Source organism: Sus scrofa, chromosome 6 (genome assembly GCF_054392235.1).
Source record: "Sus scrofa isolate SSC_HxYL_T2T_F1_AM1 chromosome 6, Sscrofa_HxYL_maternal_Yorkshire_Landrace_v2.0, whole genome shotgun sequence".
In the NCBI taxonomy this organism is placed as follows: domain Eukaryota; kingdom Metazoa; phylum Chordata; class Mammalia; order Artiodactyla; family Suidae; genus Sus; species Sus scrofa.
Genome location: NC_139388.1, coordinates 35832275 through 36116718, shown reverse-complemented (window position 1 = coordinate 36116718; position 284444 = coordinate 35832275). Strand labels below are relative to the sequence as shown.

Here is a 284444-nt window from a genome sequence, read left to right as displayed (position 1 = left end):
TGGCAAGGCTGGCTTGATTACCTGGGAAGTCTGATCTCGTGCTCACAATACTGTCACTCATAGGAGCTCACAGCTCCCTCAATAGAGAAGCCATACTAGGAGATGAATGCTAAGGAGGACTAGATGATGAAGGGCTGGGAGTCAGAAGAGGAGTGGCTGGGCTGAAGTGCAGTTGGCATGGATTTGGCAGAAGATGAACCCTCCTGGTGGTGGTATGGTCATTGAGCTGGGCTTGCTTTCAGTCTCGGAGAAGAGGAGAGGGGAACAGGTGAGCATTCCAGATGAAGGGCATAGCATGAGCTAAAGGGTCAGAGGGGAGAAAACATAGGTTAGAAGAGAACAGCAGCTAGTTTGGTTTGGGTGAAATGTTAGGTAAGTGGGGAGAGGAAAACAGCAGGGGCAATGAGCCTACAGAATTCTGTTGGGGTCAGAGCAGAGAAGGTCTAGGAACTTGATTTTCATGGGTTAGATGATAGAGAGCCATTGAAGTGTGTGCTTGTTTTTTTCTTTTTCAGTGGTGGTTGGAAGATTCAGAGCTATGCAGAGGACAGTTAAGATGGAGAGGCTGAAGTTAGGGAGTTGGTCAGAAGACCAGGTGAGAAATAATGGCTGTCTAGAGTTGGATGGTGGCCTAGAATGGATATGGATATCACAGGAATTTGTTGTCTTTATGTTCAGCATTCACCGTTGCTTCTTCTAGTAAGAACTCCCCCATTTTCCTTGGGGAAACCACCTCTTTTCCAAAATAAGTCTAAATAGTTTGGGTGGGATTGACCTCACACCCAGACCTAGGGCATGGATTGTGATGCTAGCCTAAGCTAACTCATATATCCATCCCTTTACCAAAGGGAGTGGTTCAAGGATGGCCACGTGTCCCAATTTGGGTCAATGAAAGTCAAGCTCACTATTTTTGTGTGTTAGGGAAAGGGAATTCTATTTTCCAGGAGATTTATGATTGAGAGAAAGTGAGTTCGAAGCTTTGGGAGCCTCTATGAGGTAGAGTGGCTCTAGTGGATGATTCTTCAACCTCTTCATGCCTCAGTTTTCTCATTTAAAAAGGGGACCCAGTGATGTCTGTCTTGTAAGGTTGATAGGGGATATTACAGACAGCACTTTTCTATAAAGCGCTTGGCACATAGTTTGTACTCAGTAAAACACCTAGTTGTGTTACTGTTATTATTTTTGAATTATCATTATTTATCAAGGTAGAGAAGTTTGGCAGAGCACGAGGAGGTATGTATTAGTCAGTCTTCTTTCCGTTGCAAATGAAAGAAACCTAAGTCAGACTGACTTCAAAAACAAAAGGAAGTTGTTGGCTCACATGAAAGTAAAGTCTGAGGGTACTAATGAATTTCAGGCATGGCTCGATCCAGAGGCTCAAATAATATCACCGGGGTATAGTCTATCTCTCCATCTTTTGGCTCTGCTTTCCATGGTATAGATTCCATTCCAGGGGTGTGCTGGAGCCAACTGTAAAACACTCAGGAATTTTGGGCAGTGCTGTTAAATCATTGGTAGCATGAAATTGGCCATGGTGGGAGTATTTATATCATGGAAACTGGCAAATGCCACAAACCAGGGCTTTCTTTCTTTCTGTGATGGAAGGGCTTGTTCACTAGCACACAATGGCTCCATTCTCTAAAAGTCACTTTCCTTGTAGTAGCAAGAGGGCAGCCCATAGCAACCGGTTGACACCCCACTACCTAGGCAACCCCCATGGGAAGCAAGTACCTCTTTTCCAGGAGTTCCAGAAAATGTCCCAGGGTTGGGTCTCATTGGCCTGGCTTGAATCACATGCCCCTTTGTGAAAGAGCTACTGAGGACAAAGTGTCAGGGTACAGAGTGTGCTGTCTGGATCTAGGAGATGGGGTCAGCGCTCCCTGAACCATGTGGACTGAGAATGTGGGGGGGATGGTTTCTGACTGTAACAAGAAATATTGGGGAGGGGAGAAGGATTGGGACCACTGACATAAATTAGCACCTTTCTTTCCTAAAGAAAACCAGGGCACTGTCAATAGCAGAAGGAGAATGGTTACTGAGTGGATATGAACAGTACATGTCCACTGAGGGTGTCAGGAAGGTGGGGGACAGATATGGCTGTGCCGGGTGTCGAGGGGTGGAGAAGGGCCTGTAGGAGAAGAGGCTGGAGTATAATGTAAGGACTGAAAAAGGGCCTCCTGCTTCTGTGACGCCACCATGTGACCCAGATGACCCTTTCTTGGTCTGCCAGCCTCCAGGGAGCTGCCTTCATTGTGTTTCCCCAGGAGCAGATCCCGAGCAAGGGTTTGGGTGCACGTTAGTTTATTTGGGTGGTGATGCCAAGAAACATTGACGGGGAGTAGGTAAATGAGCAATGGTAACCTGGCTCTCTGATTACTAGTGTCTGCCAATTTTCATGGTATAAATGTTCCCACTGTGGTTGATTTCAGGCTACTGGCCTAGTGCAACTGAGTGAGGAGCTGGGGCGAGATGGGGAGGGAGTTTCCATTGTGGCTCAGAGGGTTAAGGACCTGATGTTGTCTCTGTGAGGATGCGGGTTTGAGCCCTGGCCCCACTCAGTGGGTTAAGGATCTGGTGTTGCCTCGAGCTGTGTCATTGGTCACAGATGGGGCTCGGATCCACTGTTGCTGTGGCTATAGCATAGGCTGCAGCCATAGCGCTGATTTGACTCCCAGGCCCAGGAACTTCCATATGCCACCGGTGCAGCTGTAAAAAGAACAAAAAAAAATAATAAAATAAAAATAAAGGTGTTCCTGTTGTAGCTCAGCTGTAATTAACCCAACTAGTATCCATGAGGATGCGGGTTCCATCCCTGGCCTTGCTCAGTCGATTCAAGGATCCGGTGTTGCCGTGAGCTGTGGTGTAGGTCTCAGATGCGGCTCGGATCCTGCGTTGCTGTGGCTGTGTCGTAGGCCGGCAGTTGCAGCTCTGATTGGACCCCTCGCCTGGGAATTTCCATATGTCGCAGGTGTGGCCCTAAAATGCAAAAAATAAATAAAAATAAAAAGAGATGGGGAGAATGGGCTCTAAGAGCTGGCTTCAGCACACCTGGGTCAGTGAGGCAGGGAGGGAAGGGGGATGAAATGATGTAAAATCAAGCCAGACCCCAGGGCAAGCCCCTAGAGCTCAGCACCACTGGGACTGCTGGACGGGGCCTGCAGTACAGTCTTCTGCGTTACCCCGCGGGGCGAGGGGCTGGGATAACCACCCACCAACTCCCCAGGCATTGCTCCTTCAGGCTATTCCCTAGGGGATGGTAATTCACTGCCACTTCTGGCCGGGGCTCTAGTTGCCAGAGGAAGAGGCACCGGGGCTGAAAGTTGGGTCACTGGGTGTGGAAATGGTAAGGTCTGCTGTGGCAGCTGCCAGCAAAGAGTGATGCATCCAATGGGCCAGCCTCCAGGGCCCCTCACCAGCTGCGCCCTGTCCTCCCCCCCAGCACACGACCCCGTCATTGAAAGAAACATCACCTGCTTCCTTCAAGGAAGAAATGGAGTGAACGTCCTTAACATTTTGTTGTTCTCTGGATGTGGAGATGTTTCTCCAGAATATTTTCTTTTTCTTTTTTTCCCTTTCTTCTTCTTCTTTTTTTTTTTTTATTTTATTTTTTTTGGTCTTTTGTCTTTTTTGTTGTTGTTGTTGTTGTTATTGTTGCTATTTCTTGGGTCGCTCCCGCGGCATATGGAGGTTCCCAGGCTAGGGGTCGAATCGGAGCTGCAGCTGCCAGCCTACGCCACAGCCAGAGCAATGCCAGATTCTTAACCCACTGAGCAAGGCCAGGGATGGAACCCATGTCCTCATGGATCCTAGTTTGGTTTGTTACTGCTGAGCCACAGCGGGAATTCCTGGACTATTTTCAGATGTGTCACTTCTCTGGGCTTCTCTCTGGCCCTTGATGGGATGGAATGGGTCAGATTATGTTTATTTCTTGCTTTTTCTGATGCCCTCTGATGTATCCTTCTTGCTACTGGGGAGTCTGGAGCAAGCACTCAACTGTTTTTGTTTTTGTTTTTCTCGTCTGTCTTTCTTTCTTTTTTCTTGTCTATCATTTTTGGCTGCTCCACAGCATATGGAACTTCTGGGCCAGGGATCGGATAGGAGCCACAGTGCAACCTAAGCTGCAGTTGCGGCGACACTGGATCTCTAACCCACTGTGCAGGGGCGGGGATCGAACCCATGTCCCAAAGCCTCCCAAGATACCACCGATCCCGTTGCGCCACAGTCTGAGCTCCTGCCTTTCTTTCTTTCTTTTTTAGGTCTGCACATGCGGCACATGGAAGTTCCCAGGCTAGGGGTCACATTGGAGCTGCAGCTGCCAGCCTACCCCACAGCTGTAGCAATGTTGGATCCGAGCTGCATCTGTGACCAGTACCGCAGCTTGTGGCCATGCCGGAGCCTTAAGCCACTGAGTGAGCCGAGGGATAGAACCTGCAACCTCATGGATACTAGTTGGGTTCTTAACCCTCTGAGCCACAACGGGAACTCCCAGACCTCACTTTCTTTCACCTTCTGGCCTAACACATGCTTTCTCTCTGCCCCAACACTTCTTCCCTCCTCCCCTGGCCGACCCCCGACTCATCCTTTAGCTTTAGCATCAACGCCACTTCCACGGCGTGGATGCCTCTAGATCCCTGGTCGGGATTACGGGAGCCTGTTTTCTCACGAACCCCCGTGGTTCTGTAAATCCCCTGAATTATAACCTGTTGTTTAATCATGCTGCTCTGCTCGTGGAAGGTAAATTCTGGGCAGAGGCCTCGTCTGATGTGTTCCTGACTGTACCCCTGGCCTCTGGGGACACAGTGGTGTCTGGGAAGTGACTTGCGGAGTGAAAGGGGTGACTTCTCTCAGGCCTGGCCCAGAGGGGTGCGTGTCGAGACCTTGGCTTCAGGCTCTCCTGCAGGAGATGGAACTTTTGCTTGGTGGCCTTTGGGTTCCCCGTGACATCTTGCTCATGTCCTCAACGGGAAGAGAGAGAGTGGTTCGAGGAAGCACGAGGAGGAGGGAGGGCCGGGAAGACAGGGAGCCCTAATCCGTGGCCCAGAAGAAATGAACCTCTCCAAGTTTCCCACATCCCTCCTCTAAGTAGGTCACACGGAAGAACTTGGAGTTCCTGTCGAAGTTTCAGGCAAAAACAATAACTTGGTTTTGACCTTGCTCTCTTCAAAAAGCAAGTTGCTGCTGAGCTGCAACATCAAAAAGAATAAATAATTGTTTTTCTTTTTTGTTGTTATGATATGGATCATCTGAGCGGTTAGTGGTAAGCAAGCAGCTTTGATTCGACTCTGGCTCCCTAGCGTTTCAGCCTCTCTTTATGTCAGCAGGCTCCTGTTTCCACCCCAGGATAGCAGAATCCCTTGATTAAATTCATATTTGTTTTAATCTTTCCCTGTGTCTGATCTCCAGCTCAAAGATGGTCAGGAAAAAAAAAAGCCGGCTGCCCTGCTGCGGCCACGGGGAGGGCCCGTGTCAGGCCCCACGCTGGTTGTTCTGTCCGGCGCGATAAGGCAGTCAGCCCGCGGTGCCCTGCCTTGCCCACTGTGCCAGCCCTGGTTCCCGCACCGCTGGTGGCTGCTGGGACGGGCCGCCGAGCTGCTGGGCCGCAGGTGAGGGTGAGGAGGGTGGGGGACCAGGCAGCCGGCAGCACCGGCCACCGCCTCCGATTGGACCCTCACGCTGGACTTGGAGTGCTAGAATTCACTTGAAACGTTTTAAAGCTGAGAAAAGTATGCATCTCTAGGTGCACGGAATGGAGTTTATGCTCAGTTCAGAGCAGGCTACTCTCATTTGTCTGTATTTCCCCCCACCACCCTGCCCCAATCCCATCCCTCCCCTATTCTGCTAGCATGGAGGCAGCCTTCCCATGTGTTGGGTAAATATGCTTAAATACATAATGTTGCTTTGTATGTGGATGTATGCTTATTTTTAATTGAGGTAAAATACACGTCACATAACATATACCTTTTCAGTGTCTGGGATTTTAATGAGAGATGTATTATATTCTGTACAGTGTAGCCGTCAAAAGCACAGGCTCTGGACTCAAACTGCCCGAGTTCCAAACCCCAGCTTTGTCACTCGCTAGCTGTTATTTTAGCCATTTGGTGCCTCAGTGTCTCCATCTGTGAAATGGGTTAGTATATCTGTGCGGAGATTAAATGAGGTGATACTTAAGGAGCACTCAGAACACTCCCCGGCATATGCTAAGTGCTCAGAAAGTGTTAGCTACGTTCATTATTCTATTTCTCATTTTTGCTTTCTATCCCTCAGCATGATATTTTTGAGAACCACCCAGGCCTCTGGTTCCTGGCTTTTAATTTTTTTAATTTTTATTTTTGTCTGTTTGGGGCTGCACTTATGGCATATGGAGGTTCCCAGGCTAGGTGTCTAATTGGAGTTGTAGCCACTGGCCTATGCCACAGCCACAGCAACACTGGATCCTCAGCCCACTGAGCGAGGCCAGGGATCGAACCCATAACCTCATGGTTCCTAATCAGATTTGTTTCCACTGTGCCACGACAGGAATTCGCCTGCCTTTTCACTTTATTCCACAGTGTACAATGCCTACATTTTACTTTTTGATTCCTTAGAGATCGACCCTTAATGGGCATTGTAGCAGTGAGTATTCCTCGCAGACTAGAGGGAGGATTTGTCCCCCTAAAAATGGGAGCCCTGGGCCCTAGATCAATGTTGGCAAACTTACCACAAAGAGTGAGATAGCAGAGTTCCCACCGTGGCACAGCGGAAGTGAATCTGACTAGTATCTGTGAGGATGAGGGTTTGATCCTTGGCCTCACTCAGTGGGTTAAGGATCTGGCGTTGCTAGGAGCTGTGGTATAGATCACAGACGCGGCTTGGATCTGATGTTGCTGTGGCTGTAGCTCTGATTCAACCCCTAGCCTGGGAACTTCCGTATGCCTTGGGTGTGACCCTAAAAAGACCAAAAAAAAAAAAAAAAAAAAAAAAAGAAAGTGAGATAGCAAATATTTGGGGCTTTGTTGTCCACACAGCTTCCGTTGGAATTACTCACCTCTGCCTTTGTAGCTCTAAAGCAGCCCTGGGGCATATGTAAATGAGTGTGCTTCCCTATAGTCTAATAAACATCGAGGAGTTTCTGTTGTGGCTCAGCGGGTATTCACAAGAACGCAGGTTCCATCTCTGGCCTCGCTCAGTGAGCTAAGGATCTGGGGTTGCCTCAAGCTGCAGCATAGGTGGCAGATGCGGCTTGGATCTGGTGTTGCTGTGGCTGTGTGTATAGCCCGGGAGCTGCAGCTCCGATTCGATCCCTGTCCTGGGAACTTCTGTATGCTGTGGCTGTTAAACAAACAAACAAACAAAAAAACCAAAAAACGCCCCAGAAACCAAAAAACCAAAACTTTATTTATAAGAACAAGGTCTGGCCGGAATGGACCTGCAAGTTTGCAGACTCCTGTATCAGGTCATAAGCAGGCCTAACGTTCCTGAATAGCTCCAAATGCTCTCAAGTTGGCTACACAGTCTGTTTTCCTGCCAGCAATGCCTGTGAGTTCCTGTCTCCCTGTGTCCTCCTAACAGGATTCCCCAAGTCATTGGTTCAGAGGACAAGGAGGAGCAGAGGTGCCCATCCCTCTGCTCCCAGCCTCTGGCTGCTGCTCCTGCCCGCATCCCTGGCTATGACTTTCTTGCGCTGTGAGCTTTGGGCTGTTCACGTCTGAGACTTTTCCCTTTGAAATTGATGTTGATGTATACCTGGGAAATTTGAACCATTATCACTGCCAATTACCACGTGCCATCGCGCTAAGCACTTCACGTGTATTGACCCTCGGTAATCCCGACCACCCTGTGAAGTAGGTACCACTGGAATTTCCTTTTCTTTCTTTCTTTCTTTTTTTTTTTTTTTTCTTTTTTGCTTTTTAGGGCCACACCCATGGCATATGTAAGTTCCCAGGCTAGGGGTCCGATCCGAGCTGTAGCCACCGGCTTACGCCACAGCCACAGCAACGTGGGATCCAAGCCTCATCTGCGACCTACACCACAGCTCACGGCAATGCTGGATCCCCAACCCACCAACTGAGGCCAGGGATGGAACCCGCATCCTCATGGATCCTAATCGGGTTCGTTAACCACTGAGCCACAAAGGGAATTCCCTGGAATTTCATTTCCCAGGTGAGGAAACTAAGGCTCCTTCAGGGGGAGGGACTTGCCCAAGTTACCTGGTTCCTACAAGGTAGGGCCAGCACAAGAAAGCACATCGAATTCCACTCTAATCCCTTTCCCTGGGGCTCTGTGTGGAGGGCCGGGCTGGGCAGAGGAAGCTCAAGTGGGAGCTGATACATGCAACCGAGCATCACACCTAACACACAATAAGTGGGAGGCAGGAGGGCGTGGAGCAAGAAGGGGAAGGAGCTGAGAGCAAACTTGGCTCTGGTATCCCTGGGGGCGATGCGGGGTGCTCGGACAGTTCTGATACTCGAGCCCAAGGTGGGACATTCCTCTGTGGAGTCAGCAACCTGAGACCCAGGCTGGCAATGAGGGAAGGGCTCCGACCAGAAGGGGCAAAGGCTAAATCACATGTGTCGTTTTGAGGCATGAGGGTTGTGCCTGGACCACCCTGGATCCCTTCTGTGGTTCGTGCTGTGCCGGGCATTGAATGGGGAGAAGCCAATAAGTTGCTGGAACACGAACTAATTAAAAGCAATATTTTCCAGCCATTAAAAAAAGTACATCTTTATTGGCGTGTAATGAACATGCAGGAAAATACACAAAGCATCAGCGTGTGATAAATTTTTACAAAGTGACCATACCCATGAGCACCCAGATGGAGGAATAGAATTTTACCAGCACCCTAGAAACTCATTCTGTGTCCTACCCCCGACACTTCCCTTTCTCCTGGCTTCTAATAGCCTGGTTGCAAACTTGAACGTTCTGTAAATGGAATCACCAGTGAATATTCTTTTGTGTTTGGTGTCTTTGGTTCAACATGATGTTTGAGATTCATCCACGTTGTTAGTTGGCATATATATCGTGCCATACTTCTTCATTAATGAGCATAAGCAAAATAAACTACACCCAACCAACAACATGAATGAACACATGCAGACAATGAGACTCTATATAGTCTCATTTACATATTTGCATATATATATTTCCTCACCATATATGTGAGACGTATATATATGTAGTCTCACTGTATTATGTGTATATATATTCACATATATATGTTATATATATGTCCATGTATCTATATCTATTTATCCATCTATCATCTATAAATTTTATTTATCCATTCTACGTTGCTGGGCATTTAGATGGTCCCCCCCTTTTTTTTGGCCCATATGCAGAATGCTCTGCTGAGCATTCTTTCATGGGTCTTTCTGTGTCCACACGCATGGATTTTTATTGGGTATATAAGTAGACATAGAACAGATGGGTCCTAGAGGAGTAAATGTTTAGCTCTAGTTAGATGCTGCCAAACAATGCACGTTCCCATCCCAGGGCTGAGTTCTGTTTGCCGTAGGGCTTGCAACCGGCCTCAGAGCTTTCAGGTGTTCTGAATATCCTTAAGCTTCCCCTGCCTGTGGGTTCAGATGAGATCACCCTAACACATCAAGTGGGCCTTCCTTTGTTGGATAGCAACCCCCCTTCCCCGCTTCGTCTGTAGAACTCTAGACACTAAAACAGTGCAGTTGTCAATTACTACGAATGAGACCATCTACTGAGTCCTTGATCGGCATGGTGTACAAGTGCTGTACAAGGACTGGTTGATTTAATGCCCACATCGACCCTTTGGACACCTCATATCATCCCATTTTAACAGGAAATGGAGACACAGAGGCGGGGAGTTACCTGGTCCAGGATACCCAGCTAGGAAGTAGCAGTGCTGTCATTAAACTCCATGAAGTCTGTCTTCAGAGCCTGTCCCCTTAGCCCTTATCTCACATGCCTATTAGTGCCATCTTTCTGTGCCACAGCCTCTGGGCCACCCCTTCCTCCTCTCCTGGACCTTGCAGCAAAGCCTTGCTCACCCTGTTCTGCTCAGACAGCTGCCCTCAGGGTATCCTGTGTCTTCAGGCCACTCTCTGGTGCTGCTCTGGGGTCCTCTTCCCTGGCCGCCCTCATACTGGCATCTGATGAGCTGTGTGCTCATGTTCCACAGGAAATGGGCAGGGGCAGGGGCCCCTGGACTGGGTCAGAGGGACCCGCCGCTAAGTTGCTTGAGCCCCGGTGTCTTAGCTCTTGTTGCCACCGTTACTGGCTTGGGAGGAGCTTGAACAAGAGCCAGCAGGGCAAGAACCTTTCTCCCCCTCTCGCTCTCAGGTGCAGTTGCCCAGTTTGGCTCATACCATCAGACTTTTCTTTCTTTAGGAGGATTTGTATTTTCATGCTCCCAGGTCCTTCTGGGTTCTGGTTTCCTACAACAGAAATGGGCCATGGCAGACTTAAGCTCAAGAGGAATGGGAGGGAGGAGCGTTGGGGAGCTCGTAGCATCAACGGGGGGTTGGGGTCCCCTCAAGTAAAGGCCAGAGTCCAGGAGCAAGGGATGTTCTTTCAAAATAGGAAGGACATTTGGATTCTGGGTAGGGATGGGGTTGGGGGGAGAGAGAGAGGGAGATACAGAGAGAGGGAGGGAGAGGAGGGAGGGGGGCTGGTGGAGGGGGAGGGAGAGGAGGGAGAGGGGGTGGAAGAGAAGGGCTTCTTCAGGATGTGGCATCTGCCACAACCCTCTTAGCCTGTTAACAGCCTGAATATGCCCTCATCTGGGTCCTGCCCTCTCCTGGAAAGCCCTTTGGTCCCTCCCAACTGACCCCATGTAAATTTCTTGGCACAAATAGGAGGCCCAGGAAGAAGAACTGTTGAGAGGGGCCGCAAGTCACCCTTAGTAATTTCCCACCTTGAGTTCTTCCCCCCCCCCCCATCATGACTTTGCTGTCCGAAACAAAGAACAGTCAAATGAAGGATTCAAGGCTTTTCTGACAATGATTTGTCCAACTGAAGTCACAGCCCCATCCAACAGTGAGGACCAAGGACCTCGCACAGGGCAAGAGCTATAGCCACACCTCTGATAAATGGAAGGCTGAACTTGGAAATGATTTAGGCAATGATTTCTCACCTCTTTATTTCACATTCCAATCTTAAGATAACATTGAAAATCTTAATGTTGTTTTCGGGAATAGCCAATAAAAGAAATTGTTCATGCCCTCGTTGCTGTTGGAAGTTTTGTGTTTTTTTTTATGAAAGCTACTCAAATACAAAGTCAATATGCCATAAAAATGTGAGAAATATTACTGAGTATATAAAGTAAGCAGTATTGGATTTATAAGCATTTAAAAAATTTAAAGGCAAAACTAGATGGCAGATAGTAGTCCCTGAAGTAAATTTTACAAAGTTGTAAAAAAAAAAAAAAAACCCCACCACTGGGTACAGCCAAAGTTATTAAGGAAAGCTTTCATTTTGGCCATTCATTTTGGGCATTTCACTTAGCACTAGAGACAAATTTAAAAATTTATGATAGACAACATTGTAAAGTTATTGGGAAAGCCAAGCCTGCCTGAAAATGATTTTGAAATTTAAAAATTTAAAGCTGAACAAAAATCCGATAAGGGCATTTTAAAAAATGTTGTCTGAGTGTAGAATTCACAGACACCAACGCCCCCACCCCTGTGGCCCGGAGTCTAAAAACTGCTGAGCTAGAGTTAAGTGCAGCCAAACTATCGGATAGTGAAATGAAAACAATCATGAGATAGTAAACAAAAAGGAAAGAAAGGAAAACTGGTGGCTAATTCTGACACTTCGTTGCTTTGACCATTTTTCCATCTGCCAATTCACCTGCAGCTGTAGATGTCTGTCAAATGGCTGAAGGATGAAGGATGCTGCTGGGTCCTGGGTGCATCCAGCTCCTCCAACCGTGGGGGGTCTGGCGCTGCTCACTCAGACTCTGCTTCTAGATTTTCTGTCAAGATTACTTACTAACTTAAAAAAAAAAAAAGATTACTTACGATGTTTGAACATTTATCCTGCTTTTTCTTTAGGATCTGCATTCCATCGGCCAAACAGCCCCAGGTTCCTCTTTATGGAACAATGCTGGCTAATAATTGGAAGAATGAGGCAATTCCCAAATGGTCATTTTGCAACCATCAATGAAATAATTGCTTTAGGCAAAGATTATCAATGAATATTGGAAGCGAGTAGGTAAAAAGTTGATTGAGAACTAGATTTTTGCATAATGTCAGGTATCAACCCTAGAGTCTACTCGCAAAAGGAAATGTGTAATTACATAATGGCAAGATGCCTCTGTTGCCACCTTACCCAGGAATCACACCGAGCTTCCCTAATGTGGGAACTCTGTTGTTCTGGGTCTCCTGATGGGATGACTTGATGGAGCACAGATTTGCCTTTGAGGTATTCTTACCAATGATGTTGAATCTGCCTCTAACCAACTCTCTAGCCCTAACTTCGGTCTACAGAAAATATAGAGGACAGAGGGCCAAATTAAATGATACCACAAGAAAACACTCAGATAGACAAATACAGAGTGTGCCATCGTCCTTGGGATAACAATTTCAGTATCTTTAACCAAGTCAGTGTCATGGGGGAAGAAAAAGACAAGATCAACGGGATTGTTCTAGACGGAAAGAGGCCTTAGAGAAATAACAGCCAAATTCAAGTGTGGTCTTTGATTGGGTCCCAGGTTAAACAACCATAAAAGACATTTTGGGAACGAATGAGGATTTGAATATGGGCTACTTACAGGATGCTATTACAGAATGATTATTCTATTTGTTAGATGAGATAGTGGTATTGTAGGAAAATGTCTTATTTTTTGATAATGCATGCTGAAGTATTATTATTATTATTATTATTTTTAGGGCTGCACCCCAGCATATGGAAGTTTCCAGGCTAGGGGCTGAATCGGGGCTATAGCTGCCAGCCTATACCACAGCTCACGGCAACGCCAGGTCTCCAACCCACTGAGCGAGGCCAGCGATGAATCCCAAAGCCTCACGGATCCTAGTCAGATTTGTTTCTGCTGCCCCACAATGGGAACTCCAATGCTGAAGTATTATCGTTACGATGCCTGCAATTTACAAATGGTTTAGGAAAAATGAAAAACACGGGTGAAGCAAATATGTCAAATTCCGAGGGAAGTTTTTGGATGTTCATTTTCCTGTTCTACTTTTCAGTATGTTTCAAACGTGTCTTCAAAAAGCTTAAAAATATTCCAGCGCATACGAAAACCTTTAAACCTCTTACTAGTCTGGTCACAAATAGCACAAATATAGGGCAGTGACTGATGGAGGAAAAAGAAAACGGGCTAGTCTATAAAATGCTGACTTTATGGTCCCCGCAGCAACAATAACCCGGGGAGACGTGGGTGGTGGGGCCCGGGAGTGGCAGGGAGTGACTTTGCCACAGTGCCTGAGATCCCCCATGCTGGTGGCCCGCCAGCCCCGGTGGGAGGCATTGCTGGGGTTTATGGCTAGATTTACGAAATTTATTCAATACTTTGGCTCCCGCACAAGAAATACACATGTACCCTTGGAAAGGTAAGTGTGCCCTTGGAAAAACCTTTCAAAGCCCTTAAAACCAAACAACCAGCCAGGTCTATAAAATCTAGGTGGAGTCCACGAATTGTGTCTCACTCTCCCCCCATCCTCCTGCCTTTACCGTCACCTCTCCTGAGGCTGGGGCAGCCATGGCTTGCCCTTAGGTTCAGAAGATGTGATTCTTGACCTTGGCTGCTAAGAGACACCTGCGTGACCTTGAACAAATTATTTGCCTCCTGGGGCCTTAGATTTCTCACCAGTCCATAAAGAATAGCAAAACCTATCTCCGGAGTTCCCGTTGTGGTGCAGTGGTTAACGAATCCGACTAGGAACCATGAGGTTTCGGGTTCGATCCCTGCCCTTGCTCAGTGGGTTAACGATCCGTCGTTGCCGTGAGCTGTGGTGTAGGTTGCAGACGCGGCTCGGATCCTGCGTTGCTGTGGCTCTTGGCATAGGCTGGCAGCTACATCTCTGATTAGACCCCTGGCCTGGGAGCCTGCATATGCCACGGGAGCGGCCCAAGAAATGGCAAAAAGACAAAAACAAACAAACAAATAAACAAACAAACAAAACCAAAAAAACCTATCTCCCAGGATTTTTTTTAAAAAGTGAATTTATAGAAATGAACCATTTTAAAGGGAAGAGTTCTGTAGATTTAGTGCCTGTGAACAATGCTGTACAACCATCATCACCATACCTGCAAAACTTTTTCGTCTTCCCAAACGGAAACTCTGCACCCCTTCAACGACCCCTGCCTATTCTCCATTCCTTGGTGCCACGGCTGCTCACCCCCTCCGACTCCCTAGAAACCACCAATTGGCTTTCTATCTCATTTTTCATAAAAGTGGAATTCTATAATATGTGCCTTTTTGTGTCTGGGTTTGATCACCAAACATAATATTTTCAAAGTTCATCCGTGTTCTAGCATGTGTCAGGGCTCCATTCCTTCTTATGGCTGAATAACACCTGAACTTGCTTGTCCACTCAGCTGTCAGGGGACATTTGAGTTGTTTCCACTCTTTGGCTATTGGGAGGAAGGCCGCTACGGACATGAAGATACAAGTATTTGAGTTCTTATTTTCAGTTCTTGGGGTATATACGGGAAGAGTGAGACCGGTGGGTCCTGTGGTGATTCTGCTTAATTTTTGAAGAGCTACCAAATGGTTTTCCACAGTAGCTGAGCCATTTCACATTCCTACCAGCAGAGTCTGAGGGTCCCAATTTTTCTGTATCCTCACCAACACTTGTTATTTTCTTTTGTCTTTTTAGGGCCATAGGTGCGGCATATGGAGGTTCCCAGGCTAGGGGTTGAATTGGAGCTGCACCTGCTGGCCTACGCCACAGCCACAGCAATGCAGGATCTGAGCCACATCTGTGACAAACACCACAGCTCACAGCAACGCCCTTAACCCACTGAGCGAGGCCATGGATCGAACCTGCATCCTCATGGATACTGGTTGGGTTCGTTACTGCTGAGCCGCAATGGGAACTCCTGTTTTTCCTTTTCCTTTTAAAATGTAGCTACCCTAGGGTGTGTGAAGTACCATCCCCATTTTTGATTTGCGTTGCCCTAATGACTAGTGATGCTGACATTTTTTTAGGTGCTTATTGGCCATTGGTATGTCTTTGGAAAAATGTCTGGCCAAGCCCTTTGCCCATTTTTGAATTGGGTTGCTTTCTTTTTTGTTGAGTTGTAGGATTTTTTAGGATATGAATTCCTTTTCAAATATACAATCCGCAAATATTTTCTTCTCATTTTCTGGGCAGTCTTTTCACACTCCTTATAGTGCAGTCAGTGCACAAATGTTTTCAAATTTGATGAAATTCAATTTATTTATTGTATTCTTTTATTGCCTGGACTTTTGGTATCACAGCTAAGACTCTACTGCCAAATACAAGCTCCTAAATATTTACCCCTGTGTTTTCCATGAGGATTACAATTAATATCATAAATTTATAATAGTTTAGTTTGAATTGATTCCAACTTAGCTTCAAGAGCATACAAAACCTCTGTTCCTATGTCTCTCTGTCCCCTCCTTTTTATGTTATTATTGTCAAATTTGCATTTTTATACATGTATGCACATTAACATTAAATTTTAATTATTGTTTTATGCCTTTGTACTTTAAAACAGATGAAAAACTAAAGAAAGAGTTAGAAATTTAAAACGTATAACACCAATGGGAGTTCCCGTCATGGCTCAGCGGTTTACAAACCTGACTAGCATCCATGGGGTTGCGGATTCCATCCCTGGCCTTGCTCAGTGGGTTAAGGATCCGGCGTTGCCGTGAGCTGTGGTGTAGGTCACAGATTTGGCCTGGATCCCGCGTTGCTGTGGCTGTGGTGTAGGCCGGTGGCTACAGCTCCGATTGGACCCCTAGCCTGGAAACTTCCATATGCCATGGGCCCACTCAGTATATGGAGGTTCCCAGGGGAGAGGTCCAATCAGAGCTGTAGCCGCCGGCCCACACCACAGCCACAGCAACGCAGGATCTGAGCCGCATCTGAGACCTACACCACAGCTATCGGCAACGCTGGATCCTTAACCCCCGGAGCGAGGCCAGGGATGGAACCCGCAACCTCATGATTCCTAGTCAGATTCGCTAACCGCTGAGCCACGAAACTTTGTTCCCATTAAGAAATAATTTTCTGTTCCTGCAAAAAAATACTGTTGGGGTTTTGACAGAGATGGTATTGAATCTGTAAACTGGTTTGAATAGGACTGCCATCTTAACAATGTTAAGTCTTTTAATTCATGAACACAGGATGCCTTTCCCTTTATTAGGCCATTTTTATTCTGTCAGCAATGTTCTTTAGTTTTCCATGTACAAATCTCTCCCTTTATTGATTACATTTATTCCTATTTTATTTTTTCAGTTGCTCTTGTAAATGGAAATCTTCTATTAGGTTTTTTTTTTCTGTAGCCACAGCATGTGAAAGTTCCCAGGCCAGGGATGGAACCCACACCACAGCAACAACCTAAGCCACTGCAGTAACAACTCTAGATCCTTAACTTGCTGCACCATATGAGAACTCAGAATTATTTTATTAGTCTTCTGATTTTTCCTTACTAGCATATAGAAATACAACGGATGTTTGTGTGTTGATTTTACATCCTGCAACATTGCTGAATTTGTTTATCAGCTCTTTTTTTTCCCCCTGTATGGATTCTTTAGGATTTTCTACATATAAGATCATGTCATCTGTGAACACAGATAAATAATAATTTTATTTATTCCTTCCCAATTTAGATGCCCTTTAAGTCTTTTTCTGGCCTAATTGCTCTGGATAGATCTTCCAGTACGATGTTCCACAGAAAATGCAAAAGCAGGCCTCTTGTCTTGTTCCTGATCTTAGGGAAAAATCTTTTAGTCTTTCACCATTGAATAAAATGTTAGCTCTGCTTCTCATGTTGAAGAAGTTCTACTTTATTCACAGTTTGATCATTTTTATCATGAAAGAATGTTGGGTTTTGCAATGCTTTTTCTGCACTGAGATATGTTTTTCCCCTTTGTTCTTGTAATGTGATATGTTACATTAATAGATTTTTTTTTTTTTTGTCTTTTTGCTATTTCTTGGGCCGCTCCTGTGGCATATGGAGGTTCCCAGGCTAGGGGTCCAATCGGAGCTGTAGCCGCTGGCCTACACCACAGCCACAACAACGTGGGATCCGAGCTGCATCTGCAACCTGAACCGCAGCTCACGGCAACGCCAGATCCTTAACCCACTGAGGGAGGCCAGGGGATCGAACCCGCAACCTCATGGTTCCTAGTTGGATTCGTTAACCACTGCACCACGACGAGAACTCCTTTGTTGGAATGTTTGATTGCTAATTCAATTTCCTTCCTTGTTAGGTCTGCTCAAACTTTTTATTTCTTTTTGAGTCATTTTGGCAGTTTGTGTTTTTCTAGGGTTTGTCTATTTCATCTAGATTATCCAATTTGCTGGCATATAATTATTCATAGTATTCTCTTATAATCTTTTATTTCTATAAAATTGGTAGTAATGTCCCCGCTTTTATTTCTGATTTAGTTTTTTGTCTTAGTCGATATAGGAAAAATCATCATTTTTTTATCTTTTCAAATAACCAACTTTTTGTTTAGTCAATTTGCTCTATTGTTTTTCTCTTCTCTAAAATATATTTATTGATAAATAGTTTCGCTATATCTTTGATCTAATCTTTATTATTTCCTTCCTTCTGCTAGCTTGACTTGGTTCATTTTTCTTATTCTAGTTCCATATAGGGTGAAACTGGGTTATTGATTTGAAATCTTTTTTTTTTTTTTCCCTAAATGTATGTGTTTACTCCTATAAATTCCCCTCTTAGCACTGACTTCGTTGCATGCCATAAGTTTGGTATTTTGTGTTTTCACAAAACACAAAAGAGGGAAGATTGCGCCCCCTCTGTCTCTGTCTCATAAGGATATCCGTTCTATCAGGTGAGAGCCTCATCCTTATGACCGTATTTAATCTCAATTACCTCTTAAAGCCCCAACTCCACATACAGTTTTAGAGTTTCAACGTATGAATTTTGGGGATCACAATTCATTCCATAGTAGGCTGGATAATTTTGATTATCTTATCTTCAAGTTTGCTGTTTCCTTCATCTGCCTGATCCAATCTGTTGTGGAATCTCCCTAGTGAACTTTTCACTTCAGCTATTGTAATTTTCAGCTGTAGAATTTCTATTTTGTTCCTTTTTATGCTTTTTATCTCTTCCCTGATACGCTATTTGTTCATATGTTGTTCTTCTGGTTTCCTTTAGTTCTTTGTCCATGGTTTCCTTTAGCTCATTAAGCATATTTAAAATAATTGACAAAGTCTTTATCTGGTAAGTTTAATATCTGAGCCACCCCCAGGGACAGTTTCTGGGAATATCTTTTCTTTCCCCATGTGAATGGGTGAAAATTACCTGTCTCTTTGTAGAGCTTGTAAATTTTTTTTGTTTGTTTCTAAAAGTGGACATTCTGAAGATTATATTATGGTAACTCTTGAAATCAGATTCTCCCCAGAGAGTGCTGTTGATTTTTGAGGGGCTGCAGCCATGGTTCGTTTAATGACTTTTCCAAACTATTTTTACACATACTGTGTTCCATGTTATGTGTGGTCACTGAATTCTCTGTTCCTTTATCTCAGAGGTTAGCCAGTGACATGAGAAATGTCCTTAAAATCCTGGTGCCAAAAAGAAGATAAATACTCTCCTGGTGTTTGCAGATTGGCTCTCAACTCAGTTACTCCTTCAATGCTAATCCAGGCATATACAGTTCTGCCTTAGCTTTCACCTCTTGCTTGTGCAGATCCCAAAGACCAGTCAAAGGTGGAAGCCTAGAATCAGATCTTTTCTGAGTATGTATCCAGCCCTGGGCATGCACGTTGCACTACAAATTCCCTGGTATATGTGGTAGTCCTTTGAAGCCCTTATTGCTCCAAGAATGTTCTTTCTTAGCTTCCTTCTTCGCAGACTTATGAATCTGTATGCTGCTTGCTTATCTGTCCCACCCAGGTGGCTACAGGTAGTGTAATGCTTTCTACAGATGCCACACAGAAAGCCACTCCAGCCTGAGGAGGACAAAACAAAGGTCAGCTTCTGTGCTGGTCCCTCAGGGAACTTCCGATTAACTCGAAACACACCACCACAACTTTTTGAGAACCAGTTCTATATTGCCCTCCAGCTCCGGTGAGCCACACCAGGAATGCTGGCTGCCATCCCCATGGGTGCCACTGAACTGGAGAATAGAGGATGATAGGCAAGTAAGCAAAATGCTAAATACTTTCTTGTTAAAATTTAGTAGACTGTTTATTAAGCATTCCTCTAGTTGCTATAAGTTTTTTAAAATTAGATTCTAGATTTCCAAAAGAATTAAATCTGTTAGGTTTTTTTTTTTTTTAATGATTGCTTCAATTCTTAGAGTTCCTTACTCCTCCATTACTGTGACATAAAGCAAAATTTCCCAGGTTTAAACATTTTTTTTTATTATTGAAAAATGTAAGCATTCACCACAGTGAGGAGGGTATTTTAATGAATCCCCATGAATTTACCAACTGTTTTCCAAATTATCAAATCCTGGCCAACTTTATTTCATCTATGCCACTAACCAATGATTGAGAACTTACTAAGTTCTGTGCTCAGAGTACTTCCTGCATTGTCTTATTTCATTTGCATAGTACTCTATGAGATAGGTATTAATATCCCCATTTCACAGATCAGGAACTGGAATTGAGGGGTTTAGTAGTTTTCCCAAGGTCACAGGCAGTTTCCTGAAATCAGGACTTGGACTTTACCTGGGATCAGAATTTTGGCTTAAGCCGGTTCCCCAGTTACCTTTTCTGGGAAGTTCATTTGATGCTGGCAGCAACCTGAGAGGCAGGTGTAGTGGGCATGGCTAATGTTCATTCAAACCCACTTCTTGTCTGCTTCTTGGTAGACAGGGTTATGATTCCAAAATTTTGTGAAGTTAGGCAGGATCTTGTGGCAAGTTCTGCCCAATGAAATGTAGGCGGAAGTGCTGTGTCATTCCTGAGCTGAGGCATTTAATATCTGGTGCTTTACTCTCTCACCCTCTCTACACCTGCTGCAGAGAATCTGCAGACTTGTTTTGAGATGATGGCTATAGGTTATAGATTAAGGAAACTTTGTCACCTTGGGTTCCTGAGGGAAGAGTAATACAGTAGAGGACAGTCCTTTGCTGACCACATGCATATGTAATAGGGAAGAACAAGACTGACTCCATATTAGATCTGTTTCTTTTGCTTTAACGTTTGTGCTCTGTTGCCTGTGCTCAGTACAGACCCAGCATGACTAAGCACGGGCAACAGAGCACACACACGTCTGCACCTTTTGTAAAAGAATGTTGTCTATAGTCTGAAATATACAGGATAGTCTGTTCTCAGGACTTTGACCTTTAAGAGTCCTTTCATATAGAGATAAAATTTGCAGAACAGAGAATAGTATTTCTCTTGTTAGAGATTTATAGGAACATTTTGACCTGATCTACGTGGACAGTTGCAAGGACAAAAGACTCCTATACCAATAAATTTGCAACAACCAACCATGTCCCTCTCTTACCTGGCCTTTAAAAGTGCTTTGCTGAACTCTTTCAAGAAGTTTGGGGGTTTTGAAGCCACTCATCTCCTTGCATGGCCCTGCAAAAAACCTTTCTCTGCTCCAAACTCTGACATTTCAATTTTTTTGGCCTCACCTTGGCACCTGAACTTGCATTCAGTAACACATATGATATGTACAAGAAATTAAATTTTGTTGTGGCAAACCACGAAAGCTTTGGGTTTGTTTGTCACTGCAGCACCACCAAGCCTATCCTGACTATTGAATTAGGCAGTGCTATAATTCCTTTATACAGAAGGAAACTGAGATGCAAGAGGTTACCCAATGTCATGCAAATAATTTAATTTTAGAAATGGAGATGGAACGCATTTCCCTAATCCCCCATCCTAGATTCCTTGCTACTGCCTTCTGCCAATATGTATAGCTTTCTGAAATGGGCTGACCTGGAAGATGCCACTGTGACTCAGAGGTAATGAGCCTGACTAGTATCCATGAGGTTTCGGGTTCGATCCCTGGCCTCGCTCAGTGGGTTGAGGATCTGGCATTGACGTGAGCTGTGGTGCAGGTCACAGACTCAGTTCAGACGTACTGTTGCTGTGGCTGTGGTGTAAGGCTGGCAGCTGTAGGTCCACTTTGACCCCCAGCCAGGGAACTTCCATATGCTGTACCTGTGGTCCTAAACAAAAGCAAAAAATAAAAAATAAATAAAAGGGGCCGACCTGACATGGGGGGATCCTCATATGATCAGAAGGATCATTTTCTTGAGAATAACTCTCTCTCATCCTGTAGTTCCTACTATCAGCCCACATTTTATGGTATCACTTCCTGTAACAATGCAGATCCACTCACTGTGGAGAAAGGCAGCTGGTGGTGTGGGGGTGCAGCCTATTAGAGTTGTCACTGATCTTTGTCATGGCTTTAGTAGACAGGACTTTTCCGGCAAATGTTTTAGAAGGGGGACCATGTGTATGATCTGATGGTACAGCGCATGGTTTTAGGTCAGGGAGGCCCAAGGTATAGTCCCACTTATTAGCTCTGTGACCTCGGGCAAATCAATGAATCCCTTTAAGCCTCAATTTTCTAAGGTGTAAAATGAGGCCAATCAGAAAGAGGTTGTATTAAATTAAACCGTAAAAGTACTTGACATATGACTGAAATACAGCAAGCGACCATAGTCACTATTATTAGCGGAAGACTGTGGAAGTTTGAATGCCAGGAATTTGGTCTAGTGGGTGATTTAAGAGCAGCAGGAGTTCCCCCTGCAGCTCAGTGGGTGAAGAACCTGACATAGTCTCCATGAGGATGTGAGTTCGATCCCTGGCCTTGCTCAGTGGATTGAGGATCCAGAGTTGCCGCAAGCTGTGGTGGCGATCACAGATGTGGCTCGGAGCCAGTGTTGCCGTGGCCGTGGTGTCGGCCTGCAGCTGCAGCTCTGATTCGACCCCTAGCCTGGAAACTTCCATATGCTGCACATGATGTTGTTGCAAAAGAGAGAGAGAGAGCAGAAGCAGAATGCTTTAGGAAGTTCCAGCTGGGGGCCTGGCATAGGGTGAAGGAGGGCAGAGGATGGGGACCAGTTGCAAAGCCGTTGCAGTAATGCAGGTGGTTGTTTGATGCAGGTTCAGGGCAGTGGCGGGCCTGTGGGTGTGATGGGGAAGGACAGTCATGAGAGCCCGAGGAAGGAGGAACAGGCAGCGGTGACAGTTGCATGACTCTTCTCAGCACGCTTCAAGTCACCTGTGTTGACTGATCCAATTTCCTGCTTCCAGCCAGCCAGCCCAGGCCCTGCCCTGATTCTGCGTGGACTCCAGACCAGCTGGTGGGCTGGGGCAGTGGGGCAGGCTACTGGCAGTTGGCTGAATGCTGATGTCCACAACTCGCTGACTGTTTCATTGAATATCAGCCCTCCCTGTAGCCATCTTTCCCCGAGACCATAGAAAGGAAAGCTCGCGGGGACCATCCCAGAGGCCAAGGGCAGGTGCTGGCAGCTGAAGCCATGCTGGGAGCTGGCTTGTCCCTTCAAAGTGAAGTCACTGGCTTCAGGCTTACTGGCCCCGGGCACCCCAGCCCCCACCCCCATCCCCTGCTTCCCCTGGAATCAAACCTCCCTGGTCTCTTTTTTCCAAGTCAGCTGAAAAGTTTCTAATCTCTTTGCAAAGTGTCGAGTATCTTCCAGTGCCTTGAAAGGTGACTTTCTAAAAGCAGATCAAACAGTTTTGACATTTGCTGCCGTGCCATTTAAAGTCCGAGTACAGGCTTGTCGCTGGCCTCGGCAGCTCAACTGGCTGCAGATAAAGGCTGAAGCGGCATCTCTCGTCATAGACACGAGGAGCCTGCTTGTGGGAGCCGCATCCTGGAGAGAAACATATTCTGTAAAAGTTAATCTGCTGCTTTGTCTTGGCCCACAATTTATTCTTTCATGAAAGCCAGGCCTTGCCCCCAATTGAATTCTGCACACACATTTTTTTAATTTGCTGGAATTTGCAAAAACACATCAGTGGCCCTGCTGCCTTGGGCTTTTTATGTTTAGCAAAATAATCCCACAGCCTCGCCTTCAAAGGGTTCTCAGCATCACACTCTCCAGTTCTATGCCAGTTTTCCAGAGAGGGAGTCGAACGGTGCTTATGGGCCCATGGGGAGTGTAGGGCCAGAGGTCACTCCTCCACTGTGCGGTGAGGGGCTGCCGGCCAGGCCCCTCCAGAAGGGGCTTGGCAACTCGGATGCCTGCAAGGGTCAGGCGAGTCAAGGAAATGGGCCGAGTGAGCTGGAGCAACCATTGAGGGGGGGTAAAGACTCAGGCGAACTGGAGACGGCAGCTCCCATCTAAAGGGGGCAGCTGGTCTTCGCGCAGAACCATGGCTGCTGGCTGGGAATGTGGGCCCTGTGCCTTCAGAGCTTCCCATTCCCCCAAAGGAGCAAGGCGCTTGGCATTTAAAAAATGTGAAATCTGCCCGTTTTTCAGTGTTGGCCCACATTCTCTTCAAACACCCCGCGGGCCAAACCAAACATGTCCTCTGGCTGAAGCTGGCTCGCAGGGCTGCCAGTTGGCAATGTGAGGAGGAGGCAGAGATAAGAGGCGGGGAGGGCAGGCTCACCTCTCCCCTTTAATCTGAGAGGTCGTCTGGTACCACGGTCTCAGATGGGGAAACCAAGGCCTGTCTCTCTCGGAGATCTCACTGATCTTTCTCCTCCACCTGCTGCCTCTCTCCTCTAAGACTCAAGACAGGCACTCCCCAAGGTATGAGGGACCTCTCCCCAGGACTTGCATTTTATTTATTTATTTATTTATTTATTGCTTTTTAGGGCCACACCTGCAGCACAAGGAAGTTCCCGGGCTTAGGGGTTGAACTGGAGCTGCTGCTGCCGGTCTACGCCACAGCCCCCGCAATGCAGGATCCAAGCCACATCTGCGACCTACACCACAGCTCACGGCAACACCGGATCCTTAATCCACTGAGTGAGGCCAGGGATCAAACCCACATCCTCATGGATACCAGTTGGATTCATTTCCGCTGCGCCATAATGGGAACTTCCCATTTTATTTATTTTTTAATTAAAAAAATTTTTTTTTCTTTTTCAGCTGCCCCATGGCCCACAAGAGGTCCCCGGCCAGGGGTCAGGTCCAAGGTGCAGCTGTGACCCAAGCTGCACGTGTGGCAATGCTGATCCTTAACCCAACTGCGTGGGGGCTGGGGATTGAACCTGTGTCTCAGTGCTCCCAAGATGCCGCCAGTCCTGTTGGGCCACAGCAGAAATTCCAGAATTTGCATTTTAATAAGGGAGACCGAAAAGCTTTTATGAGTCAAAGAAATACCTCTCTTCAATGGTGGGATTTCAGACAGAGTGACAGGGCTGGAGGACAAGGGCAAATGTCCCTCAAGTGTTGGGTAATTGTCCATTCTGCTCAGTCCGAGGTGGTCCCTGGGATAGGTCTCCCCTTGCCAGTATTTGGGATAGGTTCCTGTTCTCCCACAGAACTGCCAGGGACACGACCTGGTTGCCATGGGAAACAGGACCGCAGGGGCTCTGGGGCACATGTTTGGTGTCACCACACCTGCCGTTGGGAGTGAACTTCCCAGGATGCACTGGTTCTGGCCACCAGCTGGCTGGGAAGATGATGCCTTCCTCCGTGGGCGCTCAGCAAAACCAATCCAAGCTGCCAGTCTTCGCCCAGGACCAGCTCTGGGCTTGGCCAGAGCAGAAGCAGTTTGCCAAGAGGTCAGGACAGCATTCTCAACTTCCCTGCCCTGCTGGCCTGGGCAGCCGGGCTCCTCTCCTGCACCCCCCGCTCCCAGCCATGTCCTCGTCCTGCCCCCACACCTCCTCATGTGCAGCCTGTCAGAGCCCTGACCACCAAATTAGCCCTTTGTGATTTTATTTGGCTTTTATTGGCTCAAGCTGGATGTTGGAGATGGAGCCAGATGTGAGGCGGCGGGACCACTTGAAAGGCCAGGTAATTAGCAGCATCTGCCTTTGCTTTCTTATCTTGACAGGCAGACACACGGAGCGGTGACCTGGGAGCTGGGAGGCAGCTGCTCTCTCCACATTAAACGAGGCAAAGGCCAAAGGGGAGGCTTCCTTGGCCTGGAATGCCGCCATCTGTGTGTGTGTGTGTGTGTGTGTGTGTGTGTACACATACGTGTGCGTGTGAGCATACTGAAGAATGATCCCCCCCACCCACTGCTCTCTTGCCCCCCAGTTCAGGAAGAACCATCTGCCAACCTCTAATCATCTGGGGTAGAAGTAGTATTATGCTAAAATCAACAAATAATTTACATACAGTAAAATATGCCATCTCAAGTATACAGTTTGATTCGTTTTCACCAATGAGCCTATACCCTCATGAAGGCGGAAAATATTTTTATCACCCTAGAAAGTTCGTGATGTTCTTTTCCAGGGAATCCTCCCTGCCTCCCACCCGAGGCAATTATAGTTCTGATTTCCATGGCCATAGATTAGTTTTTGTCTGTTCTTAAATACCACGTAAACAGAATTGTGGCATAAGAACACAGACTCACAAGCTTTTTGTGTCTGGCTTCTTTTGCTCATCATAGTGTTTTTGAGATTCATCCAAGTTTTTACATGTATCAATAGTTCATTGCTCTCTATTGCTGAGTATTATTAGTTCATTATGTGACTGTATCACAGTTTGTTTAGTCTCTGGCTGAAGGATATTTCTGGCTTTTGGTGACTTGGAATAAAGAAGTATATTAGTTTTCAATGGCTGCATCACAAATTGCTATAAACTTAATGGCTAAAAGTGACACAAATGATTATCTCGCAGCTTCTGGACGTCAGGTATCCAGGCAGGTATTAGTACGGCCCTCTGTTCAGGGTCTCACCTGGCTGGGATCAAGGCGTCTTCTAGGGCTGGGTTCTCTACCATATTTATAGAATGGTTGGTGGAATTCAGTTCCTTGTGGTTGTTGGACTGAAGTTCTTAGCTCTCAGATGTCACCTGTTCCCTGGCCCTCTCCACAACATGCCAGTTTGTCTCCTCCAGGCCAACAGGGGTACATCTTTGGCTGCTTCAAAGCTCTCTAACTTCTTCCATCTCTGACCTCTAGACCCTCTTTGCAAGAGCTCACCTGATTAGGTCAGGCCCACCCAGGGTACTCTAGCCTTGATTAATTTAAAGGCAGCTGATTAGGGACATCTGAAAAATTTCCTTCATCATTCCACATAACATAACCTTATCACAGGAGTGATCTCCGATCATATGCACACTCAGGGCATGTAGAGTGGGGATGGGAGTCTAGGGCCCATCTTGGAATTCTCTCTGCCACAAGTGACTATGAACATACTGGGGTGATTCTATTATTCAAGTGTGCATCTTCAAAAAATACGAGCATTTCCCATAGAGCTAAAATAACGCTATCCTACTTCACAAAATAAATATTTCTACATATCATCTCATACCTGGCCCATATTTAGTGAGGGAAGCCCTTCTCTTAGCAATGTGTTTTAGCTGGTTTGTCCAAAGCAGAGTCTTGTCCGGGACCTTTGCAGTGCCTTGGGGTACATGTCCCTTCCACTGCTTTCCTCCTAGCACAGTGACCCTTACTGTGTGTGGCAGGTTGAAGAGAGCAGCTCTCCCATCTGGCAGAAGATCCCGCTGTCTGGATTAGTGCGGTGACATCCTTTTGTCACCACTTAGCGTCTTCCTTGATCTGCTTTCCATCCTGTGAACCGGAAGTCAAGTCTGAAGATTGATGGGCCCAGGTGAACATTTGGGGCTGGAATGTGTCATGGGAGTTGATGTGTCATTGAAGAGAGAAAGGCTTTCTGGTGGTACCACTGCTGATGCAAGATTGACTCCTGGATCAGGGTGGGCACCCCCCAGTTCTGTTTTTTCCTCCTGAGCCAGAAGGAAGTCTGTGGGGTCTTTCTTTGCATTATTCGAATGCCCAGTTATGCATCAACTGTTCAGCTAATGGTCGTTACACATCAGTTGATCATCTTTGCCTGAATCAGTGATTTCATGCGGGGCCAAGAGTGGACATTGGACCCAGGATTTCTACTCTGTGAGATGAGGGTTTGATCTGAAATCTGCCTGCCATTGGCCCCTGGAGGCCTGTCCTCCCTTCAGCTGGAACCATCTGGTGTGGACCCTTACCAGGCCCAGGAGAGGAAAAGGCCTGAGATGGGAGGAGGTCAGATGGGGTTGGGGGGCACTGTCCTCAGTGACCTACCTGCAAGTCAGGCATCATGCATCATTTCACTGAGCCCTCCGGAGGCTGGACTGTGTCACTGCCGAGTCTCTGGGCCCTGGGGCGTGTTGCAAGCCTCCAAAATGTTTCCTGACAAATGAATGCATGAACGCATGGCAAGCAGATGGTTGAATGCTTATCGAGCCCTAACGCTGGGCTCTTGATCTTCCTGAAACCTACACTGTCTTTGGGTCCCCAGTCCTTTCTCAGGCCAGAGGCCATTCAAGAGGCTCAGCCATGTACCAGGAGACCTCTCAGTGGGTCTCAGCTTGGGACTTGTTCCCACGGGAGCCCATTTTTTTTTTTTTTTTTTTTTTTTTTGTCTTTTTGCTATTTCTTGGGCCGTTCCCGCGGCATGTGGAGGTTCCCAGGCTAGGGGTCGAATCGGAGCTGTAGCTGCCAGCCTACGCCAGAGCCACAGCAACACGGGATCCGAGCCGCGTCTGCAACCTACACCACAGCTCACGGCAACGCCGGATCGTTAACCCACTAAGCAAGGGTAGGGACCGAACCCGCAACCTCATGGTTCCTAGTCAGATTCGTTAACCACTGCGCCACGACGGGAACTCCGGGAGCCCATTTTGATGTGCCGAGGCCCTTCCTCCACCCAATGCCCCAGCTGGCCAGGCTCCCCTGGGGGTTATACCTTCCCGAGGCAGGCTCTGCACAGACCCCCTCTTTTCCCTAGGGCCCCATCACAATATACCAGCCAGGCCAAGCTACAGCTGGAGATGCAGCCACGCAACACTGGCATAGCCCGCCACCCACCCAGAGGGTGCCCATCGGATACCAAACATGAAGACGCTAAGGCGAGTTTGGGTGGGGTCCCCAGACAGCACACTCTCCACCCTGGCCTCCCTCCTGGAAAATGGCTCAGCAGCTGGGCTCTGACTCCAGGCCAGCTGCCCCTCCTGCAGAGAAATCTGCCTTTAATTTAGAAGTTCTATGTCTTTCTCCGTGGAAAAGTCTTTGTGGTACCAATTAAGGAACTCTTTTATCCCCTCCTGTTTGAGGAGTGAGGAATTTGGGGACTGCCCAGGAAGGGCTCCTTTCCTAATTCGCAAGGCAGAGTGGCTTTTTCTCGAGAAGAGCACCGGGCAGGGGCACTGGGAGGGTCCTTCCTAGGGATGGGGAGGCTGACTCTGTGCCGGGCACTGTGTCTGGCACGGGACATGGGTCACCTCCCTGCATCTCTGCAGTCCCCTCACAGGAAGGCTGATTGTCACCCGCAGTTTACAGATGAGAAAACCGAAGCTCAGAGAAGTCATTGTCTTGCTCAAGGCCTGTCAGATGGTTGACGGCAGAGCAAACCCAGCTTGGCTTGACCACAGGGTCCTGGCCCAAAGTGGTTCATTATGTCCATAGAGTATGTTATTTGCTGTCTTTATTACAGGACATCAGATGCAGGAAAATGTACAATCTGGGTCAGACTTTCGGCCACATTTTGCACAGTTTGGGATTTATCCTTCTCCATGGAGTCGTCAGTGTGTCTGTGTGAGGCTGTTAGATCAGAGCTGAAGATCCTGGGAGGACTAAGGTTAATTTGGATCTAAAGCCTTTACATGTATGTGTGTGTGGGTTTTTTTTGTTTGTTTGTTTTTTGGTCTTTTTGCCTTTTCTTGAGCCGCTCCCGCAGCATATGGAGGTTCCCAGGCTAGGGGTCTAATCGGAGCTGTAGCCACTGGCCTACACCAGAGCCACAGCAATGCCAGATCCGAGCTGCATCTGCAACCTACACCACAGCTCACAGCAACGCTGGATTGTCGGCCCACTGAGCAAGGCCAGGGATTAATTCACAACCTCATGGTTCCTAGCCCAGATTCGTTAACCACTGCGCCACGATGGGAACTCCTTGGATTTTTTTTTTTAAATAAAAGATATATCACTTAAAGCATGAAAGTCCTCTTGGAACCCCTTTTGTGTTTATCTTCTTCCCCCCTTCCCCAAAACTGCCACTGTGAAGAATTTGGTGAGCCAGCCCATGTCTTTATATATTTATTACAGTTTTGCTCAGCAATAAATAGTATAAAATATGGTTTCTTTTTTGTATGTGTCTTTTTTTTTTTAGGGCCGCACCCGTGGCATATGGAGGTTCCCAGGCTAGGGGTCGAATCGGAGCTGTAGCCACTGGCCTGCACCACAGCCACAGCAACGCGGGATCCGAGCTGCGTCTGGACCTACCCCACAGCTCACGGCAACGCCAGATCCTTAACCCACTGAGCGAGGCCAGGGGTCAATGGAACCTGCATCCTCATGGATGCTAGTCAGATTCGTTTCCACTGAGCCATGACAGGAACTCCCCTAATGTGGTTTCTTGTGTCTAAAATCTTTACAGGCTCTTATCTTTTAATATCTTGCTTTTTTTTTCCGCACAAGTTTATACTTTCGAAATGTTTGAGATTTTGTGGTTGTTGCTGCTGTTCATCTCTCTGGTTCTGGTTCGTTCCTTCTAGGATCTGTATGAAATTCCATTGATGAATGAAAGAGAATGTATATATTTTTCCCATTTGATCTACTTGGTTTCACGGGAAGCAGACTTAGAGATGGAGATTTGTGAGCAGCAAGTTTACTGGGAAGTGCGCTCAGGAATACTACGTGTGAGGGATGGAGAGCAACAGAGTTGAACAAAGGGAGAGGGTGGACTGTGGTGTCATTGGGCAGAGACCCCAGCTGATCTCTACCAGGAGTGCTGGAGCTGGGATGACCTACCGAGACGAGGTTCCAGGAGTTCCCGTTGAGGCTCATTAGTAACAAATCTGACTAGTATCCATGAGGATGTCAGTTCTATCCCTGGTCTCCGTCAGTGGGTTAAAGATCCAACATTGACTTGAGCTGTGGTATAGGTCATAGATGTAGCTTTGATCTGGTGTGGCTGTGGCTGTGGCCAGCAGCTACAGCTCCGATTTGACTCCTAGCCTGGGAACCTCCATATGCTGTGGGTGCTGCCCTAAAAAAGACCCCCCCAGAAAAAAGACTTGGTGTCCCTCCATGCCTTGGTATCCCTCATTGCCTAGTCATTGGATAAAGGCTGCCTCCAAGGAAGGGTCATGACTCTGGGTGAGGCAGCTCTGTTTGCCCACAGTCAAGTCCCAGGAAAGACTCCCCTGTGGACCATCTGCAGCCAACACTTGTGGCAGCCGGGGGAGTGAGTGCCTCTCAGCTTAGAGGGCTCTGAGCCACTGACCACAGCACCCACTACAGTCCACCCCTTGTGCTGCTTTGATCCACTTGTTTCATGTTCACCACATCTGGCGACTATTCCTCCAGGATTCTGGTTGATCTCTTTTTTCCAGGGGAGAAAAAACTTAATTGGACAAACTGTAGCCCTTGTCACCACAGCTGGTTGAAACTATGTGAGGATCTCGTTGTCATTGCTACTTTCCATGTATGTTTGTTTCATATCAATTCTCTGTTCATTGCATGCTCAGTTAGCACCTGTGCCAGTCTAGGTGGCATTCCTGCTGAAGCGACCCTGACTCTCTCCCCTGAGGGGCTGAACCCTGGTTTATCACTTCGTCTTAGGCCATAGTTATTGTCTTTGTCCATTTGCTGTCAGAACTGGGCAGGGATCTACTAAGAGACACTCAGTGGATTCCCTGGACTCCTTGCTCTCATGTAATGGTAGCTCTACATCCTTCTGACACCAGTGAAATTCCCTTGCCAGTACAGTAACTCATCTTGTCTGTTGGCATCCTGGCATCAGGAAACTGAAGTAGCTGTGTGACAACCATAGCTTTAAGTTCAATGCATTCTGACCGTGTCCCCTGGTGGGAGCACCCTGCTCCCCACTGGTAACCGGAACTTCTAGATCCACAAAGTCTAAAGTTGAGGGAATGGGAGACTCAGTTGGGTTATGGGAAATGACGATAAGGAGGCCATTCCTACCTCCCTCTGTGATTCCTGGACTCCTCTGCTTTGTCTCTTGGGAATTCCGTGCATAGTGACCATCGCTTTAGAGTTTATACTCATCCTGAAGGATGATGTGCCATCCTCCCTGGACACCACCTCTAAGCTGGCCTCTCAGCTACTCATTTCAGGCCAGTGGCTTCTGAATGATGCAGTCTGTGATGGGGATCCTGTGGTCATTTGCCCATTGCTGTACCTCCTTTGTCGTTAGGAGGGTTTCTTGATCTGGGGAAGTGTCATATAAGGTCTGCAAATCCTGGGATAGTATTGCTGTCTGCTACCCTGCAGGCAAGAAAGGAGGAGTCCATATTCAGAATGTGTACTGATTTCAGCCAAGGAGATTTGCTGACTCCTTCTGGGGGGAGGGGTCCAGTGTAGGCAACTTATCACCAAGGCACTGGTTGGTCTTTTCAATCAATAGCAGCATATGGAGGATTCATTCTTGGTCTCTGTTGCTGGCACACGGGGCATCCTTCAGTGGCATAACTAGATCCACTTTGGATGCTCATAGTTTTTGGCCCCCAAGTCGCCTCCATCCTCGCCACTCTAGTGACTCCATTCATGAGCCCATCTTAGCAGCACTGGGTGCCCAAGGACAGAGACTGGCTGACATTGACTGGCCATGTGGTTCTGTCTACTTGGTCGCTTAGTCCTTGTCTGTGGTAGATGTGCTCTGATGGGAGTTAACACGAACTGCAAACATCTTTACACTTCCTATTCACTCTCATTCGCCTGTCACAGCCCTCTTTGCCAGACCCAGATGCCAATCCTCTGTTCTTTCTCTTTCCAGGCCTCTGACCAAATAGCCAAGCCACTCACCACTGCCCATGGATCCATATAGAGTCTGACCTTGGGCCACTTCCCTTCCTGTACTGATGGAAGGATCAGACACATCACCTTAAGCTGGGAAGATCTTCCTTCATCCCTGTCTTTCAAGATCGTAGAGCAGCATCAGTCTATTTTTTGGCTTGTCCCTTTTAAGAAATGACTCCTCTGTAAACCAGGCTCCGGCTTTTCCTTTCTCCATCAGCTGCTCAAGACTCTTCCCCCAACCATGAAGACATGGGTGGGAGCTGAAGGAGAAGAATCAGGGCAACAGAGGTGGATCACGTGAAAGCGTGGGCTTCCCAGCCATCCGGCTTCCTCATGCCCTCTGGCTTTGCTTATTCCTGATCCTAGATGTTCCAGTTCCATCATATGCTAAATTTCTGGTGCCCCTGGCCAACTTTTTGACTTAGGGGTCGGATGGAACTCAGCTCATGATGGGCTACATGGTCACCCAAGTTCAGACAGTCCATCTCTAACCAGGGCTCAGCAGCCCTCCAGGAGCTGTTTTATAAAAAGTGTGTAATTTTCTGTTGCAAATGGTACATTCCTGCTCTTCTAAGAGGCTTGCCATGAACTCCATGTGGTATCTTTTCCCAAATATACCTCTAATACCATAAATACCTCTAATACCATAGTGTCTGTTGGATCCTATGACCCACGCAGCAGGCCTGTTTACACTAAAGTCTGGACCTGCTGCAAAGCATTTTCCTGCTCTGGGTCCCACTCAAAGCTAGCAGCCTTACATACCGTGTGGTATGTGAACTGGAGCACTATTCCGAGATGTGGAGTGTGCTGCCTCCAGAGCCTCCCAAACATTATCCTCTGTAATGGGAGGTGTGAGTTGCGATAATTCACTTTTTTAACTTTGGAGGGGATGTCTCATGCCACCGGGCTCTTAAGAACTTCGCTGTTGTGGCAACATCCTGAATTTACATAGGGTCTGTATCTCCTTCTCTGAAATACATTTCTTTTTCTCTCTTTCTCTCTCATCTACTTGCTTGCTTTTTAAAGCTGCACCTGTGGCATATGGAGGTTCCCAGGTGAGGGGTCGAATCAGACCTGTAGCTGCTGGCCTACACCACAGCCAAAGCAACGTGGGATTGTCAACCTACACCACAGCTCGTGGCAACGCCAGATCCTTCACCCACTGAGCGAGGCCAGGGATCGAACCTGCGTCCTCATGGATGCTAGTCAGACTCGTTCACTGCTGAGCCACGATGGGAACTCCTGAAAGACATTTTTTTAAGGAAGGCTCCAAAGTGCTCACCACTGCTGGCTCATCCCATTAGCATATGTCATTGGCATAATGGACCACAGGGATGTTGTGTGGGGTGTCCAGCCAGTCTAGGTCTCTTTATTACGACAGAGAGCAGGAGAATTAACCTAACCCTGGGGAAACTAAATATATGCAGTTGCTCTTCTCCTGTGAATGGGAAATATTTCTGATCCTTTTCCTGAAAGGAATGGAAAAGGATGCATTTGCCAGATGGATGGGCTGCCCACCATGTACAGTCCTGGGGACTGTGTTTAGCAGGGCTTACACGTTGGTTGACAGCTATAATTGAGGCTGCGACTCGCTTGAGTTTACAATTGCTCACTATCATCTTCTAGGATCCATCTGTTATTTAGGAGCCAGACTAGGGAATTAAATGGGAATAGGATGGAGACCACACTCCCATATGCTTTAGGCTTTAAGGATGGCGCTGACCTCTGCTGTTCTCTCTGGGCTATGATACTGGTTTTGATTTATTATCCTTGGCTAGAATGGGAGGGTGGTGTCAGAGGCTTCTCACTTGGCCTTCACCGCTACAATAGCTCTTAACCCAATGTGGGGTTGTAGCAACCACCATGAATGTCTATTCCCATTCCACATGTGCGGCTGGAAAAATGACCACTGCATGGATCTAGGGATTCAGTGAACCCACTGTGATTCAGATGTGTGCCAGGATATCATTTATTGCTGGCCTCTGGGCATCCTTCTCTAATGGTGTGGGCATGGTAGCATGGTAGCACTTCATTTTTTTTTCTTTTGCTTTTTTGGCCACTCCGTGGCAGATAGAGTTCCAGGGCCAGGAATCAGATCAGAGCCATAGTTGTGACCTATGCTGTAGCTATGGCAACACCAGGTCCTTTAACCCACTGTTCTGGGCCAGGGATTGAACCCACATCCAGGGACTGAACCTGTGTCCAGGTGCTGCAGCGATGCCATCAATCCTATTGTGCCACAGCGGGAACTCCCCACTTGAGTTTCTTAAATATCAGTGTTAATTCAGATCCTGTGTCTGAAAGCCACTGAAATGTAAGAGTTTGCCTTTCTCTAGTGTACGGTTATCCACGTAAAGACTTTAGATCCCTTTGGAGAAAAACTGGGGGGGGAGGGATTATTTCCGTATACACTTGCCATGGCAGTGGGGGCTCTTCCTTCATGGCAATTTGGCTTCTCCTTTAGTCAGTGGTTTCTGGGTCTGAGAAAAGGCTCAGGTCCAGAAATTGGGCAAGGAATTGAGACTTTATCAGGATGGCTACCCTTGGCCTTCTGGTAAACCATCCTTGATTTCTTTTGGTTGGATGGGTTGAACATTACCTTGTTAGATGTATCTTGCCTCTGGGGATGTCGTATTCTATGAATAATTTCCATACTCTTTCTTTGGATCATGCCCTCGGGTTGCGACTTCAGTTTTGCTTTTCCTTATGTTAATTGCACTCATTCTGTTTTTCATGATTAACTGATTCAGTATCTTATCATCCTCCCTGCTATGAGAAAGTCAGTTCTATAGCAGCATTTTCTTCCTTCTCTAAAGGTTCCACATAGGTCTGTCTATATAGAGTAAGCTTCTTAGTGATGCTGGTGCCACCTCCCCATGTCTTTTCCTATCACTTTATTAAATGGAGTGTTCTCTGGGCTTTCCATGGAACAAGCCAGCTGGTAGGTATTTCAGCCTTACACGGGATGTCTACACTAGCACGCCAAAGTCTCTGAGCCTTCCGATGCCTTCCTCTACCATCTGCCATGACATCTCTGGGATTTTTTTTCTTTACTTTGTGTGGTCCATCGCTTTCTCCAAGTTTGCAAGATCAGTTCTAGTAGTGGTGGATATAACATCTCCCAAGGTCCTTACTGGAGTGTGAAACCTGATCATGGGAGAGGGCTCCCATAACACTCTCCTTTATTCAACTTTATAGTCTCTCCCTCTTAGTTCAGAATCTTCAGGTTCTAATTCCATTACCATTACATTCTCCTGGATCCTGCCAGTATTGGTCAGTGGCTGAGACCCCATGTCTCCTTCAGGTTATATTCCTTTCCCTTTCTTTGCAGGCCCAGAGCCATGGCCAGGGTATGTCCTGATCCTAGTTATTGGTGGTGGCCAGGAGGGGAGGTAGGGATAAATCTCATCTTACAAAGTAGAGGCCTCTGCACCATTTTTAAGCAAAGGGAAGCAGTGACTTTTTTTTTTTTTTTTTTGTCTTTTTAGGACCACACCCTCGGCATATGGAGGTTCCCAGGCTAGGGATCTAATCGGAGCTGTAGCAGCCAGCCTATACTACAGCCACAGCAATGAGGGATCTGAGCCACATCTGTGACCTACATCACAGCTCACGGCAACGCTGGATCCTTAACCACTGAGCAAGGCCAGGGATCAAACCTGAAACCTCACGGTCACTAGTCGGGTTCGTTAACCACTGAGCCACTACAGGAACTCCAGCAGTGACTTTTAAGGATGGACAGACCATTTCTGTAGGGTTAGAGGGTTCAAGATTCTTTTTTTTTTTTTTTGTCTTTTTAGGGCTGCACCCACGGCCTATGGAGGTTCCCACACTAGGGGTAGAATCAGAGTTTCAGCTGCCGACCTATACCACAGCCACAGCAACGCCAGATCCAGGCTGTGTCTGTGACCTACTCCAAAGCTCATGGCAATGCCGGATCCTTAACCCACTGAGAGAGACCAGGAATCGAACCCATAACCTCATGGTTCCTAGTTGGATTCATTTCCACTGCACCATAATAGGAACTCCCTTTTTTGGGTTGGGGGGCGGTTTCAAGATTCTTGAGCACATTGACCCCATCCCAAGTACCAAGGTCCCGCTCCTTCTGAACCAGGGTGCTAATTTTAGCATAAATAGATTCGTTGGGATTGAGAATTTCTTTGGAGCACTGCTAATTTTTTTAAAAATTGAAGCTTATAGTTGATTTACAATGTTGTGCTAGTTTCTGGTGTACAGCAAAGTAGAGTGCTGTTATATTTTTGGTAAGTCCTAGGCTTTATCCTGAACTTTTTATGGCCTGTTGCTGCAGAAGATGAGAGTCTTATATTCCACCTTAAGATGGTAATTAATTACCTTCAGCCTTTGTCTTGTTCCAGTGCATTTATAGCACTCAACAATAGCCGTCCACAGCCTCTCTTAAATGCCTGAGATGTTGTATTAATCCTATCCCAGTCCACTCCCTGTGAACATTTTAACAACTACACTATGTCCACTTGCCAGGTGTTTTCTGTACTCTTCCAGTCCAAGTGACGTAGTCTTCATTGCTAACTGGACAGTAGAGTGATCCAGCTCTAAAATCCCAATTTAGAGCATTTGTCCATCCTTGGACCACCTCTGTGACAGGTGGGTTTGCAGTGAAACAAACTTTGAGACCAAGATTTGCACACAAGTGGTCCATTAGGGAGTGCTCTCAAGACCAATACCTGTGAGGGGCTGGGGGAAGCAGGCTCAGGTGGAGGAGAACTTGGGCTGTCAGGCAGATGCCCCAGAAGCCTCCATCAGGAGGGCTGGAGCATGGTAGCCCTTCCCAGCTGTGTTAAATTGAGGCAAAAGGGCTGGGTTTCTGTGTTCCTGAGCTGACCTGTCCTTGGAATTGGGCTCCCCTGGGGAGGGTGTGTAACCTTGCGCAAGGCAGCTCCCTTCTACTGAAGGCCATTCTGAGAGGAGAATTCAGTGATGGGCCATTAGCAGCCACCCCTCCCAGGAGAGGGGCGAGTGAGGGCCTCAGTCCTGAATGGGGATCTGGGCAGCTCACAACAGTAGCCACTACAGAGGGGCTAAAGATTTCTATTCCCCCTTCCCCCCAACTTGTTGTAACAAAGCTGTCCTGACCATGTTTGCACATTTCTTTCTTTGTGAATACATATAAGCAAGAATTTCCACTTCGTTTGCCTTTTGCAACCTAGTTGGAATATGAAAATATATGTACATTGCATTGGAGTGAAGAGGAAAGAGTTTGGAGCCCTGGTTGCATTGCAGCTGATGGGGGGCTCCAGTGGGTTCTCTCCCTCCCACACCCGCCCCCAGGCCTGAGAGGATCAGTCTCACGAAGAGCACTCAGGGTTTGGAAATCTCCACACAGGCTATAGATATACCTCAGTGAGGGCCTGCAGGTTGTAGGGTACGTACATTGTCAGCTTTCCTACGTATTGGAATTTGTTTCTACAAAACTCTAAGGGGATGTCAATTGCCCCTTTTCAGACTCTAGCATTGCTGTTAATCTGATGGCTGTGAAATAGCCTGTCATCGCTTTATTTCCCTCTTCTTTTTTACCTGTGCAATCGGGCATATTTGCACGAGTGTTTTGGCCATTTGCTCCCCTCTTCTGTGACTGCCCACTCATGTCCACTGCTCTTTTTCCTTGGGGGCTCTTTGTCTTTTCCTTGATTTGTGTTGCTTCACCCTCTGGCTGCCGCTGCAAATTGAACACCCCTGCTGTTCTCACTGCTGCTTCGCCACCGAAAGTGTCTCTGATTCTTGGCATCTTTATGTCTGGAGAGGTATGTCCTCTGGTTGCCTGGGAGAGAGGTCAAGGCCCATGCTTGCACCTTTGCTGCGAGGGATGCTCAGAAAGCAAGCACCCAAGCTTTCAGCGTCTGTGGTTGGAGGTGCGTTCAGCTTCTCACCAAGTCTCAGAAGGTGAGGGGTTACTCAGAAGGGTGTCAGGTTGGGGCATCTCTCCTTTGAGAACAAAAACCTCTACCTCAGTGTTGTTGGGGACATGGCTCGGATTATCAGTGTCGAAAAATGAGACACATGAACACGGGGAGATCTCGACAAGGCTCTTTACTTCTGCAGAAGGGCGCGGGCGCTCCAAAAAGCACGCGTGCCAAACAAAGGACCCTACCCTATTTATCCCTAACGCAGGTGATGTACCTGTCCCCTTCCCATAGGTCAGGTCAGGGCGCACTTCTTCCCAGTTGGCTAATTTGAAACCCATTGTTACTGGGAGAAGAGGGAGAGAGGAGGGGGCGTCGCAGGAAGGCGAACGGGAGCAAAATGGAGTCACCAAGATTTCCTCTGATAGAGAAGACATTACGTTCCCTTCCACAGCGTGAAGATGCAAAGGACACAGAATGTGTAAAAGTACCCAGCCGGGACTCATAAGCTATTTTAGTCACTGCCTTCTTTTTCCTGGCTTGGTAGAGACAAACGTCCCTGTTGCAGAAATGGCAAATTAAGTGGACGTGCATCATGTAGGCATTTGACGAACGCAAGTTGTCCTTCCTCTCCCAGATCTGTGTTTGCAACGATTGGGAAAGAAAACTAACAGCTCCTCTGGGACAGGTGGTTTTGCCTGATCAGCACCCAGGCGGAGGCTTTGGTTGGGGTACCTTGCCCCAAGGGCTGGACTTTCTCAGCAGAGCCCTTCTCTGGACTTTCTCCTGGCTCCCTGGATGTTGTCCCTGAACTTGTTTGATGGGCACTCCAAGACCACAGGACAAGGGGACATGGGACCTGTGCAGGGCCGGTGGTCTCCACATCTGTTGTGGGAAAAAGCAGGAAGGTGCCTCCCAGGCCATCCGGTTGCCCCTCTGTGGCTGCCGCTGTCGCTGGAGCCCATGGACTGGATTGCAGCTCATAAAGTGGATGGAGGAAGAGGGGACAATCCAGGCTGTATCTGGCAGCAAGCAGTCTCCACTGGCCACCGAGCTCCCTCTGCAGAGTCTCCCCAAACGCAGTGGCACCCCTCCCCCCAAAGCCACCCAATCATCCAGGAGTCACTTCTTGGGGCTACTGCCAGCCAGACAAGCCGTGGGATGAGCAGCTCCTGCCTGATAAGTAGGGGACAGACACTGATTAGGAGTTGATTCCTGAATTTTGGCACCCCCCACACAGGTTTGTTCATCTGTAAGATGGGGAGAGAACAGGGCATTTTTGGCTGTGTGTGTATTCATGTGCACACACACACACACACACACACACACACACACACACACACATGTCTCCATTCTCATGTATGTACGAACTTCTGATTGGCCTGGGTGTGGAGGTATCTGGTGAGAAGAGGGCCCAGGGAAGATAGGAAGATGGGCTTTAAGGTATCTGTTCTCCTGGGCTGCCTTGAGCTCTGGGTTTTTGGGGAAGCTACAAGCTGGAGGTGCAAACTGATGAGGCTCCAAGGCTCACCAGGAGGTTTTATGAGACTGGGAGCCCAGCTATGGCTCTGTGACCCAGGTGACTCTGGGGGTCACCAGGCCTGGATGAGGCCCTCCCCCACCTCTAAACAGAACTCAGCCCCGCTCTGGGACTGGAGGAGCATATAGGGAGCACCCTTGTCCATGACCTTGCAAGAGGCAGTTGGAACAGTTTCTTTCTGTCTCTTTCTCTGTCACCCCCCACCCCCGGCCCCCACACACACTTCTTTTGGCCCATGGTTCCCGGGAACATGCTGGTTATGCCCATAGTGTTTGCCATTCTTTCTTTTCAGTAAAAGCACAAAAATGTCAGCTTGACACCACACCATGGCAACTGCCCCCATAACAAGATACGTTTACTTTCCATGGGTTTCCTGGAGACCGCCCAGCCCTGCCGGGCCCGCAGCCCATCCCAGGAGCCATGTTTATCTTCTGATGCCCAGAGAGATTCGGTGCTGGCACCATCCGTGAGCTGCCGTCTTCTGTGTTCTTCTGGGCCCTCAATGATTTCCTTTGCGTCAGTCTCTTCTCTCTAGCGAAGGGGCGCGAGCTCATCAAAGGCAGGAAGGTCCCTTTCTCTTGTCCCTCCCCTGGTGCCAGCGCTACGCTGGGCCTCGGCAAAGACTTGCCACTGAGTGCAGCTTGATGGTGACGTGGGGGTTGGGGATCAGATCTGACAGACCACAGGCTGCGGGGGGCCGGGGCCTGTCTGGCTCCTCTACCCAGGGCCCAGGATGGTGACATATGCGTAGCAGCCTGAGCCATAATAAGGAATATATTTGGTCTTTGTCTCTGGTTCCAGCATGGACCTCCTAAAAAGCCCTTGTTTTTTCCTGAGGGATAGGAGTATCTTTTGTTATTCGTAATGAGCCCTTTAACCACACCAGAGGTTATGCTAATGAGGCCACTCAAGGGAGAGGTTGAGGACCGGTCACCAGAAAGACTAAATAGTGATTAGAGGTATGAACTTTCAGCCCTACTCCCCCCACCCCCAAACCTCTGGTAAAGGGCTAGAGATTGAGGTATTAAAAACTCTTGGGGGGAAAAAAACAGGAGTTCCTGTCATGGTGCAGTGGAAACGAATCCGACTAGGAACCATGAGGTTGCGGGTTCGATCCCTGGCCTTGCTCAGTGGGTTAAGGATCCAGCGTTGCCGTGAGTTGTGGTGTAGGCTGCAGAGGTGGCCAGATCTGATGTTGCTGTGGCTATGGGGTAGGTCGGCAGATGTAGCTCCGATTGGACCCCTAGCCCGGGAGCCTCCATATGCTGCTGGTGCAGCCCTAAAAAACAATAAATAAATAAATAAAAATAAAAACTCTTGGACAGGAGTTTCCATTGCGGCTCAGCACGTTGAGGACCTGACATGGTCTCTTTGAGGATGTATGTTTGATCCCTGGCCTCACTCAGCGGGTTAAGGATCTGGCATTGCTGCAAGCTGCAGTGTAGGTTGCAGATGCGGCTCGGATCCTGCGTTGCTGTGGCTGTGGTGTAGGCCGGCAGCTTCAGCTCCAATTTGACCCCTAGCCTGGGAACTTCCATGCACCACAGGTGTGGCCCTAAAAAGAAAAAAAAAAAAAATTAAATTGAATCGATGGAGACCTAGTTGGTGTAGGAGAATTAAAGAACTGGGGTCGGAGAACACTGTAAACCAGCTATAATGGAAAGAATAAAAATCATTATAAATGAAAAAAAAAAAAGAATTGGTGTCAGAAAAAAATCAGGTACAAGCCCTCTGGAAGAATATTTGTTGAGTGAACAAAGACTAATAGTTAACCATAAATTAAGCATTGTATCCTGTGTTCTATGCCAAATGCTAAATGTTCACTCACTGAACAAAAAAAAAAAAAAAAAAAAAAAAAAACCCAAAACAAAACACCTTTTGAGTAAGGAGTAGGTGCCATGTGCTGGGCTTGGTATTTGAGTACAGCTGTGAACAATTAAGCCAATTCAACAAACAATTTTGGCCCTGACTACTCTATGTCATCTACTGTTCTAGGTGCTGGGCATATAGCTGTGAGCAATTCAAGTCTCTACAACAAATGTCTATTGAGTTCTTACTATGTGCTGGGTATTGCTCCAGGTCTGGTCGATACAGCAGCGATCAGAGAGAATTGATACAGTGTGTGCATTTTGCAGGACTCCAGAGGACGTAAATCCTTTGATTTATTCGCTTTTGCGATTGAGGCTCAGAGTAGTTAATTGCCTTTTACAAGGTCAGTGAGGCTAGACCTAACCCTGGGCGCATCTGACATCACGTTCTCCCCCTTGAGAGAACAGGCTGAGTGTTACTGTTAGGGTGAGTCGTGGGGTCCGCTTTGCTGAGCACTTTAGGGCTCCTGCATCCCCCATACGAACATCCTTCTTCTGTCCCCAACCCCCACACCTGCACCCTCCTCTACTGATATACAAAATTCCGACTATGGCTGGCAGTGTTCCTGAGTGACACCCCCGAGTGCTGTAATGTGTTTTTCGTGCACAAAACCCCGTGTTCAGCAAATTGCTGTGACCAAGACCCTATCCAGTTACCTGCCGCATCAGAGGTATGTTCTGTGGCGCTGCCAAGCAAAGCAGAAGCATAATACTTCTAAGAATTTTAACCATTAGATAAAAAAAGCACAGCCCTGGCTGCCCCTGGCAGGCGCTGCGAGCAGGAACCAGATACAAAGCAAACAAGAAGGGCTCGTCCTGTGTGTGAGCTGATGTCTTTCCTGGTGGGCTGGCTGCCCTGGGTCCATAGTCACGTTGTCAAAGCCATCGGTCTCTGGCTCTGGTGGCTGGCTGGCTGGAGGTGGGTGGCCCTGGGTTTCTGCGCACTGCCGAGCCCTGAGCCGATGTCTGCCTCCTGGGGGTGGGCTCAGTGGGGACGATCCCTGAGCCCAGAGCATCCTTGTGTGGCTTTGCCAGTTCTGTGACTGTTCCTTGTCTCAGCAACTTGGGAACTTTGGGCAAATGACAGCTTTGCTGAGCCCCACTTCATGTGTGAGGATTAAACGGGTTAATATAAGAGAAGGGAGTGTGGCTGACCCTTGGAGCCCCGCAGCTGTCAGCTGTTCCTGAAAGTCAGGCATTGATGGAACATGTCTCTGGAAGCACCTCCCTGGCCCTGTCAGGTGCACATGGAGGAGCAGGACAGGTGTGGTGCCTGCCCCCGTAGAGCTCGCCGTCCAGAACAGCGATGGGAGGCCCAGCAACCGTGCTGTTAGAACTGGGTCTGTGATAGGAAGTTTCACCAGGTAGTGAGACAGGAAAAGTCGCTCTGGAGGACGCTGGGGCCTGAACAACGAGTAAGTTCTGAGGGTAGAGGAGGGAGGGACAAGCTTTCTTGGTAGAGGGAACAGCATGTACAAAGGGCTCATGGTGGGAGGAAGCCTAATGACCCAAGGACTTGAGGTAAGGCCAGTGCGGCTGTGATGCAGAGTGATGGGCTGGGAGGTTCTGGAGAGGTGGGCAGGGGCCAGGTCTTGCAGAGCTTTGCAGGCCAGGTTGAGGAGTTTTGCTTTTCACTGAAGATCAACAGGAAGCATTAAAATGTTTTAGCCAGGGGGTGACTCGATTAGATCAGTATTTTCATAAAAGATCACAGGGCTGGAGTTCCCGTCATGGCGCAGTGGTTAACGAATCCGACTAGGAACCATGAGGTTTCGGGTTCGATCCCTGGCCTTGCTCAGCGGGTTAAGGATCTGGCGTTGCCGTGAGCTGTGGTGTCGGTTGCAGACACGGCTCGGATCCTGCGTTGCTGTGGCTGTGATGTAGGCTGGTGGCTACATCTCCAATTAGACCCCTAGCCTGGGAACCTCCGTATGCCATGGGAGCAGCCCTAGAAATGACAAAAAGACCAAAAAAAAAAAAAAAAAAAAAATCACAGGGCTGCTGTGTGGAACATGGTATGTAGGGGGCCAGGAGGGGAAGCAGGGAGGCCAGTTAGGAAGACTGTACCACTGTCCAGGAGAAGATGGTGACGTAGACTAGGATGGTGGCCATGGGGAGCAGAGAGGTGGAGGCAGACTCCAAAGGCTTTTCTGCCATGGTGCATGTAGGGTGGGTTGCCAGGGGGTTGGGGGGGTGGTCTTGGGAGCAAAGGTCACAGCCCTGAGTTCCTATGGAGTGGAGAGAACCAGCTGGGCCCGTCCAAGGCCACCCTCAGGTCCCTGCAGGTGGTCCTGCTCTTTTTCTTTTCTTTCTTTCTTTCTTTCTTTTTTTTTTTTTTTTTTTTTTTTTTTGTCTTTTTCAGGTCCGCACCTGCGGCATATGGAGGTTCCCAGGCTAGGGGTCGAATTGGAGCTGTTACTACCGGCCTACACCACAGCCACAGCAACGCCAGATCCAAGCCGTGTCTGTGACCTATACCACGGCTCATGGCAACACCGGGTCCTTAACCCACTGAGTGAGGCCGGGAGTTGAACCCACAACCTCATGGTTCCTAGTCAGATTCGTTTCCGCTGCGCCACAACGGGAACTCTTTCCGTGGTCCTGCTCTTGACTCTTCACCCTAAAAGCCACTAGAGGCCAAGAAAACTCTGAGCTGATGCAGCCCTCGGCGTGCTCGTGTTCTCCAGCCTCTTTCCAGATGCCCAGGAGAGGTCAAGTCCGATCTCCGTCTCCTCCCCTGGCACCGGGGGAGCCAGGGCTCTGACTCTCTCCCCGCTTACCCAGGGTGCCCACCCCCGCCGGCAGAAACCCGCCCTGACATCCCCATGGTGCAGTGAAGTGCTTGCAGATTCGGCTTAGATCCAGGGTCTACCAGTTCAGTTCGTACCAGCGGTGGCACCGTGGGGGCAAATTAGGAACCTTTCTGTATCTCTGCTTCCTTGTCTGCAGTGTGAAGGGGGCATCTAACTCGCAGGGGGTAATGAAAAGAATGATGTGAGAACTTGCTTATCCTCCCACGTTCAGTGAAAAAAAAATCAGGATTAGAACTACAGTCTGAACATATCCCTTTGGAATTTAGGATTTCATATATTGAAGTCCTAATCCCTAAAGGTTGATGGTAGTAGGAGACGGGCTTCTGGGAGATGCTTGAATGATAAAAGCAGAGGCCTTGTGGGTGGGATTCCTGCCTGATAGAAGCCCAGAAGATCCCTCGCTCTTTTAATCGGGTGAGGACACGTAAGAAGGTGGAGGCAGGCCCTCGCCAGAAGGTGACCGTGCTGGCTCCTTGATCTTGGACTTTCCAGCTTCCAGAACTGTGAGCAATAAAATTCTGTTGTTTATAAGCTATCTAGTCAGTGGTATTTTGCTCGGACCGAGATAAAACTATATATATACTGAGACAGTGATTATTTTTTCTTTTTTAAATTTTTCATAATTAAAAAAAAATTTCAACTGTGAAAAGGCATCTGTTCAAGAGCCTGAAAAAATATTATGATGTTTATAAAGAGTTTTTAATGACAAGGGAACACGCTCATAATCCAATGTTAAATAAGAAATGAGGGAGTTCCCGTCGTGGCTCAGTGGTTAACGAATCTGACTAGGAATCAGGAGGTTGCAGGTTCGATCCCTGACCTTGCTCAGTGGGTGAAGGATCTGGCATTGCTGTGAGCTGTGGTGTAGGTTGCAGACGTGGCTTGGATCCCGCGTCACTGTGTCTCTGGTGTAGGCCAGTGGCTATAGCTCCGATTGGACCCCTAGCCTGGGAACCTCCAAATGCCGCTGCTGTGGCCCTAGAAAAGGCAGAAAGACAAAAAAAAGTTTTTTTAAATTTTTTTAAAAATGAGAGGCATTCCCTGGTGGCCTCAAGGTTTGGTTAAGGATCAAGCATTGTCACCGCTATGGCTCAGTTTTGATCCTTGGACTGGGAACTTTTGCATGCTGCAGGTGTGGACCAAAAAAAAGCAGATTACAAAATTGTTTGTGCAATTTTTTGTGCAAGCTTACATCCAACGAAGTACTGACACAGGAATAAATATGCCAGGACATCAGTGTTTGGTATCTTGGAGTGAGGATGTTGTGATTTTATTTTATTTTAGCTTTTTTTTTTGTTTTTTTTTTGGTCTGTTTAGGGCCTCACCTGCAGCATGTGGAGGTTCCCAGGCTAGGGGTCAAATCAGAGGTGTAGCCGTTGGCCTACACCACAGCCACAGCAACACCAGATCTGAGACATGTCTGCCACCTACACCACAGCTCACAGCAACACCATTCAACCTCTCCGAGCACATTTTCTTACCTGCCAGGTGAGGCATGTGCGGATATGTGGAAACAGCTGGAATGTTTAAGAAAGAGGATTTAAGCTCAGGTCGGTCTGCCTCTGGCAGGACAGTTCCTCTTTCTCCACTAAGGGGTCTAGAAAAGGACCTTGGGGGATAACAGAAGGGAGCTGCTGCTGGCCAGCCCCGGCCTGGGAGCCCTCTGTGTGGGCTGCCACGGGGGCCAAGGTGCCAGGCACAGGGCAGGGAGGCTGGGGGCCCAGGCAGAGGCGAGGGCGTTCAGTCCCTCCAGAGAGCTGAGCGATCCCTCCCATAAACTTTCACCCCTGCATTCTCTGAATGAAGCCATTCAGAGGAGGAAACCTGACCGGCCGATGTTTTATGCATGGTCCAGCCATGCCAGCAAGAGCGAGTCTCCTGGGGAGGTATTATTTTTAGCCAGAGCATGTGAGTGAGCTGGGAGCTTGAAAAGAAGTAGGCTGGTCACCCACCTGTCCACTTGCCCCTCTCCCCAGGACCCCCTCCTTTGCTGGGTGGCCCTAGGCAAAGTTAACACATACTGTGTCCAGCCCAGAGGCACTGGCCCGAGCCAGACCTCCACGGGGGGCGGGGCTGGGGTCTCCTCCCGCCAGGCTCTCTGCTGTGCAGCCAACTAAAGCTGCTGGCGGAGTTCCCAGGGTGGCACCGTGGTTAACGAATCCGACTAGGAACCATGAGGTTGCGGGTTCGATCCCTGCCCTTGCTCCGTGGGTTAAGAATCCGGCGTTGCCGTGAGCTGTGGTGTAGGTTGCAGACGCAGCTCAGAACCCGAGTTGCTGTTGCTCTGGTGTAGGCCAGCGGCTATAGCTCCGATTGGACCCCTAGCCTGGGACCCTCCATATGCCACAGGAGCAGCCCTAGAAAAGGCAGAAAGACAATAAATAAACAAATAAAGAAAGCAGCTGGCCATCTCCGACACCTGCATGGTCACCTCCCATGGGGAGCTCCCTCCCTCCCTTTTCAGGTGTTGGCTCTGGAGAAGGCTAAACCAATAGTTGAGTGGAGGGGACAAGGACATTTGTGAGACTCTGTGCGAGAGGATGTAGCCTTTGTCAGCCTTTTGAGATTCCTTCGCTGCTGTAAAACATCATCTGGGTGCTGGGAGTGCCCCACTTTCATCACCCCCAGCTTCCTCCTGGGCAAGGTCCCCAGTAGGGAGAGTGTCCACTTCAGGGCCGGTTGTCAGGAAATCCTAGGAAATTAACATTTTTACTGTTACGTTTCCAGGTCCCCCACCCCGCCTTCCTTTCAACAAAGTTCCAGCGGCAGTGTGGCAGGTGTTTATTGAGCGCACCTACTGTGTGCTGAGTGCTTTTGTGCCCATATCGTATTTTTCAATCCATACATCCCTTAGGGTGGGTACTGCTCTGGGCCTCCCTTTTCTTATGGGGAAATTGAGGCTCAGATGAAAGGGACTTGCTCAAGGCCTCATAGTGGCAGTGCTGGACTCACACTCAAGCCTGCTTGACCCAAAGGAGTGCCCTCTGTACATTTTCAGTCCTGACCTGGTACCTTCTTAGGTCAAGAGCCAAACCCCACAGCTCAGAGGTGTTTTTTCCTACCTTCTTTCTTTCTTTCTTTTTTTTAAAATGAATTTTGTATTCTGAAGAAATGAATTTTTTTCTTTCTTTTTACTGCTGCGCCTGCGGCATATGGAAGTTCCTGGGCTAGGGGATGAATCGGAGCTGCAGCTGCCAGCATCCATCACAGCCACGGAAACATCAGCTCCGAGCCACAGCTTGTGGCAGTGCCTGATCCTTAACCCACTGAGTGAGGCCAGGGATGGAACACACATCCTCATGGATGCTAGCTGGGTGTGCTAACTGCTTAGCCACAACGGGAACTCCCCTACTTTCTTTCCTTTTGATGAACAATAAGAAGCTGCAAAATGTGGCAATGGAAGGAATTGTGGGGATCACCTCTTTTAAGCTGTTCATTTCTCAGATGGACAAACTGAGGCCCAGAGAGAGGAGGGCACTTACTCAAGGTCACTTGCTAGCCGAGGGGCACTCCCCATTGTACTAACTCTATTCCAGGGCTTCCTCTGTTCCAGCTCATGGTCTTCCATCACCTTAGCTCCCCGGGGGGCTCCATCTGCCTATTTATAATGGGACCAGTCACTCAAGCTCCACGCACAAGCTCTCAGGGATGCAAAGGTGCTTAAGACTAGGTGGGCCTGATTCCCCACTGAGTCCTGTGAGCCCTGGGCCCCATTTGGTAGATTGGTTATAGGCCAGCTTTCGGAGGCATCAAGCTGAGTGGGAGGCAGGGCCTTCATTTGAAATGTCTCCCTAAGAGCAGTTGCTGAATTTTCCTTGCCTGGACAACCAAGGTCTGTACCCGTCAAAAGTCTCTCCAGGTCTTTCAACAAGAGAGAATTCAATAGAGGGAGTTGATTACACAAGCGATATAAGAGCTGAGGAGCCAAGCGGAGAAACGTAAGAAAGCTGGTAGCCTAGCAACCATAGGAAGCTCCTGCCACACCAGGGCTGGGGCCAGAGGAAGATCTGGGCAGGGGCTGTCTGATGAGCATGGGACCAGAGACCCAGCACAGTCTCCACTGGAGACACTGCAGGAAACCCAGAGATGGGGGAGGAGGGGAGAAATACCTTGGCTCCCCCGACCTGGACACCTTGCACTCTCTGCAGTGCCTCCCATTGGCCAAACCAACCCAGAAGCCAGATGGCAAAGGGGTCTGGGAAATGTAGTTCCTGTGATGTGGAGCAAGGCTAGGATCTGGGATCGACAGGCACAAGGTCATCAGTATCACTGTGGCGACAGCATTGAGGCTGTATCAGCAACCATTGGTTAAATGTTCACCAGGTACATAATGCAGTAACTTTTCACCTCACGATAACCCTTTTATGGACAAAAAAGCAGATGGACGCAGTAATAAAGTTTCTCAGCCAGGCAGTGGGGGAACCGGCTTTAGCCCTGGTTTCGTGCTCTCGTTCTGCTCTCCCCTCCTTGCTGCCAATGCGCCTCAGGGCTGGTCTCCAGCCAGCACAGGAGTGTGGGCTCTGGGTTGAGTGGTGCCTGCTTCAATACAGGGTGGTTGTTGGGTGCATCATTTTCCCCGTTCTTATAGCTGAGGAAATGGAGGTGTAGACAGGTCACCACGGGGCACCTCCTTATTCCCCCAACTCCCGCAAGCACTTAGCTCATTAGCGGCAGTGCTGGGAGCTTGACCCATCTCTCCAGGCTCCAGAGTTCATGCCCTTAACCCTTGGCTGCCTTGGAACCCCTGCCCGTGTCCTGGGTGCTCCCTGGAAGCCCTTCTCGTGGCCACCGTCTGCCCCCCCCCCACCCCCAGCCCTCTCTAGCTCATTAACTCTGCCCGGATGGCGGGGCTGGTGTGGCTCAGGCATGACCCGCACGCCCAATTAGAGGAATTCAAAACGCCGTTTATTTATCAATGACTTAGGCTCATTTGATCATGAAGGATGGAGCCCAAACTATTCTCCGAAGCCACTGTTGTCTCTCAGCTGTGCCAAATCCGCCTTTGATCTGCTAATCCTGAGTTTATAAGGTTAGGAGATAAGCGGGCGGAACGAAATTCTTTTCTCCGTTGGTCCATCTAAGTGGCCATGAAACCCCAGGCATCTTAGGACTCCCGGGCCTGGAAAACCCTGAGGGTGTGCAAAGGGGGGCCCTGCATCCCGGTCCACACAGGCCACCTGGGGGTGGGGGGCAGTGCTCCTCGTCAAATCTGCCTGCTCCTTCCCCCTCCTCCTCTGTCCCCTCCTCCCTCTGGCACCAGCCTCTCCAAGCTGACCTCAGCCCTGGGGAAACCAGGAAGCCAGTCCAGCCAGGGTTCTGGCCAAACTGCTGGGAACGTCTCCCTTTTTATCCCACCCACACATCTGTCCTTCTATCTGGAGCCTCCTGCCTTCACCCTGGGGAGGCAACAGAGACCCTGTCCCTCGGAGACGGACAAGACTTCTGGCCCAATGAGCCCAACCCGTAATTATTGTGCTCTTGCAGGAGAAAGACCCCGGGGAGGAGGGTTTATCACTCAGTGTGTTGAAGAGCCAGAGCGATCTGCAGGCATTTGGGGTATAGATCCCAGCCCTGGCCGGGTCTGGAACCCTGGACAACTGGTTAACCTCCCTGAGCCTCCGCGTCTTCATTCCTAAAATGGGGCTAATGATGCTACCCACTGCCGCTAATCTAAGTGTCACGGTGAGGCTCAAACGAGGACACTTACAGCCTGGTACCGAAAAATGCTTAACACATGGCACCTGCTGGGATGGTCTTTGTGACCTTCCATAATAACGAGGACAACCTGCACCCGGGCAATGTTTCCCACGTCCCTTTGGGGGTGGCTCTGTGCCCCGCAGACCCCAGAGACAAACTAGGAAGCCCCTGCCATGTGACTTAGGCAGTGAGGGGAGCGAGCCCCTGGGAGGAGGGCCGGCGATCCACGTGGTCAAAGCTGTGGGACGTGGGCCAGGGCTCTTGCAAGAGCTGCAGTTGTCACTCACCATCTCAGAAGGGCCACAGAAGAGAGGGCAGCAGGTCAGAAGAGGCCAGGACGGCTTTGAGGCAGTCGGGGGCAGAAGTCCCATTGTTCACCAAGAGGCCGGCTGATTGGAAAACTGCGCCTGGAAAGCAGGTGTCCTGACCTATTTGGTGTGGGATTCATTGATAATAAAATAATGATTAAGGTCACAATAATTCATAAAAGCCTTCAAAGTCTTTTAATGGGCAAAAAGGCTTTCAGGGACAAAGACTGGACCTAGCAGGGGAAGGAAGAGGTCGAGGCTGAGGGGCGGGCTTACTCTGGACTGGAGAGGGAGGCAAGAGAGGCTGGGAGGCTGGGAGCCCGGGAGCCCTCTCTTCCTTCCTTCCTCCCTCCCTCTCTCTTTTCTTTCCATTCTTTCTTTCTTTCTCTTTTAGGGCCACAACCGCAGCATATGGAAGTTCCCAGGCTAGGGGTTGAATCAGAGCCACAGCCACAGCAATTCGGGATCCAAGCCGTGTCTGCGACCTACACCCCAGCTCACAGCAATGCTGGATCCTTAACCCACCGAGCGAGACCAGGGATCGAACCTGAGCCCTCATAGATACTGGTCGTGTTCATTACCACTGAGCCTCAACAATAACTCCCTCTGGGGGCTGTTTCTACCCTCACTCTGCTTCCTACCAGTCCTCAGACAATTCCCTTCACATGCATGGTCTCAGGCCTGCCTTTCTGGCTTTTTTTTTTTTTTTTTTTTTTTTTTTTAAGGGCCACCACAGCCACAGCTGTGCCAGATCCGAGCCGCGTCTGCAACCTACACCACAGCTCATGGCAACACCGGATCTTTTCGCCCACCTAGCAAGGCCAGGGATCAAACCCACATCCTCATGGATACTAGTCCGGTTCTTAACCCTCTGAGCCACAGTAGGAACTCCCAGCCTCTCTGTTCTTAAACTGTAAGCTCCTTTGAGCTGAGATTTGGCTTTGTTCATCTTGGTAAAACCCAGACGTCAGCAGAGGGCACCCCATTGATAAGATGTTCTTGAGGTGGACTCCAGCTCTGAGTTGACACCTTGGAGTGGGGGGGGGGGTCACCCCACCCGCCTGGGATCCCTGCAGATTTCTAGGTGTCTGTGCTTCACTTCTGGTCCTGATTCCCGGCCCCCTCTTCTCACCCTGCACCCCCGTGACTATTTCTTTTCTTGGCCCTGTGTGTGGCTCCGAGTTGGACTCACACTTTCCCCACATCTCCCCAAATGCCACACACACACCTTCGCATGGCCAACGTTGCTGGTTGGGAGTTTCAGGAGAAGGAAGGTTACGTTACAGAAGCAGACAAGTCCAGATCAGTATTAGCATCCTTATCTGGAAAAGCCCCTTAGCCGCAGCTCCCGGACCACGGCTTCACTCTGTGTGGGATTCTGCCACATCAACCCCACTTTTTTTTTCTCCAACTCACTCCAATCCCTTCCAAACCCTCCTGCAGAGCCATTGCCTTTACCCTCATCCTCCGTTCGAGTGTGCCAAGGCCCCACCTTTGCACCACGAAGTGCCCCAGCAAGATATTTTTCTAAACCAAATTTCCTCTTGAAAACGGACTTGGATCATCGCAATCCAGTTTCACAGGATTTCCATCCCACTTTATACAACTACAGATGTGATAAAAAAATAAAAATAAAATAAAGTGAAATTAAAAAATAAAATAAAATAAAATACAAAACAAACAAACTAAAAAAACGGACTTTGGAACAAACTGTTGTATAGCTTTTTTTTTTTTTTTTTTTTTTGGTCTTTTTGCCATTTCTTGGGCCGCTCCCATGGCATATGGAGGTTCCCAGGCTAGGGGTCCAATCAAAGCTATAGCTGCTGGCCTCTACCACAGCCACAGCAACGCGGGATCCGAGCAGCTTCTGCAACCTATACCACAGTTCACAGCAACGCCAGATCCTTAACCCACTGAACAAGGCCAGGGATGGAACCCGCAACCTCATGGTTCCTAGTCGGGATTCGTTAACCACTGAGCCATGACGGAAACTCCTTTCTTTAGCCTTTTAACCTGCATCCCCGTGCATGTCCTTCTTTAGGTCTGTCTGCCCTCATGTGTAAACGGAAGTCACCATCTCTCCTTTCCTTCTCTCAGACCGTTTTTTTGGTTTTTGCTTTTTTTTTTTTTTTTTGGATCAAAACAGAATACTAACCAGAGAAACAGAAGGGCCCCGCAAGTGTTCAAACTCTCCTTGACAAAACTAGCCCATGCTGATAAAAAACGGTGCTGTAAAACTTGGCAAGAACTTTGGTCTCCTCGGTTTGGATCTCCAAGTAGGTCGTTTTTGACCTTGCTGATAAAATAGCTCAAAGACCTCCTGAAAAAGAAAAATGGAGCTGGAGGAATCAGGCTCCCGGACTTCAGACTATACTACAAAGCAACAGTCGTCAAAACTGCATGGTACTGGCACAAAGACAGACGTATAGATCAGTGGAACAAGATAGAAAGCCCAGAATTAAACCCATACACTTACAGCCAACTAATCTGTGACAAAGGAAGCAAGACTATACAATGGAGAAAGGACAGCTTGTTCAATAAGTGGTGCTGGGAAAACTGGACAGCCGCATGGAAAAGAATGAAATTAGAACACTCCCTAACACCATACACAAAAATAAACTCCAAATGGATTAAAGACCTAGATATAAGACCAGACACTATAAAACTCCTAGAGGAAAACATAGGCCAAACACTCTCTGACATAAACCACAGCAATATCATCTCAGATCCACCTATCAGAGTATTGACAATAAAAAGAAAAATAAACAAATGGGACCTACTCAAACTTCAAAGTTTCTGCCAGCAAAGGAAACCCTAAACAACACAAAAAGACAACCCACAGAATGGGAGAAAATCTTTGCAAATGAATTGACTGACAAGGGATTAATCTCCAAAATTTATAAACACTTTCTGCAGCTCCATACCAAAAAAACAAAAAACCCCATCCAAAAATGGGCAGAAGATCTAAACAGACAGTTCTCCAAAGAAGACATACAGATGGCTGAGAAACACATGAAAAGATGTTCAGCGTCACTCATTATTAGAGAAATGCAAATCAAAACCACGATGAGGTACCACCTTATACCAGCCAGAATGGCCATCATCCAAAAGTCTACAAACAATAATTGCTGGAGAGGGTGTGGAGAAAAAGGAACCCTAGTACACTGTTGGTGGGATTGTAAATTGGTGCAACCACTGTGGAAAGCAGTATGGAGATTCCTCAGAAAACTAAACATAGAACCACCATTTGATCCAACAATCCCACTCCTGGGCATCTATCCAGAGAAAACCATGACTCGCAAAGACATATGTACTCCAATGTTCATTGCAGCACTATTTACAATAGCCAAGACATGGAAACAACCTAAATGTCCATCGACAGAGGAGTGGATTCAGAAGATGTGGTACATATACACAATGGAATATTACTCAGCCATCAAAAAGAATGAAATACCAGCATTTTTAGCAACATGGATGGACCTAGAAACTATCATGCTAAGTGAAGTCAGCCATACAATGAGACACCAACATCAAATGCTTTCACTGACATGTGGAATCTGAAAAAAGGACAGACGGAACTTTGTAGAACAGATGCTGACTCACAGACACTGAAAAACTTATGGTCTCTGGAGGAGACAGTTTGGGGGGTGGGGGGATGTGCTTGGACTGTGGGATGGAAATCCTGTGAAATCAGATTGTTATGATCATTATACAACTACAGATGTGATAAATTCATTTGAGTAATAAAAAAAAATGAAAAAAAGAAAGAAAGAAAAAAAAGCTCTTTGCTCTCCCCACCGCTGGGATTCGCCAGATGCTGGGAGGATGGCACGGAAACGCGGAGGTTTCCCTGTTTGAGAAAAGATGCCCACCTCCTTTTCATTTCATCCCTCTGCGGGGTGGGGTCTGTTTTATTCTTTTTTTTTTTTTCCTTCCATATGCAAATCTTCCTCTCGGCTTCCCTCACAGCTTGATAAATGATTGGTTCTCGCTTTCAACATGAAGAGCAAGGCGTATATATATATATATATATATTTTTACTTATGCATGATTCTGTGTCTAAGTTCTTGGGCAGTGAGAGAAAACAATATAGTTCTCCTGCAGGAGGTAGACTGTGTAAATATATATTAGTTTGGGGAGAACAAATGAGGAATGATAAAATATTCAGAAAGTGGTCTGTTCTTGAGGGGTGTTATTCTGCACAGCCAGGGAGCAGATTAATGACACTGTGTGTGAGGAAGGGAGAAGGGCCCCATAAAATATGTATTAGCAGGGTTGGTGGTGGGATGGGCGGGTATGCCTGGGGGTGGCCGGGGGGAGCCTGGCCTCAGAATCTGGAACCTGCCCTTGGTCTCCTTCACCAGAGCTACCAACAGCTGTGGCTCTGGGACCCTAGGGGACGAAAGCTCTGATGAGGGGTGTGCTAGCAGTACCGAGCCAGATGTAGGGCATCGAATGGGGTCTGAGGTCAGAGTTTTGAGGGGGGAGCTGGGAGACCTGGCCTGCCTCTAACCTGCTGTGTGGCCTTAGACAAGTTACTTAACCTCTCTGGGTCTGTGTTTCCTCCATGATAAAATGAAGATTAGATGATCCCTAACAGGGCTTGTGGATGTGGCCAGGGTGGGGAGGGGAGTCCCTGGAAATGCAGCAAGATGGGAAAGGTTGTATTTGATAGGAGTGTGGGAGTGTGATGTACCCGGCTGGGAGAGAGTCTTTGATCAGCTATTTGGGGGTTGGAGGAAGACCCCTAAGGAGTACAGTCGAGTAACAAGTGATGGTCCCCAAATTGCCTTCTAACGTTGACAGGCCTGGTAACTTAGGGTTTCATGTGGCTGAATGGGAATGCAAGTTTGGGGCCAGAGCTGAATTGCCTGGAGGAGCAGCAGAGGGAGAGAGAGGACTGGGTGGCTAACACAGAATGTAGCTTCTCTGCTAAGTCAAGAGTGGGTAGATACTTGCCTTCTTGGCCAGCCTGAATGGGCCCGCATGTCCTGGTCCAGCCCTGATTCCTTAGGTTACATCTGCCTCAGACACAGTGCAAGACTCTTTGTCCCATCCCTATGCCGAGCCTAACTCTGCAGAATTCAGCTTTGATCCCACAGGGCACGCTCAGATTTCACATGGTAATAGTGAAAAGTTGGTATCACACTTCCCATGTCTTGTGGATGCTGGCAGCCATTCCCGAGCTGGGTGAACCCCTGGAGAGCACGAAAGCCTGTTCTTGTCCCCACAGGTATAGCAGATGTGGCCGGGGCTCAGCTCCGGATCCCCGCACGCTGTTCCTGTTTGGGCTGACCCCATGCCAATATCTGTGGCTCTTTCTGGATGCTTCCTCTGGCTGCTGGGACTTAGTGAAATTGTGGGGAAGTCAGCCTCCCTGGGAGTAGACTTCAGCCGATGATGGGCCACTTTCTCACCCCTCTGGTGGGTGGCCTGAGTTCTCTCTGCCATCTCAGTGGCAGTGAGCCCAGCTGTCGCAGTAGTGACCTACTCCTTATGCCCCTTCTCTGCCTCCCATTCCCCCACCCCCACTGGGGCTTCCTGGGATCCCCTCCCAGACAAACTCCGAGCTTTTTGTGTGTGTGTGTGTGTGTGTGTGTGTGTGTGTGTGTGTGTGTGTTTGTCTTCTGTCTTTTTAGGGCCAAACCCACAACGTATGGAGATTCCCAGGCTAGGGGTCTGGTCAGAGCTATAGCTGCCGGCCCACGCCGCAGCCACAGCAACTCGGGATCCGAGCTGAGTCTGCGACCTTCACAACAGCTCACGGCAATGTCGGATCCTTAACCCACTGAGCGAGGCCAGGGATCGAGCCCACAGCCTCATGGTTACTAGTTGGGTTTGTTAACCACTGCACTGCAATGGGAACTCCCAAACTCAGTGTTTCAAATCTTGGTCTCAGGGTCTGCTTCTGGGAAGCCCAGCCTAAGACAATAGAGGAAACCATGACAAAAACTGCAGGATGGGGGGAATTAGTCTGCATGAGCCATTCACTCCAGGTCCCGAGGCAAGAGTGCTCTGTCGTGTTGCTCAACCCTGGGACAGGAAGGAATCCAGCCAACTGCTTCTGGGTGCATATATTTTTTTTAATTAAGAAAATGTGATTCCCCCTGATAAACCTCTTGCAAATTTCCCACTGTAAAACATAACACCGGCTTGGGTTTCATAGTTTACTGGTTGATTCCATGTGCCTTTGATGGTTTGGGGTCTGATTTTTGATGTCACAGTATCTATGTTAAGAAGGGGGACGTGTTCCCCTGAAGCTCTGCTTGCTCTTGTTCCCCCTGCCCTAGCCCCTATCAAGCTCCCAAGAGGGAGCTCATGCCCCTCCCGCATGTCACCCCCCTCCTCCGGGGAGAGTGACTGTCTCAGGTTGGGTCAGCTCAAGGTGACTGAGAGTCGGGGGTGATGATGGATCCAGGGAGCCTGGAGGGGTTGGCCTGAGAGGTCTTTCCCAGTCGAGATTTTTGGCAGGTGTAAGATGGTGCACGTGAAGTGTTGCACATTTGAGTGTTGGAGAATCTTGTGGGAGGGGCTGCAAGATGCCCTAGGCATCCAGCATTGGAGGAGAGAAGGCTATGGATACTGTTGGCTCCTGGGCCTCTAGAAGCTACTGGATCAATGGCAGGTGCCGAGCTGGAAAGGCCAAGAGCCCCCCACCGCACCAATCCCAAGGTACTAAGTCACAGTGACTTTCTCTGGGAGAGCTGGGTAGCTTTGAGCAGATGGACAGGCAGGGGGCTGGGCAGGCCCCAGGGTCCCCTCTGACGTTGTGTCTGTCTACAGAGTGGCTGGCCAGTGCCGGTCAGGTGTACCTGGGAGCACTGCCCATTTAGAATGAGGGAGGGGTGGTTTGAGCAGGTGCAGATCCAAGGGCAATGGTAAAAGGGAGAGCCTGGGTTTTTTTTTTGAAGTGGAACCCCCCCCTGAGAGTTTGTACAGCCATCCCGTCCTCTCAGAGAAGGTAGGGTCTCTTGGGTTCATTGTAAAATGCCTGCTTACATCAATAAAGCTCTTGGCTTATTAGCATTAAAAAAAAAGTCCCAGGGTCCCCTTCCCCCAGCCATACATCTGCAGCCACTGGGGGCTCCTGGGATGAAGGAGGAGGTCTGTACGTTGTCACCTGCTGGATCCGTGCCAGCATTTTCTACTGTTAGGGCAGAATCACATGATACCCATGCACGTCTGGTTCCCAGTAGTTTATCTGGAAGATGGTCCTGGAGAACATCAGCAAAGGGGCAGGACAGTGAGATGAAAAAGGAAAGGTAGCCATAGAGGGCGTGTTTGCAAGTGTATTACCGCTGAAGACAACTGGGCTTTACCCTGCTGGGGAGCCCTGGGAATCAACGCAGAACATCCGAGATACCCCGCCTCCCTGAGCACGAGTGAGCTGCGGTAATGATACACCAAGCCTCCTCTGACAGCTCGAGAGCGTGTTCCTGGGTGGTGGTAATTTTCCATCACTGCTATCCCGTGGGCGGAGTGAACCTGTGGGACGCTGGCCATCGGAGAAGAGAAAACCCTCAGGCAAAGAGATGCGGGTGCTGGCAGTCAGAAAGGCCCAGAGTTAGGGGTAGGGCAGTGAGGGCATTTTCTACGCTCCTGCCTCAAACCTCTTCACTGCTCCATACAACTTAACCCTGAACTTTGAGGCCCTGGCCACCTGGCATCTCCCACCTTGCCAGCCTCACTCTCACTCCACAAGCCCTCTCCTGAGGGGGCCCCTGGGAATTGTGCCCTCCCATAACACTTTCCCTCTCTGGCATGCCCAACCTTCTTCTCTCCATCCTCCTGACTCCTCCTCCTGCACAGATCAGCCCCTGGTCCTTCCCTGAGCATCTCTGGCTCTAGAGGCTTCTGGGAGCTTGGCCATTTGTAGCACCCACTTTGTCCTAACCAGGGCTGGGTCTGGTTGGTGTCCACTTTCACAGCATGTAGCTTGTTTCCCAAAGAGACAGGATGCAGCTCCGAGTCTCAGTGCCCGGAATAGCATCTAGCACGTAGTAGGTACTCAGGTAAAGCCTATCGTTTTGGCTGAGGGTCTGAGGATGAAGGTGGTGAAGGCGACAAGGTCTCTGCTGAGCAGGTCCTGGGGATTGCTCTGTAGCTAACTTGTTCTGTTTCTTCTGACAGGTCACAATCTCTTTAAATCTGTTTTCCTACAGCAGAGACTTGCTGGTTGTTCTAAATGGTTCTCTTTTCCCTGCTGGGGACTCAGGTCAGCCACCCTTCCCTTGGGGCTCAGGAGTTCACCAATGGACTGAGTTCTGGCAAGAGCATGTGGGCAGAAGGGATCCTCCCACCTCAAGCTTCTCCCTAAGCCTCCCCAGGCCTGATCCTTCCTTATCTTTCTCCATCTGCCACTAAAAGGTGGAAGGAACCAGGCCCCAATCAGCATGGAAGGAGAACAGCCCAGGGGGACCCCACCCAAGGCCCCATCAGACGATATGGCGAGTAGGAAATACACTTTTATTGTGGTAAGCCACTGAGGTTTTAGAATGGTTAGAACAGTTTATTCACCTCAACTAACATAGAAATGTTTCAAATGAGGGCAGTATAATAATCTCTGGGTCCAGCTGTGTTGCTGCAAATGGCATTATTTCACTCTTTTTCATGGCTGAGTAATATTCCATTGTGTATACGAACCACATTTTCACACTAAGTAGAGTTAGACAGTGAAAGACCAACAGCATATGATATCGCTTATATGTGGAATCTAAAAAAAGGATACAAATTAACTTATTTGCAGAACAGAAATAGACTCAACAGCCTTTGAAAAACTTAGGGCTTTGCTGTATAGCAGAAATTGGCACAACACTGTAAATCAACTATATTTTAGTTAAAAAAAGTCACAAAAAGAAAAACTTATGGTTGCCAAAGGGGACAGGTGGAAGGGGTAGGGATGGACTGGGGGTTTGGGATTGGCATATGCACGCTAAGGTATAGAGAATGATTGGCCAACAGGGATCTGCTGTGCAGCACAGAGAACTCTCCCCAAAACTCTGTGGTCATCTATGTGGGGTAAGAATCTGAAAGAGAATGGATGTGTGTCCATGGATAATGGAACCACTTTGTTGTACGGCAGAAATTATCATAACATACTAAATCAACTGTACTTCCATAAAACTTTAAAAATGGAAAAACACACACAAGGTGAGGGCAATATCAATCAATGGGCTATTGCCAACATTAATGATGCAACCTGATTAGAAGATGTTAGACAAATCTACCAGGACTGCCACAATGAAGGGCCACAGAGTGGGGGCTTAAACAACAGAAATTTACTTTCTTGCAGTTCTGGAGGCTGGGAGCTTGAGATCAAGGTGTCCGCAGGGCTGCTTCCTGAGGAGGCCTCTCTCGTGGGCTTGCAAGCGGCTGCCTTCTCCGTGTGTCTATTACATGGCTTCCCTCGGCATCTGTTTGTGTCCAGCTGTCCCCTTCGGATGAGAACATGGTCATATGGATTAGGGCCCCCCTAATGATCTCATCTTGCCTTAATTGCCCCTTTAAAGGCCTTGTCTCCAAGTACAGTCACACTCTGAGGTTTTAGACTTCAGCAAGGGAATTTGAGGGACATAATTGAGCCTAAAGCAGATGCTCAGGGGAAATTCCTTTCCTTCCTTTCCAGGAAATTCTAAGACACTCCAGTAACTAAAGCATGATGTTTACAGCACATCCCGACTTGGTCTGAAGTGTGGTGTCCTGGAGTGTCACCCGGGCCCTTAATTCAAAGTCTACTCTTTGATGGAACTGCACAGAAGACACGGGGACTCTAGGAGATGAAATGTGGCCAGTGTGAGGGCTGCTTGGGAAGGACCAGCCCAAGCTAGGCTTGGAGGAGGGGCGTGGAGACAGACCACAGAGCAGACTTGGCCATGACCCCATCGCTCTGGGGAACCCTGGAACAGTCACTAAGCCTCTCTGGGCCTTGGTGACTTCATCTGTGACATCCTTTGGCTCCGGATGGAGTAGGCACAGGTAGTTGTAGAAGTCCCAGTGAAGGATTACAGCAAGGGAACCTAGGGGGCATTGGGAGACTGCCATAAGCTAATAACTGCTCGAGAAAGCCATCAGCACAAGGCAGGCTGGCCTGACGAGTGGAGGTGTGAGAATTGCCACAGGTCATTAGGTGGGGATTGGGATGAGGCCTGCATTCAGATTCAGACCAAGGGCAGGAGTTTGAGGACCCAAGGAGGAGCTACTACTCAAAGGAAGAGGAAGAGGCCGTCTTTCCTGACTCCCACTCCCCTTGGAGGATAAAACTAGCCCACCAGATCCTGGGGGCAGAGCCTCCTTGCCTGCCTGTTTGCATCTCTCACAAGCGTCCTCTTTTTCTGAGGCATATGGAGGTTCCCAGGCTAGAGGTCCAATCGGAGCTGTAGCCGCCAGCCTACGCCACAGCCACTGCAACTCAGGATCCGAGCCTCATCTGCAACCTACACCACAGCTCACGGCAATGCCGGATCCTTAACCCACTGAGCAAGGCCAGGGATCGAACCCACAACCTCATGGTTCCTAGTCAGATTCGCTAACCACGGCGCCATGATGGGAACTCCCTGTCTTAATAAACCTATTTCTTGCCTATCACTTTGTCTGTCTCTCCCTGAATTCCTTCTGCACGGAGACATAAAGAACCTGAACCTCAGTAAGTCCAGACACCGGGTGAGTGATTCTAATTTAAAACGTGGGTTCAAGTCCCAGTCGGGTTTAGGCTGGGTTCAGGCCACTAGTGCGGTCAGTTTCACTTGCTTCCTCCCTGTTCTTTCTCTTTCTCCTGCTTCCAACCTGTAACCTCAGCAGGGTTTTAGGAGAACAAGCCATGATCCTGACATTAACCACCACCTATGTCTTGAGCGCTTACTAAGTGTCAGACACTTCCCTGCACACTCTCCGAGACTTTGTCACTGCCTCCTCTCTAAGTGGGCTCTTCTGTTATCTCCCTTTAAGAGAGGCCCCGCATGGCTTATACAGCTTGCTCAAGTGGCACAAGCTCGAGGCAAGCCTGGTGGGTTGGCTCGTTTGTTGAATAAAAGATGGAGATGTTGCCTCTTCAACGGGCCCATCAGGAGCTGGCCACCCCAACCGCGCTGGACCCGGACATTTTTGTCCAGGGCTTGGACTGGAGCCTGTCTCCTCCTGCTTTTGGGGCCAGAAAGCTCCCTCCTGCCCCTTTCAGGGTTTGTCCCGAAGTCTGGCCGCCCTCCCTGTCACTGTGCCGGCGGCGGTGGCGACGGGGAGCTTTCATTCAAGTGGAATTTAGCCGGGGACTTTTGTAGCACTTCATTTACATGTATGCCAACAAGCTGAAATGTGCAGCAACCTTGGAACACTTTCAAAGGCAGGAATAATTCTCTGAAATAGGTCTTCCGAAAGCTTTATCTTGTCCTTTCTTTTTTTGTTAATCTTGGAGCCCCTTAGCATGTCAAAGCAATTTTTCTAATGTCACATCTCCAAGACATTAGCATGAAAGGGCTTTAAGAGATGATTTGAGAAAGAATAAATGTTGAATGAGCATTTATTATAGAGTCGTTTATGCTACATTTGCATTTGGACTCTCTTTCTGCCATGCGGGGCTGGAGAAGCGAGCTGATTTGAAAGTCAATGGTGTCTAAAGAGGAGATGCTTTCTGAGCGCCTCCTGTGGGTGGGGGGCTGCCTGAGACCCCTTTCCTGCAAAGGGAAGGAAACTGTGGCCCCACCCTCCCAATGAAAGCCCAGGGCGGCAGAGCTGGGATTGGAACTCAGGTTCCGTGTGACTTGAGGGACTCCATCGTTGTCACGTGGCCAGGCTGCTTCCACACAAGCAGCTCCTACCTTTCCTGTGGGCCTGGAGTCTTCTCAAGGCGCATTGTGACCCGCTTGCTCCGCTTCCCCGGGGCCTTCCCAGCTCAGGGCTAAGGACGTCGCTAAACTTCTCAATCCAGACTTTCTTCTTTTTTTTTTTTTTTTTTTTTTTTTCCTTTTCTAGGGCTGCTCCTGCAGCATATGGAGGTTCCCAGGCTAGGGGTTGAATCGGAGCTGCAGCTGCTGGCCTACACCACAGCCACAGCAACGTGGGATCCAAGCCGTGTCTGCAACCTACACCACAGCGCACGGCAATACCCGATCCTTCACCCACTGAGCGAGGCCAGGGATTGAACCTGCAACCTCATGGTTCCTAGTCGGATTCATTAACCAGTGAGCCATGACGGGAACTCCAATCCAGACTTAATGTGATTAGTTCCCCCTCAGCTCCCATAGGGCCTGATCCCAGCCTCCACTTGGAGATGCGGCACACAGTGTGCCTTCGAAGACAACTGCAGAGCCACAGGACAAATGTTCAATGTCCCACTGAGTCTGGAAGAGCTGGGTTCAAACCCCAACTCTGCCACAAACCAGCTGTGTGACTCTGGGCAAGCTGCTTACCCTCTCTGGGCCTGTTTCCTTCTTCCTCCAAAGATGACGATAATAGACAAGTTGCTTCCGATCTCTGGCCTCAGTTTCCGCTTCTGTAAAATCATGGTTGGATAATCTGTTTCTAAATTCCCATCTGGCTCAGCCGGAGTCTCTGAGCCCTGGGGGTCAGGAGTGGGATTTCTCCCTTTCCCTCCCTTGTGGAGGGGAAACCAGTCCCACCCAGGCTCCTGCCCCAAGAGAAAGCTCCGGTGGATCTGCAGCGTGGGGAGAATCGTCCTGGTTCTACAGAAGAGGAAAAGACTGCCAAGCAGGGGCTACAGGAAAATACAATCCTACATTTTAGCTCAGGAGGAGAGAGAGAAAGAGGAGAGACAGACAGACAGAGACAGAAAGAGAGAGAGAGGGAGACAGAGAGACACAGAGAGAGAGAGAGACAAAGAGAGACAGACAGAAAGAGAGTGGGAGACAGAGAGGGAGACAGAGAGACAGAGACAAAGAGAGAGAGATGGAGAGAGAGACAGAAAGAGAGAGAGGGAGACAGAGAGAGACGAAGAGAGACAGAAAGAGAGTGTGAGACAGAGAGGGGAGATAGAGACAGAAGACAGAGAGAGAGACAGAGAGACAGAGACAGACAGATAGAAAGAGAGACAGACAGACAGACAGAGACACACAGAGAGAGACAGACAGATAGAAAGAGAGACAGACAGACAGACAGAGACACACAGAGAGAGACAGAGACAGAGAGAGACAGAAAGAGAGAGAAGAAAAAAAACCCACTTCAAGGCCAGTTCCCCTCCCCGGGCTGGAAACCTGTGTGCGTGAGGATGAAGGGAACAGAGCAGAGGCAAAGGCTGGCCTTCTGATGGAGCATGTGGTGCCCACTTTGAACGGTGGCCTTTGTGCCTGCCTATTCAGGGCGGCCTCAGGACAATGGGGGGCAGACACGCAGGGGAAGACAATGACGGGGACATCGCTGCCGCTTTGCATTCCCTTTGAAGTGGCTCTGCCCTGGCCCCCCATCGGCTCCAAAAAGAATGCTTTTGTTGCCCGCTCCAAAGATGCTGTAAGATGCTGTGGAAAAAGTAACCAGAGGGGATCTGCTCGATTAAAAAAAAATTAAAGATAAGAAACAAATCAAGCCGGCCACGTGGGGGCTGGCGGTAGCTTTGAACCCTGAGAAGAGAAGAGACATCGCAATCCAACCTTTTATCTCCCCAGGGGACGTGACTGGCTTCTGGGGGGGCCCTCTCCATAGGAGCAGAGGCTTGGTGGGTGGGAGCTGGGGGCCAGGGTGGAATTCCTAGCCTGCTGAGGTCTCCTAGAAGGGTCTTCAGAGCTGGAGCTGGACCTCTGAAAGCCAAAGCCACTCTAGAGCTGATGCTGGGGCTGAAAAATGCTGGAGGTGGAACCAAAATAATAACACTGTTTTCTGAGACTGTGTGTGCCAGCCATGGGGTAAGTGCTTGCTTAATTGCCTGTGTAATTACCTTAAAAACGCTTCACTACTGGAGTTCTTGTTGTGGCTCAGAAGAAACGAACCCAACTCGTATCCATGAGGACTCGGGTTCAATCCCTGGCCTTGCTCAGTGGGTTAAGGATCCAGCGTTGCTGTGAGCTGTGGTGTGACTCACAGCTGTGGCTTGGATCCCTCGTTGCTGTGGCTGCAGTGTAGGCCGGCAGCTGCAGCTCCAATTCAGCCCCTAGCCTGGGAACGTCCATATGCCACAGGTGCAGCCTTAAAAAGCAAACAAACAAACAAAAGCTTCACTTTTAATCTTGTGATGAATGTGCACACATAGGGTGACTACATCCTAGAGGTGGAGGTTAATGCCACAACTACCTAAGTCAGCAATCCACACTGTTGGGTTCAGGGCTATAGGGAAGAGGTTGAGCAAGCCCAGCACTTAGAAGGTTCCGGGGGCACATTCATACTGTGGTACTTCCTGGAGTTGTGCAGTGCACAACCTGTGCATCTGTACCAAGGGATTCCGCTGGAGGTTGTTACATAACACAGGAAGGGTCCTCATCGGGAATCCACACCTTCAAACGCTTGTTACCAAAATCAACATCAAGAATTTGTTAATTAGCCTGAGGATTCTCAGGAGTAGTTTGTTTTTTGAATGTTGGTGATGCGAATGAAATTCAAGATACATGGTTTGGTTGTTAAAACTTCCCAAGCCTCACTGCCTGTGAAAAATGAGCTATAAGGACCCGGGAAGCCCAGCGGTCTAAGACCAGCTTGGCCCCGGTCTGGTTCATTGTCATAATCATCCCCCATCTCCTGCTGAGGAAGCTGAGGCTCAGGGAGGTAAAATCACTGACTTAAGTGCCCGCTGCTGATAAATGGGGGGCCAGATTTTGTGGCACTTTTAAGCTCTTGAACCCTGACCTATCCTGACTTTGGGAGGGTGCCTCTTTCACTTGGGCAGCAACTTGGTCAAAGCATGACTTTCTGTGGCCCTCAGGGCACAGGTGCCAAGACCACCTGCTCAGCAGCACTAGGTACCCTGACCGTAGGCTGCAAGGCCAGCAGGATTTTTGGATCTGCTCTGAGCATCTGGGGAATCCTTCCTGCTTGCCACGTCCTGGGTGGCCCCTGGAAGCTCTTTCCAAGAAAGTGTTCCAAGGGGCAGGGCTTGGATTCGTAGGCAAACTTCTGGGTCCCTTTTTATCATTTCTGAGCACCCAGCTCCACCTATGTGTGCTGTCAGGGGCCAGCCGGCATGCGAGGCTCTTCTTTGAGGGAGCCCTAGGGGGTTGCAACGCTTTTTGTCCACACCTTGGAGAGTCTACTGTGTCTGAGAATTAACACGCCTCATCAGGACAGGTGTATGAAAGCTCCCTTGCCCTGGCTGGGACAAGTCCAAGGTGTAACACCGTCCAGAGCCCCCTGCGGGATCAAGGTGACGCCACCCTCTGCGGGGCTTTGCCTGAGATGGCACCTCGCCTGGTCCCACTCTCTGCTGCCCCCACTCCCCCCACCAGCCTCCCTGCGAGCAGCTCCCAAACATCACGTGTGCCTGAATTCTCACCTCGGTGTCTGGTCCTGGGGCTTCGGACCTACGACGGCTGCACCCACAGAAGGCCCAGCATGAAGCTCTGCTCCATCCTGCACAGGGACCAGCTCCCCAGAGCACAGGGAGGCTCTCCCCGGGGGGACAGAGGATGCAGTGTGTGCTCAGAGAAAGTGCTGGGAAGCCACGTGCTCTGCTTTCAGGGACCGCCAGGCGGATGTTCTCAGGGCACCCCTCCATCTCCCCTATCGAGTGAGTGGCTGAGTCAGGACTTGAACCTGGATCTTTGGTCACAAGTCTTTGGCTTGAAAACCCAGTCACTCCTCTTTCCCCCCAAATAGCCGCACGCATGTACTGGCTGCAGGCCCTGGGCTTGAGACTCTTCCAAGCACCCCATCTTCCAAGTTCTTCCTCCCCGCTCCTCATGGGCCAAGAGAGACACGGAGGCTACATCAGGGACAGCGACTGTGAACTCTGCAGGAGGAAGAGGATGGAGAAGAAGGGAGAGGGGACCAGAGAGCCTGGGAAGGCCATGACCTCAGGGGTCCAGTGCTTTTCCTGTTGTCTGTCTGTGTGCCAGTCAGTGTCTCTGGGTAACCAGGCCCTTTCAGACTCCCTGGCAACCCTGGCCACTCTGGCTTCCTCGATAGGCATCTCAGCCTTCATCCCTGTGGCTGCTCTTTATGGCTTCCTGGGGTGCCCAGGAGGTCTCAGTGGCTCTCAGAGCCAAAGGCCTGGTTATCTTCAGCCACTGGGCACCCAGCAGCCCACAGGTTGCCAAGGGCAGGCAGCCTTGTTCCCTCCCCACCACTCTCAGGCATCTCCTGGTGCCCCTGGGGGTGATAGCTCAGCATCCAAGTGCCCTACTTAGCCCGAGCTCCCCACTGGACAAGGGCTGGAAACAGACTCTCATCTGCTGGATCCAGGATGTGCTAAGCCATGTGCTGGGCACTGCAGGGGGAGAGAAGAGACACCCAGGGCCAGCTCCCCACTTCTCCTGGAGCATGGGGTCCAGGACACAGGCCTGGAAGGCCCAAATAGCCAGGAACAACTGGATGACAGTGGCTAATAGGCTGAGTTGGACTGGTAGGAACTCAACCGAAGGAGAGGAAGTCTGTCCTCAGGAGGTCAGGAGGGCTTCCTGGAGGAGGTGCATAAACCTCCTGGAGTCAGAGGACCAGGAAATGAATGCTGCCTTTGACCAGGCTTTTGGGCTACCCAGTCTAGCCTTGTGTTTCACCCAATTATTTCTATTTCCCACAACCCTGCAAGGGGGATCTTTTCCTTTCTTTTCCTTTTATTTTATTTGCTTTTTAGGGCCACACCCGAGGCATATGGAAGTTCCCAGACTAGGAATCAAATTGGAGCTACAGCTGCCGGCCTGCGCCCCAGCTGGGATCTGAGCTGCATCTGCGACCGACACTTCAGCTCAAGGCAACGCCGGATCCCTGACCCACCGAGCAGGGCCAGGGATTGAGCCCACATCCTTATGGATACTAGCCCTGTTTGTTTCTGCTGTGCCACAATGGGAACTCCTGATCTTTTCCTTTCTTGATTCTAGAGGAGGAAACTGAGGCACAGAGAGCTTACAGAGCCACACGGCCCTGGTGGGAGCTGTCAGTCTGGGAAGGGGGGGAGACACACAGACCCTGCAAAGGAATAAATCACTCATTCAAAGCCATATGTTCTCTGCCAGGAGGGAGGCATTGTGTGGGCTTAGGATTGGTGACTTCAGCCGGGAGGAGGCTTCACAAAGGAGGAAACTTTCAAATTGGGCTCTTGCAGGATGAATAGGAGTTTGTTCAGGGCGGAGGAGGACATGCTAGGCAGAGAGAACAAGTGCTAAAGCATAGAGGTGGGGGGGGGAGAGCAAGGAGGAGCTTGTGAGGGGTTTAGGGCGGCTGGGCAGTGTGGCTGGAGGGTGATGAAGCAGACACTCAAAAATTATTTTGGGATGAATGCATGCATGCATGCAGGCATTGTATCCTTAAGGTCTGTTCCTAAAGAGGAGTTCAACAAATACCGGTTAAATGAATGCAGGCAGGCATCAACCGCATTTCCCTCACCAAGCTCTGGGCTTGGCACCTCCCAGGCCCTCAGCACATAGTTGCTGAATTAACGAAGGAACTAATGCAGGGGTGATGACACGGACTTCGCCGGGGGAGGTGTCCGCCGTGGCCGCCCAGCTCGGACAGCCCGGGACTGTGCCATTCAATCGCCGGCGCCCCTGCCCCCTCCCGCGCGCGCTCTAACGCGGAGCAGATGGCGGGGGCGGCGCGGGCGGCGGGGGCGGCGCGGGCGGGCGGGGCAGGGCTCTGCGCCCAGGCGGCGGCAGCCGGGCCTGATTAGGGCCCCCTCCCGCTGGCGGCCGCTGCCGCTTTGAAGTGAGCCGCTGCCGGGCCGCTCCGGCCGCCTGGCCGTCCCTGCCGCCAGGCCGTCGGTCCGGGGCTGGCGGCGGGGCTGGCGGCGCGTGTTTATCCAGGTGCGGGCTGGGGGCTGGGCGCGGGATCCTCTTTCCTCCAGGCCCATCTGGGACTTCAAAGCGCAGCGCGGGGCTCAAAGGCGGCCTGGGGTGGGGGCGGGGGACGGGCGGGTGCACGGGCCTCCTGAGCTCATCCCTGGCCCCAGCCCACGGGCGGCTCCTGCAAGGCTGTCCCCCCACCTCCCAACCCCAGAGAGCGCTTTATTGAGCGCCTACTGTTTGCCAGGAGCGGCGTGTGTAAGATTTCCTAACATCTCACTACAATCTGCAGAGACAGGCCAGACTATGATTCCCATTTTACCGGTGAGGAAACGGAGGCTCAGAAAGTCAAGGACTTGCCCAGCTCCGATGCTGCCCGCCGCCCAGCGTCTGTCTGTATCTCTGCCTTTGGGAGCAGCCCTCTTCCAGCTCTGTCCATGGCGGGGCCTTTCCAGGTATTGTCACCATGGTTACAGTTGATTGTAAAAGCAGTGGTTGGGAGTTCTGGTCGTGGCTCAGCAGTTAAGGAACCCAACTGCCGTCTATGAGGACGTAAGTTCGATCCCTGGCCTCGCTCAGTGGGTTAAGGATTCTGCGTTGCCATCAGCTGTGGTGTAGGTTACAGACGTGGCTCAGAGCCCGCGTTGCTGTGGCCCTGGCGTAGGCTGGCGGCTACAGCTCTGATTGGACCCCTAGCCTGGGAACCTCCATATGCCTCCCCAGGTGTGGCCCTAAAAAGAGAGATAGACAAAAAAATATAAAAATAAAAGCAGTGGTTGGGAGTTCCCTCCCTGGCTCAGTGGTAAGAAACTGACTCCATGAGGACGCTGGTTCTATCCCTGGCCTTACTCAGTGGGTTAAGGATCCAGGGTGGCCATGAGCTGTGGTGTAGGTGGCAGATATGGCTTGGATCTTGCTTTGCTGTGGCTGTGGTGTAAGCCTGCAGCTACAGCTCTAATTCGACCCCTAGCCTGGAAACGTCCATAAACTATGAGCGCAGCCCTAAAAAGACCAAAATAATAATAATAATAATAATAATAATAATAATAATAGCAGCGGCTGGCATATCTTGAGCCCTTAACATGTGCCAGGTGAGTGCCAGGCCTGTGCCAGTGCTCCAGTCTGCTCACACCACCCCGTGAGGCGGGACATTGTTGTCCTCATTTCAGAGAGGTGACCACAGCTAATAAAGGCCTAGGGCCAGTGGACTGCAGAGTTCTCCCTCTGCCCATCAGATTCTACCCTGCTTCCTCCAAGGAGCCTTCCCAGGTAGTCCCAGCTCAGGGTTCTATTGGTCAGCAGAATAGCCCATAGGGCCTAGCCGTCTCCACCCGCCATACATCTCATCCTGTTACTCAGGCTCCAGCAGCACTGGGGCTCTTGTTAGAAATGCAGAATCTCAGGCCCGCCCCAGGCCTGCAAGATGAAAGCTGGATTTGAAAAGGTTCCCAGTGAATTGGACATGCATGAAAGTTTGAGGAGCCCTGGATTATCAGGACATTTTGGCTAAAAGTCTGCTATTGTCACTGTGCGGGAAGCTGTCTTTGGGAAGCGGTTCCTCCTGCATCAGAGCGGGAGTTTGTCAAGCCAAGAGCTGAGCCTCCTCCATCAGACCAGAAGCGATTCCAGGCCAGTGGCCACACTTCCCTGGGCAGACTGGGATCTCTCCAAGGACAGGTGTTGGTCCTCCCCCACCGTACTGGAAACTTAGCAGAAGCCGAGCTGGGTTTTGGTTCCAGACCAGGAGTTTGCCTGAAGCTTGGAGTGCCTCCCTCATCTGATTAGAAGTCTCCAGGCTCCCTTGTGACTCTTTGGGGGGGGGTGCGGGGGGGTGCGGGGGGTTGGGAGCCTGCAAGGAGAGGTGTCAAATGTTCATGCCTTTCCAGAGAGGAGGGAGGCCCAGGGAGGACGTATATCTTGATGGCACGATCCTCACGACCTGCTTCCTGGCCCAGGGTGTGCCTCTCTGAGGGTCCTGGAGGGGTGCAGTAGGGGAAGAGGACAGATGCCAGCCCCAGCAGGGCCATGTATGTTGCCTGACACCAGGCCTCTCTGGGCAAACATTTGTCCTTGTGTGTCGCTGAGGGACCATTTAGACGCAGGAGCGAGCCTGTTGGCAGCGGGTGGGTATTTTTAGAGCTTTGACTGACAGCCCTTTATTAAGCTGTTGCTGCCTCTGTCCTGGCCCCCAGCCCCTTCTGGCCCTGCTGAAAAAGCAAGCGCATTGTCATTTTGTTAAGAAGAGGATCCTGGCAGCCCTTCCTAGGTCCCTCACCCACCGGACAGGCTATTTCTCGCCGTGTCTGGGGTCCAGGCACCCCTGCTGGCACTTCCAGCAAGCCCCGCAGCCTGACCCTTCACACATCTGGCAGTGATAAATGGCTTCAGCGTCGCTGCCATCACCTTGCACCCTCTGATCCCGCTCACTTTGTTCTCCCTTTAAAGCCAGTGGGCGGGTTGAGGAGGGGGGGCTCTCTCTCTTCTTCCCCTTCTCCATCAGCCGTCTCCTGGATACTTGCCGGCCTGTGCTCTGATACCACTTGAAAGGGACCGCGACACTCAGTTATCTGGTCTGGGAAGTCCGACCATGAGTTGTCTGTGCTGACTGGTGGAGTGTGTGGGGCGGGAGAGCATGCCTGTGTGTGGATGCCTGTATATATGCTCGTGTGTGTGTGTGTGTGTGTGTGTGTGTGTGTGTGTGTGGATGTGTAGATCTGGGAGTGCGTCACTATGTGTGCCTTTGAATGACTATAGCTTCATAATGCATCTCCATCTCCAGTAGGGCAAGACTGCCTTGTTCCCACTGCATCCACAAACACCCTCTGTTCTTTAAAAACTTCTTCTTGATAATCCACGAGTCCCACTCTTAGGAAAGTGCCCCACCAATGTGTGCGTAAATGTGCGTCAAAAAACAAGAAACAGGAGTACCCATCGTGGCTCAGTGGTTAACGAATCTGACTAGCATCCATGAGGACGCAGGTTCAATCCCTGGCCTCGCTCAGTGGGTTAAGGATCCAGCATTGCCATGAGCTGTGGTGTAGGTCACAGACGTGGCTTAGATCTGACGTTGCTGTGGCTATGGTGTAGGCTGGCGGCTACAGCTCTGATTGGACCCTCTATCCTGGAAACCTCCTTATGCTGTGGGTGTGACCCTAAAAAGACAAAAGACAAAAAAAAAAAAACCACCCTACCAAAATGCTATTTCAGTGTTTCCAAGCTGGAAACTACTCAAATGCCTGTGAACAGTAGGATAGATCAATAAAGGGTGAGATAGCCCTATAGTGAAATACTACACAGAAATGAGAATCAATGAGTGACAGCTCAGCCAACGACATGGAAGAATTGTACAATCATGGTGTTGAGTGAGAGGCCAGATACAAAAGAGCATCTATGGTAAGAGTCCAGGCATAAGGAGTTTAAAACCAGGCAAAGCGGGTTGATTAAGATAGAAGCCAGGAGAATGGTTATCCTTAAAGGTGGTAGTGACTGCAGGAGGGTAACAGGGAGGTCTTCTGGAAAAATATTCTGTTTCTTGATCTGAGTCTCGGTGAAATGGTATGCTTCGCTTTTTAAAACATCGTTGAGGGGGTTCCTGCAGTGGCACAGTGGGTTCAGAATCCGACACTGCCATAGCTGTGACATAGGCTGCACCTCTGGCTTGGATTAGATCCATGGCCTGGGAACTTCCATATGCCTTGGGTACAACAAACACACACACAAACAACTTTATTGAATTGTACCCTTCTAACTTGTGCATTTTCCTGAGTGTATGCTATTTCTTGTATTATAGTCCTTCTGCCATAGGATTTTTAGTCAGTTCGATACAAAATGCTGTTGGGATCTTAGTTGGAATTTGTGTTGTATTATGGATTAATTTGGAAAGATCTGCCCTCTTTACAACACTGGTTCTTTTCCTCCATGAACATGGTATATCTCCACTTTGGATGGACCTTTACGTCTCCTCCATAAAGTGGTGTGGTTTTCTCCACAGTCCTGCGAAATCCTGAGTTTGTGCCTTGTGTGTCATTGCTGTTTGAAGGGGATTTTTTTTCTTTTATGTTTTCAAGTCTTTTTAAAAAATTGTGGTAAAATACACATAGAATTTACCATCTTAAATTTATATACTGTCAAGTATATGGTTCAGTGGTATTGAGCTCATCCACATTGCTGTGCCACCATCACCATCATCCATCTCCAGAATGTTTTCTCCTTTCCAAACTCAGACTCCGAACCCACTACACACTAGCCCCTTTCCCCAGCTCCAGAAAACCGCCATTCTATTTACTGTCCCTATGAATGTACCTTTTATATGCCCCTCATATGTGTGGAATCAGACAATATTTACCCTGAAATTGACTGGCTTGTTTCATTAGCATCATGTCTTCAAGGTTCACCCACGTTGTAGCGCATGTCAGAATCTCATTCCTTTCTAAGGCTAATTCTATTGGATGTATAGATGGCCTTTTGTTTATCCATTCATCCATCTGCAGACTTTGGGTTGTTTCTCTTTTTTTGGCCATTGTGGATTATGCTGCCATAAACCTGGTGTATCTCTTTGAGTCCCTACTTTCAATTCTTTTGGGTGGATGCCCAGAGATGGGATTGCCAGATCATATGGTAATTCTCGGTTTCATTTGTTGAGAAACTGCCCCACTGTTTGCCCATAGTGGTGGCACCACTTTCCTTCAAATTAATTTTGCTGGTCGGTAGGAAAGCTATTGGGTTTTTGAAAATGAATCTCTCAATTTGTGTGCACATTCCTGAGCATGTACATGCATTTTGTGTGTGTGTGTGTGTGTGTGTGTGTGTGTGTGTGTGTGTGGAGGTCACCCTAACAAGAGCATGGCCTTTAGACAATTTAGAATAATTCTGGCTGGACAGCACAGAAACTGGCTCAAGAGCCAGGAGCTTTATTATTGCACCCACCCAGGAGTCTAGAGGTAAGATGGGCTTTGGCCATGATAATCGGCGGCTCAAAGATACAGTTCTTTCTGTCTCTCTACCCTGTCATCCTCAGAGCCAGATGGTTGTAAAGGGACTGCCTGTGACAAGAGGAGCCACAGGCTTCTTTGGCCATGTCCAGCAGGACAGAGAAAGCTCCCTCCTAACCACAAACTAAGGCTTTCTTCCTTTGCAAAGAAATGACCCCAGCGGTCCAAAGGCAGGCCTCTGAAGGAAGGTGCAGGTGCAGGTGCAGGTGCAGGTGCAGGCCATCAGCAGCAAGGCAGAAGCTGGAAGTGGGGAACAGCGGCACAGACATGGGGACAGGCCCCCGAGGGGGTCTTGCAGAGCCCAGGGCTGTCCACGACAAGAGCGTCGAGGAACTCAGAGTCTATTCTGCAAGCTCAGGCTGGCTGCTCTCACACACTTGCAACAATATGTGGCCATAAGGCAGCCTCTCTTCCTGTACCTCACACTTTGTCAGTGAGGAAACTTCACAGAAGCCCCAGCCCATTTCCCCTCAGGTCTCAGAATCACATCCCATGTGGATCCAGAGGTGAGGGGAGATGGACTCACCACGGCTGGAAGACTGATCTAATGAGGACACGTTCCCTGGGCTTGTGATGACGTGGGGGAGGGCGGGCACCTGTTGAAATGCAGGTGGAATGGAAAAGAGCTGAGACTGAGTCTTGCCTTCCAATTGTTCTGTCCTGATCTCCAAGGCCCACAATTAATTGCTCTTTGGGGTTTGAGAGTGTGTAAGGGTTTGTGCTGCATGCTCTTGTGTGTGTGTGTGTGGCCACAAAGTTAGGGAAGACTTCCTGCAGGAAGTGGATCAGCCGTACAGGAGGGAGAGAAGGAGCACACTTCTGGACTGGGGGGAAGGTGGGCCAGAGGAGGCACCTGGAATGAGCAGAGGCATCTCTACATTTGGCCGAGAAAATGCTGCTCACACTAGCTGGGTCTTGTGTCTGTACATGTCTTTCTTGCATGGACGAGCAGGCCTTTCAGTGCAGCTCAAGTCTGAATTGGTGGTCCTTTCGTTCATTCAGCAGAATGAATTATCTTTTGCCTTTTTAGGGCCACACCCACAGCATATGGAGGTTCCCAGGCTAGGGGTCAAATGGGAGCTATAGGTGCCAGCCATAGCCACAGCCACAGCAATGCAGGATCCGAGCTGTGTCTGCGACCTACACCACAGCTCACGGCAATGCCAGATCCCTAACCCAATGAGTGAGGCCAGGGATCGATCCCGCAACCTCATGGTTCCTAGTCAGATTCGTTTCTGCTGCACCATGATGGGAACTCCAGGCTGGACCTTCGGCACCCACGGCTGGTGCTTCCAGCCCCCTCCTTCCCTGCATCCTCCAGCTATGTGACTGCTTTTTTCTCTTGCCCTAAGGAAAATAGGTTTTATTCACTAATATGAAAACCTTTGTGTGTTTACATCTGCACATTTGTAAATGCAAAAACGTACTCATGAACACTATGTTTGTTGATGCATTTTTCTACTTTATTGCTTGATCTTCCTCACTCTGTTCTCCCCCTCCTTTCCAACTCATGTTTGCAAACTAAAAGAGTATTTCCAGGTCTCCATCTATTCTCACGTAGCCGCAAATGCACGTCTCACACACACAGGCACAGACATGTACACACATACTGTTAGAGGGTCACCTCCACCATTGTGTATGTTACCCGAATGAGATATCATGGGCATGTCTCTTCATTTTGCTTTTCTCCTCTGGTGGTGTGGAAACCCCAGGCTGAGGACGAGTCTAGGCTGTGCTGTGCTGTCATTCCGTCAGTCATTTTCCACTGAGGGACACTCAGGCTGTGCATTCATTAAAGTGAGCGAAGCTCTGCTTTCGCCACAAGGAAGCGGTGAGATTGCAGCCCCCAAACACAGCAGAAGTTTATTTCTTGCAGTTACCTGGTGGCCTGGTAGTTAAGGATTCCACGTAGTCCCTGCTGTGGTGTGGGTTCAATCCCTGGCCCAGGAACATCTGCCTGTGGTGGGCATGGCCAAAAAAAAAAAAAAAAAAAAAAAGTTTATTTCTTGTTCCTGTCCCCAGGCAGTGAGATTGGGAAACCCCGGGATGGTGTTATCCAAACAGGGAGTCCAGCTTCGGGTGGTCACCACAGAGGGGAAGAAAGAGAAGGGGGGCTGGGTCGTGGGCTTTATGGCCACACATCACTTCTTCCCCCCAGTCTGTTAGCTGGAACCCCGTCACATGGTCCCAACCAAGCTTCGAGGGCTGTTAGGAAACCAGGTCTTGTGTGTCAGTCTGTCATGCTTTCTTTTGAGAATTTTTTTGCCATTATTATTTTTTTTGTCTTTTTTTTTTTTTTTTTTTTTTTGTCTTTAAGAGCTTAACCCCTTGATCACTTGGCACATGGAGGTTCCCAGGCTAAGGGTTCAATCGGAGTTGCAGCTGCCAGCCTACACCACAGCCATAGCAGCACAGGATCCGAGCTGCATCTGCAACCTACACCACAGCTCGGCAACGCCGGATCCTTAACCCACGGAGCGAGGCCAGGGATCAAACCCTTGTCCCCATGGACACCAATTGGGCTCACCAACCACTGAGCCACAAGAGGAACTCCTTTTTGCCATTGGTAATAATAATTCAATAAACATCTTTTGTCATTTGTCCTTACGATAGGGTAGTATAATTTCTATCAAATGGAGTTCCAGGGTTAGGTTTGCCAGGTCAAAGAAGATTGAGAGATATTTTTAAATGCAAAATGTTCATGGAATGCCTGAAGTTCTAATTGGTGGGGCCACATTTCCTCTCAAAAAGACAGTAAGAATTTACATGTTCAGCATTGAGGGAGGAACATGGCTTTTCCCTAAACCCCTGCCAGCCACTGCGTTCTTGTTCTTTTAAATATTCCTCTGCGACATCTCATTGTCAGTTTAATTTGCATTTCCCTGACCGCTAATGAGTGTGAGCATCTTTTCATTTGTTTGTGGCCATTTGGCTTCATTCTTTTGTGAATTGCCTATTCATGTCCTTTGCCATCATTTCTTTTGGGTTGTTTGCCCTTTTCTCTTCACTTTGTAAGAGCCCTTTGTATATGATGGATGGTAACCCCTTGTCCTCTGCATCACAAATATTTTCTTCCGAATTTATTGTTTGTCTATTAACTTTGCTTGTGGCATCTTTTGCCTTTCAAAAGGTGAACATTTTATGTAGTCACATGCGTCTGTCTTTTTAATTTCTGTGTCTTGGGTTTGCATTCTTGGAAGGTCACTCCTGACTCGGGTCCTTTAAGAAGCTATTCTCCCTTCCTGGGCTGTGAGCTGGACGAGGCGACCCTCCTCCCCTGTCCTGGGTATTTGCAGCCACCCCTGCTCCTTCTGACCTTGAGAGGACCAAGGGCCCAGACTTGATTCCTACAAGACTTCCCAGGCTTTTGGTGGCTGAGCAGTCGGGGCCATACAGATGGAGGTCAGGGAGGTGGTATGATCTGGGTCCTGGGCTTGGAATCTGAGAGCCTGGCTAACAGAACTGGTTTTTGAGTTGCCTGCGTGACCTTGACTGGATCACTTGACCTCTTTGGCCTTCGGTTGCCTCACCTGTAACATGGGACATAGCCCTTTCCCCCCTGTGGATGTCCGATGGTCAAATGGAGTCAGGCACTCTGCAGGCTTTGAAACGCTATTCAGAGGTTGAGATGCAACCATAACATGACAATTTCTGAGTCTTGGCAAGGAGTGACTTGACACACATCATCTCATTTAATCCTCAGCCATCCTAGGTCATAGATATTGGTACTCTCTTCTTAGAAATTAAGGAACATAGGCCCAGAGTGGGTAAGTGACATGGCCGTGGTGGCACAGCAGATAAATTGCAAAGCAAAGATTCCAGAATTTGATATTCCTAATCCTTGTGTGTGTGTGTGTGTGTGTGTGTGTGTGTGTGTGAGTGAGAGAGAGAGATAAGCTGGTGAGGAGAGTGTTATAGTATTTTATTTTATTTATTTCTTTTCTTTTTCTTTTTATGGCCACATCTGCAGCATATAGAAGTTCCTGGGCTAGGGGTCAAACTGGAGCTATAGCTGCGGGCCTACACCACAGCCACGGCAACACAGGATCTGAGCCACACATGCGACCTACACCACAGCTTGCAACAGTGACAGGTCCTCAACCCACTGAGCGAGGCCAGGGATCAAACCCACATCCTCATGGAAGCTAGGTTAGGTTCTTAACCTACTGAGCTACAATGTGAACTCCACATCACAGTATTTTAGAGGGACTATGCAGAGCTTGAAGTTCAATGTGAAAAGCGCGGGACATGCTATTAAACACTCTGGTTATTTTCTGGGAGGACCGTCTTCCTGACATTCAAAGTTATTAAAACCTGCCAAAGCGGACAAGGGTAGCGACTAAGCAAGACTGGGACGAAGAAGGAGGCCTGAGGGGCTGATCCCAATGCTGAGGGAGTGGAGCATGGGCTGTGAGAGGCACCAAGGCACCACGGGTCTGGGGCTCATGAGGCTGAGGTGGCTCTGAAGGGCAGGAGCAGGGACAGGGGCTGCAACCTACGCCCCAGCTCACGGGCAACGCCAGATCCTTAACTCACTGTGCAAGGCCAGGGATCGAACATGCATCCTCATGGATACTAGTTGGATTTGTTATCACTGAGCCATGACGGGAACTCCAGGAGCACATTTTAAACATCATCGATTTGGTCCATTCCTTTCTATTTTACAAATGAGGAATCATATGGAAAATTGTTGATGATCATGCAAGTGCAATCGCCCCCATCCCACACCCTACCAACTCTTTTTATGTCATAAAAATCAACTTTAGAATAGAAAAAAAAAAAGCAAAGTTGGAAAATCTCTGTAATATATATGAAAAGCAAAATATGAATATCTTTAAACAGACGGGTGGTTGCCAAGGGCTGGGGGAGGGGAGGGATGGATTGGGAGTTTGGGATTAGCAGATGCAAACGATTATATACAGAACAGATAAACAATAAAGTCCTACTGTCTCGCACTGAGAACTATAGTCAAGGAGTTCCCGTCGTGGCGCAGTGGTTAACGAATCCGACTAGGAACCATGAGGTTGTGGGTTCGGTCCCTGGCCTTGCTCAGTGGGTTAAGGATCCGGCGTTGCTGTGAGCTGTGTGTGGTCTAGGTCACAGACGAGGCTCAGATCCTGCATTGCTGTGGCTCTGGCGTAGGCCGGTGGCTACAGCTCCGATTGGACCCCTAGCCTGGGAACCTCCATGTGCTGCGGGAATGGCCCAAGAAATGGCAAAGAGACAAAAAAAAAAAAAAAAAAAAAGAACTATAGTCAATATCCTGTGATAAACCATAATGGAAAAGAATATGAAAGAGAATGGATATATGTATAACTGAACCACTTTGCTGTACCATAGAAATGAACACAACATTGTCAATCAACTGTACTTTAATAAGTTGAAATAAATAAATATGCAAAAATAAATCCAGTGTCCTCAGCAGAAAGAAAAAAATAGGCAAAAGACATGAACAGGCAACTTAGGAAAGAAACATGGATGGCTGATTCGTATGAAACAAGTTGTTCAATCTTACTAAAAAAAAATGAAAGAAATGAATGAATATCTATAATAAGCTATGATTTCTTTGCATATCAGTTTGCCCTCAACTAGCAATTAAAATAATTGATAGTATCCAGCGTCTGGAAGGAAAACTGACCCTTTGTACTGTTGGAGCGGGAATTAATTGGATGGAGGGCACTTAGAAAATGTGAATCGAGATGGAAAATGGGCCTGATCTTTGACGCCGAAGTCCCGCTTCTGTAAAATGGGGACAATAAAAGTCCCTATTTCAATTAATTGCTGCAAGTCTCCAGTGAGCTATTCCATAAAAAGCATTTAATGCAGTGCCTGGCAGAAAGGGCTTGAGAAATGGGAGTTATAACTAGGAATTTGTCCTGGAACCGAAGCTCCGACGTGCAGAGTGATGTGTATACAGAAGATGATCCCTGAAGCTTTGTTTTCAACAGCAAAAAAGTTGAAAAAAAATTGACTGCTCATCAAGAATTAAGGAGGCTTATTCCACGAGGGCAATGCTCTCTGCCATTGCAGGATGAACCAGAAAAAGATCTGAAGGTCCTTGACCGACACTGTTTCTTTCTTTCTTTTTTTTTCTAGGGCTGCGTCTGCAGCATATGGAAGTTCCCAGGCTGGGGGTCAAGTCCGAGCTGCAGATGCCAGCCTGCACCATGGCCACCTCAACACAGGATCTGAGCCGAATCTGCAGTTGGCACAGAAACTTGCAGCAACGCAGGATCCTTAACCCACTGAATGAGGCCAGGGATCAAGTCTGCATTCTCACGGGTACTAATCAGGTTCTTAAGCCACTGAGCCACAATGGTAACTCCCCAACACTGTTTCTTGATCTGGATACTGATGACAGATGTGTTCACTTTGTGCAATTTGTCAGGCTATATCCTTGTGATTTGTGCCTTTTTTCTGTATATATGTTCAACAAAGATTAAAAATCTCCCACCAACATTAGAGTATGATCTCATCTAAATAAATATGTACACATATGTATATAAAATCAGGGACATTTATTTTTTATTTTTTTGGTCTTTTTGCCTTTTCTAGGGCCACTCTCACGGCATATGGAGGTTCCCAGGCTAGGGGTCGAATCGGAGCTGTAGCCACTGACCTATGCCAGAGCCACAGCAACGCGGCATCCTTAATCCACTGAGCAAGGGCAGAGATCGAACCCACAACCTCGTGGTTCCTAATCAGATTCGTTAACCACTGCGCCACGACGGGAACTCCTGTTTTTTATTTTTTATTTTGCTTTTTTAGGGCCACACCTCTGACATATGGAAATTCCCAGGTTAGGGGTCGCATCAGGGCTCCAGTTGCCGGCCTGTAGCACAGCTCACAGCAGCAGTGGATTCTTAACCCACTGAGGGAGGCCAGGGATAGAACCCACATCCTCATGGATACTAGTCAGGTTCATTTCTGCTGAGCCACAATAGGAACTACCTAAAGTGACATTTATTATATTTAATTTGGGAGTTCCTATTGTGGCTCAGTGAGTTAAGGACCGGACTAGTATCCATGAGGATGACGGTTTGACCCCTGGCCTTGCTCAGTGGGTTAAGGAGGCAGCATTGCCACAAGCTGGGGCATAGGTCACAGATTTGGCTTGGATCCGGTGTTCCTGTGGCTGTGGCGTAGGCCTCAGCTGCAGTGCCGATTCAACCCCTAACCCAGGAAACTTCATATGCTGCAGGTGCAGCCAAAAAAAAAAAAAAAAAAATCAATTTAAAATGGTTTCTAGGTGTTGGGAGTAGGAGTCATTTTTATTTTCCTTTTGCATATTTATCAGCATTTTCTGCTTGTCTTCAATGAGTATGTGTTCATTTTGTAATTAGGGACAAACATAACCACCATTACAACTTTTCAGTTGTAAGAGTCAGAAACCCAGCTCAGTTTTATTTAAAGAAAAAACACCATTAATTGGCACCTGCGACTGAAAAATCTGGCAATGAATTGGGTTTCAGGCCTGGATGCAGACTCAACTGGATGAGGTGGTGGGGAAGCTGTCCCACCCCATTTCTCAGTCCTCTTGGAGCTCATTGGCCAACAGGGAAGGTGAGAACTAGAGGGTGTGTCCATGGGTCCAAGTGTCCAGAGCTGCTGTACAACACAGACAATGGAGAGCCTTTCAAGGGCCTCTTGAAGGAGGAGTCCATTGAGTTGGGCCTTGAGTGATGGGCAGGATTTTTATGGGCAACTGGGGGAGAAAAGTGGAGCACAAAGCTTTACAAAATTCTGGGTGCATAGTAGCATGATAAGCAGCTTAGCTGGTTGAGTATGAGGCTCATTATTAGAGACAAGAATGAAGAGGTGGGCTGGGGTTTGATTGTTAGGAGCCTTGAGTCTAGGGGCATCAATCAAGTTTCTTTAGGTTTATAATCACAGAATCCCTATTCAAATGAAACCATTCAGAAGAATGGGTTTCAGGCACAGGTAGTTCCAGGTGCTCAAACTGTATTTGTATCAGGACAGAATCTCTCTGATTCGCTTTATTGTGGCTCTAGTTTCCTCTCTCTCTCTCTCTCTTTTTTTTTTTTTTTTTGTCTTTTGTACTTTTAGGGTTGCACCAGCAGCATATGGAGATTCCCAGGCTAGGGGTCAAATCGGAGCTGTAGCTGCCGGCCTACCCCAGAGCCACAGCAATGCGGGATCCAAGCTGCGTTTGTGACCTACACCACAGCTCACGGCAATGCCGGATCCTTAACCCACTGAGCAAGGCCAGAGATCAAATCCACAACCTCATGGTTCCTAGTCGGATTTGTTTCCCCTGCACCATGACAGGAACTCCTAGTTTCCTCTCTTTTGACTTAATTTCTCAAAGAGAGCACCTCACTGGCCACATCAGACCCAAATTCTATTTAGCAGCTCCGGGAGGCTTAGTATCTTTCCCCTGGTAATTTCAGCCAAAGCTCTAAAAGATGCTCACTGGTTTACCTTGGGTTATGTGCTCCTTCCTACACCAATCATTATGGCTGGGGGCATAATCTCTTGAGGACTTAGGTCTGGTCATGAGGTCACTCCTCGAACCAAGGGCTAATTCACACAAATGATTCACACAAGTCACTCTGAAACAAGGAACTCTAATCAGATGAAGTGTGACTGCTCTTTAGGTGGGCACATCTGCAGCTGTCCAATAAAGGGATAACAGTCTCCTTTGGAGGTGGTGATTCAAGCTGCTCAGAAGAAAGACAGCCTTTCAGTGTGTGGGGGGCACTAGAACAGAAAGTCCAGTTTACCCTTATGTCTCCTTTTCTCCAAGAAGCTAGAAGCTCAAGAAGGCTGAGCGCCATTCTCATCCACCCCTGAACTCTCCCTGCTGCCAAGCACAACATGGGGGTGTGTGGGTTGCATTTCATGGAGTCCATGTAATGACCTCTGTTTTAGCCAAATCAATCTGTCTGTCTGTCTGTCTGTCTATCTATCTATCTATCTATCTATCTATCTATCTATCTATCTATCTATCTATCTTCTTTACATGGCCATGCCTGCGGCATATGGAAGTTCCCGGGGCCAGGGGTTGAATTGGAGCAGCAGCTGTTGGTCTACACCACAGCCATGACAACACCAGATCCAGCCACATCTGCAACTTAGGCTTCAGCTTGCAGCAACGCTGGATCCTTAACCCACTGAGCAGGGCCAGGGATTGAACCCACATCCTCACGGAGACAACGTTGAGTCCTTAACCCACTGAACCACCATGGGAACTCCTTAGCCAAATCTCTTTAAGTTTTAGGTGACAAACAGTTCAAATCAACAGAAACAAAAATGGGGAATTTATTGCCTCTTATGTAATGCCTCTCATGTGGGAGTATTTTTGCTTCAGGTATGGCTGGATTCTGTTGCATAACAGATGCCATCAGGTCTTTCTCTCTGTCTCTTGGCACTCTCCATCTTTTTTCTTTTCTTTATTTTGAGCTTATTCTTTCTTTTTAAGTTTTAAGTATAGTTTTTTTTTTTAAATTAAGAATAGTTAATTTACAAAGTTGTAACAATTTCTGTTGTACAGCAAAGTGACCCAGTCATACATATACACATATCCATTCTCTCTCAATCTTTTCCCACATAGATGATCAAAGAACACTAGGTAGAGTTGGCCAATCATTCCATATACCTCAGTGTGCATATGCCAATCCCAAACCCCCAGTTCATCCCTCCCACCCCTACCTGTCCTCTTTGTTAACCATAAATTTTTCAAAGTCTGCAAGTTTATTTCTGTTCTGCAAAAAAGTTCATTTGTATCCTTTCTTTTTAGATTACACATATAGGTGATATCATATAATGTTTGTCTTTCACTTAGTGCAATAATTTCTAGGTCCATCCATGTTGCTGCTAAAGGCATTGTTTCATTCTTTTTTATGGCTGAGTAATATTCCATTACATATGTACCACATCTCCTTTATTTCTTTCTTTTTTCTTTCTTCTTTCCTTTCCTTTTTCTTTTGTCTTTCTTCTTTCCCTCTCTCTCTTTCATTCCTCCCTCCCTTGCTCCCTTCCGTCCTTCCTTCTTCTTTGTGAAAAAGAATGTGTATATATACATCCTTTAGACTGCATCAGTCTAAAGACTGGATCACTTTGCTGTACAGCAGAAATTGACAGAACATTGTAAATCAACTATAAAAAAGAAAACAATAAAAACTCTCCATCTTTTTTCCATGCTTTCTTCAACTTAGCCTTATTCTCAGGCAGATTCTCATGAGGTGGCAAACCTGGTCCCCAGCAGCCCCAGCAGAAAGCAAATATACTCATTTCCCAATGATTCCATCCAGCCTCCTGCAACAGGCCCTTATTGGTCCAACTTTGAGCCAATCATCGGCCAGGAGATGAACGCTCTGATTGGCCAGCCCAGATCACTGGGCTCAATCCCATAAAGCTCCACGTGGCTGAGACTGGTTCCTCAAAGAAAATCAAAGTTGCTGGAATTACGCATGTTATCCGAGCAAAACTAACAAACATGTATCCACCCACACTGACATCAGACCTTTGGGTTTCCCTGCTTTGGGGGACCAGGACGATCCAGTAGCTCTGAGCCCACAATTAAAATCCTTTTAAGGAAGGACCCATGGCTCCCACCTCCAGAGACTCGCCCTGAGTGGGGCCATGAAAGGAAAGAACAGGGAAAGCCAGCCATCCCTCCCCTCTGGGGCTGCTGGTGCCAAGTTTCTGGCCGAGCTTCTCTTAGAAGACTGGATCACAAAGCTCTGGAAATGGGTGTTTGGGATGGAAACACAGACACACAGTTAATTACGGCGTCCTGCTCGGCGCCACCCTAATTAAGGCAGTTCCCTGGTGGAGGCCAAGATTTAATGCTCTCTTTTATAGAGTTTGGTGGCAAGAGGGCGGCCCTGTCCTCTCCCCCGCTTCTGATGCATCCCTATCTGGCTGGTTGAGAACCCCGTGGAGAGGGTGGCCTGGCTGGCTGGCAAGTACACAAGAAAGGCTGTCTAAGCCCCACTGGAGCGACATAGCCGCCCGCCCAGAACAGGGGACAGGGACAAGTGGGAGGCCATGTGAGGGGCAGAAATGTCAATCCTGGCCGTCTCCTGCTGGTAGGTTGTGGCGGGGCTGAAGTGTCCCACCTTGAATGGAAGTGTCAGGACTTTCTTGGCTCTGGGACCCTCCAGGAAGTGGGAAATGACTCCCAGAAGGCAGTAGAACCCTGGCTGGCCAGCCCCACAGTCAGCTCCTGATGCCTGGCTTCGTGACTGCTCCCCAGTAAAATAAAGCAAGGAGGGCAGAGCTACTGCCAAAACAATATGTGAAAAGGAGTTTCTTTTGAAACTTCTTTTTGAAACCAAACAGAATTTCCCTCTACTCTCCACAGTATAGAATTTTCCAGTCCACTAGTATAGATTTCACTGAATCACAGAGCTGGCAGGGACACAAAAATCATTTCGTATAATAGATGAAGAAATTGAGGCCAAAAGAGAAGTGATTTTCTGAAGATCCCAGAGAGGGTTAGGCTAGTGTAGATGACAGCTGGCAAAGAGCTCTCACTTTGAATGTGAGTGCTGACCAGTTGGGCAGCTGGAGGCTCTGATGATATGATTCCGAGGTCTTCCTGTTTGGTGGGGAACAGACCCTTGATCGATTAATGATGTCTGTCATGGGCAGTTGTGGGAATGTGGTGGTGGATATGCCAGTTTTCTGTCATCTCTGCCTAGACGTCAGAGGGATGCTCTGAGACAGGCCCTGGAAATAGGCCTTCTTGGAGTGTTTTGGCAAGACCAAGAAGAGGAAAATCCAAAGAAGTTTGCTGGAGTTTCTGTTGTGGCTCAGTGGATTAAGCACTTGACATGGTGTCTGTGAGGATGTGGGTTTGAGCCTTGGCCTTGGCCAGTGGGTTAAGGATTTGGCGTTGCCACAAGCTGCGGCATAGGTCACAGATGTGGCTCAGATCCGGTGTTGGTGTGGCTGTGGCGTAGGCCGGCAGCTGCAGCTGCTGCTGCAGCTCCAATTCAACCCCTAGCCTGGGAACTTCTGTATGCCGCAGGTATGGCTGTAACCAACAAGAACCACAAACAAAAACGGGTTTGCTGAGAGAGGCGTGACATCGGCAAATCTCCTCAATGACCTACCATCAAGTTACCATGAGGGATGGATGGTCGGGGCTGCACAATGGGAATTCCCAAGGTTTTTCGCTTTAAGAAATCTTCTGATGAAACCCGGGCTATGTCTCTGCAGCCTTGCCTGCCCCCAGAGCTGTGAGTCCCCTGGGCCTGTCCCTTTCCTTGAGGGGATACGGGTCAGTGGTCCTGGTGGTTCTAAGACACTTGGAAGAGCTGGGACTTGTGTGGCACCATCAATCGGGGATGCTGGACAGAGGATGGAGTGCTTGAGCCAAAAGGCCGGAGCTGGAGGCCTGAGTGTCCGGATACCTAAATTCCCCCCTGCCTCTGCTATCACGACTCCAACCTGGAACCAGTCTCTTCCTCTGATGAGCTTCATCTACTCAGTGAACGGGGGTCCCAGTGGTCTCATGGGTTCCTACAAGCTCTCACACTTGACCAAATAATCTACTTTTTTTTAAAATTATGATAAGGTACTCATAATATAAAATTAACCATTTCAATGGCTTTTTTTTGCAATAGTCTTTAAAAATTTTAAATTAAAGCATAGTGATAATTTCTACTGTATAGCAAGATGACCCAGTCATACACACACACACACACACACACACACACACACACACACACACACACTCCCTTTCTTATGTTATCTTCCATCATGGTCTCTCCCAAGAGATTGGATAGACTTCCCTGTGCTGTACAGTAGGACTTCATTGCTTACCCATTCTAAATGGAATAGTTTGCATCTACTAACCCCAAACTCCCACTCCCTGCCCCCCATCCCCTGGCATTTCAACCACTTTAAGTGCCTTGTTCTGAGATATTACATATATTCACATTATTGTGCAACCATGAACCTCCAGAACCTTTTCATCTTACCCAATTTCAATTCTGTACACATTACATAATAACTCGAGACTCTCATATGCCCCTGGCCCCTGGAAACCACCATTCTCCTTTATTTATTTATTTAATTAATTTTAAAAGATTTTTATTTTTTTCCCTTATAGCTGGTTTACGGTGTTCTGTCAATTTTCTACTGTACCGCAAGGTGACCCAGTCACACATACATGTATACATTCTACCATTCCCCTTTAAAGTCTCTATGAATTCGACCTATTTTAGGCACTTACATATAGGTGGAATCACATAGTTTTTATCTTTTTGCGACTTGCTTCTTCGCATGTTTTCAAGGACCATTGGTGTTACAGCACATCAGAATTTTTTTGTTTGTTTGTTTTGTCTTTAGAGGGCCGTATCCAAGGCATATGGAGGTTCCCAGGCTAGGGGATGAATCTGAGCTACAGTTGCCAGCCTACACCACAGCCACAGCAACACCAGATCCGAGCTGCCTCTGTGACCTACACCACAGCTCACGGCAACACGGGATCCTTAACCCACTGAGCAAGGCCAGGGATTGAACCCCCAGCCTCATGGTTCCTAATTGGATTCCTTAACCGCTGAGCTATGACAGGAACTCCTAATTGGATTGTTTGTTTCTGGCTTTTCATCTCCTCGAAGGGCTCTGAAAGATTGGTACTAAGGAATGGTAATTTTCTTTTCCAGGTTTGCTGAGGTATAATAAACAAATAAAATTACAATGTATTTAAAGCGTAGAGCATGATGGTTTGACATATATGGACATTGTGAAGAGTCCTACAGTGAGGTTACTAAACATCCATCACCTCACATGGTTGCCTTTTTTTTAAATGTGTGTGTGTGTGTGTGAGAATGTTTAAGATTTACTTTCTTAGCAAATTTCAAGCATATAGTACAGTATTGTCAACTATAATTACCATGCTGTACAATAGATCCTTAGAACTTACTCGTCTTGTAGCTAAAACTTTGTACTCTTTCACCAGCCTCTCCCCATTTCCCCCATCCCTCACCCCCTGCAACCATCATTGTACTTTCTGTTTCTCTGAGTTCCACTTTTTTTTTCAAGATTCCAGATATAAGTGAAGTCATACAGTATTTGTTTGTCTCTGTCTAGCTTATTTCATTAGCATAATGTCCTCTAGGCTCATCCATGTTGTCACAAAAGGCAGGATTTCCTCCTTTTTTAAGGCTGAATAGTATTCCGCTGTATATATGCCACCTTTTCCTTAGCCATTCATCCACTGATGGACACTTAGATTGTTTCCACACCTTGTCTGTTGGGATAATGCTGCTATCTCTTCAAGAATGGTTTTCATCTCCATTAGCTATATGGCCAGAAGTGGAATTGCTGGATCATATGGTAATTCTATTTTTAATTTCTCAAGGAACCTTCATAGTGTCTTCCATAGTGACTGCACCAACTTACATCCCCACTAACAGTGCACAAGGGTTAGGAAGGGGAACTTCTTTTTTTTTTTTTTTTTTTTTTTGGCTTTTGTACTTTTAGGGCCGCACCAGCAGCATATGGAGGTTCCCAGACTAGGGGTCGAATCGGAGCTGTAGCGGCTGGCATACATACACAACAGCCACAGCAACTCGGGATCCGAGCCTCGTCTGTGACCTACACCACAGGTCATGACAACGCCGGATCCTTAACCCACTGAACGAGGCCAGGGATTGAACCTGCAACCTCATGGTTCCTAGTCGGATTTGTTAACCACTGCACCACGATGGGCACTCCTAGGAAGGGAAACTTTTGATGGAAGACGGAATACAGATGGAAAAGTTCAAGGATGAGACGCTATACTAGACCTGATTTCTCTCCATCGGAGCTGTCTCTTTACTTCACCCTCCTTGGCGTTGGCTTCATCCTTGGATTTCCAGGGGTGTCTGCCCTTCCTCAGCCCTCCTTGTTCCAAGGCCTCCTCTTGTATCACCAAAAGAGAGGGAGCAGCATTTGGATGGACAGAGCCAGTCTCTTTCTGCAGCTGTCCAACCTCAGCCTGGCTCTCACTGGACTCACCTAGAGCCCCAGGAGCTGTTCCTGCCACAGGAAACAGAGCCTCTCAAGTTATCGCCATAACACTGTCCGAGGGGGCTCTAAGAATAGGGATGGTCACTGCTTCACTGAGCAATAGGGCACGGAAGGGAGTTCAGAGTGCCAGGCAGCCGTCCCCACAGGGCTGTCAGCGTGGAGCTCGGAGTCATCCGCTCAGAAGGGGATTCCTCTGTAGGCAGTTGGAGCCTTCACTGGGTACTGTTCAGTGTCTCTCCACCTCACACCAGCTTTCTCCTAACTTCTGCCCACTCAAGGCCCCTGTGGCTCCTCTGTCACTGCCTCTCAGCATCTAGCCCCCTCGTGCTTCCCAGTCCAGAGAGGAGAGTCAGATTGGGCCAGTGTATTAGACCCTGAGCAGATCCAGCTGCACCTGCTCTGAGCCCTCGGCCCCGCGCTCTGTCCCCAGCCAGAGTGCTTAGTGCTGTTCCTGTAGGTATTAAAACCCTGGCTGCCATTCCTATCAGCTCACCTCTTAGTACTGCTGGCCACTTCAGCCCCCCCCCCTTGGGGACAAAGCTCTGGCTTTGGCATGGCTTCCACGGTACCTGCCCAGGTGGGAGAAGCCTTTGGGATCCATCTGATCGCTTGTCGGGGAGGCATAAGCTTTACCAGCGGCTGCCTGGAGGAGCTGAGAGACATGCGGAAGAAGAGTGACCACCCTGGGAGGCAAACCTGGACCAGCAAGAGTCAGAGATGTGGTTTCTCACCTGTCCTCCCTCTGCCAGACCTTTCTTAGCTGCGGTGCTCCCCTGGTCCCATCTCCGTAGAGCTGACCAATGCCCTGTATTGTCCCAGGGTGCTGGAACCAGCTGGGTCACACTTACATTTGAATGGTGCTTTCCCTCTGTCCCTCTTGGTTCCCTGGGAAGCAGTGCCTGAGCTGGAGCTCAGCACGCAGGAGGTTTGGGGGGTGCTCCTGCAGTCACTGCTGGTGGACAGGCTGGATGGAAGCAGCGCTGGGCAGAGGGAGAAGCCAGTTGCAATGTAGTTTCCTTGATGGGAGTCCTGAAGCTGGCACGGCCTTCAGGATGTCCCGAGTTGGGGTGAGAGGCCCAGCCTTCACGGCCCTGTGCTTATCAGCCATTCCATCAGCTGCTCCAGGAAGGGGGCAAGGCCTGGGCCCACGTGACTTCAGTGAAGACAGCTCGGAAGACAGCTGGCAGCTGGTCTTCCAACAGCAGTTCCAGGAGCTGGGGGAAAATCTCTTCACTTCTTTTTTTCTTCTTCCTTCTTCTTCCTTCCTTCCTACCTCTCTCTCTCTCTCTCTCCCTCTCTCTCTCTTCCTTCCTTCCTTTTGTCTTTTTAGGCTGCACCTGTGGCATATGGAGGTTCCCAGGCTAGTGGTCAAATAGGAGGTGTAGCTGCTGGCCTACACCACAGCCACAGCAACGTGGGTGTTGGAACCCCGTCAGTAACCCACATCACAACTCATGGCAACACCGGATCCTTAACCCAATGAGCGAGGCCAGGGATTGAACCTACGTCCTCATGGAGACTAGTCGGATTATGTCCCCCTGTGTCATAATGGGAACTCCCCAGTTCTTGACTGCCGAAGGGGAGTCCATTGCACTCTTCTCCCCGCCTCACTCCCTTGTCCCCACCTTCCGGCATTAGGAGGTAAGTCTGACCCAGGCTCTTTCTGGGGAATCTGGGGTGAGACATCCACTAAGCCACCAACCACCATTTCGATTGGGGAGACCTTTGTATTGCGACGTGTCATAGGCTGTTGGCTAACCTATGAGGTAAGTTCCCTCAGGTCAGGTGATCACTTCTCAACCAATCATCTCTGGTCAGAGGCAGAATAGGATAAATACCAGCCAATCCACTCCAGGGGCACAGTCTGTCTGCCCCCTCTTCCCTCAGTATGGGGACTGTGAGTATGGCAGGCCCCAGGACTGACCCATCTAGTACAGCTGGGTGGCTGCTCTTTGGTGGGCCTTGACCGGGCAGGGAGAGCCAGGGAGAGGAGGAAAACTTAGACATGCTTTCTTTATTTCTTTTTTTTTTTTTAATTTTTTTTTGGCTGCACCATGGCATGTTGAAGTTCCCCAGGCCAGGGATCAAACCCGCACCACAGCAGTGACAATGCCAAGTCCTTAACCCGCTGCTCCACAGGAGAGCCCCTAGACGTGGTTTCTGATGAGGGAGCTCACAGTCCAAGTGGAGTCACCCATCTAATCCTCTCAGAGCCCTTGCAGGGGAACCCCAAATGGTGGTAAAGGCCAACATTTTGGGGGGGGTTGTTTGTTGTTTTTTTAGGGCTGCACCCATGGCATATGCAGGTTCCCAGGCTAGGGGTTGAATTAGAGCTGCAGGCCTATGCCACAGCCACAGCCACATCAGATCTGAGCCACATCTGCAACCTACACTACAGCTCAGAGCAACACTGGATCCTTAGCCCGCTGAACAAGGCCAGGGGTCAAACCCAGGTCCTCATGGATACTAGTCGGATTCGTTACCGCTCAGCCATGAGGGGAACTTCGCAAAGGCAAACACTGTCGCTTGCCCCCTACCAGCCCCCCATCAGCCGTTCCCACCTACCTTGCAGCCTTAGGGGGTGAAATGGCAAATGTTCTCAACTTACTGTGGTGGCCGATGCTTGGTTTGGTTCTGGGCCTGAAACTCAGCTTGGTCAGTGGTCCTAAGGGGAAGTCTCAAAAGTTAGATTTGGAAGAGGGATTGCTGAACTGCACGTGATTTCCCGAAAACGCTGCAACTACAGTGTGACAGTGGGGGTGGGGAGACATGGTGGACGTGGTGAGGACAGCAGCTCTGATGATGTTGCTGAACCACAGAACTACCCTCTGGCCCAGCGCGCGCACGCGTGTGCGCGCACACACACACACACCAGCTCTGGCTCTGGGCTTGTAGTCCTCTGAGGTGGTGATTTCATTCTCATTCGTGTAGGAGCCTGGACTGTGGTCTCTGACGTCTTAACACCTACCACTTACCACTGATCTGGGGCAGGATGCTTAACTTCTCTTGCTTTGGTTTCTTCCTCTGCAAAATGGACATAAAATAAACCCACTTGCATAAGGCTGCTGTGAGGTGTAAATGTGTTTGTACGTGTGGAGGCCTTACAGCAATGACTGGCCCGCGGGGAATGGCGTACACAGTGGTTGTGACGGGTTGTTTACGCCCCCTTTACAGACAGATCTAGGTCAAGAGGCAGACCATGTTGGGTTCATCATATGCCTTGGTTCATGACATGCCTCTGGTGTATTTATTAAAATAATGAACAGGGGTTCCCAGCATGGCACAGTGGTTAATGAATCCGACTAGGAACCATGAGGTTGCGGGTTCGGTCCCTGCCCTTGCTCAGTGGGTTAACGATCCGGCGTTGCCGTGAGCTGTGGTGTAGGTTGCAGACGCGGCTGGGATCCTGTGTTGCTGTGGCTCTGGCGTAGGCCGGTGGCTACATCTCCGATTCGACCCCCAGCCTGGGAACCTCCACATGCTGAGGGAGCGGCCCAAGAAATGGCAAAAAGACAAAATAAAATAAAATAAAATAAATAAAATAAAATAATGAACACATGGAGTTCCCACTGTGATACAATGGGATTGGTGACATCTCTGGAGCGCTGGGACACAGGTTCCATCCCTGGCCTGGCATGGTGGGTTAGGGATCCTTCCTTGCCACAACTTCAATGTAGGTCCCAGCCGCGGCTTGGATCTGGGAATTTCATATGCCGCGGGTGTCCAAAACAAAAAACAAAATCAAACACCACCTGTGGACCCATCGCTTGACTCAAAACTCAAGAACTAGAATATTGCCACTTGTAGTTACTTCTTGATGGGTGTTTCTCTTGAACTGGCCCTCTGACAACTCCACCCCAGCCCCCTCACCCCAGATGAGCACTGCCCTGAATTCTATGTTTACTATTCCCGTGTGTGTGTGTGTGTGTGTGTGTGTGTTGAGTTTCATCACATCTAAATGTACATCCAAACAACGTATTGCTTTGTTTTGCTGGCTTTTGAGCATTATAAAAGGGTACACACCACGTGGTCTTCTGGGAGTTTTTCTTTCTGCAAAGACACTTTTATTGGGGGCTTTTGCTCCCACAGATGAAGGCAATCCAGCCACATGGCGCCTTCTTGAAGGGAAAAAGAAAAGCCCACTTTCAACTGACAGGAAACAAAATTAGGTCTTTTCTTCTTTCTTGCCTTTCATGTGGCTGCAGAGGTGTACAGGCCCTCGTGAGGGTCCTTCCAGAAATGCCTTCCTTCTGAGTTAGTGTGTGAGGGGGTTTTGCCCCGCTGGGCGTGGGGTCCAGGTGTGAGGGACCAGGAAGGTGACAGCTGGGAGACCTGGTCCATGTAGAGAGAGGCTGTGGCCCCTGTGGAATTTTTCTGATGCTTTTGAATCCCCACTGGGCATCATTTTCCCTTTTCCATCCCAAATATGGGCTGGGCTCTGGAAGGCGTGGGAGAACTAATTTGAGGCGAGAGTAAACACTTCCATGCCGGTGGAGCTCTGGCCAGCAGGAATTCCAAGCCATTTGAGAAGTCTGCCAGCCTAGAGTTGGACTTTGGCTGGGACCCTCTGGTGTAGCTACTTTTAGCTGAGAACATTTTTTTTCCCAGACTCTGGAAGGCCACACTTGAAGGATTACAATTTACTCAATAAAGACCCCAAAGTGACCGAGAGCATTTCTCCATGGAGTTGACCATTTACATGTCTGCCTCCCAAATTTGGCCTTTCTGGGGAGTAGAACCTGCCTACTTGGGAAGACCCTGAACTCGGGAGGCAAAAAATCCTCCATTTACCCTCGAATCTACCTTCCATTGACGTTGGGCATGTTATCTGACATGTCCGAGTCTGCTTCTTCCTCTGGAAAATGGAGATAATACTACTAATAAAACCTATCTCAAGGGTTGTGGGTAGGATCAAGTGAGATCATAAGGCATATGAAAATACCTGTACATGATAGTGCTTGTACCAGTCAGTCCAGGCAAGGCTAAGCTGCAGTAACAAACATCCCCCAAAGTTCAGTGGTTTAACACAATGAGTATATTTTTCACTCTTAAAACGTTTGTTGTCGGTCCAGGCCACTCCCCAGGGCAGCTTTCCCCCATATAGGACACATTATCCGGAAGATCAAGTTCTGGTTCCACTATTCCAATAAGAAGCCCCCCACCCCATGTTCATTACAGCAGAGGAAGGGTTTAAGTAAAGAACTAGGCAGAAGACTTTGGTTTCCATTTTATTTTATTGATTTATTTATTTTTTTGGCTTTTTTTAGGGCTGCTCCTGCAGCATATGGAGGTTCCCAGGCTAGGGATCTAATTGGAGCTGTAGCCACCAGCCTATGCCAGAGCCACAGCAACGCAGGATCCGAGCCGCATTTGCAACCTACACCACAGCCCACGGGAATGCCGGACCCTTAACCCACTGAGCAAGGCCAGGGATCGAACCTGCAACCTCATGGTTCCTAGTCAGATTTGTTAACCTCTGCACCACAACGGGAACTCCTGGTTTCCATTTTAATTGACTGGAACTAGTCACACGGGCCCCGTCTAACAGCAAGGGTGCTGTTACGTAGTTTTCTATATGTTCAGGAAGGAAAAGCTAATCACATATCAGGGCGTCTTTGTAATATATCCCACAGTGTTCAATAAACATTAGCGTCCTGCCTTTATTTTCTACCCTCAAAGAGTTTAGCACTTGTTCAAGGTCACGAGCTAGAGACAGATGAAAGGACAAACATATCTTCTTAATTCCTTAGAAGGATGCCGTCATTTGCATTTTGTAGGTGGCTTTTTCAGCCTCATTTGCATAGTCTTCCGGGGAGGGGTTTTGCTCCTGGTCTATGAGGAGAAGAAAGCCGGGGAATGAAGCTCTGGGGAACTTCTCAGTGACCAGACAGGCAGGTGTCAGAACCAGCTGGTTTTGCAGAGAAAATCCACCTGCCCTCAGGGAGGGCAGAATCATGAGGGTGAAAGGAAAGGACATATTATGTGCCAGGCATCAAGGCAAAAGTTATCGTGTGCTGTCACTCATGTAGTTATAATTAGCGCCCCGATTTTACGGTTGAGAAAACGGAGGCTCAGAGAGCCAGGCAGCAATGACAAGAGGAGGGAGAGATGAGGGGATGTGGGGACAGTCTCTGGCTTGAGGAAATGGGTCAAGGCCACCCAGGTCCTCCCTCTCCCCCTCTGATCACGCCATGGCTGAACAGGCAAAACGGAGTTTTTGGCAATGCACCGAATGTGACAATACCCCAGACAGAAGCTCTTAGCAAAAATCCAGACGGCTCAGAGATTTCTTACAAATAAAGAGTTAACTTTGGGGAGTTCCTGGTGCGGTGCAGCAGAAACGAATCCAACTCGTATCCATGAGGATGCAGGTTCAATCCCTGGCCTCGCTCAGTGGGTTAAGGATCTGGTGTTGCCGTGACTTGTGGTGTAGGTCGCAGATGCAGCTTGGGTCCCACGTTGCTGTGGCTGTGGTGTAGGCCAGCAGCTGTAGCTCCTACTTGACCCCTAGCCTGGGACATTCCATATGCTGCTAGTGCAGCCCTTAAAAAAAAAAAAAAAAAAAAAAAAGAGTTAACTTTTCTGTTGTATAGAAGCAGCCAGTTTCCCCTTTCGGATAGAAGGGAGTTAGGCGAGGATGGTGGGGAGAGGGATTCTGCAGAGTGAGGGAGGGGGCTCCTCTCCATGTCGGGGGTCTCAGGCTGGCTGGGATCAGAATCAAAGTCTCTTTTCCTTGTCAGATGGGGACACAGAGCCTCAGAGTAGGGAAGGGTTTGTTCAGGGTCACATGACCAGGAAGTGGCAAGGACAGGTGAGAACTCAGGTCCCCTGATGTCCTTTCCGTCCACTGGCCTGCTCCATAGCTGCTTCGGGGCCAGAGAGGAAGGAAGGTGCGATGGCCTTGGGTGGACAGCGGCTCCCAGCTTGCCCTGGGTGCAGGCCGCGCTGGCTCCAACCCCGCCTCCAGCCCGGTCCGTCCCTGCAAGCCTGCAACAGCACAGAGAGGAAGCGAGCACCCACTTCTCTCCCCCAAAGCACCCATTTTCCATAAAAGTGACATGTACCGTGTTGCTACGGCACTGGGGAGGATTCTGATTAAGATGGAAGAAAAATTGAGGCCAAGAGCCGTAAAGAGAAAGTGATCCAATGGGGGATCCCTTTGTTTCTGTGTTTACCAACCAATGCTCCAAGGAGGCCAGCCTCCCCTCTAGCTCTGCCCTGGCCCTCCATCCCCAGCCTCATGCTCCCACACTTAACGACAGCCTGCTCCCCTTCCTGCAGGCCTGCTCCCCAACCCCAGAACGGAGTTTTGCCGGGAGCTGAGATTTGGAGTATTCAGACGTGGATGGGCTCCTTGCAGGAGGAGCTGGGGGAGCTTCCCATTCCCAGGCATGCAGGAGCCAGAGGGGGCGCACACTGCAGGGGTGTCCCGCAGGGGAGAGCCTGCCCCTCCGGATCCTGCTCTGTTCTCTGGGCAGCTCCATCTCTCCACGGGCACCTCCCTCTGGCTTTGGCATGGGTTTGGCCAATGGGAGTGCGATTGTGTTCATTCTCCCTGCCCAGCCACAGCCCCTACCTGGTGGCCTCTCCAGATGCCACCCTCTCTGGATGCTGGTTCTGGCTCCATCATCCCCTTATCCTTTCAGGTCTAAGGATGGTACCTGCTACCTGCTGGTGCTCACTGTCTCTGGGACCTTTCCGATTGCCCTTCCCCCATCGCAATCTCCTCTCACTTTCCCCTTTGGAAGATGCCATCTGTTTCCTGCAGGGACCGAACTGATACAAACAGGAAGGATGGGATGTTGACCCCCGGACCTGGTCTTTCTCAGAGGCCAAGGTTCGCAGGTCCCACCGTCGCTTCGCCTGCCCACATTTCCGCCAGTCTGGCCCCTCCGCGTGCCAGGCCTGAGCCGAGCTCCCGCCAGCCTTATTTATTTATTGAACAACATGCAAGCTCAGTTTCCTTTTGTGTTTAATGTGTCAGCGTTTCAGTGGATTCGGACTTCAAGGCTTGGATTTTGTTGACAATAATGAGATCACCCAGACAATTATCGTTTGATTTTTTAGTTTGCCGGAGAGGGAAAGATTAAAGAAAAGTTAAGACGCTTTGGCTGTTTCCTGTTATCCATTTGCTGGGAGGGGTGGGGGTGGGGTTGAGGGGCTGGGAAGACGAGAAAATCTAACTGCTTAAAAATGTCCACTTTGGGAGACACGCAGACTGTCTGCCTCCAGCCGGCTTCGCGTGTCTGTGATGGTCTCAGGTGGGGTGACCCTGGAGGCACTGTGAAGGCTTCTGGATCCCCCAGGTGCTTCTCCTGCTCAGGCCACAGGGTCTGAAAGACCCATTGGCTCTGAGATCCAGCTTAAATCCAGGAGAGAGATATAGGAGATGAGAATCCGACAAATATTTATCATCATTATTATTATTGGGAGAGTGACTGTTATTGTTTCAGCTCCCCACTCACTGATTAACACGCAATAGCTTCAGGGCATCTGGCCTCCGTGTCCTCTCTGTGCAGTGAGCAGTGATTGAATGAGATGATCCACCCACACCCATGTCAGCCCTGAATTCACCTCCCATCACTCCCCCTTATTTGTGTGGCTGGAGTTTTCAGATGGTGGGGAGATCCTGGGGAGAGGGCACGAGGCTGCTGAAGGAGAGGAAGAGGGTCCTGGAGGGAAAAGGGGGTGCTGGAGCCTTCCCTCTTCCCATTGCGCTCTCCCAGTGAGATCCCAGCCCTGGAGGACTAGCCTCGGCTGGGGACTTTCAGAGCACATGTAAGGGGTTCTGGAAGGAGCCGCAGTGCTGGGGAGGGCAGGGCAAGCCGGAGGGTCCACGCCTTCCTTCCATCCCGCCATCCCGCCGTAGCGCTGACTCCACTGATGGGGAGGATGTGGCTTTTACGTTGAGAAAGACCATCCAGAAAACAACCCTACCTCTGGAAATATTCTCCTGGCTCCTTTTACAACTCACACCCCTTTCTAGAATGACAGAGACCCTCAGCCCTGGCGGTTCCACCTTCCCCCAGCTTATCAGCTTCCCTTGGACTCCCTGAGCCTCCCCGTCTAGCTCAGATGCCTCTGTGGCCTCATCTCCCTGCCCCTTCTATCCCAGCCTCCCTTCTGATGCTCCCAGGGTGTCACTCTGCCCCTCTCTCTAGGGGTTGGCACTTTCAAATAACCTACTATGTATGGAATGTTGGAAGGTGACCATTAGGACAAAGCTGTTTGTCACTGGAGATTAAAAAAAAAAAAAAAGAGAGAGAGAGAGAGAAATGATGGGCGTGGGGTGGGTTAAGGGGACTCAGAATCTTTGAGCAAGAAAAATCTTAGACCAATAGGAAAACTGAGGTCCAGAGAGAGGAGAAAACCCATGTCTCCCAGCCTGGCTCTGAACTGCAGCCTTTCATTGAGGGTTTGAGTTCCTCACAGCAAAATAAGGCAAGAGCAGCATGCTGACTTCTTCATAGAGCCCTTTATTCTGAGAGTCTGTCCTTCCTATTTTTGTGTTTAAATGCTCATCCTTTTAGGAAATCCTGGTGATAATCAATACTTGCCAGTTTCCTTTTTCAATGTACTTGTTTGGCATAAGTTTTAATTTGGGGGGGGGGCATGCCCATGGCATGCGGAAGTTCCGGGGCCAGGGCCTGGCCCCCCCATCACAGCAATGATCCGAGCCATAGCAGTGACAATGCCAGATCCTTAACCCACTGAACCACCAGGGAACTCCCAGATTTAAATTTAAATATTGGCAGTATTAGAGTTCCTGTTGTGGCTCAGAGGGTTAAGAACCTGACTAGTATCCATGAGGATTCGGGTATGATCCCTGGGCTCGCTCAGTGGGTTAAGGATCTGGCGTTGCGGCATATTGGGCCACACCGGTGGCATATGGAAGTTCCCAGGCTAGGGGGTGAAAAGGGCTGCAGCCACAGCAACACTGGATCTGAGCTGCATCTGCAACCTACACCACAGCTCACGGCAATGCCGGATCTTTAATCCACTGAGCGAGGCCAGGGATCGAACCCGCATCTTCATGGATACTGGTTGGGTTCATTTCTGCTGAGCCACAGTGGAACTCCTCTCCAAATTTAAAAGTAATCGTTGCCCACGGCATTAAATGGGAACACCCGGGGAAGAATAATGAGAACGTCTCCCCTGTGGGAGCAAATGGCCAGCATCTGGGTTCTTTCCATCTTCAGGACCACTTAGACGTGGAGGACACCACTGGCTGTTTGGAGGATGGCCGAGCCACACAGGTAGGGAACACATTTGCTTTGAGAGAGGCAGAAACCCAGTCTGCTTCCTCCGGGGGCTCCCCTCTCTCTTCTGCTCACCCACCCATCCCCCCCTCCAACCTCCCCAACACTGATGCCAGCAAGGCAGGGAACTCTCTTGATAAATATTTGTGAAGCTGAATAAAGAGGCTTCAGAGAGAAGAGTCCCGTGAGGTGTGGCGCCCCTCCCAGCTCCCAGGAAAACTCCGTTTGAAGGATTTTGACAGACAGGGGTTTGTTTCTTCACGTTGTTTAGCTCAAAACAGAGCTAAGACTCCTAATCGTCTCAAATGACCTGAAATGGTTTCCCAAGCAACCTGGGCAGGTCCTGGGGGGTCCAGAGGGCATTCGGGGGGCCCTGGGCCTCTGGGGCTGGAGGCCTGCCCGCCTCTGCTCTGTCTGACACAGATTCCAGAAGGGCGGCAGATGCCTGATGCCGAGGGGCTGGGGGGCATCTGTGTGCCATGGTGTGGGGGGAGGGCTGGGCGGGGATCAGGGGGTCCGGCCTGGGGCCGGGGCATTGTCTGCAGAGGCAGGGAGGAGGATGTGGCCTGGGGTAGCTGCGGACAGTGATGAGCCAGAAGAATGGGGTCATTCTTCCAGAAAGCTGACTGCTCCAAGCTAGGGTATCTCCTAGGGGTGATACCTCAGGGCAGGGCAGGGCAGGCTGGGGGGTTCTTGCTGGAGCAGGGCCACAGGGTAGGGTGGGGTGGCTTCCAGCCAGTCCCAGAGGGAAGGGATCAAAGTTCTGGGACCTGGGGCTTTCGGACCTGGGAGGCTTTCCAGGGGTCAATAGTGTGGGGAAACAGAGGCCCAGAGCGGAGCTAGGACTCCCCTCATCTCCCTGAATGGGTTCGTGGCTCGACCTTAATCCGAGACCCTATGAAGGTGAACCCCAGGTTGGTGGCTTATAAAGGGTGGGTGTGAGCTGTTGGGGGGGTGGGGTTGGGAGGGCTCAGCTTCTCTGCCTGAAAAACAGAGAGAAGTTGAGTCCTCCAAGGAGCAGGATGCAAGGCCGAGGTGTGCAAGGGGGCTTCCTTGAGCGCTGTTTGTAACTGACTCCTCAACCCATTTGTCCTTCACGACCCCTCACAACCACCCTCTCCTCCGCCGGGCTCCTCCGTTCAGCTTCTTGGGGATACCCCTTCTTTTCCCGTCCTCACTGGAGGACTGGCCTTTCTCACCTCCATGCTCACCTCCAGTCTTGGTGGCTGCCTTTCAAGATGAATGGCCAGGACAGGAGCCTGTCTTTGCATTCCGGGCAGGGCTGGTCAGTTAAGGCAAGAAGCAGCCTGACGTCCCAGGGACCTGGGTGACTTGTCACCTGGGTTGATGGCTACTGAAAGTGGGTGGTGGTGGTAGTGGGAGGGTGGGATCCTCTGTAAGGAAACTAGCATCGCTGTGCACCAGCCATGCACCTGCCACATTGGAGACATTCAAGGCTCACAGATGCCCTGTGATGTTAATGTTATGCCCATTTTACAGGTGGGGAGACTGAGGTCTAGTTTGCCAGAACTCCTTTTTTTTTGGATGTTCTGCATCTATCTAGCCTGAATCCTCCAAAGCCTGGAGCTGGGGCCCTGGCCTGTTTCTCACCTTGACTGGACACCTCAGGGGCAGGCCCAGGTGTCCTCTGGCACCGGGGCTGCCACCAGCTCTGTGGGGTCTTAAGTAGAAGGGACCCAGGAGGCCTGGGCATTTCCTTGCTACACACCTTTGTGCTTTGAGCAGGTGGATGCCCGGTGCGCAGAAGAGGCCTCATGATTGCTGTTTTCATAGCGGCTCTGCCTTCAAACTCGGTGGCCCTCAGTTTCCTTATAGCACTGAGCCTGGAAATCACCCCTCCGTTGTTCCTACCTCCCCGCCGGGTCTGTGAGGGTAGAAGACATAGAAACTGCTCTTGCCCTGCGCTCAAGAGTCAAGACCTCGGAGCTCTGGGGGTCCTTCCTCTGCAAGCTCCAAGGAGACCCTGACTCCACGTGCTCCCCCATGCCCTGAAAGGTACAGGTCCCCACTGAGCGAGACCATGGAGGTTTGAGCCGCCAGCAGTCCTGAGTCCTGGGACATCGTCAAGCCAGGCCACCTCCATAAAGGCCCGGGAAGTCCTGCTCAGCCAGGCACCCAAGGTGGCTACTCTGCTCTCCTGGACGCCTCTCTAAGAGGGGGCTCTGAGGATGCTGTCAGGTTGGAGGGACAGAGAACCCAACAAGAAGGGACCTTGACAACTAGGCCACTTTTTTTTTTTTTTTTTTTTTTTTGTCTTTTTGCTATTTATTGGGCTGCTCCCGCGGCATATGGAGGTTCCCAGGCTAGGGGTCGAATTGGAGCTGTAGCCGGAGGCTTACGCCAGAGGCTTACGCCAGAGCCACAGCAACACTGGATCCAAACCGCGCCTGCAACCTACACCACAGCTCACTGCAACGCCGGATTGTTAACCCACTGAGCAAGGGCAGGGACCAAACCCGCAACCTCATGGTTCCTAGTCGGATTCGTTAACCACTGCGCCACGACGGGAACTCCCTAGGCCGCTTGTTATGGCACCTAAGAGAGGCCCAATGACAAGGTGGCTCTATGTTGGTCCACAGCATCTTGGGTACCTGGTTCCTGTCCCTTTATTCTTGCCACCATTCTCAGCATCTGCACGGCCTCTTGGCCTGGCCCTCCTCTTGGCCTCAAGATGGCCATGGCACCTCTAAACGTTCCTGTGTCACCATCTGGGGACAGGAAATGGCTGGCTTTCTTTCATGTGTCTCTCTTTGCGGGAAATAAACCCTCTCCTAGAAGCATCCCCAGCCCAACCTATACCTCTCACGGGCCAGAAGTGACACTAGGCTGGTTCAACACCAGAAACGGAACCGCTATGATGGATTTTGGTCAAGACTCTTCCTGGGGATGGAGTCCAGACTCCCTCTAAAACCTGCACCGGGAATTCCCTGGTGGCTCCCAGTGGTGTTAAATACTTGGTGTTACCACTGCTATGGCATGGGTTTGATCCCTGCACCTGCATGCTACAGGTGTGGTCAAAAAACAAACAAAAAACCCCAAATCCAAGAGCAAGAAACCCCCCCAAACCCTGGGACCTCTGCCTTGAGGAAGAAGAGGGTATTCTAGTAACAGGCAATGTTTTCCTTAAATATATAAACACATACACACAAACACATACTTGCTTGCTTTGTTTTTAAAGCACCTATTTAAAAATTATTTTAAAAATTCTGATTCTGGTTCCACCTCTGAGATTCTACTGAATTGGTTAGGCTCACCTGGGCTTCAGGATGATTGGACGCTGCCCCGGAGATTCCAGCATGCTGCAGGGCTGAGGACAGAGCATACAGCCCCGGGAGCTGGTTCCATCCCTACCACTACCTCAGCCACTCTCAGTATTCTTTTCACCTTTGCCAATGTGATGAAGAAAAGCAGTACTTCCCCGCTGTTTTATTTTTATTTTTTGGTCTTTTTAGGGCCACACCCGTGGCATATGGAGGGGTTGCATATGAGCTGTAGCTGCCGGCCTACGTCAGAGCACAGCAATGCTGAATCTGAGCTACATCTGCGACCTACGCCACAGCTCACGGCAACACCAGATCCTTAACCTACTGAGCAAGGCCAGGGATTGAACCCATGTCCTCGTGGATACTAGTCGGGTTCATTACCATTGAGCCACGATGGGAACGCCTCTCCCTGCTGTTTTAATGGGCATTTCTCTGCTTACTTCCAGGGGCGGGCAACCTGTGTCTCCGCCACTCCAGGATTTTCTCCCCACACTCCTGCCCATCTCACCCCTCACAGACCGGAACCTGGTCATACGCCTGTCTCACTGGGTCTCCCAGGGGCCCTGGTGGACAGGCAGCAAGGGGTCAGATCAAAGCTGTAGACGCCGGCCTACATCACAGCCACAGCAACGCCAGATCCGAGCCACGTCTGCGACCTACACCACAGCTCATGGCAATACCGGATCATTAACCCACTGAGCGAGGTCAGGGGTCGAACCTGCGTCCTCACGGATACTAGTCGGGTTCATTAACCACTGAGCCACAACAGGAGCTCCAGGAAATCTTTTTTGGCGTCTTCCATATAACCCCAGATTCAAATCAGAGAAAAGGGCTGTCACTGAGGAGCATGGTTGAAAGCTGTGCCTCTGCAGTTCTGCTCCTCGACGGCAGAGGCCAGGTCTTCCATCCCTCCTTGTGTTTCCCAAGATGCCCAGCATAGGACAAGCTGTGGGCTGGATCTGATTCGTACTGCTGCTTTGTTTGGCCCCCAGAGTGATTTTATTTCATTCTTCATGTTTTATCAAGACATACTGATGTATGAGTGTAATTTTACTGCATAATCGACATACACTAGAATTCACGCTTTTTAGTATACAGTTCTGTAAATTTGACAAATCGCCACCACGAGCGTCACACAGATCATCTCCATCACTCCCCAGATTGCCCCGCGCGCATCTTTTAATCTATTCCTGCCCCATCCCCAACCCCTGGCAATCACAGACCTGTTTTCTGTCCCTATATGGTTTTGCCTTTTCCAAAATGTCATGGAAATGGAATGCTACACTATGGCATCTGTCGAGTCAGAGCTCTTTCACTTGGCAGAATGCATACGAGAGTCAGCAATTTTGTAGCATGTGTAGGGGGTTCATTCTGTTTACGGCAGCTTAGTATTCCACTACCTGGCTATACCACAGTCTGTTTATCCAACACCCAGTGGAGGGAACATGTGGATTGTTCCCATTTTGGGCGATTACAAATAAATCTGTTATAAACACACCCTGATAGATTTTTGTGTGGCCATACATTTTTATTTGTCGTGGACAATACTCAGGAGTGGGATGCTGGGTTGCACAGAAGGATATGTTTAACTTTAGAAGAAGCGGCCAAAGTTTCCAATGCAGTGGTACTGTTTTGCATTCCCACCAGCCATGCAAGAGATTTCTAGTTGCTCCATATATTTGTCAGCACTTAGTATTGTCAGTTTTTAAAAATGTAGCCATCTTAGTAGGTGTGATTTTAATTTGCATGTCCCTAATGACCAAGGATGTTGGACACCTTTTCACTTGCTTATTTGCCATCTGTATATCACTGGTGCACTGTTTGAAACTTTTGTTTCATTTGTTTTTAATTAGGATTTGAGAGTATTTTTATATATTTCAGATGCAATATAAAGTGTTTTAAAAGTCAAAAGATGTTTATAATATTTAAAAGGATTTTAAGAGATTTCACGTAAAAGTGGGATTTCTGGTTTAAAAAAAATTTTTGGAAGATCTGGCAAGGTTGAGCCCAGTATCCCTCGTGGCAACAGTGGCTGAGGCTGGATAGTGCCTGCATCTTTACACTGGCTGCATCCTCCAGTCTCCTGCCTCTTTACTGGCCAGCCTGGTTCCTGTAGGTTTTTAAGTTTGAGACCCTCTGAATAATGCACTATTCTATTTGACCTGTAATGTGTGTTGTCCACATAGACAGCGCCCCCTAGGGCTGAGTTCAGGTTTTGCACTGTTTTTCTTCCCATTTTCCCAATCACTCCTTGCCTTGGGACTGAATCCCCCAAACCTCATTATTCAAATGACCGCAAGATCCCTCCTTATGCCCTCTGGTTCCTTGATGTTCCTCACTCGGTCACCATGTTTCACTATTCAGGTGGTAGTTTATGGGGATGGTGCCCTCTGGAATTGTGCAGTGCACAACTCACACTGCTGTACACACTAGCCAAATCCTTTGCTCCTCCCCAGCCCTGGATTCAGGTGTTTATTGTTTGCTCACCAGGTGGGAGGATGCCATGTAGCTGAGACCAGAGCCTAAAGTCGTCTCAAGATAACCCCACCTTCTTGGCTTTTGATTTTACTCTTACAGATTCACTGTGATCATTATCCTGGTCCTTAAACTCTAGCATGCTTTATAATCACTTGGAAGCCTTGTTGAAACACAAATTGCCAGCACCACCCCCGGAGGGTCAGATTCAGCAGGCCCTGGAGGAGTCTGAGAATGTGCATGGCTCTCAAATTCCCAGGTGATGCAGAGGCTGCTGGGCTTGGGCCACTTTGAGAACCACTGTCCTAGATCATTCCAGAATGAAGCAGAGGGAGGAGAACAATTCTGAGTGGAGGAGGTTAATTTGAAGAGGGGAGGTGACGAGAGGAAAATGAAATTCCCTGCGGGAGGAGAGGGCTGTGTGGAATTCTCACATCCTTAAAGTAACAGGATGGAACCTGGTGAGAGGGGTGTGGCAGCCCCCCTGAGGGAAATGGCTACACCTAAGGTGGCTGGACCAAGACCCCAGGCCTTAGCAAAGACCCCGTGCCCACACATGGCTGGAGGCATCCAAGCTGCAGCCTCCGAGGGACCTGGAGGGCTTGTCCAGCTCTGCCTTGGGATGAGGACTGATCAACAGCTACCAGGGACAAATTTCGTCAGGCTGCTGAGAACATGCCTGGAATCATGTTTAAATTGGTTTTAGAAAAATAAATTAATACCTAAGATGACAGAGTAAAATTCATACCCACTCTAGATGATTGAATTGTAAGTACCTCTGTCTCCACGATTGTAAGGCTTTGCCACCGATAAAGAATTCCATCTTTCCTGAGAATATGTAGAAAGATGTCAGCGGATGATAAAAAATAGTTTGTGGATACTCTGCAAAGTGGAATAGTCAAGAGTTGGTTAAACTGGTCAGAATGGCCATGATTAAAAAGTCTATAAACAATAAATGCTGAAGAGGGTGTGGAGAAAAGGGAACCCTCCTACACTGTTGGTGGGAAGGTAAACTGGTGCAGCCACTATGTAAACAGTATGGAGTTTCCTTAAAATACTAAATATAGGAGTTCCCGTCGTGGCTCAGTAGTAACAAACCCAACTAGTATCAATGAGGATGTGGGTTCGATCCCTGGCCTCGTTCAGTGGGTTAAGGATCCAGCATTGCTGTGGCCATGGTGTAGGCTGGCACCTACAGCTCTGACTTGACCCCTAGCCTGGGCACTTCCATATGCCACAAGTAGGGCCCTAAAAAGACAAAACAAACAAACAAAAAACCACTAAATATAGAACTACCATATGACCCAGCAATCCCATGTCTGGGCATATCCAGAGAAAACCATAATTTGAAAAGATACATGCACCTCAGTGTTCACTGCAGCACTATTTACAATAGCTAAGACATGAAAGCAACTTAAATGTCCATCAATAGAGGAATGGATAAAGAAGATGTGGTACATATATGCAATGAAATATTACTCAGCCATAAAAAGAATGAAATAATGCCTTTTGCAGCAACATGGATGGACATAGAGATTATTATACTAAATGAACGAGGACAGAGAAAGAAAAATATCATACGATGTCACTTATATGTGGAATCTAAAAAAAATGATACAAATGAAATTACAAAACAGAAATAGACTCACAGACATGGAAAACAAACTTATGGTTACCAAAAGGAAAAGGTTGGGGTGGGGGGAGGGATAAATTAGGAGTTTGAAATTAACATATACACACCTCTCTATATAAAACATAACCAGCGAGGACCTGCCACGTAGCACAGGGAATTCAGTATTCTGTAATTACCTATATGAGAAAAGAATCTGAAAAAGCATGGATATATGGGTATGTATAACTGAATCGCCTTGCTGTACACCTGAAACAAACACAACATTGTAAATCAACTGTACTCCAATATAAAATTACAATTAAAGAATAAAAATATAAACATTTAATAATAATTTAAAAAGCGCTGGTGAAAATTAGCACTAAAAGCTTTCTAGGAGTTCCCGTCATGGTGCAGTGGTTGACGAATGCGACTGGGAACCATGAGGTTGGGGGTTCGATCCCTGCCCTTGCTTATTAGGTTAAGGATCCGGCATTGCCGTGAGCTGTGGTGTAGGTTGCAGACGCGGCTCGGATCCCGCATTGCTGTGGCTCTGGCATAGGCTGGCGGCTATAGCTCTGATTTGACCCCTAGTCTGGGAACCTCCATATGCCGCGGGAGCGGCCCAAGAAATAGCAAAAAGACAAAAAAAAAAAAAAAAAAAAAAAAAAAGCTTTCTAAAGCAAATACAACAGTGATGGTCAAAGCACCAGCCAGGTGCTGCGGCTCTGCTGTGGTGGGTTCTGCGTGCAAGAATCTCCAGTTATTTATTTTGAATCTCTCAAAAGACCCCTGAGATAGGAATTTAATTCTCCCACTTTGTTAATAGGAGAAACTGAGGTTAATAACTTGTCTAAAAGCACACGGCCAGGGGCAAAGACAGGATTAAAATGCGGCTCTGTTTACACTGTTTACCTGAGGGATTGTATGGCTGTAAGAACAGATAATCTCTCAAATCACTTTAAATATAAAACGGTGCTCGGTAGGAAGGATACAGGGTGATGTCAGAGGGAAGGGCTGGGGGAGAAGCTGGAAGACTGGACGTGGAGAGTTGAGGCTTCTCTCTGGGATCTCTGGGGCCATCTGGCCTCAACATCTGTTTCTCCCTGCACGTCAGCTCCATCCTCCTTTCCCTTCAGACACGTCATCATCATCCCGCTTGCAGGCTGTGGTCCAGTTTTGGTCACGCCAGCCTAGCTTTACACAACAGGGTCCCGCTCCCCGCGAGGAAGGATCTGATTGGCCCAGCTGGGGTCAGGTGACCACTTCTGGCCCAATTGGTTGTTTCGAGGGCGGGCACAGCAGAGGGGGGCGGAGCTAAGCGAGGCTGTGGGTGTCTCCGGGGTAGGGAGGTCCAGTCCTGGGTGGGCGGAGTGTCTTCTGAGTAGGTGGCCTCCATGTATGTAGGAAAACCAGAGGCGCTGAGAAGTAACCGCCCAGCTCTTGATGAGCCCATAGCAGAACCACTTGGCAGGGTTTTGAGCCAGGTAGACCAGGGTCTAATCCTCGGCCCTGCTGGGTTCGACTTGGGCAAGTCCTTGAGCTTCCAAAGCCTCGATTTTCTCAATTGTGAGATGCAGAAACTAGAACCCAGCTCATAGGGTTGTTGTGAAGAGTAGGTGATGTCTACTCAGCAACTTGCAGGCTCATAGACCTCTAGGGTTAACATGAAGCTTCCCTGCTTAACAGGAAGGCCCCTTTGTTGTGCTTTTCTCTTTCAAAAGTTACATTGACCATAACATCAAAAGAAGAAAGGACAAAATGTTATTTCCCTTTGTCTTATAATACTTACTTCTCCAGTCTGTCATTAACCTCTGTGTAACCTCAGGCCAGTTATTGGAATGTAACCAGACCTCAGTTTTCCCTTCTGTAAAATGGGCATGCTCATTTCCCCAGTACTCCCTGCCATCTCCAACGGCAGGGCTAAGGTGCTGGTGGGCCCAGGGAAATAAAAGCAGGAACTTCAAGGGAAACAATAGTTCACAGCCACAGGTTGATTTTTTTTTTTTTTTTTTAAAGTACCTGGGAGTTCCTATTGTGGCCTGGTGGGTTAAGAACCGGACATAGTGTTCCTGAGGATGCAGGTTTGATCCCTGGCCTTGGTCAGTGGGTTAGGGATCTGGCATTGCCACAAGCTGCAGTGTAGGTCACAGACGAGGTTAAGATCTGGTGTTGCCATGGCTGTGGGGTAGGCTGGCAGCTGCAGCTCTAATTTGACCCCTAGCCTGGGAACTTCCATACTCTGCAAGTGCGGCCCTAAAAAAAAAAAAAAATGGGGCCTGAAAAGCCCCTTGATGCCCCACAGATGAGAAGAAAACCTTCAGAAAGCTGGTTAGCTCACTCCTTCTGCAGAGGCCCGGTATTGCCAGGTATTCTGATTTTTAAAGAAAAACTAGAAAGGAAATACTCTATGTCTAAAGAAATATGTAAAGGTCTGCTCTACTGGAAGTCAAAAAATATGTTTGAATTAAATATTTAAATAAAAAATCACCATGAGAGTCAAATAAGTTCTCCCCGGGGGGCTGCCGGTTTGCGAGCCCTCTTCAGAGCCGGGAAAGATCTGGGGTCTCATTCTGAAGGCTGGCCCCCACTCTAGCTCTGGCCGAGTCTCTGGCCAGGCCACCGCCCCCTCCCACCCCCGCATCAACCCCCTCCCCACCCGGTGCCAGGGATGACTTCAGCAGAAAGACAAAGGGGCCTTCATGTTCAAAGGCCGGCAAGACGGTTCATCCTCCATCCTCCACAAACAAACAGGGCGGCTTTGATCTGGGAGGGGGTGGAGGCGGCGGCTCCAATTAGGAGATCAGCCCGTGACTGGGCTAGAGAACGTTCGGAATAAAATAAAAGATCTAAGTAGTGGGGACGAAGCGTAATAGAACAATGGGGTCACTCTGGATTCTCCCCGAGCTGGCCCATTTGAAATAGATCAACCGACTGGTACGGGACAGGACGAGGGGCTGGTCCCCAAAGCCTCTGCCTGGGTTCCACCCTCACCCCCACTCCTGGGTGCACATGGAGGGACCCCCCCCCCCCCAGAGGAGACAGCAGGAGCACGACTTCCTCACCTTTGCAGACACTGCCACCCACGTGACCTCTCGCCTTCTGCCCACGTGTAGGAGTCCAGGCCTTCTCTGGGGACTCTCTTGTGGGGAACGTGCCTGGCCTGGTCCCCCTCACCGGCTGTGGGTTGCTTCACTCTCTGGAGCCTGGCCCGTGGAGCTTGGTTCTGTATTACTGCAGGGTTGGGGATATTTCCTCCTAGAAACGTTTGTTCCTTGAAGGCAGGAATCCTCATGGATGGTGGATGGCAGTTCTTTCTCAGCGTCGGCATCTGCTGTACTCTTATCTTTTGCCTTTTTAGGGCCGCACCCGAGGGGTATGGAGGTTCCCAGGCTAGGGGTCTAATCGCAGCTACAGCTGCCGGCCCACGCCACAGCCACAGCAACACCAGATCTGAGTCACGTCTGTGACCTACACCCCAGCTCACAGCAATGCCAGATCCTTAACCCACTGAGTGAGGCCAAAGATCAAACCCGCAATCTCATGGTTCCTAGTCTGATTCGTTTCCACTGCGCCACAACGGCAACTCCCAGCATCCACAGTGCTCTTTGTGGAGGAAGTTGCACAGGAAGGACTTTGAGTTTAGGTCGAAGGTTTGGTAGGTGAGCGTCCACAGACGGAGGCATGGGGTTGGTGTCTCCAGTGTGCCAACTGCTTTATGTTCATTATCAGGGCTGCAGCAGATGTTGCTCAGGCTGTGCACTGCACAAGCCGGAGATGCTGTTGACGGTCTAGGGCTTGACTGTTCCCAACATTCCATTTTTCGCCACGATAATGCTGCAAGACAGTCATTTTGGTTCTCAAATGAGGAAACTAAGGCTCAGAGCGGTTCAGTGACATCCCCTAAGCAAGGTGACTGAGCAGGAAATGTGTGTCCTCCTGGCCCCTGAAGTCCTTATGTTACCACCTCAGAAGAGGACACAAGGCGACAGCCTGGACTAGCGATTTCTCTAGCAGACACTCTTAGGGCTCTGTGTACATGAACCCCTTGAATCCTTACGCTTCCTGCTGAGGTGATCATGAGGATTATCATCTTTGTTTTACAAATGAGGAAGCTGAGGCAGAGGGTGGACTTGACTTAACGTGGCCTTTTAGCAAAGCAGAATGGCAGGAATTTGACCCTGAAGAGCTGGACCCTCCAAGCCTGTGATATTATCCACGGTGCATCTTGTTACCACACTGTCTGGCTCCGTGGCCTCATTTTTCCGGCTTGGTTCTTCTCCCTTTTAAGCTGCTGATTCCGTTCACCTGAGAAAGCCTGGAGGGAGACTATTTCTTCGGTCCCGGACCATGTGTGTCCCTTTCTTGTGGGCAGGGACTCCAAGACAGGAACTTTCTGAAAGGATGGAGGCTTCCTCCTTCTTGGCCCCCAGGCCGTGCCTCTCCCTGCTCCGTCCCCCGCTCCCTGCTTGAAAGGGGGTCCTACATCTGGGGAGACAGCCCAAGGACAGTCTGGCTTTATCGACCGACAGTATATAAAATAGAAGGCAGCCCTTTCTTTGACATGGAATTCCTTTAGCTTTTGTTTTATGCTTTCTGTTTCCAATTATTAGCTTCAGATCCTTTGGTGTGACCTGACATCCATTGTATTACCAGCGAGCAGATGTAATGGGGACATTAGCCTTGCTCCTGTCTCCTCCGTGACATGAAAAGCCACTCTTAAAGACTTTAACTTGGAGTTCCCACTGTGGCTCAGCAGAAACGAATCTTTTTTTTTTTTTTTTTTTTTTTTTTTTTTTTTTTTGTCTTTTTGCTATTTCTTGGGCCGCTCCCGCGGCATATGGAGTTTCCCAGGCTAGGGGTCTAATCAGAGCTGTAGCTGCCAGCCTATGCCAGAGCCACAGCAACTCGGGATCCGAGCCGCGTCTGCAACCTACACCACAGCTCACGGCAACGCCGGATCGTTAACCCACTGAGCAAGGGCAGGGATCGAACCCGCAACCTCATGGTTCCTAGTCGGATTCGTTAACCACTGCGCCACGACAGGAACTCCAGAAACGAATCTGATTAACATTCATGAGGACGCAGGTTCGATCCCTGGCCTTACTCGTGGGTTAAGGATCTGTGGCATAGGGCACAGACGTGGCTCGGATCCCATGTTGCTGTGACTGTGGCGTAGACTGGCAGCTTCAGCTCCAATTCGACCCCTAGCCTGGGAGCCTCCATATGCCATGGGTGTGGCCCTAAAAAGGCAAAAAAATAAAAATTTTTTCAATTAAAAAATTTTTTTTTCCTCTGTACAGCATGGGGACCAAGTTATACATACATGTACACATACTTTTTCCTCCCATTTTTGTGTTGCGATGTAAGTATCTAGACATAGTTCTCAATGCTACACAGCAGTTTTTAAAAAAGAGTGTAAGTCCCTGGGGAGGCAGCGTCTCCCATCCTCCTGGTGGTAGAGGGGGGAGAGGGATCCACGGAGGGGGCGTCTTGGAGTTGGGACTCTGGTTCAGCTCCTGAAACAGGAGATTTGTGAGCCTGTGAGGTCAGGCCAAGTCCCCACTGAGCAAGGCCAAGCAAATCCAGGAGGCCACCCTGGAAGCAGTTTTATAGACACACATGAGTGTTTTTCTTCTCATTGGTCACAGATTTTTAAAATCCATCCAACATTTTTTTTTTTTTTTTTTTAACAGCTGCATCTGCTGTATATAAAATTTCCTGGGCTAGGGGTCGATTTCAAGCTGCATCTCTGACCTACGCTGCAGCATTTGGCAACGCCAGATCCTTCCATCTGCTGATCAAGGCCAGGGATTGAAACTGCATCCTCACTTAGACAACGCTGGGTCCTTAATGGGCTGACCATAATGGAAACTCCATAAAATCCACCCAACTTTTGAGTTAGGTTCATGAAGTCAGACCTCTGTCCACTTGCTCACCAATCACGTTGCGGAGTGTCAGTCCAGGCAGGACCCAAATCACCGTGAAGAGGGTCCCCACCCTTTGTGGTATGCTGGGTGCTGAGGGCTCCCTTGTTGGTAAAATCCATCGGGCATTGCCACCCACAGGAGGGAGGGCAATCTGCTTTACTCCGTCCCCCGATGCAAAACTGAATCTCATCCACAAGTTTCCTCAAGGACACGCCCAGGATAGTGTTTGACCAAGTGTCTGCACACCCTGGGACCCACTCAGGTTGACACACGCAAATCAGCATCACCACTTCCCAGAGATGCCAACTCCTTGAAAAGACATGGACCCCTGTGCTTATGCTCCCCGCCTTGGCATTGATGAGGGAAAGCTTTGGACCCAGAGAAAGGCACGTGCCACTCTGTGGGCCATTGTGGGGACTTCCGAGGGTCAGTATGACTGTACCCCAATTTTACTATCTGCTGATGAGCCCTCGGTACCCCCTAAACTGCATCCCCACACCCCTATTTCTGTGCTCTCCCTATCCCACCCTTTAGCCCCCCCCACACCCCACAAAATTCCCCCTTACCCTCAGATCCAATCCCAGATCCTTGGTCCTGGGTGGTCACAGCTGCCTACACCTCATGACTGACACCCTCTCACCTCCTGCCCCCTAGAGGCCTCGTTCTCCCTGTCCCACCTGGGCCACCAGCCTGGCCTTCACAACGCTCTTCCCACCTCCTAGACCCATTGGGTGTTGCTTTTTAGAGATGGAGGATCTTCTGCAATCCGCCTTTGCCTCCTTGCTGCTGGAAGCTGCGCCCCGAGAGGGGAGGGGACTTGCCTGGGGTCGCTGCCCTGACCCTCGGGCCCTGGTCTTCCCATGTGTTCCCTGGGATAGTGGGAGTGGTGGGGCAGTGAGGAGAAAGGCTGTAAGTGGTATGACGGGGGTGGAGACGGGGGTGGGGAGTTATGTGAGTGTGAGCTGGGGGTGTGCCCCAGACATGCTTATGCCATGTGCAGAGTAGGTAGTGAGTCCTTGCGGCTCCTACCCAGTGACCCCAGACAGTGGATGCTGGATTAGGGGCCAAGAGAGCTGGGTAAGGGCCAAGCAGTGTCGGCTGGTTGATGGATCAGACTGATTCTCTAGGATGCTCCGACTAGAGCCAAACCTTCACCTCCTTCAGACAAAGCCTGCTTCCAACTCATGCCTCACTGGGGGCTTCGAGGGGGGCTCTTCTGCTCCTAGATCTCCTGGGATGGGTGAGATGGGAGTAACATCTGACCTCAGGGTCCTCCTGCCAGTTGGTCCCTACCTGGAGGCAAACCAGGATCCAGCCCCACGGAACCCTGGCTGGCGATGCCCCTGCTAGTACTCTGCCCTCGGGGCATAATTCCCCTCTTCGGAGCCAGAAGGGGTGTGTCAGGCTGGAGGCGGTTTCCAAACACCATTCTTCTATGCCAGCATCTGCCCCTTGGCCTTGGCAAAACCAGAAAAGGGAGGACAATGCGGTGAGTTGTTCATAAATCTAAACGCATGCAGTTTAATGGGGTATCCTTTCTTCTGAGATGACGTCCTTCTTTTTGATATTCAAATGCCCTTTTAAAAATCAAATGATAGAAGCTGTGGTGTGTGTGTGTGTGTGTGTGTGTGTGTGCGCGAGCGCACATTTTTATGCTTATGGAAAAAGGCAGAACAGTGAAAGGCGGTGCCCATCGAAGTGTGGTCTGAGAATGCCTGGGTCCCTGTCAGAGGATATACAAGGTCAGAGCTATTTTCCTTCCTTCCTCCCTTCCTTCCTTCTTTCCTTCCTTCCTTCCTTCCTTCCTTCCTTTTTGCTTTTTAGGGCTGCACCCGCGGCATATGGGGGTTCCCAGGCTAGGGGTCAAATCATAGCTACAGCTGCCAGCCTACGCCAGAGCCACAGCAACACAGGATCCGAGCCACGTCTGCGACCTACACCACAGCTCATGGCAATGCTGGATCCTTAGCCCACTGAGCGCGTGGGGCGGGGGGCAGGGATCGAACCCGCAACCTCTTGGATACTAGTCAAGTTCATTACTGCTGTGCCACGATGGAAAGAAACTCTAAGAGCTATTTTTCTGACCATACTCAGATGTCATTTGCCTTTTGCCCTTTTCTTCCTTCCTTTCTTCCTTTCTCCCTCCCTCCCTTCCTCTTCCTTTCCTTCTTCCTTTTCTTTTCTTGTTGCTTTTTAGGGCTGCACCCACAGCATACGGGAGTTCCCAGACTAGGATAGAATCAGAGCTATAGCTGCTGTTCTATACAACAGCTTATGGCAACACCGGATCCTTAACCCACTGAGCGAGGCCAGGGATTGAACCCGCATCCTCATGGTTACTAGTCAGGTTTGTTACCCCTGAGCCACACTGGAAACTCCCTTTTGCCCTTCTTACTGTGTGGACTTTTGCACTGATGGTGTAAGAGTGAGGGTGGATAAAACTGCTTTGGCTGCAGCCCGCATCAGGCTGTGATGCGCTCACAGTAAAAAATAAAGACAGACAAAGAGACAGTCACCACTTATGAATGTCCTTGGTGAGTCTGCATCTACTAACCCCCAACTATGGCATTTAGAATGGATAAACAGCAAGGTCCGACTGTAGAGCACAAGAAACTCTATCCAATCTCTGGGACTGGAAAATAATATAAAAAAGAATGTATATATGTATGTATAACTGAGTCCCCTGGCTGTCCAGCAGAGACTGGCACCACATGATAAATCAACTGTAATTTAAAATTATGGCATTCCCGTCGTGGCTCAGTGGTTAACAAATCCGACTAGGAACCATGAGGTTGTGGGTTCGATCCCTGGTTAAGGATCGGGCGTTGCTGTGAGCTGTGCAGCTACAGCTCTGATTCGACCCCTAGCCTGGGAACCTCCATATGCCACAGGTCCAGCCCTGGAAAAGACAAAATAAATAAATACAAAATTAAATTAAATTAAAAATAAATAAAAAATTTAATTTCTCCACCCTTGAGTACAAGCCAGGTTCAGATTCTGTGCCACCGAACGCATGTGGCAGTTCTCCTGTGCACCGAAGTGCAAATGCAACCGCCCAAGGACAAGAGCTTGGGCAGTTGTTTGAGTGGTGAGCTGACCCCACCGAACACCATCCTCACTTGGGGAAGAAAAAAATTTATTAAGAGAGAAGTTATGGTTATTTGGACTTGAGTATTGAGACCTTTTCCCAAAAAGGAAAGAAGTGCACCTGTCACTTCAAGGGGAAAAAATGGACAGTAGTTGCTGCCGATGATAAAATTGAAAGCTTTGGAGATAACGGATGCCTGGGACAGAGTGGGCGTCCAATGAATGAGCTCTCCTCGCCTGCTCCCAGTTCTCTCTTTCCTTTCCTCTCTTTTTGGCGGAGATTAGCTCCTCCATCCTGGCTGGCAAAGCCTCTGAAGATCTGGTATGAATTCGGATGGGGGCTAAGAGGCATCAGGTAGGGCACAGGGTGAGCAGCTGGAAAAATGGTCCCCCAAAGTATGTAACTTAAATGACAAAGAAGGTTCTTTCTAGTAGGTGAAACTCAAGTTAGCAGGTGGTCTGGAGTGCAGGGCAGCTGGGCTTGATGATGCGGGTCAGGGGCCCAAGTGACTTCGGTCTCATCCTCCGCCCATCCCTACATTTGAAGCTGATCGGTACGTGTGCCTAAGCTCCAACCTGCAAAAAGAGGGAAGGACAAGGTGAAGGGCAAACACACATCCCCTCAGCTCGTGTGCTGTCATACAGAGCCATGCTCAGCTGCCAGGGAGGCAGGAAAACGGAGTCCGGGAGAGTGGATCCTGGGCATCAATAACTCTGCTACTTATGGGAGTCATGTAGGATCAGGAGAGAAGAACATGGGAATGGCAAGAATGCGGCGTATATAGGCTCTCAGGCTCCGAAAGAGTCTCAGGTGAAAGCCCAGAGAGGCCTGAATGGACTCGGCAACCCCGCCTTGCCACCTCTCCTCCTCTTGTCCGTCTCTTCATGTGACCCAGGTCAGGTGCCCCCATGCTTATCCCAAACATGTGAGCCTGTTAGATTCAGCCATGACCTCAGAGATACCCACTCAATTTATAAAAGGGTGGCTGAGCCCCAGAGGGGGAAGACGCTTGTCCAATGACACGCAGCAAGTCCAGAGTGTCACTAGAACCGATTGCCATCCCCCCAGCCTCACTCCCCAGCCTATGGCCTTCCTGCTGAACCACCCAGAACTCTTTGCTCCATCCAGGACCCAGCCTTACCCAAGCTGACCATCAGATTCCTCATGCCCTGTCACCTTGCAAATCACCAACATGGTTTAAATGTGAAAAGAAGGAAGCAAAAGCATTGCGCACTGTCAACAAGACGAACAGGCAGAGAGACGTAGCTTAAAAAAGGGCATCCACAGAAGGCATTTTCCCATCCCTTTTCTTTCACGCATCCCCAAGGTCTGTTTGGCTGCACGTGCAAAAATTCTACTCACATTTGCTTACATAATGAGTGGGCATTTGTTGGCTCATATTCTCACTCAATTTCATATCTGGGGGTAAGTCACTTTTCACACCCTGCTCCTCATCCCAATTTCTGCATCCCTTGGGGTGACTTGTTGATAAACTGCAGCAATGGCCTCTGACTAACCTGAGCCTTTGGGGGGCTTTTAATGGCCTAATCCCGGGGTGGGTAGCTCAGAGGATTGAAGATGGGGCTGAAGAGCTGGATCTCGGCAAGAGGTTCTGTCAGCTGATGTTTCTGTTGCAGGCACCATCCATCTCTGAGTTCAAGGACCAGGTAGGGGGAAAGAATGGTTAGTGTACCTCTACCCTTATTTGATACCCGAAAAAGATGGGGTAGAGAGGGGGAGCTATGCCTGGCAGACAGAAGCAATCGCTATCACACTTTCGATCTCTCGTAGATGTGTCCTGTCCTCCATGCTTGTTTAATGGATTGGTTATGGCTTCATTTTCAAATTTAATTTACAGATATGTGTATAGACCTTACCCATGGCATCTTTCCAATGGAAGGAGGTATACAGAACAGTTAGAAAACCCTGCTCAACACTTGGTCACTCTATAAGCTTGGGCAAGTTGCTTTACTTCTCTGAGACTCAATTTCTTCATCTTTAAAATGGGGATAGGAGTTCCTGTTATGGCGCGGCAGTAACAAAACTGACTGGTGTCAATGAGGATGTGGGTTTGATCCTTGGCCTCAATCAGTGAGGTAAGGATCCAGTGTTGCTGTGAACTGTAGTGTAGGCTGCAGACACGCTTGGATCCCCCCTTGCTGTGGCTGTGGTATAGGCTGGCAGCTTCAGCTCAGATTGGACCCCTAGCCTGGGAATTTCTATATGCCATGGGTGTGGCCCTAAAAAGACGCATGCACACACACACACACACACACACACACACACACACACACACACACACACACAGAGAGATAGGGATAAAAATTCCTTGCAAGTTCGTTGAGGTCATTAAAAGAGATAATTCATGAAAAGATCTTGAAGTAGAGTGAGCATTCAATAACCCATAGCTACTTCCATCATTTTAATCCCCCTCCCTCTGTCTTCTCTGAGGTTGGGTTCCCAGAAGCAGATTTCAGAAGAGGAGTGTGCGTATGGGGTTGGCAAGGCAGGGCCAGGAAGGAGAGGAACCAGCGCACAGCTACCCCAGCAAGGAGTGTTATGAAGCAGGGTCCTCCAGAGTGTGGTCTGGGCTCAGTCCCCAGGGTAGCTCTAGGGTCATGTGAGTCACGACTCCGAGTGGCCAGAGCTGGGGTAGTGGCACTCCCACACAGAGGGATATTGGTTGAGATCTCTGGCCACCTGCAAGCAGATCTCCAGCAATGAAGAGTCAGGTCAAGGGGTTCAAGAAGATATGGGTGGCCCCTCTGTCCCCACTGGTTCTCTCACATTGACTCAAGAGACTTGTAGCTGGAAATGATTTTTTTTTTTTTTTTTTTTTTTTTGGTATCTTTTCTTTTAGGGCTGCACCTGCAGCATATGGATGTTCCCAGGCTAGGGGGCAGATCAGAGCTGCAGGTGCCGGCCTACGCCACAGCCACAGCAATGTCAGATCCTTAACCCACTGAACGAGGCCAGGGATTGAATCCAAGTCTTCATGGACGCTTGTCTGGCTCATTACTGCTGAGCCATGACAGGAACTCCTGGAAATGATGTTAATGAAAGGGCCAGGGCTGGAGAAGACAGCCTCCTGCCTCTGAGCCAGACCTCACCCACTCCGGCTCCAGGCCTCTCTCCTCTTAGAGCTGCCGATTTGCAAAGTGTTTCCAAAGAGAAGGTTCCATGTGCTCAGCTCAGAAGCTGGAGTACTCATTTGAAATCTCAGCCTGTGGAATTAGGGACTTTGACCCAGAGGTCTGTGGCACTGTGGCATTTCACCAGCAGGCTGGGCTGGGCTGTATATGTATGTATGTTTTAGCCCCAGCTCCAGTGGTGTTCCTGCTGCTGCCCTTTTGAGGGTTTGGAGGCAGGCTGGGCTTTCACAGTGGGTGAAAGGCTCAGGCATTCTCCCAGGATTTCCTCCATACTCACCGGGCACCAGGCCCTGGGTTCAGCTCTGGGGGAGACCTCAGGCCTCACGAGTTCACAGAAGACTCCAGACCTGCCCAGCAGTGGAAGAGAAAGGCTGATCAAGTGGGTTTAGGTACTGAAGAAAGAGAAGTCACTTCCCAGCTGGAATTTAGGGAAGGCCTTGGGGAAGGGTAGCTTTTGAGTTCACCTTGAAAGGACCTGAACTTACCACATTGGGAAAAGGCAACCAAAAAAGCCTTATTGCACCCATAGGCCTGGAAGGGACTTATTTCAATAGTTATTTGAGAAACATTCATATGGTACTGACTATGTGCTGGAAAAATTCAAGAGCTTTGCCAGTATGAACTCCTTCTTTAATTATATTTTGTCTTTTTATGGCCGAACCTGCAGCATCTGGAGGTTCCCAGGCGAGGGGATCGAATTAGAGCTGTAGCTGCCACCCTACCCCACAGCCACAGCAATGCGGGATCCGAGCCGTGTCTGCGACCTACACCACAGCTCACGGCAACGCCAGATCCTTAACCCGCTAAGCGAGGCCAGGGATCAATGCTGCGTCCTCATGGATACTAGTCTGGTTCATAACTGCTGGGATGCAATGGGAACTCCTGAACTCATTTCTTATTCTTAAGAAGTGTGGAGGTTCAGTGGGTGTTTGAGGTTGAGGTGGGGCTGCCAATCAACTCCATCTGGCCATGGGGTTGGGCCTCTGACTCAAGTTGGACCAACCAAACTCCTCTAGTGATTGGTCCAGGATTATGCACATGACCCAAGCTAGACCAATCAGAATCCTTCCCCAGGATTTTTCTCATCTGAGCTGGGGAAGAATCATTCTCTTTTCACATTCAACACATGGTCGTTAGGTTGTAATTGAAGCTGCCCGTGATCTGTCCTTCTAGCCCTTGGGTTATATGAGCCCATAAAATTCCTTTTGGCTTGGGACTATTGGGTTTCTGTCATTGTCACTTACAAGCAAAAAGTCCTAAAGAAAACATTATTTTTGATGCTTTTATATGAATAATGATGAGATCTCTTTTACTGTACCTCTGCTTGCCAGGCTCTGTGCTAAGCCTTCCCATACCTTAGCTTATGATTCACCTCCACTAATGCTATTTTGTGCTCATCTCCCAAGGTTGGATTCATCTCAGCCCTGCCTAGAGCACCCAGCTGGGTGCCTATTCTACATCAGGCTGGTCTGGTTTAGCCTGATGACAGTGTCTCAATGGATCACCTTGAACTTAGCAACAAGTATGGGGTGGATGGGGTGGTTGGTGGAGACCGTCTGTCACCACCTGGGTTCCAAGGAGCTGGTCCTCTGGCCAGGAGTTGGCTGGGGACTGATCTTCAGAGGGTAGCTGCGTAAAAGTGGGATGGATTCCCCACTCCTGCTCATCCTCTAAACCCCAGGCTTGGCTGCTCCTTTCCTATTAGTCTATTAACAGCTGGCTCCGGAATTCCATCTGGGGGCTGAGAGTGGGGGATGAAGAACTGTTTAACTAAGCTGCTTGGATGGAAGTTAAGCACTCCCCTAGCTCTGGCTAGGGGCTGAAACAGCAGAAAGACAGCTGGCTTGTGGAGGAAGAGGCGACAGCTATGCTGGGGCCGATGGATAAGCAGGAAACCAAAGTAGAGCAGCAGCCAGAGGACTGACTCAGGAGGCCACTTGCGTGACTGAGGAGCTGGTCAGATGCTGGATCTCAGAGAGGCCTGGGGTACAAGAAGAGGGAGAGAGCAGGCATGCCAACTCTGGACTTCCATATGCTGGCACACTTGCTGATTTTTTTTTCTTTCTTTTTACAGCGGCACCTGTGGCATATGGCAGTTCCTGGGCTAGGGATCGAGTCAGAGCTGAGGTCCTTAATCCATGGAGTGAGGCCAGAGTTTGAACCCACCTCCTTATGGAGACAACATCAGGTCCTTAATCTGCTGAGCCACAATGGGAAGTCCACATTGCTGATTTTTGAGGACAGAAAAGCTGGCATTTTTATGGGCATTTAAAATTTTTTGAAATGGAGTGATTTTCATTTGAAGTTAGAGATATCCAGCAAGTTCCATGTGCATTGCAATGTTATCCAAAGGGGACACTGGGTTTGAAAGGGACTGCAGCTCTCCTAGTCCTCTGTAGGTCCCCCTGAACCATCCGGGCCCCCAAGAACCTCCTCCTACAAAGAGGAAGGTTAAGGGTTTTGAGGAGGAGCAGGGAGTAGAGGGGAAGGGCCTCCCAGGGGCTCAGTCCTTCTCTCCTCTCCTCTCTTAGGGTCTGACCTGCCACCTGTGGATTATAAGATGTGACCCAGGCCCTCTTCCCCAGCACCCTCCCCAGAGAGATTCAAGGCAACAGATGGAGGGACTTCAGCTCTTGCCCCCCGGGCCCTCTCCACCCCCCAGCCCTGCTTGGGGCAACAAGCAACCAAGGATGGAGGGCAGTGGGCAAGGCGGGCCCCACCTTACTTGACACTGTCTGGAGCTTCGTCACTTTGCGTCTGTGTTGCAAACACAGAAGGTCAGCTGTGCTGTGCAGCCCAGTGAGTTCTTGGAAAGAGCTGGCCTGATGCCTGATGGGAGCGGGAACCATGGGACGCTTTATGCGGGAGGGTGGGGGGAGGAGGAGGGAGGCAGGGCCCCTCCCGAGCATGGTTCCAGCGGTGGAAGGTCACGATGATGGCAATAGTGAGGCAACATTAATGACGGCTGATGGTTCCAGAGAACCACCCCCTCCTGCTCTCAAAGCCTGGGAGCTATCTGCCATCTATGGATGGAGGAAGGGAGGGTCTCTACCATCTATGGGTGAAGGTCACCCCCTTGGCAGATGAGGAAGGCAGAGCTACCCCCCTTTAGTCTAGAATCCCTCTCCCATTGTTTTGGATGTTTGATTCCTTTCCTAGCTACTATCCCCATTGACAGACAAGAAAACTGAAGGCAGATATTGGAGCCAGAAAGTGCTAATGTTCTGGCTTTGCTTCTCTCAGGTACCCGTGGAAGGGGGAAGGTCTGGGCAAAGAAGAAACTTTTTCTTCTCCAGAAGCAAGATTTATGCTGGGAAGAAGGCTCCCAGGGGAGGCCCCAATCTCAACATTTGGGCTTTCTATATACCTCGATGAACCCTTAATTCGTTATAATTTCTCTGTCCTACCACAGGTGGGTGTGTACAGTTGCACAGGTTGCTGACTGCACAACACCAACAGTTCCGTGGCATAAAGCTGGGTGCTGCATCTTGCAGCCCATGAGCCAGTGTAGAGTAGTAGCCACACACAAGGGCTCAGCTGGCAGGCAGTGAGTTGGGCATCTAGTCTCTGCTGCTTTGTTGAGAAGCTCTGTTTTTCTCCTTGAGCTCATTTCCTCATCTCTAAAGTGGGGATGGTAATCACAGTCCCTTCGCCTCAGGGTCTGGTGGGGATTCTGTGAGGCAAAGCGATGTGCACAGTGAGCCTTCAGCACAGCTCTGCTTGCCTGGACTTGGGGGAGTCCTTTCTGATCTGTGCTTACATCCCCAGTGCCCAGCCAAGTCCTGACACATTGGAAGGAAATGGTACCCTTTTGCTAGGAGACTGGAGGAATGATGCTGACGGCAGCAGGATGTGTCTGAGGGATACTGGGGCAGGAAGCCCCTTCATCACCCTGCTTTTCCCCTTTTGGGGGGGAGCCTGGGCTTTGTCTGAATTATGGCCTTCCCCCCACCTTACCTGTCTCCAAAGTACACTTTCTCTGGATGCATTTACCTAAACGAAGAGTGGATTTTGTGCTCAGAGGCTGGGTCCCAGCAGGAACGCATGTTTCAGGAACCACACCATGACTTGGAATTTTTAAAATTTGCTGCCAATGTTTTATTTTATTTATTTATTTTTTTTTACCGCCACACCCATGGCACCTGAAGTAGTGACAATGCTGGATCCTTTAACCCACTCTCCTGGGCCAGGGATCAAACCTGTGCCTCCACAGTGACCCAAGAGCCACTGCAGTTAGATTCTTAACCCAGTGCACCACAGCAGCAACTCTCTGCTGCCAGTATTTTAAAATTTGGAGCTTCCACCTAGGAGCTTGGAGTTGCAGCTGCTCCTGAAAAATCAAAGCGGTCTAGCAACTCTGGGCCCTTGGGCAGTAGCTGTCTGTTTAGGCTGAGCAGATGCCACCAGTTCTACCTGTCCAAGTCCCTCCCTTAGGGTTCTTACCCTTCCCCTGGTGAACCCCTGGCTGCCTGCTCTGAAAAGCTCCAGGGCGGTCCCAGCAACCTCTCAGGTCTTGGGTTGGCAAGTCATGGGCAGTGCCAGGGCCATTGTCTGTGTGACAAATGTGCCTCACCGGAGAACTCAGCAGACGTGCTCCTGAAATGCACCAGCCAACGTGCGGATGCTCGTCGACAAGCCTCCACCGGAACCATCCTCCATCCTGCCGACTGTCTCTTCCTCCTCACCCCCCACCTCCATCCATCCAGCGAGGCTGCTGCATTGTTTTGGGACACAAACATACACACGTTATTAGAACCCCAGATCAAAGGCGGCGTCCCACGGCCTGCCTCTCAATGGTCCCTTTGTGCAGACGGAAGCCTGTGAGAGAGAGTCAGAACCCAGGGAGAGAGGGAGGGGCGGCGGAGGGGGGCACAGTACAAAGATACTTGTCACCCAGAGAAGCCTGCAGATGAGGATGTTAAAAGAGGCGCCAGGTGGAGGATGTACCCCAGCTCTCTGTCGGAAGATGCAAATGGAGCATCCTTAGGGCTGCGGCGAAACAAAAGCTCATCCCTGTGGTTTCAGAGGGAAGGGACGATGGTGGTCAGGTGTCTGATCAGCTCCCTCTGCCTTCCTGCCCTGGCCAGGGCCGGGTGTGTGTGTGTGAGATGGGCAAAAGCTGCTTGGAGTGGTAGGGTGGCAGTGACCTTCTTTTGGGCATGGAGCCCAGAGAAAGAAAAATGATCGGGGCTGGGGAGGACTCTGGGAGATGCTATGGGGGACAGTGTCCCCTCTGGTCAGATGGGCTTGTTTGGCAAGTCATTCCTGCCTATGGCAAATATTCCTAAAGTCCCTGTCACAGGGTGGTATGAGGCTGACTTGGGGGGGGTGGAGTGCTCTGTTGTAACCACCTCATCAGAGAGGGAGCTGGCATCCACCAGGTCCTGCGCTGGACGCCCGGAGCGCTTCGTTTATCTCTAGGGCTGCTGTGAACAAAGAACTGCTTTGAGAGTTCAGATGCTGAGCCAGGAATCCTGTCTGCTATGGGTGTGTGTGTGTGTGTGTGTGTGTGTGTGCACGCGTGCGTGTGCACAGGGGTGGGGTGAGCAGGTATGAGAAGGATTTGCCGAGAAGGGGATTCTCCAGGAGCCCATGAAAACTGGATGGAGGTCAAGAGGTCACGGAGCTGCTGAGATCCTGCGGAGATGGGCAGATACTTGCCGATCCCCAAACTTGCTCTATCCTTGGGCTGCTTCTGTTCTCTGTCTGCGCTCGCTCCCCAGGGGATCTCATCCAATGTCAGGCTTTAAATTCCCTTTATAGGTTTATGACACCCAGGTGTATCTCTGTAGCCTGCAGCTTGCTTCTGAACTCTGGGCTCATAGATCCAACTGCCTACTTGATCTGGCTGCTCAGATATGCAACAGGCCTCTCAAAATAACGTGTTCGAACTGAGCCCTGAGCTTCCCTGCTCAGCAGACAGCTTCCCCCACCTGCCTTCTCTCCCCTTCACAGGCTTCATCATCTCAGTTCATGGCAGCTCCTTCCTCCCAGTGGCTCAGGCCATTTTGGCATCTTCCTTAACTCTGCTCATTCTCTCCCCACATCCAGAGTATTAGCTAATCTCGTCGCCTCTGACTTCCAAATACATTCAGCATCCAACCTCTCCCCTCCTCACTGCCGTCATCATGGTCTAAGCCACCATCACATGTCGCCAGGGCTGCGGCAATTGCCTCTTGGTGGGTCTCCTTGTCTCTGCCTTGTCATCTGTCACCACCTCTGCTCCCACACTCAGCTTTCAACTCAGCAGCCCGGGTCACAGTCACAATCCTCTGATGTCTCCCATTTCCCTCGAGTAAAGCTGAAGCTCTCGCCAAGGCCTGCAGACTTTTCATGATCTAGCCTGGTCACCTTCCAGTCGCATCTTTCCTTCCCCCCACCCATTTTCTCTGCTTCAGAGTCATTGGGCTCCTCTCTCCCAAAGCATTCCCATCACCTCAGGGCCTTTGCACTTGCTGTTCCCCCGCCTGAACCTGCTTTCCCCTGGCATCTTTATGGTCCCCTTCCTCATTTTCACAGCTCTGCTCCAAAATCTACCTTATTTAAAAAAATTTTTTTAAATTTATGTCTTTTTAGGGCTGCACCCTCGGCATATGGAGGTTCCCAGGTTAGGGGGCCAATCGGAGTGGTAGCCACCTGCCTATGCCACAGCCACAGCAATGCGGGATCCAGGCCTCATCTGCAACCTACACCACAGCTCACGGCAATGCTGGATCCTTAACCCACTGATGGAGGCCAGGGATGGAACCCGCAACCTCATGGTTCCTAGTTGGATTCGTTTCTGCTGCGCCACGACGGGAACTCCCCAAAGCTACCTTCTGACTCCTCTACTTAAAATTGCAACCCCTCCCCTGTATTTCTCCTCCCTTTTCCCCACTTGATTTTGCCCGTACACAAAATCACTGACTTGTCACTGACTTATCTTTTGTCTGTTCTGTTAACATAACAGCCTGGTATAAATTAGACCCTCAACAAATCTTTGTTGACTGACTGAATGAATAAAAGAGAGCGCTTTTATTTCTCAGGTCCCTCCTCCTCACCGTCTGTTCCTTCTTCTCCTACCCAGTACTGCTATTCACTCAATGATGGAACAACTTCTATAACCCCAGTAGCTGCTAGACCTCATTCTCTAGAGCCTCAGACGTGGGCTATAGATCAGCAGCATCCACAGAAATGCAGATTCTCAGGTCTCAGCCCAGATTGCATTTTTTTCTTTTTCTTTTTTTTTTTGGTCTTTTTAGGGCTGCACCTGTGGCATATGGAGGTTCCCAGGCTAGGGGTCCAATCAGAGCTGTAGCCACCGGCCTCCACCATAGTCACAGCAACGTCAGGTCTGAGCCCCATCTTCGACCTACACTGCAGATCACGGCAATGCTGGATCCTTAACCCACTGATTGTGGCCAGGAGTTGAACCTGCGTCCTCATGTTTGCTAGTCGGGTTTGTTACCCCTGAGCCACAACAGGAAATCCCAGATTGCATTTAACACAACCTCAGGGGATTCATATGCTATTAAATTTCAAGGAACTCTCATCTAGTCTCTTTGACCCTAGCCTAAGGAAGGGGGACCAAGGGTCTTTCAGGGACCCGAGGTCAGAAGAGAATGTACAGGCAGAACCAGTAAGGCTGAAAGGTGGGAACAGGCTGTATCAGGGACCATGACAGTTTATCTGCCTACCTTCACCTCTCTCTCTGCCTGGTTTACCATCTCTGCTTCTCTCTGACTGTCCCTACTCCTGCTTCTTTCTGCTTGTTCATCAGCTCACAGGGACCCCAAAGCAGCTGCTCCAGACCCTAAGAGCCCTTTGGCTTCAGAGACTGACAGCAAGTGGACCCTGGGCCCTGGACCTCATTATTCAAGTTCTGCAAGGAGATCCTGATTGGTTGGGCTCATGGGTCAGGCATCCAATCGACTGTGGCCAAGGAGTGAAGGGGTCATATGGTACCCACAGGGCAGCAGGGCCACCCAGACGTTGTGCTCTGTGGGATGGAAGGAGAAGGCAGGGGTGGTGGAGGCTGAAGGAGGAGCAGCGGAGAGAGGAGGCTAAACTAGAAGGGAAGCAGGTGAGGCAGGCAAACTCACCATGAGCTCTGCTGCAGTGATGCTTTTCCTTCTTGCCTTGAGCCCCTCATGGAGCCTCAAGCAGAGTAGGTGTCTGATGGCTCAGAGGTCTGGAGGTGGGCATGTACATTGTGAGGTATGTTAAGTGCACGCTGTAAACACACGTGGGGATACTCCTTCAGGGAGTCCCCACTGGGCTTTCCTCCCTGCCACCCTCCTGGGCTGGGTCCCTGGATTTAGCACTTGGAATTTCAGATTAGAAGAAAGCTTAGAAGGCATCTAGACCAGCATTTTCCAAAGTTTCTTTTCTGAACATTTGTTTTCACTCGTGCTTCCTATAAAGGGTTTCCCTGGTCCAGTGAGTTTGAAAAACCCTGCCTAGGGAGTTCCCATTGCGGCTCAGCAGGTTGGGAACCCAACATCATGTCTGTGAAGATATGGGTTCGACCCCTGGCCTTGCTCAGTGGGTCAAGGAGCCAGCGTTGCCACAAACTTCAGTGTAGTTCGTGGATGTGACTTAGATCTGGCGTTGCTGTGGCTGTGGCTCCAATTGGACCCCAGCCTGGGAACTTCCATATGTCGCGGGTGTGGCTGTTCAAAGAAAAGAACAGAAAGAAAAAGAAAAACCCTGCATAGGATGTTCTTCTCTTGGAGAATCACAAAGGTTGGCCAGTCACTGAAGGTTCTGACAAGTCCTGCAGAAAAGGAACTAATTTCCCTTTAGCTACACCAGAGCTGCCGCAAGTTTCCCACGAAGCTCTTTCACATAATTAGAGCATCTCACAATTGTGGTGTCTGGTAGAACCCGATTCAGGAAGTACCACTCTGCTAGACCCCTCCTTCTATTTTTTGGATGTGCGGACTGAGTGTGGTGACCAGGCCAGCTTGCAACTGGAAAAAAAAGTCTTAAAAAGGTGGGACTTTCCTTCCTTTCATAAAAGAAGTCTGGAAGTAGACAGTGTGGTACTGTGAGCAGAAAGGTTCTCAGAGGAGCCTGGAGAGGAGCAGAGAGGCAGGGGCTGGAGGAGAGCAGGGACATGATGAAGCCGAGCTGGCGCTCTCTCTCCTCCAAGGTCACCTGCACTCGCTAAAGACATCCCAGACCTGGGAGGTGTTGGTGGCACAAAAATTCGATTCTGTTTTACTAACATTTAGGCTCATGCAGATGTCTTTGGGAGCTTTTTCCTTGAAGGCTTGAATAGAGTAGTTTGAGGACCCACCCTTTGTTCTGGGGGAAGCCCAGCCTGCCCCCAACTTCCTCCCCAAGAACTGACGCTGGGCTGGCATTCCTCCTCCAGCCTCTTGCCACCGTGTCCTCCTGAGGAATGTTTCCCCTCTCAAGACTGTACATGGCCAGTTGCCCCATGGATGGTCTACACTGGGTGGCTTTCCTGGTTCCTTCATTCTGTCCTGTGCCACTACTCAAGAGACCTGGTTAGTATTTTTGCTGAGGTTTGGAGGGATGCGGGGCTTTTCCAGCATAGAGCAGAGCCAGTGACAACTGCCAAGGGCATTTGAGACTTCACTCCTGAAAATTACTTGGCTGCCTCCCCTCACAGGAGCGCCCTTCTTAGGCCCTTATATTTGTCACTCTCTTCTCAGCGTGTTTCTCTTGTCACTCTTTCCTTCCCTTTTCTGGTTGCCATCTTGAAAAGTCCAGTGACTTTTTCACACAGAACAGTGTAATTCTCCTTTCTTCACCCAAATCAGGTTTAGTGCTTAGCGATGCCCAAACTCACCAGGGATCTGGGGGACCTAGCGAGATTTAGGCATTAGTTTTTCTTTAGCCTATCCCTGGTCATATTCTTGGAAGCCCTCTCACCCTCTTACTGATGGTAAAACATCACAGGGTGGAGATGGGACTGGGCGGCTTCCTCTCATTCCATCTAGAGCGCCTTCTATGGGCAATACTTGTTACTGCATCTAGAGATGCAAGTCAGGCAAGACCCCACCTCCAGGAGTCCAGCCAAATTTAGCTGCACCCTTAAAAAATAATCAGTGCCAGTGAAGAGAGAGGGGAGGGGACCTTGGCTCTTTAGAGTGGTCAAAGCTCTTCAGGTGCGAAGGTCAAGGAGGTCTTCCTCTAGAGAGCAGCATTTGAAGGGGGTCAGATCAGATGGTTTCACTTGGGGACAAGCACGAGGCAGCCAACCAGGGTGATGTGTGTATGTGTGTGTGTGTTTCAAAAACCTCCCAGCTGCACATCTAACAGATTTCACCTAAACCAGCCTTGCTAAATCTCAAGCCCCATGAAACCCGTTTCTGCTATAATCTCTCTCTCTTATCTCTTCCTTGCCTTCCTTCCCCATTCTCCTCCCCCAAAGGATGGGAAATCTTCAAAGAAAAAGATGTGTCACTGTAAGTATACAGCCCAAGAAGTGGGCCAGATAAATTATTAAAACACATAAAAAGACAGTGAGTTGTGGGGCAGGAAGCTGGCAAAGGGCCGAGTGGCCACCCCAGGTGGACGGTGGGTTAGTGGCCCCTGGGGAGCCTCCCCCGAGAGCCCTGGACAGGCTGAGATTTCACCACTAGGCCCACCTCTTTGGTGACTCCCCCCAGGGCCAGGTACCTGGGGGTGGGGTGGGGGTGTCATGATTCCAGCAGCAAGTGAAGTTCTTTTTTCTTTTACTTTTTTAGGGCCGCACACGTGGCATATTGAAGTTTCCAGGCTAGGGGTCGAATTGGAGCTGCAGTTGCCAGCCTACACCACAGCCACAACAATGTGGGATCTGAGCTGAGTCTGCAAACTTCACCACAGCTCACAGGCAACACCAGATCCCCGACCCACTGAGCAAGGCCAGGGATTGAACCTTTATCCTCATGGATGCTAGTCAGATTCATTTCTGCTGTGCCACAACAGGAGCTCACAGCAGTGAGGTTCTAAGCGCCTGCTGGGCTGAGAAGAGCCAGGCTGAAGCGGGGGGCGGGGGGAAGGGGTGCTTTGTTTCTGGGCTGGACATTTGGGATTTACTTCCCCCAAGACTCATACTGGTAACTGCAGAGTTTTAGTTCTTGCTTTTATCTCTTTTTGAACTGTAAAAAGAAATTCCCAAGGGGGAGAGGGGATACTTTTTTCTCAGGCAAGAAGAAAGCCATGACTGCTTTAAGGAAGTCACCAACTTTCTGAGCACTGTGAGAAAGACCGCTCGGAGTTTCACTTTGATTTAGTTGCACCCTGGTACCAGTGGGGGGGGCGGGGGGTGAGAGAGACAAACAGCATCTCCAACCGAATTCCATTGCCTTTGGAGGAATCTGCAGGAAAACTCCTGCTCAGATTCAGACCCTTCCCTCTTACTTCTGATCCCTGTCATCCTGCTCTGTTTTCTATTTTCCTGCAGCTCAAGGATTCTCACTTTTCCACTACTGACGGTTGGGGCTGGATCATTCTTTGTTTGGGGTGTCTGTCCTATGAATTGCAGGATGTTCAGCAGCAGTCCTAGCCTCTACTTGCTAGACGCCTTCAGACATTTCCAAACGTCCCCTAAAGCACAAAACTGCCCTCAGTTGAGAACCGCTGCTGTAGCTGCTGACGTCTTCTAACTTACCACACTATCTGCCCATTCATTATGTTCATTGTTTCTTCTCTGTCTTCCTCCCACTGGAATGCAAGACCACAAGAGTGGGGATTATTTTGTTCGCGGATGGATCTTAAGTGCCTGAAACAGTGTTTGTTACATAGCTGGCACTGAATCAATATTTATTTCCAGATGAACGAGTTTCTTGCTAATGGTGGAATGTTAAGCTTGGACAGTGTTGGGACTGCCTGATATTGTGAAAACTACAGGTACAATGGAATCAGCAGGCTTGGGTTCAGTTCCTAACCAGGTCACTGACTCGCTGTGTGACCTTGGGCAAGTGACTTCACCTCTCTGAGCCTAGTGGGTTCCCTTCTTTGTAGAACAAGTACAAGTCTGCATCAGACAGTGGTTGTAAGAGCTGTACATGACTTAGGACAATGGCTGACATACAGTAGGTCAATTCTCTTTGTGGCTCCTCGGATCAAACCCAACTAGGATCCATGAGGATGTGGGTTCGGTCCTTGGCTTCGCTCTGTGGGTTACGGATCTGGTGTTGCTGTGAGCTGTGGTGTAGGTCACAGATGCAGCTCGGATCTCAAATGTTGCTGTGGTTGTGGGATAGACAGGCAGCTGCAGCTCTGATTAGACCCTTAGCCTGGGAACCTCCATATGCCAAGGGTTCGGCCCTAAAAAGCAAAAAAAAAGAACTGTAATATAAAATGGACAATAATATGAGTTCCTGTTATGGCTCAGCAGGTTAAGAACCCAACATAGTATCCATGAGGTTGTGGGTTTGATCCCTGGGCTCGTTCAGTTAACGTTCTGATGTTGTGGCAAGCTGTGGTATAGCCTGCAGCTACAGCTCTGATTTGATTCCCTAGCCTGGGAACTTCCATATGCTGCAAGTATAGCCATATTAAAAATGAATAAATAAAATGGACAATAATAATTTGGGGATGGTTTCAAGCACTCCTCAAATGAAACCAACCTGCTAAGAGCATTAAATATACCTGCTTATAAGATTAGCCTTCATTTCCACCCAAAAGTGTGTGTAAAAAGGAAGTTTGGACGATGGAAGTAAGACACTGCTGGATGAAGAGATTTATGACTCTAGAGGGCCATGCAGTTCCCAATAACCTTTTGAGACCTGTAGATGCTTCACAGTTATAATGTCCAAAACTGTAGCCACCAATCACACGTGGCCACTGATCACTTACAACGTGGCTTGTCTGGGTTGAGATGTGTTCTAAGTGTAAAACACACACAGAATTTTAAACAGTGCAAAACAAAGAATGTAAAATATCTCATTATATGTTGAAATTTTTGATGGGCTAAATAAAATCTATTAACATGAGTTTCATGTTTCTTTTGTTCTTTCTTTCTCTTTTTTTTTTTGTCTTTTTGCCTTTTCTAGGGCTGCACTCTTGGCACATGGAGGTTCCCAGGCTAGGCGTCTAATCAGAGCTACAACTGTCTGCCTACACCACAGCACCAGCAACGTGGGATCCCAGTCGCATCTGCAACCTACACCACAGCTCACGGCAATGCTGGATCCTTAACCCGCTGAGCAAGGCCAGGGATCGAACCCTCAACCTCATGGTTCCTAGTCAGATTCGTTAACCACTGAGCCACAACGGGAACTCCTCATCTGTTTCTTATACTTTTTTTTTTTTAATTTGGCTACTAGAAAGCTTAGAAATTACATATGTTGCTCACATGATCAGGAAGTGCTCTTCTAAGGAGTTGGCCAAAAGGGCAGAAATGAGCCTCCATTTTACAGACCAGAACACTGAGGCTTCTGCAGAGAATTCAGTGCAAGGGAGCCGAGCTGGTCTCCTCATTCCGATTGCATGGTTTTCTTTTCCCACGCCCAGACTGCCGAGTACTAGGACGAACTTAACAGGCCCACAGTGTCCTTAGCAGAGCAGGCGTTCTCTCAGAGAACCACAAAGGTAGAGTGGAACCCCTTGATGTCGCCCTCCCCTCCGCAGAGACCTCCCCAGACAAAACAAACAAGCCCTTGGGTCTGGCGAACGACAGCGGGGAGCGGAAACCAAGGAAGATCAAAGGCCCAGCGGTTACCCCCTTCCGGGCCGCACAGCTGGCAGCGTGCCCCGACCCCCGGCGGGCACCCACGGGCCCCTGGATGAGGACACAGAGCGATTGGCTGGCTACTCGTGGCTTTTGGACACTTGCAGCTGCTGGGAGTTGGCTGGACCCACAGCTGGCCGGAGGCGCAGTAGGGCTTCTCCAGAACAACCAAACCCAAACCCAGAGGTCGAGGGAGGGGAGGGGGCAGGCACGGGGTTGAGTAATAAGAGAACACTTTCTGCAAAAGTCAGGTCGTGCAAGACTGGGAGGGGCAAAGCAGCAGGGGCACAGAGCAGCGTCTCCTCTCCGACCTCAGTTTCATCACCTGTTAATTGGAGCCGCTGAGTCCTCCTCTCCGCTTCAAGGAAAAACTGAACTGAGGGATTGCACAGCACTGTTAGCGAGAGGATCGGTTGTTTTAAGAGAGGACCGGACCCAGCAGTACTCCTACTGGCCGGAGCTCCTTCACTTTCCCTCACCCCGGGTCTCCAATCCCTGGTCCCCAGCCCCCGGCGGGGTCAGAGACAGCAGCCTGGAGGGGGGCGCTGTGTCTAGTCCTGCAGCGCCTCTCCATGCTCCGCCCCCAGCTCGCCAGCCCCGCCCCAAGCCCTCCCCCTCTGCTGCTCGCCTCGCCTTTGATGCGCCGCGCCCGGCCAATGGGCGCGCGGGGAGGCGCGGGCAGCGGCGGCGGGCTGGGGGCACGGCGCGCCCGGGCGTCAGTCCGGTAGCGGCGGCGGCAGCAGGAAAGCGTCCCGGCGCCGCCTCGGGCTCCGCTCTGCTCTGAGGCTGCTCCGGGAGGAGGAGAGCGAGGCGAGGGGCTGCGAGCCGTAGGGCCCTCGGGCCGGGCGCATGGCTTAGGGACGCCCCCGCCCGCTGCACCCCCAGCATGGGGAAACTTCACTCCAAGCCGGGTCAGTGTCCCCGCCCGCGCGCCGGCCCCTTGCCTCCCGCCGCCCTCGCCCCCGCGACTGCTAACTCTCTGCCTCTCCTTTCTTTCCGGCTCCCGCCGCCGCCGCCGCCGCGCGCGATGTGCCTGCAGCCGCCGTGTGCAAGCGCAGGGAGAGCCCGGAAGGTAGGGGCGCGCTGGGCACCGACGGGGGGGACAGACTGGGAAGCACCGCGGGCGTCGGCGGAATGGCCTAACCCGCGGGGATCTTATTACCAGGGCCACCCTCATCCCCAACTCCAGCCACCGGTCTCACAAACCCGCTCTTGGGAGGAGACTTTGTGCCCCCAGCTCTGTCCCAGCTCTCTCCACCAGCAAGCCTGTGCTAGCTCCTCTGACCCTCAACCCCTCCTCTTGGAGTACCTCAACCCCGCGGTCACTGCACCCCCTTTTCAGACTCCCAAGCCCCCTCTCCAAGACCCTTGCCCCTTCTCTTTCCGGCCCTCGGCTCTCTGCCCCGAGATCTTGGCTCCTGCGCCCCCTGCACCCCCTCTCCTGACCCTCAGTTCCCCTCATCCCCTCACCCCATGTTCAGTGCGCGGGTTTTCCGACCCGCATCTCTCGCCTCCGCCGTTCTGGCCTGTGTCGCTCGCTCTTCGGTCCTGGGGTATTGCTTCCCCTTGGCTCTCCCCTCTGAGTCTCTGCTCTTGGGATTTCGCTGGACCCCCTTCTTCCGATTACCCGCGTCCCTCTCTCGGACTGTGCTCTGTTCTCCATACCATCCCAGTCCCGCCGCCTCTGCCTCGCCCACTCTTTCTCCCCTCTCTCCTTTCTTGGGTAACTTTCAGCCTAGGGGGCCAGACTCAGGGGCTTCCTGTCGTCCCCGCTCCAGGTGACAGCTTCGCAGTGAGCGCCGCCTGGGCTCGGAAAGGCATCGAAGAGTGGATCGGGAGGCAGCGCTGCCCGGGTGGCAGCTCCGGACCCCGACAGCTGCGGGCGGTGGGCACCGTTGGCAGAGGAACCCGGGTATGATTTCCATCTACCCTCCCCCTTCAACCTCAGAGCTGGGTCTCCATCCGCATCCCCAACTTTTAGCACCCTCTTGGCACAGCTTCTAAGTTCAGAAATCCTTCTCAGCTGTCCTTGCCCCATTGACATGACCCTGTACCCCCATGCCAGGGGGAACCTTATTGGTGACACAGGTGGCAGTCTTCTTTCCAGTTGGGGGCAGAGGGCTGTCTGGGGGGAAGGGTCCTAGCTGAGGAAGTGGTACAGGTCTGGTTGATGGGGAAGCTTGCTTGTTCTGGAGGGATTTGGGGGCTTGCTCTTGTTTCTGTGGCCAGCATGCAGAGGTGGATAGGGAGTTGGGGCTAGGGAGAGAGGAAAGGCATATTGGGGTGTCTGGGTGGAAGGCAGGACTGTGCTGGCCTCTGAATGTGTTCCAACTGTCTGTGGCATTCATCAGTCCCATCTGCCCTGGAACCCCAGTGGAGCAGGCTGTGATCTGGGAGGGGCAGGACTGGGTAGGGGGGTGGGGGGAGAGCCAGGAGACTCCTCCTTGGCCCACAAGGAGAGAGAGGGCCTCCTTCTGTTGCTGCCTGAGCCCACCCTCAGCCTTCACCCTGTGGGTCCCTGAGGTTAGATCTATTCCTACGGGAGCAGCAGATGTGACAGGGGAGTGAGTGAGTCCAGCCCCAGCTCCTGGCCTGGGACTGGTGTTCACAGATGTCCTATGGGCTCCAGAACTCTGCACAGGGCTTTCAGATGGTCTGCGTGGAACTCGAGCAAGCCAAGGATCAAAGGATGAATCAACTTTTTGATGTGACATTTAATTTTTTTTTTTTTTAAACTTAGAGGGGAGCAGACTGAGACTCGGGTCTGGTTAGTTCTTTGGTCTTGTCCATGGGCTGGGGAGGGGTGCGTGTGTGCGGGTGCATGCATGCAGGTGCGTGCGTGCGTGCATGCATGTATTTGAGTAGTGGGACCCAGGCAGGGTGCAGTCTGTTGCAGGGACCAGTGTTGGGAGGTGAGCCTGTGGATGAAGTCGCCTCTGGTGCATGTATGAAATACGCTCTGCATCTGGAAGAAGCTCCCATCTCCTCCTCCACTGCCACTGCTGAGCTGGGGGCTTTTCCGTCTCCATTTCTCTTCATCTGTTAGCTGGGCTGGACTTGGAGCTGTTGTCCCCTCGGAAAGGCCAAAACTTAGTGGGTGGGGGCACTGCAGTTGGAGAGCCTTTAAAAACAGAACTACCAACTTCCCTTTCTTCCCCCACCATGTCTAGTTTTTGATCTCTTTATTTATTTAAAGCCCAATGAAAATGATCCGATTTAGCCATATGAACAAATGCATTTGCAGCTCAAGACAGAGCCCAACTGAGTGGATTTCCATTAATCAAGTTTTGCGTTTTTTCGGCCTGTTTATTTTTACAAAGTATTCTTGTAGAATGACATTTATTTGCAGTCCCTTTTTTTTTTTTTTTTCCTTTCCTAAACTGCCAGGCAGCTTGCTCCATGCTTTAGGGGAAACTTGAAATACAGCGAGGGCTTACTTCAATTGACTTTTATCTTCAAAGCCATAACAAATGTTACCCGCATGTTTTTGGTGGGTCTCCTTGGCATCCAGTCCTGGAGGATGGGAGGGAGGAGGAAGGAAGGAGAGGAAAACAAAAGTCTGTCGTTTTTAATTAAATAGTAGTGTTCCCAGCAAGAGGAATGCGAGCCAGTAAAAGTTGCCATTGGGGGAAATGAGGGAGGGTGAGGAGGGGGCCCCAGCTTAAGTCTGTGGCTTTGGTGAAGTCACGGAATCTTGTTGAGGACTGGTTTCTTCCCCCAGCTGAGGACGGCATGGGAGGGTGCCTGCCCCCCTCCCTTCCTGCCCCCTCTCTCAGAGAAATGCTGAGGGGTCATTAGTGTTTGTTCAAAGCACTTTTGAAGATGTGAGACCCAGAGCCATCAGCCTGACATATGTTGGGTGGTGGAGGGTGGGCTCTGCCGTCCAAGATATTCAGGGGAGGGAGCCTCTGCTTCCTTGAGACTTGTGCTTGGTGTCTGGGACCCGGATGCCTGGGTTCCCACCACTCCCTGGCCTGGCCCCTGAGCCTGCAGCGCTGGGGGTGTAGGGGTGCAGTGAGTCTGCCTGGGGAGGAGGCGGGGTGAGCTCGAGGTGGGGGGGTGCTGCACTGCGGGGAGCCTGGGAGGTGATTTCAAGTGGTACCTGGGGGGATATCTTTTATCTTAGTAGTTACTTTTTTTTTTTTTAAACCAGAAAAAAAAAGTAGGTTATTAGACCCATGATTTCATGGATAATATTGCTTAGGATGAAGCTAAGTTGAAAGATACAGTTTAAAATCGATTCTGAGACACAATATTAGGTACAACGGGTCAAAACTGAGAATGGGAACAGGAATGTCCCACATTTGGGCAACATCGAGATACTGAACAGGGTAGCAAGTGGGCAACTCTCAGTCTGTTTTGTTTCCGTGATTTCCAAAAAGGGTGGCTCTAGGTTCTTGCGTTATCTCATCAGGATGTAGAAGGGCGTGGGCTCCAAAGGGTGCTGAGTGCCGAGCGCTAGCAGTGGTCCCCCCACCAGCCCCAGCCCCCACCTGAGGACAGCCTCTGTCTCCCCTCCATCACCTGGCCTTTCACCAAAGCGACGGGGGTGGGGGCACATTCGTAGCATTATTATCATAGCATTATTATTACTGCAATGATAACTACTATTTATTAAGTGACTGTATGTGCCAAGCACTTTGCTTACATTATCTTAATCCTCCTCAAAACTCTGTAAAAGTTGCCAGCCAGCTGGGGTGGACTCTGGTTTTCAACCTTTCTGGAGCACTTCCTAGGACAGCAGAAGCCGCGTGTGCGGTAAAGTCCTGCCCCACAGCACTTCCCCCTCAAGAGGGAGCTCGCCCACCTTCTGCAGAGCACTTGGGGACAAGACAGGTTGTGAGATAGGCGGAAGCACCAGGGCCCCTGCCTCTCTTCCTCTTCCTCCCTGAGGGGGGTCTCCGTAGCTCAGTAAATATTCAAGGTGGGTCTGAGTTGCATGCAAGATCCTGGGAGGTGAGAGGGTGACCTGGCTGGCACCAACCCATACCTGCCCTCCCCACACACCAAATAAATGAGGTCAGTTGTGGTCACAATAGCTTGTCCCCCTCGTTCGTGTGAGCCATCTGGCCTTGGTCTGCCTTAACTAGCTCATCTGCAAAATGGGCGCAATAACGTGCTCCTCCCTGGCCGGGTTCTGGCCGATAAGACTTCCTAGAGGGTAGAATCTGGGGAGAGAGGCCCTGGTCGGGGTGGAGGTGGGGGCCCAGATTATGAAATAAGAGCCCCACCCCCCCATACTCTCTAGCCTTCACTCAGAGGGACACCGGCTAAGGCTTCTGCCCTTTCAGTGGGTACATGATGCACTTCAAGGAAACCCAGGCTTGGAGGAAAAGACACACGAGACATGGGAGGTACCCGACTACTTACGAAAACGGAATACGTGAACCCTGGATGCCGGACATCCAGGGGCTGAACGCTTGGAACGTAACATAAGCATAATAATCTCCGCGATTCCAGGAGGCTATTAGCAACCCGAAGCAGCAATAGGCAGTTCCAAACGAAAACCGATTGGGAAGGTGAGATCTGAAAACTCTCGTGGGAGAAATGGAAAAGCCCCGTAGGTGGATGGAGTAGCATAAGGGACACAGAGTTGCTGCTGGGAGACCGCGCAGAGGAGCAGAACCTGGGCGTCTGTGAATGCTCCCGTAGCCTGGACGTGCACGTGTATATATGAATCTGTGCAACCGGATTTGAGACCGTTTCCACCCCCCCCCCCCCGCCACTGCCCCCGTTTGGCCCCTTTGTTCTTTTATGGCAGAGCTGCCTGGGGAAGCAGGCGGGGAGCTGCGGTGCAGGCAAGCCTGCCTCTGGATCAAAGGTGGCTGCCAGGCGGTTGGGTAATTTGATGAGGGGGCACCTCGTGCATTTGGATATTGGGGGAAGGCGGGGAGGGTGCAGGCCCGGTGGGAGCCCGCGGGGACGTGTGGGGCTGGGTGAGGAGAGTGGAGGCCCGCCCAGCTGCTGCCTGAGTGCTGGATTCCAGGGGAATTACCCTTGAATGATACCAGTTGGCACAATTAAAAGGCCCCATGTCTTCACCATATGGAACGTGTTAGGCCTCCTTACGTGGTTTCAAAGCTATGTGCCGGGAGGTGGACTTGACATTTGAGGTAAAGCATAAATTAAATATTTGGTGTTTCAGAATTAAAAGATGATTTGCTTTGAGGCTGGTGGAGGCGTTCGGGCCTCCGCTGGCTGGCTTCTTCAGGTTCTCCAAGGACTGTCCCCTCCGCCCGTGGCACCCGGGCCGGCTTCTTCGCCCCACCTGGACCCTGGGGATTGGGGAGGAGATCCGGGCAAGCTGGAGCTGGGCAGAGTGCCAGGTGTGGCTTCTGGTTTCCCGTAGGTCTGGGTCCCTCAGGATGATGGGTGGTGGGCCAGGGTGTCCTATTCTGGGTGCTCTGGTAGGGGCTTCAAGGACTGGCTTCCTCTCCCTACGAAACTTTTCTTCTTGGAGAAGGACACTGGTTCCTCGAGTCAGGCTGCGTGCGTGTTCTGTTCCCTCAAACTCAGAAACAGACCCTCTGCGTTCACATCCTGTACAAACTGTCCAGAAACTCGGGATGGAGGTGGGGCGGGGGGCGCTAAACCAGGAGACAACCAGGGCACGTCCCACCAGCTCCTAGAACTCGGGGGAGTGTTCCATCCCCTCACCCAGTGTGGTGTCAGGAGTGAGGAGAGAAGGTGGGCGATGGATGGATGGAGTATATTCCTCCTTATACCAGGAAGCTCGGGCACCAGGCTCGGGGGTCAGACTGTCCCTTTGAGGGCTTAAAGCAGCAAGGCTGGGTGTTCCCGTCATGGCTCAGTGGTTAAAAAATCTGACGAGGAACCATGAGGTTGTGGGTTCCATCCTTGGCCTCGCTCACTGGGTTAAGGATCCAGTGTGGCTGTGGCTGTGGTGTAGGCTGGCAGCTGCAGCTCTGATTCTCTCCCTAGCCTGGGAACCTCCATATGCTGTGGGTGTGGCCTTAAAAAGACAAAAAAAAAAAAAAAAAAAAAGAGCAGCAAGGCTGAGTGTCAGCAATTGAAGAGTCATGTTCTGAGGACTGTATCTTCCTATGGTGTCCCCCAGGGTACACAGTGGCACTCACAATACATGTGCTGAATGAATGAACGAGTGAAAATAGATTAGGTCGCCATCTCTGCCTCTTCCTCCCCCAGTTTCTCTTTCCCAGCCAGGTGGAGGCGGAAGCAGGAATAAATGGAAGGGTGCAGTCAGGCCTTTTCTTTCAGGCCCTTGGCTATTTTTTTTTGTTTTGTCTTTTTGTCTTTTTAGGGCTGCACCCATGGCATATGGAGCTTCCCAGGCTAGGGAGAGAATCCGAGCTGCAGCTGCCAGCCTACACCACAGCCACAGCAACGCAGGATCCGAGCTGCCTCTGTGACCTACACCACAGCTCTCGGCAATGCCAGATCCTTAACCCACTGAGCGAGGCCAGGGATCGAACCCGCGTCCTCATGGATACTAGTCGGGATACATGTTAACCACTGAGCCATGACGGGAACTCCAGGCCCTCAGCTATTAATTGTGGTCAGTAATGAATGGTTTTGAATGCTGGCTTCCTTAGCTGTGCCAGGCCTTGGGGCAGATCAAAGGGCTGGGTGCCTGTCCTCCTGTCGCTTCCAGTCTAATCAAGGAGACAAAGAATAAGCATGCCCAAGCACCTGTTAACAGACTGCAACGCTGGGGAGAAGCTGAGACAGAAGGAACATGCAGGGAGGGGGTGGCATCTGGGTGGGGAGAGCTGGCTGAGTCCCCTGGCTCGTTAGCGTCTGTGGACAATGCATGGGTTGGGTTGGGCCCTCGAGAGGGGACGGTCGCTGCAGGTTGGCGGCCTGGGTCTCTCTCCTGGTGCTCATGGTTTCTGAAATGCACCCCTCCCCCACCACTGTTCGTCTCTTAGTGGCACGTGTATGCTACCTGTTCCCCTGGACAGGTGGGCGGGATGGAGCCAGGCCGGCAGCCAGTCTGCCTCCCCAGCCACCAGCACGATCCCTGGAGCTGATTAGCCTGCAATGTCCTGTGCAGGGACTTGGGGCAGTATTCCAGCTCTTTGGGTGGGAGTGGTGGCCCCCACTGCCCTGTGGGGGAGGAGGGTCGGCTGTAGCCCAGGGACAAGAAGCCTGTTCCAGAGAGAGCCCATCCTGCCCCAGAGCTGCTGTGAACCTGTGGCTGAGAGAAGAGGGTCCCTTGGCTCCGTTTGCCAGATGCGTCTGAGGAAGGGGAGTGCAGCCTGACCCCGTGGGCCAGGGGCATTGCCCCCGAGGGGGGACTGTGGGCATGGGGGAGACAGGGACCCCTCAATCCTCTTAGCTCAGGGCTTCTTGTAGCCTCCCTCCGCTCAGCTCCCTGGCTGGAGGTTCACAACTTTGGAATTTTTAGGTCGCCTGTTGGATTCCAAAGCAGGCACTTCCGGCCGCCTCCCCGACTTCCCTCTCTCTTTTCCACTCACACATGTTCTTTTCGTGGCTCTTGTCGCCACCAGACATTCTTTCTCTTCCTCTCTGAGCCCTCTCTCTCTCTCTCTCTCTCTCTCTCTCTCCCCTCCCTTCCCCTCGCCTCCTCCCTCCCCTCCCCTCCCCGAGGAAGGAAAAAATTCAGACTCTCACAAACAAAATATCTGCCATTCCATCCGAGGGAGAACTGAGGCAGGAGCCCAGAATATCCTGGAAGAAATGCCAGAGAGCGCTGAAGGCCTCAGTTGTTTAATCTGGAAGGCAGTCTTTGATGTCACTGCGCTCCGTTTATCCTGGGACGCTGCCTGCTTCTTTATGGCCGGCTTCAGACGCTGCGCATGAAGAATGGCCCAGTGCCTTCAGGAGCTGGAGGAAAAGCCTGATCCCTCCCCAAAGGGCAGGCCTGGTGATGCTGCGGCTCCTGCCAGGCTCAGGTGGGGCGGAGAACCTTTTCCAAACAAGCATTTCCAGAGACATAAGTAATTCTTTGATAACTTCCCAGGGAAGCAGAGAGGGCTGTTTATCCATGTGGGTACCCGTCACGGGGCTTTGGGAGGGAAGCCTCAGGCCCAGCCGCTGAAGTCATCCTTAGCCCCAAAAGGGTGGCGTGTGGAGCTCTCCCCAGGCAGCTCTGCCCACTGGGGTGCGTCTTGGATGGGTGTGTGTTTAGAGGGCTCTGAGGACTTGCTCTGGGCTTCACTTTCCTTCCTGGTTGAGCCATGTGGGCTGTGTGTGGCCTGTGTGTGGCTGACGCCTTTCAGAGGACCCCAGCATACTGGGTGGGCTTCAGATTGGTGTGGCATCAGCTGAAGCGTCTCTGGGCCTCAGATCTTCCAGCTGAGAAGTCGGGTAAAATCATTTATTATACTTTAGCAATTGTGTATTGCATATATTCTATTCGAGTCATTCATGCATCTGTGCCATAGGAATTGAGCCAGGCATCAATTGCTCTGTCAGCAGAGCATGATCCTTGTTTTCATGGGGATTACACCCTAGTAGGAAAAGATAAGTATTTTTAAAAAACAAATTGCACAATCTCCGTTGTGATTTGTGCCTCAAAGGAGAAGACCGGGTTCTTTGAGAACATTTAATGGGAATCAGACCTAATCCGAGTGGCTGTTCATTCCGCAGATAGTTGAGTGTGGTTAGGATGTTGTGGAAACTGTGAGAAATAGGGCATAGTTCCTGCCTCACAGAACTTAGAGTTTAGTGGAACTAAACTTTCATCTTTGCCTCTCATCTATTTTTCTTATCTTATTGCATTGGTTAGAATCTCCTCTACTGTTTAATAACCATTAAGCATGATGTTCCTTGTGCATCTAGTTAAGAAAGCTGTCTTCGTCACCTGGCTTACTAAGATTTTTAAAACCAGGAATAATTATTGAATTTTATCCAAGGCTTTTGGGGTGTTGGATGGAGCTGACGATTCTTTGCTAATATAATGTATGATTTTGACGCATGATTTATATGGCTTACTGTGTGCCCAGCGTTACAACCACTTTACAATTTGAGTCCTCGCAACTACCCTCTGAAGCAGGTACTATTATTATCCCAACTTTACAGATAGGAACTACGGGCACAGAATTACTTATTCTATTGCCATCCGCACCCCCTTCCACTCCCCACCCTCTCTGTCCTGCTCCGTGCCCAGATTTTCTAGCGTTCAATTTTCTTTGCTAGATTTTCTAATGTTCAACTTTCCTTCCTTGCATTCCCAAATGAAATGCTTCTGTGCTGCAATAGATTGCTGCTTTAAAATGTTGCCGTATTTGGTTTGCTAATATTTTACTTTGCATTGATATTCGTGTTAGACTGGCTCATAGTTTGGGAAGGTAGATCCTGAATAATGAAGACGACAGTGTTAAGGGAATATTAGCGGATGCTCTGGGGGCTCTGAGAGCCTATAGCAGGGGGTGCCGACTGGTGCAGTGTCAGCGGTGGTCTCAAAGGAGCTGTGATTTAAGGCCAAAGGTGCATGGGGGAAGGGTGGTGAGCAAGGCAAGGGAAGAGGACTCATAACAGCCCTAGGAGGGTTTGCTGGGCAGACCGGCTACACATGAGAAAGCCCGGTAGCGAAGAGGTCGGTTTGTTTGAGATGCTCCTTGGCATTTAGTTGGCTGAAGAGGAGTCACAGCCTGGGCCTGGGAGCTTTCTTAGGCATGTTGTGGAGCTTGGTCTTTGTCCAGAGGAGCAGACCATTGTGTGCGGGGTCAGCAAGACAGAGGTGAGCCCCGAGATCTGGGAGAACTTCTGCGCCACAGGTGCGGCCAAAACACAAAGACCCCAAAGATGGCAAGACTGAGGCCAGGGGTCAGCATCTAAAGGGCCTCCCAGGGCCAGAGAAGTCATAGTAATGAACTCAGCAGGAAGACCCCTGGGAGGTGCGGGGACAGGGGTGCCCCGGGGAACACCTATCCTGGGTCAAGGGAGCAGCGCCCTGCAGCTCCAGCCAGCTGTTGCCCTGTGGGAATGGGGCCCTGGTGTTGCCACATCTTCTGATCATTGAGAGAATCCAGCCATCTGGATTCTTATGTGAGAGATTTTCTAATTAAAACATTTATTGTCAGCCACATAAAATTTTTCAAAAACACTTCTTTGGGTGGACCCAGACAACTTGATTTGGCCTGGCTTGTGATTGTTTAGACCTTCAAGATTTGGGTGGGGTATGACTAAGTTAGTGGTAATAGTACATATGAGTGGACAGTGAAGCTTCCTGATGGGAATTCCTGTTGTGGCTCAGCAGAAGTGAACCTGACTAGTGTCCATGACAACCCAGATTTGGCTCCTGGCCTCCCTCGGTAGGTCAAGGATCCAGCATTGCTGTGAGCTGTGGTGTAGGTCACAGAGACGTAGCTTGGATCCCACATTGCTGTGGCTGTGGTGTAGGCTGGCAGGTACAGCTCCAATTCAACCCCTTGCCTGGAAACTTCCATATGCCGTGAGTGTGGCCCTAAAAAGCAAAAAAAAAAAAAAAAGAACCTGATGCTTTACATGCTTTCTTTGCACGTATTACTCCCCTATGTGCAGATGAGGAGCTGGGCTCAGCAAGTTAAAGTCCTGAGCCCAGCAAGGGAGAGCCACGTTCAGGCTGCCTCCAAGGCAGAGGGTACAGCCCAAGCCAAGTCTAGGTTCTGGGGAGTCGGGGATAGTATGTTTCACTTGGGTGGGGAACAAGATGGGAGGGCAGGTGGGCTAAGTATGTAGAGATGTGGTTTGAGCCTCTTTATACTGAGGCCCAGCCTGTGCACACAGTAGGTGTCAGAAGTGTGATTAGAGTGTTCAGAGTCAGACTTCTGGGGGCCAGTCCCAGTTGCACCTCTCCCCATCCAGGTGGCCTTGGGCCATGTGATGGCTCGTTGCTCATCCTCAGCTTTTGCATCTGTCAAATGGGTGGAATCGTCGTTCCTACCTCGCTGAGCTGTTTGAGGGAAATGGGTTCATGCTGGCAAATCAGAGAGAATTAAAGAGACGTCATTCTTCCTCTTGAAGCTTTCTGGTGTGGTTAGCTGATGATCACCCAGATGCGAGCTAAGTGCAAGGAAGAAAAAGAACAGGGCAGAAATTGAGGAGGAGTTCTACTTTGGACTGGGGAGTTGCTGAGAGCCAAAGCATAAATAGCCAGGAGCTGAAAGGTTTGGAAAAAGCACCTCGGACAAAGGGTTTGGGAAGTGCAAAGATCAGGAGGCACAATTGGCAAGAGTGTCTTCACCCCATTTCTGGGATCTGACTTAGGACCAGAATCCAGTCTCTGAGACGTTTGGACAGAAATGCAGGGTCCACCATTTGGGGTGGGTTGCACCTGGGGATTTGGGGCAGTGGCGGGGATCCTATATGTTACAACCTGTTTTGAGTCCTTGTCCACTCAAATTATCCCTTTTTTTCACCCATCTCTCATTACTCCAGCTTCTCTCCTTTCTGATCCCACCAAGTAGTGTCAGCTCAGTGCTGATTGGCTGGCCTGCTCTGTGCTGCCCAAGGCCTTGGCCTTGAGCTTGAGTATGTAAGGAGCCGGGGCCCTGGAGAGGATGGGGCAGAGCCTAAAGGGCCCCTGTCAGCATGAGGACCTGGCCACCCTCAGGCCACAGTGAGGCTAGGGAAGACCAGAACTTTCCAAGTGGGCTCAGGGCCCAGGGTGTGTCTCTAACTCCAGAAGTCTGCACAGGCCAGCGGGCCCCTCACACAGAGGCTTTGCCTGATGGCAGCTCCATGGAGTGGCTTTGGGGGCGCTGCTTCAGCGTGCTGGAGGCCATTCCACACCCGTCGTGGCACAGTGGTTCACGAATCCGACTAGGAACCATGAGGTTGCAGGTTCGATCCCTGGCCTCATTCAGTGGGTTAAGGATCCAGCGTTGCCGTGAGCTGTGGTGTAGGTTGCAGACGCTGCTCAGATCCCTCGTTGCTGTGGCTGTGGTGTAGGCCAGCGGCCACAGCTCTGATTAGACCCATAGCCTGGGAACCTCCATATGCTGTGGGAGCGGCCCAAGAAAAGACAAAAAGACCAAAAAAAAAAAAAAAAAAAAAAAAAAAGGCAAAAAGATGATGTCAGAAAACTACTGTAAACTAGGAATGAGGTTGATTTTTCAGTGGGTTCAAGGAGCATGCGTCTTTCTCCTCTGCTTTGGAATTCCCAGTCAGCCCACTGCCTCAGTCAGTCATAGGTACATGCTTCCTTTCTGCATGTTCTGTGGCTACAGCCTCAGTGTGGCTATTAAGTGCCTACTGTATGCTAAGCCCGGTGCTGAACTATAGATACAGCATTTGAGTATCTGCTCTGTGCCAGGCCCTGGGCCAAGAGCTGTTCCTACCACTCAGTTCTCACAGCCTCATTATGAGGCAGGTACTATCATCATCCCCGTTTTACTGCTGGGGAAACTGAGGCTTTAAAGAAATCCACCTTCTTGCCCAAAGTCACTTGACTCGGAAGTGGGTCCTCCTCTAGCAAGATTCAAATTCAGGTCAGTCTGATTTTAGAGCTGTCATTATGGGCGAGGTTGCCCCCCCTGCACTTAAGCTATGTTATAACCCCATTCATGGCTCATGGAAGCAGGGTAGTAACCATCATTTTAAAAAGTGAAATAGGGAGTTCCCATTGTGGCACGGCGGAAACGAAAACCGACTGGTATCCATGAGGATGCGGGTTCAGTCTCTGGCCTTGCTCAGTGGGTTAAGGATCCAGCGTGGCCATGAGCTGGGGTGTAGATCACAGACACAGGTCAGATCCTGTGTTGTCGTGGCTGTGGTGTAGGCTGGCAGCTGTAGCTCCTTTTTGACCCCTAGCCTGGGAACATCCATGTACCTCGGGTGCAGCCCCCCCCAAAGAAAAAGTGACATAGAGGGAGTTCCCTGGTGGCCTAGTGGTTAAGGATCTGGCATTGTCGTTGCTGTGGCGGTGGTTCAGTCCCTGACCTGGAAACTTCTGTATGCTGCTAGGAAGGCCAAAAAAAAAAAAAAAAAAAAGAAAGAAAGAAAGAAAGAAATAGAAAAAAAATTAAAATATGAGAGAACATCCTATATAGTAAGAGTAAATATTGCTTTCAGTTTAGTTTATAGCATTGGATACCCATGTCTATAGAAGATAGATGGATAGATTTGGATATAGATATAGACATGGGTGTCCACACCAAGAGATAGATCTAAGTCTGTATGTATCTAAAAACACATCTATACCCAAACCCATATGAAGAGTCCCATTATAAAACATTCGGAGTCACTATCAGAATGTTAGAAAATAGTGGTGTTTGGCCACTGGCGCAGATGCTGAGTCCAAATGCCTAGTTTTAAGACATAGCTCTGTTTTGCACTAGCTGTGTGACCTTGGGCAAGTTACCTAACCCCTCTGTGCCAAAATTGTCTTTCTTGGCTTCGAGGCTTTTTTGGTTTGTTGACTTTCTGGTCTGAACAATTCTTCTAGGATTGCCTTGGGTGCTGTCTTGCTCACCCACTCCGTTTGCTTAGGGCATGAAGAGGGCCTCTGGGGGACCCCCATGTCCTCTCAGCTTGAACATGACAAGTAGCAGCTGCATCCTGGCAAGAATACATGGCTGAATCTTTCTGGACAGAACACTATTTTGGGAACCCTGAGCCTGGAGGTGTTCCCAGCTTAGCTATTAGATATCTACTGTGACCTCTCCTGGCCTTTGCTTCCTCCTCTCAGAGTGTAGTATAGAAAAGGTATAACAAAGGCGTCTTTTGCTGTATAACAAATTATTCCAAATTTAGTGACTTAAGTCCTTTTTTTTTTTTTTTTTTTTAGGGCCACACACCTGCAACATATGCAGCATATGGAAGTTCCCAGGCCTGGGGGGGTGGGGAATCAGCTGCAGCTGCTGACCTACGCCGCAGCCACAGCAACACCAGATCTGAGCTGCATCTATGACCTACACCACAGCTCATGGCAATGCTGGATCCTTAACCCATTGAGCAAGGCCAGGGATCAAACCCGCATCTTCATGGATACTAGTCAAGTTCGAGCCACAACGGGAACTCTTGACTTTATCATTTTTTAATCCGTTTAAGATTATGTGTTTCGGGCATGGCTTGACCGGGACAACTTAACTGCAGTTCCACGTAGAACAGCTGAGTTGGCTCCAACAGGGAGGGGCCCATTGCACAGCTCCACTTGGCGCATCTGTCTGGGGCCTCAGTTCTCTTCTAGGTGGCCTCGCCATGTGGTTAGCTTGGGCTTCCTTGTAGTATGGCAGTCACAGAGGAACCAGACTTCTTATGGCTGGCTTCCCCAAAGTGCAAAAGTGGAAACTGCCAAGCCTTCTTAAGCTTTAGGAGGCCTGGAGTTGGCAATGCCACACTCTCTTGGTTAAAGCAAGTCACAGGATCCAGCCCAGGTTTAGGGGAGGGGACATACTGGGAGGTGGGATTTATTCAGGCCGTCGAAGTAGTCTGCTAGAGAGGGCGTGGTCTCCTGGACGAAGCTTCTGGACAGACTGAGTAAGAAAAAGGACGGAAAGGTGTCCATTGGATTAAGGGCCCTGGTGGCTACAGTCTGGTGTGGCTATTTTGGTGGAATGACAGCAGAGGTGAGACTGCTCTGAGTCCCAAAGGAACCAAGGAACGCTTGCCCAGGAGCACACACTTGTAAGAACAGCATATTATTATTTAGCATATTAGCATATATGCTAATATTATTATTTAACATGTAATAGCATATTATTATTATTTATTATATTTATTATTATGTAACAGACCACATTATTTAGAAGAGGGAAAGTTTATAACCACTCAAATAGCCATCACCAGGAGACAGACTGATCAACAGTGGGTGGTGCAGCCGTTTCGTGGATCTCTTTGCAACTGGGAAAACCGGGTTGAGTGAGGGCTGCAAGCGGATGTGAAGGAGGCCCTGAGATGCTGTCAAATGAGCAAAGCAAGAGCAGAACATCCGTATAATGTGGTCCTGGTTTTTGCGGTATACAAAAGTCCATTCAGGCCTATGTCTACACATTTGCAGGTGCATGTAGAAAGATCTGGAATGATACACTGTCAAAGTCTGTTTCCCTGGGGAATGGAGTGGTGGGAAGCGGTAAGGAGAGAAGGAATTTCACTTTTCACATCAGACATGTCTACGTTGCTTGGCTTTTTTTTTTTTTGTAATTTTCTTTTTCTCTTTTTTGTTTTTCTTTTTAGGGCCAAACCACTGGGATATGGAAATTCCCGGGCTAGGGGTTGCATTGGAGCTGCAGCCATCAGCCTACGCCACAGTCACAGCAGTGCGGGATCCAAGCTGCAACTGTGACTTACATGGCAGCTCCAGGCAACACTGGATCCTTAAGCCACTAAGGAAGGCCAAGGATCAGATCCACATCCTCATGGATACTAGTTGGGTTCTTAACCTGCTGAGCCACAACAGAAACTCCTACTTTTTGTAACTGTCGAAGAGCCAATGCATCTTGTAAGAGAATGAGAAATGAGCAAAGAGCGGATGTGTGCAGCTGTAAGGACAAGCTTCCCTGGAAGGGGTGGCGAGAGAAGATGGTAGCTGGAGGCAGTGGGTTTTGGGAAGGACTCAGAGTGTAGCCAGAGAACGAGCAGCACAGCTTCTGCCTCGTGGCAGGTTCTCAGTCACTGCTTCTGTCCCTGTGCCGTTCCCGTGGCTGAGGACCCTCAAACCTATAAGTGGTTTGAGAAGTTTGCAGGCAGTTATGGATTCCTGGCCTCTTTTGCAAGACCAGCCAGGCCCTTCCTTTTATAACAGGAAGGAGAGAGATATTCTTTAACAAAGGTATCTAGCCTAGCGCTAGAACCTTCTATGATGATGGAGATGATCTGTCTTCTAGAACCTTCTATGATGATGGAGATTCTCTGTCTTCTAGAACTTTCTATGATGACAGGGATGCTCTGTCTGAACTGTCCAGGTTAGGTTCCTGGAGCCATTGAGCCCTTGCAGTGTGGCTCCTGCAACTGAGGAACTGAATTTTAAGTATATTGTGTTTGAATTAATTTAAGTGTAAATTTAAACAGCCACATGGGGCTAGTGGCTTCTGCCTGGATTGCACAGCTCTGGACCAGTGGGGCAATGCCTCAGGCTAACCCCCGACCCTGAGGGGGCGGAAGGGGTTATTTGCTGACAGTGGTGTTGGAAGCACAGCTCTGCCCCCACTACACACCGGTGAAACCCTCCTTGGGGCCTTTTCAGAACCTGCTCCTTGGAGGCCTGGCTTCCCCTCAAGCTTGGAGGGAGGAAGCCCAGGCTGGCCACTGCTGGGGTCAGTAATGAGAAGAATGGTGCGTCTCCAGTATGGGTGGCTTGGGGAATTGGGGCCTTCTTAGCCTTTTTTTTTTTTTTTTTTTTTGCCATTTCTTGGGCCACTCCCACAGCATATGGAGGTTCCCAGGCTAGGGGTCTAATCGGAGCTGAAGCCGCCAGCCTACACCACAGCCACAGCAATGCAGGATTTGAGCCGCGTCTGCAACCTACACCACGGCTCATGGCAACGCCGCATCCTTAACCCACTGAGCAAGGCCAGGGATTGAACCCACAACCTCATGGTTCCTAGTCGGATTTGTTAACTGCTGAGCCATGACGGGAACTCCCTTCTTGGGCTTCTTAACCTTGGAGGGCCTGCTTGGCATCTGCTTCTGGGCTTCGTGGGTGAGGACTGGTCCCCTTGGCTCTGGTGTGAGGGGCTGGAAGGCAAAACCCATTCCTGGGGCTGGGGCTCAGCACAGAGTGGGGCCAGCTTTTCTCCAGTAGGAAGAGCCAGCAGTCAGCCTGAGCTTTATGGTTTACAGAGCCTTCCACACAGATTTTTTTTTTTTTTTTGGAATTCTTTCTTTATTTTAATGATTTTTAATTTTTTTCCATTATAGCTGGTTTACAGTGTTCTGTCAATTTTCTACTGTACAGCCAGGTGACCCAATCACACATACATATATACATTCCTTTTTCTCACATTATCATGCTCCATCACAAGTGGCTAGATGTAGTTCCCAGCTGCACAGAGACTGGTCAGGTATTGACGCTTTGCAGAAACCTGGCTAGGATCAGTCAGTAGGACTACTCTGGGGAAACTGAGGCCAGACTGCAGAGTCTATGAGCCAGGTCCTGTGTGGCCCACTGCTGTGTCCTCAGGGCCTTTTGCACCACTTGGCATGTGACAGGTGCTCAAGGAACATTTGCTGGGTGGATGGGGCTCAGAGGGGCCTGGCAGCCTGGCCAGAGGGCTGTCCCTCCAAATCCAAATCCCCACCTCCTTTTGGCCTCTGCTTGTCTCCCCTCTCCTTCATAAAAGGCCTCACCACTTTGCTTTTGGTAAATGAAATGCACATGGTAAAAAAAATTATCTATATATCAAAACAGTACTAAAGGGTATATAATAACAAGGAAGCCACTTTCCACCTCTACCAATACCACTGGCCTCCCCGCATCCCTCTTCCAAGGCATCTGCTTTTTCTGGTTCCTGGAGGTGCTTCTAGCCGTGTGCCGGAAGTTCATACCAACACGCATCCACCAAGCATGTTAACTACATTAGAAGCCCTGTTGGCCAACAAGACTGGGGTGTAGTTCCTTGCATGTCGCAGTGGAAATGAATCCAACTAGGAACCACGAGGCGGCGGGTTTGATCCCTGGCCTCGCTCAGTGGGTTAAGGGTCCGGTGTTGCCGTGAGCTGCAGTGTAGGTTGCAGCCTCAGCTCGGATTCCATGTGGCTGTGGCTGTGGCTGTGGTGTAGGCCGGCGTCTAGAGCTCCGATTCGACCCCTAGCCTGGGACCCTCCATATGCTGCAGCCCTAAAATGCAAAAAGAAACAAACAACAAGACTGGGGAGTATCGGCATTTGTAGGCTAATGGAAAAATTCATTTAAGGTGGGGATTCATAAAAAAGTGACGGAGTCTTTATTTTCTTTTAACCGAAGTTGCATGTTGTAATCTAGTTCTATACCATGCCTTTTTGACTTAGCAGTACGTCCTGAAAATCATTCCCTATTGGTACATATAATCTAATTGCTTTTTTTTTGTGTGTGTGTGTGTGTCTTTTGTCTTTGTCTTTGTTGTTGTTGTTATTGTTGCTATTTCTTGGGCCGCTCCCGCGGCATATGGAGGTTCCCAGGCTAGGGGTTGAATCGGAGCTGTAGCCGCCGGCCTACGCCAGAGGCACAGCAACGCGGGATCCGAGCCGCGTCTGCAACCTACACCACAGCTCACGGCAACGCCGGATCGTTAACCCACTGAGCAAGGGCAGGGATCGAACCTGCAACCTCATGGTTCCTAGTCGGATTCGTTAACCACTGCGCCACGACGGGAACTCCTCTAATTGCTTTTTAATCTTATGGCTCTTAAGGTCCTTATGCAGGGATGGACCCTAATGTATTTGTACTGATTCCTCGTGCTTGGGCCTGTAGGCTGTTTTACGGGCTTGTGGCCCATGGTCTTAGATCAACACGGCGCATTTCCGTAGCTGCGCTTCTGCCCACACACCCCAGTCCTGACGGACACTCTGCACACCCTGATGTCATCTCCAGGCGTGGTTCTGCTTCTTTTCTGGCAAAGCCAGAGTTTCTTCCCCCAGGTCAGGGTCTTCAAGATCTAGGAGGGCAGTAGCTTTGGCAGGGGTTGGGTGTGGGGGGTTAGGGGGCCGTTGTGGTTCAGTAAGTGTGACCCTTTGCTGCGTGGATTAGTCAAGATCATTTAGGTTTTAAGCTCATCTCACCTGTTTTGTACTGAGAGTGTTACTGGCCAGGGTAACGGGGAAGTAGGGAGGGTGGAGCGAATTCAGGGACTGCTGGGTCTCAGAGCTCCAACTCTATCCCAGGTGGGTGATCTCTGCCTTTTTTTCGTAGGGGCGAGGGGTGGCTTCATGCCTGGGCAGACTCTCCCCCAGGTAGTGGTAGTTTGGCTCCCAGTGGCCTGGGCTTCCATCTCTGACTGGAAGAGTGAGTTTCAGCCAAAGCTCAGCCTGGGCACCCTTTGTTTTGATGGGGGTCACATGGCCATCCCAGAACCAAACCCCTTGCCTCTTGATGGTCCTGGGTTCCTGTGGCCACTTCGGAGTAGGGGCTGGGATCAGCACCCCCAACCCTAAACCTTAAGGGCTAGGAGAGAAGGGATGGGGGTTCCCTTTTAGGGAAAACCCACTGTGAGGAGAAGGCTGCAGAATGCGTTCTGGGTGGAGGGAACCAGTGTCTGTGCGCCTCCTAAGACTCACCGACAGTAGTTGCAGTCAGCAGTTGGAGAATTTGTGTGACAATTAGCTGACTCCCTGGGGAGAACCACTCCTTGCCATGGGATCTTGGAAGAGCATGAGGGATTTGCCACCTCCTCCGTGCAGCCCCCATGGGTCACACTTCCCTTTTAAGTGACAGTCAGAGTTCTGTGATTCTTCTTTTTTTTTTTTTAATTTTTTTAATTATAGTTGATTTACAGGGTTCTGTCAATTTCTGCTGTGCAGCCACTTGATCGAGTCATGTATATATATGTATATACATTCTTTTTGTGATTCTTAAAAACTCTTGGGGGATAGGGAGTAAGACCCTTTGGGAATCTGCTGTATCTGATGTCTTTCTCCTCAAATAAATGCTCCTATAACTTAACTTCCAGTTTCAGGGCGCTCATAGCCTCCGGGCTAAGAACTCTGCCTTAGTTTTTATGGCTATGTTTTACCCTCATTATTTAACTTTTTTTCCCCCTCTACGGGTCTTCTCTACTCCAGGGGCACAGAGCTTTGGACCTGGGCTTCAGACCTGGGTTTGGACTGAACTTTCTGGACCTTGGACCTTAACTTCCTTACCTATAAAATGAAGGAAAAAAGGATCCATCTCTTGGGATCATTTTAAGGATTAAATGAAATAATGCATGTTGTGGTTTAAGGCTCCGCATGCAGTAAGCCCTCTGTAAACATTCTCAATAGCCCGATAAGGCCTCTGGAGCTGCTGATGTGTTCGGGAAGATTCCCAGGGAACCCACTCCATCTCTGTGGGGGCCTAAGACAGCATCTGGAAGGGGCTTGGCTGCCCCGTGATGGATGACGAGGTCCAGAGAGAACATCTCTGGACACTCAAGAGTTCCCTGGAGTGATTCTTCTCCATTTCCAGGTGGGCAGGCTAAGGCCGAGGAGGTTTCAGTGACTTATCCAGGGGCCTTGGCGTTAGTTGGGTTAGTTGTGAGTGCTTTTATGTTCTGAACTTAGGACACCCCTCGCTTATTTTATAACCTGTGCCTCCGGCCTGGCCACGGACAGGCCCGAGGTGACAGCTCACCTGTGCATGATGGCCGCGTGAAGTTGCCTGGTCTCAGCAGAGGCCTTTCCAGCCCTTGAGCCCCAGCCAGGGGCTCCGCTGCCCACCTGGCTGGACCCCAGGTGGTGGGTGTTGTTCTGTAGGAAGACAAACTGGTGCTTTGCTTTGCTTTTTCTTTCTTTCTTTCCTTCTTTCTTTCTTTCTTTCTTTCCTTCTTTCTTTTTTTTTTTTTTTTTTTTTTGCTTTTTAGGGCCTCACCCGTGGCATATGGAGGTTCCCAGGCTAGGGGTCTAATCAGAGCTACAGCTGCTGGCCTACACCAGAGCCACAGTAACGCCAGATCCGAGCCATGTCTGGACCTACACCACAGCTCCTGGCAATGCTGGATCCTTAACCCACTGAGCGAGGCCAGGGATCGAACCTGTAGCCTCATGGTTCTTAGATTTGTTTCTGCTGCGCCATGATGGGAACTCCCCTGGTGCTTTGCTTTGAGAGTATTAAGACACAAAGTCCTTGTGGTTAACAGCAAATTAATCACAGCATTAAGGAGAGAATGTCTGGGTAGACATGACTTCATGAGCTTGTCTTAAAGTCTGTCCCTGCCGTGTTTCACTCCCCAAGATTCTTGATGTTCAGAAAAGGCACCGCAGATAGAGTTACCAAGTTTTACAGAAATATTTTCACTGGGCAGAAGATTGCTTTATGGTGAGAGCCAGTTATTTCAGGAGACAAGCAAAGAGCCCTTTCTTCTCACGTTCTGTGGGAGGAAAATATTATGCTAGGGAGCCCGCTTCTTGGACGGGCCATTTGAAAGGCCGGGCTGCATTTCTAGAGTTGGGAGTGGGTGACCTGTGATGGGGCGGGAGCCTGGGGGAGCCCCGAGGCGTGTGCCCACCTTGTCTTAACCCTCCTTGGAGATTTGGGGCTCGTGGTGCGAGTAAAAGGGGGCCTCTGCTCACAGATCAGGATGGGGGGGCGGTGCTCAGGGCTGGGCTGTGACCTGGGGGTGCATGGCAGAAAGAGGAAGAAGCAGGGTGCTGTGGCCACGTGGGAGGGCCCCCCCGCAGGAGGACAAGCCTGGGCTCAGCTTCTCGGCTGTTTACTGGCCGTGGAACTCTGGCTCATCTCTCCTCCGAGGCTCCATTTCCATTTGTTCATTGACGATAACAGTCATCCATCACGTGGGCTCGCGGAGCGTGTTCAGTGAGATCATGCGTGTCAAGCACTTACTCGCGTGCTCAATCCATGCTGTCCAGGGGTGATGGTCAGAGGTGGGGGTCGGGTGGGGGTGGGGGCCTTGCTCATCCACATTCCAGAATCAACTCATCCTGCAGTTTCCTCTGCTGGTGCCTTGAGGTGCAGTGGGCCTATTTCCCGCCTCCCAAAGGAGACTTCTGCTCAGATACCGTCAAGGGGGATCGGCCGTACGCGTGGCTCCAGCAGGCTGGAGAATCATGGGCCTCGTTCCTTGAGCTCCGGGTCCGTTCTCAGCTCAGGGAAGGGACTGTTCCCTCCTGGAAATTAGGGGAAAAAACAGCATTGGCTTGATGGTCCTCAGGGAGGACGGGGTTGACCTTTGCAGATTCAGACTTTGTCCGGCCTCCCCACCTCCACGTGGAAGAAGGGCGCCTGCCAAGATTTGTGTTTGTGTCTGGAGCAGCCGTGTGCCTGATAAGAAGATGACACCCTTGCCCTCTTCTTGCTTCTGAGGATAATCCCTTTCAAGTTGGGCAGTTGGAGAGGGTTTGATTGTATCGTTCTCTTCCTCACCGCCCTGTCAGTATTTAGAACGCAAGGGAGCGTTTATCTTGTTCTCCCGGAGATGTATCGTTTCAGCTTTGGAGTGGTACCCAAGTTTACAGAACGGAGTCTGGTGCCCAGAGCCTTCTGGTAAATATTTTGGGAAGTTGGATTCCTCTGGCGTTATGGCCCGAGGGTTGGACGGTGGGTGCGTGTCCCTGTCTCGAGGACTGAACTTGGACTCTTCTCATGCAGTGCCCTGCACGTTGGCTGTGTGCTCAGGCATCTTAGCTTCACCTAGAATGCCTGTCTGTTAAGGGTTCTCGTGTGTTGTGCCTTCTGCCAGGAATCCTTGCATTGCCTCTTCATTCCCTGCAAATGCCCCTGCCCGCCCCGTCTTTATCCTCAAAACTGTGGCTTCCCGCTTCCTTCTCACATTCCCCCACCCCACCCCCGCCCCAAGGCTGCCCCTCCTTGTTTGTAAAAGCCTTTACATTGCTTGGCTGATGTTCTGAGTTGGCCAAGTGAGACAGGTGGTCCCTGGACAAGATCCATGGTCTCTCAATCTCAGTTTCCTTGGCAATAAAATGGGATGGCATTATTATTATTATTATCATTATCATTATTATTTTGTCTTTTTGCTTTTTCTAGGGCCTCTCCTGTGGCATATGCAGGTTCCCAGGCTAGGGGTCTAATCGGAGCTGTTGCTGCCGGCCTACGTCACAGCCACAGCAACGTGGGATCCGAGCCACGTCTGCAACCTACACCACAGCTTATGGCAACGCTGGATCCTTAACCCACTGAGCAAGGCCAGGGATTGAAGCTGCATCCTCATGGTTCCTAGTCAGATTCGTTAACCACTGTGCCACGTCGGGAACTCCCTGGATGGTATTAAAGAACAACCCCCTTCCCCCAGGCTGAGTGGGAAGATGAGACGATAACGGATGAGATGCCTCTAGGCCTGGTTGCCGTAGGGTTTGGCACATGTGTCTCTCCCTCCCCTTAAATGATAAGCTGCTCGAGGGAAGATGCCAGTTCTTAGTCATCTTCGTGTCTCCTTGAAAGCGTCTTAGCAAGGGGTCCCATCCACAGTAGCCCTAAGAACGCAGTCCCTGGAACCACTGGTTAGGACTGGTGTTGACTCTCCAGAAGGTTCCTTGGTGGGAGAAAGGTTCTCAGAGCTTCATTTCCAAGGCTTTGGGGAAGAGAAACGATCCCGCCTTAGCAGAGTGGTTAGAGCATCCGGGTGAACTGTCCCCTAAGGGGCCACTAGCCTCACATGGCTGTTGAGCCTTTGAACTAGGGCTGGGCTGGGTTGGAAATACATGGCAGATCTCAGAGGCTCTGTGTGAAAACAGAGGATGTAGAATTTCTCCTTAACTAATTTTTACATCAATAACAAATCATAGTGATATTTTGAAATGGCAAGGTTTTTGATATTTTGCCTTAAATAGCATTATTAAAATTAATTTCACCCACTTCTCCGCTTTTTAAAAAAAATGTGGCTACTAGAAAATGTAAAATTACACGCATGGCTTGCATTCTCTTCCTACTGGGCAGCCCTGGTGTCGATTCTAGACTCTTCCCAGTGGTGATGCTATGGCCCCTGAAGAGGTGAGAATTGGTTCTTGGTGGGGGCAAAAAAAAAAAAATCGTACTCTTTTTATGTGTAAAGCATAAATATACACACACAGAGACCAACAATATACCTATGGTATTAAACATTTATGTTGGGGTGATTAGGGAATAAAAAAGCTTCCGTAGGCCCTGTATGGGGTAGGCAGATAATAAAGCAGAGAAGTTCTCCGCAGAGAACCAGACCCCGTGCAGATGCTGGCTGTGCCTCTTATTAGCCCTGTGACCTTGGGCAAGTTCCTTCACCTCTCTGTCCCTCTGTTTCCTCATCTGTAAAATAGGTGTAGCCATGGCACCTGCCCCACAGAGCGGCTGTGTCCATTGAGAATGTCTGGGAGACACTGAGCTCAAGACCTGACACTGAGCCGGTGAGAAACAGGGCATTTAGGAGCATTGCTCGTATTGATATGTATTAAGCAAGGCCTCTGGAGGGAGAACCGGCTAGGACTCCACTTCCAGAAGTGACAGTGTAATGTCTGTTAGCCTCAGTCCTGCCATCTGGCGAATGTCTTGCTGGGGGGACTGTAACACCTGTGCAGCACTTTGTACTGAATGAGGAGTGGGCCTTGGAGGGTCTTTGAATGATGAGCAGGAGTTCCTGCCTTGGCTCAGAGGAAACGAATCTGACTGGTATCATGAGGTTGCAAGTTCGATCCCTGGCCTCGCTCAGTGAGTTAAGATCCAGCGTTGCCATGAGCTGTGGTGTAGATCGAAGACACAGGTCAAATCCTGCGTTGCTGTGGCTGTGGTGTAGGCCGGCAGCTACAGCTCCTGATTCGACCCCTCGCCTGGGAACCTCCATATGCCATGGGTGTGGCCCTAAAAAGAAAAAGAAAAAAAGAATGACATGCAGCCCCCACCCCCAACCACACCAGCATGGCACCAGGCTTTCGCACCGAGGGCTGGTCCTCGGTGGTCCTCTCTGGGATCCCACAGACCCTCCTGGCCGTGCCCATGAGCAGCTGTCGGGGCTGGGCTGCGCCTGTGCTGGCCAGCTTCTCCCTGGGGCTGCCTTCAAAGGGAGAGCTGAGACGAAGGTGGAAGGAGAAGGAGGGGCTGCCCATTGACTGCCTGACACAGACAATTGGATTAAAGGTCCCTTTCAAGGTCTGGGAAATTGTCAGTGACATGGGCCCTGGCTTGGGGACTGCAGGCGGTCGCCTTCCAATAACTCGACCCCATTCCCTCTTCTGAGATCCTGATCTGAGAGACGCAGATGCCGAGGCTCTGCCTTCTGTGGGAGGAGGTGATGGAGAGAGGCGCCGGCTGGTCAGCAGCGTAGCTAGAATGAGGGTGACCAGCTGGCCGCACGGCTGTGTGGCGCCGCGTGCATGTCCATGGCGCCTCTCAGGGTTGGGTGGGGGCTTTGGGAGCTTCAGGTGGCCTGGCTACCTGGGTCCCACTGCTTGAAACCTCCTCCCACTGTGGCTCAGACATCCAAACATAAGCTGTCCTCTTCCTCTTCCTCGGGAACCCACCAGCTCTCCAGGCCTCCCCAGCCCAGTGGCTGTTGCTCCGTTCCCCTGAGGTTCGGGTCAGAACCTGGAGGTCGTCCTCCCTTCCTTCAGTGGAAGGGTCAGCGGATGGACAGCTTTTGTCAATTCTGCGACTAAATGAAAGCTCAGAATTTTTCCTTTCTTGCCATCGTCCCCATGCTGGTTTAAGCCACCATCATATCACTCCCTGGAGAATTCCAACAGCCTCCGATTTTATCTTCTGTGTTTCAGCCAGGCTGATCGTACAGAACACAAGGGGATTTTATAGAATCATACTCCTTCCTAAATCCCTACTGTGACTCCCCATGACCTTGAGAGGAATGTTAAAATCCTTCCCATAGTCTGTAGGGGCCACGATATGCCCCTTTCCCACCTCTCATTTCCTGGCTACCTGGGTCCCACTGCTTGAAACCTCCTCCCAACTGTGGCTCAGACATCCAAACATAAGCCGTCCTCTTCCTCTTCCCCCCTCCTCCCTCTGTCCCAGCTACTCTGGTCCTTTATGGAACAACCTCCATCATGCTTCTACCTCAGGGCCTTTGCACATGCTGTTCCCTCAGCTTGGGATGCTTTTCCTGATACTCTTACTCTACCCACCTTTCAGGACTCGACTTCCACATCACAGCCTCAGAGCAGCCCTCCCAGGGGCCCCCCTCAGAACCTGTTCCTTCGTCACTGTTGTTCCTGATAACAGCCTTGCCCTCTCTGCTTTCTTGGGCTGCTCACGGCCCCTGGTTATTCGTGACTAATGCACGTGGTCATTGAGTTACTGTTCACCTCCTGCAGGAACATCAAGTCCAAGGTGTGAGGGGGTGGGGTTTCTTAGGAGCCCCCGGAGCTCCACGCCAGCACATGCCCAGCATGTAGTAGGTATCCATCTACGAATACTCGCAGAGTGAAATTGCTTCACTAATGCTTTGGACGACTTCCTTCTCTTTACCAGGCTTCAGCTATCTTGTTCCTAAATAGGGGCAGGTGTGGTTGGGCTCAGTCACTTCTAAGTCGCTTTTATCTTGAAGTTATTTATTTATTTATTTATTTATTTATCTTTTGGGGGCCACACCTGCGGCATATGGAAGTTCGCAGGCTAGGGGTCAGATCACAGCTACAGCTGCCAGCTTACACCACAACCACAGGAACGTGGGATCCGAGCCGTGTCTGCGACCTACACCACAGCTTATGGCAATGATCGAGGCCAGGGTTCGAACCTGCATCTTCATGGAGACTAGTCGGGTTCATTACCACTGAGCCATGGCGGGAAATCCCTTGAATTTTTTTTTTTTTTAAATTAACTAGTGCTTCTCCTTCCGCCCCACATGTTCTTTGGGGCAGGCTGGAAGGTTGAGTGTTGCAGGGTCATGAATCCCATCCCCTTCCTTTGTGTCCCAGCTGGCCTGGGGCTCAGGGGTCTGCTCTGGGACCCTAGGAAACAAAGAAATCCTCTGTGCACAGCTAGCCGGCCTCTAAAGATGGATGCTCACCCCCCACAAAGTTCCTCCTTAGAGGCATCGTGGCATCAGGGCTTGAGTGTGCCTCTGAGTCAGGTAGAACTGGATCCAAAGCCAGTCTCTCCTGAGCCCAGAGAACATGGAGGCTAGCAGCGGTGCTGCTGTGCAGACGAGGGTAGCGGAGTGGGCTCTGAAACTGGATGGGTTTGACTCTGAGACCTGCTATTACCAGTTGTGTGACCTTAGTTAACTTTCTGAATCTTTCTGAGGCCTCAGTCTTTCTACCTGTAAAATGGGACTAACCACTGACCCTCCCTCTTGCAGCTAATGTAGGAATTCAGGAAGGTCTTCCTTCTGAACCCCTGTGATCTGGCATGGATGGTCCTCAGAAAAGCTGCTCTTACTATAACTAATCCTCATTTCCTTCAAAATCTCTCCTCATGAGGGAGAAGGACAGAGAAGAGTGGAAAGTCTTTCTGGAAGTGTTTTCCCCTCCAGACAGGTCTTTCTTATTTCCCTCCTTGCTGGAAAAGTCCTAGCTCCGTCTTTCGGTACCACCTCTTCCCTATCTCGCCACTGTTCCCCCGAGCACTGTCTCACCACCAGGTAGCTCATCAGTCTCTCCAGCCGGACGGTTGCTATGGAGACCTTCCGCCGCTGAAATTGCCCTGTGCTGGGATGGATGTCTCGGGTTTACCCCTCGGGTCTAGGGGCTGTGGTCAAGGATTAAGGGGACACGGGGAGGCTCGGGTTGGAGGTTCTGGGTGTCCATCCTCCCCTAGAGCCGCCCTGTGGGGTGAAGGCGGATGGTTGGAGGGCGAGAGCCAGCAAGTGCATTCTGGGGTCAGATCAGAACTCTGCCTGGTCTCTGCCGCACAGGAGCTCTCCCCGGGGACATCTTGGCCTCAAATCTGGGACAGGGTCCCATCCTCCCAAGCCCTTCGGAATCTGAGACCCTTGGCAGAGGTGCAGCTTCCTGGGGGAATTAACACCCTCTCTGAGCACCGCGTCTCCAGTTTTTCTGGCAGCTGTTCCTAGGACCACCTCTTGTGCACCTGGGGAGGGTAAACAAATCAGTAACTTTGGGGTTCAACCCCTGGCGATTCCAATGCCATAGGCATCGCCGGTTCTGAGAACGCTTTTGGAAACAGGTCAGGTCCACAGCCACAGGGACTGAGAGGGGAGGCAGTAACCCACAAAGGGCCAGGGTGCTCTGACCACAGATCAGGGAGGGACGTCTGGCCCAGGGAACGACAGCTGTCAACCCTCTATGACTGGGGTACGGCTCAGGAGTCTATTTTTTATTTATCTATTTGCCTCTTTTATTTTATTTTATTTTATTTTTTTTAGGGCAGCACTCCTGGCATATGGAGGTTCCCCGGCCAGGGGTTGAATCGGAGCTGCAGCTGCCGGCCTATGCCACAGCCACAGCAATGCCAGATCCCAGCTACGGTCTGCGACTCACACCCCAGTTCACGGCAACGCCAGATCCTTAACCCGCTGATCGAGGCCAGGGATCGAACCCTCAACCTCATGGACTCTAGTTGGGGTGGTTACCACTGAGCCACAGCTGCAATTCCCTGGGAGTCACTTTTTAACATTGTGTGTGTGTATATGTGTGTGTGTATAGTTGTAAATTTTATTTGTGCCTCATCACAACTTTTTGAGGGGAGCATTCTCACTCCCATTTTACAGATGGTCAAACTGAGGCTCTGGGTGACAAGATGCCTTCTTCCAGGTCACAGGGGTGTTGCATGCTGGGACTCCATATGGGATCCAGACTCAGGACTGCCCATGTCCACTGTGCCTCACCACTGCCTCTCTTGGGACTCAGTGTTCCCGCCTGTCAAATGGGCATACGGCCCTGGCCTCCACCACCTCCTGGGCTGGAGGGGGCCAGTGCTTGGAGAGTGGGGCTGGGGATTGGAAACTGGTGTCGGTGAGTCAGTCCTCCCGACCTAGGGTGAGCTTCTTGAAGTCAGGGCTCAGGGTGGAGGTGTCCTGGGAGGGCCTGTTTGGTTTGGTTGACATTTCTGAGGGATGCTGGGCCTCACTTGGTGCTCTGGCTGAGCAGCCACAGCCGTCTTCCCCCAGGGACTAAAATTAGGATTCCTTGGCTCTTGGCCGGGCCTCATCTTGGTTTTGGAAAGGCTCCATTTTGTTCCTCCTGCCGCTGGCGGCCGCCGAAGCCCAGCCTTGGCCAAGTGACTGTCCTGCCTGGTCTGCACTCACACGCCCCAGCCCGCGTTGATCTGGGTGGAGTTATTCGCAGCTGGCCCCACAGGCCTGGCCTCCAGCGGGCAGGAGGAGCTGTCCCCGGGCTGTGCCAGGACCAGGGGGTCCCCCTGCCCGCACCCCTGCCCCTAGGCAGAGGCCCTCTTGTCAGAGGCTCTGGGGTTTTCTTTGGCACTCGGGGAGCGAATGGCTCCCTCTCCCTTTTCTTTGGAGCCCTGTAAAAATACAAAGTTAAAAGACCCTCAACTTTGAACAGGAAAACCAAATACATGAAACCAAGCTGTTTCCATGTGGGGGCCACGGACTGTAAACACCCAAGTTTGAAACTTCCTCTCGTCGGAATTTATGGAAGCCTTGGAAACTTTTCCTTTTCCCTTTAAACATCAGAATTGGCTCAGGGCATTCTTTAAAAGCATAACCCCGGTGCTGCTCACAGCTTGATTTAATACAGCTTGAATACAATAGTAACTTCTGAACCCGCTCTCTTCAGAGGGAGCTGGAAAGTTGTTTCATGACACCAGTAAGTAGGGTTTCTTTCTTTCTTTCTTTTTTTTTTTTTTCCCTCTTGGCCAAAAAGTATATTGGAAGATTTATTAGATTCTCCACTGCCCTCCCCCTAGTAACCCAGATTTTTGCTCCAAGTGAAGGAAACTTGCTTAGAACAAGTTCTTTAAGCAGCGGCTGAGAGATGCAGACTCCAGGCCTCTGGTGGGGGTGGTGGGATGGGGCGGTGGGGGGGTGGCACTGAAAGAGTCACCAGTGCCCAGAGGCCAGCTGTTGTTAGAGGTGGGCGGTTCACAAGGATCTGCTCCGCAGACCAGAACGGCGCAGGGCCTGGGCTCTAGAAACGTCGGCGGGAGGGTAATTATATTTGGGGGAGAGGGGGCGACATGGGGCGGGGGGCGGGGGGTAGGGAGCCGGGTGAGGAAATTCTCTCAGTTTTTCTGCCAAGGGAATCGATTCTCCTGGGCCTGGGTTGGGCAGCCTGTGTTTCTGGGAGAGAGCGTTTGCCAAGGGGGTGAGGTGGTGACACTCTTCCCCTTGAGGTCACTTGGATTCCTTGTCCGTCTCCTTCTTTGTTGTGTGAGCCTCGTGGAGGGTTCTTCTGGGCTGTGGGGTTGGAGCGTGGCCTTTGGGGAGCTCAGAGCCTCTCCAGTCTTGGGACATGGGTGGTGTCCCTTCTCCTTTTCCTTCTGGACTTAGTGGCGGCTCGGCTGGTGAGGTGCACACCTGTTTTTTGGCTCTTATGGCATAAGCAGGCTATTTTTAAGCAGGTTATTTTTTTTTAATGAATTCGTTGCCAACATTTAAAAAGTGGGACATTTCCTGTAAGAACCCAGGATGAGAAGACGGGAGATTTGAAAGCATGAGACCTAGGTTTTGGTGTGGCCCCCATTGGTTGCACCCTCATTTAGAGCGATGGGATCTGGGGACATGTGGCAGTGTCTGGAGACATTCTTGATTGTCACAAATTGGGTGGGTGTTGCTACTGGCCTCTGGTGGGTAGAGGCCAGGGGTGTTGCTCAGCCTGCTCTGCTGCACAGGACAGCCCCACGACAAAGGGTGATCTGGCTTCAGTGGTGCCATCCTACTGTAAGGGGCAGGTGGGCTCCACTTAGCGGCAGAGCTTCTACCAAGCCCACCTCTGGCTTCTTGATGGTTCTGAGTTCCTGAGATTGATCACTAGTGTCTCGGTTTATTCCTGCCTTTTGTTCAAAGTTGGAGCTATGAGATAATTTAGTTCTTCTCCCAGAGCCCTGCCCAGGTCCTGGATAAATGGAGGCTTGGTGCCTGGCAGATGCGTGCACTGCTAAGCATGTCTCAGAACAGCTGGGAGGAGCAGCTTTCCCTACCCCCACGTCAGATGGCATGAAGTGGCCACTCGCCCTCCCTCCTCTTCCCCAGGCAGCAAAGATGATGCAGACCCCAGTGATAATAATGCCTTGTTCAGGGAGTTCCTGTCGTGGCTCAGCGGAGAGGAGTCTGACTAGCATCCATGAGGACGCGGGTTCGATCCCTGGCCTTGCTCAGTGGGTTAAGGATCTGGCGTTGCCGTGAGCTGTGGTGTAGGTTGCAGATGCGGCTTGGATCCCGCATGGCTGTAGCCATGGTGTAGGCCAGCAGCAATTTGACCCCTGGCCTGGGAACCTCCAATTTGAACCTCCAATTTGACCCCTGGCCTGGGAACCACCATAGGCCATGAGTGCGGCCCCAAAAGACCAAAAAGAAAAAAAAGCCTTGTTTAAATATCGATAACTAGTGACTAATAAGATCGTTGAGGGAGCAGAGGCCGAGAGCTAGATTTGGGTGTGAGCCTCCCAGGTGGGCTCAGGAGACACCAGAAGTAGGCCCGAGAGAGGCTGTGGGTTGTCAGGTTGTCACGTGACTCCCCGCAGTGAGTATTGAGCCCCCCACCAGCACCATGAGGCTTTAGCAGCTACCCAGTGTAGTGGGAGGTGTGGAAAGTGATGGGTGGGAAAAGGTGTGAAATAACCCAGAGCAGGAGGGGCTGATGGAAGGAGCAAGGGTTTAGATCACATCCCAGCTCTGCCTCTCCCAGCTGCTCGGACCAGTCACTGACTCTCTCGACCCCCTGGTCCTTACTTATCCATGGAGGTGGTAGGAATGCCTTGCCAGCGGGTCATTGGGTGGGTGGGTAGAATATATGAATAAATAACTGGTTTTTTTCCAAGATAACTTTTCGTAAGGCATTCTTGATCAAGGTAGTAGGCACAAGTAAGCACCCAGGGGCCTTAAAGTTGACCTCACTTTGGGGGCTTTCAGGCTGCGTGTAGGAGGCAGATTTGACTTAACAAGGTGAGTTTTCCTTGTATTGCCTTTGCCTGGAGCTGCTCACCCTCGTGAGGATCTCTTTCTGTGGCATTTTCTTTTTTTTTTTTTTTTTTTTTTTTGGTCTTTTTGCTATTTCTTGGTCTTGGGCCGCTCCCGTGGCATATGGAGATTCCCAGGCTAGGGGTCCAATCGGAGCTGTAGCCACTGGCCTACACCAGAGCCACAGCAACGCAGGATTCGAGCCGCGTCTGCAACCTACACCACAGCTCACGGCAACGCCGGATCGTTAACCCACTGAGCAAGGGCAGGGATCGAACCCGCAACCTCATGGTTCCTAGTCGGATTCATTAACCACTGCGCCACGATGGGAACTCCTCTTTTTTTTTTTTAATGGCATAAAGAAGTTCCCAGGCTAGGAGTCAGATTGGAGCTGCACTGCCAGCCTACACCGCAGTCACAGCAACGCCAGATCCTTAACCTGCTGTGTGGGGCCAGGGATCGAACTCACAACCTCATGGATACCTTACTGCTGAGCTGCAATGGGAACTCTGATCTGTGGGATTTTCCTTTCTTTCTCCTCCCATTGTAGAGAGGGTAACCCTAGCTGTTGTAGCAGAAATGTAAACCTCACTATGACAGTGGCTTAACACCTAAGAATTTTATTGTCCCTCATGGACCAGTCAAAACCAAGTACCTTGGTTGGAAAGTGGCTGTTAGCCATGTGATGAATCAGTGGCCCAGGCTCTTTCCACCTTGTGGCTCATTCACCGGCTCCCCTGAGCCCTCTGCTTCTAGCTGGCGACAAGAAATGAGGGAGTGATCCCTGCCTGTGAGATGGCACAGAGCGGTCATCCTGTGGGCTCATGATGCCAGGGGTGCTGGGAAATGTAGTCCCGTCTGGACAGCCACCTTCCAGTGGGTCTCTGGGCACAGGTGTCTACCTCTGCTGCCACCTCTACTTGAATCCTGTGCCCTTTGCCAGGGCTGTGGGTGCCTGGGTCTTCTTTTCTGCTGACTTCCTCACCTGGCCGGGTCTAGCTCCAGGATCCACAAGCTTCTGCCTCTTTTTCCCTGTGGAGTCATGTTGCCTCTGGGGGCTGCTCATGCTTTGCTGACATAGTCACACTCAGGTTCCAACTGGATGCATTTCTTGCACTGCTGTGGCTGTCTGTCCAATTCTGAGAACTGTATGAGACCCCTATACCTTCTCTCTTGCTTTAGCAAATGCCCAGGTGGCCTTCTGAGCAACCTTGGAGCCAGCCTGGCTGTGGCACGGGCTGTGTCTGGTCACTGCTTTCACGATGCCTCCTCCTGTCAGAAGTGCAGGTGTCTCTGTGTCCCTTGGGAGAAGTCGCTTTACATCCATGGGTTTTCATTCAGCGAGTCTGTGGCTGTGTGTGTCTCCTGTTGTCTGACCTGCTATACCCAGGTATTCTGCTGGTCCCCTGAGCTAAACCTTTCTTTGTGAGTCTTTCCTGATGGATTTTTTTGTTTTCCTTTTTGGCTTGAGAACGGATCCTATTTCTGAAAGGGACCTCAGCATTAGGATGCCATGTGGGGACCTCTTGATGGCCCGGGCACTTGGGCTTCCACTGTGTGCTGGGCTAGTAGCTCACCCCTTGCCATGTGGACCTGGGTGAGCCCAAGCAGAGGAGGCGGCCCAAGGTGCAGGGCAGAACCTTTGCAGAGGCAAAACCTACATCCTGGGGCGGTCTTCCCTGCATCTGCCGTAAGAGCAGGTGCACGCTCGGAATGCAGTGCACGTGCCGGGGGAATGCCGGTGGCAAGGACACTCAGACCCTACGACTCTGCTTCCCAAGGGTCCCCTGGCCAGAGATGCTTGGGAAACAGGTGATGGCAGCAAGTTAATGAGCGTTTTACTCTTTTCCTTTTGGCAGAGATTGAGAATCGATGACCCACCTCTGGCCACCAGGAAAACTGTATTTGACCCACTCAATTAAAAATCGAATAGAAGCAACATTTAAAAAATAGGGGATTTCACTTAGTCGTCCAGATTTCTGACTTCCTGTTATTTTTTCATTTATTTATTTTTAATGGTTTTTTTCTTTTTAAAAAAAGTTTGATTGAAGTGTAGTTAATTTATAAGGCTGTGATCCTTTCTGCTGTACAGCGAAAAAAATTGAAGTCTAAGAGCAGGTGCACAGTCAGTATGACGTAAGTTACAAGCGTATAGCGTAGTGATGTGGTAACACCGGCATCAACTTCTCAGCCTGGCAACACTTAGCTGGAGCCGAGAGTGGCTTGGGTTCTATGAGTGCCTTGCCCTGCCCGCCAGTCCTGTTTCCCTCTCAGTTGCCCTTTATCACTGCTCTTTCATCTGTTTTCCTATAGAGATATTTTTCCTCTCTCTTTTTGTTTGTTTGTTTTTTTGTTTTGGCATCTGGAAGTTCCTGGGCCAGGGATGGAACTGGTGCCACAGTAGTGACAATGCTGGATCCTTGGCCACCAGGGAACTCCTTTTTCTTTTCAATAAATATTTCTATTTCTCTCATAGATAAACTAAGATGGTTCATTGTTTAAAAAAAAAAAAAAGAGAGAGAGACAGCTTATTTCTTCATGGAGATGAAAGTTTTTGTATGTTTCCTGTGCAAATAAACAACCCGGCCCACTTCACTTATTTGGAGTTCCTCCAGGGTTGTGGCTGTAACATCTGCCCTATGCTGATGTCCTGCTTCTCATAGGACAGTGCTTCCTAAATACTGGGAGAAAAAAGATCCTGTGCTAAGATAAGTTTGGGGACTGATAGATATGCAACAACCAATTAAACTGCAGAACTTCTCAGAACCTTTATTGTGCCAAGGTGCGTTGTGAATCTTGAGTATGGGGTTTTAGTATAACTCAGTGTGCTTTCAATTTGAGGACCAGTTTCCTGAGCTCCCCGCTGAGACTTTGAGGGCTCCTTGCTGTGTGAGGCCCCTGGCACTTGCTCAGAAGCAACTTGGATTGAGAGAGCGGGCTGAACAGCCAGTGCCCGCTCTCTGTGGTGGGTCCATGGCTCTGGGTATTTTGTGGGCTTCCACAGAGCTGGCGACTTATTTTTCTGATCCAGGATGAGGTTGGGCAGTTTTGCAACAGCTCTGGGTCACTGTGAGCCTACAGGGCTGGAGGAGTGGCATGGGGAGGGGGAATTGTGGGTTAGGAATTTTGCCTGGTTGACCTTCCTGAGCTGTGCGTATTGTCAGGTGTCTTTCTGGCCCCGTAATGCATTTGTCTCTTGGTCCAGCCATAGCAAGGCAGCTCGTGGACCAGATGCCAGCCTTGATCTGCCGAGTTCCCTGGGATGTTTCTGAAAGCCAGGGTGCGTTGCCTGCCCAGGGATGTCTCAACTCATTAGTCCATTTGAGCCGAAGGGCCTCAGATCATGAATTTGGAGCTGTCTGCTAATAATGCCTCGAGTGTGATTTTAGTTAAGCGGTTAAGGGCTGTCCCAGGGCTGTCCTCCCTACAGCAGTCCCTCTGGCCTCTGCCTAGAGCTTTGCCAAGATGAGATTCTTTTCTATCCCAGGGACCGAGAGAGGCTAGGTCTTAGGGGTGCCCATACGTAGGCTGAGGTCTCTGCAAAGAACATGGTGGCCTCACACCTTTCAGATGTCCCCGTGCGTGTGCAGCTGTGGGAATGGCACCGTGCATAAGTCATCTCATACAGCCATCTGGACAGGACGGCAGAGGCCTCTGGTGACCCAGCAGGGATTCTGAGGTCCAAAGCCCACTGCCTGTGCCTTGCTGTGCATCCCAGTTCACTCCTGTCTGTGCTTCTGGTGGGAGTGCACGTTTGCTTATTCCACGTGTATGCCGCAGACCCATCCCAAGCCTGCTGCCTAGCATAGATTAAGGTGTAAGATGCATGACCGGGGAGTTCCTCTTGTGGCTCAGTGGGTTAAGAACCTCACATAGTGTCCATGAGGACGTAGGTTCGATCTCTGGACCCGCTCAGTGGGTGAAGGATCCAGCGTTGCCTCAAGCTGCAGTGTAGCTCACAGATGTGGCTTTGATCCGGTGTTGCCGTGGCTGTGGTGTAGGCCTGCAGCTGCAGCTCTGATTCGGCCCAGCGCAGAAATTCCATCTGCCACAGGGACAGCAAAAGGAAAAAAATAAATAAATAACAAAAGGAAGAAAAGATTGCGTGATCATGCCGCTTGAGGCTGTGTGCTGACGCTGACCTGGGTGTTGGGCTGAGGAGTGGCCCGCATGTAGGAGGTGGGGCATCATGATGGATTAAATCAGCTGCACCTTCTTTGACACTCTGCCCCCAGCCCCTCCTTTCAGAAGTGGAGTTTATTCTCCTAACTTGAGTCTAGACAGGCTCTGTTACTGCTTTACCCAGTAGATGGCACGAGAAGGAACACCTAAAAAATCCTGGCAGCTTCTGCTCTTGTGGTTTTGAGAGCCCCAAGCTGCCCAAAGAGAAGTCCAGAGACCTGGCTGGAGAAACCAGGTAGAGAGGCCACCCGGAGAGAGTGAGGCTCGGGGACAGATGGAGCAAGAGAGAAGCCCAGCTGTCCCTGTGTCTCAGCTGAGCCTGGCCCTCCAGCCATGCCTGCCAGGGGGCCAGACACCGACTGAACCATGTTGCTTGCTCTGGCCCAGGTAAGCTCCTGGTTGGTGATGGCAGCTCCATCCTGCATCTGCCGGCAGCCACACCAGAGACTCAGGTAGGACCAGCAGAGCCGCCCAGCTGAGCCCTGGTGATCCACGGAGAGACGATGGAGTGGCAGTTTTAAGCCACTAAGTCTGGGGTGGTTTGTTACACCCTAGATATCCAGAACCGAGGTCCAGCTTAACGTTGGCTCTGGGCTGTCATCTATAGATGGTAACGAGTCCCAGACACTCAGGCCGAGGTTGCACACATGGGCCTGGCTGCAGAAAGCCTCCTGAGGGAGGGACCTGCTGTGGGGGGAGGCCGTGGCAGTTTCCTGAACTCAAGAAGGACATGGAGTTCCTGTTGTGACTCAGCAGGTTAAGAACCTGACATAGTGTACAGTGAAGATTCAGGTTCGATCCCTGGCCTCGCTCTGTGAGTTAAGGATCCAGCATTGCCACAAGCATAGTTTGCAGATGTGGCTTGGATCCAGCGTTGCTGTGGCTGAGGTGTAGGTTGGTAGCTGCAGTTTTGATTCGACCTGGAAACCTCTATATGCTGCAGGTGCAGCCTTAAAAAGAAAAAAAAAAAAAAAGCATCAAGAACAAGGCTGGATTTGGGATGTGCTGCTTTGGACAATAGAGAGGGTTCTTGTTTTGTTTCTTTTTCTTTAAATCATGGCCTTTCATGGAACTTTGCTCCAGGCTGGAGAAACTTGTCTTGACCTTCTGATTTTTGACCACGTGGTTTCTGCCACTGTAGAGGCACCGAGAGACCAGGGAGGGGTGGCTGAAACACTTTGCTGGCATTTATACCAAATGTGTGACTGAAGCGGGGCCTGGGGACACTGGCAGTTCCAGTTTGTCCACTCAGGAGCTGGCGGGACCGTAGTGGGAGTGCAGGAGAAGGAGCCCAGCAGCTGGGCTATGTCAGCCTCGCAGAGATGAGGTCCCTGCCGGCCAAAGAATTCTGGGCCGGAGACTGAGACGAGGCTGCTTTGGAAGCACATCCTGGGCCCTGGAAGAATCTGAGCGCCCTGGGCAGCCGGCCCGACTGGGGACTTGGGGCCGGAATGCCGGGAACTGAAAGCTGGCCTGACTTCTGAGGCCCGAGGAGCTGGCTCTGCAGAGGCCCCGCCGCCTCCAAGATCCAGCCGCCCAGCCTCTACCCAGGCAGGGGCCTCCCCTCCTCCCGCTGTCCTCGTCACCCGGCCGTCTCCTGTCCTTCTTCAATGCACCTCAGGCTCCTAGTCTGGACCCTGGGATCTGTGCCCCTTTTTTTTTTCTCTTCTCTCCTTAGAATCTGGTTATAGTAATAAAAAGGAGAGCAGCAGGAGCCATAGTGATAACAGCCACCATTTATCCAGAAACTTCTCTGTGCCCAGACATGGGGAGTGTTTTTGGTCATTATTTTCTTTTCTTTTTCTTTTCTTTTTTTTTGTTTTTTGTTTTTTGTTTTTTGTTTTAGGGCCGCAGGTGTGGCATATGGAAGTTCCCAGGCCATGGGTCAAATCGGAGCTGGAGCTGCCTGTCTTCACCACAGCCATAGCAAGGACGGATCCTTAAGCCACTGAGCGAGGCCAGGGATTGAACCGGCATCCTCATGGATCCTAGTTGGGTTCATTACTGCTGAGCCACAGTGGAAACTCCTTTTATTTGGTACCTGGATCATTATTTTATTGACGGCATTGTGCAAACATACCCAGTAAAATGCACCTTTCCTTTGAACGACGAGGATTTTTTTGCATTTTGATGCAGTGCTGACTGTGTGTCTAGCACTGTTCTGGGTGTTTTGTGAGCTGGGTGCCATACCGTCCTCGTGTTCCAGACGAGTATCTGAGGACCGGAGTGGTCTGAGCCTTGGCTGTGCTGCCTCCAGGCCAGGTCTGCATCCTTCTGGAAGATTTGCATGGTATGGCATATTTAGAAGACTAGTTCCCATCAGGGTTTAACATTTCCACTGTGTTGTGTGAATCAGGTCCAAATTGCCGTCACTTGAAGATGCCAGCGAGTTGGGTCCGCCCAACCAAAGCCCTGGCCCATGGGTCAGTGAATGGGGGCTTTTTTCCCTGTGTGAAAGCTCGAATCACTGAGCCACAGAGGCTCAGAGCAGGGGGGAGGGGTGTCTCCCTGCTTCCTGCCCCCATCCCCAGCCAGGGCTTAATTAGCTAGCCCTGTCTGCTCTCTAAGGACCACCAGTGCCTCAGGTCTGGGATCCAGAATGAACAAAATGCTTGGGCCAGAGGAGTAACACCAGGCCCCATCATCTGTTCGGACTTCATAAGGCCAAGTGATGTCCTAGGCTCCCGTGGACCATCTTCATATCCACAGCCACCCTTGGTGGGGAAGGAAAACACACTCACCTTCCAGTCCTCCAGCAGGTGGAGGAAACATCTTCCTGGCCTTGGGACTAAAGAGCAAAGTCCAGGCCAGCAAGCTTGCCTCCTTCATGAAGTGGGAATCCTCTCCAGTACATTCTGTGCCGAAGGCCACCCAGCCTCTGCTTGAATACCTCCCTGTGACAGGGAGCTCACCACCTCGAGTGGCTTCTTTCTTTGGACCCGGCTCCTCGAGGACTAGAATATTTGAGCCATCTCTGCCATGAGTTCTGTTCTGCCTTTGCCAGGCACCCACAATTGACCTTCTCCCTCTGCCGAAGAGGAAGCCAGCCTCTTCCACCCTCTCCTGCAGGTCGTCTGGGGTCCTCAGCTTGAGTTTCCACCTCTTCACCATTGTGCTGTTGGCTCTACCACTCTGAAGCTATGGGTTCTGGAGTAGGTTACTTAGCCTCTCCAAGTCTTAGTTTCTTTATCTGTGAAATAGGGATGGTGATAGATTGGATTTGCAGGAGGGTTAACTAATTTGCATGAGTTAATACGTGTAAAGTACTTAAAACAGGGCTTGGTACCTGCTAAGTAAGTAAATATCAGCTCTAATTATGCAGTCATCTTTCTGGTTATCCTTCGACTAAGGCTTCTTGAACTCGAATGTGCATATGAATTGCATAAGGATCACGTAAAAATGTAGATTCTGATTTAGTAGGTTGGGCCTGAGACTCTACATGTCTAACAGTTCTCCAGACTAGGTGGAGACTGCTAGTCTTCAGGCCACACTTTGATTAGCAAACTAGTATACCCGTGTCTTTACATACGAAACTTCATTTTCTAGGTGGGGTTGATCCTCTTTTAGTGATAGAACAAGTATCACCTCCAATGATGTTGATATAATACTTCTATTAATGCAGCCTAACAATTGTATTCCTAAGGGGAGGGAAAATATTATCTTGAATATGAAGATAACTTTTATCCTCTGGCTTCTGGGTCTGAACTGGTGATTTATAGAAAAATTGTCCTGCAGTTTGCATATATCTCGGTGGATCTGAAAAACCTGAGGGTCTCTAAAAGGCATAACTTGCTTCTGGACAGCCTTCTGTTCCTGGGCATATCACGTAACTAAGCCCAAAGCTGAGTCATTTGATGGAGTCCCAGAGGGTCCGATAGGGCAGGTTTCCTCAGGGCAGGGGTGGCCAAGTCAGGTGGGTAGTGAGTACAGCAGGCCCAGCGTGGGTGATGGGTCAGTGCCCTGATGCTAATGGGATTCCCTAATGTCCAGGTGACTTCCATGCATGGAGCGTGGCAGCTATGCCTGTTCGTGCTTTTGTTGCTTAGTTCATTCAACTTACATGTCTAATCGAGGATCCAATTTTTCTTAAAGATTTAAATGCTAATTTCAAGGCGAGTTCCATAAGCAAGTGGGGCAGAGAGTACATGTTTAGAATGACAGATCAGCTACTCTAGCAGTGGTTAATCGTAGTTATGAACCTATCACTGCACTTACAGTGAAATCTGTTCCAAAGCTATGGTGATGCTATAGCTTTAACCCATTGCTTTGTTATGTCTGTATCTGACCCTGCTGGTCTGTGATCTGCTCTGGGATGACGTGGAATGGCAAGTATGATTGTTAGAGGACAGCCTCATGCACCATGTGGCCTGGCGTTGAATCCCACAGCTGACACTTCTTAGGCCCTTGGTCAGGTTTCTGAACCACTTTGGGCCTCAGTTTCCTCATCTGTGGAATGGGGGAAATGGCAGGGTCTGCCTCATGGCTGTTGTGATGATTGAGTTCATAAACATGAAGCTCTTAGGATGGTGGCTAGCCCACAGTCAGTGCCTCACAACATCCAGCTCCCCTGTTTCGCCGTGATCTCACTGTGCCTAAAGGAATCTAGCATCTTCTCAGAAGCCGACATCATGGGATCCTAGTTCTTGACTATCTGATTCCTGGTGAGCCTTGGACCTGGCTGCTTCTCCCAAGAGGATACAAAGTCATGCTTTTAGTCTTCAGGCTAAGCTGCCCAGAAACGCCCCTTAGCAAGTATTCATTATAGAAAAGTTCACTCACACAAAGTAGAGAGAATACGGTGATGAGTCCCCTTGAACCAATCGCCCAGATACACCAACCAGTCAACTTTCTCGACCTCCTTTTTAAATGTCAAACTTTACTTGCTACATAAGGGGGCTTTTAAAGGGGTTTTCTTGTCTTTTTTTTTTTTTTCCTCTTCTAGGGCCGCTCCCGCGGCACATGGAGATTCCCAGGCTAGGAGTCGAATCGGAGCTGTAGCCGCTGGCCTAGAGGAATTGCTTAGTTCATTCAACTTACATGTCTAATCGAGGATCCAATTTTTCTTAAAGATTTAAGTGCTAATTTCAAGGCGAGTTCCAGAACCACAGCAACTTGGGATCCGAGCCACATCTGCAACCTACACCATAGCTCACGGCAATGCTGGATCCTTAACCCACTGAGCGAGGCCAGGGATCGAACCCACAACCTCATGGTTCCTAGTTGGATTTGTTAACCACAGCACCACGACAGGAACTCCTAAAGGGGTTTTCTTATGTATTTCTTATTTATTTATTTATGCTTTACACATATTTTTAGGAGTTCCCATGATGGCGCAGCAGAAACAAATCTGACCAGGAACCCTGAGGTTGCCAGTTCGATCCCTGGCCTCACTCAGTGGGTTAAGGATCCGGCGTTGTCGTGAGCTGTGGTGTAGGTCACAGACACGGCTCGGATCCTGTGTTGCTGTGGCTGTGGCATAGGTTGGTAGTTGTAGCTCCGACTAGACCCCTAGCCTGGGAACCTCCATATGCTGCGGGAGTGGCCCTGAAAAAAAAAAAGACCATAAATAAATAAATAAATACATTTAAAATTTTTTATTTTATTGTGGTAAGAACACTTAACATGAGATCTACCCTCTGAACAAATTGGTGAGTGTACAATAATACGTTTTTGTTGGCGGCAGGTTCAGTTGTTGTACAGTGGATCTCTAGAGCTTGTTCATCTTGCTTTACTGAAGCTTTATGCCCGTTGATTAGCAACTCCCATTTCCCCCTCTCCCATCCCCTAGTAACACCATTCCACTCTCTGAGTCTATGAATTGGCCTATTTTAAATACCTTATGTAATTGGAAACATGGAGTATTTGTCCTTCTGTGACTGACTTATGTCACTTCGCATAATGTTCATCTTTGCAGTTTGCAGTTTGTCTGTGTTGTTTCGTATTACAGAATTTCCTTCTTCTTCTTTTCTTTTGGTCACAGCATGTAGCAGCCTGATGTGGGATCTTAGTTCCAGACTAAGGACTGAACCCTGGGTTGTAGCAGTGAAAGTCCAAAATCCTAGCCACCAGACTACAAGGGAACTCCCAAGAATGTCCTTCTTTTTATTTTTATTTTATTTTACTTTGTTTTGTTTTACTTCTTGTCTTTTTACCTTTTCTAGGGCCAATCCCGTGGCATATGGATGTTCCCAGGCTAGGGGTCTAATTGGCGCTGTAGCCGCTGGCCTACGCCAGAGCCACAGCAACATGGGATCCGAGCCGTGTCTGCGACCTACACCACAGCTCATGGCAACCCCAGATGCTTAACCCACTGAGCGAGGCCAGGGATGGAACCTGCAACTTCATGGTTCCTTGTTGGATTCGTTAACCACTGAACCACAATGGGAACTCCTGTCCTTTTTAAAGGCTGAATAATTGTCCATTGTAATAGCATATATACCCCACTTTCTTTATCCAGTTATCTCCTAAAGGAAATGTAGGGTTTTTGCATCTTGGCTGTTGTAAATGGTTCTGCAACAAACATGAGGATGCTAATATATCTTTGAGACCTAGTACTGGGGAAAAAAACAAACAAAAAAAAAACACCAACCAAGAACGCTAATCCTGCAAAACCATTCTTCAGAAATGAAGGAGAATTGAAGTCCTTCCAAGGCAAACAGTAGCTTAGGTCAATAGATCTGCCTTATGTAAAATGCAACATTGACACCATAGCATGAGAAAGTATAAAACTCTTTGGTAAAAGTAAATACGTAGATAAATATAGAATACTGTTGTAACAGTGGGTTAAGTCACTTTTAATTCCAGTACAAAAGTTATAAGATGGAGTTCCCATTGTGACTCAGTGGGTTAAGAACCTGACATAGTGTCTGTGAGGATGCAGGTTGGATCCCTGGCCTTGCTCAGTGGGTTAAGGATCCAGTGTTGCCGTGAACTGCAGTAGGTTGCCGTGAACTGCAGTAGGTTGCTGTGGCTGTGGCATAGGCTGGCAGCTTCAGCTCCAATTCGCCCCCTAGCCTGGGAACCTCCCTATGCCACAAGTGTGGCTGTAAAAAGAAAAAAGAAAAAAAACCTCACAAAAGTTATAAGACAAAGAGTTAAAAGTAACTATCACCAGAAAGTATATTAATAGATACACTGTATAAATAGATGTAAATTGGGACGACAACATAAAGTGTGACAGGTGGCAGGGGTGAGGGAGAAGTTAAGTGTTGAGTTTTGTATGCTTGAGTTTTCGAACCTAAGTTTTCAGCAACTTAAAATAGACTGTGTTAGAACTGTGCGATGTTCTGTGTAAGCCCCATGGTAACCACACACACACACAAATACCCAGAGAAGCTACGCAAAAGAAGAAGAGAAAGAAGTCGAAGCATACCAATACAGAAATTCAACGAAATAGGAAAGAGGACCACAAGAGAGGAAAAGATGGGCAAAAAAGCTACAGTACTGACAGAAAACAGTGAACGAAATGCCAGTAACGACTCCTTCCCTTTCGACCATTACTTTAAATGTAAATGGATTAAACTCCTCAGTTGAAAGACACGGACGGACTGAATGGATTTTTCAAAACCGTGTACTGTCTCCAAGGAACTCCTGGGGTTTTGTTTGGTGTTGTGTGTCTGCCGTCCAGTGTGCCCAGCGATGCTGCGGGGCAGAAGCGCCATGTAGCCAGTGCTCCCAGCCAACCCCCACTTGGCCTTTTGAAATATCAGCCTGGTCAGGGGCACCATGAAGGCAAAGCTGTGTACCTTGCTAGTACCATCCTATAAGTAGTGGGGCCACCTTGGAAGTTCATTTCCTGGGAGGTGGCAATCCCGTCTGGGCCCTGCCTGGTCTCCTATTAAGGGCCTGGGCAGGTGGATCGTGAGGGATCCCTCTTTTTGACCTTGGCATTATAAGTAGCCTCTCCTGCCAGCCTAGCCAACTTTCTGTTTCTGGAAGAGGCCCAACCTTTTCCAGGACTGTTGCTTATAATACCCACCTCTCCATATCGACCCTCCCGTGCTTGTAATACAAGAACATATCAATACCTCGTATAAGACTAGCAAACACCCAAAGGAAGAAGCAACATTACCCATAGACATTTATACCCTCCTCTACATCGAGCTGATAAATGCTAAAAATATTCAAAAACAGTGATCTCTTCCGGTGTCTCTGTGGCTGTGGTGTAGGCTGGCAGCTATAGCTCCGATTCCACCCCTGGCCTGGGAACCTCCATGTGCCGTGGATGTGGCCCTAAAAAGCCGGAAAAAAAAATAAATAAATAAAGGGAAGAAAAAATAGTGATCCTTTTTGGGGGGCAGGGAATCACCCTCCTTTTCTACAAGTACCTCTTTATGTATTTTATATTAACCTTTAGTATTTATTCATTCGCCGCACCTGTGGCATGTGGAATTTCCCAGGCCAGGGATTGAACCTGTGCCTCAATAGTGACCTGAGCCACGGCAGTGACCACACTTGATCCTTAGCCTGCTATGTCGGAAGAGAACTTTTAGTTTTATTTAGGACTCAACCTATCGTGAGATTGACCTTGATAAGTATGGTTTTGGAGGTGCACTAGGCTGAGCTGCCGGGGTCCTGTCTGGGGTGTTTTCTGTGTTTCCCATTTCTCAGTCTGAACTGTCCATTCTTGCTCCTGTGTGGTGGGGCTGGGGGAGCTCTGGGCTGGGCTGATCCCGAATCTGATTAGGGGAAACATTTGGATCCCATAGATCTCTTTCCTTCTTCTCCAGGGTTTTTGCTCCTGAGAGAGGTGGTCCTGAGAGACTGGCCAGGGGCTTTGCAAGTGGGTATTAGCCCTTCCTAAAGAGCCGAGGAAGGATGGAGGGCCAGGCTGGACTGGCCCTGTTGTGAGCCCATGGAATCATGGACTCTTGTAGCTCTGCCCCTTCCCTTTGCACAAATGGGGAAACAGAGACAGAAGGTGAGGCTCCAAGGCTAGCCTTCCCCATCCCTGTAGCTACTTGTCTCCCAGTGAGCAGGACGGGGGAGGTAGGGCAAGACTTCAGAGGGTTGGGAATAGGGAGCCATCGAGGGCTGAAGAGCAGAGGAGGGATGCTGTGAAAATAAAGAAGCAGTGTGCCATCTGGATTGAGGTGTGAGTCAAAGTGCTGGTATGGCAACATGCTCTCCAGGTAGCTGACCTCAGGCTGGGAGCCTGGCTGGACTGAGAAATTGGGTGGGGAGTCTGCCCTAGGGTAGGCCAGGGTTGCTTGTGTGTTAAGGGGCTGAGCAACCCAGGGGATGCTGTATGCTCATAGGTGGAACAGTCTGGGCTGTGCGGGATGTCATGGCCGTGGTCTCAGGTCAGAGAGGCCCTGTGCACCTGCCCAATTTGCATTCTGGGCAGTGACTTGGCTGCCACCAGGGCAGAGCTGGCTGGGGCTGTGGGGAGTCGCCGGGCCTGTGTTTTGAATAGGAGCCAGGGCTGGATTCTGGAAGAGGCAGCCGGCCCAGGTCCAGTCCAATGTTGGCCCCAGATCAGTGAAAGCTGTCGCGGGCCAGCGTACTTGCCGCCACCACCACCACCACTGCCTCGGGGGCCGCTGATCTGGGCGGGGCCTCCTGGGGCTGCTGTCCCCCGGAGTCCCTGGCTCTGAGAACATTATCAGCGTGTCCTGGCCTGCTGGGGGCAGGCCCTCCCTTTGCCCCACACCCTCCCCGCTCTGTGATCCTTGTCCCAGTCGGCCCTGGGTGACATCTCACCCAGGCTAGTTTTACCAACACACGGAGAAAATATGGAGCCTGCAGAGAAGGAGGGCTAGCTGTCTACTTTCTTGGCTGCTGTCATATGTGTTCCAGGCATGGTGCCAGGTCTGTAGGGCCTTCGGTAATGAGGAAGCAATGTGCAGTTCCTGTCCTTGATGAGTTTAGCCACGCGGGGAGACTGGCCATCCACAAATGGTAGTCAGACAGGACAATGGGGACAACAATGAGAGTGTCACAGGTGGCCGGGGTCACAGAGTGGGAACCATACTGAGTCTGGGGGGATCTCAGGATGGCTTCTCCAAGAGGTGCCCTCGGAGACCTCAGTTAAAGCTGGAAGGAGAGAGTGGGGGAGTGTCCTGGGCAGAGGGGTGGGCGGACAGGACCAAAGGCATTGACCGCTGATCAGGTGGAGGTGGGTAAGGTCAGTTGTAGGTCGTTGTACCACTGGCCTGTTTGCCTAAGGCAGTTCCAGCCACTCCTGTGGTCCTGGCCTGGTTGTTCTAATTACCCCCTTTCACTCTCAAAAGCGTCCTGGTTTGGGCAGTGAAATTATACAGACATGCCAGGTATAGGTACTAGTATCTTTGTTTTACAGATGAGGAAACTGAGGCTCACAAGACTTGAGTTATTTGTGTAAACCCAGAATGGGGATGGGACCGAGCTGGGAACTGAGCTTTCCTGTCTTGAAAGCCCGGGCTTTCCCATAATCCTACACTAACTTTCATAGTAAAGTGTAAAGTTACAACATATGCAGCTTAAATATTCTCACAGTGTGGACTCTGTGCCCAGCATTGTGCCAGGGATGGGTGGGGTGAGAAGAGGCTGAATTGAGCAGGTTTCATTCATGACAGAAAAGAGGCTCAAACTGGCTTAAGCAAAAAGGGAACGTTCAGCAGTTCATGTAAGTGAAAAGTCTAGGAGAAATACTAGCTTCAGGCATAGTTTGATCCAGGTGCTCAGGCAATATCGTCAGGACATGTTTTCTTTTGTTTCGCCTCCTTGTTCTCTTTTCCTCTGAGATGGTTTTTTTTTCTTAGACAGGATCTCCCTGTGAGGAGGTAATATGTTCTCCTCAGTGTCAGATCCCCACCCTCGCATCTCATTAATGTCAGGAAAAAGAGAGCAGCTGTCCTGGGATTGCATCTCTTAGGCCTGGCTTGGGTCCTGCGGCAGGTCTTGGCCAATCGGAGTGGCCAGTCTGCTCGGTCAGCTCTGAGACATGTGTCCACCTTTGTGGTTAGGGGGAGAAATCCGCCCCGTCCATACCTCTTGGATGAAAGTGATGGAGGGGAAGGGTTTCCAGATAAAATATAGGATGCCCAGTTAAATTTGAATTTCAGACAAATAACAAGTAATGTTTAAATTTAAGTATATTCCCAAATGCTACATGGCACATATTTATAGTAAAAAAAATTATTAAATCTGAGATTCAAGTATCACTGTGTATCCTATGCTCTTATTTGTGAAATCTGGTCAGCCTATGGAGGGCTTCCTTCCTTCCTTCCTTCCTTCCTTCCTTCCTTCCTTCCTTCCTTCCTTCCCTCCTCCCTCCCTCCCTCCTTGACAGTGGGAACAGTAGGACCTGGCTGGTGTGCTGCAGTTGGGGTGGGTGGAGGGAGCTGCCACCCTCCCCCACTCCTGGTGACAGCCCAGTTTGACGTGCTCAGCTGGCATCATGCCATTTCTGGAATCCAAGCCTCGACTGCATTACATGATCACAAAAAGAGGTCTTGCTAGCCCCCCAGCTTTCTCTGGGTGTGCAGCCAAAGGCAGTGAGAAGCACTGGGCTTCCGGCAGTGGTCTCTTCCCGGTCTGTGTGCACGGCATGGCTGTGGGAGGGAGCAGTGGCGTCTGGGGTGTAGAGAAGCACAGAGCCTCCACCTTCCCTCCTACTAGGACCAGAAAACTCCCCAGTTCCCCAGAGAGTTGCAAACCTCACCCCGCACTGGAGCGGGAGCCCTGCTGGCCGGGGCATCCGTGCACCAGTCCTTCTAGAATCAGCTCACGTTACCATTTTGTTTCCTTGTGCTCTCTTCCAAATGCCTTGCTATTATTTCTGATTGGAGACGTCATCATGCATTTGACAACCTTGAATCCGGCGCCCAGGCCCAAACCTCCGGGAACAACATTCTCGTGCCTTCTTTCCAGATGGGCCTCTCTGACGCCTCTGCATGGAAACACACAGATAATTTTAACAGATGCAATTGGATTCTCTTTGCTCTTTGGCAACTGCTTTTCTCTTTCAAGAAAATGCGGGAGAATGGCTTTCCGAGTCAGTGAATACAGAGCCGCGTTTAGTTGTCAGCCTGTATTCGTTGGGTGCCTCTTCTGTCAGGCACAGATGCGTATGTCAGATGCTGGTAATTCCCCAAAGAGAATGAAGGAGGGAAGGGGCAGAGAGAGGAGAAGTGGGGCACTGCAATTTTGAATGAGGGGGATCAGGGAGTTCCCCCTGTGGCTCAGCGGGTTAAGAACCTGGCTAGTATCCTTGAGGATGCGGGTTTGATCCCTGGCCTCGCTCAGTAGGTTAAGGATCCAGCGTTGCCACGAGCTGTGGCATAGGTCCAGGATGTGGCTCGGATCCGGTGTTGCTCTGGCTGTGGTGAAGGCTGGCAGCTGCAGCTCTGGGAACTTCCATATGCCATAAGTGCGGCCCTGAAAAACAAACAAACAAACAAACAAACAAAATGAGGGGGGGAGTTGGAAGACCTCACCCAGGTGATGAAGTGATGGTGACCAAAACCTGAAGGAGGGGTGGGGGGAAGGGAGAGTTGGACAAAGAATTCCAGGCAGTGGGAACAGCATGTACAAAGGCCCTGAGGTGGGACTGCGCCAAGCATGTTGGAGCAACAGCAAGGAGGCCAGGGTGACTGGGGCGGAGCGACGGGAGGCACTCTGTGGACCGGCGGGGGGATGATGTAACAGATTGGTGGGGCTTTGTGGAGCATTAGTAAGATTCTGGAGAATGAGGTGGGAGGTGGATACGGGGAATAGAAAATGACTGCCACGTCCTGGTGAGAAAGGATGGCCTCTCTCCCTGGCCTGGAGCATCTGATGGATGTGGAGGAAGTGAAAATTTGCTGCCAGGGGAGTTTTTGTCATGGCACAGCCGAAATGAATCTGACTAGGAAGCATGAGGTTGCAGGTTCAATCCCTGGCCTTGCTCAGTGGGTTAAGGATCCTGTGTGGCTGTGGCTGTGGCATAGGCTGGCAGCTGCAGCTCTGATTAGACCCCTAGCCTGGGAACTTCCATATGCCACAGGTGCAGCCCTAAAAAGACAAAAGAAAAAAAAATTTGCTGTCGGGGTACCTTTTGAAGATAGAGCCCACAGGATATACTGTGGATGGAACAAGGGTTGGAAGAGACATGGCAGGTTGACTCCCGCGTGTCTGGCCTGAGCAGCTAGAAGGAGGGAGCTGCCCCAGCTGGACCAGGGAAGAAGTCAGGGGGGCAGCCCTGGGATACGTGAAGTCTGGGGTGCTGGTCCAGGAGCTCAGGGGAGCAGTCGAGTAGGCAGAGGAACCACATCGTTCTCCATGGAATAGCCACTTTCCAAAAGTTTCATTTCCTTTTTTTTTTTTTCAGGGCTGCGCTTGCGCCATAGGGAAGTTCCCATGCTAAGGGTCGAATCAAGATCTGAGCCACATCTGCAGCCTATGCTGCAGCTCATGGCAACGCCGAATCCTTAGCCCAAGGGATCAAACCCACATCCTCGATGGATACTAGTCAGGTTCATTTCCGCTGAGCCACAGCAGGAACTCCTCATTTCTTTTAAGTATAAAAACATTGTTATATTCTTGGTTTAAAAAAGAGGAAGAGGAGCGAAAACACAAAATCCAAACAGTCCAGAAAGCTGGACAGTGCAGGAACAGCGGCTCAGCTCCCCAAGAGTAGCCACTACCATTGCATGTCCTTCCAGAAACATTCCAGAGAACATGCCTCTTTTATTTACGATTGCAAGGGGAATGGACTCTGGGCAGTTCTTCAGCTGCTCTCCCACCTGACAGCACCGAGGACCTGGGACCCCTCGATCCCAAACAGGGTTCTTAACTCTTCTGGGCTTTCACACCCACCTCTCCCGTGACCCTCAAGTCCCTCCTGTGTCACAGGCCCATTTTACAGATGTGGATGCTGAGGTACAGAGCCAGCAACACATCGTCAGCTAAGATCCTGAATGAACTGAGTCTTCTGGGAAGCCCGAGGGGTGGCCCTGGATTCTGGGTGGGGTAGGGCTGTTGGGAGTCAGCAGTCACACCAGGTCGAGGGAGGGATAGGATTCACCTAGTAGCCACTGGGAGAAGAGTCTCCAGGCTGAGGACACAGCACAGGCGGGTTTGGACCCTGGAGGCAGATGGTCCAGCCGGTGAGAGTGAGGGTGAGAGGTCCTCAAATCTGGGTTATGGGGGCGGGGCAGGAGAGAGGAAGACAGGCCTTGTGTCAACTAGGATCGCAGGGGACAGAAGATGACTCCTGCAAGAACTCCAGGGCCTGATGGGGTGGGCTGAGCGCATGCGCGCGCGCATGTAAAAGGAGGGTCCCAAAGTCTCGCCTAAACAGTTACTCTCATGCAAATGATAAGGGCTCCTCATATCATTTGAAACAAGAGGATTGTAATCCATCTATTTATTTAAGTTAGCAGAAGCAAGAAGCCTAAACCTCTCACTCTCAAAGCTGAGAGAAATACCACATGTCCCTCGGTCCTCTGGTCGTGAGGGGTCCCCAACTGGGCTGGCCTCTGCCCTTGGCAGAGACGCACATCTTTTCCCCGCATCGAGGTGGCTGGGTGGTCTATGGGGCACTGTTCTCTCGTGGACAGATGACAGTGCTGTCATAAGCAGCCTGGCTCACGGCCACCCTGCTCGGTGAGGCACACACGCTGGACCCTGGCAGCAGATCTGGGGCCTGTCCCGGGGCCAGGAGCTGCTGGCAGAGGCAACCCCAGCTGCTCGATGCTCAGAGGCGCACCCCACCCCTTTGGCCTCTCCTGTTATCAGCACTCGGCTGCGGGACGTGGCAGGCCAGTGGTGTGGCTGGTCAGCCCCGTGGCGACCAGCGGTGTGGCAGGCCAGTTGGGCGGCAGGGTCAGCTGGCAGTGGCATGGCTGGCCAGGGGCCAGGCAGGAGGGCAGAGACTCTGAGAGGTGCTGAGTGCAGGCGGCCTGCGGGGGTGCTGCTTGGGGCCTCGAGGGGCGGTGGAGGCTCTGCTGGGTCCGGCTTTGATCAGCTGTCCGGCATCCTGGAGTCAGCGGGGGTGGAGGAGAGGATGGGAGGGCAGAGAATGAGAGAGGGGGGCAGAAAGAGAAGTGCCAGCTGTGTGGCTGACGTGCCGACTGCCTGGAGTGCGCTGCAGGCTTCCATACGCGCTCCTATTTCCCCTTTGCAGCCGCAGTGCCAGGCGGGGGCTGTCCTTTCCATGTTCAGGTGAGACAACGAGGCACAGACAGGTGAAGGCATTTGTACAAGGTCATGCATTGTCAAGCAGACAGGGTCAAGTCAGACCCTCAGGGGACTCACTTAACTAAGTCACTAAGCCTCCTTTGAGGCTAAAGTGGGGTGACAGTGGCACCCAGCCTGTAGGGCTGTTGGGAGCGTTTCGCAATGCACGCAACGTGCTGAGCAGAGCCCTGGCACGTGCCCGGCCCTCCCCAAAGAAACGCTGGTTGTTATTATCACTGAGTCCTTTATATTTGTGACCTCAGTTGCTCCCACGCCCTGAGCAGCCCCTCAGATCCTGGTTCCCACTGCAAGACACTCCTTTGAACCACAGACATATAGGAAACTTCCAGTCACGCCAGCAGCGCGTTCTGGAAGCCCCGCCTAGCCCTGCACCGTCTGCCTCGCGTTGGGTCATCTCCTCCGAAGAGCTCTGCAATCCTGAAGGTTGGAGGTCAGGCTGCACCGTGGGTCATGCTCAACTTTGCCATTTTCTATTGGCCGCAGCCGTTTGCTCCACGTCCAGAAACCACAACCAGAAGCATGAGCCCCGGAGGGAGGGCTTGTGATCGGGTGGGAGGGATGTCCTTTGGGCCGTGAGAACCTTCTTTGACCCATCCTCGCCAGGTGCTTGCCTCACCTGGGCCTCCCCACTTCCTCCCCCAACGCCTCCTCCCCTGTCGGAAGCAGCCTGTTTGCTCAGGGCAGAGGTGGAGGCAGAGGCCTCCGCTCTGGGCTCCTTAAACCTGGTTCCCAAAGCACCTTCTACTTTTGACTGGGAGGGATGGGACTTGAGGTCAAGGGGGGACATCCTGGTTCTGTGTCTGTTTCACATGCGTTATATTCTTTAAGACCCCAGCTCTGGAGTTGCCCTTGTGGCTCAGCGGGTTAAGAACCTGACATGTCCAGGAGGATGCAGGTTCGATCCCTCCCCTCGCTCACTAGGTTAAGGATCTGACTTTGCCACAGGCTGTGATGTAAGTCGCAGATGAGGCTTGGATCTGGTGTTGCTGTGGCTGTGGTGTAGGCCCCGAATTGACCCCTAGCCTGGGAACTCCCATATGCTGCAGGTGCAGCCTGAAAAAGAAAAAAAAAAAAACCAAAACAAAACCAACCATTTCTAACTAGTACACTGCACCCAGAATTTTCTCGATCTTATTGCTTATGGCAAGACTAGATTTAAAAAAAAAAAAAAAAGAAAGAAAGAAGAGAAAGAGCCAATTTAAAGAAAAATGTGAAGCACTCATGGTAGCCCAGGGGGACCCAGTTCCAGGCGAAGTTAGGGTGATGGCTTGTGGATGCCACAGCTTGGAGGGGTAACTGCCCAGCGAGTGGACTTTGCTGGTTCTTTGCTGCCCATGGCCAGCTGTTTTTCCAGGACTAGACAAACCCATCTTTGGGGGTTATTTTTGTCCTGTAGGGTCTAGGACCTGAGGCTTAGAGGAAGGGGACACAGTGGTGGCTCCAGAGTCAGGCCCCAAGGATCAGAAGTCCTCCCTGCTAGAGTTCCCTTGTGGCTCAGTGTGTTAAGAATTCGACATTGTGTCCATGAGGATGTGGGTTTGATCCCTGGCCTCGCGCAGTGGGTTAAGGATTCGAAGTTGCCACAAGCTTCAGCATAGGTCACAGGTGTGGCTTGCATCCAGCTGTGGCTGTGGCTGTGGTATAGGTCTTAGCTGCAGCTCTGATTCCACCCCTAACCTGGGAACTTCCCTATGCCACAGCCTCATGCTGACGATTCGGCCTTAAAAATACTACTAGTAATACCCCTCTCTGCCAAGCGCCACCATCCCACTCCCTACCTGCCATCCACCTTCCTGCATCCAGGACGCAAGCTCAGGTTGGAATCCCTGGGACATGGGTACAGGGATCACATCTCCCACAGATGACAAACAATCAGGGAGAAATCTGAGGAATTTTAATGACTGCCACGCATCCCTGAAGTCCTGGTCCTCCCAGGCCAAACACAGGCTGGCTCTGCAGGCTGCAGCCCTGGGGGTGAGGGCGGGGGGGGGGCCTCCCCCTCCTTTGCCTTCCCAGCTCTCTGTGCTCAGGACAGTTGTGGAGGCACTGCAGCGAAGCAGGCGGTGGCAGCTTCCTTCCTCTGGCTCCCAAGCTTGGCTGGGAATTTGGACTTGGGTATTAGGAGACCCTGGTTTGGTGCTGGGGGCCGCGGGGGCCAAAGCCTGCCATTGCAAGTAACCCGAATTGCTATGATAAGCAAGGAGGGCAATTTAGTGGCATCTGTGACTGTCGTGTGACTGGCCCAGGGTTCGTCCAACAGGTTATTTATCGAAGGCCTGCTCTGCATGAGACACTGGTCTACTACAAAACAGACCCGGAGCCCTGCCCTTGGGGAGCCAGCCTTATGGAGAAGGCTGGACCCGAGGCCATGAACGCACGCCCTGTCCCTGTCCCCCTGGACAGAGCGCTGGCCTCTCTCTGCCCCCCTGGGAGTGCTCTCCTGGGTTGGGCCTTACTCAGACATTGGAGAGGAGTTTAGGTGCAGCCTGGGCACCAGACATGTTTCCTGCCTGCTCCCATGAGGAGGGTCCTGGGATGGCTCAAGTGGCTTTGCCGTGGTCAGGGGACAGGTGCTGAGCAGGTGGACATGAAACCTCCACAGGTGACCTGTGGCCATGGGAGGCTGCCGTGTCCTCAGGGAAGTGGCCAAGGGCCCTGGCCCATTCCGCTCTTTTAAGAGCAGGTGCTGTTTCTCTTTGGAGGCTGCCTCTTGGGGTCTGGGGTCTGCTGACATCAGGTCCGGGAGGGGTGAGTGTTCCCCTCCCATCCCTGGGGAGGAGGGAATCCCTAGCCCCTCCCAGCCTGAGGGAACCACCCCCTCCCCCCGCCTTCCACCCCCCCAACTCCCCAAAGTTGCTGCCCGTACCCTCTTCTCCCCCTGCCCTTGTGGGTGGCGCAGACTTTGGAGGCCAGAGAAGGCTCTCGGGGCAGAAGTAACAAAGGTCCACCGCTTAGAGGTGCATCCTGGAGTTGACACTGGGACCCAGAAAGCGGACAGCCCCGCCGCTTTCCCTCCCACTCTTGGTTTCCGGGTAGAGCCCAAGAGAAGGGGTTTGTCCCACAGCCAGGTGGGGGGCTGGAGCCCCAAGTCTGTGCTCCAGAGGACCACAAGCGTCATCCTGGCCTGCTGCCCCTTCTTCGGATAAGGATCCCGGGACCTGGGGGCTCTAACCCAGCCCGGCCACTTCCTCTCCTTAAGGGACCTTGGACCAGCCATTTAATCTCTTGTCTGAGCCTCTAGTCCATCTTTCGTCAAGTGGGCTACTGTGCGGGTTTGTGTTAAAGGAGGCTTTAATGACCCAAGTGGTACATGAATGTATTTAAAAATGAGAACCATTCTGATGAAGCTGAAATTTCTGACTCCCATTTCCTCCATCTCGTCTTCAACATCTACATTATGTACCTGTGGGTGATCTCAGGGTACCTGGCTGTGTTCGGTGTTTTCCGGGGCACTCTGTCCGTCATGCATGTGGCACGGTTCTCCGTGTGTCAGTGCGTATGTGGCTCTTTTGAGCCACAGCGTGGTATCCACTGCCTGGATCGAGCCCACTTTCTTTTGATGGGTGTTCAGTGTGTTTCTGATGGTGGGTTATTAGCAACTACGTTGCCTCAACATCACTGGACCTGCCAATCCCAAAACCCTAGCACACATCTCTGGAACGGCTGGCCAACAGGGACCTGCCGTATAGCACAGAGAACTCTACCCAGTATTCTGGGATCATCTAGGGGGGCAAAGAATCTGAGAGAGAATGGATGTGTGTAGATGTCGTGCAGCAGAAATTATCACAACATTATAAATCAACTATTCTTTGATAAAACTTTAAAAAAGGAAAAAAATTATACAAAAAAAATTTTAGGGAGTTCCCGTGGTGGTGCAGTGGAAGCGAATCTGACTAGGAACCGTGAGGTTGCGGGTTCGATCCCTGGCCTTGCTCAGTGGGTTAAGGATCCCGTGTTGCCGTGAGCTGTGGTGCAGGTCACAGACGCGGCTTGGATCCCACGTTGCTATGGCTGTGTGTAGGTCGGCAGCTGCAGCTCCGATTAGACTCCTGGCCTGGGAACCTCCATAGGCCATGGGTGCTGCCCTATAAAGCAAAAAAAAAAAAGGTAAAAAAATAAAATCTTAAAAAACAGAAAACAAAACAAAACAAAAATACATTAAAAAAAAATCGCTGAACTTGAACATGCCTCCCTGATGCACATGTGTGCATGTTGTCCCAGGGTGGACACAAAGGTTTTGAATTATTAGGGTTTTCTAAGGATAAAATGTGAGAATGGTCTGAGCATGCGGCAGGAATAGGGCACCACAGAAGGCAGAGAGAAGTTCATGTTCCCTACCCTCCCCATCAGACACGATCCTAGGGATTTTTGCCTATTTTTTTTTTTTTTTTTTTTTTTTTTTTTGTCTTTTTAGGGCCTCCCTCTCTGCATAGGGAGGTTCCCAGGCTAGGGGTCTAATCAGAGCTGTAGCTGCCATCCTACGCCACAGCCACAGCCTACACCACAGCTCAAGGCAATACCGGATCCTTAACCCACGGACCAAGGCCAGGGACTCAAACCCGCATCCTCGTGGACTCTACTCGGGTTTGTTACCAGTGAGCCCCAACAGGAACTCCTTGTCTATCTTTTCGTTCTGACTCCTGTTTGACATCAAAACCCCCATTTCACAAAGAGCATCACGGGGCCCAGAGGGGCTAAGGGAGGCATCTGCTATCTATCACTCAGCTGCCGAAGGTGGACAAGTGAGCGTCTGACTCCCAGGTCCGGCCGAGTTCTGGAAATGGAGCATCCCTGTCCTGGACGGCCGGAGTTTGCTCTCTGAGAGGCCTGCCCACAGCGGCGCCAGTTCCCTAGGAATGCCCTGTGCGCAGGAACGCCGCCTCTGTGCGGCGTGCTGGGAAGAGAGAGCTCGCCAGGAATTTCCTGGAGCAGCTCCAGGGCAGACTGCTTGGATCTAAGGGTGACGGGGTGGCTGGGTCCTGCCTCCCACCCTTCTCTTCCCCTGGCCTGTCCCAGCTCTGTGCATTCTTAGAATCTATAAGTTGTGCCGTGTTCTGTGGGCACCAGGAGTTTCCTTTGAAACCCCGTGGCACCAACATCTGTTAGCTCTTAGAGAACAGAAAGATTGACAAAGCACTGCTGGGGCAGGCGGTGGAGAAAGATATTAAGCTCAGGAGTATGAAGTCTCAAAGACAAAGAGGAAAAACCCCAACCGAACTCCAGCCCGCTCCCCAAGGCCCTGCTTTGATGTGGGTTCCCGTCCCCGGAGGCCTTATAAGGCATTGTGCCTGCAATTCTGGGCTCTGGGCTGATGCTGGCTGTACACTCATTGCCCGGAAGAGCTGGCCTCTCTTCCTGGGGCCCAGCGTGGGGCAAAGGAGGGGCAGCGCTGGGTCTTGGGAAGGAGGCAGGTCCAGGCCCTGTGGCCTGAGAGGCCACCAAGCCTGGCCACTGGGCCAGTGTGTGTGTGGTGGGGGGGGTGGCAGCCTGGCACCAGGCTGGGAGGGGCAGGAGGACAGAGCCATGAAGGTCTTTGATCTGATCTTGGAGTGGAGGCTGGCTGTCCAGAGGAGAGGGAGCCTGGGACCAGGGGATCAGAGTGATGGCTAAGGGGACACAGGGGCACAACAGAGAGAAAGGAGGTGACTGCTTATCGAGTTTCCTATAGGGCTGTGGTGAAGGGTAAGGGCTCTGAAGCCGGGAAGCCTGCCTTCAAGCCTGGCTCTGACACTAGCTGTGTGACCTTGGACAAGTCACTTAACCTCTCTGTGCCTCAGTTTTTCATCTGTAAAATGGGAGTAATAACACCACCACTCAAAGGACTGCCATGGGGAGTAAATGCAAAGAACTAAAAACAGTGCTTGTGGCAGAAGAGGCGCATATTTCTCAGTGTCTGAGGGCACTTTGGGTCTGGTGGGCCTTTCAGCTTCTTCCTGCAATGTTCTGGTAACCATCTGATAAGAAGAGCAGAAGAAATAATAAACAATAGCTCTTGCTCGTCGAGCCCCAATCGTGGCATCAGATGTCCTGCTAAGTACTTTCTGTGCCGTGGCTTACTGGATCCTCACAGCCACCGCAAGACAGTATGACTGCTCTCATCCCCATGTCCAGATGGGGAGACTGAGGCACTCTGGAGATAAAGCTCCTTCAGCTGGGTGACCAGCAGAGCTGGGATTTTTTTTTTTTTTTTTATTGCTGCATGTGTGGCATATAGATGTTCAGGCCGGGAGTTGAATTGGAGCTGCAGCTGCCAGCCTATACCACAGCCACAGCAACATGGGATCCGAGCCATGTCTGAGACCTATATCACAGCTTACGGCATTGCCGGATCCTTAACCCACTGAGCGAGGCCAGGGATTGAACCTGCGTCCTCATGGATATGAGCTGGGTTCTTAACCTGCTGAGCCACAAGGGGAACTCCCCAGAGCTGGGATTTGAACCAAGGCCTAAGCAACACCAGTTCCGTGCCCTGCACCCACAGGGGCCCACATTGAGGCTTGTGGCTGTCAAGGATCTCCCTGCAGGATGCTCCTGGGAGCCTGGCCCCAAACCTTACATGTAGAGCTCCTGGCTGAGGCTTGGGCCTGTTCCAAACCTGGTAGGGAGGAGCCGTGGGGCCTTTGAGTCTGCAGGGCAGATGGGAGTACTTGGCCCCTGACCCACTGGAGCTGCTGGCTGGGCTGTTTTCTTGCTCTTCTTTAAGTGTGATTCTTGGTCCCTGGCAAGTGCCAGGATTCTTATCCACCTCTGACCCCATGCCCTTAGGAGCCCCGATTCCAAAGTACAAGCTCAGGCCTGCACCCGACGGAGCTGGCTCACGTCTTGGCTCTGCCGATGATCCAGAGGTGGTCGTCTGGCCTCCTGGAGCCTCCTCCTCATTTAAACCCAGGGCTCTTGGGAATCTTGTTCTCCAGAGATTCTGGTGAAGATGCCAGTGGATCAGTGCCTCAAGGAGCATGAGAGCTTGGTGATGTGAGTGACTGTCATTCTTGTCCTGTCTCATTCCTTGAGGGTTGGGACCCTTTCGCTGTAGAAAAAAACCAATGACAATTATATGTCTCACTTAACATTTGCAAATCATTTTTATGAGCGTGTGCCAGGTGGTTGGTTCCTTGAGAGACGGAGAAGAGCAGGGCTGTTGTGATGGTACAGGCAGATAATATTATATATGTATTATATATATATATATATGGTGCCTGACACGGTGCCTGGTACATAGGAAATGCACAATAAGTGTAAGCTGTCTTATTGGTGTTGTCTTATTGCTGTGGTTTAGCCCTGTGCCCATTTTACAGCTAAGTAGACTGAGGTTCCCAGAAGCCAGTGGCTGGTCCCACAGCCAAGGGTGAGGGAGGCGACGGAGCCAGGATTTGACGCTGCATCTGGCTCAACAGGCTATGTTGCCTCTGTCCCTGTCCCGGTGATTCAGAGCTTGACCACAGACACCACACTCCCTGGGTCCCGGGCTGTCTGGGTCAGTGGAGGAAGTGAACTTGTGCCGTGGTTGAGCACCTGCATTGCATTGTGGTGCTGAGGAGCTTTTAATGTGTTAGGCAGAGCAGGGTAAGGTCTGGCGGGAAGAGGCCGACCCCAGAACTTGCCAGAACTGCTTTAACGTGCAAAGACATACCTTTAATATGTCAGAGAGTTAGGTCCTCCCAGCAGACCGTTTTTCTTGAAGAGCACTGAAGCCATCATCACAGTGATGACGGGGGGTGGCGGGGCGGGGGGGGGGGATGTGTTATACACATGCCAGGCATCGTTACGGGGTTCCAGACGGCTGCTTTGCTGATGGTGATGTGGTGACGTCTTTAAACTCCTCTGAGTGTGCCAGTACAAAGAGGCAGGTGCCCCAAAGCATCTGTCTCCCGGGTCCAGTCGGCCTTGCCAGGAGCAGTCAAGGCGGCGGGGGTCAGCGCCAGCTCCCGCCCTCCGCGAGGCCCCAGCGTGAACAGGTCTGCTGCTTCCCTTGAAGACGGTCACCTGCTCCCGTAAGACAGCGCTGCCTGCCAGCCCTTCTGGAGAGGCGGCATCCGTCTTTCTCCAGCATGAAAGATCGGCTCTAATTGGCTGCCAGGGCGTCCCAGCCGTCTAATGATGCCAGCCGAGTGCGGCCCTTCCTGTCACCGTCTCCCAGTTCCCCTGTCAACTCTGGCTCTGTTAACACAAACAGCCAGTTTACAAGCCCAGGAAGTGTTCGGTGATTATAATAATTGGCGGTGGAGAAGAGCGAAGTCCTCCTGACTCGGAGAATAAAGTAGCCTGGTATTGAAGTCCATGGGACACCGGGAGTCTGAATGACCACATTTGAACAACCTCTAAGACAGCGTGTGTACGACCCTAGAATGCTTTGAAAGAAGAAAGAGAACAGAGAAAACCACCCCTAATCCATAAAATGTTAGCTGTTCATCTTTAAAAAACACACACACAAGAGACTTATCTCCAGCTGGGTCCAGCTGATAAGATCAGCTATACAAAGCATTGTTTTTCTTTTGTTAATCAAGGCGAGCTCTGCTTTTTCTTTTAGGCATCTCCAGTGCAGGATTATTTATTTTTTTTCTTTTAATTTTTCAAGAAGAGAGTGTTTTTTCCCTTTTCTTTATACTTTTTTTTTTTTTCCTCCAGGAAGAGAAGTTGGTGAGAGCTGCTGAGTTGCTTTTTTTTTTTTTTCTTTATTGCTTATCATTTAGTGTTTCAGGAAGCATGGCTGTAGCATCACTGGGGGCATTAAGGGAGATAAGCAGTGCACCCCCCCCAAAACCTCCCCCCCCCCCAGAGAGGGACATTTCCCAACATGGGTTCCTTAGAACACAAATCCCATGTGATTTTTTTTTTTTTCCATCTTTTTAGGGCCTCACCCGTGGCGTATGGAGGCTCCCAGGCTAGGGGTCCAATGGGAGCCATAGCTGCCGGTCTATGCCACAGCCACAGCTGCGCCAGATCTGAGCCATGTCTGAGACCCACAGCACAGCTCACGGCAATGCTGGATCCTTAACCCACTGAGCAAGGCCAGGGATCGAACCTGTGTCCTCATGGATACTAGTCAGATTCATTTCCACTGAGCCACGATGGGAACTCCCTGTGTGATGCTTTTGAAAAACAAAACTTTAGGGTCTAAATAGGCTTGAGGGATAAGCTACCACTTAAAGATCCGCAGCATCCGTTACCGTAGTCAGTCTTGCAGGAAGGGGTCTTGTTTACCTTTGTTTCAAACAATCTTTTTTGCGCACAGTACTCCTCTTGGCAGAAAACCAGCAAAGACGCAAGACAGTTTGACAAGCGCTGGTCCTGTCTTCTCTGTATCTGGAGTCATCCTGCTGGGGCAGATCAGATAGATGGGACTTTTATTAATAGTCCAGAAATTTCCCAGCCTGTGGACCAAACGAACGCCCCTTCCAACTCGACAACACCTGAGTGGCAGCCTCCCCACTGATTCGGAGCAGCTTTGTCTCATGGGATGAGAGGCTGGACATTTTTAACTCATGCTTGGGGACCAAGGCAAGGCTCGTGCCAGGATCAGGCTAGTCGCCAGAAGATGTGTGTGTTGGGAAGATATGGGAACGGGGATGGAGGGTCAGCTGGACCCAAAGCCTGTGGATTCCTAGAGGCTGTGCTGAAGAGTTTGGGATTATGTTAAGGGTTTATGTTAAGTTTGCCCGCCCACAGCACACCAGGCTCTCTTTATAAACTCACCAGATAGCCCGCCTGAGACTCTCTGGTAGAGGGAGGACCCAAACTGAGGTCCCTTCGTGGGACCCACAGGGAGGCTGTGGTTCCCGAGTCCCTGCAGCTGGCTCACAGTATAGAGGAGGGATCTTGCCTTTGTCTTTTTCCAGGATGGAGGGTGGAACCCCCTTTCTGAGAAAGAAACGTGGTTCTGTGCATTGTTTCGTGGTGGGTTGGAAGCCGAGAAAAACTTAGCTTCCAAAAAAGTGGCGGTGCAGTACTTAACTATTCTAGAGCAATAGGGTCTACCACATTGAGCTAAATTTCCATCAGAAGAATCAGAACAGGGTCCCTGCGTCTTTGCGACCTGCCACACACATGTTCACTGTGGCACCTTGACCGTAACATGGCCAGGGTCCAACCTGACCCCAGTTCTTCCTTAATAGCCCTGCTTTGCTTTCTTCTAGGAGCTTGTGGGCGAAGTTTTCAGAGAAACGCTCAGCGAGGAGGAAGAGGAGGACTTCCGGCTAGAAGGTACTGGAATCCATTACTTTCTTCTCAAGGCCAGGGAGGTAGGGAAGGGCCATCGGGTCTACCTCGTGCCCAGCGTGCCCTCCAGAAAATCTGCAGACCCGGCAGAGGACAGGACTCTGACTCTCCATGGGGGTGGGTGGGGTGAAGAGGGAAGTAGCGCCTCATAGGTCCACACCTGGAGCGGATCCAGACCACGCAGCTTCACATCCTGGCCCTCTTCAGCCTGTGTTCCCCACGGGGCCGTGGTCAGGTTGTTTGACCCTGGCTCCCCCAGTGGGGGTGATTATAGTGGCCGTGCATAGGCTCCTCACGCAGCGTTAGGCACCTAGGAAGCACTGCACGGAGCAGTCCTTGTGTTTCCCACCAAACGACCTCTCCCTCACCTGGAGCACAGGTGAGCACACACATCCACACCCCCCAGCCCCTCCCTGCTCTCCTCGGGAGCCCTCCCTCCTTTCTTCCTTTAAGGGGAAGCCCTGTCTTGTAGGATGAAGTAGGATGCGCGAGTCAAGCGCTGGCCACGGGTGTGCCGATTTGACTTTGGGAAGCCATGTCCTTTTTCCGAGCCTGAGTTTCCATGTTTGTAGAATGGTAATCGGGAGACTTTTCCTACTTGATTCCCTGAGTTGCTGCAAGATCCAGATTAACTAAAAGGAAAAGTGTTTTCCCCTTTTTATTTTCTGGCCGTGCTCACAGCATTAGGGACGTTCTCAGGCCAGGGATCGAACCTGCGCCCCAGCAGCAACCTGGGCTGCTTCAGTGAAGATGCTGGCTCTTTAACCCACTGTGCCACACGAGAACTCCATGTTTCCCTTTTTTACTCAGAATCAGAGGAGAGAATCATCAAATGGGCGCAGCCTTAGAACAGTCAAGCTCTCTCTGCTGGGACCAGGACAGGCAGCTGGCGGGAGAGCTGGACGCCCAAAGGTCTAGTGGGGGGAGGAGAATCTGGGCCTTGAAACTCCTGCAAGGTCTAGAAAGGAGACATAGGCTGTGCCAGGAGGTTCTGGAGGAGAGCCTGGGCCAGACCTGAGGACTGCGGCCACATGGGGCCCGAGAGCTCTGATAATATAAGCTCCTACCTCCCCCCGGGCTTGCTGAATCCAGCCTGCCCTGTAATGGGCTCCCCAGGAGACCTTGTGTGCACACAGTACTTTGAGAAGCCCTGTTTTGAGAGATTCACTCAGTGGTCCAGGAGTTGGAGGCTGGCTGGGGACCCAGCTATCTATCCAGACTTTGCTCAGATATGATGAGCAGGTCCCAGATAGGAGGAGGAGATGCATGGACAGACAGCCCTGTTCAGGCTCTGGGGTGTTTCCCTGAAGCCTGGTGGCCTTCAGATCTGGTGACTACACTCTGGGGCTTGGTGGCTTTGATTCTCATTGTTCCCTGGGCTCACCTAAGCCTCAGCTGTCATCTCTGGGTCCGTGGAGAGATGCCGGGACTTGGCGCCTAGGGTAAATCTGGGGAGTCAGGTCAGGTCTGCAGGAGGTGGGCACCTGGGACTGAGGCCACCCCAGACATGGATTCCATGGGCTTCTGTGCTCATTCCACTTATCTATTCATTTGCTCATTCACCCGGTAACTTAGCAAGTTCATGCTCTTGTTCATTCATCCTTTTATCTATTCCATCCACTCTCCGTCTAAGCATCCGCCTGTCCACTCATCTATCAATCCATTCATCCACCCGTCACTCACTCATCACCCACCCCGTAGTCTCTGACCCACCCATCCAACACTTATCCATCCGTCTGTTGCCCCCCCATCACCCGCCCATCCTTCCATCACTGCCTATTCATTCATCGCCCTACTCTTTTGTCACCCACGCATCAGCTGGCCTGTGCTTCTCTATCATCCAGCCCCCCATAGCCCATCCTCTGCCTGTCTCTTCAACCCCATCACTCACTCCTTAACCCATGTAACCATCCTCCAAATATCACCCGTCCATCTCAATCTGCCTGCCTCGTCAGCATTTACTGAGTCCCTGGTTACTGCCCCCAAATGAGGCACTTCTCTGTCCACTGGGGTTCAGTCTGCAATCATGTCATCAATTTCACATGAGGCCGTTTTCCCTGCTGACATGAAACGGCCTCCCCGTGGAGTCCGCCTCTCTCGGCAAGGGAGGGCGCTTGGTTCAGTCTCTGTGTTCAGAGGGTGAGCCCTGGAGTCATGAAGCAGCAAGAGCACTTGGCCTAGGAGCCCATGGACCTGGCTCCCCTCCCAGCTCCCGCAGTGACTTGCTGTGGCTCTTAGCCAGGTCCCTCCCTCTCTGGGCCCCCTTGCCCCCTATCACACGACGCATGGGGACGTGGGGATGAACTCGGAGGATGCGGGCATCTTGTAGGGAGGACAAACAGCTATGGGGCAGCACTGACAAACATGGACTGATGGATGGGGGAGAAATACGGTGCCTAAAGGTCCTAGCTCCTGTCCGGGACAGGGGGTGTGGCTGGTGGCTCTGAGTCTGTCCCCATGGCCTACCCGCTGCAGGTCAAGCTTTGAGGACTTTTGAGGGTTGGGATCCACCAGCTTGACTCAGTTTCCCAACTAGGGCTTAGACTGGGTTGTTGGTGATCAAGTTTCTGGCCCTTTTCTTCAAACAAAAGCTTACACAGAAGCACCAAATGTAAGACCAGGTTGCAGCACGATGCGGCCCTGTCACAGACCATGTGTTATCTTTCATGGAAAAAAAAAGGGCATCTGTATTTCCTTGTGTATGTGAACGTACATATATATAGTATATATATATAGTGTAGCTAGAGGCCTAGACAGACAAAAATAGTAGCTCCTTCTGGACAGGGGAGGAGGAAACTAAACTTGGAAAGCGTGGTCAAAGAAGGTTGTAGTATTAACTGTAATTAATGTTTTCCAAGAAGAAAGTGGTCTATATATTCCTTTGAAATGGAGGACTAACAACGAAATCCAAAAGTGACAACGACAAGTAAATAAAGCAGCAGAGGGGGGCTGTTCTAGTTTACTCCTGGCCTGCCTGTGTGGCCCCTGAAACTCCTTGCAGGGGGATGCTGGCCCCAGTAACTGTTTGTGGTTCTTGGCCACCGTTGGCGCCGGGTCCGGCCACCCCCCTCCACCACCGCCCCACTTCCCACCCCTCTGGAAGGGGGGGCTGAGGCTGTGAACCATGAGGCCTGGGGAGAGGAGTCCTGGCCACGGAGAAGCCTCCACCTGGCCTGGAGCTGGGCTGCAGGCATCCCTCTGTGCTCTGGGCCAAGGGAGAGCAAGCTGAAGTCCTGAATCTCTCCTTTGTCTTCCTGTTGGCCAAGTTCATTGCCTCTTGGATGGCTGGAGGGCTGTTAGGGGAGAAAAAAGGCCATCTGAGGCGTGAAGATAAAAAGAAGTCTTTTAGCCATCCCAGGAGAGGATGGCTTTAGCTCCTGCGTTGTTATGTAAAGCCGGCCCTAATCCAGCGTCTTAACTGCCTTAACTGGCCAGCTGGGAGCTCTCGGGATGGGAGATTAAGGCTGGGCTTGGAGCGCGGGCTGGGGCCTCGAGCTGCTTTTGAACTGTGGCAAGAACAAAGTAAGCACGAGCAGTCCCGCGCTCCAGGACTGGCCGGGCGTGGCGGGCGGACCTGCGGCTTAGCGTGGAAGGAGAGCCGAACCCTCCCCCGCTGAGCCAGCAGGGCACTGAGGGCCGGGGAGGGGCCCCACACTTCACTGTGGTACCCACTCGACATCCCTACCTCCCCAGGTGGGCACAACGACAGGTGGTGGCAGACTGTGGCTTGTGGCCTGAGGTGGACGTTGGTGCCAGGCCTGCTGGGCAGACCTGTGCATGTCACCCTGAAGGGCCTCCAGGAAGCACTGTGTCCAGGGCTGTCCTTCTGACCCAGCATCGCCTGGACTACTGCTCTGTGCTCCTCAGCCCCTTCTCTCGGGGGGCCCTCTCTCCCCTGCCACCTCCTGCTGTCCCACTACTGCCTGTCACTGACCCTTAGCATCATGGCTACATCTTGTCTTTCTACCTCTTGCTTGGAGGTGAAAACTGGCAGAGTGCAGTCTGCTTGGCATCTTCTATAGAAAGCCAAGTCCAGGAGTTCCTGTTGTGGTGCAGTGGTTAATGAATTCAACTAGGAACCATGAGGTTGTGGGTTCGATACCTGGTCTTGCTCAGTGGGTTAAGGATCCTGTGTTGCTGTGAGCTGTGGTGGAGATTGCAGATGCGGCTCGGATCCCACATTGCTGTGGCTCTGGTGTAGGCTGGCAGCTACAGCTCCAATTCGACCCCTAGCCTGGGAACCTCCATATGCCGTGGGAGCGGCTCTAGAAAAGGCAGAAAGACAAAAAAGAAAAACGAAAAGAAAGAAAGAAAGTTGAGTCCACAGAGCAGGTCCCACCTGCCGGTCCTGCCTTCATTAAAGACCCTTCAAAGCCCCTGGGTCCAGGGGTGCTGCCAGGCAGGCCTTGCTTTGGCTCAGCCCAGGTTCAGTCCGGTGGGGTCCACAGGGGTGGCTGCTTCCCTGGCCCGAGGGTGGAGGTCCTGCTGAGCAGGGCAGTGGGGTGGCGATGGGACTGAGACCCGAAGGGCTGAGCAGCCCCGCTGTGAGCTCAGGGCCTGTCCCAGTCGTCGTGGCCTGGACTTTGTCTTCCTCCAACCCGGACGGGCTGCATGAGAGGGGCCCTCCCCCCTTTATTCCAACTCGCTGGGAATTTGCAAGTCAGATTCCAGATCCAGCCTGGCTTTAGCACATCTCACTGTGTGATCTTGGACCAGTCACTTAACTTCTCTGTGCTTCAGTTTCTAGTTGGGGGCAGGTTTAGCCCTTCTTCCTGGGAAGACGGCGAGGTTGTTTACGTCAGCCCAGAGAACAGCCCTGGTCCAGAGTGGGCCAGAGTATGCGAACTGTCCTGACTCTTGTTTCATAGGGCCATCTTTCTTGACAGGGAGCCCAGTGGTGTTTGTAATTATTTACTAGTCCAGATCAAAGAAGGCCTATTTGCAAAGCTTCTTTAGTCCTATGAGAATCTCTGGACGTCTCCTCCTCCTCTGAGTGCGTGGCATAGTCTGCTGTGCCATTAGTGCTCAATAAATACAGCTTTTTCTTGACCTCTGATGGGGTTATGTGCCGATAAACTCATTGTTAGTTGAAAATATCATTAGTCATGGAGTTCCTGTTGTGGCTCAGTGGTTAACGAACCCTACTAGTATCCATGAGGACGCGGGTTCGATCCCTGGCCTCACTCAGTGGGTTAATGATCTGGCATTGCCATAAGCTGCAATGTAGTTCGCAGACGTGGCTCAGATCTGGCATTGCTGTGGCTGTGGTGTAGTCTGGCAGCTGCAGCTGCGATTTGACCCCTAGCCTGGGAACCTCCATGTACCTCAGGAGCGGCCCTGAAAAAGGACGAAAGGAAAAAATAGCATTAGTCAAAAATGCAGTCCCTACATTTGACATACTGAACCCGTGCTTGGAACGCTTATGTTAGCTCACACCTGGGCAAAGTCATCTGACGCAAAGCTTATTTATAATAAAGCCTTGAACATCACATATAATTTACTGAATACTGTACCAAAAGTGAAAAACAGAATGGTTGTCTGGACACAGGGTAAGTGTACCAGCCTTTTACTCTGGTGTTCACGTGGCTGGCTGGGAGCTGGGACCTGCTGCCTCTGCTCAGTGTCACCAGAGGGGTCCCAGCACGTGTCACCATCCCGGGAAAAGATGCAGATTTGAAATTAGAAGTGCGGTTTCTACTGATTGCGTATCATTTTCGCACCATCATAAAGTTGAAAAATCATCACTCAGGGACCAGTGGTGCTCACGAGAAGAGTCAGGTCCCCAGGGAGGGCCCCCCTCCAGTCCATCCAGGCTCCTGGTGTGAGATGTTAGCCATTCACAGAGCTGAGGAGCCCCCAAGAGGCCTCTAGTCCCTTTCCACTGAAATGAGAAACTGAGGCCCAGAGAGGCTATGTGACCTGCCCAGGGTCACACAGCATTCGACAGTCTCCTTCTCATTCAGTGAGAATTTACCGAGTGCCTGCTTCGGGTGCAGGGCCCTGCTGGACCCCAGGTTCCAGCCGAGAGCAAGGTTGGGGTGGGGGGCTTGCTGTCGGGGTGTCCACGTGAGGGAGGCAGGTAGTGGATACATCACCCCAGGAGAGAGCACACACGGTTCTGGGAGTGGCGCTCCTCAAAGAGATGAAACCCAGGGAAGGGTGGAGTGGCCAGGCCTCTCTGAGGAGGTGACACTTCAGCGGAGGTGCAGATGCCAGGAAGGAGCCAGCCGGGGGAGGATGTGGAGGGACAGCGGCCAGGAGGAGGGAGCAGAGCCCCAGGGGGGATGGAACTGGGTTGAGGGGGGAACAGAAGGGAGGCCCCTGTGGCGGCAGGTGGCAGGAGACCTCAGGGCTGGGGCTGGGGCTGGGGCAGTCTGCAAGGGTGGGGCCGTGAGCTTGGGTTTCATGCTGCAATTGTAGAGACACTGTTGGAAAGTTTGAGGTGGGTGAGTGCCTAGATTTTCACTTCCATTTGCACAAGATAATTGTGGCTTCTGGGAAGGATGGATCATTCCGAGGGAGGAAGGAAGCGGTAAGAACAGGAGGTGATTGCGATAGTGCAGGGGAGAGGTGATGGCATTGGCCTAGCCCAGGGCTGGAGAGAAGTGGTTGGGGTGGGGGTGGAGGGGCAGAGGGAGGTGGGGGAGGGAAAGAAAGGGATCCTGGCTACTCCTTAGAGTTTGGGCTTAAGGAATTAAGGAACTGATGGTGTCACTTCTGAGGGGACATTTTGGCAGGTGACAATCCAGGCTTTTGTTTTCATTTTGGGGGTTTGGGGCCACGCAGATAGTCCCGGGTCAGGGATCGAACCCGCACCACAGTAGTGACAATGACGGGTCCTTAACCCACTGAGCCACCAGGGAACTCCAGAGCTTTTATTTGGGGATAAGTTGATTTTAAGATGCCTGTTTGACCTGCTTTCAGACAGAGAGGCTGAGTAGACAGTTGGACACTGAATCTGAAGTTCAGGGAGCCCTTGGGGAGGAGAGAGAGAGAGAGAGAGAGCGAGCAGGAGAGCACACTTCTCAGGAAGTGACCACAGACGGCTCCGTGGGACTCCCAGGCGAGGTTCGTCAATCGGCGGGGCTTGCCGTGGTTCCCAGTGTGTCTGAGAGGAAGGGGAGTTGACTGCAGAGCAGCGGGGACCCCCAGACGGAGGGGCAGGCGGGCCCCACCCCGCTGGCTTCTCTCCCTCTGTTCAGAGCCTGTCCTGCCGGCGAGTGTCAGTCGCCCCGACTTCACTCCACCGCAGTCCCCCCAGAAGCCCAGGCTTCAGCGGTGACAGCAGTTTCTCTCAAGTCTGTTCTTCATAAAAGCGCAGCTTGAACAGTGGAAATTCTGACTTGTGTCAGATACCGAGGAAGCTTTCATAGTTTCAAGTAGCTCGGGGTTAGATTTTAAAAGTTGAATTTCATCACATGTTTTAACTTGGGCGGGGATGAGGGGGGGCGAGTGGAAGGGACATGATATTTTTAGCCCAAAGAAGGCTTTTTTCCCCCATCCCTCTCCATCTCCCGGTGTTCCCCCCGCCCCCTCTCCCAACAGATGTTTCGTCTCAGTCCTATTCAAACCTCAAAGCAGAGTGGCCATCAACCTCAGGCTCTGATGAGAAAAAAAGGCCAGAATGCTATTTGTTGGGAAGGTTTTTTTCTTTTTTTTTTTTCTTTCCCTTTCTTCTTTTCCCTCAGTTACAACTGGCCCTTAAATAAAAATCTTACAGAAAAATGTAACCCGGGGAAGGCAGGAGTGTGAAGGAAAAGACCCAGGAAAGGGGTAGGTGCCTGGTGGTGGAACTGCCGGAAACCACCTTCAAGAGTGCTGCATGGGGGGAGTTCCCGTCGTGGCGCAGTGGAGGTGAATCCAACTAGGAACCACGAGGTTGAGGGTTCGATCCCTGGCCTTGCTCAGTGGGTTAAGGATCTGGCATTGCCGTGAGCTGTGGTGTGGGTTGCAGACTCGGCTCGGATCTGGTGTTGCTGTGGCTGTGGTGTAGGCCGGCAGCTGGAGCTCCAATTGGACCCCTAGCCTGGGAACCTCCATGGGCCCTAAAAAAGACCAAAAAAAAAAAAAAAAAAGTGCTGCATGGGGTCAGCTACTGGTTTGGGCGGTGATTTTGTTTTTTTTTTTTTCCTGAAATGCACTTTTTCCACGTGATGGTGAGTTGAGTCAGGATTCTTTGCGTTATTTTGGATACTCAACCCAAACTCCCTATAAGATCTGGTTCAGGAAATTGAAATCCTAGGGTGGATCTTGCCCAAGATGGGATGGCTGGGTCCGGGAGCTCAAACCATGTCATCAGCACGCACACGCACACACACAAACTCCTTCATTCATTCTCTCGCTCTCTCTTCATCCTCTCTTCCTCTGCCCTTTGTTCATCTGTCCTGCTACAGTGGCAGAGGTGACCAACCAGCCCTGGATGCTCACATCCTATGACCCGAGCCAGTGCAGGTGAAAGGGAGCTCCCACAACCATTATTTCTTGCCAAATGTGATTCTCACTGTACTGGGCAAGGTAGGTCTAGGTTTGGCGGGACCCAAAGCTTATCCAACACAGGTGCTTCTTTAAGAAAAAGAATGCATGATTGTCTTTCGTAACTAGTCCATGTATATATAAATGCATATGTATGTATTTCTATGTAATATTTCCCTCTAAACCTAAATCAGTATATCCCCGACTCAACCTCCTTAAGGTAGCTTGGGTCCAGAAATGCCTGGACTCCAACACCAAGTGACACAGAGGGACATGTGGGTCCAGAAATGCCCAAGACACAGAGGGACATGGAGGATGTCACAGCGGGAAGAGACAGCGTCCTTAACAGATGGTGGATACAATACCTAATGTTGAAAATGTCACAAAAACAACCAACCATGTGGGCACATTCCAATGTGGAAGGGCCCCCCCCCCATGCAAGCAAGGGACCCTGACGCTTTAGCTTCATCGGCTTCCTGACGCTCCCTCCTTTGGCGCTGAGCTCAGACACAGAACTGTCAGGATGAATAAGCAAGCCAGTCGGGTCTGGGTGCCGGGTGTGTCCAGGGGAGCTGGGAGGGGAATCAGCGCCCCATAAACCACTCAGCTTGGGGTGGGGGAGGGGCGGCCCACCAGAGAAAAGCCGGTGCTATTATCAGAAGGAGGGGGATGGTTGCCGGACAGGCAGGAACAGGTGTCAACTATTGTGGTGGGACCCGAGTGGAGAGACCCGTGGCTGGGGCGGCAGGAAACTGGGATGTTTTGGGTTTAGTTTTTACACCTTCTGGCTTCAAATCCTGATTCTGCTGCTAACTCTTGCTTCATTTTGCTGCCGCCGCTGCCGCCGCCGCCGCCACTACACCTCTTTATAGGGTACGGAGCGATATATCGGAACTGGAGGAGGAGGAGGAGTTAGTTCAATGAGTGATGGTGATGCATGGTGTTGACCAGGCATTGCTGAAGCGGGAAACCTAACCTAGCACCTGAGGGCATGAGGGTCAGGCAGGGACGTTTAAACTGAACGCCTGGGAGTTCCCGTTGTGGCTCAGCGGAAATGACTCTGACTAGTATCCATGAGGATTCGGGTTCGATCCCTGGCCTTGCTCGGTGGGTGGAGGATCCATCATGGCCATGAGCTGTGGTGTAGGTGGCAGGCGCGGCTTGGATCTGGTGCGGCTGTGGCTATGGTGTAGGCCATCGGCTGCAGCTCGGATTCGACCCCTAGCCTGGGAACCTCCATGTGCCGTGGGCATGGCCCTAAAAAGACAAAAGCAGAAACCTGAAGGCCTGAAGGAGGAGCAGGAGTCGGAGAGACCGAAAGAGTGTTCTTGGTGGGGAACAGCAGTTCTGTGGAGACATGGGGCTGAGACACAGCAGCAGAGAAGTGGCTCGACCAGGTTTGCTTTTTAGGCTGAGTTTCCTCCTGTAACAGGCAAGCGGTGACACACGCTGCCTGGGGCTGTTATGAATGAAATCACGCGTGTGCCCACAAACAGCACCAGCATCCCCCATGCTGCCCATGGCTGTGTGCGTGGCCAAACAGATCCATGGATCCTCGGGACCCTCGTTCCCCAAGGAGGCCGCGTGCAGATAATGCAAGAAACCATTTGGCCTGGAATGCACACATGATATCTTTCTCTTTTTACTGGCAGCAGATTTACCCTCCTAATTATATTTGGCATAGGCTAATATTAAAATCCATCTGCATTCCCTCTCTAACAGCTGCTCTTGAAGGGTTGGGGAGTCAGAAACCTCCTGGCAAGCCACCCTGAGGCTAAAATATTTGCAGCAGATAATCTGGACGGGGACAATTGAGAAAGGCCTGTGGATACATTAAGGCAAGTGTCCAGACTCCAGCCAGGAAGCTCTGGCTTGTGTTAAATTATATCAACCGAGAGGGACTTGCCCGGTAACTGGGCTGGTGTCCGCCAAGCATTTCAGCATTCATTTCTGGCCTTTGGGCGGGGGGGGCTGCCTTAGTCATACCCTGACTCGAATGTGTCTCTTCTTCCAGAATTTAACATCCACAAAGGCTTTTTGGATTGTGTTAAAATAAGCCGGCACTTGCGGATGTCACCCAGGATTTGGATGTTAGCCCAAGACCTACCCCTTTCAAACCACCCCTTTCCCCCTGCCAGTTCCCCATCTCAATCGTGCCAGGACTCCTGGTGTTTGTTGTGTAGCCTGCCTTCCAGCCACCTGTGGGATTTGGTGCCGTGGAGCTCGCTGGGGTGGAATATCTGCTCTGTGTATGCGCAGTATGGGCTCTACACCATGGGCAACCCAGGGGCGGAAGCCAGCCTGGCCAGCACTCGAGAAACTTGCATTCTGGGGCGTTCCCATCGTGGCTCAAGCGATAACGAACCCGACTAGCATCCATGAGGACGCAAGTTGGATCCCCGGCCTCGCTCAGTGGGTTAAGGATCCGGCATTGCCGTGAGCTGTGGTATGGGTCACAGACACAGCTCGGATCCCCGCATTGCTCTGACTGTGGCGTAGGCTGGTGGCTGCAGCTCTGATTAGACCCCTAGCCTGGGAATCTCCATATGCCATGGGTGCAGCCCTAAAAAGACAAAAAAAAAAAAAGAAAGAAAAAAAGAAAGAAAAGAAATTCGCATTCTGGCTCTGTGGATGAAGCAGGCTCCTGTGAAACCATCAGAAGATCGCAGATAGGATGGCAGAATAAAGTGCTAGACTCAATGGGTTTAGACAGCACTCTGTTAGCGACAAATGCGTTGCTGCAAATTGGAAAAGGGGGCTCCGCCCTGAGACACCTTTCTGCCATCTGTCTGAAAAATGTCATAAGCAAACACAAATCGAAGCTGTCCGGCGTGTGAATGGCGCCCCCTAGAGTTGTACAGTGCACCGCCTGCTTCTCAGGGCCAGTCTCCCAATGACCCCAAATGACCCTGACCCCAAGCCAGGGGTGGGGGGGTGGGGAAAAGACCCCTGGGGCGCTCATCCTGCTCAGGAGGGTGGGGCCTCGGGAGGGTGGATCTGTTTTATTTCATCGCCCTTCTTCTCATGCTGTTTGGGTGGTGCCAGCTGTCAGCGGCTTGGGCTGGGTGGGCTGTGCCATCCTGCTCCCTGGGTCACTGCTAAACAGTCCTGAGAAAGGGACTATGGCTCTCCCAGTGTGCGGTCCCCCCGTGAGCCTCAGACATCTCCCATGGGGCCCGTGGGTGGGTGTGGGGGACCCACGATCAAAGTTGCTCCCATTCAGGTATTTCCTGCTCTCCCCCGAGCTCCTCTAGCACCGTCTTCTTTCTCTCTCTCTTCCCTCCCCCCCCTCCTTTTTTAAACTGGGGGAGGGGAGAGGGAAGAGACTGTCTTTGATCTCAGCGGAGGAAAAAAGTCTGTTCTGTTCAGGCTTTTGGCTAACACAACAAACAGTGTTTAAAATTTAACTTTGCTTAATTAATTAGTAATTCTGTTTAATGCTGTCTGATCTCCCTCCAAAAGGTATTTTGAAGCTTGAGAAGGGAACATCAAAGGGAGCCGGGTGAAGATGGTCAAGTAATGCATTTAATCTGGCAGTTGCTGGGGGTGGAGAGATGCCAGGTTGGGAGCTAATGTGGGACAGAGCCATCATCTGGTAAACACAGCCAGCCGGCTGGCTCCTTGTGGCCATAGCCGTGGCCATGGTGAGAGGAGGGGCGGGGAACAGCTTCCAGAGGGAAGGAGCTCCACACGCTGCCCCAGACTCCCTTGAGTTGAGATTTGGTTTTAAGAAGGAGGCGTGGACATTTTCTTTCTTCCATGGCCACTGTGTATGGTTGGGCAGGCTGTGGACTGCACAAGGATTTCCAGTCGAGCAGCTGAGCAGCAGAGGAAGTTGGACTTGCACCCTGCCTATCAAGGCAGGTGTGCAGACCTGCACTCACCTGAGGCACAGTCCATATGCTTTTCTGTAAAGCCCTAGGAAAGTACGTATCTTAGGCTTTGGGACATTGGAGTCTCTTCTGTTGCAGCTGCTCAATTCTGCATAGACAATGGATGTGAGTGTCACTGTGTTCCAATAAAACTTTATTTACAAAAATAAGCGGCCGACTGGCTTTGGCTCACGGGTTGTAGCTTGCTCTAGGTCACCAAGGGTACTTTGTTGGCATGTAAAGCCTTCGCATCCTCCTCGATCTGTACCTTCCCTTCATTTTCTTCTTGTTCCTCACACTGCTTTCCTTCCTGTCTTCACATTAGCAGTGTTGTTACTGGTGCCGTTGAAGAGTCATCAGAGTCCCCCTGAAACTATGCCCCAAAAGATCAGCTCTGCAAAAAATAATCGCTGGGCTGCACAGAAGTAAGAGACAAAGAGCGGGCTTGGACTCTGGTGGTAAAACCCATCTTGACAAAAATATCCTTCTGCTCTTCCCCAGTTGGTTGGACCTGGGCAGCCTGCAGCGAGCCCCATTCACCCCTGAGCCCGAAGATGGGGGGGGGGGGGGCAGGGAGGGTGATTTGGTGTGTACTGGTGTGGCTGGGGCCGGTGATGTTTGGCATCATTTGGCTCTAAGGGCTCATATGTGCATGTAGATGACAGACCCTCCGACCCCCCACCTCCGTCTCTGGCGCTGGGGTCTGCGTGGCTTTCTAACCTATTATCTGCCCCCTCTCCTGGCCACGGGGCGGGCGACAGTGAGAAGGTGAAGGGCTTTCTTTCGTGGGGGCGAAGGGGTGCTGACTGTCCTTGTTCCTGGTCCCCAGGCCCCAGGGCAGATGGCTTCTGGTCCTGCTACCCATCTGTGCCTGTCCTCAAGCCGAGAAGGGGCCCCCGCTGGGTGTCCAGGTGGTTTTCTGAGTCAGGATGGGATGAGGGGTGGGACCCGCCGGTGAAGAGAGGACAAAGGCCAGGTCTTTGGAGAAGATGTACGAAGAGAATGAGGAATGGGGGCGGTGTTTCCTGCCTCCCTGGGAGAGGAGAAGGGAAGGCGGGCAGGGGAGGACGCGGGAAGGACGGGCTGTCTGGCCGTCAGGGGGTGGGGTGCTCCAGAGAAGGGGAGAGCAGGGACAGAGGTTTCTTTTCTTCGGGTTTTATCAAGTGGAACTTGAAAGGCAACATTGAACCTGAAGGTGGTTTTCTGATAACTTCCCTTTGAACTTGAAGTTTGGTTTCGATAAGCCTGGCCGGCTTGCATCTCCAGCCAGGACCTCTGCGGAGGGAGGCAGCGGCTTTGAAGCTGGAGCTGGCCTTTGTTTTCCTTTCTTCTTTTTCTTTTGCTTCTTCCTCCGATGGTTGCAGCTCCAGCCCAGCAGTACACCGATAGATTTGAGATGCAGAGGTCAGGGTGGCGCGGGCTGTATGCTTGACTGTCCTTGGGTCACTGGCCAATCTCCCATCTAACTTCCCTGGGGCTTGGTGCCAACCTGGAGCAGGACACCTCCTGGCCATGGAGGTGTTGGCTTTGGAGGAGCAGGGAGGGCTGGACCTGGTTTCATCCACCACCTGGGACGGTCAGCATCCGTGACCTTCCCCCTGACAACCACCCTGGCAATGAGGATGCCAAAGGCCCCCCCATCCACCCTGGAGGTCTCCGAGGGGCCAGCTCTCCTAGGTTTATTCTCATTGGCCTCATTCTGTGAAACCACCAGGGAGGAGCTGGAGTCTGTGTCTGAGACACAGGCGTCTCTAGCCAGAGCCCCTGACAGCTCTAGGGAGTTGTTGCCTTGCTGGGGGAGGACGGGGTGCATGGCGAGCTGGGGCTCCCTGCATCCCACTGGGCCTGTGTTTGGGGGACGAGAAGGAGGGGGGCATCCAGACATGGCTGCGCATGCCTCCAGGGCCAGCCGAGAGGGGAGCTATGAGGGAGCAGGGCCAGTCACTGGCCATCATCGCTTTCCTGTCCCCGCCCATCTGGCCTGGTGACCGGAGCATCCCCAGCTTTATCTCCTCCCTCCCCGGGCTTGTCCCCACCCAGGCTGCATGTACTTGATATGATGCTCTGCATCTGTTTATATTCCAGAAGCCTCCGTTTTTAGAAAACTCAGCTACCCGTTTTTTTGTGTGTTTTTTTTAGGGCTGCACCTGCGGCATATGGAGATTCCCAGGTTAGGGGACGAATCAGAGCTATAGCTCCTGGCCTAGGCCAACAGCCACAGCAATGCCAGATCCAAGCCGCGACTGTGACCTACACCACAGCTCACAGCAACACCAGATCCTTAACCCACTGAGCGAGGCCAGGGATCAAACCTGCATCCTCATGGATGCCAGTAGATTCATTTCCACTGAGCCATGATGGGAACTTCTAGCTACCTGCTTCCTGCTTCCCAAATGCTGAATCGGTCAGGGACGTCGCTCCCCAGGCCATTGCTACTACTGGCTGGACCCTGTGTGCGGGCCCTGGGCTCTTAGCCCCTCCTGTCGTAGCTCCTTGAATCCACAAAACAATCCTCTGGCAAGGGGACTGTTACCATCCCCATTTTGCAGTTGGGGAAACTGAGCCGTCTAGAGAAGTTACGTGACCTGCCTGGGGCCACACACAGGGTAGGGAGGATCAGAGCCCAAGCAGAGGCTATCCTCTCCCCGGGCTGCTGTGAGACACCCCAAGCCTCCTGAACCAAGTCAGGAATGGCATGGAGTGGCCGAGAGCATGAGCCAGGCTGGCTGCTTAGGTTCAAAGCCCAGCCCCAGCATTTACTGGTAAAGCATTTCGCCTCTCTGCGCCTCAGTTTTCCCATCTGGATAATGGAGCTGATAACAATAACAGCCTCCCAGGGTTGCCATGCGGACTGAGTGGACAAACGCTGTAGTCAATGCCATGTGAGGTCACCGCCTCGTCTTTATCCTTGGAGGCCACCAAGGTGTGCGGGAGGGCCCCAAGGGAAGTGCTTTGGATAACGGCTGGGCCCACAGGGCAGGAGCGAAGGGGGAAAGCTGGGGTTCAGTCCTGACCAGGGGAGTCCTGGCCACACCTTCCCCAGTAGCTTACTCCTGGGTCCTGGTCTGCAAAGCTGGGGTGTGTGAGTGTGGTGGGGGCATAGGGACCCCTCACCTAGTTTCCTGGGCCTGGTGGCTGCATTTCTCCAGGCTCCTGACTCCCCAAGAAAGCCCACCCATGGTTGGGGCTGCCGCTTAGGTATCTCAGCTCCTCACACGGCCCTTCACGGCTACCCCGCGTCGGACATGGGGGGGAGAGTTTCTCCAGTGGGAGCCAGGTTCTGTTTGCTCCCCTGTAAAACAGGACAACAGAATCCCTCTCCCAGAGCAGCTGAGGGAATCTAATGAGAGGCGCTGTGAGATATTCTGGAAAAACCCATTCCCCAGCAAACCCCAGTCCCCTTATTCCGGCGGAGAGAAAGTGGGCAGAAGGGGCTGAAGGGGTCTGGTGGGACGTCCAGGATTTATGGAACCTCGTGGGCTGGGTCCTAGCCCAGGGACCATGGCTGCCACGCTGGGCTGTCCTCCTGGCACCTCTGGCGGGTTTTCATGAGAACATGATGTCCATTGGCCCCGGGCTTTGTGCCCACCTTCCCACTGGTTTATTCTTATTGTCCTCCTGGTGAGGACCCACAGGGACCACAGAGCCCTCTGGTCAATGTCTCTGGCAGAATGAGGACCCTCTAGTGGAGCAGAGGCAGGATGAAAGGCACTGGGGGAGCTGGCTCCTGAAGATACCGTGGCGTGCGTGCGCACGTGTGTGTGTGTGTGTGTGTGCGCGCGCACGTGTGCACTCGCCTTTCACCCACCCTGCTGAATTCCGTGTCTGTCCCTGCTCCTGACCACCCCCCAGTGTGCCACAGGCTGCGCTTGGGCATTTTTTTATTTTTGGAAGTTGCCAAAATGTCCTCACGGAGGCAGTGAGACTGCAGAGAAGTGGCCGCGGTCCAGAGCTCCTCCCTCTGGAGGCTCCAAAAGCACCTGCCTGCCTTCGGCCACCTGCCCTTTGGCCCAACACTGTCCTAGGTGACCACAGGCTGCCTACCTGGGCTGCAGAGAACAGAGGCCTGAGGGGCCCACGGGGGTGGCCCGAGTCGCTGGTGAGGAGGCACAAGGGTGGCGGTGGGGGTGGGGTCTCAGGCCTGTGCATTTTGGGGGCCAGAGCGCAGTGATTTTGACTCCAGGACAAAGCCGCAGTGAGTGTGGTGGCCCTGCAGCCCGGCTTCGGACTGTCCTCCTCACGGGACCTCTCTTGCCTCCCCCCACCCCCCCTGCAGTGGCCCTGCCTCCCGAGAAGACGGACGGGCTGGCCAGCGGTGATGAGAAGAGGATGGAGAAGGTCGGGGACTCTTGCCCAGGCTCCAAGAAGCAGCTGAAATTTGACGTAAGTTTCCTTTCCTGGTGCTGCGCCCTGGACAGCAGGGGTGCCCCTTCTCGATGCTGCTTTTCCTGGAAGGGAGCGGAGGCCTGTCCAGATGTGACGTCCCTCCCTTCCTGCCTGAACCCCCGCCCTCTGTGACATGTTCCTCCTGCCACATCTGGGGCTGCCCCAGCTTGGCCCAGGCCCTGGGGACTCCACCCCCTCCCCGCTCAGCTCGGGTCCCCAGCCACTCAACGTGGGGTGGTGGCCAGAGGATGCCACTGGGCTAGGGCCCGGGGGCCTGGGGGGAGGACACAAGTAGGCAAGGGGAGATGGCACTCTGGCCTTGCTGGGTGACTGCCCTCCTCTTGGGCCTCAGTTCCCTCGTTGGTGAAAGAAGCCTTTGCTCCCAGCTCCCGAGGTGTCCTGGGGAACACGTTGGCGGGGGGGGGGGGGGCGGGGGGGATGGCGCTCAGGTGGGTGGACCACCGGGAGGCAGGAGGCCTTGGGCAGGTCCCTGACTCTGTCTGGGACTCAGTTGCCTCAGGTGGCCAGCACCAAAAGGGACATACCCACCCAGAGCCCACAGTCTGTCTGACCCGCCTCCCCCAACTGTATATTAAGCTCCTTCTGTGTACCAGGTGCCAAGAGCGAGACCCAGGTCTGCCTGCATGGGGCTCGCTGGCTCTTCCTCTCCCCTGCCTTCCTTGTACCCTCCCTCCTTCCTTGTCTGTTGCCCTCGTGAGGTCACTAGGGTATCGCTGACTTTGAGCCAGCAGATGGGGGTTCAGTTCCCTGCTCTGCCCTGCCTCGCTCACCTCCCCTCCAGAATGGCGATGCTAACATCTGTCTTTTCAGGATGGTGTAAGCATTGAGTGAAGGCATCTCATGTGCTTAAAAGGGTATCTGGGACAGAAGTACTTGCCTTTGTCCTTCTAACCAGTTTTTTTTTGTTTGTTTTTTTCTTTTTTCTTTTTTGTCTTTTTAGGACCACTCCTGTGGCATATGGAAGTTCTCAGGTTAGGGACTGAATCAGAGCTGCAGCTGCCAGCCTACACCACAGCCACAGCAATGCCAGATCCAAGCCATGTCAGCAACCTACACCCCAGCTCACGGCAATGCCAGATCCTTAACCTACGGAGCAAAGCCAAGGATTGAACCCACATCCTCGTGGATGTTAGTCGGTTTCGTTTCTGCTGTGCCACAGTGGGAACCCCAACCAATGTCGATTGATACCTGCTGGTACCAGGGAACCAGGCAGTGAACTAGGCATGGTTCCTGCCTTCACAGAGCAGAGCATGGGGAGGGGCTCAAAAGAGGGACCCAGGCCCAGTAACTGCATAGTCGGTGATGCGATGGGGATCTGGGAGCATGGAGGGGGCAGGAAGGTCACCTAGGTCAGGCTGGAGCGGTGCAGAGTGATGGGCATCCTGGCAGTTTCCAGATTGCGCAGTGCCCGAAGGAGGGAGCCGTGGCTGCAGGCGGAGGTGGGGGAGGGCAGGTGTCTGAGTTGAGCGTCTGGCATCAGAGCAGGACTTGGGAGAGGGGATACATAGTGGAGCCTTTGGGATCAGGAGGACACTTCAGACGGAGGGAACAGCAGGAGCAAAGGCCTGGAGGCCTGTGGTGTGGGAAGAGCAAGCTGCACTGTGCCGGGATGAGGGAGAGGGGTGTGTGTATAAGGCAGGTCACCAGGGGCCCTGAACACAGGAGCGGAGGTTGCTAGCTTCTTCTTGAGTGCCCCCCACCCCCTCCCCGGGGGTCCCTGCAGGTCTTCTGAGAGTTCTTGGCAAAGCTGAGCACCAAGCAAAGGGGCAGAGGAAGGCCCGGAGCCGGACGTCTTCCCAGGAAGCTGAAGTGGGTCTGCTTCCGGAGAGGGCTGGCTGATGCCTGTGACTCCTCTGTGGTCCACGAGGGGACTCACTTGAGAGGTCTGGGGTGGGAGGACAGGAAGATCCACGTGACCGATGTCACAGGGGTGGGGCAGTTACCTAACCAGGTATCTGAACTTCTAACTTGAGCTGTCTTTGGGGCCAAGTGAAGGGGCTGGGAGAGGGAATCAGGTAAACACCCATGTGTGCACGAGCATGTGCGTGCACATGCAGAACGCATGTATGTGTATGTGTGAATATGTATGTGTGTGCATATGTGTGTATGCTTGTGTGTACACCAGTATGTTTGTGTGCATGTGCACACGTGAGTGCCAGCGTGTACACCTGTGTGCAGCATGTGTGTGGAACAAGTGCCGTGCTGCACGACACGGTGCCTCCGAGAGCAGAGCGGGCACTTGGCAGGTAGCAGATAGGCATGTCACCACTGAGGGAAGGCTGACTTTGAACTCAGTGTGGGCCTCCCGGGAACTGCTGGAGGGAGCCGGTTTCGAGCTGCGGAAGCCAGGGCCGGGGGCACCATGCTGTGGCTCCGTCCGATTGGCATTTGGAGGCTGGGTGCCTCCCCTCCCTGGGGGGCTGAGCCTGTCCTCATGCAGAGGAGAGGGGAGCTGAGGACAAGACGGTCTGGGGGCATCTTGGCTTGTTTTCATAGAACTTGTGGTTCTTTAAGGCTGTTTGTGGATGCTCTTTCCCCCTATGGCCATCCTTTCTGGAACCCTGATGCTCTGCTGGCCCCTGCATGCTGGCCGCCAGTGACGGAGCTTCCCGGCTTCAAGTCCCCGCAGTTGGATACTTTGAGTTTTGGGAGTGAGGATGATGACGTCATTGCTCTATTAATCCTTCCAGCAGAGACAATAGCAGCTACCGCTCCTCATGGGGCTTTTCTCCGTGCTGAGCCGCTTACGCACTTGTTTCCAGTTTCCCCAAAGCAGACGCTGAGACTGGGAGGCTTGGGTGGTGATCCCAGGGAGCAGGGAAAGAGGGGTGCCCATAACGGCGGGGGGGTCGGGGGAGGTTGACGAGCAGGTCCTGGGCAGCTGGGCTCCATCCCCTGGGGTCCCTCTGAGAGTCAGACTGCATGTGTTCAGATGTGTCCCCCTGCTCAGCCCCTCCCTCGTTCATGTCGCCCCTGGACATTCAATCCCGGACTCTTGGGGGGCTATCCTTGGACAGGGAGGCCGGGTGGCTGAGCTCGGAGGTCAGGAAGTGCCCACCACAGCTGCAGGGGGACGTGGAGGGGACCGGGAGACGGGAGGCAGGGCAGTTAATGCTCTCCACAACCTCATGAGGTTGATACCATCATGTTCCATCATTCGTATGAGGGGAAACTGAGGCTCAGAGAAGCGCAGGGCCATGGCCAAGGTCATGCATCTATGGACGGTCATGCAGGGCACCTGGAGCTGACTTTGGAACTTGAGCTCTTCATGCTCCTCCTGTCCTGCCTTCCAGGTCAGGGCCACCCTGACGGTCCCGCCATGGCTCCCTGAGTTACTGTTCCCTGTGTCTTCCTTCCAGTACCTTCTAACCCTGGGTCCAAGTTCAGTCTTCCTGAGGCCACAATTCCTCCTCCCAGACTCTCCCCGCCACCCCCCACCCCGCTCCCCTGGCCCCCTTGTGTCTCCTTGGCCTTTGAAGACCCGGAGGCTCTCTGGCATCTGGCAGGCACCTCTCCCCTGGCCCAAGCTCCCCTCCCTGGCTTGGCCTCTCTCCCAGGCCCATCATGTCTTGGTCATTATGCTTGTCACACTGGGTCTGGGGAGGGCAGCCAGGATGTTCCAGCTACCAGGTGACCAGCCACGCTCATCTATTGTCTGTCTGTGTCCAGGAGCTGCAGTGTGACGTGTCTGTGGAGGAGGACAGCCGGCAGGAGTGGACCTTCACCCTGTATGACTTTGACAACAACGGCAAGGTCACCCGCGAGGTGAGCGCACCTGCCTGGCCTCCCGCCGGGCCACGCCTTCAGGCACGGGACCGGGACCAGCCATGGTGTGCCTGCCACTGCTGCCCCTTCTCCTAATGGCAGGATCAGGGCCACTGGAAGCTTCATGGAGACCCGAGTGGGGGGAGGTGACAGACAGGAAGGGACAGTGGGGCTGCTATAGCCTAGGCGCCATTCCTGCTGGGGAAGGGGCGAAGGGGCAGGAGCAGAGCCCCGAGGCCTCCCTGGAGGAAGACTGCCCCAGGCCACTTCCCACCTCGACCCGTCTGCCCTGGAGCTGGGGGGCTGGGCACATGAAGGCCGGGCAGTGCCTCCCTCCACAGATGCAGGAATGAGCACCCCCAACCCCATGGCCCTGTTACCAGCCCGCTCCTCCTCCCGCTCCCCGCAGGCCTGTGTCTGTCTCTCCCCGCAAACCTCCCCTGCATGGCTTTCCTCCCCTTTCTCCACGCCTGGGTCTGCCTCTCCTGTGAGCATCCCCTATGGGCTCCATGCACAGTGGGGACCGACCCAGATGCAGCAGTTTCCAGCCGTGTAGCTCTGATTTTCTATGGAGGGAAGCAGGGGCCCCAACAGTCTTAGGATCATTGTGAGCTGTGACATGAGCAGAAGGAAATAAGCAGAGTGACATGCCCCAGTTGGGGGCAGGGGTGTCCAGGGAGGCCTCCTGGAGGAGGCGGCACAGGGGCGGAGCCATGTAGCATGCCGAGCTAGGGGAGAGCCCTGGGCCTGGGAGAGCAGGAGCGCTCAGGGTGTTTAAGGAAGCGGAAGACACTGGTGCCGGGGCTGCTTATCCAGAGAGACAGGGCTGCAGCCAGGAGCCAGCAGAACAGGTGGTCTGCGACCTCGGAGGCCCCAGGTAGCAAGGTGACTTTGCTTCTTGGTGTTAAGGGAAGACAGGGGAGGGCTGGTTCAAGCTGGTGCGTGATCCGGTCTGAATGATAGCTGACTATTTGCTGCCTGTCTTTTGCCTGGGCCTTGGTACCATTCCTTCCGTCTCCTCATTTCCTTTTCTCTCCGCCTTCTCTCACATCCTCTCCCCTCTCCAGGAGACCCTGGTGTTCAGGTGTGTGGCCTCTAACAGGCCCACATGGAGGTCTGAGATGAATGTGGCTGGCATCATGCCCACCTCTGGTCCAGCACGCGAGGGCCTCAGGGTGTCCCCAGGAGAACTAAAGCTTCACTGCCTTATCTCCCTGTTGCGGTTCAGGACTCAGTGTTTTCTTCTCTACAGACAGAAAAAGCTGCCAGAGGGGAGACTTGGGTGAAAAAAGACCACCTCTTCCTCAGGCTGTGTATTAGACGATGTTAGAATAGGTTGGAGGAAGAAGCTGTGAGGGACTTTTAATCATTCAGGACTCTTTGGGGTGTAAGGAATAGAATCCCAACAAATTGCCTTAGGTTAAAAGAAAAAAAAAAAAAAAGATTCAGTTGGCTCATGTAACTGAAAACTCAGTCCAGAAATACTGGCTTCAGGCATGGCTGGATCCAGAGGCTCAGTGTCTTCAGGACTAGCTGTTCTTTATGGTTCTCTTTCCTCTGTGTTTCTTTATTATCAGGCAGGCAGTAGCAAGATCATGGCTGATAGTTTCAATCTATATTCCATGCCATCTTCAACCCCCACCCCCTGCCCCAAATTCAGAAAGTCATCTGGAGTGTCAGAACTCACTGGTCCTGTAGTTCCCCTCATGGCTCAGTGGTTAATGAATCCAACTAGGAATCATGAGGTTGTGGGTTTGATCCCTGGCCTCGTTCAGTGGGTTAAGGCTCCAGCGTTGGCATGAGCTGTGGTGTAGGTCGCAGATGTGGATCGGATCCCGCGTTGCTGTGGCTGTGGCATAGGCTGGCAGTAGCATAGGCTGGCAGCTACAGCTTCGATTAGACCTCTAGCCTGGGAACCTCATATGCCGTGAGTGCGGACCTAGAAAAAAAAAGACAAAAAAAAAAAAAAAAAGAACTCACTGGTCCTGAATCAGTCATTTTTGCCATAAATTTATGATGCTTTTAGTGGCCCACTCTGGGTCCGTGTGCTCATTCGAGAGTCAGCGGAAAGTTATTTGATACTGAGTCACATAGTCTGAAAGTGGGAGGGGGTATGCATTTGGTTCACAAAATAAAATCAAGGTGCTGTAGCTAGGGGAAGGGGGGATGGATTCCAGGCAGGCAAAGGCTCCAGGGGGGCCTGAGTGTTTGGAAATCAGTGGAGACCTTTTCTGGTGTTGGACTCTGGGGAGACCCTCAAGTGTCCTCTGGTTGTGATGTTTTGTGTGAAGGGTTATTTTTTTTCCCCCATACCCCAGCCCACCCCCTGCCAGCCTGTTTGGAAATGGTGTTATTGTCTTCACAGGGGAATGCACCCCAGGCTTGAAGCCTGGGTCACGAAGCTGAACTGGGGTGACCCAGCTATGTGTTAAGCCTCCGCGGGCAGCTGGGCTGGGCTTCTTAGGGGTATGGTGGATGCTCCCTTCTTTTTTTTTTTTTTTTTTTTTTGTCTTTTTCTAGGGCCGTACTTGTGGCATGTGGAGGTTCCCAGGCTAGGGGTCTAATCAGAGCTGTAGCCACCAGCCTATGCCAGGGCCACGGCAATGCGGGATCCAAGCCACGTCAGCAACCTACACCATAGCTCACGGCAACGCCAGATCTTTAACCCCCCTGAGCGAGGCCAGGGATCGAACCTGCAACCTCATGGTTCCTAGTCGGATTCGTTAACCACTGCGCCATGACGGGAACTCCTCCCCTCTTTTAATACATGCTGTGGCCAAGACAGCTCAGCCCCTGGTAACTGCCCTCTTCCTTTCTGGTTCAGGAGAGGCTGAGGGCGCCTCCTGAGCCAGCCTTAAGAGGGTTTGCTCCTCACCTCGGCCGTGTTACAGAAACCTTGCAGGCAGGCACTGCTTTCTGAGCTGCGTTCTGCTCTCCTTTCCCCTTTGCTAACAAGAGGAATAGTGAGAAAGTAAGGATTTCCAAGAAGGATGCCCCAGCCCAGCCCTGGGGAGAGCCTTCCCTGGCCTCTTTCTCCTGCCAAGGAGCAAGGAGGTTGGCTTCCAGTCCAGAGAAGATCCAGCCTGGAGCGTCCTCTGGTCTATTTTTAGCCCTAAAGCCACTCCTCAGTCTGGCTGTAAATCCTGTTCCCCTCCACGCTTTCTGGCCGTCAGCACACACGTGCCTGTGCGCTGGGGCCCACGGGCTTCTGTCTCACTGCAGCCACAGTATAGCCAGCATCTGGGCCAACTTCCCAGCTCAGGAGAAAGTCCCCATTCATCCTTCAGGTGTTCGTTTGTACAATGAATATTCACAGGTACCTGCTCCTCTGTGCTGGACTCTGTGCAGTCAACAGGGCTGATCGTCCAGTTGGGACTGCCAAAGCACCCTTGTTCTAGATCTTGAATCAGCTGGGACCCTCAGGGATTGCACGCCAGGCAATCTGGGTATATGATGCTTAGGTGAGGATATTGGTGGACCTCACTTTTCTTTGTAAAATAGAGATAATAGCACCACCTTCATGGGCTTCTGGAGATGATGAGAGTGGGCAGTCCTAGTGGTGAAAGAGAAGGGGGAAGAAGGGTCCTCTGTGGGCCTTGCCAGAAAAGCTGGGATCCCCAGTGAGACAGCGAGTGTGTGGCCAGAGCCCAGGTCTCAAATGGGCAGCTCCCACAATCCCAGTCTAGCCCCCAGATGTTCTGGCCCAGCACAGGCAACAAAAGTGAAAATGGATAAACAGGACTACACCAAAATAAGGGCACAATCAGCAGAGTGAAAGGCAGCCTATGGAATAGGACAATATATCAACAAATCATGTGTCTGAGAAGGGATTCATATCCAGAATATGTAAAGAGCTCCTACAACTCAATGACAAAACAAATCACTCGATTAAAAAATGGGCAAAGACTTAACCAAACATTTCTCCAGAGTAGTAATACAAATAGCCCAGAAGCACTTAGAAAGATGTTTAACCTCATTCATCATCAAGGAAATGTAAATCAAAACCACCATGGTGAGAAACGTGGCTCAGCAGGTTAAGGACCTGACATTGTCTCTGTAAAGATGTAGGTTTGATCCCTGGCCTCGTTCCGTGGGTTAAGGATCTGGTGTTGCTAAAAGTTGCAGACAGGTCACAGAGGCTGCTGGGATCTGGTGTTACCCTGGCTGTGGCATAGGCTGGCAGGTGCAGCTCCAGGTTGACCCCTAGCCCGGGAACTTCCACCTGCCACAGGTGCAGCCATAAAAAGAAGAAGGAAGGAAGGGAGGGAGGAAGTAAGGAGGGAGGAAAGAAGAAAAAAGGGTGGAAGGGAAAGAAAGGAAGGAGGGAGGGAGGAAGAAAGAAAACCAAACCACACTGAGATATCACCTCATGCCGGTTAAAATGGTTGTTATCAAAAGGACCAAAAAAAAAAGTATTGGAGAGGATATGGACAAAAGGAAGCCCTTGTTGGTGGGAATGTAAATTGGTTCAGCCACTATGGAAAACAGTACAGGGGTTCCTCAAAAAAAATTAAACATAGAATTGTGATATGATCCAGCAATTCCACTCATGGGTATATGCCCCAAAGAACTGAAAGCAGAGTCTCTAAAAGACATTCATACAGCATGTTCGTTGCAGCATTACTCATAAAAGCCAAAAGGTGGAAGCAACCCCAGTGTCCACTGAAGGATGAATGGATCCACAAAATGTGACGGATCCGTGCAATGGACTATGATCTAGCCTCTAGCATCTGCTATGACCTGGATGAACTTTGAGGACAATGTGTTGAGTGAAAGAAGCCAGTCGCAAAAAGACAAATGCTGTATGATTTCACTTATAGGAGGTACCTAGAGTTGTCAGATTCATAGAGACAGAAATCAAATGATGGATGGCAGGGGCTGGGGGCAGAGGGGAATGAGCTGGAAAAAATTAACTTTGTTGCCAGAATCAAAGATTCTAAAGATTTAACAGGAGACTCTGGATTTCTGGCTTCTCTGGAATGACCCTGAGCCTGCAGGGCTGGCTGTATTACCCCCTCCTGTGGGTGGGGACAGTGTCGCAGTGGCCCTGCCACTCCTGGTCATCCAAAACCTTACCTGCATGGCCGTGGCAGTGCTTGGTGTCGCCTCTGCCTATGGGCTTATAGGTGAGGAGGCACCGGGGGACTGAGTCCGTCTGTCTTCAGCAAGAGTCGCTAGGCAGATCATCAACTACGAGCCTGACTTATAGAGCAAATGCCTTTTCTGGGGTTTCAACCTCATCTAAAGCAGGAAGCCTCCCCTCAGACCAAGGACCTTAGCCCATGTCCAGAATTAGGGATCCCTAGTGAGGGGGACCTCGTCCCTTCGCCGTCCCCCACTCAGAAAGATTTGAGACGCCTCATGGAGCGTGGATTGGAGAGAGCTGTTCTGGTGAAGGGGGTAACAGACAGAAGATGAGATTTGGTTAAATTCTCAGTTGCTTAGCTTTAGGCTCATATTCATTTTTTCATTTTTCATTCAGAGGGTGCTCATCAGATCAGAAGCACATACTCGTTTATGTTCTTCTTGTTGTTTATGTGTATGTGTGTTTTCCTGTGGCATGTGGAAGTTCCTGGGCCAGGGACCGAACCTGTGCCATAGCAGTGACAATGCCCGGCTGTACCCACCTTTTGGCTATTGTGAATAATGCTGCTATGAACATGGCTGTACGAATGTCTTTTAGAGAACCTGCTTTCAGTTCTTTGAGTCATATACCCTTCCTTAGTGGAATTGCTGGATGGTATCGTAATTCTATGTTTAATTTTTTGAGGAACCTCCATACTGTTTTTCACAGCAACTGAACTAATTCACGTTGCCACCAACAGTGCACAGGGGTTCCCTTTTCTCCTTATCCTTGATAATGCCACCAAGGAACTCTAGGAAGCGGATGCTGTGGATGCCCACGCCCACAGGACCCGTGGCTCTCCTCTCAGTTTACCTGTGACACAGCACCCAGCCTAAGAGCTTTCTCTGGCGCCTATGAGATGGCTTAGCTTCTGCAGGACATCCGGGAGGTCCAGGGAACGTAGCATCCTCAGGCATCTTTCCACCAGCAAGGGGATGAGAGGTTTCCGTAGCCATTTGCACAGAGTCCTTCCCAGCGCCACTGAGCCCCGCTGCCCATGGTCGTTCCTGTGCATTCAGGCCACTCCCCTCCGAGTCCTCACTCTTGCTTCCCCTCCCTCCCACATCCTAGTGTTTGCTGAGGCTGGGCTTTGGGGGAACCAGGGAGGTTTCCGCCTTTTGGGTGTCCCAGGCCCTCTGATTCTTTTGTTTGAAATGCAGTGGGTCTCTGCTTCCCTCCCCACCCAGGACATCACCAGCCTGCTGCACACCATCTATGAGGTGGTGGATTCCTCTGTCAACCACTCCCCGACGTCCAGCAAGACGCTGCGGGTAAAGCTCACCGTGGCCCCCGACGGGAGCCAGAGCAAGAAGAGCATCCTTCTCAATCACCCTGGGGAAGGGCTGGAGCACCATCCTGCCCGCGGGGGTCAGTCCGCTCCCAGTTCTTGGGAAGGGTCCCTCCACTGGGAGGAGTGGCGGGGAGTCCCGGGGGCTTTCTTGTGAGCTGTTCCTTGGACAGGTGGGAGCTGAGTGGGTCCTTGGAGGAGTAGGGATTGGATAGGGAAGGAATTCCAGGTGGAAGGCCCCCGGGGAAGCAAAGCCCTGGAGGTGGGCCTGGGGGTGGAGCAGCCGCTGTGAACATCATGGGCAGGGCCTCAAAGGCAGCTAAGGGGTCTGGGAAGGAAAGGAGGTGAGTCTGGGGGAGGAGTTAAGCGGGTCAGGTGGCTGTGAGACCCCTCCTTTTAGTCCAGGCTCAGGGAGAACCTGCCCCATGGAGCCGTCACAAGGCTGCTGTAGGCAAGTTTTCAGGGGCCGGCTGCCAAGCAGCCTGGACAGCTCAGGCAGGGCCGGGAGGCTGCCGGGCTTGGGAACAAGCTGCTTACTGGGTTCTTTCTCGGACATGACTCAGACCTGCAGAGCACCAGGCCCAGAGCAGAGACCAAGCCCGCGGAGGAACTGCGAAGCTGGGAGAAGAAGCAACGGGCTCTCCTCAGGTAGGGCATGGGCCCAGTGCCTCGGAGCAACGGGTTGAGCACCAGCTGTGTACCCACCTCTGAGAGATTTTGAGGAGTCTACAGTCTCCTTGGGACAGGGCAGTAATTTCAGGAAACAGGCTCACAAATCAAACTCAGTTTTCCAAGACAGTTTAGTGTAGGCCCACGTTGCTTCACCCAAAATGCTTTGGACCAGGTGTGTTTTGGAATTTGACATTTGTTGAGTTTTAGAAAAGTACTCCCAACGTGTTTCTTGTGTCTTCTATTTGGGGGTCTAAGCAGAACCTCAGGATTTAGCACAGAAATATTTCCGCAGGGATACATGTAACTATACTAAGTGAAATAAAGGCTATAGCTACCTTCACATCTGTTTAGAGCAAGCGTGGCTGCCAAATGGGTTATGAAAACTCTATTTTCAGGAGTTTTGGATTTCAGAATTGTGGATAAGGTGTTGTAAGGCTGCAATTATCTTTCACTTGTTATTTCTGTAACTACAAGGAAGGAAGTGAAGAGAGGAAGGGAAGAAAACAGAGAGATGGGATAAAGAAACGTGCTGAGTTGGAGTTCCCGTTGTGGCTCAGGGAGTTAAGAACCTGACCAGTATCCATGAGGATGTGGGTTCGATCCCTGGCCTCGCTCAGTGGGTTAAGGATCCTGCATAGCCATAAGCTGCAGCTTAGGTCACGGATGCGGCTCAGATCCCATGTTGCTGTGGCATAAACCTGCAGCTGCAGCTCCAATTTGACTCCTAGCCTAGAAACTTCCATATGTGGACCTTAAAAAAAAAAAAAAAAAAGTGCTGTGTCATCAGTGATATGAAGTAACAGGAATGGAGGAGGCATGAGGATGAGTGGGTACCTACTGTGAACATGGAAAGGAAAGGACTGGGACTTGAGAGGCACTAGCGTAGGAGAAAGAGAGAGGCCGCCCAAGCAGGGAAGCAATGGGGTGGGGGAGAGGGCTGGGGGTCGGGGTCACCCAGCCCCCGGTAGATGTGCGATAGATGTGCGGGGGCCGTCCTGGGGGAGCAGGGAGGAGGCACATGGGTGTGAGCGGATCACAGAGACCCTCAAAGAGGAAGGGCAGGAACCCAGAATCCTGCAGTGGGAGAAAGGTCACCTCTCTCCCCTGCTCCCCCCTCCTACACACACACACTGGGAAGGGTCGTTCTGGGCTTATGGAAGTGGCCAGTCTCCACTCCGGTGGCTTGGGGGCTTCTCTCCTCCCTCCCCTGCTGGGGAGCCAGGCAGGCATTAGGAGACGTGGTTTGAAAGCCTGGCTTTGGAGCATCCTTAAGTTTTGACCAGTCACCACCCTCTCCTTTGCTTTGGGCCTGCTCAAAGCATAGTTGTCCCTGTCCATCTTCTTGGAAGGCCCAGGGAGGCCAGGCCAGGGAGGTTATGGGGTGGAGGGCTGGGTGGTCCTTCCTGCCCCCCACTCCCCCACTCCTAAGACCCAGATGGAAACTAACAGAGGGACCAGGTGGACTTGTCCTGGTGTTTTCTCAAGAGCTAGTGGGACCCCTCCCACTAGGGGGCCAAGGCTGACCCCCTCGCTTGCCTCCCCTGCTAGGTTCCAGGGTGACAGCCGTCTGGAGCAGTCTGGCTGCTACCACCATTGCGTAGATGAGAACATTGAGAGGAGAAACCACTACTTAGACCTCGCCGGCATAGAAAACTACACATCCCAGTTTGGGCCTGGTAAGGGGAGCTCTTTCACCTGGGAGGGCGGCGAGGGGCAGGCATGGCTGGGGGAGCAGGTGGGCCAAACGAGGATGTTCCCTGTCCCCCTGAGCTTGGGGAAGGCACAGCTTTTATCGGCCGGATTACAGAGTCTTCTGGGAGGAGACGACATTTGAAACATAAAAAAAAAAAAATGAAGTAGGGAGTTCCCATTGTGGCTCAGTGGTTAACGAATCCAGCCAGGAACCATGAGATTGCGGGTTCGATCTCTGGCCTCGCTCAGTGGGTTAAGGATCCAGCGATGCCGTGAGCTGTGGGGTAGGTCGCAGACTCTGCTCGGATCCCACGTTGCCATGGCTCTGGCGTAGGCCGGCGGCTACAGCTCCGATTAGACCCCTTGGCCTGGGAACCTCCATATGCCATGGGAGCGGCCCTAGAAAAGGCAAAAAGACAAAAAAAATAAAAATAAAAAATAAAATAAAAAAATAAAGTAATACATGCACAAAGTTGAAACAAACTCAAGTAGTAGCCGAGGGTTTATAATCCAATGAAAACACCGGTTTGGTGCTGGCCACTGACCCACCCCCAACCCCGTTCCCTTCTCCTCTGCTGAGGGTTCTGGCTTCCTTAAGCAAACCTCTGCTGTCAGCCCTTGACGTCTCAGCTCTTGCTAAGATAAATGAAGACACGGTCCACTAAATCTCACTCCCCCTAACGCCCTTCTCCCCTTCCTCCCCTGTTTAATTCCTCTCTCTCCCCGCTGCCTCCGTAAGTTAAGGAATATGCTTGTAGCCTTCCTTTGCTGCGCTTCACTGACCTCGGACAGTTAAGCATCTCTGTCTCCTCTCTTTCAAAGCTCTCAGAAGGAGAACTGATTATTTTTAAAGATCTAACAAAGAAACAATTTTCCCCACTTAGCAGACGGCAAAGTTCCATTCCAGAAAATTTTCCTCCAAAGCAGGGTGGGAGAGGGGAGGAGCTTGGATAAGAAACTCCTCTATGGGAGTTCCCGTTGTGGCGCAGTAGTCAACAAATTCCACTAGGAACCATGAAGTTGCTGGTTCGATCCCTGGCCCTGCTTGTGCGTTAAGGATCCGATGTTGCCGTGAGCTGTAGTGTAGGTCGCAGACATGGCTCAGATCCCGAGTTGCTGTGGCTCTGGCGTAGGCCAGTGGCTACAGCTCCGATCAGACCCCTAGCCTGGGAACTTCCATATGCAGCAGGTGCGGCCTTAGAAAAGACAAAAAAAAAAAAAAAAGAAGAAGAAGAAAGAAAGAAAAACCCCTCTATGAGTCGAGGAGAACTGGTGGTGGGGATGGGCTCTGGGGCACCGTGCGGCACCAGCACATAGTAGGTGCTCATCCAACATCTGCTGAATTGGTTCCTAGGCTCCCCGTCAGTGGCCCAGAAGTCAGAACTGCCCCCCCGCGCCTCCAACCCCACTCGATCTCGCTCCCACGAGCCCGAAGCTGCCCACATCACGCACCGGAAGCCCCCAGGCGCGGACCCCAGCTCCTTCCACTTTCTCGATGCCCCCTTCGCCAAGGTCTCCGAGGTCCAGCAGCGGCTCCGGGGTGGCACCCAGGACGGGAGCAAGCACTTTGTGAGGTCCCCCAAGGCCCAGGGCAAGAGCGTGAGTGTGGGCCACGGGGCCAGAGGGGCCAGAAGCAAACCCCCAGTGGGACCCGCCGTCCCTGCAGTGCCCGCCTCCGGCCACCTGGCCGCCAGTCCCGCCCTCCTCCCCACGCTGGCGCCCCTCGGGCACAAGAAGCACAAGCACCGCGCCAAGGAGAGCCAGCCGGGGTGCCGGGGCGTGCAGGCGCCCCTGGCCGTGGGCGGCCCCGTTGTGGGGCGGGACCACGTGCGGGAGCTGCCCGCCGTGGTGGTGTACGAGAGCCCGGCGGGCCAGGCGGTCCAGAGACACGAGCATCACCACCACCACGAACACCACCACCATTACCACCACTTTTACCAGACATAGAGCCCTGCCCACCCCGCCCCCGCCATGTGAAGGACCCCCTCCCCCTGCCCGCAAGGCATTATTATTCTATTAATTATTGTTATTATGACGATTATTGTTATTAATAATTATTGGTACTCCACTAATATTCAGCTAGCCTCCATGTAGAAGCTATACAGGAACACAGAACTAAACTTTTATTTATATGTTGTGGGGACTGCATAACTCATCCAAGAAGTGACTCTGGGTTTGGAAGTGGCCTGCAGAGGCAGAGGCTCCCCCCAACCCCCGGGGGTGCGGGGGGGGGGGGCGGGCTCCGGAGCGGCAGAGCTGGGGTGTCCGCTCAGGCCATCCCACGCCTTTCCCAGCCCCGGGCGGGCCCTCCGCCAGAACTCCGTCCCACCCCAGTCTCTTCCAGGAGAGCACCCTTGCCTGGCCTGGCTTCCAGAGACCCTCCAAATCTCCGAGAAGATAAACAGCTGCTACCTCTTAGTATGATTCTGATTTTATTGTGCCCTTCACTGACGGTAACGTGCTACAAGGGATTTCAGCGGACTGCAGATGGCGCGACTTCCCCGGCTGTGGTGTTTTCAATGTCCCAACCTAGAAACCTTAGCTATCCTTTCTGGAAGTACCTTTCACGCCTTTCCAGCGGACTCGCGTCCCTGCCCCCAAACCAGTCCCGCCTTTTCGGCCGCACACCAAGAAAATACATTTCTCTTTTCTCCTCTCGTCCTCCTCTCTTCTTTAGAAAGCTACACACGCATATTGAAAGACTGCCCTTGGAACCAGCTTTCTCGTCTTGGTAACCTCTGCCGAGGGAACCAACCACGTAAACAAGCATGGGGTTCCGAGATCGGGCAGTTGTGTGGTGTTGGTTGTGACGGAAGATGTGGAAACCTCGGGTCCTACCATTGGCAAATATATACCTACCTATGTGCTTCTCTACCAGAGCTTCCTGTATCTGTAGATAGATGCTGTCTGTCCATTTCTATGTATCTTTCTATAAATATACACTCTCAGGTAACTTTTCTGGTGTGCAGAAATCGGTGCTTTGCTTCTCAAGACACATCCAGAGCCCAGATGTGACCCTGTGTGCCTCTCGTTGAGACTGCTGTCAGTTACCTGCTGTTAGCCACTTGCCTCTCACTGGGGATCCTTTCTGGGGTTTGGGACCTGGCAGATTTTGGAGAGGCCTGTTGGAGTACAGAAAGTTTAGAGGGAGAGTTCCCATTGTGGCTCGGTAGGTTAAGAACACGACTGGTCCATATGAGGATGCAGGTTCAATCCCTAGCCTCGCTCAGTGGGTTAAGGATCTGGCATTGCCATAAGCTGTGGCATAGGTCGCAGATGCAACTTGGATCCCCCATTGCTGTGGCTATGGCCTAGGCCAGCAGCTTCAGCTCCAATTCGACCCCTAGCCTGGGAACTTCCGTATGCCATGGATGTGGCCCTAAAAAGAAAAAAGAAGAAGCAGCTTGGAGGGACATGGAGACAGTGGCCAGAATTGGGACCCTGGAGCAGTGTCTTCTGCAGAGCTGGATAGTGTGAGGTTGAGACCTGGGAAGGCCAGGCAAAAGACCCCTGTCAACCACTCAAGGACCCTGTGAAAACCAGAGAACGCACACACTCTAACTGGGTGACCAAAGTGAGCTTAATAAAGGGAATATTTACAAAGTGGGGGCAGAGCCTCTTGAAAGAGGGCAGGGTCCTGGGCTGGCACTGTGGGTGCCAGTCCCTCCCCTGGTGTGGAGTGGTTGGCCGGGAGCATCCTCAGCAGAGAGAGAGGTGGGGGAACCTGAAAGAGCTGTGACCTTTACTGGAAGGATGCAGCCAGCCTGCGGGACCCTGTAGGGAAAGGACTTCCTGACCTCACTGTCTTGCCTGCCTGAATCCTGCTGAGACTGAAGCCACCGGAAGTCAGAGTAGGGAGCTCTTGATGGGGGTCCCCCTGGGAGTTCTTCCAGGGAAGAGGAGAGAGGAGGGGGAATCTGGAGGGGCACAGGAAGAACATGTGGATCAACTGCCTGCCTTTCTGCTGCTTGGTCTCCCAACTGGCACCCCCTTTTCCAGAGCTTCTGGTGTTGGTTTAATGCGATTGGTAAGGAGTTATTTTTGAAGCTAGTGTGCTGAGGTATTGTCCCCGTATTCGCTTTATTATTAGTTACTGATGAGCCTGGGACTAGATTAGCACAGTTAATCCTGAGGACAACGCTGAGGCAGCCAGTGCAAGCTCAGGGAGCTCAGCAGGCTCAGAGAGGTTGAGTAACTCTTGAGGCCACACAGCAGGTGGCAGAGGTGGGATTCTGGTCTTTCCCAGGATCCCTTAACCAGTGGATTCGGGCTTCCTTTGTTTGGGGTGGTGGGCTTCTAGTCAGTCAGCAAGTAGCTCAAACTGACTGGAATGTAACCAAAGCAGGAAAGGCAGAGAGGGAGCTGGCTTTGAGATAACAGGATCCATGATGTGAATGAAGCCGAGACTTGCTGGTTCTTGTTGCTCCCGATCTGTATTTATATTTTCACCCTGACATGCTTTGCCATGGTGTGGGGGCTGCTGGCATTCTGGGTTGCCCAACCAGATTTTTAAAAAAGGATTTTCCCCTAGGACAAGCCCAGGGAAGGATTCTGATTGGCTGGGCTTGAATCTGGTACCCATCCCTGGAGCAATCACCGTGGCCCACCTGGAGTCACGTGTCCAACCTGTGGGGAAGGGGTGGGGCCTGTGCCGGAAGAAGGGACAGGAGGATGCTGAGCAGACAAGAGCAGATGATGCCCCAGGCCGAGAATGGCTGCAACCATGGAAACGAGCCAGGCATTGGGTCCACAGAGGGAGGCTTTTTGTGGTCTGGTTGCCTTAGAGCATTTCCTCAGCCTGTGAGAGGAGGTCCCTGCCATCTCCCCAAGCTCCATGCCTCTCAGGATTCTATCTTGGTACCTGGGATTTACTTAACTTTAAAAAAAATCATAACACGCGCTTGTAGAATATTCTGATAGTACTCAGAGGTGTACAGGAAGAAATATACTTCCCTTTGACTTCCCCAACCCCAGCTTCCTGGTACCTTTTGGGCCTTCAGTGTGGTTTGGTGATGTGAGCACAGATGTTGGTGCCCGGTTACCCAGGTTCAAATCCGAACTCCGGCCCTTAGTAGCTCCGTGTACCTCTCAAGCCTCAGCCTCCCCTTTATAAAGGAGGATCGTGAGAGACCTACCCCATGGGGTCATCGTGAGAACTCAGTGAGTTAAAACAGTGCCCACAGGAGTGTCACTGCCATTTTTTTTTAACAAGAATAAATACATCTATATGAGATATCTCCCTGTTTAAATTCTCGTTAATTTCTTTTAAAGGCCTTTTTTTTTTTTCTTTTCAGAGCAGTATTAGATTTACAACATTGAGAGGAAGGGGCAGGAGGTCCCGTATACCCTCTGCCCCCATGTGGGCATCGCCTTACCCATTGGCAACATCACGCAGCAGATGGTACCTTTTGGACCAAGGATGAACCTATATTGACCCATCATAATCTCCTGAGGTTCACTTTACCTTGGGGCTCATTCTCGGTGTTGTGCGTTCAGTGGGTTTGGACAAATGTGTAATGACATGTATCCATCATGTCACATCATATCCAGAGAATTTTCACTGCCCTAAACAGGCTCCGTGCTCTGCCGACTCCTCTCTCCTCCCACCCCCCCCCAATTTTGTTATTTTGAAAAATATTTCAAATGAAGTTTGAAACAGAAAACCGTGTAACAATAACTGTGAGACTCCCCACCCAGATTTTACAACTGTGGACACTTTGCAGTATATATTTCAGGTCTATTTTTAAGAAAGAAAACACTGCCGTTACTGCTTAATCCTCTTCCCACCCCACCCTTTTATTTTTACCCAAGGAATAGCATAGTATTCATACTTGGGCCCTTTTTCTCTGCAACCTAATGTATTTGGAGAGCTCCCCGCATCCCTCACGGAGCTCTGCCCGCCCCTCTTAACAGCTGCCCGACCCTTCTCTTGCTCCGAGGCGCTGTCACCAGCTTGCCCATCCCCTCCTGCAGGCAGATCTGCCTCATCCTAGGCCATGGCACATACCCGTGCCTGGCTTGTCTTAGTGCCCACCAGCCAGGAGCACTGGCAACAGAGTGCCACTACCGAACAGCTGAGCTCAAGAGAGTCTGTGACTTCAAAGTTCCCGTTGTGGCTCATTGGGTTAAGAACCCAGCTAGTATCCATGAGGATGTGGGTTCGATCCTTGGCCTCACTCAGTGGGTTAAGGATTCAGCAGTGGCTTGAGCTGCAGTGTAGGTCGAAGATGCAGCTCGGATCCCGCTGTGGTGTAGCCCGGTAGCTGCAGCTCTGATTAAACCCCTAGCCTGGAAACTTCCATATGCTACGGGTGCAGCCCTAAAAAAGACAAAAAAGAGTTTTGATTTCAATTTTGATCGGTTGTACATGAGCTCTAAAGGAAGTTGTACCAAGTAGTTGGAAGTCGAAGAAAGAGGAGAGAGAAAAGGAAAAGAGAGGAGGGGGAAGAGAGGGAGGGGAAGGAACCGAGGAACCAAGGGACCAAAGAATAAATGGTCAACCATGCTTCTTGGTGACATTTTGAGCACATTTTCCTGCAGGCTTGTGGGGACGAATTTTGTCTCGTGGGCAACTCTGACACCCTTTACAGAGGAGCTTCCCCAGGACCTGCGCTCTGAGCACCCGGGCTGCCCTGGGAGCTGGAGACCGGATACAGAGCTTTGCCAGCCTCATGCGCACATACCCACAAGCACTGGCTGGTTGCTCGGATGCCCGATTCCGCTGATCTGTCTCTGGCACCGGGGACGTCTGATGAAGGCTGTCAGGCAGGCTGAAGCTCTCTTTGCCCAGGGAGCCCGGGAAGGGAGCAGGGTGGGGTGGGGGGTGGAGGTGGGGGTGGGTGGGGGTGTCCCCAGAGGCCTATGCACTTCACACGCAGCCGTGCCAATTACACTTTTTGGCAAAGGAAACAGCCAGGAGCAGTTTCTTCTGCTCTTCCCCCTGCCCCCCACCTTGTCTCGACGTTTAGATGTCAAATCATGACTGGGCCAGAGGGAAGGCAACCTTGGAGGTGGCAGGAGGAGGGGAAGGCTGCCTGTACTAATAACCCTGCTTCTGTGAGGCCTGTCAGCGCTCTCAGGAATGAAAGGGCTGTGCTCGGTGCCAGCGGGCTGTGGCGCGCCACCCCCACAGCGCCCACCTCCTCGCTGAAAGTAGGGCTTCACCAGCACATACGGGGGCTGCAGGCCCAAGAGACCCCAAGGCAGCCATGCCACTTGTCCAGTGCAGCCCCAGCATCCACCCACCCAGCCCCAGCGTCACCCCCTGTCTAGGTGTACGAGCCCATGCCTGTGTTTTATAGAACCAGCACGGGTGGTTCAGCCAACCACTTTCTTGACTCCCAAAAGCTGTACCAAGGGCGCCCCTCTCCAGTCATTAAAGCTGTATCACTTCCTGCTGTCGTGCCTCTTGCTGGAGGCTCCAGTCTGCTCCTTGGTCTTGTCACCTTCTCCCAAACCAACAAGCCTCTGAACCTGACCCATCTTCTCAGGGGCTCATGCCCCTGAATGCTTTGACTGATGAATGTATGTCTTCCAAGGGCTTTCTGCACCCAGCGTCTCTGCCTTTAGCACGAGAAGAGGGTGGTGGGAGCGAGACCTATCTCCTGGGAGCAGAAGGTGACCCCAGAAAGGGACGAAATGGCAGAGACTGGCCTAGACTCCCCATCTCCCACTGACCACCCCAGGGCCTTCCTCTCCCCTCCACATCCCCCTGCCAACCCACAAAGGGAGAATTGTGCTGCCTAGTCTGTGAGCCTGGCAGAGGCAGGAGGGTCTTGACCTTGACAAGGGACCCTCCGGACTTGACTTTGACATAGACCAGCCTGTGAGTGGGCTGGGGGCAGTCAGAGTAGAATGAGCGCAGCCAATCATTCTCGTCCTCTGAGTGCTTCAGAATCACCTGGGGAGATTTTTTAAAGGTACTGGTGCCAGGGCTCCACCTCTGCTGCTGCCAATTCTCTGGCCTGGGCATCAGGAAGTTGCATATTCCTGTGCAGCCAGGTCGAGACCCACATGACCTCAGAGGGCTCTTTGAGGGCAATGCCTAACTCTAGGGACCGTAAGAGTCTCCCAGGGAGCATTTTATTTTATTATTATTATTATTATTATTATTATTATTATTTTTTGCTTTTTAGGGCCACACCCAAGGCATTTGGAGATTCCCAGGCTAAGGGTCCACTCAGAGCTGTAGTTGCCAGGCTATACCACAGCCACAGCAATGTGGGATCTGAGCCCGTCTGCAACCTACACCACAGCTCACAGCAACACCAGATCCTTAACCCACTGAGCAAGGCCAGGGATCGAACCTGCATCCTCATGGATACTAGTCGGGTTCGTTACCACTCAGCCACAGTGGTAACTCCCCAAGGAGCATTTTAAATGCAGAGACCCAGGCCCACCCCTAAAGACTGAGATTATGTGGCCCTGGGTGGGTGGGAGCAGGGATTAGTGCTGTTAACAAGCTCCCACCCGCGTTCCCATCATGGCGCAGTGGAAATAATCCAACTAGGAACCATGAGGTTGTGGGTTCGATCCCTGGCCTTGCTCAGTGGGTTAAGGATCCGGCGTTGCTGTGAGCTGTGGTGTAGGTCGCAGACGCAGCTGGGACCTGGTGTTGCTGCGGCTGTGGCATAGGCCAGTGGCTACAGCTCCAATTAAACCCCTAGCCTGAGAATCTCCATATGCCGTGGGTGCGGCCCTAAAAAAGACACAAAGACCAAAACAAAAAACAAAAAACAAGCTCCCATCCGGGGAAACAGTGTTACAGGTGGGCCTTTGTAGACCACAGTGAGAGAAACCCAGAGGCCTGAGCCTCAACATGAGCAGCGTGAGACCCTAGCAGCTTGACCTTGAGGAATATGTGCATTCAGGTGTAAGGGAGGCAGGAGTTCCCCACACCCCTTCCCCATCCAAAAGCCTCATGATGGGGAGTACTCGCTGTGGCTCAGCAGGTTAAGGACCTGATGTCTCTGTGAGGATGTGGGTCTGATCCCTGGCCTCGCTCAGTGGGTTAAGGATCCGGCATTGCCACAAGCTGTGACATAGATCACAGAGGCGGCTCGGCATCTGTGGCTGTGGTGTAGGCCTCAACTGCAACTCTGATTCAACCCCTGGCGGGGGAACTTCCATATGCTGCAGATGTGACCATTAAAATAAAATAAAACAAAATGCCTCCTGGTGTTGGAGCAAGTAGCCATAACCACACCAGAGGACAGGGATGGAGAATGTAGTAAGAGCTCTCTGTGTGTGAGCTGAGTTCTTTTCCTCATGGCCCTGCCACCCAGGCCCTCCATAACCTACCACCCTCCCCTTGTAAAACTATAGGCACCAAAGAGCTGGAGCTGGTGGGATACAAGGCCTATGCTCCACAGTGGGCCCGGGTGTAGGGATCACGTGTTGGCCTTCCTCCTTTGGCTCCTTAGGGAAATGCGAGTGGCCCTTTCCAGGCTTCCTGCTTTGCTTTGGGGCCCTTGCTCCCTGGGGAGGCACCCAGGCAGGTGCTCAAAGCCAGCCTTGGGGAGGCAGGGCTCCGTGCAACCTCCTAGCAGTGCCGCTTTGCCCTCCTGCAAGACCAGGGCTTGCTGCCCAAGCTTATGGGTGCCCTGCCACTCCCCTACTCTTGTCTGCTTTGGGGGTCATGTCTGGGCTGACTCTTCAGTGGGCTCTTCCTGAGTCCCCACATCTGGATGGAAAAGGTATGAGGAGAGGGACATTAGAGGTTTAGAAGAAGAACTACAGTGGAGTTCCCTGGTGGCCTACTGGTTAAGGATCCGAAGGATCTTGTGCTGTCACTTGGGTTAGATCCCTGGCCCAGGAACTTCTGCATGACATGACCAAAAAAAAAAAAAAAAAAAGAAGAAGAAGAAGAAGGGGGAGTTCTCATCATGGCGCAGCGGAAACGAATTGGACTAGGAACCGTGAGGTTGCGGGTTTGATCCCTGGCCTCGCTCAGTGGGTTAAGGATCTGGTGTTGCCGTGAGCTGTTGTAGGTCACAGAAACAGTGTGGATCTGGCATTGCTGTGGCTGTGGTGTAGACCTGCGGCTACAGCTCCAATTCAACCCCTAGCCTGGGAAATTCTATATGCTGCAGATGTGGCCCTAGAAAAAGACAAAAAGGAGGGGGGTGGGAGGGAGTGGGCAGAGGGTTCGCACACCCTTTACTGACTGGAGGATTCAGTGCATCCTCCTCCCTGTGAGTCCTTGACTGTGAAGCTTACAAAGTGGTAACATTTTTTTCCCCTCCCTTTCTGTTTTTCTTTTTTCTTTCTTTTTTTTTTTTTTCCTTTTCTTTTTAGAGCCACACCCACGGCATATGGAGGTTCTCAGGCTAGGGGTCAAATCAGAGCTACAGCTGCCAGCCTATGCCACAGCCACAGCAACGTGGGAGCCGAGCCTCGTCTAGACCTACACCACAGCTCACGGCAACGGGAGCCACAGTGGGAGCTCCAGCAGTAACATTTTGAGTGAAAGTGAAAATACAGCAAAAGTCAAAAGACTTTTCAAATGAAAGTCAAATTTCAAGAAAAAAGTAACATTTCAAATATTTTTGAATGCAAATATTTTTTGCATTCTTATTTAACTGAGTGAGGCCAGGGATCAAACCCACATCCTCATGGACTCTAGTCAGGTTCATTTCTGCTGAACCACAACGGGAACTCCTGCAGTCTCTTATTGTTTAAAGAAAAACAAACAAAAGGACGTCAATTAGTTTTATTTAAAAAGAAAGAACCCTCACTGTATTGTCTTTTTTCTCTTTGGAAACCAGTGAAAATTTAACTAACTGTTTGTCATGTTTGTGAACAATTAATAGTAGGACAGAAATTACTCTTCCTTTTTATTTTTATTTTAATTTTTAAAATATTTTATGGCTATATCTGCAACATATGGAAGTTCCCAGGCCAGGGGCTGAATCCAAGCCACAGCTGTGACCTACGCCGCAGCTTCAGCACTGCCAGATCCTTTAACTCACTGCACCGGGGATTGAACCGATACCTCCATAGCACCCCGAGCCACTGCAGTCAGATTAACCCACTGTGCCCCAGCGGGAACTCTCTTCTCCTCTTTTAGAGACCAGAGAACAAAGACTTGAGGGGGGGAGGTGTGCTGTTGAGATGGAGACTCCTCCCGGAAGCTGAGCCCAGGCCAGCTCTCAGGCCTGGGTTCCAATCTGTGGCCTCAGCTCCCTTCCGGGGAACATGGGGACAGGCCAGCCGGCATCTGTGATATCTGGGGAAGTGGCTTGGCTTTCCATGGCCTCGATCATGGGCCAGGGACTCCGCAGGGGCCATTGTGGTGACCCTTCCAGTGCCGGCAGGGCCCAGCTGCAGCCAGACTGCCTGTTGTGGGCAGCCCAGTAGTGGGCCACAAGTGATGCTTCCCAGCCCGTGGTGGCGAGGGGGGAGATGCCGATCCAGCTTGTTGGACCGATGCTCCCTGAGGACTCTGGCCCTCCCCTTCCCTTCCCGTTTCCTGCCTACTCTGAGTCTCCAAGATCCACCCTCTGATCCTGAGTCATACCCATCATGGCCCATCACCATGTCATATTTGACCCAGCTGGGATTTCCAACAATCAGAACTCACTTCTGAAATCTGAAGCTGTTGCCTAAAAAATCTAGATTTGGGGCTTTTATCATAAAGATCAAAAAGTATGATTCCAGGAGTTCCCGTGGTGGCTTAGTGGGTTAAGAACATGGCATAGTGTCTGTGAGGATGCTGGTTCAATCCCTGACCTTGCTTAGTGGGTTAAGCATCCAGCGTTGCTGCAAGCCATGGCGTAGACTGGCAGCTATAGCTCCTATCCGACCTCTAGCCTGGGGAACTTCCATGTGCCACAGGTGTGGCCCTAAAAAAAAAAAAAAAAAAAATTGTGATTCCTGCAGGCCTGCATTCCCATGGTGGCAATCCAAAGAAGCTGATGGTCCCCCCCACCGCCGCCCTCCCACCGGATGCGAACTCTCCAGGGTCCCAGTGCTCTCAACCTGGTGCCCATGTGCCATCCCTGGCCAGCCCCTGGGACCCCTCAGCTCATAACCCTAAATATCCTGAAGCACCTGACCTTGGGGATCAGCAGCGCCGATTAAGCCTGGGTCTGTTCAAGGCAGCATCGTGGTATAAGAAAGGATGCTAGTGGTGTTTCAGGCCTGGGAGGACTTTCCTGGGGAGGAGTTCTTTGGGGCCAGTCCTGGAAATACTCATTCAGCACATGGCCGGTCCTCCTTTGAGTGGGCGGGTCGTCTTGTGAATTTCAGCCCTGTGAAACCCCTCCTCCTTTCCTTAAAGGGACAAAGAAGAAGGGACACCCCCCCCACCCCCCGCCGTGCGCCAAAGGACTTTGAGGGACTCCCTCTGTCTGGCTGCACTATTTGAGTCGCTGACTTCACCTTTCAGAGGCTCAGTTTGCTTTGCTGTAAAGTGGGTCTAACGAGGCCTTCTGTGCTGCAGCTGCTGGCTCTTCAGGGCTAGAAGCAAGGCGGGAAATGGCAGAGGAAATCCTTCCATGTGGAATTCCCTGAATCAGTGCCCGCCCTGACCCCCAGCCAGCTCTCTTGCAGGGGAGCAGAAAGGCTGCTGAAGTGGCGGGGTTTTCACGTGGGTATGAAGGGGAGCCCAGTGCTGCCCTGTCCAGGCCTGGCACGGCTGTGACTCCTGTCCCTCTGGGCCGCTTCTCATGGTTCAGCTTGGAGTCTGGCCCTTCCCATCTGTGGATTCTGGAGGATGTGGCTCCAGATTCTCTGGACCCAACATCCTGAGTCCTGCACACCTGGCTGAGTGGGTGGAGTTTGCGGAGGTGACCAGATCTGGCAGCCAGATCACAGCACGGCGCAGGCTTGGGGCCTCCTCGCTCAGTTGGGTGGAACAGACCATGGCTAAGAATATGGACACTGGAGTCAGGCAGACCCTAACTGAGTCCCGAGCCTGCTACTTCCTGGCTGTGCCACCTTGGACAAGTGACCCAACCTCTCTGTGCTTTGGTTTCCTCCTCGGTTAACATGGCAGTAGTAAGAGTACCCAGCACATCGGGCTGTTGTGAGGATCAGATTAAATGATCTGATGGGCCTGAGTGTTCGTCTCAGAGCCTGGCCCGGAGTAGGCCCTCGGGAGATGGTAGCTGCTTTAACGAGGAGAATCTGATCCCGTAGGGCCTGTGGGGAAGGAGGCATGGTCCTGACTGATGAAGGGTGCCCTGCCCCACCCCTAGCTGCCGAGTCAAGTCCCCGTGGGTCAGGGGCTGCAGCGTGTCACCTCCCTGCCACCTCCCTGCACACACAAGGGCCACTCCACCCGCCTTGTTGCTTTTCCCTTCCAGGTTGGATGAATTCACTCCGTTCCTTCCAGACCAGCCCTGTGCTGTGAACCTGGGGAAGCCCAACCCCTCACTGGACCTTAAATCCCAAATTGGCATAATGAGACTTTCTGGGCTCTGACAAGCTGGGCCTTAGGGCAGCAATGCTGCACCCTAAAAGAATAGGGCAGTGGTCGGACTGGCAGCCTAAAAGCCTTGCCCAGCAGCTCTGTCTGTTCCCCTGGGTAGGGGAGAGGACTCCCAGGAATGGACCTTGGCTGCTCTGCATCTGCGACTCTCTTTATCCTCCAAGAATCTGGCTCAGCCTCTGAGACTGGGCCCTGAGCCCTAGGATTGCAGAGGAGTCTAAATCACCAGGTCTGATACTTACGGGAGTGTGAATTGTATGTTGAGTCTTCATCTGCTGATATCCCTAGCACAGCCTTGTGAGGAAACCAATGAGGAAACAGTTACAGTTCAGCAAAGCGATTTAACAATCTTAATGTGTGGGTGGGGTTCAACACAGCGTGTCTCCTGTCCTTGGAGACAAACTGTTAGTCACTCGACAAACCTCCCTTGCCAGGAGCCTGTGGACATTAACAAAGAATAGCCAAAACCAGTTGGATGAATTCACTCCGTTCCTTCCAGACCAGCCCTGTGCTGTGAACCTGGGGAAGCCCAACCCCTCACTGGACCTTAAATCCCAAATTGGCATAATGAGACTTTCTGGGCTCTGACAAGCTGGGCCTTAGGGCAGCAATGCTGCACCCTAAAAGAATAGGGCAGTGGTCGGACTGGCAGCCTAAAAGCCTTGCCCAGCAGCTCTGTCTGTTCCCCTGGGTAGGGGAGAGGACTCCCAGGAATGGACCTTGGCTGCTCTGCATCTGCGACTCTCTTTATCCTCCAAGAATCTGGCTCAGCCTCTGAGACTGGGCCCTGAGCCCTAGGATTGCAGAGGAGTCTAAATCACCAGGTCTGATACTTACGGGAGTGTGAATTGTATGTTGAGTCTTCATCTGCTGATATCCCTAGCACAGCCTTGTGAGGAAACCAATGAGGAAACAGTTACAGTTCAGCAAAGCGATTTAACAATCTTAATGTGTGGGTGGGGTTCAACACAGCGTGTCTCCTGTCCTTGGAGACAAACTGTTAGTCACTCGACAAACCTCCCTTGCCAGGAGCCTGTGGACATTAACAAAGAATAGCCAAAACCAGTTGGATGAATTCACTCCGTTCCTTCCAGACCAGCCCTGTGCTGTGAACCTGGGGAAGCCCAAGTTCCATCATTCCAGCCAAGTCCAAAAAAACGTGAGTGAGGGGCTGCTGGCCTGGCCTGGCCTGAGAGGCCAGCTGCAGCAAGAGGGTGCCCACGCTCTCAGGGTGCCCTTCTCGTCCCCTTCATTCGTAGCTCTGATCACATTTCTAATGACAGCCCAGCGCCGTTATTTGTGGTGTTTATTCTCTATAAAGTCATCGCCCACATTAACTTAGCCAGGACTGAACCATTGGTCTTAGAGGAAATTTGGGGTTAGTGTCCTGCCAGCCTCTGTCCCAACATTGCCATCAGCCCATCCGTTCATAACCTTGTTTTGTGTGTGTTTTCGTTTAAAGACACCTGGTTTCTCTGACGTTTATGTGAACACTGAACTCACGGCCCCGCAGCCACGGGAAGCCAGGCCTGAGGGCAGCTTGTCTAGCACACGTCTTTCCCCATTAAGGCACCTGACAGCGGCTTGCTCAGAGACACCCTACAGAGCCCTTTAGCCATCGCTAACACAGGGCACGACAATGCAACCCAGCGATGAACAGACCACAGAACACTTGTCTATGACATGAGAGCTGAAATAGGAAGGCAGAGTTTTGCCTCGTTTGATTTCAGTCAGCTGAGAACCTGGAAGCCGAGTGTTTCACTGCTCTGTGCACGACCGTGAATGACCGTGAAAACGTCGTGAGTAGAGCATTGATTTTCGAGGGTACAACCAACCCTTAGCAAGGAGCTGAATTCATAAAGAATCTGTGCCGAGTCAGGATCGTCTGTATCAGCCTGTTCAGGCTTCCGATTAGCTGGTTAACATCTGTTTCCACTAAAGCGCGATCGTGTTCACCAAAGATTATTGTGTAATCCCAAAGGCGCGGCAGAGATAGGTGCTGGTTGCATATCTGATGAATGACTGACCTAGGGCAGGTTCCTGTCTTCCCCTACTCCGCCCCAAGCCACACCTAGCAGGTGGCTGCCTCCCAGCCCTCAGCACATCTCTGTTGACTGGGAGTTGTCAGGACAACCAGACTTGGGACAGCCTCGCAGGGGGTCCTGCTCAGGCTCCTTGACTCACCGATTCCGCCTCCATGCAGGGGTAGCAGCCTTTGGACAGACGGAAACCCAGGGATGTGCAGGGGATGCTCTGTGTGGTGGGAGCAGAGGGGCAGCACCGCTGGGCTCAGCCCATGTGCTCCCACACACATCAGGGACGCAGATCCTGGGGGACTTGGAGCGGTTCCGTCCCCTGGCAGGGTCCTCTCCTGGTGGACAGGGCACTTGGTCACCTTTCCTCTCCTCTCCTGCCTTTTCTTTTCCTTTCTGTACAGCCGCACCTGCGGCATGTGGATGTTCCCACCCAGGCGAGGGGTTGAATCAGAGCCATAGCCCCTGGCCTAGGCCACAGCCACAGCCACACCAGATCCAAGCCTCATCTGCGACCTACACCACAGCTGGATTCTTAACTCCCTGAGGGAGGCCAAGGAAAGAACCCGCATCCTCACGGACACGGTGTCAGGTTCTTAACCCGCTGAGCCACAGTGGGAAGTTGGCCGTCTTAACAGAGGTCCCCTGCTTCCATGTCTCCTGGCTCTGTTCTCAAAAAGCAGCATCTGATTCTGATTTGTTCAGAAATTCCTAGCCAGAATACCAGAATATTCTAGTGTGGCCTGCGTGACTTTTTTCCTTCCTCTTGCCTCCTTCCCTCCTCCCTTCCTTTGCTGTGGAGAAAGAATTTAGCATTCGGGGACCCCGCTCAGTCTTGCTGTGCAGTTTAGTTACTGCAAGCTGGTCTCTGGGGTCAGACCATCATCCCCTGGTGACCGGGAGCCGCCAAAATCAAGCTTGGTCAGAGCAAAGGGTGACCCAAACTTGGGACTCCCTGCTCAGAGAGGTCCTTCCTTCTTGGGCTTAGCCGGCCTTGACCTGAACCATCCCGTCCCAACTTCATCTCCAGACTCCTCTGCCCATTTACACTCTCAAAACCTTACGGATCAACTGCCATGGGTCAGGAACCACACTCAACATGAAATAACACAGGCCTCCTTACCTTTACTGAGCTTTCGGTCTCATAGGGGGACAGCTGTCCCATCAAAATGACATTGTTATCAACTGTGACCATTTCTGGGGAATCATGTGAGGGAATCACCAAGTGTATCCAGTTAACCGAATAACAGAATAACCAAAAGGGACCTGACTGAGATCGGGACTTGGGGAGGGCCTCTCCAGGAAGCCACATGTAGGCGGTGACCTCGAGGCTGAGGAGGAAATAGTCAGGTGAAAGGCTGGAGGACACAGCTTGTGCAAAGGCCCTGAGGTAGGAGAAGGGGTAAAAGCCATTGGAATAATGGATGGGGCCAAGGTGGGCGAGCATGGATGGCAAGGAGGAGGCCCAGGGCGGCCTGGGCCAGGGTGCAGGGTGAGGGGCTGGTGGTGAATTTGCTCCTGAGACATTGGAGGGTCCACAGGGAGTAGGGGTGGGAGGAATAGGCTGTGACCATCTGGTCAATCAGTGGAGAAGGGACTGGAAAGGAAGCCTCTCATCGGAGGACCCAAGGGTGGCGCATTGGATACACATCGCTTATGACATTCTCACACATAAAGGGCTCAGGATCCACCTGTTTGCCTACACCTGGGGTCAGCAAAACCTTCCCTGCCCCTGAACAGCATCTTCTCAAGTGAGGGAAGGAACAGAAAGCAAAGCGGGAGAGAAGGAGAGAGCAAAGATGGACACACGGAGCGAGGCCTCCCTTTGCCCTCTCTGGTAACTGCTGAATTGGCACTCGTGCAGGCAGACACGGAATGGCTGCCTTGTGTCCCTCTGCCAGGAGAGGAGGAAGAAGGGAGGCATGATATTGACTTAAACGTGGGGGATTTAAAAGGCCCCTATGTTCCCACTTTGTGCTTTGCTTCTAACAGACAGCCTGGGACCTTTGAAGTCGGTCTGGCCCAGTGGGGAGCAGGCTTCTGTGGAGACAAGATGCTAACAGGGGCGGGGGAAGGGGGCCAGGGGGCGGCCGAAACTCTATTAGGCATGCTCTAGCAAAGAGAAAGGCAAATCCAATGATAATGTACATCTGTTTCAGGGAATTTATAAGCTTTGAACATTTTTTATGGGCAGATAAGTGGGTCCTTTTCTTACCATAACTTAGAACTTCAAAGCTGAGTGTGTGGATAATGCAAATTGCTGAAATATGAGATTTTCCCTACAAAGAGGTTTCCAAAAAAGATGAGGAAGGGAAAAAAAAAAAAAAAAAAAAAAAGAGGGAGAGAGAGAGAGAGAACGAAGGCTAATTGATGCCACTGTCTTTTATGCAGATGGCAAAAACGGGACAGAAATTGATTTTTATGAAATAAGAAATTGATGGGAGAGATAGAGGGAGGGAGGGAGAGGAGGCCACGAGGCAGGGATGGGGGCTGAGACTGGGACCAGGCAGGTGGGCCTAGGCTGTGGGTCAGCCCTGGGGACACGACCCCTCTCTCCAGGAGCCCTCATTCTTGATGGGGAGGATGAGACAAATGGACACGAGGACACTTTGGAGCCCTCCAAGGCAGTGTCAGTCCAGGGCCTGATCCATCCAACGTCCAAGAGGGCTTAAGGAAAAGATGGGGCCGGGAGGTCTGGGGAAATCAAGAGAGGCTTCCTGGAGGAGAGTGGCTCTACAGGGCAGGCATGAGGAGGGTGAGCCTGGGGCATAGGGGAGTGGGATTCTAGGCGGCGAAACAGCTAAATCAGGGGATCCTCAGGTGATGATGCCTTTGCCACTCAGCCCCCACACACTTGGCCCTCTGTGTTTTCTTGTCTCCCCAATCCCCTCCCCACCCCCGAAGTAGCCTGTGAGCTCCTTCAGGGCAGAGACAGAGTAAGCACTCAGTACATGCTTGGTGAATCAACGGATCAATGAATGACTGGCATTCAGGGTCAACCAGCTCTGTCTTTCCACTATTTCACATCTCTGGAGGAAGAGTCAGACTGGAAGGGAAGACGAGGGCATGCTTTGTTCCTTGTGGTTGGCCCCAACACCCTTGCTGCCCCTGGATGATTAGTTTAAGCTGGTCTCTCTCTTTCTTTTGGTATTTTATTTTTTTACTCACTACATGCTGGCTTTACTATCTACATCAGAACCAAATATGCATTTCTGAGCTTGTAAAGTTTTTTTGGACACTCTCCATTTAGGCTCCTTTTCTTCTTTTTCCTCTGCCTCCACGGCCTCCCTATTTTTCCTCTTCTTCCTACTCCTTCTCCTTCTCCGACAAATTCACGGAAGGAGAAAGCCTTCTCCATTTACTGTATCGTGGGTCTAAGCCCATCTTAGTAAAGCCTTCATTTCCTTCGTCAGCGATTGGTTCAGAGAAGGTCACGTGACCCTCTCCTGGCCAATGAGACCTGAGGAAAAGTCTGTTGCGGGCTTGTTAAGACGTCATGGGGGCAGCCATCTTGCCACCAGACTGAGGACCGCATAGCAGATGCAGAGGGAACCCGGGTCCCAAAGGATGTCGTTGAGCTTCCACGTGCCCAGGACCTGGCAGCTACTCAGCATCTTGTGCTCTGGTTGTTTGGCTTTTCTCCGGAGAAGACCATGAGATGAGGATTAGAGGGTGAGTTGTTCTTTTTGAGGTGATCCTGGGAAGGGCTGGAGGGGAGCGAGGAAGGGAAGCGACTGTGGACAACTCGAGCTTGATGCTGCTGGGAACCCATGTGGAACACCCCTCAGCGTTACCCACCCTCAGAGCAAGGACGCTGGGCTTGCGAACGCCTTCCCACCAGGCATTAGTTGAGTCTTGCTCCCACCACAGGGAGAGCCAGCTCCAGTGGCCAGACAGAGCTTCCCACAGAGAGTCATAGGGCACTGGCAGTTGGAAAACGGACTAGCAGACACCAAAATGCTTCACCCAGGAGACTCAGGGCCAGGCCCTGGCATCACTGGTTCCTCCAGGCTGCTGTTGTTGACAGCATCTTAATCCATGCCAGGTGATCATAGAAGGCCTCAGAGGTAAAAGGTGAGGGGTTCGAACACTTTCCTGGGAATCCATAGCAAGCATTCAAGGTTTGGGGCAGTGTCATAATGACACGTTAAAGACTGGGGGTGCTGTTGAAGGCACCAGGACTTCTCTAAGGAATCTTGGCATCTGCCTCTACCTGACATCCTGCCAACCTCTTAGAGGATTTCAGCACTCACTTGGATATGATCTCTAAATGTCGTAAACTAACCCACTCCTGGAAGCAACCTCCTTTTTCTCTTGTCTTCAGCCGCCCACTCCTGAGTCCCACTGCAGACCTGGAAATGCCCTACCAGAAGCCAAAAAAACCTGTTGACTTTCCTCTGCCCTCATTCCTGTCCTTCTCACAGTTCTTCTTGGTTCTTTCTAACACACCTGCTCCCTTTCGCTCCCTCCTCTTCACTTTCTGCTCCCTCTAGAGTAGCCGGTGGTCTGGATTTCCACCACCCTTTGTCTCATACCCTCACCTCTGTCATCTCTGTCTTTCCGCCCCACCCATCTGACAAAGGCCAACTCTGGAAAAAGTAAAGAGCGCAAGACCTAGGGCTCTGGGGTCACATGGACAATTATTATCATCCCCACCAAGCTGCCATTGACTTTTTCGGCCCTAAATCCAATGGGACTTTCAGTGGCTACCTTTCTTGACCTCTTGGCTGTTTTTCATGATGGCAACCATATCCTTCCTTTCAGAACACCCTCCACCCTTGGATTCTGTGCACAGGTCACTAGTTACTCCCCTGTATCCATTCTCCCTTCCTTCTTGGTACTGGACTCTCTGGTTTAGGGTTCAAGGATAAAGACTACAGTTCTCAGACTATTTGCAACTAAATTCCATGACTAAGTTCTAAGCAGTATCATGTGTCCTGTGGCAGGTCCTGGGATGACTCCTTAAGAGAGAGCTTATTTATTCCTATCACCCCTTTTATCCTCCATCCCATCTTCCATTCTGCTGCCTGGAAAGCAGATGTGATGGCTGGAATTCTAGCCACTATATTGGACCACGAGGACAAGAATAATACCCTGGAAACGGTGGAGTGGCTGGCGGAAGCCTGTGTCTCTGAGGGTTTAGAGGAACCGGGCTTCTATTCCAGACCTGAACATCTACACTTAGACTATTAAATGAGGAATAAATAAACTTCTCATGTGTTTAAACCACTTTCTTGTAGCCAAACTAAATTCTAAGTGAAATTGCTTTCCTGACATCAAGCCCTGTTGGATTTTCTCCAGCCTCTCAGAGCTGCTTTTAGCAGTCGGCTTTACTTAATCCTCCTTTAAAAATTGCAGCATTGAGACTGGGTACACGGGACTTCTCTGTACTATCTTTGCAGAATCCGTAAGTATTTCAAAATGAAATGTTTTTTTTTAAATAGTGGCCCTACTTCAATCTCAGATTTGGCCTTCTTGTCTTCTCCATGGACTCATTTTTTTGGGGGGGGGGTTTCCTTCCACTGTCATGGCCTTAATGACTATCTCTAGGCTGGTGACAAGGAGTTCCAACTACATGCCCCCAAACGAACTCGTCACCCTGCCTCAAACCTTGTTCTAAGCTCAGTAAATGGCAAGACAATCCATCAAGTAGCCCAAGGCAGAAGGCTGGGTGTCAACCCCGACTCCTCCTCCCACACCGCTGATCCAGTTACTGAAAACTTTTGGTTCTGCATCATCAAGAGAGTCCCTTCTCTGCCCAGTTCCCCCATCCCAGCTGCCATGATCCTGCTGGAGGCTGTCAGCTGTCCCCGGCCTGGTCACCCCCTCTTCCAGTCTTGCTCCCTCCAGTTGATTCCCACAATGCAGACAGAAAGGGCTTTTCAAACACCAGTCTGGGAAGTTCCTGTTGTGGTGCAGTGGTAACAAGCCCGACTAGGATCGATGAGGAGGCTGGTTTGATCCCTGGCCTCGCTTGTGGGTTAGAGGATCCAGAGTTGCTGTGGGCTCTGGTGTAGGTTGCCGATGCAGCTCGGATCCCGCATTGCTGTGGCTGTGGTGTAGGCTGGCATCTCCAGCTCCGACCCCTAGCCTGGGGACTTCCACATGCTGCAGGTGTGGTCCTAAAAAGCAAAAACAAAACAAAAAAAACCAAACATCCATCTGACCATGACATTTCCCCTGCTACAAACCCATCCTGTTGTCCTCAGGACAAGGGCCTCATTCCCAGCCAGCAGTTCAGGCCCTCAGTGAGCTGTCCCTGCCCACTTCCAGGCACTTCCTACTTTCTCTCTGCCTGGCCACACCACCTTCAGATGGTCCTTGAACAACAGAGGCCTCCGCTTCCCCTTCCATCGCAGAAGATGTGCTCCTCCTCCCTGCAAATCCTATTCTTGCCCTTGGACTTAGTCTGGGTTCCCCAAGGCGGAGTCTGAGACAAGGAGACAAGAGCAGATCAGGTTTGGGTGGAGTGATGCCTGGCAGAGGAGCGAGGGAACAGGAGGGTGACATGGAAGGCGACAGGCTGCTGTTAGGATGTGTTGCCAAGTTTACCCCTGGAGGCAGCGGACCTCTGGGATGTGCACAGAGCGCTCCTCGACTGCCCGCCTGCAGGACGGAAGGCTGGAGCATACAGAGCACATGTTTGCTGGTCCCACCTGCGTCCCAGGGTGGTGCCGCCTCACTTCCGGGCTGTGTGCTTGCAAGCAGGCTCCTGGAAGACTGGAGAAGGCCTTGGGGGGGTTGCAGGGAGGTGATCCTACCGGGGTATTGGGAGTCTGTGCTTGCTGGATTGTCGCTGGCAGTCGCAGCTGAAGTTGCAGGTGGCCTGGGGTCTGTAGTGCATCTGCCCTGCTCTGCCTTGGAGACCTGGCTCCTCCAGCGAGCCCTCTCTGACCCTCAGAGCTGGGAGCATGTGCCCCCTAAGCCTCCTTCACGTCCCTCATATCACAACTGCTTGTCTGTAAACTACCTCAAGGCATGAACGAGGGGAGAAGATAGGGCTTAAAATAAGGCTGCGGAAACAAAGTTGGAGCAAAGGGAGGGAACCCGAGATCCCGTACATTTATAAAAGGCTGTAATAGGGCTTTAACAGAATCCAGACGGGCCATCAACCCATGGAATCTCAGTGAGGAAGAAACCACTTCCTCTAGGCGCTCTGAGATGCCCTCCTCCTTAAGAGAGAGCTTGTTTATGCCTATCGCCCCTTTTATCCTCCATCCCATCTTCCATTCTGCTGCCTGGAAAGCAGATGTGATGGCTGGAATTCTAGCCACTATATTGGACCGTGAGGACAAGAACAATACCCCAGAAATGGTGGAGTGGCCCTTTGGGCAAAGCACTGATCGTTTACTCCTCACTTTATGAGGTAGATCTTCTATCATGTCCATTTTACAGATGGGAATGGTAAGGCTGGGCGGATGTACAATTTCTCCCTGGCATTTGACCCAATCAGGTTGCAAAGCTGTGTCCTGTGACGTTCTCTGTCCCCGCCCCCTCCCCTACTCTCCCGCCTCTCTGCTTTCCCTGAGCATCTCCTGACCATCCAAGATGCAGGAGCCGTGGTGGGCATCACGTCTCCTCCCATCCCTCTGGCCAAAGCAGGTCGCATGACCAAGTCCAAAGGCAAGGGGGCAGGAGAGGACCTTCCATGCTAAGGGGACAGGGGGATGGAAGCCTGCAGGACAGTAGTGCCGGCCATCGCACGTGCCGACACATGCTCTGCAGTCTCGAGGAAATCATTTCCCCTTTTCGAGCCTTACTTTTCCCACCCGTGCAGTGGGTTAATGATACTGTAAGTAGCTGGCTAGGGTGACAGGGAGGGTGGGCACCATGGCTGCCGGCAGTGAGGACAAGGGCTACACAGCGATTCAGAAGGTTGATGGCCCCAATTTCCTCTCCACATCACCCTCCCCACCCCCCACACACACTGATTTAAATCCAGTTTGATCCGACCTGGGGTCCAGCTTGACCAGGTTCCTGGGGGTGGCAGCCACCCCAGTCTCACTTCCACCGCTGTCCTCTGGCTCCCAAGCCTGCTCAGACAATCCATAAGAATGTTCTGGAGATCCGCAGTGGCTTTCTGTCTCATGGTGGAGGGTGGGGCCGGGGTGTGAGGGTGTGGTGGCGGTTGTCGAGAGGGCCAGAAGGACAGGCAGGCCTTCCCATAAACAGTCAGCCAAGCACCATCAGCCGCTGCCAAAGGGAGGCTTCAGATGCAGGGATTATGAAAAGACAGAAGACAATTTCCTGATAAAACAGAAGAGGCGATTAAGTTAATGAAGGATCATTTCGCGGGTTTGAAAACTATAATTAATAGGCATTAATTGTATATTTAGAAGTTTAGCGTGGCGTGGGCTCGGGAGCCGTCGTCGAGCACAATGACACGGTAAGCGCCGCATAATGAAGACAGGGCCCAGATGGTCCTCAAAGCCCCTAACGAGAGCTTTGCGAGGGGCTGCTGTCATGATAAAAGATGCCACTTGCTGTTCTGCTCTTCCTTTAACGACATCCTTTCCGAGATGATGCTTATCATTTGTACTTTCATCTTCAGTTAAATAGCATATGGCCCCGGCTGATTAAAACCCCCTCCTGGTTTTAATCAGCAACTTGGGATCAGGTTTCTAATGGTGGTGGTGGTGGCCTTGCCGGTTCCGTGGTAAGCTTTTCAACTACATCTAAGTCTGGAGAAAGGGCGGTGGGGGATGAGGGGCTTGGAGCTGACCCTGTCCACAGCCTGGGTGGCAGGAGAGCTGCTAGGGCCCTTCTGGAATGACCTGAGGCAGCAGCCGGTTCCAGGGGGGAGTGGGAGATCAGGCTGGGCTGCCTCAAGTTGCCTTCAGGGGACCATGTTGGCTTGAGGCCAGGCACAGCCAACCTTGGCTTTGGCTGGGGGGCTCCACTGGCAGATCCCCTCCTTATAGAAAGTTTAGAGTTTGAGGGAAACTCTGCAGCAGCCACTCACCCGGGGAGGTGTACAGAGACCAGGGCTACTGCAGAGACTTGAACAATGGGTGATGAAGTTTGAATCCTGGCTCCACACCCAGGGCTGTGAGGTTTCCCCAGTCTGAGTCTTACTTTTCTCATTGTAATTGGATGAGTTCTGTTACTCCCCAGTTTTTTTGTTTTTTTTTTTTGGCCATGCTTGTGGAATGTGGACGTTCCCAGGCCAGGGATGAAACCCAAATCACAGCATTGACCCAAGCCACAGCAGGGACAATGCCATATCCTTAACCTGCTGAGCCACCAGGAAACTCCCTGCTGCCCCCTTATTATTGCCATTGTACAGATGAGAAAACCGAGGCTCGGTCCAGGGTTAGAGCTGACTAATCTTAGTTGGTGAGTCAGGAAGGATGGTCATGCCATAAGAAAGGGGGGCATGGATGTGGGGACCTGGGGAACTTTGATGAGGGTCTGTTTCATCTTCCATCTTAACCCCACCCCACCCCCTCACCCCCATGAGCTCCTTAAGGTTTGGAACAAACTCTGTCCCATTCATGGTGGTGGACCCCGTGCTGTGTGTGGGGCAGGCTCATTCCTCACTAGGTGTTTGGTGAGGGAATGAGTGATCCCATGAAGGTGGCAGAGTGGACCACAGCTGGGGGTGTCCAACAGGTTTCCCCGTGTGTCCCAGTCCCCTCGCAGCTGCCTGGGGCCACAGGCTGGTTCTGGATGATGGACTGCAAGTGGAAGTGACCTGAGTGGAAGGATGTAAGCGCCATGCCCATCCCTGCCCCCACCCCCACCCCCACCCCCGGTTCTCCCTGCCCCTGACACCTTGTATTGAGAGGGCAGAGCTGCAAGAGTGAAGTAGCCTGGTTTGCTGAGCCAATGCTGCACAGAAGAAAACTCTCCTTAAAAGTCATCCGAGGAGTTCCCATTGTGGCACAGCATAAATGAGTCGGACTAGTATCCATGAGGATGCTGGTTTGATCCCTGGCCTTGCTCCGTGGGGTAAGGGTTGTGTGAGCTGTGGTGTAGGTCACAGACACGGCTTGGATCCCGCGTTGCTGTGGCTGTGGTGTAGACTGGCAGCTGTAGCACCGATTGGACCCCTAGCTTGGGAACTTCTATATGCTGCGGGTGGGGCCCTAAAAAGACGAAAATAATAATAATAATAATGATAATAATAATAAAAGTCACCTGACTTGTCCTGGACTTGGTGAGAGCAAGAAAGAAGTACGTGATGTATAAAGCCACTGAGAGCTCAGCTTGGTGTGTTCCTGCCAGGGTAACCCAGCCTTACCCTGACTAGAACGAGGTGTGGTTACTGAAGCAGAGCTGGGTGTAGAGGGAGAGATCTGGGTGACATCTGCTCCTAACTGGTCAGCCTCCTGGTCATCTGGTCAACCCCGCCCCAATGCTCCCACCCTCTAGGCTGTGCCCTCTTCCACATATGCCAGGCTGCTGCCCGGGTTTCCTCAGTGGAGGAGGCAAATGGCTTGGAGGGACTTGGAGGTGGTGGCCACCCCTTGCCTTGTCACCTTGCTTGGTGCCAGCCTATGGGAGAGGCATTGAGGAGGTCTCTATAGCTGCTGAGGGTCCCTGAGATGCTCATGAACAGGAAATCTCAGCAGCTGGGCTCTGGGCTCCCTGCATCTCTTCTCAGAAGTAAATAATTTGCTCTCTTCAAGGCGCATATTTGTCTACACCAGTGGTGCTCAAGCTTTGCTCAGCATCAGAACCTCCTGGAGATCTTGTTAAAACACAGATTGCTGGCCTCAAACTCAGTTCCTGATTAGTAGGTCTGCGGCAGGGCCTGAGAATTTGCATTCCTACCAAGTTCCCAGGCGACACTGCTACTGTTGGTCTAGAGCCCACATTTTGAGAATCATTGGTCTGGGGCATCTATAGCCCCCCATTCTTTTTTTTTTTTTTTCCATTTCTTGGGCCGCTCCCACGGCATATGGAGGTTCCCAGGCTAGGGGTCTAATTGGAGCTGTAGCTGCCAGCCTAACAGCAAGAGCCACAGCAACGCAGGATCCGAGCCGCGTCTGCAACCTACACCACAGCTCATGGCAACGCCGGATCGTTAACCCACTGAGCAAGGGCAGGGATTGAACCCGCAACCTCATGGTTCCTAGTTGGATTCGTTAACCACTGCGCCACGACAGGAACTCCTGGCCCCCATTCTTGGAAGACCAGCCCCTCCCTCAGGGGCTCCTTGCCCTGGCGTTTTTGTCTCCCTCATGTCCCCACACTGACACTTTCCCTTCCACTGCCTCCAAGGGCTCTATTCCACCTGGACAACTAAGAGAGCGTCTTGTGACTGGTTTTCTTCCTGAACTCTGGGGCTGGCTTCGTATAGCTGTTCCCTTTGTCCCATGTCACACAGGCCCTCAGAGAGTTGAAGGCAGCTACCTAATCAGGACTCTTCTGGTTGCAAGTGACAGAATCCCAGCTTAACCTGGATTAGCCTAAAAAGGGATTTCCTGACCTTTGAAAGATCCAAGAGATAGATCAAGGGTCTTCAGGTATGGCTGAATCCAGGAGCACAGTCGATGTTGTCAGCGCTCATTCTCCTTCTCTCCTAGCTGCAAGGTGGAGGGTTAAGTGCTGAGTGCACGTCAAGATGAAGAGATGAGCGTATGAATGTCAGATGTTCCTGGTCCTGGCTGCCTCAGTGTGGGACTGTCAGTTCAAGGACCATGAGTTGCAGAAGTCAGTGGGCTAGAAGGCGTTTGATCCATTCCTCTAGGCTGTCTCTTGGGTAGGAAGATGGTGCATCAGAGACAACCCCAGAGGTGTGACCCATCCCAGAAACTCTCCATGTGGTATCCTACTTGAGTGAGCCTCAGTTTTCCCATCTGAACTGGTGCCCTCTAGCAGAGAGCTTGCCAGTGCGGGTGTGTGATGAGTCTGGAAGCGGCTGAAAGTGTGCCCAGAAATGTGGGGAAGGGAGCAAACTGTATTTGCATCCTTGTGCAGAGGGAGGGGTCACTGTAGGGAGTGAGGTGCCTAAAGATGCATGTTCAGATGATAAAAAATGATCCTGAGGAGTTCCAGTCATGGCTCAGTGGTTAATGAACCTGACTAGGATCCATGAGGATGCAGGTTCGATTCCTGGCCTCGCCCAGTGGGTTAAGGATCTGGTGTTGCTGTGGCTGTGGTGTAGACCGGTGGCAACAGCTCCGATTCAACCCCTAGCCTGGGAACCTCCATATGTCGTGGGTGTGGCCCTAAAAGGACAAAAATACCAAAACAAAAACAAAAACAAAAAAAAAAGGATGATCCTGAAATGGCCATCCTTTATCATAATGAAAGAAAAACATCAATAGGTTAAGTGAAAAAGGGGTTTATTGCTTTTGTATTCAGGTATGGTTTGATCCAGGAGCCTAAGATCATCAGGACTCAGTGTCTGTCCACTTCTCCCATTTTTGGACTTCATCTCCTTAGTCCCTCTTAGACAAGCTCCCTAGTCACTTCAGGCTTGCATCCATACCTCACCAAGACCAGCCAGAAGAACTGCCTTCTCGCAGTAGTCAATCCAATCAGAGCCTCAACATTGCTTCACTGTGGTTCCTTCTTTTTTTTTTTTTTTTTTTGCTACACCTGTAGCATGTGGAAGTTCAAGGCCAGGAATCAAACCTGTGCTGCAGATGCAGCAACGCCGGATCCTTAACCTGCCACACCACACAGGCACTTCCTTCTTCTCTGTGGTTCTGATTGGCCGACATGCCCATCACAAAACCAGTCACCAGGGCCAGGAGAATACAAGGTCTGAGTGGTGCACACAGCCATAGCTGAAGCTGGAGCCAACAACTCCTGAAACAGTTGAGGGTGGAGGAAGGGTGGTTATCCTAAAGCACAGTTGGGTTGCTTGGCCCAGGAGAAGGGGAATTGCATGCCAGGAGGCCCACACCACTGATGTCAACCACTGAAACCAAAGGCTCAGCCTGCCAGAGGTGTCCTCCTCCAGCCCTGCCCGAGGCCTCTACCCTTCTTTGCACTCACCATCTTTTTTGGGGGGGGGGGCGGTGCACAGGTGGCACATGGAAGTTCCCAGGCTAGGGGTCGAATCAGAGCTACAGCTGCCAGCCACAGCCACAGCCACAGCAACGAGGGATCCGCAAGGATTGAACCTGCGTCTTCATGGATGCTAGTGAGATTGATTCCCACTGAATCACAATGGGAACTCCTCACCTCCAAATCCGAAAGGCCACCCAACCAAGATGCCCCGCAGGACTTCTTCCCCCAGGAAAAAGGAAGGGGGCAGCCACCACAATCTCTCATTAGTCTCTCTGACATCTTTTGTCACCTATCAGGGGAACAAGCAGGTCCTTTGATCACAGCAAAAGGCGAAGGAGTATTTAAAACACGAAGCCTGTGAAGCTTTGCTGAGCAGAAGGTGGGAAAGGCAGTCAGTGGCAGTTTTCAAAGCAGAAACATGATTTCCAGTCTCCAGGCTTACTTGTCGGAGGAGGGTTGTTGAGGAGGATTCGCCAGCAGCTCGGGTTATTAATGGGCCAGGAACCCTGAGGTTGCAGGGGCGGGGGGTCCCCAAGGGACTTGGTGCAAGAGAGTTTCTGGGAGGAAAGCAGCAGCCCAGCCTTTGATTCATCATGTATCACAGACTATTAAGGCGGAATGGTCAGCTGGAAGAGAGAACTGGCCGGGGAGTCCAGAGGATTGGCCTCCTGCTGGCCTTGCGTGGACTCCAAAAACATCCTGTCCCCACTCTGAGCCTCCGTGAGTCCATTCTGTATCAGGGCCTGGAGCAGAATTCGGAATTCCCTCCTGGTGTTCTCATCGTAGCTCAGCGGAAATGAATCTGACTAGCATCCATGAGGACGCAGGTTCGATCCCTGGCCTCGCTCAGTGGGTTAAGGATCCAGCATTGCCGTGAGCTGTGGCGTAGGTCACAGATGCGGCTCGGATCTCTCATTGCTGTGGCTGTGGCTCCAATTGAACCTCTAGCCTGGGAACTTCCATATGCTGAGGGTGTGGGCCCCCCCCAAAAAAAAAGAAAGAGAAAAAGAATTCCCACCTTTCTCTCAGGTACCCCTGCAATTTCTGCCCCATCCGCCATCACCTGGCCACTAGTCACAAGGATTCCCCTTTCCTAACTTCAATGCATTTAATTTATTAAGGAGCATTTATGCCACCAATGTAAATGGGAAAAAGAAATAAAACAGTATCAGACCCATGATAAGAAAAGTAACCATAAAAATGAATACAGTGAAAAGCAGCACATCCTGAAATTCTAGCAACACGCTCCCATCCAGGGGAAGCAACAAGAGGAGACCCGGCCCCTCTCGGTTAAAAACAGATTGACAAGAGTGGGGGAGGTGTGGGGGGAAGCTAGAATTCAAAGGAAAGAAAGGGGGAGTTCCCACTGTGATTCAGCGGGTTAAGAACCCTACATAGTTTCCATGAGGATGCGGGTTCCATCTGTGGCCTCACTGTGGCACAGGTCACAGATCTGTTGCTGTGGCTATGGTGTAGGCCAGCAGCTGCAGGTGTGATGCACCCCCTAACCTGGGAGCTTCCGTATGCCGCACAGGAGGCCCTAAAAAGGAAGAGAGAGAGAGAGGTACGTGGCAGGAGGCAAAAGGTCAAGAGGTCCAGGAAGGCGGGGGAAGAGCCCTCCAAGAAGATGGACAATGCCAGAAAGACAGTGGCCGTTCTGAGGTTCAAGGGCGCCCCCCAGTGGATGGTAAAGGGCAGAATTGAGGTAGGGGAGTGGTCTGGGGCCCCAGGGGCCGGGTGTGTAGAGGAGAGGAAGAGTTGGAGGTCCAAACCCCTGGGACCTGCAAATGTGAACTTATTTGGAAACAGGGTCTTTACAGATGTGATGGAATTAAGAGGGGGCCATACTGAATTGGGGTGAGCCCTCATCCAGTGACTGGTGGCCTTAGAAGAAGAGGGGAATTTTTTTTTCTTTTTGCCTTTTTAGGGCCGCACCCGCGGCATATGGAGGTTCCCAGGCTAGGGGTCCCATTGGAGTTGCAGCTTCCAGCCTACGCCAGAGCCTCAGCAACGCCAGATCCAAGCCGCTTCTGCATCCTATACCACAGCTCCTTAACCCAGATCCTTAACCCACTGAGTGAGGCCAGGGATCGAACCCATAACCCCATTGTTCCCAGTAGGATTTGTTTCTGCTGCGCCACGACGGGAACTCCAAAGAGAGAGGAATGTGGATGCAGACATACCCAGAGGCAGGGCCACGTGTTGATGGATCCAGAGACTGGAAGGTTGCGTCTATAAAGCAAGGAATGCCAGGGATTGCCAGAAGCCACCAGAAACCAGAAGAGAGGCAAGGTGCAGGTTCTTCGCCAGAACCTCAGTGGGACCATGGCCCTGCTGACACTTGCATTTCACACCTCTGGCCTCCAGAACTGTGAGATGATTCATTTTTTGTTTTCTTCTCTTTTCCTTTTACAGCCACACCTGCAGCATATGGAGGTTCCCAGGCCAGGGGTTGAGTGGGAGCTGCAGCTGCCAGCCTGTGTCATAGCCACTGCAATGCCAGATCTTTAACCCACTGAGCAAGGCCAGGGATGGAACCCACATCTTCACGGACACTATTCTGGTTCTAACCCACTGAGCCACAACAAGAACTCCAGTTTTGTTAAGTACAAGTTTGTGACAATTTGTTACAACATCCTAGGAAACTAATACAACTTACCAGCAGAGAAACTAAGGCTCTGTAAATGGAGGAGCTGGCGCAGGGGCAGCCAGCGCTCTAGCCAAACCACACAGATGCGCATCAGGGGCGGCTCCCCACAGGAGAATGACCAGACGCCGTTTCCAGAAGGAGCCAGGCAGGCAAACCCCAGCAACACCCAGTGCCTGACAGCCAGCGCCTTCCCTGGCCTCTCTAGCTTCTCCTGGACCTGGGGACATTCTGGAGCATCTTTTCACATCTGTAGACACCTGCAGCCTGACCGTGACCCCAGAAGGTAGGAGAGGTTGTGAAGACACCGAGACATCAGGTTCCAATGATGAAGGTAAAAAGCCAAGTGCACCATTCTGGAAAATGGGTGTTTAAAAAAAAATCAGGTGTGTGCCTTTCTTTTGGAATGAGTATTTTTATTTTCTGAAGACTTGGAACAGAAGAGCCAGGCCAGGAATGGGAGGCAGGAGACCTACGTTCAAGTCTGGGCTCTTCTACCCTAGTGCTCTGTGACCTTGAGGCTCTTTCCCATCACCAAAATGACCTGACAAAATGACCACCCCTGGTTCTCAAATAGTGCTCCATGGAGCGCCAGGGGTACCCCGGACAGGCCTAAGGTAGGGCTCCCTAAGCTCCCATTCTGAAAAGCTTGGCTTTGATCTTTCTCATGTGTTCAGTTTCTATATCAAATTTCATTTGAAGAAGAATCTACGGTTTTTAAAAATGTCAGAAACTTGGGCTGGATTAGCTCTGGGGTCCCTTCTGACCCAAACATCCAAGATTCCCCATCAGAATGACGAACTCTGTTCCAGTACACTTCATCCTGTTTAGAAGTTGATTCAAAGCATCCTTTCTGCTGATTGTTTCCTGTAAACTGGCCTCTTGTTTATCCACAGGAACCATCTTCTGCTGGGACAGGATTCCTGCTCAAAACCATCTTCATGGGTGGTCCTCAGGAGAGAATAAGTTAGGCAGAGGGAGAAGGTGACCTTCTTTTGAGAGTCCAGAGGCTTGGCATCCTGAAGTTGGGGAAGACTGCCTGGGATGGGCAGGCAGGATGGCACAGGCTCTGAGGTCAGATCCCCACTCTAGCTCTTACAAGCCATGGGACCTTGGGCTGCTCATCTAATCTCTTGTCCTCAGTGGTCTTCTCATCTGTCAAATGGGGATGGCAATAGTGCCTACCCCATAAGGTCCTTGTAAGAGTTAAGTGGGACAGGTGTGTAAGTTGCTGAACCAAAGGCCTGGCGTGAGTTCTCTCTACATACAACCAGGTGATCTGTGAACTCAAATAATAAATTGTTGTTTTAAGCCACTGAGTTTTGGGGCTGTTTGTTATGTAAACATAGCTGACTGATACATTCTCTGTAGACAGGCATCAGTAGCCTCACCGGTAATGTTGACATGGAGGCTGCTCGGAACCTCAAAAGGAATCCAGTGAGGGTGGGGGTGTTGGGCAGACTGATCCGGGCATCTCCTTTCTAGAACCTCTTCCAACAATTTCCCAGACCACACAGTTGTCTACAGACAGTGTATCAGTTAGCTATTTCTACATAACAAATAGCCCCCCAAATCAGTGGCTTAAAACAATTGATGATTTGAGTTCACGAATCACATGGTTGAGAGGAGGCTGATCTCAACTGAGTTCGCCTGCCCGTCTGGGGTCCACTGGCTGTCACTGGGTCTCAGCTGCCCTTGGCTCTGCTCCATGAGTCTCTCATCCTCCGATAGAAGACCCTGGGTGTGTTCTTCTCATGACAGAGGCAGAAGCTCAAGAGGGCCAGCGAAACATACAAGGTCTCTTGAGGTCAAGGCTAGGGACTGGTACACTCTCCCTTCTGCCACTTCATACCAACCAAAGCAAGTGCCTGAAACAGCCCAGACTCTAGGGTTAGGGAAACCAACCCTGCTTTTGTAGTCAGAGGAACTGCAGTATCAGAAGGCTCCTGGCAGGGACACAGGGAGAGAGGAGGGAGGAACTGGAGCTGCCCCTGCTATTCACCACACACTTTATTTAAATGAGGCACCTGTGAGGCTCTCCCGGCCCCACTGGCTGTTTGTGGTTCTATTTTTTGTGATTCCTTCTGAGGTTTAAGCAAACTGTGGATTTGGAGTCTGAGCACCTGAGTGGGTGTGAAATATCTTGGTCTGCATTGTTCACTAGATTGAGGCCAGGGATTCCTGTAATTACTCCCCCTACCCCCCAGTGCCATCCCCAATGGTTGAATGCTACAAGGCAACATAAGCTGAGGTTCAAATTCCAGCCCCAGGGAGTTCCTGTCATGGCTCAATGGTTAAAGAATCCAACTACGAACCACGGTTGTGGGTTGGATCCCTGGCCTCCCTCAGTGGGTTGGGGATCCGGCGTTGCCCTGAGTTGTGTTGTAGGTTACAGATGCGGCTCGGATCCCACATTGCTGTGGCTGTGGTGTAGGCCGGCGGCTGCAGCTCCGATTGGACCCCTGGCCTGGGAACCTCCATATGCCATGGGAGTAGCCCTAGAAAAAGGCAAAAAGACAAAAAAAAAAAAAAAAAAAAAAAAAAAAAAAAATTCCAGCCCCTGGGAGTTTCCCGCTTCCCCGGTTAGGATTTGGCGTTTTCACGTCTATGGCTCAGGTTCAATCCCTGGTCTGGGAACTGAGATCTCACATCAAGCTGCTGCATGCAGTGGGGAAAAAAAAAAAATCCTGTCCTGAGTGCTGCATTACCTAGGGCACAATTAATGCTGGACTCCTATTTGCTGCATCCCTTATTCTCTTATTAAAAAATTTTTTTGTGAAAAATACCATAAACAAATTGCCTAAACGTAATAGTACAACTTAACTTATTCCAGAGCAAATACCCTTGTCACCAGGACCAGGACCCAACACCTCGGAGATGCTCACTGCCCCTCCCATCAACTGCCCCCCATCCCCCAGAAGTATGAGCCACTCTCTCTACTTCCCCAGTAACCTTTCTTTCCTTGGGGAGTTTTGCCATCTCAGGAAGCATCCCTAACCACTGTCATTTCGTTTCTCCCCGTCTTGAACTTTGGTCAGTGGAGTTGCAGGCTGTACTGGTGTTTGATTTCGTTCCCTCAATTCATTCTCACCTGTCTGTGAGATTCACCCATATCCTTGTGTGGAAGCGAAGCTTGTTTTCGTGGCTGTATAACCTTCAACATATGAATGTGCCGCTATTGACTTATCTGCTTGTTGATGGAGATTTGGGTTGTTTCTAGCTGGGGGATGTTTTGGGGAGGGGGCCTGCTCTTAAATTCTAGCTCAAGTGTCTTGGTGAACATGATACGTGTCCATCTGCAGGGTCTACTCTGGACTTGGGGGTCTTTGTTGGGTAGTTTATGTTCAGCTTCAGTAGATGGTGCCAAATGGTTTTCCCCAGAGGTTGTACAAACTTACACTCCGACAAGCCGGGCAGGTTTCTCTTTTCTTTGTCTTCCTACTTTCTCTCCCTCTCCCTTCCTTCTGTTTATCTACTCGGTCAGCCCAGGCTTTACCAACAGTCTCAGGACCAGGTATTTAACAGCGAAAAGAAATCAATTTACAGGGCCCTGCCCCACCCCCAGTGCCGCAGGCGGATGGGATGGGAAGCCCCCCAGCACCATCTGGGTACCCAAGAGGTCCAGGGGGGACACCCAAAAGCTACCTCCTGGAAAGCCACATGGCAGGGCTTCTGTGGGTACCCAAGCCGCCTCCCACTGTTGGAGAAAGGACCCGCCTCCCCATATTGAGGGAGGCTTAATCCAGCCTCCTCCCTCAGGAGCCAACCAGCCCGGACAAGGTCGGACCACAGCAGGTGCACAGCCTTTTCCTGAAGGCTCTGTGCGCTATTTATTTCCAAGGGCCCCGTTTGGTTAGGAACGGCGGTTTTGTTGCCTCCGGCTGATCGGCCCGAGGAGGTGGAGGGGCGGTGGGAGGAAGCCTCCTTCTGTCCACTTCAGGCCTGTGGGCTGCAGGACGAGGATGCACGTGGCAGCAGAAACTCAGCACTGAGGTCCTGAACCCCAAGTGGCGGTCGCCCGGGCATCCTGAACAACATGGGCGGTGGGGAGCGGCGCTTAGAGGCAGTGAAGCACCAGCGCTTTCCCAGCAAAACTCTTTCTTTGCAGCGTTATTTGAAACCTCTTCCAACCGTTTTTCAAAGTCTTGTTTTTTTTTTTTTTTTGTTTTGTTTTGTTTTTTTTTGTTTTTGAGAGAAACATTCGATTTCCCTCCTGTTTGACCTTTTCTCCAGCTCAGCCCGCCAAACTTTCGGAGCCGCCAGTGAGGCAGCGCCATCTGCTGGTCATTTTTTAAATTGCGATCCCATCTTCCCCGGGTCCCGCCTCCCTCCAGAAGTGACCTATGGACAGGGGAAAAAGAAACATTTCTAGATCCTTCAGCACGATAAAAATGACCAAGAAGACTATGAAATATGTTCAGACTCGCCAGAAACGAGGAAATGCACATTAAGCCACGGACACCACTTCTTGCCATCACACTGAAAATAGTTTAAAAATGCTAATATCCAATGTTAGTTATAGAAGTTGCAGGGAAATAGACATCTCTCATTCAGACTAAGCTGGTGGAGGGGTAGGTTAGTGCAGACTCTCCAGAGGGACAGAAATGAATGTTATCAAAATCACAATGAGTGTGTAAGATTCAGAAAAACCACTGCTAGAAACTGCCTTAAGAGAACACAAATATAAAAAAGACATTGGATCAAGGCATTGGCTGCACTGCTGCCTGAAGGCAGGAAAATCTGGAACCTTACAAGACAGTTAAAATAACAGTGGCACGTGCATTAGAATACAATGTAGAGAAAAAAAATATAGAGAAAATTGAATCCTTCTCTAATCATACGTTATCACACAGTACACTATAAAGGTGGGTATATTTGTCCAAACCTATAGAATGTACAAGTGCCAAGGGTGAAGCCTAATGTAACTATGGACTCTGGGTGACAATGACATGTCACTATGGATTCATCAACTGTAACAAATGGACCCCTCTGGTGGGGGGTGTCGATTGTGCAGAGGCAATGATGTTGGGGGGTAGGGGGCATGTGAGAAGTATCTGTACCTCCCAGCCAGTCTTGCTGTGAACCTAAAAGGCTACAAATGAACTTATTTGCAGAACAGAAACAGACTCACAGACTTTGAAAAATGTATGGTTATCAAAGGGGACCCATGGGGTGGGGGAGGGAGAGACAGGGGGTTTGGGATTGGCCTTTGCACACTGAGGTCTGTGGAATGATTGGCCAATGGGGACCGGCTGCATAGTGCAGAGAACTCCACCCAGTATTCTCTGATCATCTGCATGGGTGCAGAATCTGACAGAGAATGGATGTGTGTACATGGATAACAGAACCACTTTGTTGTACAGCAGAAACGATCACAGGGTAAATCAACTATGCTTCCATCAAACTTTTAAAAATGCAAAAAGAAGTAACTACAACAACAACAATTTTTTTTTTTTGAAAAGTGTATTTAGGAGTTCCCTGGCGGCCTAGTGGTTAAGGATTGGATGTTGTCACTGCTGTGGGCTCGGGTCACCGCTGTGGTGCAGGTTTGATCCCTGGCCTGGGAACTTCTGCATGCCATGGGTGTGGCCAAAATAAATAATTTTTTAAAATTTAAAAGTCTATTTAAAAATGTAAAAATCACAGAGTTCTATCATGGCTCATCGGGTTAAGGACACAGTGTAGGCGCCATAAGGATGTGGGTTGGATCCCTGGCCTTGCTCAGTGGGTTAAAGATCCAGCATTCCACAAGCTGGGCATAGGTCACAGGTGCAGCAGCATTTTTGTGGCTGTGGCATGAGCTGCAGCTGCAGCTCCCATTCAACCCCTAACCCAGGAACTTCCATATGCTGCCGGTGTGGCCCTACAAAGAAAAAACAAACAAAACAAGGAGTTCTCTTGTGGCACAGTGGATTAAGGACCCAGTGTTGTCACTGGAGCAGCTTGGGGTCGCTGCTGTGGCGTGGATTCGATCCCCGGCCTGGGAATTTCCATATGCCACAGGTGTGGCCAAAAAAATAAAAAAGCAGATTACAAAACAGTACGTAAAGACGGATTTCTGGTGAAGGTTGGGCAAGTTCACTGTGGTCAGCGCTGGGCGCCTCAGGAAAGAACAGGTGGGCAGGTGTTTTGCACACATCCTACAGACCAGGGCGTCACAGGAGCCGTGCGGCTTCACCTGGGGATCCGAGAAGGGGCAGGTGAGCCTGGCACAGCTTCAGCCATCTTGTCACCAGGAGGAGAGCTTGTCGAGAGAGAAGGCAAAGCCCAGGAAAGTAAAACCAAGAGAGAAAGCGAAAGTGAGTAGGACACTGGGTGTGGATGGTCTGAGGCTGTGGTTCCAACCTGGCTTGGAGCCATCTATTCCTGGACTTTTCAGGAAATAAATTCCTCCTTGTCAGCTTACCCTGACTTTCTGTCACTTGTAAACCCAAAGGGTCTGTGTGCCCTAAACACGAGCTCCCAGCTTATTCACCTTGCAAAGAGTCAGTTCCTGGAGATGAGCCACGGCACAGATGGGCTCACCAGGCGTCTTTCTGTTGGCACCTGGAGCACTTCCTCTCAGCGGGCACAGCCAGGTGGCACACCTCAGAAGGGATGCCTGGGGCCTGCCTGCCCCCTTCTCTGGGCCCAGGCCTGGGTCAAGGCTCCCCGGGGACAGAGGAAGTTCCTGCCTCAGGGCTGTGCTTCCGCTTTCCTTCTGCTCAAAAATTCTCCCCTCCCCACGCTGCCCTGACCGCCTCCTCAGCCTCTCCTGTGACTCCATTAAACACCTCTTCCGAGAAGCCCTCCCTGACCATGCGGCTGAGGGAGACCCTTCTGTTCCTGCTTCAGTGTGCTCTGTGAGTGGTTCCCTTCTCACGTAGCAGCTTCATGAGGGCAGGGGCCCGATCTGTCCTGTTTACCACTGTGCCCCGAGCTCTATGCAGGGTCTGCCATAGCGTAGAAGTGTCATCCACGGCTGTTTGTTCAGAGATGAGTCATACACAGACAGATGGGTAAGGCTGGTGAGCAGCCCCAGTGCTGACCAGGTGGGTGGGGATCGCCCAGATCTTCTTCCAGGGAGGGGTATTTTCTTGCTCTTAACGGGGGACCCAGTGACACCAACTAGAGGACAGGTTCTGGCTCTGATGAAACCAGAACTTTCCCTCACTTGAGGGTCTTACCTGCTATCAGGGTGCAAAGCCCAGAGCTGGAGCCTGGGTGCCACCTCCCAACTGGGGTGTGGAAAGCCGAGGATGCCAACCAAAGCTGAAACCAGACCCACAGCTGAGGAGCTGGGCAGCAAGCAGGGCTGATCCGGGGTGCGGGGACGGGGCCAGGGCCAGGGGGCAAAAGAGAGGGAGCGAGACTCCAGCTGGTCTGGGATGATGCACATCTCAGATGGGTGATCCAGGCCATGTGGTCAGAGGCTGATTTCCCTTTGCAGTATTTGCCTTTCTTTCTGAGTAAATCGGTGAGAAGTCTTGGTGTGATGATCATGGGTCTCTAAGGCTTGTCTCTGTCTGTCTGTCTGTCTCTGTTTTTTTTTCAGGGCCGCAGTTTCGGCATATGGAGGTTCCCAGGCTAGGGGTCTAATTGGAGCTACAGCTGCCTTCCTACACCGCAGCCACAGCAACGCCAGATCCAAGCTGTGTTTGTGACCTACACCACAGCTCACAGCAATGCCAGATCATCGAGCAAGGCCAGGGATTGAACCCATGTCCTCATAGATACTAGTCAGATTTGTTTCCACTGAGCCATGACAGGAACTCCTCTCTTTCTTTCTTTCTTTCTTTAACCATACCTGAGGCATATAGAAGCTCATGGGCCAGTGATTGAACCCGCACCACAGCTTAACCAGAGCCACAGCAGTGATAGTGTCCAATCCTTAACCTACTGACCCACAGGGAACTCCCATCTCGGTCTCTCTCTCTCTGTTATTTGTTTTTTTTTTTTTTCTTTTTAGAGCCACACCTTTGGCATATGAAGGTTCCCAGGCTAGGGGTCAAATTGGAGCTACAGCTGCCGGCCTACAGTACAGCCACAGCAACGCCAGATCCAAGCCGCATGTGCCACCTACACCACAGCTCACGGCAATGCTGGATCCTTAACCCACTGAGCGAGGCCAGGGATCGAACCTGTGTCCTCATGGACACCAGTCAGATTCGTCTCCACTGTGCCACAACAGGAATTCCCCTGCCTCTGTCTCTTTTACCAGAGGACACTGGCAGCCTCAGACTCAAGGCCACTGAGGTGTAATAACAGTGATAGGTTTCACTGTGTTTATTTTTACGGCTACCTTCTAATTACAGCAAATGATGCTGATTTTCTACTGAGGGTAGTAATCAGAAGTTTCATTTTCAAATAAATTTGCATAAGTGAGAGGAGACTGCTAGAAGGAAAATGGCACATGGATGACAGGACCTGTGGCAGTGCTACCGGGTCCCCAGGGAGGATTCTGGAAAGGCCACTGCAGGAGGGCCAGGAAGCTCTGGAGGCGCCCAGGGGAGTCTGACTGGGGACAGGGTGGGAGCCCTCAGCCCAGCAGGTGGAATTGGAACTGGGTTTGTGGCTCCAAGGCAAAGTTGCAGTCAGGCAACCATCACCCAGCTAAGGGTACCTAGGCATTGGGGCTGGAGTCCATGCTGGTGGTGAGCAGGCAGGCTCACCGCCCTGGCTCAGGCCTCAATACTGACCCTGCGGCCCAAGGTCCAGCTTGCTGACCCCCAGTGACCCCCCTGGAATCCCAACCTGCCATGATTTTTTTTTTGTTTGTTTGTTTTGGTCTTTTTAGGGTCACACCCATAGCATGTGGAGGTTCCCAGGCTAGGGGTCGAATCAGAACTACAGCTGCTGGCCTACACCACAGCCATAGCAATGCGGGATCTGAGCCTCATCTTATGACCAACACCACAGCTCACAGCACCACTGGATCCTTACCTCACTGGGTAAGGCCAGAGATTGAACCGGCGTCCTCATGGATACTGGTTGGGTTCATTACTGCTGAGCCATGTCGGGAACTCCTGGGCTCAACTTTTGAGAAGTCAGAAGAAGAAGGTCCGGGAGGTCCTGTCATGGCTCAGTGGTTAACGAATCTGACTAGGAACCATGAGGTTGTGGGTTCCATCCCTGGCCTCGATAAGTGGGTTAAGGATCCAGCGTTGCCGTGAGCTGTGGTGTGGGTCGCAGATGCAGCTCAGATCCCGCGTTGCTGTGGCTTTGGTGTAGGCTGGCGGCTACAGCTCTGATTGGACCCCTAGCCTGGGAACCTCCATTTGCCCTGGGAAACAGCCCTAGAAAAAGGCAAAAAGACAAAAAAATAAAATAAAATAAAATAAAGGAAGAAGAAGAATATCCAGACCAGCTGCTACCACCCCAGGGTCCCCCGGAAAGAAAGACTAAGCACTACTGGGACATGGGAGGGGGCCCAGCACACAGGGCCAGGGAGGCACCCTGGTGGGGTCGTGGTGGGCCACCAGGAAACTTCTGGAGGATGGAGGAGGGGGTTGAGGAATTCAAAGACTTGTTCCGGGAACCCAAGAAAAGAGTGGGTCTCAGTCTTGGCAGCAAAGGGAGATGTCAGGAGAAGACGGCCCCCATGGGTCATCCCAGGCCACCAGACACCCAGAGTGGCTGGAGGCAGTGTGTGTGGCCAGAGGAAAGACCAGTGGATCCACAGGCAAAGGCCGTCAGGAGAACTGGGAGGACAGCATCCAGCATCACCAGGAGGAGACCACATGGGAGCCCTCAAACTGTGCTTTGTGGGCGGTCCCTTTTCAGCAGCCAGAATAAGTCCTTTCCCACACCCTGGAGTACCCAGCCCTTCTTTAAAGATACTTTAAAGATGGGACACTTCTCCATATGACTTCTTAGGCTCCTTCAGCCTTGCATGAGGTTTTTCCCTCTGTCTCCACAGCACACGCGTGTACCATATATGTGTGATTTTGAGATGCACGGTCCCTCACCCCCACATGTCAGCACCTCTGAAAACAGTGGCAATTTCCTCTCTCTTGACCTGGATCCATGTTGACGCCTTGCAGAGAGAATGTGCATTTGCGGCTCAAGGTACCTGAAACACCTGCACTGAGACCCTTTTACCACGGCCTCTCTGCTGGAGGTGTTTTGGACCACACTGCGTGTATTTAGATCCCAAACCTGGGTGAGTACCAGTTTGCAGTTCAAATTCTTGATTCTCCACCCTCCACCCAGTGCCAAATTTGATTCATGCCTTTCCTCACTGGCCCCTTCCATGAAGCAGATTTATCCCATGTAGACAGTTACACTGGGGACTAACTCTTTGTTCTCCCAGCTTTTTGCTGGAAACCCCTGCTAAACTCCCCCCATGTTGGACATCTTTTCTTAGTGAATATTTGGTGCATTTAACAGTTGATAGCATTTTATATCTGATGAAAAAACTTTTTTTTTTTTTGCTTTTCGGGTCCACACCCATGGCATATAGAGGTTCCCAGTCTAGGGGCTGAATCGGAGCTATAGCTGCCAATCTACACCACAGCCACAGCCACACAGGATCTGAGCCACATTTGCAATCTACCCCACACCGGATCCCGGACCCACTGAGCAAAGCCTGGGATCGAACTCAGATCCTCATGGATACTAGCTGGATTCGTTTCCACTGTGCCATGACAGGAACTCCCTGATGAAAGAACTTGTAAAATCACTATGATCTTTTATCATTACTAAAGAATTGCAGCTCTTTTTATTTTTCCATTTAACCCTTTAACTTTCCACATGCCCAGCTTTTCAAGAAATCCAATCTCTCCCACTTGGACTGTCCTTCTCCTGGAATGAATTGAGATATCTGAAGGCTTTTTTGGTCTGAAAGTGTCAGTCTGTGACCTCCAGGAAGGAGCCTGGTTGGGCCACTCCAGGTGTTGCCACATGGTGTCGCTGTTGAACACATTCTGGTGCAGTTCAGTGAATGCCTGTCCATTGCTACATGATCCCTTTGCTGAGCCACATCCTGGCTCAGGCCAACGTGGTGCCCCCTGCTAAGGTTCCCAAGTTACAGCCTCTTTAGTTCACCTGGATAATCTCAGCCACATGGCTTAGGTCTTTGAAATACTAGCCTCATATGCACAGGGGCCCAAACCATCCTGTCCATCAACTTCTGGCCCTGTGCTGAACCCCTGGTCATTGGTCCAGAATCCACTTCACTCGGGGACCTGACAGCAGACTTTAGTTAAGGGCTTCCCAAGCTATCATCCTTCCAATGAGGAGGTGCTGAGCCTTCAATCTCTTCTACCCAGAGGCCCACCTCCCTTCAGGGCTATGTCTACATAATCCAGGGAGGCCATTCAAGGGCCTTACAAATGAAAACCTACCCCAGGCCATGAGTTATAGCATCCAAACCAGAAAACCCCTGGCAACTTCCCTTGCTAAAGATGCCTTGTATCCCAGAATCTTAAAGTACACATAGCCCACCCCGGGGACAAAGCTGGCCTTGAGGAGCTTTAGCCGACCTTCTGTTTTACTGAATTGGTCTACACCTAAGAGGGAAGGGCTAGCATACTTAGAAGAAACAGGTGGGAACATTTACAAGCATGAGCACATGGATTAAGCTTTGCGGTTTGCAGTGTAAACCTCCTCTCCAGCTGCCTGCAGAAACACCAGTAAAGTGGACATTATTCTCCAGTGTTTGGCCAGCTGGGTTTGTGCTTTTGAGATGAGGTGGGCCTGGCATCATGGGGACACAGGACACACAAGCAGAGTGTGACGCCGGGAGCATCTCTGCTCAACACAGATGGGGAAACGAGGCCTGGAAGAGGGGCTTGTTCAGAGTCACCCGCAAGCTAGAGCCCAGAGTGGCTCTTCCCTCTCAACATGAACTCCAAATGGCCCAGGTGCAGTGGGGATCCCAGATCACCAGCTTCCACGCGTCCCCTCCCCCCTCCCCCCAGGGCAGCTCAACACAGATACTCTTGGACGGTGAGTTCCTTCAGGGTGAAGCCCCGGGGGGCGGGCTTGCGAAGCTGACTCTCCTCCAGTCTCTCCTGCAGGGACACAAAGTCCTTGCCCAGCGTGTAGGCCAGGCGGGCCATGGCGTCCAGGAGCGGGGCGTAGTAGCGGTGGCTCTCCCGGGCCTGCAGGCACTGCAGGGCCCTCTCCCCGACGGCGAAGGCCTCAGCGGGGCGCTCCAGGTCGCGGTGGCACACCAGCATGGCGCACAGGGTGGGCACCAGCATCACGGGGCAGTGGGCCGTGAGCTTCTCCTGCAGCGGCACCACGTGCACCAGGATGTCCAGGGCCTTGGTGTACTGCCCGGCGCGCAGGCAGCCGAACGCCTCCTTCAGCTCGGGCCGCGTAAGGAAATCGATGAACTCGCGCGAGCGGCGCACGCAGCGGATGGCGTAGAGGAGGCTCAGGTACTCCTTAAGGGCCAGCTTGCGTTCGGAGATCATCTCCTCTGTGAAGTTCCCCATCAGGTGCTTTTTGGGGAAGACGACATCTTCGATTTCTTCCGGGAACGTCTTTAGGAGTTTCTTCTGGAGCGCCTCGAAGTCTGAATAGCGCCGTTCCAGGATGGCTTTGTTGCTGTCAAAACTCCCGGTCTGGATGACAACGATCTGGTACATCTGCGGTGCAAAGAGAGATCGCCTTTGACTACACCCTGACGGAGGGTTTGAACGGACAGAGAGAGCCCGGGAAATAAAATAATGACGATCCTCATTTAAAGCATGCCCTGGAAACAGGTGATGGTTATCTGCAGTTCTGTTTTAAATTGCCATCAGCATCGGCTGAGCTGTGAAAGCCAGTCATGTCCAGAGGCAAGCGGAGAATGACAACCACAGTGCCGTGGAGGCAGTCTGGGCCTGAAAGAGCACAGGAGCCTGTCCGTGCAGGGGGCCTGGGCGAGCTCTTGGTTTGACATGGTCAAGACTGGGCCTCAGGCTCCTGAACAAGGGAGCTTAGATGAATAAGATCTGTGCTTTCCAGGTGTACAACTCCTGAGAGATGGGCTTAGGTGATACACTGGCGGTGAGGCTGTATGGTAAGAAAATCATTCCTTTCAATCCTCTTCTAAGACGATGCTGATGAAGGGCAGACTGCCTAGGTTATAAGTCCAGCCCACCATGGTCTAGCTGTGTGGTTTTGGTAAGTACGTCAATCTCTCTGAGCCTTTTTCTGATAGAGAATGGATGTGTCTATATGTGTGGATATATAGATATATAGATATATGAATCACTTTGTTGTACATCAGAAAAAATCACAACATTGTAAATTAACTATACATCAATATAACTTTAAAAAAGAAAAGAGGAGTTCCCGTCGTGACACAGTGGAAACAAATCCGACTAGGAACCATGACGTTTCTGGTCCGATCCCTGGCCTTGCTCAATGGGTTAAGGATCCGGTGTGGCCCTGAGCTGTGGTGTAGGTCGAAGACACCACTCAGATCTGGCGTTGCTGTGGCTCTGGTGTAGGCTGGCGGCGACAGCTCTGATTCAACCCCTAGCCTGGGAACCTCCATATGCCGCGGGTGCGGCCCTAAAAAGACAAAAAGACAAATTTTTTTTTTTAATTTTAAAAAATGAAAATGATAAAAAAGGAAAAAAAAAAAAAAAACCTGTTCCTGCCTCACTGGGCAAGGATTCAATGAGTTGATGCACTGAAACGCTGAAGTGCAGTCAGAACTCAGCGTCAGCTCTTGTTATTACTCCAGCCCCAAGCAAGGGGGAGGGTAGGGGGAGAAGAAAGGCTGTGAGGCCCTTCCACAGTCAGTAATATCTCCCCCAACACAGGCTGAGATTCCTTTTCAACAAAGAGAGCAATCCCGAAGCCCAGCTTTCCACCAGCCATGGTAAGCAGCTAGAATTTAACAACAGCCCTGAGCTCTCCTCGTATTTACTTTTATTTTATTTTATTTTCCTTTAAGGGCCGCCCTCATGGCATATGGAAGTTCCCAGGCTAGGGGTCAAATTGGAGCTGCAGCTGCCAGCCTGCACCACAGCCACAGCAATGCCAGATCCGAGCGGCATCTGTGACCTGTGCTGCAGCTTGAGGCAATGCCAGATCCTTAACCCACTGGGCCAGGCCAAGGATGGACCCTGTATCCTCATGGATACTACTCAGGTTCTTAACCTGCCGAGCCACACCGGGAACTCCAGCATTTACATTCATAATGACTTTTTCTTATGCCATGTGATATTGGTCTTCCATTTATTTCCTCTTGAAATAAATCCACCCGGTGTTTTTTAAAAAGTGACCTGCTTTAAAGAAAAAAAGGTAAATAATAAAAATGACACAAGGACATCAAAAACGATGAAGAAGGGACACCCATGAAAACACTGAGTAATATGGTATTAAACTGGGCTCTTTCCTTCTTGGGATCAAGGACCTTAACACCTCCAATTCTCATGGGGCTGGACGTGAAATCTCACTTCTGGGTCGTTTTCTCTAGAAGAACGCTGTGCGTTAAGGTGTGTCAGTCTATTTCCTGGTCAGAGAGACTGAGGCCCCGCCGGCCGTAGCCTGGGCGGGTAAAGAGGTAGTGAAAGGCTCTCCATTACTTCCCCGCCTCCACTTACCACAAACTTGGAGACTCTCCTCTCCTCGATGCGGGCGGAAGCGATCTCGAAGAGCAGTTTGACGTGCCTCCAGCGGCACTTGCGCGTCCGCCAGTATTCCTGCAGCTCCCGCGTGGTCATGCTGGAGTTGGAGCTCAGGCTGCTATGGGCATCTGCAAGGACCGCACTCTTAAGGACTAGCGCGGATCAGTGCGCTTTGGGGTCCAGGGCTGGGGAGGAGGCTGGCTCTTCTGGGACGCGCCATCGGAATCCCGAAGAGCGGTGACTATCCCCCTCCCCCATCCCTCCAGGTAGAAGCCCAGTAGGGCATCTGCCAGTTATGCCCATCCCCACCCCCGCCCTGCACCCAACCTGGCTGAATCCGTCCTGCCACTGACAACCTGGAAGGGCCCACTGGCTCCAAATGGCTTCTTGGATGTGAAACGTGCCTCATCCACATCCGGCCCTTGTGAAACGCCAGCGCTCCCGAAGAGCACGGATGTGGCTGGTTGGTTCCCGCCCTCCCTAAGCTCTGCCTCCGTGGTCGTGGATGGACAGGCTGAGCTAACGGGCCAGCGGAGGGTGGCGGGAGCTGTGAGGATGCTGGGCTCCCAGCTCAGCTTGGCGGGCCCCTCCCTCCTCCGGCATCTGGCTTTCCACACCCGCGGCTGTTTCCTGCACTTGCCACTCTGCCTTAAATGCCTGGAAAAGTAATACTGTGTTTCTTACACCTCCCTTGAGCCTTGGGCTGTTCTGAGAATCTTGCGATTCTCAGTAGGTGGCGCTATAGCAGACACTGTCAGTGCCGGGTCCTCCCTAGGCTGCACTGTCCTGGAACATCCCACTGGCTTCCTACCTACCAGGAAGCAACTGCCACTCTCCCCGTGAGGGAGAGCATCCCTCTGCCACTGGAGGAAGGGACAGGAGGACGGCAGCCTGGCCTCGCCTCTGGGATGAGAACTCTGAGGGATGCTCCATACCGTCTCCCAGAGGACCCACGTTGGGACGGAGCCCCAGTGGTTATCTGTGCATGGACAGCCTGTGCTGACTTCCTGTTCTGCTTTGCTTGGTTTCCCACTCTCCTGGCATCGTCTTCCAGACAAACGACTTGCACCAAGTCCTGGTCTCAGTGTCTACTTTGGGATAAGCCAAGCTACACGAGCTGCCCTGTTTCTTGATCCATCGACCTATCCACACTTGTATTTCAGATGTCGGCAAACCTCTAGCCCCCTGCCGAGTCCCAAACATCAAGCTCACCTGAGTGCTCTTCAGGTCCCACGCTTGAGAGTTCTGGGCCCGGTGCTGGTACTTTCGGTTTGGTCCCTGCCATGCACTGGGCTGTGGGTCCCCTCCATCCAGGGCTCCCAGGATGTGCCATGCTCTGAGACTGTCGGGGGACAGGAGAGAACAGTAAGCGCCCACTCGTGATGGGGTTCTTGGGGGAGTCCTAGGGTGCCTAGGCTCTGTCATGGTCCCCGCTGCTGAGCCCTCCTGCTCACCTAGTGGTCTGCCCAACCGCCAGATGCTAAACCTGGGTCTGGTCCTTTGCTGGACAGATCATGCCAAAGCTGAGCAGAACCTTCTCTTGTTGTTAGGATACTTGTATTATCATGTTGCTCTGAATTTTAAAGGATGTGTGATTTTAAGCAAAGGGGTTATTTGGGAGGAAGATGCTGGCTTGTCCAGAAAAATGTGCCAATACTCCATTTTATGTGTTTATGTGTAAATGAAATCTCAGTGTCCAAAGCAGGGAGGCAGGTGTGTATCCTCCCCCACCCCCCATGCTTTATCTTTTTTTGTTTGTTTGTTTGTTTGGTCTTTTTAGGTCCACGCTCGCAGCATATGGAAGTTCCCAGGCTATGGGTCAAACTGGAGCTACAGCTGCCGGGCTACGCCACAGTCACAGCAATCCTAGACCCGAGCAGTGTCTGTGACCTACACCACAGCTCACGGCAGCACTGGATCCTTAGCCCACTGAGCAAAGCCAGGGATTGAACCCACGTCCTCTTGGATACTAGTCGAGTTTGTTACCGCTGAGCCATGACAGGACCTCCCCTCACCCCCACTCCCCGCCAGGCTGTATCTTTAAGCAAACATTTGCAACAACCTGTTATAGCTACTTCACATACATGCAGGCTTTTCACACCCGCTACCTTGTTTAACACCCACAATAATCTATCATGACTCCCAGTAACAGATGAGGAAACTGAGGTTTAGCCTAAGGTCACAGGGCTGGTGCCCATGCCCAGTGAGTAAATCCGAATGCTTGTGACATGGAGGCTACACCTGCCCCCCGCTCAACACCCACTCTCTCACTTAATCCGATCTGTGTGCAGTAGGAGTTTTCCACCTCCATCTGATAAAAGGAACTGGGACTTTGAGTTTCCCAGGATCAAGAGCTGGTCAATGGTGGGCAGGACACAAAGCCAGGCTGCTCTGGCTTTAGAACTCTCTCGCCCGTATGCAGGGGAGGGCAGGCAGCAGGAGTCCTGGGCTTCAGTTCATGCAAAACTCTGCGACGAGATGGGCTGGAAGGGACTGAATGTCTCGGGGCCTCAGTTTCCTCCCAATGAGGCATAACTTTCACGACCCTGATGGGAGGGTTAAGTCAGGCAGATCATGCAAAGCGTGTCAGCTCAGGGTCCTGCCAGGCACCATATAATTGTCTCTCTTATTAGCATCTGACACATGAGAAGATGCTCTGGGAGACAGCTGAGAAATAAATGACCCTGAATTAAGGTGGACGTTGGATAGCACCTAACACGTCTAAGCCAAATTAGAAAAGGGGGACAATTAAAACATCAGCTCAGATGGAGCGAATAGCTGCGCTACCACTTAGGCACAGAAATTTAAAATAAGAAGAAGGATGCGAATGACCTAACTTTCTTCTCAACGCGCTCTTGCTGGGTTGGGTGAAAAGAACCCTAGTGAATTCTGCAGGGGCGTCTGTGCAGGTGTCCAGCAGGTGGCTCTCAGGGACCCTCCATCCAGCTTCATTCTGTACAGATGGGAAACTGAGGCACAGAGCAGGGCATAGCTGGCCCAGGGCTGCCCATGCTTGAACACGCATTTCTTCTCCTCTTATGGAGGCAGGCCTCTGTCCTGATCAACTATGGGTCTGTAGGCAAGTAATTTAGTAACTCCAGGCCCCGATTTGGCCACCTGAGAGTGTGGACACTATCCTGTTGACAAGATGCTGGACAGGTTCCTATATTCTAGTAGGTGCCCAGGCAGGACAGCAAGTGATCCACACACTATATTTACTTAATGGACTTTTGGCCGAGAATCTTGGGGACTCGCAGTTCCTACAGGTGCTCCTAGGCAGCTGCCTCAGTTAGTTCATCTGTAAAATGGGTGGTGGAGAGTAGAATTAGCCTCAATGGTCCCAGCACTTCCAGCTCTGCTGTCCTCAGGCAGCTGGTGCTAAGTCAGAAGCAGGGCACGTTTTGCCCAGAGACGATGTGAGGCCCCAGGAATGATGCCCTTGGCTGAGCCTTCCAGTAAAGACTGGGGGAAACCTCAGCATGAACTCAAGGTTTGGAATAAAAATCAAAGGCAGGAGTTCCCCTTGTGGCGCAGTGGAAATGAATCCAACTAGGAACCATGAGGTTGCAGGTTCGATCCCTGGCCTTGCTCAGTGGGTTGAGGATCCGGTGTTGTCATGAGCTGTGGTGTAGGTCACAGACGAGGCTTGGATCTGGCATTGCTGTGGCTGTGGTATAGGCTGGCAGCAACAGCTCTGATTGGACCCTAGCCTGGGAACCTCCATATGCTGTGGGTACGGCCCTAAAAAGACAGGAAAAAAAAAAAAATCAAATGCAGCAGCCAAAGCCAGTTCCCTTACATTTTCTCTTATGGGATCGGCTGAGAGTGGGGGTGGCAAGGAGAAAGTTGCCACTGGTGCATCCATGGGGTCTTTAGGACTCAGTTTCCCCATCTGTGAAATGGAGGAAGCAATGCTGTCACCCCCAAAGCTGTACAGTGGGTCTTGTGGGTCCTTCTTTCCCTCTCTACACCACATAGAGCAAAGATTCTAGACTTGGCAACAAAATATGGCAAGTGTTGGTGTGGTTGACTTGGGGGCCTGTCCTTGGCCCAAGGGACAGCAGCTCCCCAGCCCCTCCACCATCCAGCTCTGAGAACAGTCATCCTGCTTCCTCCTCCAGGCACCCTGAGCACGGCATCTCCCTCTAAGGGCTGCCTTCCTCATCCAGCCTTCTGATGGGCACACCGGGTCTCCTTCAGAGCCCAAGCTTCCTTTCTGAGGGGCTGCAGGGAACTTTCCAGCAGGGGTGAGACACCAGCAGAGTAAGGCATTCTGATCTGACCTGGGAGACGGAAGATCCTGGCCGTTGGAAGGGCACGCTCCCCAATATGGGTGCATCAGAGCCTCCCTGGGGGTGGGGGCTGGGTGCCGAGGGCTTGTCAAAAGCAGACTTCCTGCTCCCAGCATCAGCGAGTCCCATCTAACAGGTCCTGGGGAGAGCCCCGGATTCTGCATTTTCCGCACATCCTGCGGGCTATGCTGATACAGGGCTCCCCTGGCCCCACTTTTTGAGAAACCCAGGTGTGGTGAATTATTCCTCAAGCTTAAGAGGGGTTAGAGAAGCTTCTGGAACTTCAAGAGGAATTGAGGCAATGGAGGGTCAGGAAGCTACTTGCTCCCTGCTCTGCCCCAATGAGCTGGGGGAGGGGGCACGTACAGAGGCTGTCACCAACCCTTTTGCCTCCCACTGCCCCCCCACTCCCAGAGGTACTGAGGGAGGGTCACAGGAGGAGGGGGCGGAGGGGGCTCAGGCCACAGGTGGACAGAGGCCCCCCCTGAGCTTGGGATCGAACACTCACCTGAGGCCTGTCTGGTCCTGTGCGCGTCCAGGGGTCTGGGAGGGGTGTCACCCGGCCTCTTCAGGTCTCTGTTCCAAGCTCTGGGAGCAGGAACTTTGCTAAGCTCCCCTGAATGAAAACAGGAAATAGGCTGCTCCACCGGCGCCTGGTCGCCCCAGCCCATTGGCTGATGACAGACGGCAGTGAACTCAACGGACAGATAGCGTGAGGCTGGGCGGGACTTGGCAGGGGCGGGGGCTGGCCGGAACCTCTGCACCCAAAGCCTTGCAGCCACCTGGCGGACCCTCAGTAACCTTGACAACCTCTGGCATTCTCAGACTTTAGCTCCCAAAGCCCTTTAATGTTCATTATCCTACCTGAGCGAGCTGGGCATAGCCAGAGCCATGTGGCTCCACTGACGGATGGGGAAACTGAGGCTTGGAGCAGCGAGCTGGTGGGATGCAGAGCCTGTGCCCCTTGAGGAGGGAAAGTGGGACAGACTCATAGTTCCATCTGGTGCCTTTCTCTGGGGGAAGTTGCATCCCACACGCCCCGACAGAAAGTACCAAGGAAGCCAGACCTCTGGGCAGTTCTGTGATATGTGGCCACTGCCACAGCTTGTGGCCCAGAGGTCAGTAGGCTGGGACAAGACAAAAAATAAAACTTCCAAGTTCCTGTTGTGGTGCAGCAGAAAAGAATCCGACTAGTATCCATGAGGATGTGCGTTTGCTGGCCTCACTCAGTGGGTTAAGGATGCAGTGTTGCCGTGAGCTGTGGTATAGGTTGCAGGCAAGGCTCAGATTCTGCGTCACTGTGACTGTGGTGTAGGCCAGCAGCCACAGCTCCAGTTCAACCCCTAGCCTGGAAACTTCCGTATGCTGCAGGTATGCAGAGGGAATTTTAATAAAAATTTAAAAAAATAAAACCTCTCCAGCTCCCCCAACAAGCCCACCATATGTCTCTCCCCAGCTATGAGCCCTCCCCTCCCTAGCCCTGCTTCTGATAGGGGCTCATTCCTTGTTTCCTTTGTAATTTATTTCCTACTAACAGACCTCTGCAGCATGGGGAAGGTCCCGGGCCAGGGATTGAACCTGCACCACAGCAGCAACGGTGCTGCTGCAGTGACAATGCCAGGTCCTTAATCCACTATGCTACCAGGGAACTCCCATTTGCTCATTTTTTTTTTATTGGATTATTTTCTTCACAGTTTGTTTATTTTCCTTATGGATTATTTGCATAGATATGCTTTCAATTTCTTTCCCCATCCTATGGTATGCATTTGTACTCCGGTCGGGGGCGGGGGATCTTTTGATAAATAAAGCTTTCAACGGTATTAGTCTTTGCTTTCACTGCGGGTGTCATACCTGAGAGACGGTGGGCCTCTCTCCTTTATTGTGCTTTATGGTTCTTTCCGCAACAGCTTCACAGGCCATCGTGAGGCTTAAGATGAGTTAGGATGCACAAGGCCCTTCGGATGATGCTGGTACCTAGTAAGCACTGTGCAAATGCAGACAATTCCTGTGGTTCTACAAAGCTTTCTAGTTTGCCTTTCTCATTCGGGGCTCTGTAATGCACTTAGACGAAGGGGATTTTGGGGGTATGGTGTAAGGGATGAGGTTGATGAGGTTGAATGATTTTTCCATGGCATGTTCACCTACTAGCCTTGTTTTACTGAAATGGCCATCAAATGCCCCAGCCCTGCAGCGCAATGCAGAATCTGATATTCATCCACCTGTGTCAGGGATGCAGTCGTGTAACTCAGGGGGAGCATCATTAATAGTGTATCTGTGGTTTGCTGGCTTGAGCGCTGGGGCCATTTCTCATTCACACAGAACGCCTGGTGTGGTATGGCGTTGAGGGCTCTGCACAGAGCCAGGCTGGAACCCCGGCTCCCCTCCTCTCTGAGTCCGGTCCTGCTATGTTCCAGGTTCCAGTTTTCTCTCTCACCCCCAGCCTGAGCCTGGAGTCTGCGAGATGCCAAGGCAGGCTCAGCCCTTCCTGCAGCCTGCAACCACGGGGAGGAGTGTGTAGAAGCCACTGCTTCCTCTTCTGGGGGCAGGAGATGCTCTGGAAACCCCCCAGATGCGCAGGAGTGTCTGGTCTGCATGGGAAGGACCTAGCTGGTCCAAAGGGACCTGGAGTCGCCACCCTTGGCCACCTGCCAGGTGTGGGCTTTTCTCTGCAGGACAGGGTTCTCTGTGCGGCGGAAAAGCTCTCCATGTAAGAAGAGGCGTGTCACGGGCTACGGGGGACGGCGGGAGTGGGTGTCTTGCCCCCCCCCCCCCCCCCCCCGCTGCAGTGCTGAAGCCAGCCAGAAGGTGAGAGGGGGACACGGAGGGACCCCGGGGACTTAGGAAAGGAAGGGCTGGCACTTCAGAATCTAGTTGTCTCTCTTAGAATTCACACCCCTTGGACCACTGGATGGCCTCTCACTGCATTCTGGGTAAACTCAGACCCCTGCTGAGGCCTCAGTGAGCTGCAGCCTGCCCCCTTCCTGACCTCTTTGCACAGCCTGTCAGCATCACTTACCATGCACCGGCCAGCTGCACCGCTTCCTGTTCCTCAAACATGCGGCACGGCCTCTGCCCTGGCCATGCCTTCAGCCGGCCATGCCCTGCGCTCAGTTGCCTCCACGACCGGCTGGCTCTCATGCCCAGGGTTCGGCTTCACTGCCTCTCCTTTGCACCGCCTTCCCTGACCCCTCTGCCTGCACGCATCACTGTTTCGCTCATGTGTTTACTTGTTGAGTGCGTGTCTCAAATGCCTTGTCTGCGGTGGGACTTGGTATCAGGGTTCTGTCCCCAGGATCCACCGCAGTGCCTGCCACCTAGTGGTTGCTCAGTAACTGTGAATGAATGAATGAGTGGGCGAAGGCAGAACCATGGAGATGGGGCTGAGGTTCACTGTGTGACCCGGGCAGGGCACTTGGCTCTCTGAATGTCAGTTTCTCCCAGTGCAACATGAGATTAAATTAAAGATCCTCCCAGCACCAAAGCATTCCACATTGGGCAAATGACTGAATACTGTAAACGACTCCTCACTGCAGTTCCCCGTGTCTGGTAAGCTTAGGACTCCAAGACCAACACACCTCTGTTGAGAAATTCAACAAGAAATGGTCGACCACATGTCTGGTAAAGAAAACTCAAACCGGTAAAGTGTTTGTTTATAGGTAATTTAAAATTTTGTCAAAGGAGTTCCCGTCCTGGCGCAGTGGTTAAAGTATCCAACTAGGAACCATGAAGTTGGGGGTTCAATCCCTGGCCTCGCTCAGGGGGTGAAGGATCCGGTGTTGCTGTGAGCTGTGGTGTAGGTCGCAGACTCGGCTCGGATCCCACGTTGCTGTGGCTGTGTCGTAGGCCAGCGGCTACAGCTCCAAATAGACCCCTAGGCTGGGAACCTCCATGTGCCACGGGAGTGGCCCTACCAAAGGCAAAAAGACAAATAATAATAATAATAAATGCAAAATAAAATTTGGTCATGGCAATCTTGTTTTTCCACAGCCTTTAAAAAAATCTCGGGAGTACCTGTTGTGGCTCATCGGGTTAAGAACCCAACTAGTGCCCATGAGGATGCAGATCTGATTCCTGGCCTTGCCCAGTGGGTTAAGGATCTGGCGTTGTCGTGAGCTGTGGTGTAGGCCAACAGCTGCAGCTCGACCCCTAGCTTAGGAACTTCCATATGCTGCAAGTATAGCCCTAAAAAAAGCAATAATAATAATGTTAAATTTTTTTTTAAATCTCAAAAGTTCTTAATGCTGCAGAGTTTTAATATCAAGGTCACAGATAGAGTGTGGTGCAGGGCACTGCTGTGGATCTGCTGAAACATAGCGGGGGAACCGGGGTGCGGAAACACCTCAGCCCCTCCTGGGCTTCACACAAGCTCAGGACTGTCAGTCCTTCTGATGTGTGTAAGGATCCATGGAGATGCATGTGCTAATATGTGAAGAAAATCTAATTTTCATTATCAGCGAACATAAACATCTTGTTTCTGAGAGATCGGTTCGTTTAGGTAACAGCTTCGACGAGTTTGGTGGGAGTTGAGGGCCATCACTGTATACCGTCTGAAGCACAGAGCACCTCCAGAGGGCAGGAGTGAGGCTGAAATCCAGCCGTCTCTGCTTTTCCAAGCTGGCTCCTATGTCCAGGCAGGTAAAGGGGATGCTTTTTCTAACCCAAAAAGAAGGGTGATGATGGAGGATTGAGGAACTGTTTTTCTTTTGCTCAGTGGGTTAAGGATCTGGTGTTGCCGTGAGCTGTGGTGTAGGTTGCAGATGCGGCTCGGATCCTGCGTTGCTTGGGTCTGGCGTAGGCCGGTGGCTACAGCTCCAATTAGATCCCTGGCCTGGGAACCTCCATATGATGCTGGAGTGGCCCAAGAAATGGCAAAAAGACAAAAAAAAAAAAAAAAAAAAGTGGGGACAAAGAGTGGTACCTATTCCATAAAGATGTTGTAAGGATTATGTGATGGATGGGAGTGCCGTGCCTGGAATATTACTGTGCCCAGTAAATAACATTCCTGAGAGGTCCCATAGTGGCTCAGAGGTAACAAAGCCAACTAGTATCCATGAGGATGTGGGTTCGATCCCTGGCCTCGCTCAGTGGCTTAAGGATCTGGCGTTGCTGTGAGCTGTGGTGCAGGTCGCAGATGTGGCTCGGATCTGGCGTGGCTGTGGCTGTGGTGTAGGCCAGCAGCTGCAGCTCTGATTGGACCCCAAGCCTGGGAACTTCCCTCTGCCGCAGGTGCGGCCCTAAAAACCTAAATAAATAAATAAAATCCCTATTATAGAGTGTTTAGTACTTCCTAGGTGCCAAATTCTTTATATGTATTCCTCATGACAAGATCTAAGTGGATTGTCATCAACCTCTTAGCTGTCAGGGAAACTGAGGTCAAGGTTAAATAACTGGCCCAAAGGCATCGAGAGCTGGGATTCAAATCCAGGCTCACTTGAGTTTGAAGTCTATGCTTTTCAACCTATTGTCTCCTACTGGAGCCCAGAGTGAGCAAAGCACAGGGCGGTAGGACCAAGAGCTCCAAGGATGCTGGTGCATCACATGTTCATTCGTTTGGGCCTGTTTGTGGACAGCTTTGGACACTGGTGGCTGCTTGGAGAAGGAGACCAGGTCAGGGCGAGGCTGGGGTGGAAGAGACGTTAGTTGGAAAAGTAGGGTTGGCTGGGAGCTCTTAGCATAACGTAGGTGAGAGATGACGTGATTTGGACTCAGGTAGGAATGGTGGAGTCAATAAGAAATGGTCATGTTATGGATATATTTTGAAGGTCAAGTTGACGAATTTGCTCCCAGCTTGGGTGTGGGGTATGAGAGGAGGTAAGTTGGTTAAGTTTTTCCTGGTTCAGTTGCTCTGTCACTTTTCTTAAGTAATCTGCTATGACTGGGGATTTAAGAGGCTTCTAGCTTTTTGCTGTTAAGATGGGGGTGAACATCCTTGTAGACAGATCTATGCGCCATCTGGAATGATTTTCCTGGGGTAGGTTCAGTTCTTCTAGTGTGGCATTTCCCGGCCTCAGCCGACTGTGCACTACCTGTGCGGGTATTTACCTGGAGGCAGTGTGGGGTAGTGGTTTGAGCATGAACTTTGGTGTCAGACATGTGGAGGCAAATACATCTCAGCTCGGCTGTCACTACTTGGATAGATTAGGAAACTTTTCTTTGCCCCAGTTTCTTCCTCAGTGAATTAGGGTATTGATAATCAATACCCCGTGGGTAGGATTAACAGAGTTAAGGTCTGCAAACCCTGGCACATAGTAAGCACTATGCCAATGTCAGTTCTTTTCCTTGAAAATGACTTCACATCTAAAAATTTCCAAGTACAAATGTTTTAAAAGGAACATTTACGTTAATACCGTCCATGAACAACCAGCGATCACTTGCTGGGAAGAATAAGAAATCGTAAAAGAAAGCAAATTTAATGTAATCAAAACGATGCTAGTAAATTCTAGTTAGATATCGTGGCAGACCCAAGTCGACTGGGTCGTGTTAAAGAGACCTTCAAGCCCTATTAGCACTAAACTAGGATGGCTTGTCTCAACTTAGAAGAACAGAAAGGAAAATAAGGAACTTTAAATGCCCTGTCCACTGTTACCTAACATGAAAACATCACACTGAGCAAAACTGTCCTGGGACTTCACAATATTAAGGCTTTAGGTCATTATGGACTTACCCTTAAAGGGTGCGGCGCATGGGTTCATACTGACCTCAACAGCTTTCCTAGATTTTCAATTCAGAGGATATGTGTGTGTGTGTGTGTGTGTGTCAGCACAGGCTGGCAGCGCCCAGGCGGCGAGCCATCTGCCCCCTGGGAAGCGCGGGGGAGGGGGGGCCGCGGGGCAGGGGAAGGGGCGGGGCACGGAGGGGGCGGGGCCGAGCGCCGCGCGTTCCCGGCAAGAGCTGAGCCCCGGGAGTCGCGGCTCCCACTGCGCGGAGGATTCCGGATGCCCCGGGTGAGTGCTCTTGAGCCCAGCGCGAGGGCCGCGGGTAGACGGGGGCGCCGCCGCGAACCCCTCCTCCTGGACTGGGACAGCTGGTTTCCGAGCCGTCCGGGCCCCCGGGCTCAGAGAGGGGTTGCCTCGGTTTCCCCTTCAGGAGTCCGGGGTCCAGGTAGAAGGCGGAAGGAATGGGGCGTCTCGAGGTTGGGAAGCCTCCTGATTGGGAAGCCTCCTGACGGGCTGTGATTGTAAAAGATGAGGGGCTTGGGGACTTGCAGGAGCCTCTGAGTTCCCGGAGAGAGGCTGTGATTTGGGATGGAGCTGGGTGGGGGAGGGGCGCGGAGAAGGTGCAGGATGAAGTTGGGAGGCTCCTGGGTAGCTGGGAAATGAGGAGGCCAAGCTTCAGGTCTGAGCAGAGCTGCTCTGTCCAGGCCCCTCCTCTCTCCCTCAGTTTCCCCATTTTTATCTTGCTTGTGAATGGGCCGGTGTGAATGGATGCTCTCTAACCCTGCCTCTGGCCTCGCCACTCTCCTGGGAGTCTCCTGCCTCCTCCTCCCCGCTGATGGTTGTGGAGACCCCTGCTTATCTGCATCTCATCCCTGCCCAGACAGGACCCCACCAGGGGCCGCCAGTCACACCCTCTGTGCTCTTGGTTCAGGCTGGTCCTACTTGCTTCGCAACAAACTACACAGCCTCCCCCTTCCCCTCAAGAGGGCGTCCCAGGGCTGGACCCTTGGCTCTGAGTCTGCTCTTACTTCTCTGCCTCTTTCTGGGCTCTTAGGCTTCTCCCTGTGATGGCCTCTATCTCCCTGTGGGCTGCTCCCTGGCCAGGGGACCCTCATTTGGTAGAAGGGAGAAGCCTGCTGTGTCACCCATCCCCTGACTCCTTCTTGGTGACACTCCCCTTGCTTCTGCTCTCCCGTTCCTATCACTCTGCCCCTAAGTTTTTTGGTAACACTCATCTCCTTAGCTAATCTGCATGCTAGGATCTGAGGCAGGCAACCCATTTAGCCCATTGACCTCCCACCCAGTGCAAGATCCCTCTCTGCTGCATACACTCCAAGACGAGGAGCTCATTACTTAGAAAGCACTGTTCAGTGTCCTGCAGCTCTCCCTTCCTTTAGTCCAAATCTGTGGCTTGCAGATTCCACCCTTCGGGTCCACTTCTGCCTCCCAGAACCATGCAGAGTAAATTCAATCTTTTATTCATTCACACATCTTTATCAGTGCTCTGGAGGAGACGCTAGGGCTATAGCAATGAAAAAATCAAACAAAATTCCCTGCCCTCGTGGGGTTCGTGTTCTAGAAAGGAGTCAGACACCAGTCTAATAAGTAAATACGTGAAACATCAGGGAGCGAGACGTGCTGGGGAAAAAATAAAGCAGGCAAGGGGAGTGAAGCGTTGGGCTGGTATTGCAATTTTGTGTAACTTAGGGAGAACCTCTCTGAGATGGTGACAAAGGAGCAAAACCTTGAAAGAGGTGAGGGGGAGCTATGTGAATATCTGGGGGGGAAGACAATGCACCCACAGAGGGAAGAGTATTTGCAGAGGCCCTCAGGCAGAAGCATGACAGGTGGGAGCAGGTCTGGCTTGTTCTAGGAGCAAGGCCAGTGTAGCTGGAGCAGGGTGGCTGAGGAGCCAGTGGGGGATTAGTAGGAAATGAGTGCAGAGGGGTGAGAGGTGGGAAGTTGGGGGTCCATTGCCTGTGGCTTTGAAGGCCACTGCCAGGGCTTCGGTTTTCACTCTAAGCGCAGTGGGAGTCCCTTTGAGTGGAGGTGCCACCTGCCCTGACCTAAGGGTTAGCAGGTTCATCTGACTTGTGGGCAGAAGAGAGACTGTAGGAAGGTATAGGCAGGAGGGTGGGGCTGGGGGGTGGGACCACTGAGGGGACCACTATTGTCATTCTGGGAGATGCCTGGGGGCTCGTACCCATGATGTAGAGGTGATGAAAAAATAATCGATTTTCAGATTTGGCTTATATTTTGAAGATAGGGGGCAGTAGGATTTGGGATGGAAGAGAAAGGTGGCGTCTAAAAGGACTTGGAGGTTTGGGGCCTGAGCATCTGGACACTTAGAGCTGCCACTGGCTGAGAGGGGAGCTGTTTGGGGGAAGCTCTAGAGTTTGGTTTTGTGCTTGTGACGTTTGAGATGCCCGTTGGGCCTCCAAGTAATAATGTCCATTAGGCAGTTGGAAAAGTTTAGTAGGGAGGTTGGAGCTGGAAAGAAAATCGGGGCGGAGGCTGGGGTGTCCTCACCGTGGAACCGATGTCTGAAGCCATGAGAGCAGGGAAGTGCACTTAGGGAGAGAGAGATACAGAGAGAAGAGGTCCCACCGGGGAGTTTAGGGACTCCTAGTATTAGGAACCAGCCAAGGAGACAGCTAATGAGATGGGGGGCGCGGGGGGGGGGGGGAAGGGGGGGAAACAGTGCTGGAATGTTCTGGAGGGCAGTGAGGAAGGTGCTTCAGGGAGGAGAAGAGAAGTGATTACAACAGATGCCTTTGGCACAGCCAGCAGGGTTGTCCAGCAACCTGGGGGGCACGGATGACCAGGACAAAAGCAGTTGGGGGTTAAGGGGGACATAGCTGGAGGGGCTGGGAGGGGAGAACTTGAAGATAGCCCTGCAGACAACCGCTGAGGGGTCCTGCTGCGAAGGGGGCGGAGAGATGGGGTTGGATGGTGAAATTACGGTAAGTCGGTAAATTGGTAAGTCGGTGTGCTGGTGAGAACTGCCCTCCCAGAAGGAAGCTGGCTGAAGGCCGCGAGAATGGAGAATGGACTCAGGAAGTGAGTCTGGTGGCCCCCGGGAGGCCTGGCCCCAGCTGAGAGCCGGGACCGTTCAGAAGCTCAGCTTCCCAGCAGGCTGAGATTTCAGCACTTAAGCAAATCATCTGGCTCAGGATTCTGGAGAAACCAGACTGACTGTGTCTCGGGAGGGAGGGAGGTGTCAGGACCTGACCTGGCTTGGGGATGGGGATGCAGGGGGCGGTGGGAGGGCGTGTGAGTTGCTCCTTCCACCTGACCCTCTGTTTCTGCCAGGAAGGGCCCCTTTCTTGACACAGACCTAACCTTCCTTGAGGAAAGACTAATGACTCCAAAGTGGCAGTAACTGAGAAGAGGTGACGGAGAGAGGCTGATTTACTTAGTCTGAAGGGGGCAGTGTGAGCAGGGAATAAAGGGGCAAGAGGCAGGATTTTAGGAACTGTTTTTAGGAATAGGTGATGAATGGGCACCTGTTTTCTCTCCTTCCCAATGTAAACGGCAGCAGGAAAAACTTCAGTGAGCCATAAGGAGGAACTTCCGGAGCTGATTAGTGAGGACAGCAACAAGGCCAGGTTCTTCCCCCTGGATATTTTATTTTATTTTATTTTATTTTTTGTCTTTTTGCCATTTCTTGGGTTGCTGCCACAGCATATGGAGGTTCCCAGGCTAGGAGTCGAATCGGAGCTGTAGCCACTGGCCTATGCCAGAGCTACAGCAACGCGGGATCCAAGCCACGTCTGCAACCTACACCATAGCTCACGGCATTGCCGGATCCCTAACTCACTGAGTGAGGCCAGGGATTGAACCTGCAAGCTCATGGTTCCTAGTTGGATTCGCTAACCACTGAGCCACGACAGGAACTCCATCCCCCTGGATATTTTAGATGAGAAAGGACAATGCCTTGTTAGAGACAGAAAGCTGGCCACATTGGTTCTTGGGGACTCTCTTGGCACCAAGATTTCTGGAAGAAGACCGGGACAGAGATGGGACTTTACAGCTGTTGGTGGGAGGACAGAGGGCCAAGCCTTCTGGCTGGAGCCTGCCTCTTTCTCCCGGTACCTGGGCATCACTGCTTGGATATGTGTGGCTCCTGCAGCCATTGGCTGACCCAGATTCCGTGTGTTTAGGAAGGGCCCCTGCTTACTCGTAGATGTCCCCCTGTGGGCCAGCCTCTCTATGGGTGAGTCCAAGACCTTCAGGCTCGGTGGCTTCTCTCGGTATAGATAATGGAGGCAGAAGGCTTGGTGCCCGAACTGCTGAGAATTACGTAGTTCTGCACAGCTGGTTGGCCAACTCTGACTTCTGCCCATCTCTTTGGGGTTTCCCCAGGAGAGAGGTGGAGTCTGTGGACAAATCTAGACCTGCCAGTCCCATGCCACTCAGCCTTGCCTTCCTGCTCAAGGTCTACCTGCCGATGATTTGACCGTGCCTGCTCCACCAGGCCTAATGACTTTGATGGGGAAGAGGGTGGTCCAGGCTCTCCGGATGCAGCGGAGAAAACACCTGTCTGTCCTCGGACATCCTCTGGGCGAGAGGGGCAGGCCACACCCTACCTCGTCTTAACTCTCCAAATTCTTTAATTCCTGGCCACACACCTGCACCCCAGGCATTGGGTCAGGGGGAGAGCGTTGACCCCGTTTCTGGACTGTTTCTCAAGGAGCGTGGGTCGTTCTTTTCCCCCAGGACCTGGGCAGGGCTGGTGATGGGGCTGGTGTTTCCAACAGCTGAGACCCACTCCAGGGTCAAGCCCAGAGCTCCTCCTACTCCTTCCTTCGCTCCTCTCCCCTCCCCCCACCTCTACCGTCTCGAGTCCTCAGCTTGACATCGGGCACAGGGCAGAGGTCTGCGTGGCCAGAGAGCTCACGTACTTTTTGGTTTATGGTGGTCTCTGCACTGGGGATGCCCTCCCTCCCAAGCTACCAGACATGCGGGTAACCTCGCTGCCTCAGTTTCCCCATCTGGCCAGCAGCAGGCTTCCAGCCTCAGTGCTGGCAGCATGCTGAGCCCAAGAT

The 284444-nt window shown here is 51.1% G+C and overlaps 2 protein-coding genes across 5 annotated transcripts; one reads left to right on the top strand and one right to left on the bottom strand.

Moving 5' to 3' along the window:
* Window positions 1–132147: 132147 nt before the first annotated feature.
* Window positions 132148–228051, top strand: NKD1 (NKD inhibitor of WNT signaling pathway 1). 2 transcript variants are annotated; one of them, XM_021094196.2, is made up of 10 exons: window positions 132148–132340; window positions 132469–132501; window positions 133208–133341; window positions 193444–193510; window positions 210146–210252; window positions 213946–214041; window positions 220354–220534; window positions 221018–221102; window positions 222675–222802; window positions 224173–228051. In XM_021094196.2, exons 1-10 carry the CDS (start codon window positions 132316–132318, stop codon window positions 224763–224765), a joined length of 1449 nt encoding a protein of 482 aa, XP_020949855.1. In that variant the 5' UTR covers window positions 132148–132315; the 3' UTR covers window positions 224766–228051. The 2 variants fall into 2 exon arrangements, with proteins under 2 accessions (XP_020949855.1, XP_084816461.1); XM_084960335.1 differs by lacking the exons at window positions 132148–132340; window positions 132469–132501; window positions 133208–133341; window positions 193444–193510; window positions 210146–210252 and adding an exon at window positions 211217–213054 and having other exon boundaries at window positions 213915–214041.
* Window positions 228052–264564: 36513 nt separating this feature from the next.
* SNX20 (sorting nexin 20) lies at window positions 264565–273362 on the bottom strand. Of its 3 annotated transcripts, none has more exons than XM_084960338.1 (4): window positions 273249–273362; window positions 269661–269790; window positions 268425–268576; window positions 264565–267041 (listed from the first exon to the last, which is right to left on the bottom strand). In XM_084960338.1, exon 4 carries the CDS (start codon window positions 266469–266471, stop codon window positions 265803–265805), a length of 669 nt encoding a protein of 222 aa, XP_084816464.1. In that variant the 5' UTR covers window positions 266472–267041; window positions 268425–268576; window positions 269661–269790; window positions 273249–273362; the 3' UTR covers window positions 264565–265802. The 3 variants fall into 3 exon arrangements, with proteins under 3 accessions (XP_084816464.1, XP_084816463.1, XP_020949854.1); XM_084960337.1 differs by having other exon boundaries at window positions 264565–266880; XM_021094195.2 differs by having other exon boundaries at window positions 264565–266471.
* Between the last annotated feature and the right edge of the window lie 11082 nt (window positions 273363–284444).

Coding starts and splice junctions, on each gene's coding strand:
- NKD1 (XM_084960335.1), top strand. CDS start 212,639: ATGCTGTGGCTCCGTCCGATTGGCATTTGGAGGCTGGGTGCCTCCCCT. Junction 221,103..222,674: donor AAGCAACGGGCTCTCCTCAG/GTAGGGCATGGG, acceptor CTCCCCTGCTAG/GTTCCAGGGTGACAGCCGTC. Junction 222,803..224,172: donor CACATCCCAGTTTGGGCCTG/GTAAGGGGAGCT, acceptor ATTGGTTCCTAG/GCTCCCCGTCAGTGGCCCAG.
- SNX20 (XM_021094195.2), bottom strand. CDS start 269,781: ATGGCACATCCTGGGAGCCCTGGATGGAGGGGACCCACAGCCCAGTGC. Junction 268,577..269,660: donor GGGACCTGAAGAGCACTCAG/GTGAGCTTGATG, acceptor CGGTCCTTGCAG/ATGCCCATAGCAGCCTGAGC. Junction 266,472..268,424: donor GGAGAGTCTCCAAGTTTGTG/GTAAGTGGAGGC, acceptor TTTGCACCGCAG/ATGTACCAGATCGTTGTCAT.